The 288358-nt window shown below is 33.9% G+C and overlaps 14 protein-coding genes and 1 long non-coding RNA gene across 55 annotated transcripts; 6 read left to right on the forward strand and 9 right to left on the reverse strand.

The window, feature by feature from the left end:
- Positions 1–21992: 21992 nt before the first annotated feature.
- On the forward strand, positions 21993–66101 carry LOC105339670 (laminin subunit alpha-2). Of its 7 annotated transcripts, none has more exons than XM_066067301.1 (63): positions 21993–22216; positions 26540–26832; positions 34347–34589; positions 34844–34903; positions 36534–36656; positions 36899–36988; positions 37339–37450; positions 37578–37696; positions 40060–40224; positions 40460–40615; positions 40841–40981; positions 42388–42399; positions 42840–43037; positions 43175–43276; positions 43391–43611; positions 43798–43909; positions 44133–44246; positions 44367–44593; positions 44763–44971; positions 45134–45240; positions 45528–45705; positions 45914–46023; positions 46881–47064; positions 47227–47366; positions 47456–47689; positions 47858–47998; positions 48275–48448; positions 48570–48752; positions 48871–48989; positions 49167–49281; positions 49564–49704; positions 50044–50165; positions 50497–50580; positions 52132–52322; positions 52479–52621; positions 52798–52890; positions 53736–53847; positions 54003–54159; positions 54422–54617; positions 55040–55156; positions 55455–55612; positions 55726–55864; positions 56287–56383; positions 56651–56767; positions 56890–57069; positions 57202–57356; positions 57548–57697; positions 57938–58089; positions 58202–58352; positions 58461–58591; positions 58703–58868; positions 59631–59778; positions 60555–60690; positions 60822–60939; positions 61292–61438; positions 61571–61710; positions 61837–62019; positions 62141–62440; positions 62679–63024; positions 63406–63559; positions 63728–63852; positions 64073–64283; positions 65075–66101. In XM_066067301.1, the coding sequence occupies exons 1-63, from the start codon at positions 22150–22152 to the stop codon at positions 65230–65232; spliced, it is 9567 nt and encodes a 3188-aa protein (XP_065923373.1). In that variant the 5' UTR covers positions 21993–22149; the 3' UTR covers positions 65233–66101. The 7 variants fall into 7 exon arrangements, with proteins under 7 accessions (XP_065923373.1, XP_065923372.1, XP_065923375.1 ...); XM_066067300.1 differs by lacking the exon at positions 59631–59778 and adding an exon at positions 59372–59519 and having other exon boundaries at positions 21994–22216; XM_066067303.1 differs by lacking the exons at positions 52798–52890; positions 59631–59778 and adding an exon at positions 59372–59519 and having other exon boundaries at positions 21994–22216.
- A 1827-nt stretch (positions 66102–67928) lies between these two features.
- LOC105339673 (uncharacterized protein C8orf76 homolog) lies at positions 67929–70927 on the forward strand. Its single transcript, XM_066067308.1, has 8 exons — positions 67929–68093; positions 69301–69424; positions 69680–69792; positions 69977–70061; positions 70154–70322; positions 70438–70510; positions 70621–70680; positions 70781–70927. Exons 1-8 carry the CDS (start codon positions 67986–67988, stop codon positions 70892–70894), a joined length of 846 nt encoding a protein of 281 aa, XP_065923380.1. The 5' UTR covers positions 67929–67985; the 3' UTR covers positions 70895–70927.
- Positions 70928–71984: 1057 nt separating this feature from the next.
- LOC105326014 (trafficking protein particle complex subunit 12) lies at positions 71985–78573 on the reverse strand. 2 transcript variants are annotated; one of them, XM_034458780.2, is made up of 13 exons: positions 78523–78573; positions 76352–77342; positions 75920–76191; positions 75678–75794; positions 74724–74837; positions 74317–74455; positions 74117–74229; positions 73731–73803; positions 73381–73454; positions 73058–73156; positions 72757–72854; positions 72491–72578; positions 71985–72408 (listed from the first exon to the last, which is right to left on the reverse strand). In XM_034458780.2, the coding sequence occupies exons 2-13, from the start codon at positions 77340–77342 to the stop codon at positions 72166–72168; spliced, it is 2421 nt and encodes an 806-aa protein (XP_034314671.2). In that variant the 5' UTR covers positions 78523–78573; the 3' UTR covers positions 71985–72165. The 2 variants fall into 2 exon arrangements, with proteins under 2 accessions (XP_034314671.2, XP_011424151.3); XM_011425849.4 differs by lacking the exon at positions 78523–78573 and adding an exon at positions 78254–78373.
- Positions 78574–78734: 161 nt separating this feature from the next.
- Positions 78735–85831, forward strand: LOC105326438 (EARP and GARP complex-interacting protein 1). The gene is made up of 9 exons (XM_034458784.2): positions 78735–78809; positions 79554–79637; positions 80279–80411; positions 81152–81287; positions 82449–82548; positions 82696–82832; positions 83254–83421; positions 83606–83764; positions 85528–85831. The coding sequence occupies exons 1-9, from the start codon at positions 78768–78770 to the stop codon at positions 85700–85702; spliced, it is 1134 nt and encodes a 377-aa protein (XP_034314675.1). The 5' UTR covers positions 78735–78767; the 3' UTR covers positions 85703–85831.
- A 2389-nt stretch (positions 85832–88220) lies between these two features.
- LOC105339677 (myelin transcription factor 1) lies at positions 88221–111105 on the forward strand. 16 transcript variants are annotated; one of them, XM_020071949.3, is made up of 21 exons: positions 88221–88359; positions 91127–91221; positions 95147–95183; positions 95342–95383; positions 96844–96872; positions 96978–96999; positions 97249–97614; positions 97921–97990; positions 98114–98154; positions 98275–98302; positions 98438–98500; positions 98763–98833; positions 99095–99214; positions 100519–100879; positions 101464–101487; positions 101963–102148; positions 102553–102693; positions 102806–102868; positions 105738–105848; positions 109367–109527; positions 109669–111105. In XM_020071949.3, the coding sequence occupies exons 2-21, from the start codon at positions 91129–91131 to the stop codon at positions 110058–110060; spliced, it is 2421 nt and encodes an 806-aa protein (XP_019927508.3). In that variant the 5' UTR covers positions 88221–88359; positions 91127–91128; the 3' UTR covers positions 110061–111105. The 16 variants fall into 16 exon arrangements, with proteins under 16 accessions (XP_019927508.3, XP_019927512.3, XP_065921545.1 ...); XM_020071953.3 differs by having other exon boundaries at positions 97252–97614; XM_066065473.1 differs by having other exon boundaries at positions 95342–95356.
- Positions 111106–112991: 1886 nt separating this feature from the next.
- On the reverse strand, positions 112992–118157 carry LOC105339678 (protein-L-isoaspartate O-methyltransferase domain-containing protein 1). The gene is made up of 5 exons (XM_020071961.3): positions 117999–118157; positions 116882–117198; positions 116230–116504; positions 115607–115724; positions 112992–115239 (listed from the first exon to the last, which is right to left on the reverse strand). The coding sequence occupies exons 2-5, from the start codon at positions 117186–117188 to the stop codon at positions 114053–114055; spliced, it is 1887 nt and encodes a 628-aa protein (XP_019927520.3). The 5' UTR covers positions 117189–117198; positions 117999–118157; the 3' UTR covers positions 112992–114052.
- A 49-nt stretch (positions 118158–118206) lies between these two features.
- Positions 118207–135928, forward strand: LOC105327575 (lethal(3)malignant brain tumor-like protein 3). 4 transcript variants are annotated; one of them, XM_066067560.1, is made up of 23 exons: positions 118207–118342; positions 119279–119500; positions 122730–122828; positions 123035–123129; positions 123468–123632; positions 124453–124759; positions 125043–126187; positions 127565–127739; positions 128027–128165; positions 128417–128541; positions 128634–128716; positions 128869–129103; positions 129226–129320; positions 129850–130078; positions 130420–130502; positions 130719–130941; positions 131313–131409; positions 131497–131664; positions 131802–131966; positions 132223–132296; positions 132391–132635; positions 134206–134856; positions 134999–135928. In XM_066067560.1, the coding sequence occupies exons 2-22, from the start codon at positions 119308–119310 to the stop codon at positions 134332–134334; spliced, it is 4269 nt and encodes a 1422-aa protein (XP_065923632.1). In that variant the 5' UTR covers positions 118207–118342; positions 119279–119307; the 3' UTR covers positions 134335–134856; positions 134999–135928. The 4 variants fall into 4 exon arrangements, with proteins under 4 accessions (XP_065923632.1, XP_065923633.1, XP_065923630.1 ...); XM_066067558.1 differs by having other exon boundaries at positions 118306–118343; positions 119281–119500; positions 130716–130941; XM_066067559.1 differs by having other exon boundaries at positions 118325–118348; positions 119281–119500; positions 130716–130941.
- Positions 135929–139136: 3208 nt separating this feature from the next.
- Positions 139137–141975, reverse strand: LOC105327576 (uncharacterized). The gene is made up of 2 exons (XM_011428141.4): positions 141694–141975; positions 139137–141564 (listed from the first exon to the last, which is right to left on the reverse strand). The coding sequence occupies exon 2, from the start codon at positions 140587–140589 to the stop codon at positions 139687–139689; it is 903 nt and encodes a 300-aa protein (XP_011426443.3). The 5' UTR covers positions 140590–141564; positions 141694–141975; the 3' UTR covers positions 139137–139686.
- Positions 141976–142129: 154 nt separating this feature from the next.
- Positions 142130–173596, reverse strand: LOC105327578 (coiled-coil and C2 domain-containing protein 2A). Of its 2 annotated transcripts, XM_034458790.2 has the most exons (41): positions 173367–173596; positions 170885–170960; positions 170667–170720; positions 170161–170235; positions 167112–167394; positions 166611–166783; positions 165767–165874; positions 161594–161671; positions 160132–160155; positions 159562–159732; positions 159396–159426; positions 159149–159283; positions 157218–157360; positions 156595–156927; positions 156347–156403; positions 156181–156248; positions 155719–155859; positions 154896–155052; positions 154557–154670; positions 154217–154416; positions 154006–154098; positions 153822–153906; positions 152500–152653; positions 151697–151844; positions 151114–151252; positions 149696–149905; positions 149315–149407; positions 149137–149228; positions 148778–148936; positions 147573–147633; positions 147095–147204; positions 146769–146865; positions 146360–146458; positions 145574–145741; positions 145157–145357; positions 144444–144533; positions 144155–144251; positions 143817–143968; positions 143184–143306; positions 142742–142902; positions 142130–142604 (listed from the first exon to the last, which is right to left on the reverse strand). In XM_034458790.2, exons 1-41 carry the CDS (start codon positions 173369–173371, stop codon positions 142340–142342), a joined length of 5223 nt encoding a protein of 1740 aa, XP_034314681.2. In that variant the 5' UTR covers positions 173372–173596; the 3' UTR covers positions 142130–142339. The 2 variants fall into 2 exon arrangements, with proteins under 2 accessions (XP_034314681.2, XP_065921571.1); XM_066065499.1 differs by lacking the exon at positions 160132–160155.
- Positions 173597–198118: 24522 nt separating this feature from the next.
- LOC105327579 (bone morphogenetic protein 7) lies at positions 198119–202819 on the reverse strand. Its single transcript, XM_011428146.4, has 2 exons — positions 202293–202819; positions 198119–199533 (listed from the first exon to the last, which is right to left on the reverse strand). Exons 1-2 carry the CDS (start codon positions 202633–202635, stop codon positions 198713–198715), a joined length of 1164 nt encoding a protein of 387 aa, XP_011426448.3. The 5' UTR covers positions 202636–202819; the 3' UTR covers positions 198119–198712.
- Positions 202820–219611: 16792 nt separating this feature from the next.
- On the reverse strand, positions 219612–237666 carry LOC105327581 (adenosine 5'-monophosphoramidase HINT3). Its single transcript, XM_011428148.4, has 5 exons — positions 237527–237666; positions 235124–235241; positions 234428–234494; positions 220854–220980; positions 219612–220757 (listed from the first exon to the last, which is right to left on the reverse strand). The coding sequence occupies exons 1-5, from the start codon at positions 237614–237616 to the stop codon at positions 220668–220670; spliced, it is 492 nt and encodes a 163-aa protein (XP_011426450.3). The 5' UTR covers positions 237617–237666; the 3' UTR covers positions 219612–220667.
- Positions 237667–237670: 4 nt separating this feature from the next.
- LOC105327580 (putative phosphatidate phosphatase) lies at positions 237671–245420 on the forward strand. Of its 5 annotated transcripts, XM_034458794.2 has the most exons (8): positions 237671–237811; positions 238719–238870; positions 240080–240363; positions 240569–240626; positions 242165–242341; positions 243220–243321; positions 244479–244536; positions 245341–245420. In XM_034458794.2, exons 1-7 carry the CDS (start codon positions 237757–237759, stop codon positions 244503–244505), a joined length of 855 nt encoding a protein of 284 aa, XP_034314685.2. In that variant the 5' UTR covers positions 237671–237756; the 3' UTR covers positions 244506–244536; positions 245341–245420. The 5 variants fall into 5 exon arrangements, 4 of the variants coding, with proteins under 4 accessions (XP_034314685.2, XP_019922526.3, XP_034314683.2 ...); XR_010707473.1 differs by having other exon boundaries at positions 243220–244536; XM_020066967.3 differs by having other exon boundaries at positions 244479–245420.
- A 7493-nt stretch (positions 245421–252913) lies between these two features.
- On the reverse strand, positions 252914–258139 carry LOC105327582 (uncharacterized). The gene is made up of 3 exons (XR_900068.4): positions 257833–258139; positions 255965–256123; positions 252914–254975 (listed from the first exon to the last, which is right to left on the reverse strand). It is a non-coding gene; the product is annotated as an uncharacterized lncRNA (long non-coding RNA).
- Positions 258140–269712: 11573 nt separating this feature from the next.
- On the reverse strand, positions 269713–276869 carry LOC105327583 (uncharacterized). 11 transcript variants are annotated; one of them, XM_066066222.1, is made up of 4 exons: positions 276678–276869; positions 274698–274798; positions 273977–274088; positions 269713–272469 (listed from the first exon to the last, which is right to left on the reverse strand). In XM_066066222.1, exon 4 carries the CDS (start codon positions 272030–272032, stop codon positions 269867–269869), a length of 2166 nt encoding a protein of 721 aa, XP_065922294.1. In that variant the 5' UTR covers positions 272033–272469; positions 273977–274088; positions 274698–274798; positions 276678–276869; the 3' UTR covers positions 269713–269866. The 11 variants fall into 11 exon arrangements, with proteins under 11 accessions (XP_065922294.1, XP_065922295.1, XP_065922292.1 ...); XM_066066223.1 differs by lacking the exon at positions 273977–274088 and adding an exon at positions 274396–274462; XM_066066220.1 differs by lacking the exon at positions 273977–274088 and adding an exon at positions 275861–275972.
- A 4649-nt stretch (positions 276870–281518) lies between these two features.
- Positions 281519–286242, reverse strand: LOC105327585 (nuclear inhibitor of protein phosphatase 1). Its single transcript, XM_011428159.4, has 7 exons — positions 286121–286242; positions 284689–284749; positions 283433–283586; positions 282972–283189; positions 282618–282762; positions 282191–282255; positions 281519–282042 (listed from the first exon to the last, which is right to left on the reverse strand). The coding sequence occupies exons 1-7, from the start codon at positions 286168–286170 to the stop codon at positions 281716–281718; spliced, it is 1020 nt and encodes a 339-aa protein (XP_011426461.1). The 5' UTR covers positions 286171–286242; the 3' UTR covers positions 281519–281715.
- Positions 286243–288358: the final 2116 nt, after the last annotated feature.

Below are 288358 nucleotides of genomic sequence, written 5' to 3' on the forward strand. Positions count from 1 at the left end.
TATTATGTAATATGATATTGTAATATAATACTACATTGTTTTATATATTATGATATTGTATTATGTGATCAAATACAATAACGTATAACACAATACAATGTCATATCATATGTTACAATATCATATCTCATCATTGTTCATTATGGTATTTTATTGTATTATATGATATATGTTGTAAATATGATAGGATGCCATATTTAATTCATATTATTGTATTGATTAACATATGAACATATGATTATCATACAATTTTTTAACAGATGATATACGATATTGTGTCAAAACAGAATCCATGGATATCCAAGATCATAAAGTATGATTTTCATTTAATATGATAAAGGTGGTCTCATAAAGGTGAAGTCTCATAAGGGTGATGTCTCGTCTCGGTGAGCTTTGTAATCTGTGATTACCTATGTTTCTTAATTATAATCACAAGAAGAAATATCACAAAAGTATGGTGGCTGCCATAGGACATGTGCTTGAGATATATTTTTTAAAATTTGTGCTCACGAAATAAAATTCGAGGCCACGAAATAAAAAGTGAAGCATTGAACCCATTTCTACCTTATAAAATCTCTACAATCCAGGATCTTCGGAGGGTTTCTTGTGTCTATTTGGCGAAACTCAACTGAAAGAATAATGACCCACTATATATAAGAAATGTCTTTTAACACATTTGACCGTCTCAAAAAAGGAGGTTTGAACACACGTTGACAAGTATCGTATAGCTAATGATGTATGACCACTGGAGAGCTGTGTTTCCCGCACCCCCATTTTATACGCACGGACACTGCGCTACAACATTCTCATGCTAATAAATAATTGCGATCAAGTTCATACTGATGAACTGACGCACCGTTAGAAGTTTATTTATATTTTATTATATTTACATTTTCCAGTGTCTTTGCCTGTGATAACACTACGTATCGATTTTGTACTATAAAACCATAACTTCAAATGAAGCCAAATTGAGGCGCCAGCGGGGTTTGCTTATTAATATTTAAATATTTAAATGTATGATGGATTCCTTAAATAAGGAATAAGGAACCATTCTTTGAATATTATGAGGTGATAATTTTGGTCGGGGCGTGATCAAATCTATCATAAAGCCCTTCGGGCTTTATTGGATTTGATCACGCCCCGACCGAAATTATCACCTCATAATACTCAAAGAATGATTCCTTATTCCTTATCTAAGGTGGAATATAACATCTTCACAAAATGGCTGACCTCTGATCGAAAAGACATTTTGTTTTTAGAAAAAGATTTTATCGACTAGAACATTGACAAAACATGTAGCCAAGTGGATAAAGTGTCGGGCAGGTGATCCGAACATCACGAGTTCGATTCCGTATGAGCTTTTGTTTTTACATCACTGTACTTACTGAACTGAATTTTTTAGATAATAATTTTTTATCCCCAAACTGCAAATTGGTCGCTTATTTGACATATGCAGTTTTATTTATCATTATATCTAATTGACTGTTAAGGTGGTATGGGACATTTGTCGATATTAATGTGGATTAAAGGGCATTATAATATTGAAATACTTTCGCTGGTTTAGAATTTTCAAATTTTACAACTAGCTTTTAAAAATATCTGGAGAGGTAAAAATTGTTAATCCCTTAGCGGGTTTCGAGCTGATGACTTACAGATTCGTAGTAAACCCTCTAACCCACTTCGCTACGCTGTTATAATGAGAAAGAAATTACTTACATAATTACACTTTTTATTGTTTATTTCGATAAACAATACGTCACAACATGGAAGTGTCCCATACAACCTTAATTAATTTGAGTGACTTTTTCCAGGTGTGTTATTCAACCTTAATTTCACATTTCTCCATAATCAAAAACAAATATACGCTATCTATGTCACGCATATACTTTAACCATTCTATAGAATTTCCGTTATGATACCCTACCGTAAAAACCCTAGACTTGCTTATCATTTATATTTTTGTGCACGTAACTGTAATTAAGAGAAAAGACCGTCAAAGCCGTATGATAGTAAATGTTTCATTTTTATGAAATGTATATACCCGCTTTTCAGAGTGATCTACTAAAAATAAAAGCCAATGTGCACAGATAAGTGAACTAGAATTGTAGGTTTCGCTTCTTCTTCTGGGAAATTATGTAATTTTAAAACTTAGTCATGTGTCTAAAAATAAACACAGTTTTTCCGTATAAAATAGTAACTAAGTTAGGCGAGTACCGCATACGGGTGGAATCCCTGGTCATGCTGGAACTAAGACCAAGTGAGATATTTTTCTCTCAAGCCACTATCAGGGACCACTTCAGTGGAGGCTTGGGCAGTATATATGCAACTCTGGAACAATGTATGAATGATCCGAGAATAATAAATTTCATTCCAAAAATCACGGTGTGTCACAAAGATGGCAAATGGTTTACCCTGGACAACAGGCGCCTGTGGGTGTTTAGACAACTTGAGATGAGGGAGAGACTCTCCAGAATATCCGTCTACGAGACCGACTCCATCCCCGAGTGCAAATACAATACAAAGAATGGTGGAACATCTGTGGTGATTTTGAGATGGGGACAATGACTGTATTTTACATGCGAAATTAGTGAAGTTTAGTACGTGTGCTGTGTTTTTTAACTTATTATAAATTACCGCACCAAACCGCACATGGGTTTCATTCTTCATCGGATTTGATATTTTAATTTATGTTTTTCGTCTTAACAAAAAGTGTCTATTTTTTTTAAGCAATTGGTTATATCTGTGATTTGCAGCAGGCTGTGATAATATTTATAATGAAGGGGTTGAAGATATATACTTTATACTTCTATTAATTAAACAGTGTCAGGCACGTAGCAGCAGGGGGGGGGGGGGCTGCCCCCCCCCCTCACTTTTTCTTGCAGCAACTAATTTTTTAAAATTCACATATAAAAATTTGAATTATCATGGAGTTGCCCCCCCCCCCCCCCCACTTTTTTGGGAGCATGTTAAAAATTAATATGAAAATAAGGAAAGTAGGATTGTAATTGAAGTTATATACTACGGCCTCCCCCTCCCCCCCCCCCCTCCCCCACGGATTAGGATTTTGAAAATTTTTGGAAATTCTTAATTTCCTTTTTTTTTTTTTTTGCTTGTCAAAATTTTTTGGATGAGTCTGGCCCCCCACTTTTAAAAACGATGCTACGTGCCTGAGTGTGACACACTTGATTTGTTGGACACTACTTATTTTATAAAATACGTGTCACACTGTCCTCTGTTAAGTTTATCAGTTTGATAAATACGAATGGAGCAGTTATATCAGGGTATGATTGTACATGTAATATCTTTTATAAAGCGTATTTAATAGAGTATTTCTATGTTAAAAAGTTCAATATTTGTTGTTTTTTATTCTGAGGCTGTTGACGCAAATATACAAAGAGCTGTTTTTTCTCTATCTCTACTGAAAACCTATTAACTCGATGGGGGAAAGATGAAAAACAGAAGTAGATTTGTTCCGACCGAAATCTGTTGTATCAAGCCAAATTGCTATTTTTACATCGACCAAGTATTATTTCCTTAATTTCTTACGGAAATTTATAGTTAATTCATAGCCAGACTGAAATCTACACGTCCCGTTTATCGATTGGTCGAAATCTACAGCGGCTGAAACTGACAAGAAAATGACAGGACTGAAACTGACATGACCTGTTTATCGATTGGTCGAAGCCAACAGCGACCAGACTCAAGTCCCACAGGAGACGATTTGGCTGTTTCTTTTGGTTGACGTACTTATGCACGTTAACATTAATTTAGTGAATTTTACTAACTTTTCATAATCAATTTATTAAATAGTTAAAAGAAAGGTGTTATGCTTTTTTTTTGATGATTCATGCGGGGTATGAAGGCAGCGATCATTGCAGGAAACATAACCCGCTAACGCGGGTAATGTATTTTTGCTGCATTGTCGCTACCTTCATTTCCCGAATGAATCACCAAAGAAAGCATTTTGTTATTTAGATAAATACAATTGCTATGATATGTTATTTACCTTTCGTACCCATTAGGTCGTCCATCTGATTTTTTTCCGACCGTGAACTACAGACCTGCAAGATGGTATACATCCATTTTTTTTTTTTTTTGTTATTTTTTTCTTTGTTTTTTTTTTTGTTTGTTTGTTTTTGTTTTTTTGTAGTTTACTCAAAAGATCTGTAAGAGTTTAAAATATCGTCTAGTGACAAACCATTTAGGGCAATACACCCGCTATTCAGAATGTTGCACCGAATTTAGTTGTGGGTTCCTAAAAATTATATAGAAACTATATATTTTTTTATCATCGGATTTCATTCAATATTTACGAAAGCCCATTGAGCTCATTTTCGTAGGTGAAAAAAATATTATTTTTTTTTGGCGAATAAACGCGAAACTCTCGCGAATAAACGCGAAACTTACGAAGTTTGTTGAAATTATTATCAGATATTATTAAGTTATACTTTGAGCCCCTCATGTAACAGGATAATTTCCTAGTGACATGGCATATTGGGCATTGCAGCTCTCAGATCTTAAACAATTGTTCTTATACATGTAAACCTAAACTTTAAGTATAACTTACTATCTGGAGAAAAATATCAAAAAATCTTTTTATATATGATATTCCACTATTTTGTCCAGATATTTTATATATGACTCCATAATTAAAGCTGATTTTATTATGGCTTGTGATGCTCAGGTGAGCGATGTGGTTTTTTGGGCGTCTTGTTTTTGAGCCGGATTTTTTTTGGGGGGTGGGGGGGGGTTAAGGGGAGGGGTAGTAAATGAGTAAGGACCACCCCCTCCACTCTTACAAATTTCTAGATTTGCTTTACACAAAAGTATCTTTTGGGGGGGGGGGTTCAAGTTATTCTTTTAAAGAGAAAAGACACATAATATGAAATGTGCCTATTTTTTACGACATTACCCGAGAAATCTATTTCCGTTTTTCAAAAAATAAAGCCAGTGCAGAATAGTGAATAGCTTAATGATAGCGAAGTTTCGCTTTTTCTTCTGGGAAAGTATATGTAATTTTAAAACTTAGTCATACGTCTAAAAATAAACACAGTTTTTCCGTATAAAATAGTAACTAAGTTAGGTGAGTACCGCATACGGGTAGACGCAAGTAGTGAAATCCCTGGTCATGCTGGAACTAAGACCAAGTGAGATATTTTTCTCTCAAGCCACTATCAGGGACCACTTCAGTGGAGGCTTGGGCAGTATATATGCAACTCTGGAACAATGTATGAATGATCCGAGAATAATAAATTTAATTCCAAAAATCACGGTGTGTCACAAAGATGGCAAATGGTTTACCCTGGACAACAGGCGCCTGTGGGTGTTTAGACAACTTGAGATGAGGGGGACACTCTCCAGAATATCCGTCTACGAGACCGACTCCATCCCCGAGTGCAAATACAATACAAAGAATGGTGGAACATCTGTGGTGATTTTGAGATGGGGACAATGACTGTATTTTACATGCGAAATTAGTGAAGTTTAGTACGTGTGCTGTGTTTTTTTTTAACTTATTATAAATTACCGCACCAAACCGCACATGGGTTTCATTCTTCATCGGATTTGATATTTTAATTTATGTTTTTCGTCTTAACAAAAAGTGTCTATTTTTTTTTAAGCAACTGGTTATATCTGTGATTTGTAGCAGGCTGTGATAATATTTATAATGAAGGGGTTGAAGATATATACTTTATACTTCTATTAATTAAACAGTGTCAGGCACGTAGCATCAGGGGGGGGGGGGGTACTCACTTTTTCTTGCAGCAACTAATTTTTTAAAATTCACATATAAAAATTTGAATTATCATGGAGTTGCCCCCCCTCCCCCACTTTTTTGGGAGCATGTTAAAAATTAATATGAAAATAAGGAAAGTAGGATTGTAATTGAAGTTATATACTACGGCCTCCCCCCCCCCCCCCCCCCCTCCCCCACGGATTAGGATTTTGAAATTTTTTGGAAATTCTTAATTTCCTTTTTTTTTTTTTTGCTTGTCAAAATTTTTTGGATGAGTCTGGCCCCCCACTTTTAAAAACGATGCTACGTGCCTGAGTGTGACACACTTGATTTGTTGGACACTACTTATTTTATAAAATATGTGTCACACTGTCCTCTGTTAAGTTTATCAGTTTGATAAATACGAATGGAGCAGTTATATCAGGGTATGATTGTACATGTAATATCTTTTATAAAGCGTATTTAATAGAGTATTTTTATGTTAAAAAGTTCAATATTTGTTGTTTTATATAAATCATTTATTTCGAGGCTGTTGACGCAAATATACAAAGAGCTGTTTTCTCTCTATCTCTACTGAAAACCTATTAACTCGATGGGGGAAAGATGAAAAACAGAAGTAGATTTGTTCCGACCGAAATCTGTTGTATCTGTGCAAATTAAGCCAAATTGCTATATTTACATCTACCAAGTATTATTTCCTTAATTTCTTACGGAAATTTATAGTTAATTCATAGCCAGACTGAAATCTACACGTCCCGTTTATCGATTGGTCGAAATCTACAGCGGCTGAAACTGACAAGAAAATGACAGGACTGAAACTGACATGACCTGTTTATCGATTGGTCGAAGCCAACAGCGATCAGACTCAAGTCCCACAGGAGACGATTTGGCTGTTTCTTTTGGCTGACGTACTTATGCACGTTAACATTAATTTAGTGAATTTTACTAACTTTTCATAATCAATTTATTAATAAGTTAAAAGAAAGGTGTTAATATAGATAATAAAATGCTTTTTTTGATGATTCATGCGGGGTATGAAGGCAGCGATCATTGCAGGAAACATAACTCGCTAACGCGGGTTATGTATTTTTGCTGCATTGTCGCTACCTTCATTTCCCGAATGAATCACCGAAGAAAGCATTTTATTATTTAAATAAATACAATTGCTAAGATATGTTATTTACCTTTCGTACCCAGTGGGTCGTCCATCTGATTTTTTTTCGACCGTGAACTACAGACCTGCATACATCCATTTTTTTTTTTTTTTGTTTTTTTCTTTGTTTTTTGTTTTGTTTTTGTTTGTTTGTTGTTGTTTTTTTTTTGTAGTTTACTCAAAAGATCTGTAAGAGTTTAAAATATCGTCTAGTGACAAACCATTTAGGGCAATACACCCGCCATTCAGAATGTTGCACCGAATTTAATTGTGGGTTCCTAGAAATTATATCGAAACTATATATTTTGTTATCATCGGATTTCATTCAATATTTACGAAAGCCCATTGAGCTCATTTTCGTAGGTAAAAAATTTTTTTTTTTTGGCGAATAAACGCGAAACTCTCGCGAATAAACGCGAAACTTACGCGATATAACGCGAAAATTTCGCGATATACCGCGAAACTTTCGCAAATAAGCGCGTTACTTTCGCGAATAAACGCGAAACTTTCACGTATAAACGCGTAACTTACGCGAATAAACGCGAAACTTAAATATGAATATTGTCATTTCATACAAGGGCCCCTATGAAGAACATTGACTAAAAACAAACATATTAATTTTAAATAAAACAAAATTTTAATTTTATTATATAAAGACGTAAATAAATCAGATTAAACCTTATTCAAATTGATATAAATTCAAACGTAGGAAATTTTTAAAATCTTAGGACTGATTTTCAAAGGACATAATGCATCGCGCTTCTCACTTTCTAATGGGCCCTGTTTAATAGAAAATGAGGCATCAACATATCTTGATAATAAAAATTTTAATTCAAATTAGAAGTAATATTAAGTTTCATTTTAGAATTGAAAGGATATCATTGTTCAATACGTTATGATATATGTTATATCGCCGCGACATAAATTAACGTCTAGTTTAATTTCACATGAATAAGTCAAGCTGTGAATTGAAATTTTTTAGCGATTGTTCAAATCTAGTTGACGTCAATTCGTCCTCTAAATTTATCACATATGTCATTCGAAAATTAGTACTAAGATTTTAAAGGTTTCCGACGGTCGAATTTATATCAATTTTGTAAGAAGATAATCAATGAATGCCTGTTCGAACACAGGGTCGGCGAACAAATGAAAAATGATAAAATGATGCTCTAACTTATTATCTACTTGGAAAATATAACATCTAAAAATGTTATGAAGTTTTATCAGATTTATAGATATGTACATGTAAAAAAGATAATTTTGTCTTCATAAATCAACGTAACAAGGATATTATAATAATAATGAATAATACGTTTTTTATGGTTTAAAACTTAAAATGAGTTTGTTTTCAATCGTTTTTCTTCATAAAGGTTCTTGTATGAAATGACAATATTTATATAACGGTTTCGCGTTAATTCGCGAAAGTTACGCGTTATATCGCGAAAGTTTCGCGTTAATTCGCGAAAGTAACGCGTGATATCGCAAAAATTTCGCGTTTATTCGCGAAAATTACGCGTTTATTCGCGAAAGTAACGCGTTTTATCGCGTAAGTTTCGCGTTTTGTCGCGAAAGTTACGCGTTTATTTGCGAAACAATGGCGTTATATCGCGAAACTAACGCGTTATATCGCGAAAGATTAAAAATATTTTTTTAACCTACGAAAATGAGCTCTCGTAAATATTCGTAAATATTAGATACATTTCATCAGTTGACAGGTTGTTTTTATTTTCTTAAAAAACAAAACAAAACAAAAATTTCAATATCACCAAAGTGCATCCAAAGAGTAGAGTAAACGCAATTTTAAGTTATGAATCAAATAGCCTCTAAGTGTAATGGAAACGCGCTCGTTTTCACCTGTAAGTGTAGCATTAGTATTTGTTTGAGGCTTCCTCACAAAAGGATTTTATTACTGTTAAAGTGATTCATTTTTGCTTATAAAATTATTTTTCTGTACTAGAGAATCTTTTATCCCCCCCCTTTTAAACCACAAAACGTCTATGTACGATTATCGATAATAGTTTAAAATAGTAGATATTGGTTGCGACGTCTCTTGGAAGAATGACTGTCATGACCTTATTAAGCTTTTGTAAATTGCAGTAATAGAAAATACGCATTTGGTTCATAAAAAATATAAGATAAATCCTCAATGGGCCAACGCTGATGCTAAATATGACCTTTGGCGCTTTTATAAAATGCATGTTACAGGACATGGAGCCACGTGTAGCTACAGGTTTCGAACAAAAAAGAGGCAATGCGTCATTTTAGAACCATTTTAACAAGGCCTTGGACTTTCAGTAGGACGTAGCTATCTATTTCTTGCGTCAAAACAAGTTAAAAATGACGCTGGTTTTAAGCGAAGTAAACACCGATTGCGTAGTCTTGGCTCAAAAGCCAGACAAATCTTGTTGATTTCAAAGAGCCATAGCTAATTGGCCTTCTGTGATATAGACAGGCCTACGTCACATTGCTGTTTGACACAACTACCCAAAGTCCAAGCTCTTGTTAAAATAGTTCTAAACGAGAGATTATCTAATACAATGTTGCGTCAACGACTTTCCGAGAGAAGCAAAACAGACTTTAAAATCGTCAATTGTCGAGTTTCCACTGTACAGAGATGAGACAGAAGTCTTAATTTTGATGCAATTTAAAATGAAAATCGTCATCGATAAATCAGATGTTGCGTCTGTTTTGTAATTTTTCGGATTTTCGATTATGTATACATGTATTATCATCTTTCAAAAAATTAACTCTGACTCTGGCCAGGTGTCTGTGGGTTTCCAGTGGGTTTAAGCAAGAAATAAAGAACCTTTTTTTATATAGAGATTTATATTTCTACCAATTTTTAATTATGATTACACTTCAAGTTTGAAAAAAAAAAATTCGTTCCTCCTTCCTTAGTCTAGAAACCCTCCGGCGCCAATTCCAAACAAACATTTTTTTAAAGTGGTTTGCAAATCAACCCAGCCTCAAAACACGGAAAAGCGTATCATATAAATTATAGCTTTTGTAGTACAAAAGCCCTTTTGACTCGCATAACTTTGCGATTAACGCATAACTTTCACGATAAAACGCCTTATTTTCGAGAATAAATGCGAAACTCTTGCACAATGAAATATGGCTAGAAATAAACACGTATAACGTCGATGGCTTGTTTTTAGAATACATATACTAACATGTATGTATATTTACATCTACCGAGTATGATTCCCTCTATTTCTTACGGAAACTGTGGTTAATGTTATAACCCGCATGAATCATCAAAGAAAGCAATTTATTGTTTATATTGATATCTTTCTTTTAGCTATTTAATAAAGTGATTCTGAAAGGTAAGTAAAATTCGCTAAAATACTGGTATTGTACATACTTATGTACAATAACAGTAATTTAGTGAATTTTACTTACCTTTAAAGTTATATTGGTGAATAAGATACAGAGCTATACTTACATCTACCGAGCGTTATTCCCTCCATATTTCTTACAGAAACTTATAGTTAATTCATAGCTCTATAGAAACACCCAGATGTTACAACGTTAGAGAAAAGAAACAGCCAAATCGTCTCATGTGAGACTTTGAGGCTGACATCATCATGATTATTGCGTGCAGTCCGTGATTTTTCTTAGGTCGCTGTAGGTTTCCAACAATCGATAAAGAGGGCGTGTAAATTTCAATCCTGTCAGTTTCAGCCGCTGTAGATTTCGACCAGTCGATAAACGGAGCGTGTAGATTTTAGTCTGGGTGTTTCTATAGAGCTATGAATTAACTCTAAGTTTCCGTAAGAAATAGACGGAATAATACTCGGTAGATGTAAATATAGCTCGGTATCTTAATATTCACCAATAAAAAAGTTTTGATTTGATTAATATAAATATTAACAGTGGTCAGTGTAACATTTTCCATATAGTATGCAAGTGGGCTGCTGAATAGGCTGTAAACACATAATGGTCAGTTTACAAGAAGTAACTGTATGTGTAAACTCGCCAAACTTGAGAAATTAAAAGACCAAACAAAACCCTCGATGATTTTAAAGACGACGATTGCCTCACTTCATTATATCGACTTAAAGAAGAAAATATACTCAAAGTATGTGAATTGCCTTATTGGTGAGGTGTAACCATTTAAACAAGAGCTTGGACTTTGGGTAGTTGTGTCAAACAGCAATGGGACGTAGGCCTGTCTATTTCATTGCTGGCCATTCAGCCTTGGCTCTTTTAAATCAACAAGATTTGTCTGGCTTTCGAGCTAAAACTTCGCAATCGGTGCATATTTCGCTTGAAACCGCGTCATTTTTAACTTGTTCTGACGCAAGAAATAAATATCTACGCCCTACTGAAAGTCCAAGATCTTGTTCTAACAGCATCGCTATACTACGCCACAGACAGTCTTCGGGAATGAATAAACTAGTGAATACTCTTCAAAACAAAGAAGTTAGAACAATAGACTGAATATATTGCTTAAGATCCATCACTTTGAGCTTTAAAAAATTCTTTAAAAATAGTTACATATGTATATATACTCATGGCACCTCGATTTTTGTGTCTGTATATTTACATCTACCCCCATCTAATGTCAAAAAATGTCATGCACTTGCATCAATAAAAAAACAAGATATTAAAGGAAGATAATGATTTTATTACCTGTACCAATACATTTCAATTTGACAGCAGAAATGTCAAAATTCGTTTTTAAGTTTTTAACACAAGCATAACTTAGCTAAGACATTGCTAAGTTTGTTTTATGTTACGGTATATTATCAAAACCGATTTGGTTTGACTTTTCCGATCGCGTCGCGTTCAACTTTTTCAGCTACGTCATACATAAACAATACCCGAACCTTAACCACAGTTTTTTTATTGGTGGATTCAGCTTACCGCTGATTGGCTGCTGGATAACTAAGACTAAATTATGCACGGACAGAACAACAACATATCAGAGAATGAAAAATTCACATGGGTACGAAGTGTACACTTGTGATAAAACAATACATACGATACATAACATATAAAGCTGTAGCTCTGTGTATAAATTTTGGGTTAGAAAATATAAAGCTACAGTGCATACAATACTTACATGACGTACAAAAAAACTTTACGGCAATTTGCCGCGTATAAAAATAACACTATTTTTTAAAAATATTTACATCATACCATACCACATTTTGTGCAAATAATCCATTTAAATAATTCTTCATTTATTTACTACTGTTAATAATTGTAGCTTTACCCGCCCCAAACTTTCTCCTATTTTAAAACAACCTTTAACCGTACTCGGAAAGCGGATCAAGAACTGTATTTTTTATGTATGTAAACAAACCAGTGTTCATGTATGGAGCGGGTGATCGGGGGTTCAGAGACAGGTAAAATAAAGAAATCTGCAGTAAATGGTTTGTGGATATTTTAGTATATATGTTACATTAAAGTTTTAAAATTCAGAGAATTTAAAACTATCTATAACAATTTAGTTTTAAATTCTCTGAATTTTAAAACTTTAATGTAACATATATATTTACACCGAAAGTGATAGGGCAACAGAAGAGAAACGAATCGGACACTTGCGTAATGAAGACGCACATGTACAAACCTCCTTGCACTCTCCACTTCCGTCTCGTTCTTTCACACCATCGTTCAATACTTTTATTGACTGTCGATTGCCGATCGAAAGGTGTAGAAATCGAGGAATTCATACCTATCACTTTGACTGGCAAGTTAGTAGGTAATACATGTGCATTATACATTTACGGTATTTACATGAAATGAACGCTTAGCACATGCAACTTTTAAATATTATATTTTTTATAACGCCGTACTCTGGACCGTAGCTTGAGGCTATGGTTTAACGCCCGTTTACACACACACACAGAGAGAGAGAGAGAGAGAGAGAGAGAGAGAGAGAGAGAGAGAGAGAGAGAGAGAGAGAGAGAGAGAGAGTTTAGCACAGAATTTAAACATACGGGATAGTCGATTTTGAATGAATAATATTGGGGGGAAATAAACTGTTCTGAGAAATCCTTCAGCTCTGGTATTGAATAAGCGTATACTGATAACTCGGCCTAAAAATAGGAGTTAACCAATCATATAGTTTTCACACCGGCGGCGTGTATAATTTATGCATGACGTAGCTGACAGAAATGATCGTGACGCTATAGGAAAAGTCAAACCAAATCGGTTTTGATAATAAGACATACTTAAAGGGACTTGGACACGATTTGACTTTAAATTTTCCATTTTCAATATTTATACTGATAAATATAGAAGTATATGAAGTTTACAGAGTTCATAATTCTTTGTTTTGTAAACAAAGCTCGAATATTGTCATTTTACATATGTGTTGTATTGGTGTAAGTTTCAATCAAATGTATCTTTCTTTTGTTGATAAAAGTATTTATGAAGATATTTAATTAGTTTAAATTGTTTTTTACATGTCATTTTGTCTAAAAAATGGTAATTCTCTACATTACAATTTTGTAAACAACTATATAAGACTCGAGCTTTGTTTACATAACAATCAATTCTTACCTCTGTATCTGGCTTGTAACTTGACTTTAACATTCAATATTTTAATCAATCATTTAAAATGCACCAGTAAACCATTTTATACATAAAAAATAAAAATAAAATTTTTGATCTCAAATCGTGTCCAAGTCCCTTCAAGCAGGACTTATTTAGGTCCTAATACTCCGCCAAAGTCATACTAAGGACCATACTTAAGACAAAATCTTGGTATGCTTCATGTTACGAGCCCCAGATATATTAAATTTTCCGTGTTTTTTTTTTCAATGTTTGTCCTCTGAATAATAATGACATATATGAATGTATGTTAAAAGTGCTATGGAGATTATCTATGCGGTATATATATTTATTTATTTAAAGAATAAAAAAGAATTATGTCTGTTCTAACACAAGAATCAGCGCAAATATCTAAAGCGATGCTCTACATATCTTTATTTATAACCATTTTAACAAGGCCTTGGACAGGATGTAACTATCAATTTTTTGCGTCAAAACAAGTTAAAATGACGCTGGTTTCAAGCGAAATATACACCGATTGCGAAGTCTTGGCTCAAAAGCCGGACAAATTTTGTTGATTTCAAAGAGCCATGACTGAGTGGCCAGCAATGAAATAGACATGCCTACGTCAAATTGCTGTTTGACACAACTACCCAAAATCCAAGCTCTTGTTAAAATGGCTCTACTTTTATTGATAGGATAATTAGAACCATTTTAGCAAGACCTTGGACTTTCAGTGGGATGTAACGATCTATTTCTTGCGTCAAAACAAGCGAAATGTACTCAGATTGCGTAGTCTTCGCTCAAAAGCAACACAAATCCTGTTGACTTCAAAGAGCCATGGCTGAGTGGGCTTCAATGAAATAGACAGGCCTACGTCACATTGCCGTAAAATTAACCTATCCATATATAAATTAAAACTAAAACGTACTCGTTTCATTTATTTGTTCCTGACAATTGATTAGAATCAAAGTACTGAGAGTACTGAAATACGGGGGTCTTGAAAGTTTGAATTTGTAATTGTTTGAATTATTTGTTACAATCTATGTTAATTCGGCTTTTTTGCTATTGTCTGATACTTTGTCTAAATACTCTATCCCGGCCTTCATAATTGTAGAAAATTGACACAACGGTATATTATGTAAAATAAGACCCCAAGGAAAATTTTTAAAAATTACTACTAACCGGGAAAATCAAACAACTATATCAAAGTAGATAATTTTAATCATTAGATTTATTTAATTTTGTGATCCAAGGGAAAATCCACAAGTCGGACGGTATCTGTAATAAAAGTTTTATGAAAACCCCGAAAACTGTAAAACTGCTGAATTAACAAACAAAGTTAACATTTGTATACCGGTAACAAACACAGGCACCTGACGTTAGATTTTTTTTTACAATAAGATTCCAAAAACTTTGACAGTAAAAAGATTTGTCACGGTCGCCATTTTGATCTTTAAGACCGACTTATCTGAAACGATTTTCTTCATTTGCGATTCATGCAAAATTAATAGGTAACAATAAATCCGTTCGCCACTTACTACTTTTTTGTGTAAACTCGTGCATCACCTACACGAATTACGATACAACCGTTCCTTTCATTAAAAACCATACTCCTAAAATCAGAGACATAAATAAAAGAGATTGTCAACTCCGCCATTAGCGTGTAAATGTTACGGAACCAACCTTACTTTGAGAACTACAAGTGCAACAGCAATCTTGTATAAGTCATTAAATTTGAACCTGATATTAAACATGAACATGAACCTGTAAATATTTTAAGCATGTTTTATTTATGAAATATTTACAAAAACTCTTTATTTAGTCTTTAAATTACTTTTTTAAATCTTATTGACTTTTCACAAAGTAATGGCAATTCATTACTTTTCTCATGTAATGGTAATGTAATGCATTACTTCAAGAAAATTAAGTAATGGTAATGGTAATTCAATGCCCTTATTCATGAAGTAATGGTAATGTAATGCATTATTTTACAATGTAATTCACCCCAAGCCTGATTCCACCTAAGCCGGAAAACATGAACATTAACATTTAACTTGGTTCTTCAATCGATAAGATTGTATATATATTATATGATGTATAAGTCTTCCAAAATGTATAATCTATTATAGATTTTGCTTACAATGCATTGTTTCAAATTTAAATTCAGTTTAATCAACTAAAGAGCCAACGAACGAGAAGGCAGATTCAGGCTTCAATTGTTTTTATTTTCTTTGTACAAAATTCCTTTAGAGACGAACAGCAGTCATACCGCAAGTAGACTGGAAGCCAATGAAACACCTATTTAATTTGTAAAACATCTGTGTATAACCCGTCCCGATTTTAACTTCGGCTTGCGCATGAAGTTTGGTTGCATTAAGGTGAAGATTGTCAAAATAAAATTCACAACTTTTCAAAAATGGCACATTGCGTTTGGGAACTTTAATTTCGATTCCACCATCAACCTCTTCTATTGATTTATGAGCTCGTACACCAACTGAATCGTCAACGACGCTGTGCATGCAGTTACGTATTGAACCCGAGCAAGAATATTTTGATCAATAAAACTATTTGTTTATTTTCTAAATAGAATTTTCTTGATACACAGAGGACTTCAAAAGATTTAATGCGTGTTTTTATAAAACATATTTACTGAAATGCATGAAAACTTTCTGTACTATTTTTTTACGCGTAGACTCAATTCATGTGTTCTACGCGTGGTTTGAGACTTCGGCTGACAGCACAGGGGCCAAGCCCGTTTTAACATTAATTTCAATGTAACCATAAATAAAGAAAGGGGTCGAACTCTGACCCAGATAAAAAAACTACCAGCTCGCTTCAAAAGCCTAATAAATCAATTAATTTTTACAAAACTTGCAATATGCGTGTATTTTTCAGAAAAATAATGTCTAAGATACACTCATGCCGAATTTCAAGTTGATGGGTCTTAAAATAGCGAAGATATACGTCATTATTCTCTCGAATTCGCCAGTTTATTTTTACTAGGACATTTACCGGTCCAGGGCTCACGATAGGATTTTGCCTCTGACAACAGCAGTATTGCAACAAGTCAAGAAACATTCACACTAATCTTTTAAAATCTCGCATCAAATGCACGCTACTTACATCCTTAAATTCCGATAAAATTCCGTAAATACTCTCCAAACTTAACTTTTATTATGCAGCCACATCAACTTCTGACCAGACCGGCCATATGTGTTAGAAAATGTTAAACTCAATTTCATTGGTTAATATTCCTGATGGTCCAATCAGAATCAGTATTTCTCGAAGACGTCAAAATGGCTGGCCCTGTCAGAAGTCAATGTGGCTGCAGAATAAAAGCTCAGTTTGGAGAGTATTTACGGAATTTTATCGGAATTTAAGGATGTAAGTAGCGTGCACTTGATGTGAGATTTTAAAAGATTAGTGCGGATGTTTCTCGACTTGTTGCAATACTGCTGTTGTCAGAGGCAAAATCCCATCGTGAGCCCTGGACCGGTAAATGTCCTAGTAAAAATAAACTGGCGAATTCGAGAGAATAATGACGTATATCTTCGCTATTTTAAGACCCATCAACTTGAAATTCGGCATGAGTGTATCTTAGACATTATTTTTCTGAAAAATACACGCATATTGCAAGTGTTGTAAAAATTAATTGATTTATTAGGCTTTTGAAGCGAGCTGGTAGTTTTTTATCTGGGTCAGAGTTCGACCCCTTTCTTTATTTATGGTTACATTGAAATTAATGTTAAAACGGGCCTTGTCCCTGTGGCTGACAGTAAACCAATAGACGGGGTCACATGACCCCGTCTAAAAATGAATGATTAACAATTAATTCATATTAAAGTTTCGCTTTATACGCAAGTTTCTCCTCAAAAAACTATCGGCCAGGAAAGCTGTAACTTGTACTGAAGCATCCTCAGGAAGATTAGATTCAAGTTTGTTGAAATTATGATCAGATATTATTAAGTTATACTTTGAGCCCCTCATGTAACAGGATAATTTCCTAGTGACATGGCATATTGAGCATTGCAGCTCTCAGATCTTAAACAATTGTCCTTATGCATGTAAAACTAAACTTTAAGTATAACTTACTATCTGGAGAAAAATATCAAAAAATCTTTTTATATATGATATTCCACTACTTTGTCCAGATATTTTATATATGACTCCATAATTAAAGCTGATTTTATTATGGCTTGTGATGCTCAGGTGAGCGATGTGGTTTTTTGGGCGTCTTGTTTTTGAGCCGGATTTTTTTTGGGGGGGGGGGGGGGTGGGGGGTTAAGGGGAGGGGTAGTTAATGAGTAAGGGCCACCCCCTCCACTCTTACGAATTTCTAGATTTGCTTTACATAAAAGTATCTTTTTTTTTGGTGGGGGGGGGGGGTTCAAGTTATTCTTTTAAAGAGAAAAGACACACGATATGAAATATGCCTATTTTTTACGACATTACCCGAGAAATCTATTTCCGTTTTTCAAAAAATAAAGCCAGTGCAGAATAGTGAACTAGTGTGTATAGCTTAATGATAGCGAAGTTTCGCTTTTTCTTCTGGGAAAGTATATGTAATTTTAAAACTTAGTCATACGTCTAAAAATAAACACAGTTTTTCCGTATAAAATAGTAACTCAGTTAGGTGAGTACCGCATACGGGTGGACGCAAGTAGAGAAATCCCTGGTCATGCTGGAACTAAGACCAAGTGAGATATTTTTCTCTCAAGCCACTATCAAGGATCACTTTAGACGCGGCTTCCGCACTATATATGGAACTCTGGAACAATGTATGAATGATCCGGATGTAATAAATGACATTCCCGAAATCACGGTGTGTCACAAAGATGGCAAATGGTTTACCCTGGACAACAGGCGCCTCTGGGTGTTTAGACAACTCGAGATGAGGGGGAGGCTCTCCAGTATATCCGTCAACGAGTCCGACTCCATCCCCGAGTGCAAATATAACACAAAGAATGGTGGCACATCTGTGGAGATTCTGAAATGGTGAAAACGACTCTATCTGACAGCCATGATTTCTGAATCTACATACCTGTGTTAATTTTAAGAAACTTGTGCATTTTGTGTCGTGATTTGCCGATTTTTATTATTTATTTATGTTATTTTTGCGCAAGGAAGATACTGTTCATTGCATTTTGACTTTACTGACCTTACTAACTACATGTATTTAATAATGATAATTCGACAACGAGAAGTTAATTATTATTAATGTAATCAGTCAAATTAATAAGACTATGATAACATTATGATGGAAGAGAAATATATACTATTTATTGATACATGTATCTACTATGTACAGTGTGCCCACTTTTAGTGCCATATTACTTACCGGGTGTGCCATAATATTTAAATTAACAGCGTACCCTTTTGTTATGTTTATTTTACACCAGGGTATGTGTAATTGAAATGTCTGTAGATAGCATATTCGTGTTTTTTATATGTTGAACAATTTTACATCTGTTATTTTTTTGTTAAATTATTTATTTTGTTTAAAATGAACAATTTTGCTGAATTGCAAATAAACAAATTGTATACGTGAATGTTAACCATGTTGATAGATAAACAATGAAATAAATACTATAGTAGACAAGTCTGGATCGAATTATGTTGCCATTAAGTTTATTGTCAGATGAATAAATCGATCGAAGAATACACAAAATCAACACGGTGCGAACACTATTCAAACGTAACCTCTAAACTCACGCAAATCAAACCAAAATCTCATGCCATGTTATATGCATGTACCAATCCAAGCCACAACATAGCATGGGAGATCATGTGTACAGTTTTTGGTATCTTGTATCACTTACTCAGTGGCCTGTTATATTTTCGTTGTATCGGCATTATGCTGTTTCCATACCTACCCTTTCAATGAAACTAAGCGGACAATGCACCCGCCATTCAGAGTGCAGCGATTCAATATTGCGAGGTCCAAGAAATGAAATCGAAACTATATTTTCAAAAATGTTAATTATGGTTGGACTTTAACCCAATCATATAAACGTTCGTATACATGTATATCTGAATGTGATATGCATTTTTGTTTTGGGTATATTACATCCTTGGACTTTAATAAACATGTCTGCATATCTATGGCACGCCAAATTTACAAAAATGAGCTAATCATAGTTTCACAGTCGATAAACTAGGTTTAACGGTTGTAAACTATAGTTTACGGACAGAAAACTGTAGTTAACGACAATAATCTATATTTTACATCACCGCGATCATCTATGTTTCAGAAGTGTAAAACTATATTAAACACTGAAAACAACCATTTGCGATTGCAAAACATAGTATATCTGATAAATATAGTTTCACGATTGTGAAACTATGATTAACAACTCTTAATCATAGTTAACGAATGCAAATTATAGTTTACAGATGTGAATCTATATTTATCAGCAAAATCAATTGTAAATGTTATTTGCAGATATATAAACTAAGATTATCATTCGTTGACTATAGTTTACAACCGTTAAATATGATTTTGCAGATGAAAACTATAGTTAACGGATCGATAATTATAGTTAACGAATCGTTAACTATAGTTTACGGTTCGTTAACTATAGTTAACAATAAACTATTGTTAACTATAGTTTAGCGTCCGTAAACTATAGTTAACAGTCAATAAACCTGGTCCATCATCTGTGAAACTTTATTAAACGCCGTTAATCTTTATTTCACATCTGTAAACCATAGTTAACTCGATCATCTATGTTTCAGAAATGTAAAACTATAACTAACACTGAAAACAACCATTTGCGATTGCAAAACATAGTATATCTGATAAATATAGTTTCACGATTGTGAAACTATGATTAACAACTCTTAATCATAGTTAACGAATGTAAATTATAGTTTACAGATGTGAATCTATATTTATCAGCAAAATCTATCGTTAACGTTATTTGCAGACAGATAAACTTAGATTCTCATTCGTTAACTATAGTTTACAACCGTTAAATATAGTTTAACAGATTAAAACTATAGTTAACGAATCGTTAACTACAGTTTGAGGTTCGTAAACTATAGTTAACAGTCGATAAACCTAATTTATCAAATGCGAAACTATGTTTAGCTCATTTTTGTGAATTTGGCGTGCCATACATATCTAAATATCGGTATAATGTAAAGAATTTTTGTTATTATTTACTTTGCAGAATTCATAACTATGGCACGCCAAATTCAAAAAATTGAGCTAATCATAGTTTCAAAGTCGATAAACTAGGTTTAACAGTTGTAAACTGTAGTTTACAGACATAAAACTATAGTTTACGCCGTTAATCTATATTTTACATCTGTAAACCATAGTTATCGCTAATATCTATGTTTCAGAAGTGCAAAACTATATTAAACACTGAAAACAACCATTTGCGATTGCAAAACATAGTTTATCTGATTAATCTAGTTTCAAGAGTGTAAAATTATGATTAACAACTCTTAACCATAGTTAATGAATGCAAATTACAGATTACAGATGTTAATCTATATTTATCAGCAAAATCTATCGTTAACGTTATTTGCAGACAGGTAAACTTATATTATCATTCGTAAACTATAGTTTACAACCGTTAAATATGGTTTTACAAATAAAATCAATTCTAAACGGACCGTTAATATAGGTTACGAATCGTTAACTATAGTTTACGAATCATAAACTATAGTTTACGAATCATAAACTGTTGTTAACAATAAACTATAGTTAACTATAGTTTAGTGTCCGTAAACTATAGTTAACACTTGATAAACGTTGTTTATCGTTTTTGAAACTTTATAGTTTACTAACATTTAATATAGTTTCATCTACCGTCACCGAGAGAGGTGAAACATACATTAAAAGAGCTTGGATGAGACATGCGTCATTTGACGCTGATTCTCCAATTAAGAAACGATGCGTCATTTACCATCAGTACCAGTATATTACCTGTTGGACTGTTTGTTAATTTCTCGTTTTTCGAATCTACATAGCTCAATATATACAAATTTTAATACGCAGGCACAGCATTTGAAGACGAACTATATGACAAGAGTACAAGAGGGACAACTCCTTCGGTCTAGATACCTTCGCACAGAGAGAGAGAGAGAGAGAGAGAGAGAGAGAGAGAGAGAGAGAGAGAGAGAGAGAGATGGGGTGGTCTTGGTTGTATGTGAGATAATCATGAATGGTATTATTCATATATTTTCAAGGCATACACATACATTATGCCTATTATCTAACTTTTTCTCCTCTTTAAAAATTATGATATTGAATTGTTACAAAATATACAGTATAAAAATAAACTTTTAGTATTTACATTGTTAACATGTTAATCTGTTTATGTAAAACAAAAAATTGAAATAATTTTTTTATTGTCAATAGAACTTTGTAAGTGAATTTGTAATTGATAATTATTAGACATATTTACATTAATCCAATATATTCTTTTAATCATACTATGATTAATGGCCCACAACTTAATAGGAAAGCAATTGATCTTCATGGACTTTGCGCTTTAATTCGTTAACCATGTAAGTCATCATTCCTTTCTTTTCTGCTTTCTCGGCAAATTCCGTCGGTACAAGACCGGAAACAGACTATAGTGGTATTTTTTACGGTCAGAGTGTGTTCTCCCATGCGTGACGGGCCGGGAAATTCAGAGAGCGTCTGCTTTCTCCGTAAATGCGAGGAAGGAAGCAATGGATAAAATGACTTTTCCTGCAGACGGGTAGATTTTATGTGTCCCAGTCTTGTGGTAAAAACATGGTTTCCAACACCTGGTTTGTCTTTGTTTTTTGGACTCTATTTTTACCTGCAATCGAATGCCAAGGTAAGTTTACCTGTCAAAAAAGTATGTGTGACACAACCTTATCTCAGGTTGCGGTTTGAACTAAATTCGATTTTATTTATACCTTGATTAAACGGGATTTTATGCATTCAAAATTAGATCAGAATACATGAAAGAAATAAAAGATATAAGACCGTACGCGGACCACCTGCAATACAGCGGATAATCCGAGTAACTTTTATAGTAGAAGATAATTTGTATACCTTTTATTAATTCTTATAATCTGTAGTGAATTAGTGGCTTACTATTTTAAGTCTACATCCAAAGAATTGTGACTTTTTAATTCTGTGTGGGTCTTTATTGTAGCGGGGCCTACTGTCCGTTACATTTGTGCCTATAAATTCCTATACTCTTGTGACACTGACAAGCTAAATGAAATATTTCTAAACATTAATATGCTCTGTTTTCTACACTAACGTGCAGGCAAAAAAAAAAACCCTTCTAATCTTTTTGAATATTTTAACAGGATGTTAATCTAATAATCTCTCTCCAAATCTGTTTTTGAGTGCTGTAAGAGGCGGTAAGATTGAGACGAAATGAGTTAATAGTCGCCCAACAGTTGCCCTGTCCATAGAAATTGAAGAAATAACCAGAAATGTTACCAAGGCGTTAAAACTATTAAACACGTTTCTTCAGTCATTGAAAGGGGCGAAGGTCGGACTGCATGAATTTCAATGTAAACTGTGAAGCCCTCTCTCTCTCTCTCTCTCTCTCTCTCTCTCTCTCTCTCTCTCTCTCTCTCTCTCTCTCTCTCTCTCTCTCTCTCTCTCTCTCTTTACGATTGCTAGCAAAAAAGCCATGGCGAAAAGTGTTGAATTGAAGTATGGGCGTTTGTATAGAAATTGATTTTTTTTTTCGTCAAATGCAAAGAAAGTTGGAAAGTGCATGTATAATCTGCACCCCCTCTCTGCATCGCATGCAAAAACAATGCGTCCATCCCTGGAATGCATTGAATCAAAGGCGTGGGCGTTGTAAAGTTTAAAAATGTTTTTTCGTCATTGCACCATCAATTAAAGGTTGTATGGTATTAATGCAGATTCGCTATATACAGTATGTTTTGCACAAACAGAGAAAATTTAATGGTAACACGGAATCCGTACTTTGAACCTTTTATTTGCTGACAAAGTTATTCAGGAAATAAGTTACGATAAGGCCCCGTATTTCACTCATTCAGGTACCCACCCCAGTCAACACTGGGGTATTGGAGCGGTGGCCTTTATTGGAGAAATGAATTGACGTTTTATTGGTTTAGCGCATAAGCACTGTAACGGTAGAAACCACAGATAAAAGAATTTTGTGTGAAGTCCCTCTTATGTGTAAAAATTTGTTATTTGGTTTCTGTAATTAAACCATTTGTTCCCTTTTAATGTGAGGGCATTTGCGAGAGCGCGCAGGTGAGCCCCAAAGAAAGTCGATTAAGGTGAAAGAAAGTATCTTGCTGATGAGGAACACACTATAGTTTGTCCTCGAATTATTAAACTACGAGAGATTTCATAAAATTTCTAAACAGCAACATAGTGGCATATGGTTCCTTTAACTAGTTAATATGGCTCAGTGGCAAAGATTCTCCGATATAACAAATTGTATGATTTACATGGTGAGGCAACGTGGTTATTTATGATAAATGTGTAGTCTAATCAAATTTATAAGTCTGGCTGACTGTATTCTTTCACAAAATTATTTTTTCCATTTTTAAGCATTCTCATACGCATATCAAGGCTAAAAATTAATATCATATCAATATGTCGATGGCGTACATGAATACTAATTAGTAAAATTGCTAAATGTAAAGATTGGTCAAGAGTCCGTGCATTCCAGGCACGTAGCATCGTTTTTGAAAGGTGGGGGCATACTCATCCCAAAAATCTTGACAAGCAAAAAAAAAGAAGGAAATTTTGAATCATAATCCGGGGGGGGGGGGGGGGGCGCTGGCGTAGTATATCTATAACTTCATTATAACTCCAATTTCACTCCTAATTTCCTTAGTTTGATATCAATTTGTTACATACTCCCAAAAAGTATGGGGGGGGGGGGGCAACTCCATGATAATTCAATTTTTTATATGTAAATTAAAAAAAAAATTAGTTGCTGCAAGAAAAAGTGGGGGGGGGGGGGCCTCCCCCCCCCCCCCCCCCGATGCTACGTGCCTGCATTCCCCATTGCCCCATTCAACATTGCGAATTGAAAAAAAAGGTGAATATCTTCTTGAACGTATTCCAGCTGTATATCAGTTTCGAATTCGAAAAGAAGACGTACCATCTAATGAAATTTCAAGTACGGCTTACCTAATGACACGATGGAGGGAAAAATGAAAATTGTTTTCAGTCACTCAATAACTTGAATAAGTCATTTTATTTATGTTGTTATCGATGGGAATTATGAATACGATCATTAAGAGCCGCTATTGATGTAGTGGTATTTTTTTTTATACGAAATGAGACAAAGTGGCGACAGCATTTCTTTTCTCACCAGACTATATATAGGCCTATAGATCTAGATATTCTCGAGATTTTCTAGATTTTCAAGAGATTTTACTGTAATACTTTACAGTGCGACATTTCGGACGACTGCAGCAGGAATTACATACAGCTTTTCGGCTCACCAGCTGTCATTTTAACATCTTACAACTACAATTTTGCTTGTCCTCTCTCAAATTATAACACATTATCTTGTGACGGTCAGACCGGTTCGAATACCGGCGCCAGATAGCTGAGTTGGTAGAGCACCTGACTAGAGATTCAGGGGGCCCGGGTTCGAATCCCAGTCTGGTCCGTCATTATTTCTCCCATCCCGTTACACTTGGTGCCGTGACCAACCCCTGGAACTGACAGGTGAACTCCTGCCAGGGGAAGAGCTTGAGGTGATCTTCGAAGACGAAGATCATTTAAGGGGGGAGGAATGTGACGGTCAGACCGGTTCGAATACCGGCACCAGATAGCTGAGTTGGTAGAGCACCTGACTAGAGGTTCAGGGGGCCCGGGTTCGAATCCTGGTCTGGTCGGTCATTATTTCTCCCATACCGTTACAATCTTATAAAAACATGCCAGATTAGTGTTGATTATAATAGGATACAGTTGAACTTTGATATCTCAAACACTGATATCTCGAATATAATGGATATGTCGAAGTGATTTGTATGTCCCAACCACCTATTTTTGAAGTGTTTTACCATTGATATCACCAGAGACATAAAGAACAGAGATTGGCTACTTCACCATTATACTCTGTCCCGGGTTTTTGCTTCCATCACTTTTCGCTTGATATTTCGATAGTCATAAATACCTTTGTGCTTAAACTACGTTCATCCACTAATATGTAAAATGTCCAGATTATCTGTTATGAAACGCCCCCTCTACCGCTTCAGGTTTCAATACACATCCCAAAATAGAAAGTCTACGGGGATTTTGCATTGCATCAGCCATAATTATGCCCGGATGATAACGTTGAAAATTGTGCAAGGTATTCCGTGTGAATTCGGAATGGAGAAAAGATGTAAACATTTCCCATTATAAATCTCCGTAAGAAATCTATTTTTGTTCCTGTGAACTTTTATGAGTGAAAAATGATAATTTGTCAATGAAGATGTCTTGGATATTTTCCCTTTTATCGATTTCAACAGCATTTCTTTCACAGGTATGTGTATTTTTATTAAAAATAATCAAAAAGTGATGGAAGCAATAACTTGGGACAGACTATAGCGTGTTCTGTTGTTGAAAAATGTTACGGGACCAACCTTACTTTGAGAACTCAATATTAGTAAACTGAGATAATGATCTTGAACCAAAAGGATATTGGTTTTTATGAAAAATGTGCAAAGGTTTTAGGCATTTTTGAAACAAAAAATTGAAAAATCAGATTAATATACTCGGACAATGGGTTGCCAACTGCTGCCTAAAACTCTTTTAATATTGTTTATTAGACATAAACTCATGAAAATATAATGTTTTGGTAATAGGTTTTAGCTGTTTATATTTTGATATAATTGTGTATTTGAAAGACATACTGATTTTAACTGGGAATACTTTACAATAAGAACTGCGAGATTTCGATCAGTTGCCAATCTCTGTTACTTATGTCTCTTATATCAAGAATACTCTGATATCTCAAAGTTTTTAAAGAGTCCCATATCTAGTTTGAGATAATGGGAGTTTGACTGTATTTTCTCTTACAAAAGCACAAAAGTTATTTACATGTATTGTATTTTCTCTTCTTACAAAAAAAAGAGAGAAATTACAACACCAATCCATTATGTGATATTGAATGATATTTTTCAAGGTGTTTACGGGTATGTTTTTGTTTTTTCAGATGATATTGGATTATTCCCAAACATTCTGAATTTGGCAACAAGGTCAACCATAAGTGTTAATGCAACCTGTGGAGAAGAAAAGAGTGAAGTGTTCTGTAAGCTTGTAGACCATGTCAAGATTTTCCCGTACACGAACTCGCATTGTGACATCTGCGACGCTAGAAGCCGAGATGAAAGACAGCGACATCCAATAACTAATGCTATAAATGGGAGGAATTCCTGGTGGCAAAGTCCCACCCTCACCAACGGAGCAAAGTTTAACTATGTCACAATTACCCTTGACCTCAAGCAGGTATAGTTGAGACATTAGACCCAATTTCTTTTTTAGTTTTAGTAAAAGTCATATTATATCCACATCCTGAGTCTATATGAATATAATATCCCATGAGTTGTTGCATTTAGATTGAAAGGTCAGTTTGTGAGCTGCATTAATCATTACTGTAATAAAAACTATGGCAGTGTCATTTGAAGTTCTTTAAATGTCTCATTTAAAAATTAGCAAATTTATGGGGGGAAAAAAACCACAGGAAAATCTCAACTGTGCAAAATTGAATCATATCTGATCTTATCCCGCAATAAGCCAACAGTTACCTATGCTGCATTCTCACACCACATAAATTCTGAATGAAAAAATTTGATAATGGGACAAAATTAAAAAATTTCATCTGAAAATATCTGAGCATATCTGATGTGGTATACCAGTATTGATAAAAATGTATCTCATTTAAATGAGATTCAGATTTAAATCACAAATGACAATGGAGGGAAAAAGGAAATCATATACTCGAGTACAGAAAATGCAATTTAATGCAAGAGTGTGAAAGTTCTTGAATCATTGAAACTAGAAAAGAAAGTAACTGGTGTCTAAAGGTGCCCTTGCTGGATTATTGTAGAACAGACAGCCCTGACATTAAATGTTTGATATGTAAATAGAAGTATGGTTAAAATGATTCTGGTCATATTTGATCAACTTTTGAGTGACCTTTAAACTGCTTTGTCAAAATGCATCATTGAAGTTAAATATTTTAAATGTTATCACACCCTATGTGATTGATTTTGCATTAGTTCAGGTGTCAGACATTAGAAGTTTGATAGAATGGTTTTATTTTAAACGTTTAAACGTTTCACATTGTACAACAAGGTAGGTGCATATCAACCAATACCAGGAGTTTACTTCTGAACAGATATTAAATTTCATTGCTGAAAAGTATCTGTCAAATATGATTTGATGTAAGGTCGCCTTTTGGGCTATTGTTGTGTCTTGTTGTTTTTCGGTTTGTGAGCAACTTGTTTTTGTGCATACCAAATTAACATTACAGATTGGAGATTTAATGTTGTTGATATTTAAAGTTTTTGTACAATTTAGTATTCTTACGACAACTATATTGATAGGATGATTCTGATTGTGTTCTTGAGTGAATCGCTGTTGTCATACTACACTCTGAAATAAAATCATGTGGGTTCCATTGTATATTTTATATTCTCAACATTTTGTAATTTTATTGAAGAAATTCCATCGTGTGTAAAGATTGGCATCTTATCTCCATGTTTCTGTGATGTACCCCAGAAATCTCTTCAAAGGTAGACAATATGGTATAAAAAGGTAGACACCAAGTATAAAGGAACTGGAATAAAAGCAATCTCTTTAACATGAAGTAGACACTTTGTTTGATGCAAGGAAGATCAAAGATGATGTGTGCTTCAGATTTCTTGATTAGCACAAACAGTTTGTTATGTAAATAGTGGTTGTTGTGTGACAAAATTTATGCCATTGAGTTTATCGTTTGGTGTTAAGTAGCCCCAAAGTGTCTGTAATGTTATTTTTCACTTATACAAATGTTAATACTAAGGAACCAGCTGTACCCAGTGAAACATCTTTTTGACATATGATTAGTATGACAGACATTAAACAGCTGTCTTAATTGACCTTGACTCTTGTTACTTATGGAGCAGGAGTCAATGTCATAAAAATCAAAAATTATGAAATTGTTTGAAAAAATAAAATTAATATATATGGTATCTATCAATGACATATATGGAATAGCAAACAGAACTGAGTAAGAAATTCCATAACTTTTTACTTTTACAAAAAAAAGTAAAAAATACACTTGTTTTGCAAATGAAATCATATTCGGTGTTAAAGCTTGAAAAGTTATGATTTTGGCATGGAGATCAAAAAGATCTCATCATTTAATTTCACATAAGAAATAGTTCTAATCTTATCGACCAAAGGAAAGTAATGAAATGTAGTAAAACATGCAGGCTTACAAATCATTATGCAAATATACAACTATACAAGCTTTGTATCTTTACACCTTATGATAAATGATTAACCTATTCAGTAGAAAGAGATATCAATATATTTGTAGATTTTCATTAGAAATAAGAATCCTTAGTTGAACAGAATGTGTTGTTGTTTCACTTATTAAAGCCTTTGAAATGCAATGTTGTTTTGCACAAGAACACTGGTTCATGCCTTTGTGCTGTAAGTTTGATGACTGGTATTTCAAGTTGTGTGCACCTTCCCATTAAACTTACCTGTATGCATGAAGTCATTTAAAGCTTGCAGACATGACAAAGAGGCAGAGCAAGCATTGGAAGAAAGGGATTAAGGAATTCCATCCAGTGTTGAGTCATTCAAACCTGATCTTTTGCAGTGGGGCAGATTAAATTTTGACTATTGATTAGAGAAGCAGACTATGATATCCAGATGCATTAACCTAGATTAATTTTGAAAAATGTCTGTTAATCCTCTTAGTTCATGAAATAATGAGAGAGAGAGAGAGAGATTCGAAATTTCTTTGGTAGGTAAAGGATATCCATGGAGTTTCACCAAAAGGAACAAAAATCATGAAGCTTTGTTTGTTACAGTCGATCATCAACAATTTTAGAATTTATATGCCTTCAGTTTGAAATCCTTAAGCAGTATATAATTTCTCATTAAATACCATGATGCTTGCACTCTTTACAAATCTCATTAAAGAGCCACTGCAAAGCTTAAGTTATCTAATCTGGTGTAGTTCATTATCTTCTTTGAATTCTCACACACTGTAATTAACAGCTTCTCTTTCATGCTGTGTTAGATTTGAATTTTGACTGCACTTAGAAGCCATAAAAAGGCTAAGGGTTAATGACTCTGAATTCCCCTGTCTTCAAATTCTGATCCATTGAATGATTAGTAAAGTAAGCCGTTTCTTTATAATTTTTATGAAATGGACAATAGCATATTAAATCCTTACAAGATTTTGTAGTTGTAATAAAGCATGGGAATATTAAAATTTACAACAGGTTTATTCATCATGCATTATGACACATCTTTCATTTTACATTTTATTGACAATTCATAGTGATGAATAGCCAATTTGAGAGTTGTAAAACAAATATTGTTAAGATTGAACGAATTCAAACGCAAGTTAAATCACTGAAATATTTTCTAAATGAGTAAGATGATTCCAACACTCTCCATTCAGAAAGGGAGTTGTGCCGATGAATTGATTTTTGTAAAATGCACTTCATCCAGCCCATATTATTGAGTGCAAACATGGTTTGCCATTCTCTCTGGTTTAATTGTTTTAAGTAGAAGACTAAGCTTTGAGGTTTTATAGACACCCTTCATTAGTGTCAGGCTATCTGTAGGTTGTACAGGGATGCAGATCAGTAATTAATACAAGAGTCTGAAGCCCCCACCGACTACATCCCTAATTCACCGACAATCACATGACACAGAGAAATTAAGGAAGTCAGAATTGTCTTATCTTCCAAAACTCATCCATTCAACAAGTACAAATGTCAATTCTGCATGATTTGGTCCTAAATGGAGCATAAAACGGTTTAAAGAAGGCCTGTTAAAGTCTCACACATCATCTGATATGTAATTTATGATCTTGTTTGTCATTGTCGTGGGTGCAGTTTTTTGTGTGGAAGAAATCGGAATTGATTAGACCACACCTGGGAAGCCTATGAGAACGGGAATTATAGGGTAACATTAAGAAAGCTCGGGGAGAAATTAAAGTTTCTCAATACAGCTGAATTAAATGAAATGGAAATAGTTTTTATTCCCAGTCACATTTACATTGCCAAGAGTGATTAAAAATGACACATCTTTATGCAAGAATAAATCCAGATGGTCAATACCCGGAATAATGAGTAGGTTTATACCGCTGAATGTCTTATTAAAGCAGTATATAAAGAATTATGATAGTTACCAAGTTTATATTGTCCCTTTAAGGTAGTAAAAAAAATTTCTGTTTGTCTTCACTGCAGGGCTTAGATGTCATATATATCTTCTGTGGTGAAGATTTTGTCAATTATTTGTACAATTATAAAGTAAAGCCTTATATGTGCATTAACCGCAAGTTTGAAAAAAATATTATTCAAGCCTAATACCAAGAAAAAGTCATGGGTGTTGCATGCTTGGGGCTAGATTTGGATACACATAATGCAGTGCTCTGGAACCCATTCATTTTCGGAGTGTTGTGGGTTGAAATGTCACCTACCCTACAATTACCCTATCTCGCACCTCACAAGCTAATTAAAGTGTACTCCATAGTCTCATTTTTTTTCTTCCAAGGTGAACTTGGAGACACCTGAAATGTTCTAAAACAAAATTAGATGTCGCCAAGTTCTTGATTTTTCTTAGCGTGGGGGAAAGCATTGGCAATCTGTAGAAGACCAGAAATGAGGTCTTTTATTAAAAAGTTATAGATTTATTGTGTTGACATATATGTCTCCCTCACCTTTTTCATGAATGTAGCCTACATTGGTATTTGGAACTTGGTACTCCAAGGGAGATAAGAATCGCCTCCATTTATCATAGCATTATCAGAGTCCAATATTTGCAGGGATTTAAGTGTTGAAAGAGACCTTGTAAATATGTGTGTAAAATGTTTGTCTTGGTGTTTAGTATATCATCTGAGCAGTGGTTGGAGGGTTGTCATGTATGAAGCCCCTGAATTCTGGATCCTAATCAGGTCAATTTGTTCGTCATTCTTTGGGCAGGCCACTTTGTAAAGCGTCATAAAGATCTGAACTCTTTGATCGAGTATCACACCTCTCCAGTGCCTTATATTTTGCCCATCAAGTATTTCTTTTGCCAACATGCAATGCCCTTATTCTGTTTCATGTTTAGAATTTAAGTTTTTATTGTAATAGTATGTGACTGACTGTGAATATATAATTACAGAGTTCTGTGTATAATTTAATACACCTTCAAACTGTCATTAAGACGTGATACTGTGACCATGCAAACTCAAGTCTTTCATCCCTACCAAAACAGTTCGTGATACATAAAGAAAAAGGGTTAAAAAGATTATTAGATGTCTTAGAACTGCATTATATGATGTTAATAAGTTTATCTTAAAAACATGGATTGTATACATATCCAAGCTAATTGGTTTCTTTGCAGTCGTCTTGTAGATTTACAAAATCGGGCACCTTGAACTTTGGAAAATTAGATCATTACACATGTGTTTTAAGGTTTTTAATTCAACAAATTTATAAAGGATATGCTCATAGAAAAAAAAATGTATTACAAATTTGTTTAAGCCAATCTGCTCTGAATACTAAGAAGTCTGGTATTGGGTGACCCCATTTCTACATTAGGTGGCAGGTGCAAATTAGATCCACTAATAAAAGCTTTTAGCCATTAACACTTGCCAAATTGAAATTTGGGCTGATATGGTGATGATTTACAGGCATATTTAAGTCCTTGAATCCCGGGAATAGCTTTCAGAATGGGAAATGGACTATAGCTTTGGAGACAGTTATGTTTAACAGCTGATAAGGGTCATAGTTCATCTCCCCTAGAAAGTATATAGATTTACCTGATTATGTCATTGTTACATGTATGTTTATTGTTTGTTTTGGAGTAATCTACTGGACTGATATGACATATCATCACATACAACTCAATGGGATAATACACTGGGGTGTCATTTTTCTATAGATAGAAGTCGACCTGTTGAAATTCGGATTTTTTTTTTATAAACACAGCATTGTAGGGGGTGTCTAAAATCAGAGGGGCATAGGTAACTCAGAATGTTAATCTATCATCATCAGAAGAAATTTGCTTTTTAAAAAATGGAATTGAAATGCACCCTGGTAATAAATTCCTTAGTCAAGTAGCTGGCCACAAGTCTGTCTGGAGAGGCTCTATATAGACAAGAGTTGATATTCCTTTTCTTTCCAGTTATCTTAGCAGGGGTCAGGATTACTCTTTCAGAGTTTTCATCTACACGACAAAGTAAATTTACCACAGCCATAAAATATCATTTAAAGTATGAACAAACACAATCCAGTGAGCCCACTGCTTTACTCCATCTTGTCAGTGTGTGGCAAATAAGCTTACAGTGTAAGTCAGGACTAGACAATCTTAAAGATTTTTTTTTTTACATTTCTCTGTTGGAACCAGTGGACATCACATTATGAGTTAATATTTCTTTTTAATTTGTGACTTATTTTTGTTCTTTTTGATAGCATTCATAGAATACCTCTTACCTCTAGCATACCTGAACAATTTTGGGGGGGGGGGTAATTTGAGGGAATGAGATAAATGTCTGGAAATAAGGGATTTTATTAAATTTTATGAAATTGAATAAAAATGGAAACGAAATGAAGAGATGCACAAGAGTTTTGGACAGAGAGAGAGTATTTATTTACAATGCAAGTCAATGAAGTCATTTATGTGTCAGTGGAACACTAAAGGTGTCACATAAATGTCACCTTTTGACCAGAGCACTTGTCTTTTGAAGACATATGAACAAATGAAGGACTTGATTAATGAAAGCGCTCACAAGATTGAAATCGCTCACAAGATTGAAATCGCTTTTGAAAACTTTTAACTGTTTGACTAGTAGTGGAAGTATATGGATTTTTTTTTTTTACACACTAGGAGAATATGTCTATGAAATTATGATATTATATAATACATTCTTACATTCAGGATATTATGAGTAGAGAGCACTAAACACAATTCTGTTTTAACTCCAGGTCTGCGTTGTGTTTCATATTTAACAAGAGCTTTTATATCAGCTCAGAAAATCAAAGTTAAAAATCGAAACCTAACAAAGCATGCATTGAAAAAATTTAGAGAACTTCAATCAAGTTCAAAATCTTTCACGCTTCATTTGCTTGAATTTTAATAGAACAATGTCCAAGGTTTTTTTTTCTTGTAAAAAGAAAATGAGTGTTTATAGCCTCTTGAGTTGGTTTGGCATTTAAAAAATGGATTTTCATTCACATAATTATTTGTATTGTTGCAAGTATGTTGATCAAAAGAAATAACAAATAAATGACATTTTGGAAAATTTTGGTGATTTGTATTTCCTTGTTGTTCTGTATCATTGCACAGAAAACACAGGTGCATTGGCACAATAAGAGACGGAACTTGAGATACAGAACTATTGAACTGCAGAAATCTTATTAACTCGCTACAAATGTGGAAAATATGGGAATTTTTATTGATAAGTTCTGTGAAAGTAATTTTGATGTGAGGTACATTTGCTTTTACCTGTTTCTCCCATAAACAGGGATTATATTTATTTGATTTTGTTTACTTCAAAGTTATCAATAGCCTTATTGTGTCGGATCACTTACTCAGACTTTTATGATTTATGATTTATGAGAAAAAATCATTTAGTGTGGTCCCTGCACCTTCAGCTTATTTTATGAATTTTAAACAGGATTTTTTAAGTTATCACTTTTATGTAATTTGGTTTTTCATTACAGGTTTAAAAGATTCCACAGCCCCCCCCCCCCCTTCTCTATTTCTCAAGTGTTCTTGTAACTTAAACTTTGTTCTTTTTCTAGGTTTACCAGGTAGCTTACGTCATAGTAAAGGCAGCCAACTCCCCACGGCCGGGGAACTGGATTCTGGAAAGATCCATTGATGGCGTGAATTTTCAGCCCTGGCAGTACTTTGGACTTCGAAATCGAGACTGCAAAAAATTGTACGGCATAAAGGCCAGTCGTAAAATTCCCACCTACCTCAGAGATGACGAGGTTATCTGTACAACAAAATACTCAAAAATCTACCCACTGGAAAATGGAGAAGTACAGTCTTTAAATAGAATTAAATTTATTTGAAATCCACAAAGCAATCCTCATAAATTTTGAGCACACTATACGTTGTCAGAGTCCGACTCCCGTATTATTGATTTCTTTGCAATGAAGAATAGAGTTTGGATACTCTTTTATAATATACATGTAATTTAGTAATAATTTTTTTTGTGAGAAGAATAAAAGATAATAAAGAAAGGTTGTATATTTAGATAACTTAGAGTATTGACTGTTTTCTTTTTGTGCAGATTTTCATATCGCTTGTCAATGGGAGACCGGGAGTAAAGAATCCGAGCCCAACTCTGCTGGTGATTATATATATATAAGATCAGTGCTGATGATATCAAATCACTCATTTGATGCGCTATCTCTCTACTTGTGTGATGAAGGTGTAAGAATTACCGTAAATTAAGCTAATTTTCCTCAGCATATTGTGCATGAACATGAATCATAGTGTGATGATAAAATTTTGAGTGTAAGCTGCTCTGTCTGTTTATTGAGGCCCCTTTGTTTCATGGAGCGTCTTTACTCTGATACAGACATCAAAGTACTCCTCTGATTACCAAGTTAGATGATCCACAGCTGATCGTAAAAAGCCAGAAAGTTTATGTGGTAGAAATTCCTTTCTAATCCCATTCTAATAAACACTGACATACCTGTGTAATTAGGATCCACTAGTGTCCTGCTCCCCCACTCTACGACCAGACCTTTATACTTACTATTCCATTTTATGGGAAACATGTTTCAGAGCAAAAAAAAACCCCTTAAACACAGCATGCAAGTGTTAATAGTTGAAGACTAAGACAAATTAACTTGATTACGCTGACACACTGGCTGTCTTGTGTTTGTTGCATGAAAAGTGAGAAGGCTTAGGTACATGTAAAACATATATTTAAAAAAAATTGGAATTTTCAAGTAGATGTATTCCCAGTGTTATCAGAAGATGAATTAGGTTCCTTACTGTAAATCATTAATTTTCATGTTGGCTCAGTTTTTTTAACATTATGGGTACCCCTCATCCACAAATTTTAAGAATTCAATGAATTATAAAACATTATCTTTATTTACCATTCATGAAATTGAATCCATTTAATTAAGTGCCATTGAATCTGTAAAAAAAATTTGGCAATCAACAATAAGTGGTTCCCACATATTAAAACAATATCACTTGTATCAATGTGACTTTATGTGATCACTAGATTTTCATTTTCATCCATTTCACATTTAAATAATTTTTGGCATCTAAATATAGAAATTACATGACCATGCAATTTTTCAATTACTTACTGTATCAGCGAGCAATAAAGTAGATATCTAAAAGACAGTGTGAATTGTTACAATAATGGATCTTGACCCTAATTTTCAAATTTATAACCTCCAGGGAACAGGTTTGAAACAAATGCATGTACTCCACAGAAGAAGTCATTAAATCTGCTCTTGTCAATCAAAGGCAAACTACAGACATATCCATAAAAATTAGTCTAACTCAATCATTGTATCACATGTTTAGGATTGATAAAAAACGAGGCTGCAGGAAGCATACTGTAAAACTGCTCTTTGGAGACTTTAGTTCATTGATCGATTCAAAACTAAATTTTCTGACAATTCAGAATTCCATAACTTCCATTAAACATATTTGGGGGTCCTCTTCTTTGGGCAGTGGACACCATACATGTTTCATGTGGAAAACTTTAAAGTACAGAAAATTTCTATCCCTTGTTGAACTGATGTTGAGTTCAAAAGCTTTGCATTATGAAGTACATTTCATTTTTTGCTTAGCTCTTTGTAATGATCATAATCCCAGCATTTGTATTTCTTTAAAGTAGATATCATCTGTCATTTTCTTTTATTCCATATTTCGTACCTTAGATTTATGAGGTGTAATTGATATAATTGATATGCAGTAGATCTATTTATGAGTATTTTAAATTGTAACAGGAGTTTACCTCAGCTCGCTATGTCAGACTGAGATTACAGAAGATAAGGACACTCAATGCTGACCTCATGACCTTCAGGTCATCCAGTGACCTCAAGTTCATCGATGCATCTGTTACCAGGAGGGTAAGACTCTGACCTTACTGACTTGAATAAGAATACATGTTGTGTTGCTTATGTTCTTAAAAGTACATGTATTCTTCTGCTCCGTGCTTTATCATTACAATGATATTTGGTTTGGTCACAGTCAAAAAGAGCTTTTTTCCAGTGTTTTTTTAAGTTTGTTTTTCAAATTATTTACACAAAAGATAGTTTATTCCATTATACATTTGATTAGACAACTGAATCAGGATTGTTTTTTGTTTCAGTACTTTTATTCCATCAAAGATATTTCCATTGGAGGGCAGTGTATCTGCTATGGTCATGCTTCCGTTTGTTTACCTCGACCCAACTCAGATGTAAGCATCCAAAGTGTCATACCATACTGACGTGAATTGATACATATGTATAAGTAAAATAAAAGATGAAGAAATCAATGTTACAGATTTCTATAAATCTGTGAGGTAAAATTTTGCAATTTCTGTGTCTCAAAGAATTCACTTTGAAGTCATTTTTTCAGAAGTAAAGAAATCACAAAATATTATTCATTGCAATACCTCGATCCATTCAAAATCTGTTTGAGCAGTAAGCATGTAGAATGCAAAACTTGACTCAAGTACATGTCTTTATCCCTACAATCACAGTACTTAAGTGATGGGAAGAAGATGAAAATGACACTCTTTTGATGTTAACTTTTCTTTTACTACAGAGGCTTTATTGTGAGTGCAAGCACAACACTTGTGGCAATAATTGTGAAAAATGTTGTGAATTCTACTACCAAAAACCATGGCGACCAGGGAACAATGGCCTCAAATGTGAAAGTAAAATTTTAGCTTTAGAATTTGCCTCTAGTTTCCTGTAAGTGTTGCTTGATTAGAAATAATTTTTCAAAAACATCTTATTTTTTGAAAAGAAATGAGTCTGACTAATTTTATTTTTGATTTCCAGAATGCAACTGTCATGGCCATTCCACAGAGTGTGTATATAATGCCACAGTGGATGCAATGAGGCTCAGTCTTAACACAGCGGGGGAGTATGATGGGGGAGGAGTCTGTATAGACTGTAAGGTAAGGGGGAGTTTGTATAGACTGTAAGGTAAGGGACACATAGAACACAGCGGAGGAGTATGATGGGGGAGGAGTCTGTATAGACTGTAAGGTAAGGGACACATAGAACACAGCGGAGGAGTATGATGGGGGAGGAGTCTGTATAGACTGTAAGGTAAGGGGAGTTACAGCGGGGGAGTATGATGGGGGAGGAGTCTGTATAGACTGTAAGGTAAGGGACACATAGAACACAGCGGGGGAGTATGATGGGGGAGGAGTCTGTATAGACTGTAAGGTAAGGGACACACAGAACACAGCGGGGGAGTATGATGGGGGAGGAGTCTGTATAGACTGTAAGGTAAGGGACACACAGAACACAGCAGGGGAGTATGATGGGGGAGGAGTCTGTATAGACTGTAAGGTAAGGGACACATAGAACACAGCGGGGGAGTATGATGGGGGAGGAGTCTGTATAGACTGTAAGGTAAGGGAAACATAGAACACAGCGGAGGAGTATGATGGGGGAGGAGTCTGTATAGACTGTAAGGTAAGGGGGAGTTTGTATAGACTGTAAGGTAAGGGACACATGAACACAGCGGGGGAGTATGATGGGGGAGGAGTCCGTATAGACTGTAAGGTAAGGGACACATAGAACACAGCGAGGGAGTATAATGGGGGAGGAGTCTGTATAGACTGTAAGGTAATGGACACATAAAACAGAGCGGGGGAGTATGATGGGGGAGGAGTCTGTATAGACTGTGAGTCTGTATAGACTGTAAGGTAATGGACACATAGAACACAGCGGGGGAGTATGATGGGGAGGAGTCTGTATAGACTGTAAGGTAATGGACACATAGAACACAGCGGGGGAGTATGATGGGGAGGAGTCTGTATAGACTGTAAGGTAAGGGACACATAGAACACAGCGGGGGAGTATGATGGGGGAGGAGTCTGTATAGACTGTAAGGTAAGGGACACATAGAACACAGCGGGGGAGTATGATGGGGGAGGAGTCTGTATAGACTGTAAGGTAATGGACACATAGAACACAGCGGGGGAGTATGATGGGGGAGGAGTCTGTATAGACTGTAAGGTAAGGGACACATAGAACACAGCGGGGGAGTATGATGGGGGAGGAGTCTGTATAGACTGTAAGGTAAGGGAAACATAGAACACAGCGGAGGAGTATGATGGGGGAGGAGTCTGTATAGACTGTAAGGTATGAGACTTATAGAACACAGTGGGGGAGTATGATGGGGGAGGAGTCTGTATAGACTGTAAGGTAAGGGACACATAGAACACAGCGGGGGAGTATGATGGGGGAGGAGTCTGTATAGACTGTAAGGTAAGGGAGACACACAGAACAAAGCGGGGGAGTATGATGGGGGAGGAGTCTGTATAGACTGTAAGGTAAGGGACACATAGAACCCATTTGGGGGTATGATGGGGGAGGAGTCTGTATAGACTGTAAGGTAAGGGGGAGTTTGTATAGACTGTAAGGTAAGGGACACAGAACACAGCGGGGGAGTATGATGGGGGAGGAGTCTGTATAGACTGTAAGGTAAGGGAAACATAGAACACAGCGGAGGAGTATGATGGGGGAGGAGTCTGTATAGACTGTAAGGTAAGGGGAGTTACAGCGGGGGAGTATGATGGGGGAGGAGTCTGTATAGACTGTAAGGTAAGGGACACATAGAACACAGTGGGGGAGTATGATGGGGGAGGAGTCTGTATAGACTGTAAGGTAAGGGACACATAGAACACAGTGGGGGAGTATGATGGGGGAGGAGTCTATATAGACTGTAAGGTAAGGGGGAGTTTGTATAGACTGTAAGGTAAGGGACACATGAACACAGTGGGGGAGTATGATGGGGGAGGAGTCTGTATAGACTGTAAGGTAAAGAACACATAGAAAACAGCGGGGGAGTATGATGGGGGAGGAGTCTGTATAGACTGTAAGGTAATGGGAGATCGTCTGTGTAATCACTGTCACATGGAATACAGTGAAGCAGTATGGTAGGAAAGGAGTTTATAAAGACTGTGAAGTAAACACTATTGCATAAAATCACTATATTTCAACCCACCAAGAGTTTATTATAAGAGAGGAGGAATCTGTTTAGACTCTAAAGTAAATTAACTGATGTAATAAAAATTTCTAGTTGTGTAGATAAACATAATTTACTTTAAAATTCTTGTTCTGCTAAATTCACCTCAGTCGCAGTTTTGCCTTGGATTCAGCTGCCTGATTTGGAGTCATGTAATCACCATCAGTTTTACCTTTACCTCTTTCTTCTATTATTTACCTTTTACTGACAGATTTGTGATTGTATATAGTATCAGCGTTCAAATTTTACTGGCCGTACATTTTCGATTTAATTTTTCAGGACTATACCACTGGAATAAACTGTGAGAGATGTCTGGATGGATATTACCGCCCACTCGGGGAAACCCCTCACTCTCGGTATCCTTGTAGACCATGTAGATGTGAAGTCACTCTGGGGTCTACAGGAAAATGTGTTCCAGATGACAGCTTGATGAGTGAAGGAAAGGTAATACAATTATAATTTCATGTTGTGTGGCCGAGTAAGGGTTTATACCTGTATAAGGGAATATTTTTTTGTGTTGATTTGTAGCACAAAAGTTCACTCGAAATTTTAAAGATGTGTTTTGATATAACAAAGGGGAAAAATATTCTGTTGGAGTATTCAGCTACATGTAATGAAATTTTTACTAGCCTCAGTTGATAGCTTTACGATATGTACCGTACTTTGCCTTTTTCTGCAGAGACCTGGAGACTGTGAGTGTAAGCAGGGCTATGGGGGACCCACCTGTCAGGAGTGTGCCTTTGGTTACTATGGATACCCGTACTGTAAGCCCTGTCCCTGTAACAGTGCAGGAACATTGAGCTCACAACAATGCAGTGGCAACTGTGTTTGTAAGGTAACGATGTCAGCAGATTCTTCTTTATACACACATACCGTATGTAAGTATGTGGACTTCATCAGCATAGAACTGCCGTTTTCTGAAAGTTTTTAAAATTTCAACATTCGGTTATATATACCGGTAGATAACTGATTTTCACCCATTACACAGATATTTATACAAGATCTACAAATACCAATAATTGAATTACAGTTTTTGAACATCTTATACCTGATTTTTCAGGAGAGTGTTGAGGGCGTCAAATGTGACCGGTGTAAGCGGGGCTTCTTTAACCTTCACAAGGACAATCCTGTGGGCTGCATGCCGTGTTTCTGTTTCGGAGTGTCCTCTGTCTGTCAGTCCTCTAATCTTGGTCTCATCAAGGTTTGTATACATTGAATACTGAAGTCATTGTCCAGTTTGAACACTTACACAGAAGTTCACAGTCAGTGAAATACAGTGCATAAAGTTTTTTGGGGGCATTGATTGTACATGATAAAATTATTCTTCTAAAGAGGTTTGACATATATATATACTTTAAACAGATTTGAATTCACAAGAAAGAACATGTACCAATAATTTGTAATGGTCCCTTTAGCAGTTTTAATTGACTATTTTTTTTTCCTAGACAGAATTGAAAAAACCAAAAAAAGCTTATTTAACAGTAGCTTTCACTTAAAGCTATACACGCTATAATTTGCGTCAATTTTGAATAAAGGGGAAAATGTATGTGTTTGATTACTAATAAAAGTTACCTTTATTCTGTTAATTATAATGCTCAATTCGATCACGTAACAAATATATCAAATATTAAACAATAAAAAATATTTATTTTCCTGCCAGGAAAGTAATGCCTCCTCGTGAATATCAATCTATCACGTGATATCGACAGCTAAATTTAGCCTATCATACCAAAACTGGTGAAGGGTCAACATCTTCATAATTGTGATAGTTTCACAAAGAAAAGGATATTTTCAGTAAAGCATAAATTTGTCCGATATACGAGTACAAACAAACGGAAAAAATACAAGCCTGTGATTAGATATGAATACTTCCTTTAAAAAAATGACGTAGACCTGTGTTTTTCCCCTATGTGCTATTTATAGATCCTATAAGTGTTAATGCATAAGTAAGGGTATCGTCAATGGCAAGCGTATTTTACTCATTATACATGTATGTATTTCAAATTAACAACTGTTAAGCATATTAAAAATCAAGTTGGATATTTAATTAGGCAAACAATAACGACCACCTAGTTCTCCGCGGACATGCGCAATGAGGTCGGTTTGCTCTTCCTTCATCAATATTCATGAAAAGGTATATTTTCCTGGCAGGAAAATAAACAATTAAAAATCTATATCTTTGTAACGAGATGGAATTCACCCTTGTAATTTACAGATTAAGGATAACTTTTATAAGTAGACAAACACATGCGTTTTCACTGTCATTCAAAATTGACGCAAATTATAGCGTGTATAGCTTTAAATTAGGTATAGGTACATATTTTTTAAAAGTCTTTGATATTATTTTAACTATAAATAAGATGCCTGTTTTCAATACCAAAGCATTTTCAGTTTACTATTTAATTGAAATTTGTTTATTTCTCACTTCTGTGTATGATTTTTATGATAAATGACACATTGTTTGTGTTCGAATTTTGCACTTTTCCTGAAAAAGAACAAGAAATGAATAAAATATGTAACTTTGTGATTAAATATTGAAATATACATTAATTTGTATCAAAATCAAAGACTTGATGTAACAGTGAAGTGAAATGATATTTTCATCAGATTCCAGAAGGGGTAAGACCTATATGTGCCTGTAAATCTGTATTCATGGAATAAGCCTTCTCTCTTTTTTTTATCAGCCTGGCTTTATCTATGGCTTATGATTGACTATATATTTTCAGGACTGGAAAAATTTCCAATAACTTATTTCAGATGTTTTCTCACTGTATAATTTGTGACTTTACACTTTCTTCTTACCTTCACTGTGTTGCATGTAGTCACACTATTCTGTTTATGAAATATTTCTGTAAAAAAATAAAATAAATACTTTGTTTTCTAAACTAAATATCTTTCTGGCGTTAATCAAAGGGTTGGCTTTCATTTTCTCAGTTTTACAGTTATAATTACTGCATTTTTCAAAAAACACAGAATTTTGATCAAAAAAAAAAAAATACAAACAAAAATAATAGGGGTGTCATTTTTCAAACATACAATTGTTTCTGGTGCCTCCTCAGGTTGTGGACATGTCGGATGGTATGAGTGGCTGGGCTGTAACCTCGGTCAACATCAATGGCTTCACCTATTTCATACAGAAGAATGAGGAAGGATGGCTTGTGTACAGAGCCTACCCAGCCAATCAGAACTCTCTAAACCCCTCTGAGGATACGGTGGTGTATTACTGGCAGGCACCACTCAAATACCTTGGAAATCGGGTAAGGCACCACCTGTACCTGTAGGTACTAAACACAGTGAAGTCTCTAGATAAATTACTGATTAAATGCAATGTACTAGGATAATTCATTGTTCTTCTCAACTGAAATTTGAACGAGGTTTTATGTATTTTCTGCAGTTGACGTCATACGGAGGAAGTCTGAGATACACAGTGAAGTATGAGACTGATCGTACTGTACCGTACCAGCGACACATGTATGGAGTAGATGTCATCATCCAGGTAAGGCTACTCAAGGACGCTAACACTCACACCTGTAAACCCCCACCTGTAAAATTCACACCTGTAAAACTCATTATGCAGTGCCTTATTTATATCCTTGTTCTTTCTCTATAGAGTGGTAATATGACCATTGTGAATGGGAAGAGCTATCTGAGGGAGAATGTTCAAGAGGAGAGATCAGTGGTGCTGAATGAATCCAGTTGGTTCCAGTTAGTGAAGAGTGACCGCTATGAGACCCTGCAGCCCATCACCAAAAAGGAATTAATGATAATCCTGTTCAACATTGAGAGACTTCTGATACGGGCGACATATCACTCTGCTCAAAACACTGTGTAGTATGTATCAGTACATTTACATGTATACATGAATCTGATATCTTTAATTTAATGTTTTTGGTTCCACAGGTCAAGTAAATGTTCTTTATCTTTAGTGAATATAATGTTTTTTGTCAAAGGATTCATCAGTCAACTTCATAAGGTATTGTGATATATGTACTATGTGGAGATCTTTGTGTGTTGTAGTTTACGTGATGTCACACTGGATGCTGTGAGTGCTCTGTCTAACAGCTCAGTCACACTCAGGGCGGTAGAGAAATGTTCCTGTCCCCGGGGCTACCAGGGTCTCTCCTGTGAAGTAAGGGAACACTTTTGTCAAAAAATCTTATTATTAGTATTCTGAATTTTTTTTAAAGTAATATTTTATATATTTAAACATTTATTAGAGATTTGAATTATATGTTGAGCATGATACCGGCATATTTTAAGTTTGTGTTTAGATGATGGCTCTCAGATAAAGGAATAGGAAAAATTTTGATTAGGTATAGATATATGGATGTTGTTTCATCTTCAACCTACAGATGTGTGAGCCTGGGTTTCGTAGAGTGGGAAACAAGCTGTACGGAGGAATGTGCTTACCTTGTAACTGCAACAACCATGCTGAGCGCTGTGATATCAACACTGGAAGGTGTATTGTGAGTCTTCATTGTGGCTTTACACTTCATAATTTTAATGCATTTGGATGAACCATTTTATGTAATAAATAGCAATGCAATATAAAAGTTGAGCCTGCGAGTTGTATACTTTACCCATAGAATTGTCAGCATTTCACAACGGGAGAAAACTGTGACACATGTCTGCCTGGTTACTATGGTGACCCTCGCCGTGGAGAGGAAGATGACTGCAAACCATGTGCATGTCCTCTGCTGGAACCAACCAATCAGTTCTCTGCTTCATGTCAGCTGATACCGCAAGTTGGAAACTATGACAACTACAAGTGTGATAAGTGTGCTGTTGGCTACATTGGAAACAGATGTGAAAGGTCAGGGTCATGTTACAAGTTCATGTACATTGATAATCTAAAGCTTACTCTACTTAAGGTAAATTCTTGTAAGAAGTTTTAAAAATTGTATGCAATCCACAGTCAAATTTAATACCGTGTGTTTGTTTTGATATGTAAACAAGAATTTTACAATTTCTGTTTGCAATAGATGTGGCCCTGGTTACTACGGGGATCCAACAAAAGTTGGTGGATCCTGTCGGCCATGTTCCTGTGGGGGTAATATTGACGGGGGAGACCCTGGGGGCTGTGACAGGGAGACAGGAGAGTGCCTGAGGTGTCTGAACCACACTGAGGGGCCCAACTGTCAGCGGTGTCAGGATGGGTACTACGGAAGAGCGGTCAATGGCGACTGTACAGGTGGGCAACTCAGAACAATAGGGGTCAAAAACATGTTGTAGAGTATCTTTAGAACAACAGGATCTTGCATCTTATTAACTTAGAATTGTGATTTGAATTAAGTATGAAGATTGACCTGTACAAAGTCTTATTATATCTGTTTTGAATTCATTTTGTTTCCAGCATGTAATTGTGATATGAATGGCTCAGTGAATGGGTCATGTGACCAGTATTCCGGGCGATGTATTTGCAAGGACAGGTTTTATGGAAGACGTTGTGATCAATGCCAGGTACTGTCATATTTATAAGTGTAAAAACTAATAGTGATACACAATCAATGTCAAATTTAAATGAATTGTCAATGAATATTAACTATTCACTAATTGTTTTAAAGGATATTTGTAACAATTCACTAATTCTGCACTTGCATTTGTTGTAGATTTGTTAACAGCGATTATGATGAAATGAACTAATCGATTTAACTAATTTGCACAGTTATATAGATAAAAAATATTTAAGCATGTTGTTCACTGAATGTCCTTATAATGTGGGATAAAGAGGGAGCACTTTGTTGTAGCCTGGGTATGGGAGTGTAGAGGAGGGGTGTACCCCCTGTGACTGTGACCCGGTCGGATCACGGGGGTCGTTGTGTGACAGTTATACCGGCCAGTGCTTCTGTAATATAGGTGTTGTTGGTAGGAAGTGTGACAGTTGTCAGCCGGGATTTTTCGGATTCTCATCTCGTGGTTGCAAGGGTATGTTGGAGGTTGCATACCATTCATTAGGGAAACGAGATTCTTAATTAATTCAAATTATCAAATTTTACACATAGCATAATTAACAAATTTGCTTCCAATTTCTTTATTTGGACTGGTTTTAGAAAACAAGTCTCTTTAAGAAATAAAAACAAATATGAAAATTGAAGGTTGCAGTTGGTTTAAACCTGCTATTGTAATTTCTTAGACTGTGGATGTAACACACAAGGAACCAATCAAACGGAGCCCTGTGATGACATCACAGGGATCTGTAACTGTCTGCCCAATGTCATTGGATCCCGCTGCAATACCTGTCAGGTGGTTTTGCTGTTCTGTTAGGCCCCCTCTGCTCTTCATTATAAATCTTTTCTGATTCTTGCTGCTTTTCTTCAGAATATGGCTAACCATAACCACTGCTATTGCATAGTGAATACTACATCATTTTTAGAAAGAGGAAAGTGAAAATACATGCTGTTCTGTATATCCTCTGTTCTATAATAGCGGGTTTCTCCATCACTAGATACTAGTATCATGCCTATACATTATATACTTTACATGAACGTTATATGTTCATCACCATTTTTGGTGTGATACATGATCTTTACTGTATGTAGCTCTATCATCTAGCTATAGCTCTCTTATACTTATCATTCTACTTAGTATGAAGGAACAGTTTCTGATAATTGTAGAAGGCTAATTTCTAAAGATGGAGCTTCAAATATTCTTTATTTGTCTATATGCAATCTTCATTCTGGTAAAATGAAACTATTTTAACTTCTGAAATGCTGCTTCATAGAATAGTCATTGGTTTAGATAACATTAGACTAAACCGCGTAAATCGGTAGAGTTAACATGTATGCATTAGTTATGGTGCATGTTAGTTTCCTAGAAACTACAGACTTAATATATAGAAAGAACACTCTTCTGGTATATGAGCTATCAAATCCTCAAAATCAATGCCATAGTAAAATAAAATTGATACATAGCACAACCAAGCACATTGGAGATGACTTTTATAAGAATAATAGTGTCATAGTTTAGCAACGGCTTTTACTAATTGAATTTAAATCTGGTTAATAACATACAAATAAACTTTATCCCTTTCATTAGTATTCATTATTTCATTATGCTTTACTGATTCAGGGTTTTGATGTCATTGATTTTCTCCTTTGCAGGAAAATTTCTGGGGTCTGGGTACTGGGAACGGCTGCACCCCCTGTGAGTGTGACAGACTGGGGTCAGTCTATTCCCAGTGTGACCAGAGGACTGGACAGTGTACTTGTAGACCTGGGGTGGAGGGTCAACAGTGTGACCAATGCCGACCGGGCTATTATGGATTCTCCATCAGTGGCTGTAAACGTATGTCATCATGTAGAGTTCATGATTTATCTGTAAAAAACGTATAAAATATTCTCATTATATTGCAGTAATTAAAAGTTTGACGGTTCTTGTCTATTTATGATATGGAAGATCATATATACCAGTACTTGGAAATATTGATAAGATGTAAAATTCCAACAGGATGTCAGCCTTGTGATAAGCTTGGCCATGTGTGTGATCCAGTCACTGGTCGGTGTGTCTGTCCCCCCCTTACCACCGGACCACAGTGTGGTCAGTGCCAGCCCAACACCTGGGGTCATGATAGAGTAACAGGTTGCAAAGTAAGAACACCTGTCACACAATCAGAAAATGAATTTCTAGATAATTTTGATCCAGAACCATAAACAAAAATATTCCTCTACGCTTCCAGCTTTGCAACTGTGATCCACGGACAGCAGAGTCCAGACAGTGTGACCTGATTACTGGACAGTGCACCTGTAAGGCGGACTACACAGGTGATAAGTGTGACCAGTGCTCACCTGGCTTCTACAATCACCCGAACTGTCAGCTCTGTCTGTGTAGTGCTGATGGTACCGACCCTAGCAGCTGCAACAATTCCACGGGGGTCTGTCAGTGTGATAATAGGGGGCAGTGTCAATGCAAGGTACTTGATGGGTGTGTGTGTCTGTCTGTGTAGTTGTATCTTAGTAGATCTGTTTTCTTTGAATAAACGTTGCAACCAAAGACATCTTGATTGGCAAATTTTCTCATTTATATTGTATTCATGGATTAGGAATCTTATTTCTATGTAACTCTTACTTTTTCCTCTCAGAACAATGTTGAGACTCGTACCTGTGCTCGTTGTCGCCCAGGATCCTTCAGTCTGGACCGAACCAACCCCTATGGCTGCACAGAGTGTTTCTGTTTCGAGCGATCCAACAGATGTGACCAGGTTCCATATGTCTGGAGAAAGGTATCTGGATGTATATCCAGACATTGTAATTATATTGCAATAATCCATTAATCATTTACTTAATAAATATTAGCTTACCCAGGTTCCTTGTTACAAACATTTTCACATCTTAGTACTCAACTCATATCTCTTAAAGATTAGAAAACACTGAGAAATAAGATAAGGAAATTGATGACAGTGGGACCAAGTTGTATTACCCAGTATCATAAAGTGTTGAAGAAATGTTGAAACTCCCAGTAGTTTTATATGTTTGTGAACTGTTGTTTTATTTTGCAGGTAGAGATTCCTGGGAGCAGTATTTCCTTTGACCCCCGTGTTACAGACAAGGTGACTCTACAGTATAAATCTTACGCTGTCATTCCTCGCAATTCTACATGGACAGCTGTACCACAGTCCTTAGCATCTAAACCGATCTACTGGAGTCTCCCTGATAGCTATCTTGGAGATTGGGTATACAAATTTATCCAAAATTCCTTTATTACAATGTACAATGAATTTCAAATTAAATGAAAAGTATGAGTAAAAATGAAGGTTTCTAAAGGTAAAGGGCTGAGCTATTTTATTTTGGTAGACCTTATCGTACAATGGAAAGATGAGATTTGAGGTTGAATACAGATCTGATAAAGGACCTCCATCCCGAGCCGATGACAGTCCGGATGTTGTGGTCATCGGGAACAGCTTCCAGATGGTTCACAAAACATCAACACCCTGGTCTCAAAGAGGAGAGAAATCAATTTCTGTCAAGTTTCATCCAGTAAGTGTTGACTCTATGGCCTTCTTATGAGATACATGTATCAGCATAAAGGTTAATTTATTAACTGAAGGGAAAAACTGAAGCCCTGATAGAAATAACTTTTTGATCCGGATTTTAGACAGAGTGGATGATTGTTGGATATGGAAATGCTACCAGGAGTTTGATGATGATTGTTCTACAAAATGTCACAGAGGTTTACATAATAGCCACACCAGATGACCAAGCCAGAGCTGCCACGTGAGATTTCAATACATTTCTCTCTATTTGTTAAAACTTTAATTTATACATGATAAGGTTCCAACTGAACATACCAGTACATATTTTCATGACATTGTAGATGTAATATTAGAAAGATGGAAAAATCATAATGATTTACATCATGCACTCAATGGTTCAGATTTCTTTTTATTGTAGGTTGAGGTTTTTGTCTGTGGACAGTGCCCAGCCAGGAAATGGTAGCACAGATAACCCAGCCCTGGGTGTGGAGATTTGTCAGTGTCCCCAGCAGTACTCCGGTCTCTCTTGTCAGGTAACAACACTGGATGGCAGTAAATATTAGTCAGCACAAACCTAATGTAGTCAATGCTGTTCTGTTTACCAAAGAAAATAAAAATTATTCTTCATAAACTTTATTATTTTATAGTACATGTAATTTAATATAAATATAAAAGTATTTGTAAGTAAATTTTACATTTTTATGAAAAGTTTGCATAAGTATTGTAATCCACTTATTTATATGTAAATTTAAAGCAGTTACTAAAAAGCCTTATGAACATTGATATCATATTCATGAAAAATATTTCTCTTCAAGGACCCAGCAGATGGTTACTACCGACTGAAGCACAATGTAACCACAGATATATCTCATCCAATTGTGGTGATCGGGGAGGTGGTTCGCTGTAACTGTCACCGACACTCGGACACCTGTGATCGGGAGACTGGAGTGTGTCAGGTACAGACTGTTGAATATCAAATATGTTATCCTGGTCCAAGTCGAGCTCATTGAAAATTAAAGGACTATATACTGGAATAAGGGTCTAAAATGGCTCCCTGAAAAATTTAATTACTTAAATATTTTGGTACAAATGTGCTTGTTTGAAGCTCAGTTCTATGTGTGCTGTAGGAAAAACAACATAGCATACCTGAAACTTTTTCAAAAATGTTGATTCCTGGGGGTCAAATTTGGTTCTTAACATATATTATACAGCTGTAGTTCTTTTATTTTCGTTCCTTTCCTAGTTGTCAAACCTGTGTTGATGTACATTTATGTATTTTTTTTTGTCTACTTAAGAACTGTCAGCACAACACTACAGGAGGTCAGTGTCAAAGATGTCTGCCTGGTTTCTATGGAGATGCTACCAGAGGTTCATCGGTGGACTGTCAACCCTGTATCTGCCCTACCATAGAAAATAAGTAATAAACGTTGTTTCTGTCTGACCATTTAGAATAAGTTATAAATTTTAATGGAAATCTATTGAAATCTGAATCATTTTATGGAGCAATCTACTTCTTGTGTAATGTTCCTAACTTTTGATGTTGATAAATTCATTCAAAATGAAGAAAAAATTCAAGCTTAATTGTACTTCACTGCACTTTAGAAAATGTAAATGGCTGTGCAATTTACTGGAACCATTATCGACACAACAATTACTTTTAAACAGATCTTAGAATTCCATGCTAAAAATACACATGAACCTCTGAATTTCCTCTTGCTGAAATGGTTCATAGTGTTGATTCTGTTCAGTTTTAGCAGTACATGTGAAATAAGGCGTGGTCAGCTGATATGCACTAACTGCACAGAGGGTTACACAGGGACAAGATGTGAATCGTAAGTCTTTACATTCATACACAATGCATTCCATACAAACTGGTCAATCATCAACAGAAATAGAGTTGGGTTTTTTTAAAGATAAAAGTTAACAAGAGGGAATATGGTGTGTCAAAGGTGTTTTGCTTCTTTTTGAAAATATACCTGTTAATTCAAAATGAAATGATTAACTGATGTGCACAGATGGCCTGTTAAACAATAAAAATGATAGGATCTGGCTTGATATTTAATGAAACTGGAGCATGTATACTTATACAGAATTCAAAATTATTCAAGTGGGTTGAAATTATTTGAGAAAATCAGAGTGTTGACTATCATGATGGATATTTTATGGAAATATAGTGGCATTGAAAGATGGTAGTATTTTTAATGCATTGTGTTGCAACTTAAAAAAGGTTCATTTAGATGATTTAATATGTTAATGCTATGATGGAAGTTCTGATATAAAATATGTTCCAGCCTGGAAAAGACACATTATAAAAATGAATTGCAATGCATAGCTTTTAGATACTGATCAAATCATGAATCTTCAGCAAAAAGAAAAAAATCCAATTACATGGATGATTTTGAAAATATTTATGTAATATTTTCCATGAATAGTGATTTTGTAGATAAAGAACATTAAATGTACTTTAAAATATTTAACCTACAATATATTCCTTTTGTATATTTTGGATTGAAGTAATATTTGGTTGAAATGTTTTACATATAATCCATATACCTTTCATGCTTATCCTACATGAAAACAATTTTTATTTTTGATATGCTTTTGAATTTAAATGCTCTTTGAAATCCTTTGTTTGTAAATCAAAATCAGGGCAGCGTAAACTTAATGAAGGTTTAAACCAACAAATAATATTTAAGTGAGAATAATCTGCTTACTCAGCTATAATTATCCTTTGCATTGAGTGACAATGCAGGGCTGAGGCAGTGTTGTCATAAGACCTTAATTATCCCAACCCAATTAAAAACCCTCAAACAATGGCATCACTCTCCCACTGAATTTTAATCTGTCGTCTTAGGAAATTCATTCATTCATGTACTTGTCATGGGACACATTCCAGACTCTATAAACTGAAGGAGGCTATTTTTGGTCATTCATTGAGAAATATTAGTGGAAGCATGTATTTATTATATCCATGTCTTTTATTATTGCTAACTGATGCTGCTTTTGCAGGAATTTTAAGGTAATCTTCTTAAATATCACCTTGCCATCACCTGCCTAATTCATAGTTTATTTTTTATTCATTATTGATGTTTAAACTTTGTTGAATTCTTAGCAATATTTTCTAAGAAGAAAATTTAACTAGCAATATTCTCTATGAATGAAATTTGATTGCCAATTTTTTATTTTTGAAATTCTTGATAATGTGTTTGTTATTACTACATGTACTAACAATGAAATGAATTCAGATTTTTCAAACTAGCCTAGGATAACAAGAAATAAAAATGTTATTTCATAAGTTTTTCAGTTTAAAAATGTTAATCTGTATCTTAAAATACATTACTTATTTTTGTGTGGTACATATATTCTCAAATGTTTCATGACAGATGTGCTGATGGTTACTATGGGAACCCAAGACAAGCTGGTGGTCATTGTTTGCCGTGTGATTGTAATCCTGAGGGCTCGGTATCATCTTCCTGTAACCTCCAGGGCCAGTGTCGGTGTCTTCCAGGAATTACTGGAGACAAATGTGATGGATGTCAGCCGCGACATGCCGTGGAGGATGGAAGATGTGTCTGTATGTGTGCAAAAATATTTTTAACGTGATAATTTTGTTTTTTGTATAATTTTTAAAAAAAATTTCTATTAAGAGTTTGCATAGAGAGCTCATATTTTGTGACCCCCTCCTCATCAACAGTAATTTTAGAGCATGCTTTTTTGTTGTTTTTTGCAGCATGTGATGAGGGTTGTACTGCTGACCTAATGAAAGAGCTTGATGACCTGAGTAACATGACTCGTCAGGTCAACCTCACAGGCAAACTTCCTGTTCCTTGGAACCAACTGTGGAGAATTCAAAATGAAACAATTTTACTCAAGGTAGAGATTTCTCTTATCTTTCACTATTGTTTGTCAAATTAAAAGCTTTTCAGAATTTATGTTATTTTATACAATTTTGAATTTAAAATAACGAAAAATCATCTTGTAATTAAAAAAGAGGATTAAGGATTTATAAAGAGTTATGTTGACAGTGTTGTTGTGACAATTTTTCTCAGGAAGAGTTGGAGACTATCAGGACAGCCGAACTGAGTCATTTGAAATCACAGGCAAATGACCTTGAGCGAGAGGCCGACTCTCTTCTCACTGAAGTGAGTGGTATCTTTGTGGTGTCTGTCTAGTATCTGTGTAGTTTATAGCTTGTATACCTGTGTAGTCTGCAGCTTATATATCTGTGTGGTGTTACCTCCATGGGCTTTGATTTGTGTGCTTCTGGTGTTGATCTTTTGTGTAGTGTAGGAAATCCTCTATAGTGTAGTGCACTTGTTATAAAGAAATATGAGCTACAATTTTTATTAATCCAAAAAAAATTGTTATTCATAGTAAGATAACATAAAATTATGGTTTTACATATTTATGTTCTATTATCCATAGTTTTGTGTGAATAGCTATTTAAATGTTATGATTCAAGCAAATTTTCATTATTGTTATCCTGTATAAAAATCAGTCAGTAGTTTCGTAGGTGAGTACTGATAATTTATATCTTTGATTAAATTTCATGATTTCAATTTATTTATTTGTATCATAAAGGTAACTTGCAGAGTTATCATTAAAACACACTTTTATAGCAAGATAAAGATGTGAAAGATACTGCTCATATTTCTTTAAGGATATATATCTCTCATAAAATGTAGCCTTATACCGTCCTTTGTGGTATATCCTTTGGTACCATAGATTTATATAGAGCTCTACCTAATGCCTGTTTTTTTTTCATCAACCATATGTAACTCAGCTTTGTAGATTTCATAATCTTTGTAATCAATTCACAATACAAATTCAAGTACATGTATATACATTTTTTGTTTAAGATTGAAAAATCAGCTTCCCAAAATAAACTTGAAAACTCGTCAAAATAGTGTTTTGTTTTCTTCCCTGGAATAAATCGCTTAATGATTGAAAAGCATTATCTTTAATTGTGAATTGTTTGTTTATTTAGTCTAGGAGAGCCAAACTTCAGGCGACTCCTCTGGAGGAGAAAGCTGTATCTCTGAGGAACAATGCCACAAACCTGGAGGCCGACCTCAATGAAACAATCAGAGACATGAAAGGTGAGTGTAGCATGATAATGATGGTCAATTCTATCAGTATTTAACAGATATTTAGAAATATGCAATTCTTAATTGATTTTCATAAATGGAATATTAACCCATCATCTAAGTCCTGAAATGACCAACGGTCATGTAAATTGTGACATTATTTTCAGACTTTGTGGAGAAGCTGGTGGATACGGTGCAAAGTCTGTTCCACAATAAAAGTGGAATCAATGTGACTGATGCTCTAGAAAAGGTCAAGGTCATCCTGAAGGAGATCAAGGACAGGAATTTCACAACAACATTAGATAGAGCCATCAAGGAGAACAAGTAAGTGGCAAGGCTTCCTTGTGTCATTGTAAAGGATGGGAGGGATTAAAAGCAGGAGTTTTACTAAAAATTACTCATAATATAATGAAATAAAAAATAGTTAATCATATTTGTTGACATTCTCCTTAAAGAAGTGTGCAACAATGTAATGACTTCTTGTCATCCTTCTCCTACTAAAAAAATTTTTAAGTGTACAGTGTATTCATATGAGAATAATATTGAAAAACAAACTTTTAGAGAGATTATTTCCATTATTTTTTAGATTAGCAGAAGAATTGTCAGAGAAATTGTTAAATATGACGAACAAGCTTGTGAATACCTCTGGAATAATGGATGACATTCAGGCTCTATTGGATAAGCTGCTGGACCTCCAGAGGCATTCCAACGAGTCCAAGAAACAGTCTGACGAAGTGTTCACCCTGATTAGTGGCATATCCAGAATGCAGAATTCAACAATGGTGAGACTATAAGCTGTAGCAATGAATTACAGTCTGTGGCAAATGTTTGAATGATTCTACCAGTTGTATGTCAGTTTGATAGTGTTTGAATTGATATACTGTGGAATCATTAGGTTTTGTGGTGGCTCAGTTTTCATGGAATTCATGGGTACCTCTCAACCATGAATTAACATCCTCCACAAATTAATAAAGTCATATTTCTTTTTGTAGGTACATGTATAAGAAAATACACGAAATTACTTCCCAAGCACCTATAAAATTTCATCAATTCACAAAAATTGGCCCCCATGAATTTTAATGATTCCTCAGTACCAGTTGTATGTCACTGATCCAACCCATGAAAGGCTAGTTTTTCTAAGAGTTATTCTCATTTTTGATAAGATATCTAAGATATATCAACAATCAATTATGTTGATTTACAGGACACGGTGCTGGAAATAGACCAGAACTATGATAACTTGATTGACGTTCTAGGGGAGGGACACACACTCAACCTAGAGGCAGCAGATCAACTCAGACAGGTCAAGGAAAACATTGAGGTAAAATAACAGGTGTACTCAAGCAGGTTAAAGAAAACATTGAAATAACAAAATAACAGGTGTACTCAAGCAGGTTAAAGAAAACATTGAAATAACAAAATAACAGGTGTACTCAAGCAGGTTAAAAGAAACGTTGAAATAAACAAATGATAACAGGTATGCTCAATCATTAAGGTACAAATCACAGATGTACTTAAACCTATCAAATAAGTTATACATGAACTGGTGTATAAAATATTTTGATGGCATACACTTTATCAATAATTTTTAAAATGTAATTTATTCTGACAAATTGCAGGATATAGAAAAGAAAGCAAGTATTTTTGACCAGATTTTGCCTGAACTTAGAAAGAAAGTCAATGGCACAAAATCCCAGATACCAGCCGTAGAAAGTAAAGTCAGAGAGGCTGAAAGTCACGCCAGGAATCTGTCAAACTATGCCGAACAGTTAGAGAGGTATAGCCTGCTGATTTGTCTTGTTGGAATTACTTCAGAATTGGTTCGTTTTTCTTCCCTCTGTGAAACAGCCTAAACATAGAATAATTGGAATGATACACGGTTTGTTTCAGGGAATTTGAAAAAACCAAAGCAGATGCGGCTGATCCCCTGAAGGCGGCCCAGGTGTATAGTAATATCGTGAAGGCTGTCAATGAGGCGGAGGAAGCTGCCAAACGAGCAATCCAGGCAGCTGAGGAGTCCATCAAAATTGTAGGTTCCGTCACAGTTATATTTATTGGGACATCAGAATTGTAGGGCACAATATCAAAATTAAAATTGTAGGTCACATAACATTTAATTAGGGTAAATCAAATTAGTAGTTAAATAATGAAATCAATTTATTCCAGTTATAATGGGTCCATTAAAACTATAGGTTACATCACAGTTGAAAAGTGACATCCTAACAACAGTAAATTGGTACATGTACTGATTCTTAGTTTCACACTGCAAGACATATATATCGACTCTACGGTACTTTCATGATATTGACAGTTTACATGAAAATGAACATGCAGTCATAACTTTTGAAATGTTTCTTGTACCAGCATTTGATTTTGGCTGTGCTTAAATGGAATTGTTTCAGACATAGCATGCTATATTGTTTACATGACTCAAATGTTTTGCGTGCCTAGGCTGGAGTGAAAAACATCACTGATGAAGTGTCGCGCTCCCTGAACAAGAGCAGAGAACTCCTGAGACAAGCCAAGCAAACTCTGAGGAAAGTCCCTGGTATGTCAGTAATGCTCGAATAATCACTGTATCCTCTGTCCCACTTTATATCTGTTTTGTTGATTGGATACATGAATCAACAATTTGGAGACAATCCTTCAAATGATAAGTCAAACTTGTCTTCTTCCTCTAGCACTTTCCTTTCTCTACCTTATGTTCTCTGATGTTTATTTACCCGTACTTGTTCATTTGTCATTCCTCTTTTATTAATTTGCCTGATAATTGTTAAGTTTTTGTGATGCATGCTTACTTGCCTCTACATTTCAGAGTTAGATAGGCATCTAGATGTTTTAAACAAAGATTTGCTTCGACTGGAAGAAGAACAGAGCCAGATCAGACAGGGACAGTCAGATATCAGGGACATTCTCAACCTCCTGCCTGATGGTCAGTCTATAAATTCTCATTTGGTTTAAATAGGAAAACTTATTTTTCTTGTGTTTTAAAACACATAATGGAAGTAGAGCAATTTTATGGGTACAATAACTTTTGTTTTCATTGATTGACAGATCTGAGTGACAGAGCTTCAAAGGTTTCCAAGGATACGGACAAGACCTCCAATGATGTAAAAGCATTGGACAGAAAAGTAGATGATATTGAAAACAACATTCAGAACTCTCTCATCCCCAGGTTCAACCAGATCAAGAATGTTAGATTGGATGAGGTCTTTGAAAACATTGAAAATTCAAGTAAGCTTTTAATCTTCAAGAAGATAATTCATTCCCATAATCAACAATAGTAATTGAGTCTAATAAAGATATGTACCTGTCAGACAACACATGTTGAAATAGAACCATAACCTATCCTTTTCGTTTGTAAAGTTGACACGGCTAAGGAGAATGTGAAGCAGATTGGCGCCATTGTGGAGGGAGTGGAAGCTGCCGCTAACAGAACTATAACTGCTGAGTCAAGACTCAACGACAAACTCAAGATGCTCAGGGACAACATCAAACAGGCTCGTGCTCAGGCAGAAAAGGTGAGCTATTTTTGCAGCACAGAGGAGAAACACTCTGACAACTCATTTTCTATAACCCTGACAGTTCCTGGAAAGAATATATCTTTAATGGCTCAAGATAAGCTCTTTGAGTTCAAAGTTTATACTTGTGTAATTCAATGGATCATGAAAGTGTAAAGACTATGCAGTGACTCAGATGAATGTGTTAACAGGTGAAGGTGTCCCTGTCAGCCAGCGGTCAGTGTGTGAGGTCCTACCACTCCAAGTCTGTCCCCGGGGTCACCAACAAAATCAGCTTCTCCTTCAAGACAAACAACACTACCAACAACCAGATCTTCCTGCTGCTGCAGAAATCTCCCACAGTCAGTAGCTTACACTTAGTCTCTATAAACAGTTCATTAATTGTTGGGTTTTTTAAATATTTGCCCATGTAGAGTTTGCTTTAAATTTTATGCATTTATAACAAACGGTAAATATATGTCAAGTTTTCAATAGAATTTTGTTTGATTTTGTGTTTTAGAAAATCTGAAATGTTAGTGCTCTGCTGAATAAAAAGGAACACAAACTTAACAAAATCTCTAAATGTGCTGTATTTCTTTTAGGAATTTCTAGCAGTGGAGATGATAAATGCGAAGATTCAGTTTTCCTGGAATGTTGGTGCTGGCGTGGGGAGCGTTACCAGTGACCTTCCCATTCAGAGTGAGGCTAACTTCATCAATACCATTGACAAATGGTACCATGTCAAAGCCGACAGGTCAGGAGATTATTTATCAGCAAAAAAGCATTTTTCTGTAGACCTTAGTTTAATGGCAAAGCTCATGTCTTCTCAAACAACATGTTGACTAGTAGGTATGTGAAATTTTCAGGCTTGGAAGAATTGGAACATTGGAAGTCAGTAAGCTCTCTAATGTAAATGCTGCTAAGAAAGTGACTGGGGTCTCTCCCGTGGGCCGATCTTTCCTGAGGCTTGATGAGAACTCTGATCTGTATGTGGCCGGTGTGCCTTATGGAATAGAGGTAGGTACATGATGGTCCCCAATTATAGAAACATAATTTTTTTAATGTACAGTCTAAAACTGTTTATGATGAATTCTTCATAAGCTCAATGGGTTTGTTTTTTTCCAGAAATCATCAGAATTGAGAAGCACATCCAATTTCTCTGGATGTATGAATGAAATGTACATTGATGATCAGAAAATTGGACTTCACAACTTTAAGACCACCTCCAAACAAGGCTGTTGGGGGTGCAGAAATGTGTCAGTAATATTCTTTTATTGAGTTTCTAGACACAATCTGTCATTGTCTGAATTAAAAGAGTTTTTAGGTGTTGTTACATGTATGTCACTGTCACTTTTTTTCTTCATCAGGCCTGCAGCCAACGTGGAACAGACTGGCACCTTCCACTTCGATGGGTTGGGGTATTCAGCCAAACCTCAGGTCAGATCTTACAGAAGCACAACATTTTACGTCAAGATGGAGTTCAAGACTTTCTGGAGAGACGCCATCTTGCTGTTCACTGGAAACAATAAAACTGTAGGTGGAGAACTAGTAATAAAAAATGAAATGAGAGAACATTCAGAATCTTCGGCTTTCCATATAACTTTTAAATGAATCAATGTATTAATAGACGTGTAGAATTTATTAAATGCATTTCAACCTCATTTTTCGTTTAAGATTTACATGTAATTTTAATTTGTTATTGTTGAAATATCTGATGTATGATGTTATTAAGGCTGGGTGGTCAATGACTAGTCCATACAATTATCTTCAAACTGACTAAATCTACTCCTCTAACCTAACTGAAAGGGTGACATGGCATAATATTTCATGGATAAAGCAATTAACATTTGCTGTATAATTGATTTTAATTCCACATGTAAATAATTGAAATTCATCTAACTCTTGTGTTTTTTGAGGGAGGAAAAAAACTTTAAAATTATCTTGACCTCCTAGCCTCATTACCTGTAATTTGATATTGCTTGTTTTTTGCTTTCAAATTTCAATGTTCCATGTGTTTGATTTTTCTTGACTTCCAGGGAGATTTTCTATATATCGGTATACAAGATCAGAAACTGGTCCTGCAGATCTATACTGGTGGCGACAGTTATCTTTCAATTTCCAGCGCATTAACGTATAACGATAACAAGTGGCATACCATAGTTACAGAGCGAGCCAATCTGGATGGTACTGAGACAATGGCGGCCTTAAAAACGCTGCTGCTAACCCACTCACCACAAACTAATGCATCATTGTTTCAGTTCACTTAGTAAAACTCTATTAATTTATCTATTACAGGGTGACTTTTTGTCACTTTCGCTTGAAAATAATCGAGTGGTTTTGAAGTTTTACCTTGGCGGTGTTAGTTTTGCACGATTGGAATCCAATAAAAGTTACGCTAACAATACATGGGTTGGAATACGGGCTGAAAGAGAGGGGTCACAGGGTACTAACTCTTGCAGATGTATCTCTGGGCAATCAAACAAAATATTAGTTGGCTTTTATTTATCACTCAAAGATCAAATTCATAAGAACTTTTTTTTGACCATTTAGATACATTAGTAGGAAGTGATAAGAAAACCCACAAAAATTCACATTTAGAAGGAAAACCAGTTTAGTAGAAACCAGGATTTTGCATGCAGAGTGAAATAAATTCCTCCATTTGACCTCAAAATATGATGAAAGACCAACTAATTCACTGTTTGAGCCATTTTAACCCATATCTGGAATGTCAAAATATAGCGAATTGCTTCTTTGCTGTGGACTTCCTAAACAAAACCTTGCTTTCTTGGGCACTATTACTAACACTAACCAGGGCCAGAATAGAACTAATCCTCCCTATATGATTGGGGGTCATTGGTACCCAGCTTTCTAGCAGTGTAACTGAAGTAGATAGGTGTATTTCTATAGCATGTCACCCCGGTGTGTATCAGTATACATGTGATTATTAACAGACCTAATATTTTCATATCCTGTTTTATATAATGTGTAATCTCTACTGATAACAAATTATAACAAACTTTGATTATGAAATTTATGCTAGACTTCACATAAGCATACATTTTGAGAATATTTATTTGAAATTTATTTTGACTTAAAGAAAGATAAAGTTAAAAATTGTTTTAACATAATGCGGATTATGTTGATACATTTATTTATGTTCTGTATTTTTGAAAACTGATATAATTATTTTAGTAATCACTATAATTTTTAATCTCTTAGCATACCTTCAAGTAGACGGCACAGACATGAAATTCCTCACTGCCAATGGCAGTAATACTGGTCTAGAATTGAAAGGGAGACCACTCTATTTTGGAGGAATTCCAGAAAGCTACGATTTGGAACCATTTTTGAAGTGGTAAAGTTTGTACACATGTACATGTAAATGTTTTTAAAAAAATGAAAACATTAATCCATTTTTTACTCAAACATTTATCGAATACATACAGTCAACTATGTCTTCCTATTAAGGTAATTTTTGTTTAACAGGGGAGCTATAAATAGAACTGGATTCTTGGGCTGTCTCCGTCAGGTCCAGATCCAGACCTTCTCCCAGGATCTACTGACCGGTGAGACCGTCGGTGTCACCAATGGTTGTCCAGCAGAGGTACGTGTCTTTCAGTTTATCTGGAATTTTCTGTGGGTTGCTGGTTTTTTTAGTGAAATTTTGGTGTTTTATCTGGTAACTCTACTGCAGAAAAAATTGCTTTATATTGTTTATATTATAATCTTCATTTTAAAACAGCAAAATTTATAAATCATAAATATTAGATTACGTATTGTTGAAGCTAAAAGCTAAAATCATACAGTATTACCCTCAAACAACGCAAAAGCATTTCTTTATGGACTTAATATATGTTCCTGAAATAAAATTATCAAATAAATACATGTAGGATAAAAATATTACTGCAAGTTTAATGTTTTAAATATGTATAAAAAAAACCATATTTCATTTTCAGGGATACAGAACTATAGGTTTCTATGGGAATGGATTTGCAAAATACAAGGCTGCTACCCTTCCTGGGGAGAAAGGTGACATTTCCCTGTCATTTAGAACCACCCAGAGGGATGCACTATTACTGCTTGCCTACGATAATGATCAAAGGGTAAGTGCCCCCCTCTTTTCTATGGCAAAGTCCTCAAATTAATTTGAGTCACCTATATATTGGCTGTAAATACATTTACAAAACAAGGTATGGTGTATTGAAATATTGATGACATTTTATTTTTATTTCCAGAATTTTTACTCCTTTGTTCTTGTTGATGGGAAAGTTGAAGGAAGGTTTAGTACAAACAGTCTTCCACAGAAAATAACCACATCGAAGACTTTTAATGATGGGCATTTGCACAATGTAGCTATTCAAAAAGTCGGAAACAGGTATGTTTTAAAAATTATTATCTCAAGTTAAAGTATTAAAAGAAAAGGACATTGAAAAAAAATGTCTTGTTTGTCTAAAAGTTAGAAATCATTCTCTCAATTATGAATTCTGCATCTGAATTACAGGATTACAGTTTATGTTGATGACGAGGCACAGCTAGAAGAAGTGATTCTTCGTAGAGAGGAGGTCAATGTAGATCACCTATATATTGGAGGTGTCATCGACTACAACTTCCCTCAGGGTCAAGCTATGGCAGCCACAACCCAGGGGCTAGAGGGGTGTATCAGTGACATCATCATCAATCAAAAGTAAATAAGGTTTTCACTACTATCAAATCATTGTAGAATGCTTTGATCTTACAAAGTTGAAAAAGTTTCTATACATGATCATCTGAATGAATCTGTGTAATCAATTAATTTTGCTCAACAGGATTCTCAACCTAAATGCTCCTCTCCAGTTTGAGAGAGCTGACATTGGAAGATGTCGATTGCCGACCAATGGACATTCCCACAACCTTCAGGATGCTCAAACCACAAAACCACCTGCCACCACCCCTAAGGCATCCACCTCAAGACCCAGAGATGTAAACCCAGTAACCACCACTGGTGGTCCTCCAGTTAGCTGTGCACTAACTCCTAATCTACCGCAAAACATTCGATCACTTATATTTGGAAATTCACCTAAGAGCCATGGGAAAATTGTGATTGATCCAGAGGAAGTTCAAGAGTCGTAAGTTTTTATAAAAACTCTCTCATATATAACCTTATGCCACTATTTCATAATATTTGTGCAGTGTAAAAGCTTTTATTTAGTAGCAACATTTTGAACCCTTCTCTGCATTTCAATTCTTAAATGTAACCACATATTGTCAAATTCAAAGTATTGAACCTGGTACTCATATATGTCTCTGTACATGCTCCTGTCAGTATTCAGCTTTTGACATGTTTATTATTTTCTCTGATTCCAGATTCCAGATATCCTTTGACTTCCGTACATTCTATGAGAATGGATCCATCTTTTTACTGAGCAATGCCAACTACTCGGAGTATATAGCTGCTCAGATTTTGAAAGGCTCTGTGGTAGTGTATTGGACAAATAATGGTGGAAAGATAAAGAAATATGTCTCCTCCAAAGTTGTCAATAGTGGTCAATGGCACACTGCTATCGTCTCCAAAGACCGGCGGAGAATCAGCCTGGAGGTGGATGGGAAGACGGAGATGGACAAACAGAGGATTCCCAAGAAGTTGTCTATAACCTCCCCCATGATTGTCGGAAGCCTTGTAGATGATATCAACATTAATAATGATGACTTGGTAAGTTCCCATTGAGGTAGTATAATCTCTTAGCTCAGTTATCCAAGGTAGATTTTCATTATCAAGCGATTCAGCTGGTGTTTTTATTTACACTATTGAAATCTGTGTGTAATTATTGAAACCTCTGTGCTATTACACAGGGCTGTGAGAGCATGTTCTCTGGATTATAATTCAAGTAACAATGTTTTATTATCAATAATTGTTGTGCATAGAAATTTGTTTATCAATTTTGTTTGAAATTGCTTTTATGAAGTTAGGTTTGTTGTACTGTTTCATGTCCTATCTGTTTGATAGTACGGTAATTCTATGATAAGAAGTTCCATAAATTCAAGCTTGTTTCAAGTTAGACTTATTTGAAAATATTTGTTCTCTGTGTTTTAGATTAGGCACAGCTTGCGTGGATGTATGAAGAACTTCATTGTTAACACTAAGAGTATAATGATAGCTGACGCTACACAAGTACAGGGAGTCACCACATGTTATATAAATATGGAGCCTGGGGTTTTCATGAACAAAAACTCCTATGGAGTTATAGGCAAGTTCAATCTTACATGTCAGAAATATATTAATTAGCCAATGAAAAATAAACTTTGAGGAGAATTTACTTTTACACAACATTTAAGAAATATTGTTCTGAACCAAGTTTTTCTAATATTTTCTTTTTTCACATTTCATGTTTTATGAAATTGTTATATTTGAACAGCCAACAGGTATTCAGTTGGTCGAGAAATGAAGATAGCGTTAGAATTCCGCACCCACAAGCCCAACGGTATCCTCCTATCTATTACCGACAACCAGGCTGTCACACTGGAGCTACACCAGGGCAAGGTATCTTTTGCCACAGTATTTACATATCTATAGTTGTTATTAAATAAATGTAATTATCTGTACAACTGTGCATCCATTGAAATATTACATGGCATATTTCTTTGGCTTTTACAATGGTTAACATATGCATGTAGTAGACTTGGAATTTAAATATTACAATAAAAAATCTATTTTTATTTTGCGATGAATTTAGATACACATTTTATGCATTCCTTTGCAGGTGAAGTTCTCGGTGTTCAATGTAGCCCTTTTCACTGCAACGTCTAAGGAGACGAACCTCTGTGACGACCGGTGGCACTCTGTGGAAGCCAAGCTGATCGGGAATGTTGTGGAGCTGGTGGTTGACGGCGGTGATTCCCAGTACGGCAGCAGTCAGAATACCGCCAGGAATGTCACCACCTCCTCCGCCCTCTATGTGGGAGGAGTGCCAGGTACTTTGACATTGATCCTGATTGATATCGATCCTGATTGATATTGATCCTGATTGATATCGATCCTGATTGACATCGATCCTGATTGACATCAGATCCTGATTGACATCAGATCGATCCTGATTGACATCGATCCTGATTGACATCAGATCGATCCTGATTGACATGAGATCGATCCTGATTGACATCGATCCTGATTGATATCGGTTCATATTCAACATATTTTTAAACCCTGTGCATCATCGATTGATGAACAAATGTCATTATTCTTGCATTGGAATAAAAAATATTTGTTTATTTTACCGATACTATTTTTGAAACAGTCTCCTATGCTATGTGATTTATTATGGGTTTTGTTGAAATGAACAAGAGATGAAAATTATTTCTCAAGTCAGAGAGTCATTTTTTCTCAAATGAATTAAGCATACTTTAAAAAAAAGCATTCCAAATATTAAAAAGATTTTTTTATTAAGTAAATCAAAGCCCAAAATCATCATATGAGAAGTCTAAAGTCAAAATTCTAAATGGATTTATACTTTTGAAATAATTTTATAACTTGTATGAGTAAATAAATATCAAACAAATCAGCTCATGTTAGAATTTATTATCTGATCTGTGGAGAACTAATCTCAGAATTGGGTCTCGGGGCCTAGTAAATGAAATTGAAATGTGAGAATTTTTATAATTTTTGTTCATTTGGCATTTTGTTCAATGAAAGGTTACTTCTTGTACAACTTTAAATTCATGAATTTAGTTGAAACACATTCAAATTGTTAATTCTTGTATTACAGACTATGCAGTGAAGCAGATAGCTTCATTTAATCAGATGGAAGGAACAGCAGAGGGATTTGAGGGCTGTCTAAGAAACTTCAAGATAGACTCCACCCCGGTAGACTGGTTCTCTCTATTAGAACAGGAGAACATTCAGCGAACAGGATGTCCTTATTAAGAAGTTTAATTCTTTAATTAAATTTTACACATTCAAGTATTTTAATGGACAATTTTATACCTCAGTATATTTTACAATGTACATCCATTCTATCAAATTTTTAGTGCTGTTTCTGAATTTTCAAAATTTTTACTTGTAATACATATATATACCAGGTATACAACAATTTTTTTTTTAATAGTTATGGGTTTATTATTACATGTATGCATTATACTACAAATATACTCATTGTCTCAACTTGTAGATCAAAAAAAGGTCTACTGGTGCTAGTTCTGTACAATACCTGTGATTTTGTCCATATTAATTGCTTTGATTTTCGTTGTGATCTCTAACCTGTGCAGTATCATGATCATCAGTGTCTGCTTCAAACATTAACATGATCTTGATGAATGTTTCACCTGAACCAGATAACCTGTGAGGAATATGGATCTGTTTTACATTACAGAGTATGATTGTTCCCCGTTGAAAGATCCGATTTTACTCATTTGGGGTATAATAGACAGTTGAAATGTAATTTTATTTGAATGGTTCACTGTACTTGTACAGTATGTTGATAGATCTAGTATTGAGCATTGTGTAATAGGTTTCATCTTCGGAGAATACAAATAGTGCATGGTTGTATCCTTACAGCTTCTTCGCTTGTTACAATACGTACATATTAATTTTGTTAATTTTAAAAAAAAACTGTTGGATTCATATTCTTTGTTGATTTTTTTCTTATTGTGAATAGTCAATTGTAACTGTAATTTATTTTTAATTTATCTGATATAAGTGAAATTCTTTTGTTTGCAAGAGGATTGAATTGTAAATAGATTAAAAAAGCATGAGCATTTCTGTTTCATAGTAAATAAAAATGCTACATACCTATATTCATATTTTCTTTTATTAAGAGTGCGAGAAAGAGAATGGTAGACAGAGAGACATACTTATCTTTGATTATACGTGTATTAAATGGAGTTATTGCTGGTATGTGTGTATCAAGATATGAATTCGAAGATTTGTGCAGTGTGTCCAACTGCCATTTACCAGAAGCAGCTACTATTTTTAGTTACAAATAAAACTATAAATGTCTAAAATGTCAAAAACATATAGGAATAAATTCAATAGCTACCCAATATTACACTGGGCTGATGATTAAGAGTTTAAAGCCATGATTTGGTATACCAATTATAGCAATTGATTATTTTTCCTTATTCAATTATGAAATGTAAAGTGAGGAAAATACATCAATTTGTTGTAAAATATGACAGTAATATGTTGATCATGGAAATACTCGTGAACCCATACACAACCCATTGCATATTATCCCATACACATACTAAACATTAAATGTGTTTTGTACTGTGGGTACTTATATTATCACAGAGAAGATATATATGTCTGAAAATAAGATGAATAAATCCAACGTTATAGAATTCAGAATTTTTTTTTTGCATGCAGCCATATCACTATGGGGCGCCGTTTTAATATATTTGAGGTATTTTTATCAAGAATTCGAATTTCTGATATCAAAAATTCATTTTCTGATATCAGAAATTCGAATTCTTGTTATCAAAAAATACGATCCATTTTTTTTTTTATCAAAAAATCTTTTTCTGATATCAGAAATTCGATTTTTTTATATCAGAAAATGAGTTTTGATATCAGAAATTCAAACAAATTTTTTGATATCAAGAATTGTATTCTATGATATCAGAAATTCAAATAAAATGGCGAATTAATTTCACATATTTAATGAATATTCCCTTGACCCAAAATTGTTGTTTTTTATTTGAATATTTTTTTAATGTAAAAATTAATTAATGTTTTTGATAATTCTGGTCTAATGTATTTAAAGCGCTAACTGTACGCCAGTATGATTCCTTTATATTATGCGACGCCATCATTTTTTAAGGAATACCATTTAAATTTATTTTGTGAAATCAGAAAATCATTTTTTGAGATCAAGAATTCGAATTTGTGATATCAAAAAATTATTATCTAATATCACAAAATATATTTTTTGATATCAAGAATTATTTTCTGATATCAATAATTTGAATTATTGATATCAAATATTTTTTTGGATATCGGAGAATACCTCAAAAATATTAAAACGGCGCCTCATATATCAAAGCCTGATTAAAAATTTTACTTTATGGTTCTTTACTGAGTGGGAAGTTGTTTGACTTCGATTTGTTTGTTTGTTTTTTTAATGGGAAATTACTTCTATATAAGATGAGAGAAGCGCGATGCATTATGTCCTTTGAAAATCAGTACTAAGATTTTAAAGATTTTCTACGTTTGAATTCATATCAATTTCTATAATGTTAATTTTGTTTTATTTTAAATTAATATCTTTGTTTTTAGTAATTGTTCTTCATAGGGGTTGTTGTATGAAATGACAATATTCATATTATTTGCGAAAGTTTCGCGTTTATTCGCGAAAGTAACGCGTTCTATCGCGAAAGTTTCGCGTTTATTCGCGAAAGTAACGCGTTTATTCGCGAAGGTAACGCGTTATATCGCGAAAGTTTTTCGTTTATTCGCAAAAGTTTCGCGTGTATTCGCGAAAAAAATATTTTATTTACCTACGAAAATGAGCTCAATGGGCTTTCGTGATATTTAACTAAAGTCAGTCCACAGCTTTTTAGTATTTTTTAAACAAGACCGAAAAAGTTTACTCCGGAAATAAATAATCTACACAATTGCATTTTAATTTTAATGTCGTCTAGAGACTTCTCGTTTTAAAATTAAAGAAAATTATTTATGAAATGGAATTAGGATTGGATTTTGAAGACACAGACTTAATAGAAGAAAAGAAAACCAGTGATAAAAAGTCTGGATTAAAATCTTATAATGCCAAAGTCTGTGGCCCATTGGTAAGCCGTTTGAAATGTTAAACGGAGGTATTTTAATTTCATAACATGACTGCTTGTTTCCAACCAAACCTTACTTTCTTCTTTATATCTTGCAAATTGACTGTGCTTTCGTACAGCTTAAGAATGAAGACAAATGGACCATCGATATCAACTTGGTCGATTCATAGGTAGGAAGAATACCTGGAGGGGGGGGGGGGGGGGGGGGGTACCGTTCCAACAATATATTTGCTACAGGTCTTTATATATACATGTAGCATTAATATTGTAACACGAAAATTATTACTGAATTTTGGCAGAAACTTCTTACACATTTCATTTAAGAAATAAACAACGTTATTTAGTGAACATGGCGTTATGAATAGCAATTGCTCTGCTGGCATATTCCATGATGCGCACTAGCGCATCATGGAAAATATGCCAGCAGAGCAGTTGCTATTCATAACACCATGTTCACTAAATAATCGTTGTTTATTACTTGTATTTACATTTTACCACTCGCAAATACCCTGTATTAGCCTAGACCTTGACATTTAGCTATTGCATCAAGAATAAACATTCAGACTATAATGAATCTTTTAAATTCACATAGAATTGTAACAGAATCAATGATATGTTATAACAGTAATTCCTTTAAAATGTTATTATAAGACATGTTTTAATTAAATACATAAATTATATGAAGTTGGAGAAAAACACATGATATATCGTATAGTGGTTTAAATCTATAACGTCATGGAAAAGTATATGATGTCACACCTTTATGACGTCGTAGTATACAGACAGAGCAATTGCAATTATAGAAAAATAATTGCAGTTCCTCCATTTGGAATTACAGTGGGAAAGACAATGGATATGCAAATATAAAAATATAATTACAATATGCTTGAAAACTTTTCCTACTAATGCGTAGACACTGTCTTGTACTTTTACACTTTTATGCAAGAAGTTTGAACAGTAGTCGTATGTTTAAAATCAAGGATTTGTAGAATTACATATAACATTTCTGCATGTAGCCTAATTGGTAGAGTCGTATTATTTGGAGAAGTTTCATTTGGAAAAAAAACATTTAAAAAAAAAAAACATCGGATAACTTTTATATCATGAGTTTATACATTTATTATTTTATTTCATGATTTTTAATTTTTTTGTTTTGAAAAACAGTGGATTGCTAACAGTTCACAATCAAGCCATCTTTATTATTTTTCAGTGGTTTGAACATTGTGAAATTCTGGATGCAGAAACAACAGCCAATATATGTAAATTCAGAGGAGACCACAAATACTACAATAAACAGTATGAAGAGGCTCTATTATGCTACAGACAAGCACTGGGTTGGTTTCATCAATTTAATTAAGCAAATCTTTTGTTTATTCATAAAAAAATTGAGATTGATAGCATAAAACAAAGAATAACATTATTTTCATCTGACTAGCTAAAGCCAACAAACAATTAAAAATTTGATTGACACTAACTTTGTACTATTGTACATTCATGAATGGGGAATCTTTCTTTGAACAAGTCCATTTATTCACACTTTTATTCACTAATACATAAATAAAATGTGCTTATATCATGATGTTTCACAGAAAGCCTTCCAATGACCAACAGATGTATGCGTCATGATTTAAATGAATCGATAGCCAGGTGTTATGTGGCCTTAGATAAAACAGCGGAGGCTGTTGATCTTGCTCAAAACTTGGTAATCTCTTGCACAGTTTCTTGTGGATCTTTGATTAACTTTTTGCCTACTATCATGTAAATATTTTTATCGATCAGTAAGACTTCAAATTTTCATGTTTGACAGTTTGTAGCATTTTAAAAAATATCATTATTACTGAAGGTATATACCAGGTATACAAACAAAAAAAATCTTAATCTTGCAGTTAAATACCAGCACAAATGCAGACCAAACAACACAAGCTTGTATTCTTCTACAACAGATACAGCATAAACAGAGTGATGTAGAAGGTAACATACAAAATCTTATGGTCCATCCTTATCCATTGTAGACACGTGCAAAAGATTTCAGATCCATAAAATTGCCTAATGTTTTTATATAGGTGAAGAGACCACACTTAAACAGCTGATTATGTTACATCCATTTAATGCAGAGTTTTGGTTGATGCTGAAGAGGTGTTTCTGTCAAAAATTTTGTCTAAGAGAGTTAACAAAATTAGAACAACAAAGCATAGAATACATAAAACTTCTGACATGCCTTGTTAGGGCCAGGTATGATGCGTTCTTTAATTCAGTGAGAAAGTGGAAAAGATTGAAAATTTAAGGAACAGTAATTTTACACAGTTTTAGTAACCGTATCTAGAAGTAAAGACAATTGTATTTTCAGATTACTTATAAGAAGTGTTAGAACATCTGTGGCTTCATTTGTCAAAGAAAGACACCAAGGACTTATTAAAGAGGTACCGGTATATCAAATATCAAATATTTATGACAATTTCTGAAATACATCATACTACATGTATGTACCTGTATCTGTATATTTTTTTGTGAGCAGATTTCTAATTTACAGATTGAGGCGGACATAGAAAAGCTGAATCCATCAGAATCGTGCTTAGCTTGTGCTAAAAAGGTAAGTTGTATTTCGTATACATACCAGTAAATCTATTACATGTACCATACTTTATAATCAAAGAAGAAATATTTTAAAAACACTTATATCTACTCAACAGCATTTAGGAGAGGACATATTCAAACTTGACAATGCAGATGATGATAAAGAGAGAGAAGATCTAAATATGGAATCTGTCAACTTTGAAGATCGCTGGTTTAAATGGAATCAGTAGCTTTTTACGAAAATAAAAGAATTTACCAGTGAATGCTCATTTCTTTCTTTTTTACACAGGCTTTAAATCATAAGGAATGTGTCAAACATGTAAAATATACATTTAAAATGTGATGGGATTTTTGACAACAGCATTTACAACAGAATATAACACATAAGTTCCTTATTTAGGTGGATTAAATTTAGTTTGTTGTACATGTACTTATCACACATTCAGTCAGATTTATATGTTGTCTCTAGTTGGCAAACATTTTTGCTCATAAGTGACAAAATTATAATTACATCCCCTATAAAAACAACTTGACTCTAAAGGAAAAATTTAATTCATTTTTAAAGTGAAGTGAATAACAGTTCACTTGTGTAATAGGAAAGTAGGAATATTGAAAACATATGGCTGGACCAGGAATCAAACCCAGGACCCCTGTAACTCTAGTAAGGAGCTCTACCGCTGAGCTATCCAGGCCGATATCTACGGTCCATATAGCCCCAACTACTACATTCCTTCCTCCTTAAATGATCGTCACCCTGGAAGATCACCCCAGGCTCTTCCCCTGGCAGGAGTTATATTGTCAGTTCCAGGGGCAGGTCACGGCACCAAATGTAATAGGAAAGGAAGAATATTGAAAACATATGGCTGGACCAGGAATCAAACCAGGGACCCCTGTAACTCTAATCAGGAGCTCTACCACTGAGCTATCCAGGCCGATATCCACGGTCCATATAGCCCCAACTACTACACTTGTTTAGTGTACAGTGAACATGCATGGGTAGTCATGTATTAACACAGAATGACATTTCAGGTGTCTCTTAATGAAAATTCATAAAGAATGGCTGCATAAAATAAAAGATTAAAAACAGTGAATTTTGGGTGTCCATCTGTGTTCCTGATATGGGATAGAAATAAAAGGTACATTTTGCATACCACAAGTACTCATCCCATTTTTAGTATACATGTATAATGGTGTGCTGTCAAAAGTATGTGTGTGAAGAAAACCTGTGCTCTCTTTGCAAGCACTGTGATATGACTTGAAATGAACCATGTACATGTAGTACTGTACAAAGCAATTATAACAAACAAATAAAGACTAGTGTTGAGATAATTATCTTTATTTCACTGGTAAGAGACATATGTTACTCATCTTTCCATGGATGTACACATGTACCTATGAAATAAGACGTCCACTATTACAATACATTAAAACATCAACAATGCAAATTGTATTTAATTAATTAGTTTATATTGCACAAAGCCACTAACATGTGCCCAAATTTTTAGGCCATTTTAAGACAAGCCGCTGGGAAGCCGTCTCCCTTGTGTCTACTGACAAGGTCTAGAAGAGCCTGTTTCTTGTGTAGAGCGCGTGATGATTCAAGTTCGTATAGAGTGCACAGGTTAAACAAAACCCCCTCATGTAGATTCCTCACTGGATCCTCATGAACCAAGACTTCCAGGGTCTTCAAAGCATCCATCAGTTTCCCTAGATACAGGGAACAGGCAGCCATATTGTTGACAGCCTGTAACAGAAGAAACAGAAATCAACTGATTTACATTCCTTTCTGATTCGTAAAATAATTATCATTTTGAAATAGATCTTACTGAGGTGTTGGTTGGATCAGCTTCTACAGCCTTTTTAAAATTCTGGTATGCATCGGAGAAATTGTTCAGACACATGGCTTCTAGTCCCCTGTAATAAGAGTTGAATTTCCTTTGATTCAGCTTTTATGAAAGGAGTATTGTTTCAATGACATGCTCAAATTTACAGAGATTGTATCATGGATTTCACAGTAACTGGATGAATTGCAAACAAACAAAACTGTTTATGTCATTTCTTTGCAGTATAAATCTACATGCACTTTACTTACCTGTTGATAAAATTTCTACATTGTATAAATTTGTCACTACTGTTGGAAATAACTTCAGCCTGTTTAAAGCACTCTTTTGCCTTGTCAACATTCCCCATCTATAAAAACATACGTGTGTGAATGTGTTTATTGTAAAATTATTGACAATTGACAATTAAAAACAAAATTTGTCCACTTTCAATGTTATTTAAATAACAACCATCAGTTTAGTTTTCATAGGCATATGAGAATTGGTAAATGTGAAATGCATGTACATGTAATAATTTAGCCACATTTACCCCGTACTTTAGAATTTATTTACCTGTAAATATATGCGACCCATTCCACTCAGTAACCCTGACTTCCTTGTGGGGTCTTTTTCCAGTAAAGTATTGTATGTTGTCATGGCTGCTTCATAATCCTGAAAAGAGGAAAAAAATACACATGCATTATGTTATACAGAAGTGAATGTACTGGTGTACTGTAAAACTAATACCACTGTTTATCAAGATAAAGCTTCTGTGTTACATCAAAGCTACACATGAGGTACTATAGGTGTATTACACATAAAATTTTACATTTTAGAAGAAAATTACATTCAAATTTAAAATAGGAATATTATCATGAGAATGGAGATAATCTTACTCGTAATGATAAGAAAGTATTTCCAATGACATAGAGCACTTGTCTTTCACGTTCCTGCCAAATTCCCAAAGATCCTGAAAAATAAGTTTACAAATGTACGGTAAAGATTCTTTTTCAACAACATAATAAATTCTATACAAAACCACATTTTAGCTCTGGTAGTTTTAAACAAGAAGTTTGTCAGCAGAAAAGCAGCACAACTATATGTACAACACTTAACTTATAAGGCTCATGTTAAGGGATATGATAAGTAATAAATTTATTTTAATCTTTAAAGAATTAAAGAAATTAGAATGCATAATGATGTAAATTTAAGATTACACATGATTTCCATAGTTTTCGAAGAATACCTTTCCTGCCTTCCTCAGTAAGTTGAACTGCACTTCCATCCTCCGCATACCCATCCTGAAGATTTCTCAGTATCTGAAACATTGTAAATTCTGGTACTTAATTGAATTCAATGGTTTATAAATTTATTGACATCACCATGTTGGCATACAGTCAAAATGAAATCAAATGACAGACAAAAAAATATTATAACATAAAGGCTATAGCATGCAAGACAATTTTATAGATATCTTCATAGTGCCTGGAACTGTTTTCTTTGCATAAAGCATTTACATAAGTAGATAATGCATCCATTTCTGAACTCTTTTCTGAATTAAAACTGATTGTTCATACATGCATGTGCTACGTACTCAAAGTACAGAGAACAAGATGAATGCTAAGATCCCACCTTTTGAGTGACAGCCAGAATGTAGTAGAGCCTATCTAGGGCTTCCTGTGATCTACCCATATAATGTGGAATCTCAGCATGTAAAAGCCTCATACCAAACGGAACCATGGATCCTGTAAAAAGACAAAGTGTTTAGCTGACAGCTGATTATGTGTAATACCATGTATTCATTCAAAGTCTGACATGAGCTCCATTCCTACCTTTGCGACCTGGATAAATGTGAGGGGAGAACTCAAAGTACAAGTCTGGTGTGTCCAACGTCTGGAATGCTTGCATCTCTGTCTCAGCTACACTGTACAGTCTCAGTTTTACCAATAAGGTAAAACGACAAAACCATATCTGTATGTATCAATGAGTATATCCTTTTATAACAATGATTAATACAAAATAAATATATCCTACAATATGTTTAATAGTTCAATGTTATTTAAAGCTAGTACATGTACCAGTACATGCAACTGAATCTACCTTGTAATTAATGTTGATTAGAATTATACAATATATACCGGTATTGACGTTTCAATAGCTATAACACGGGTGCTTTAACACTGCTTTTAAGTTAATTTAATCTCATGTCAATTCTATATTTCCAAAATCTACAAATTACCTGCAATGTGTGCACTGTGTGCTGAGTAACCTCCCCTAATTTCCCTGGACCCTGACCAGCCGAGGTCAACAAACGACGACACATGTCTATTGCCGACCGATAACACCCTCCTTTCTGTTGGAAGTAAACAATATGCACTTGTATTCCAATGTCTACACAGTTATTACAGCGAATTACAGAATACCAGTAGAGTTTTCAATAGCTTGCTAGATTGATCAATAGGGTATTCAATTTGGTCAGCAAGGTATCACATTAGGTTTAAATCTAGGTCATGTGATTACTCAGGTATGACAGCAATAGAGTGAGTTAATCTGGTTAACATTTGCACGTTTTGGGCCTTTTTGTTTCTCTCTGTTATCCTACATAACTGCTATAAAAGTCTGAACTAATTTAGCAGTCAGCACAAAAAAAAATATTAGTGCTGTAAGATACACCACGAATTAGGGAACCGAAATGTTTAATGATTTTTTGCAGTGAAAAATACCTCCTTTTTTAAGTTATGCTTTTCTCTTAAATATTTGTTTGTTTCTTCAGAACTGCCTTTTGAATTACATTTTTTGAAAAACAAAATTCAAATTACTCCAAGCAGAATTGATGCTCTATAGAGTCCAGTGCTGTCCAGGTGAACATTCTTTTTAAACGTCTATGAATAGAATAGCTAACAATAGGAGGGAGTGTTCTAGAGGTTTTCTTTGTGTAAAATGAATTGGTTGAGTGCAAAATAACAATCTACACTTGAGTAACCACAGGACCTAGATTTAAACCTGATGTGATACCTTGCTGACCAAATTGAATACCCTATTGAGCAATCCAACAAGCTATTGAAAACTCTATCGGTATTCTGTAATTCGCTGTAAACCAAGTAAAAAAAATTTCATCATATTCTGGTGCTATCTTATAATATACCTGTAAACAGTGTACCGGTATATGTATTATCACAGTATATATACTCACAATGAGAGCTTTGAGTCCATCTATATCCTGAGTGACACTGTCCACTGACAGAATCTGTCTCTTTATGGCTTCCTGCTCCCCCATGTATCTGAACACTAGATCACGCACAGGGTCACCCTGTCGTATAAAAATTAACTTAATTTTCATAAAATCAGCAATAATCCACTGACAAAAGAATTCATCTTATTTCAAATACTTATATAGGTTCTCTTAGTGTGTGTGGTTTATAGAAGGCAGTGTACCTGTGGTTCATCCACTACAATACCAGGTGTGCTCAGCTCCTCAGGGGTAGGGACGTAAGTACCAGGTACACTAGTAGCTATTGTAAGCAGGGTTTTCCGTGTGGCATCTGAGGGAATCCAAGCATCATGCTGTCTGTCAGACTCACTCATCAGTAAACTGACTGTGAATGGATCTGCAGTGTCTAAACTTTGTGGAGACTGGAATGTGTTTGTGGCACTACTCTCTATGTCCAGAGTCCCTTGTGATGTTCCTTGCATTGCCTCATTTTCATCTGATGAAGAAAAGCTATTCTATGAACACAAGCAATACATTTTGTAGTTAGGTACCAAAAAAGATACACTAATATCTGTTCAAACATTTTTGTATGATAAAAAATCTCTGTTTAATTTATCTCGGCAATAGTTTTTATTTTCTACAGTACATATTTTTACCTGTTAATGCTGAAGGGAGAAGTGGCTTGCTTGGTGTCATTAATGGTGAGACATTGACTGTCGACAAGGGTGGTCCACTGAATGGTTGATTGACAGGTGAGGGAATTATGGGAGGAGATGGTACTGGACCCTGGGAATGTTGACTGGATACTGACAATTGTGAATTGTACTCTGGGTGATTTGTTTCCGAGATGGTTCTTTTCCGTTCGTTATGATGGACATCTGTCATTCCACCAATAGCTAAGTCAATATCTGCTGGACCACTTTCTGCTGTAAAGGATTCAAAATCTTCCTTATCATCTATGAGCTGCATGGAAGCTTCCATGATATTTAAATCATTCTCGGGGACAACTTGGAACTCAACACTCTCAGCCTCCTCCATTGAAAGTCTTGCTTCTAAAGCATCATGGTGGACAATTACTTCATCATTTTGTTTTGTTTCAGGCTTTTTGACGTCACTTTGTTTTGAAATATTTGTTTCAGTTTTGCCTTCAGTCTGCACCTGATGTACCTCTTCTGCTTGTGATGTTCCAAGAGAGCTAAATACATCTTCCTTTTGATCATGCTCAGCACCTAGAATACTAAAAGGGTCATTCTCTTGATCCCCACTACTGAAATAGCTACTGATGTTGACAGTCTCCTTCACAGGACTATGTTGAGGTTTTTCTTGTGTTTCTATGGTGATTTCATCTAGATTTATGGGCACATCTGTATCCTGTTTCTCTGTCTCTGGTCCTTTTTCTACATTTGAGACTGGTATCCTAGAATCCGCATTCTCTTCTGGCTCTGCATTACCCAGAGGGTTTTCATTTGAGTCCTCTAGTAATGACAATTCCTCTATCATTGGTTCAAGAGCTACGGAATCCAGTGTGTCTGATGTTGCAGAGTGAGTAATGCGATTGGTATACTGAGAGGAGACAAGGCTGTCATCAAGCTGACTATCATCAAAGAAGTCATCCTCTAAAACATCACCTATTCTGTCTTCAGCCATCTACAGATTGAGGAAAAATATCTCGATGAAAACATTTAGGCAGTTTATCTAGCTAAATTTTAGATAAGAAAACATGAATGCTTAAGGTACGCAATGGTACTTAACGTTTAATCTTATCTGCACAAATATTTTCTTAACTTCAAAATATTAATTCTGACTCTTAGAAAAACCATGCACTAACCATTTCATTTCATTCTTTCATATTACTGTGATATTATGAATATTCAAGGTAGACTTTATGAGTACCCCTCCTACATAAAATTACATCCTTTATGAATTATAAAATTTGATTTAAGTCAATTCATGAAATTACATCCCCCTGAACCTGTACAAAAGTACCATCCCTTAAAACTTTACCCCCACAAATTCAAATGATTCCATATAATGCCAATAATTATGCAATGAAGACTATAGCCCGGGAGTTTTGAATGTTGGAGAACTCCTACCCTGGAATTCTGTACCTATGGAAAGTAGGATACTATAGTTCTCTATGAGAATGTTATATGTAAAATATAATTGTCGACATGTACGGCATCTAATTGTGCATTAGCTGTAAAAGGTCCAATTCATATAAAATTAGGGGTACAAGTTCTCTAAGGTATAGATTCTTTAAGATAACTTGTAACCAAGTACAAGTCCTCTTATAGAACCCATTACTCTCTACATGGATACTGGCGTGCGACCAGTTCTCCCCGAGAACCATTTCTCGGCAGTACATTGTGACGTCATTTTTCGTATATAATTTTATGTGTTGATAAAATGATGTCACAATGTACTGGCGAGAAATGGTACTCGGCAGGAACTGGTCGCACGCCAGTATAGATTCTCCAGGGTATGATCAAAGTTCTCCCGGTACCCCTTGACTTATTGCTTAAGTAACACTGTCATTTGAAATTGACGCAATACTCAACTGTCATCATGGTAGAGGAAACTAGGTATACTGTAGTTCAAAGTTGCGTCATTCATTACTTTAAGTTCGAATAAAACGTGTTCTGTAGACTTCTCCCATTTTCACAATACTGATACAGATAAAAATCTAGTAACATCCAAAAACAGTTGAAAAACGTAAGCAAACATCGGTTATTTCTAATATCATTGCTTTCATAAAGTAGGTTACCGTATGCATCAGATTAACGCTCAATGAATTTCCCAGACACACTGAAAATGATATAATACCCACCTTGCAGTTTCACTTGACATTTACAGTCTTTACAGTCCAAATGGGCTCTCTAACTTACGGCACATGTCGTAAAATTATTTTCTGGCGAATTCACTTCACTTCGTTGTTATTTCCGGATGACAATGTAAGATGCCTTAATTTTACAGTTATCTTTAATATTTCATCTATTTATTCGATTGATTGGTAGTAAATTGAATCTTACTATTTTTTAGAGATCATTTTGCGACAACTGAAGACGGAACACCATGGAAGATGAGGCACCTGTCATCTATGGATTAGAATTCCAGGTATTTCATAAATATGTTGGATGCTTAAACATATTTAATAACATTTCCTGTTTAAATTTAAACGATTGCTTCATTTTAATTAACGCTTTTAACGGGTTTATTATGCATTATTGATTAGATCCAAATATACTCTACCCTCACAATCGATCAGTATACTGATCAGACCCAACCTAACAGAAAGTTAACCCAAACTAAACCCTGGATTTACTTTCTGCGTTTTCTCTGGGTTTACTCCGGGTTTACAAGAGTGGACACAGAGTAACTGTAAACCCTAAGTAAATCTAGAGTGGACACATAAAGTAAACGCGGCCAGAAGTATATCCCTGAAAGCAGACGCTAACTGTGTATTCGGAATATACAATGGGCAGGAATTACAGGCAGTAGATTGTAAGATGAAATCTGGGTCTACTTCACACTTCAGTGCATACAGTTGGCCTCAGAAGCAATTTCCAAGTAAACCCAACGTAAACCACAAATAAACCCCAAGTGGACCCAAATTTTGAACAAGTAAACCCCAAAAGTAAACCTGGGTTTAGTTGGGGTTTACTCTGGTGTTAGGTTGGGTCTGATCGGTACTGTACCTAATCCGAGATTCCTCTGACTCTAACCCCCGCTTTTATTATTGTGACTTGCGGGGGAATAATAATAAAAGCGGGGGTTACAGTCAGAGGAATCTAGGATTACTCTCTACCCGGCTGTATAAATGACAGGCACATTTACAGTAAATTTGTTATATCTTTTTAGGCAAGGACAATTTCAGCTCAGACAGCAGAAACTGAACAAATCAGATTTCTTGTTGGAACACAGTCTCTCAGGTCTGAGAATCAGGTATTCTGTTTTAAGTATCCCTTGTATATACAGCTACATGCATAGTATATGATAGTCTGGATAGAATGTTTTATCATTTTAAAAAATGACAGATGTCCTACAGACCAAGGTATTTGATAGAATTTGTCCCTTATACTTACTTCGTAGCAAATAAAAAAATGGTTTCAAATACCTACATTGTAAATGCTCATTTCATTACCACATTTATTGTATTAACTAGAAAATCTTTACCTAGAACGTTTAATGTCACCTTTGAAAGTGGAAATAGTGTATTCTCAAAATGCCATGACACATTACAATGGATATTTGGTGGACCTAATGACACAGACATACCGTATTCAAAGAGGTTTATAATGCATACTTATGTGTCTTTCCCCGGCAGATTGTTTTTAATTAACAGACGTAAAATTGACTCAAAGTATATCCACTTTGTGGCTTCTACATTATATATATGGGACAAATTCTTACTATGACCTGAACATATCCTGGTCAGGGTAAGAATATTCTTTCTAAGTGCACATTGTGCATGTACTTCCCTGCTTTGACATCACATTGTAGATTTTTGTTTTAATACATTTTAAAGTATAAAATTAGATTGTTAAATCTGTTTTTTAATAAAAATCTTCTCTTTATTTTAATAGGTTCATCATATTGATTTTGATGATGAAAGCAATGTTCTCAACAAAAATATATTTTTACATCGAGATGGTGAAATATGGAACCTTACAGCATCAACTGTTGACAAAAACTTACTCACAACTTGCTACAACAAAAGTAATTTTGAAACTTTATGATATAAACTTTTTCTCATAGCTTTCATTCAGTTTGTTACGGTATGTGTTTTCTTGGCTTGTAATGTTTTTTTTCTTTCATTTCTGCTTCATGCATTATTTTGATGTCCAGAGATGTAGAGCTACAAATAAATGTCTGTAATTCAATAAAATTTGGTAGAAAACACTGCTGATGTCTACAAACTGTATTCTACTTGTTAATAGAGAGGTTGAGATTTCAAACGTGTACGGGTACGTGTACGTGAACTAGGGGAATCACCTAAATTCTTCGCGTATTACGTCATCAGTTTTTGTGACGACATGGTTTCTACACGTTCTCTAAACTTGTAGAGTGTCGTAAGTACAAACGTGTAGCTTTATACAACAAATAAAATCTTATTGATGAGTAAATGTATTCTTGTGATACATTATATAGATTTTTAAACTTCATTTGCATGAAAATTGATAAGAAATTTACAATTTACTTGGAATTAACTACATTTGTATATAAATTCATGTCACAAAACTGCGTCGATTTACGTACACATTTATATCCTACCAGTTAAGAAATCTCAACTGATAAATTACAAAAATGTGTACATGTAGTTCTAACACACGTACGCGTACCCGTACACGGTTTAAATCTCAACCTCTCTATTGTGTTCATATGTTGTACATGTACCTTGTTATTGCTTAAAATATTGTGCATTCAATTTTTCTTTATATCTCTTCTAATATTTTTAGCATCAGAATCAAAGGCAGAGATGAAAGCTTCCATATGGAGGATACCATGTGATTTTGACAGTTCAGATGATAGTTCCCACAGTTCTCTTGAACTTGTGTGTCATCTTGATAATGCAGATTACGGTGACATGAAAAGGTACCATAATGGAATAAGGTTTTCCTTTAGATAAATGAATTCATAGTTTTTCTGAAACGTTCCATTTATTATGCCCCCCTTCGAAGAAGGGAGGGCATATTGCTTTGCTGCTGTCTGTCGGTCGGTTGGTCGGTCTGTCTGTCGGTCGGTCCACCAACAGTTTATGTTCATTTTCTTCGCAGAGGATGAACATATTGAAATGAATTTTGGTATACAGGTTTATCATGATAATATCTAGGTCAAGTTTGATATTGATTATGATCGAGCAATTTTTGACAAAGTTATGGCCCTTGGGCGTAGAAAAATTCCAGTTATTTACAGTTTCCAGTCATATTGTTCGCAGAGGATGAACTTATTGGAAAGAAATTTGGTAAAAGCCTACAGGTTTATCATGATAATATCTAGGTCAAGTTTGATATTGGGTACGATCGAGCAATTTACGACAGAGTTATGGCCCTTGGACGTAGAAAAATTCCAGTTATTTTCAGTTTCCGCTCATTTTCTTCACAGAGGATGAACATATTGGAATGAAATTTGGTAAACAGGTTTAACATGATAATATTTAGGTCAAGTTCGTTATTGGGTACGATCGAGCAATTTTCGACAGAGTTATGGCCCTTGGACGTAGAAAAATTCCAGTTATTTGCAGTTTCTGCTCATTTTCTTCGCAGAGGATGAACATGTTGGAATGAAATTTGGTATACAGGTTTATCATGATAATATCTAGGTCAAGATTGATATTGGGTATGATCGAGCTATTTTCAACAGAGTTATGGCCCTTGGACGTAGAAAAATTCCAGTTATTTGCAGTTTACGTTCATTTTCTTTGCAGAGGGTGCACATATTGATATAAAATTTGGTAAACAGGTTTATCTAAATAATATTTAGGTCAAGATTGATTTTGAGTATGATAGAGCAATTTTCGACAGAGTCATACCCCTTGGACTTAGAAAAATTGTCAGTTATTTGCAGTTTACATTCATTTGCTTTGTGGATGTTTCCAAGGAAGGGGGCATAAGTGTTTCACAAACATCTCTTGTTTCATCTGTGGAGCAACCATTCTGTACACATGAATACTGGCATAGAAATCATTATTGTTAGAATGCTACATTTTACCATGAAATGAAGTACCAATAGTATGAATTGATTTTTTATATTCAGTGTATTGTGGCATCCAACAGGAGACACCACTACACTAGTAGGACTAACAGACAGTCATATCATCACTTGGGACTTTGATGCCTCATCATCTGTAGCCAAGGTTTGCTTTGTGTGTTAAATGCACCTCAAAATTTAAAAAACTGTTTTCATCAAATGACTTTGCGAAAGAAACTGTCTTTATTTAATGTCTTTGTAAAAGACATGAGAACAGGCAATAGACACACTGATGGATTTTTTTTATTTCAAGGTGAAAGATTCTACAGGACTTGAGAGTAAAGGTCAACCAAAGTTCACATGTGTGAGATGGAATCCCCATCATAACTGCACACAGGTGGCCACTGCCAATGACTCTTGTATCAGAGGATGGGACTTAAGATCAATGCAGTGAGTATTCATGTTTAAAGCCAGAATAACTTTGTTGAGTTTGAATTTTAATACGGGATTTGATACTTATACATGTAATTTTTTGAAACTTATATTGAATTTAATTCATGTGTTTTTACAAAGGAAAGGTATACCTTTTATTTGTTTTTCATAATCATTTCCCCAATTTTGCATTAATAAAATCACATACAAGTTCTAGTTATAGTATTCCTAATTATTTCACATGTCCTTTTAATATAAATGTATAGTCCCTCGTCAGTAACCCCTTAAACAACAAAACCAGACCAAAAAATGAAAGAAATATTAATTCTTTTATACCGGTATATAAAATGCCTAAGTTATAAATGTGTTGTACAATAACCAGTATTTTCTAATCTCAGGAACCTTAAATAATTGGATCTTGCTATCATTTTTTCAACAGACAAATTTATCACATAGAAAATGCTCATGGTCAACTAGTGAGAGATATTGACTTCAATCCTAATAAACAGTATTACTTGGTGAGTTGTGGTGATGACTGTAAAATTAAATTCTGGGACACAAGAAACACATCAGAGCCTCTAAAAGTCCTGTCAGAGCATTCACACTGGTAAGGAAAAGGCATCTCTCTCTCTCTCTCTCTCTCTCTCTCTCTCTCTCTCTCTGACACTCAGACAAGTGTGGTTAAAGCTCAGCCCTTGATATATGAGAGCTCTTTATATATTTGGGTTTCTCTAGTCTCTACCATTCTCTGCACACTCTCCAACAATTAAATATGATTTTAATTTTTGAAGGGTGTGGTCCGTGAAGTACAACCATTTTCATGACCAGCTCCTCCTGAGTTCTAGCAGCGACAGTCGAGTCATCCTACACAGTGTGGTTTCCCTTTCTTCTGAACCTTACGGTCATCTCGCAGAAAATGAGGAGGATAGTGATGAAGACACGGAAGAGAAGTAATCTAACTTTTTTACTCAAACTTCATAATCACTTGGTGAATATCGCATTTCAAAGGCTGTTATGCAATCTACTTCTTACTAAGTTTATTGTCCCCTTTCAAAGGAACAGGAGGGTGTGAGTTAGTGAGAAGTAAAGGTAATGTAAGTTAGTGAGGAGTAAAGGGAATGTAAGTTAGTGAGGAGTAAAGGGAAGAATGTAAGTTAGTAAGGAGTAAAGGGAAGAATGTAAGTTAGTGAGGAGTAAAGGGAATGTAAGTTAGTGAGGAGTAAAGGGAAGAATGTAAGTTATTAAGGAGTAAAGGGAATGTAAGTTAGTAAGGAGTAAAGGGAATGTAAGTTAGTAAGGAGTAAAGGGAATGTAAGTTAGTAAGGAGTAAAGGGAATGTAAGTTAGTAAGGAGTAAAGGGAATGTAAGTTAGTGAGGAGTAAAGGGAATGTAAGTCAGTGAGGAGTAAAGGGAATGTAAGTTAGTGAGGAGTAAAGGGAAGAATGTAAGTTAGTAAGGAGTAAAGGGAAGAATGTAAGTTAGTGAGGAGTAAAGGGAATGTAAGTTAGTGAGGAGTAAAGGGAAGAATGTAAGTTAGTAAGGATTAAAGGGAATGTAAGTTAGTAAGGAGTAAAGGGAATGTAAGTTAGTAAGGAGTAAAGGGAATGTAAGTTAGTAAGGAGTAAAGGGAATGTAAGTTAGTGTAAGTCAGTGAGGAGTAAAGGGAATGTAAGTTAGTGAGGAGTAAAGGGAATGTAAGTTAGTAAGGAGTAAAGGGAATGTAAGTTAATGGAAGTCAGTGAGGAGTAAAGGGAATGTGTTGGTAATGGATGTAATTATTTACATGTGACCAAGGTCACATCCTTGAGTCTGACTATTGAGCTGTCTGCAGTTGGGTTGAATTTTGAATTTCAAACTAATTTGAAGAATCATACCATGACCATGTATTGTACATATTAATACACAATATAATGGTGTTTGAATGATTTCAGGATTCAGGTATATTTTGAAATATGTTGCACTTTTAAAAAATAATAGAAGATTCCACCTTTCACTGAAGTGCAAATATTACTGTATACGAGGAAATATCCATCCCCGTTTTATTTTCATCCCTCTCACCCTTGTTGTTAGCGGGCGAATTTAAGACTTGACGAATTCAAATGTCTTCAATTAATTTTTTTAAAAAACAACTGTGTCTGGGCGAATTCAAGACGGGGCGAAATCATTTGCAAGTGTAGAAGGGCGAAAATTACACGGGGCGAAAATAACCCTGTATAAAGTACTATTGATAGGGAAAAAATTGTCAAAGTTTTTTAATTTGTGCCCAATCCTAGTCATTTATTTGTAAAATGATTATAAATATGTTCATGCAAATAAAAAATTGTGATTAGTATATGTAAATATAGACAATGAATAATTTAATTCCTAATTTCATGAGTATTACCTTTGAAAACTAAAAAATAAACTGCCTGGGTAGAATGCATTGGTCCCATTCTACTGGTATATACTTTGATGTACCAGGTATTATATTGATTTGTTCTTTCCTCCTTTCTTGCTACTCTTACCACTTATCATTAAGATTAGTTTAGAATATCACTGGTTCTGTTGTTTAGTTACATACGTAATTATGATTTATATTTCATCAAACATTCCCAGTACCTCCATTTACAAAAAACAATAATACTAAGTACATATGTATGCCAGTTTTTGCTTTATCCTGTAAATCAAAATAGTTAAATTATCAATAAAAGATGCCATATTTCTTGTTATAAAGGTCATTGGAGCCACTTAAGGATGGAGTGATAGCCACATATGAGGAACACGAGGACAGTGTTTACGCCTCGTGTTGGTCGACTGCTGACCCTTGGGTATTCGCCTCCCTCAGTTATGATGGTCGTCTGGTGATCAACAAAGTTCCGCGAGCAGAAAAATACAAAATTCTACTATGAATGGATCTCCTAATCATCTGATTTGTTAGACATTCCTATATCTTATCAAACATTTTAAAAGAATGTTTGAAATCAAAATATGTGCAATTTATTGTGATATATTATTGAATAAATGTTATTTACAAAGTTTGTCCTTGATTTCTCTTCAATGGGACAGATTACTTATTTCAAATTGCAGTGTACGTCACTCTAAGGAAAATAATTTGTATATCAATGAAAAGTCCTTGTTGCCGTTTTGAATGAAATAAGTCAATCTAAATAAAGTTTGACTTGTAAATCAGTTCCTCTTTAATACACTATACTAGCTATTGTGAAACTCCTTCTTACAGCTTAGATGTTTTCAGTGCCAAATTTTAACTTACAACTCAAAAACGACAAAGAACAACTGGTAAAAGAACAACTGCTAATATTGTGTAAGGAGATGGGAGAAATGATGACGAACCAAACTGGGATTCAATCTGAGCTATCTAGCGATGGTATTTGAACTGATCTGACCTTCACATTCCTTCCTTCTTAAATGATCTTCTCCCTCAAATATCACCCAAGGCTCTTCCCCTGACACCTGTCAGTTCCAGGGATTGGCAGTAGCATAAAATGTAATGGGATGGGAGGAATGATGACGGACCATACCAGGATTTGAACCCAAGCCCACTGTATTTTTAGTCAGTTGCTTTACCAACTGAGCTATCTGGCACTCGTCAGACCAATACATTCCCCCCCCCCCCCCCCCTAAATGATCTTCACCCTTGAAGATCACAACCCCTGATCTTCACCCTGAAAGATCACGACCCCAGGCTCTTCTCTTGGCCAGAGTTAACTTGTCAACTCCAGCGGTTGACATGGCACAAATGTAAAAGAATGGGAGAAATTATGACATTCAGGCTGGTTCAAATACCAGCGCCAGGTAGCTCAGTTGGTAGAGCACCTGACGAGAAATTTAGGGGGCCTGTGTTCAAATTTCAATTTGGTCCGTTATTATTTCTCCCATCCTGCTACAATTCAATTGATTGGTTCACTATAAAGATATCAAGCTCAACTCTAATCTACTTGCAGGCTGATCGAGCTACTTGTACTGTGTATATATTTATTGAGAATTAAAGGAAGTAAATAATAGTAGGCTTAAATTTGCTTGCTGTCTATAAAATCTATATATTAGCATAAAGCATTTTACCCATGTGACATGGTTTGATTAAAGAGTATTATGAGATAGAAATGATCTAAAAAGAAAAGCTAGAGGAAAGAATTAACTGAATTAAGTTTAATATGTAAAATAGAATCAGATCGGCCAGCAACAGTTAGTGATTAAATCTTTCAGCTCAGTTGGTAGAGTGTTGAGCAGTCTTGTGTTTGAGCCTTTTTAGTTTTAGTCATCCCTCCTATATCTGTTACATTAATTTATATTTAAGGAGGCCGACTTTAGTTTGCATTGCGCAGGTTTTCGCGCATTCTAATATAATACAGTTGTTTTATACTTCTTATGATTTTTTTTCGATATCATTTATAAAATTGAACACAATAAATAAAATACAGATAAAAATATTTAGATTTTTCAAGGAAATTTTTATTTTTAACACGATTTTTACATTGTGCGGTAGGGGAGCATTGCCATTGCGCTTTTATGACGTTATAATAAAATGAAGCTTTGTAGGAGTACGTTATAAGAAATAACATAAAAGAAAAAGTAAAAATTGTACGCTGTTGAAATTTTATATACAGAATTAAATGCTATCCTCGAGGATATTTTCCTCATTTTTGGAATGAATCCATTATACCAATCATCATTCGTGATGATCCAAATAAACAGCAAAATTTGGTGCATTTTAATATTTTGAGATGGCCCCCACTAAAAACCAGACGGTAGAATTTTGTGTTTTTTACATATAAGGTAGAAAATGATATTACTTATCATATAGAACAATTTGAGAAAAAAAGCTATTGTAGTATTTTTTAAAACTGCTTTGATGTGCGGAAAATGACAGTTTCCTATATATTCCTATAGTAAATGTACCTCTATTTTGAGATGGTCCCTAAAAAAAACCAGACGGTCGATTTTCATGAACCTTCGCATATACACTAGAGTTGGTTTAAATTACATATGGTTAAACAATAAAGATTTATGCTATTGTAGTTTTTCCGCAAAAAAACCCCTAATCGGCTTCCTTAAAAGAATTAAAAGATATTTTTCCTGAAAAAAATTTTTTGGATCAGTGCCTAGACTCTCTTCAGAATGTATCCAGTTTTCCCATTTGGATTGATATTTGATGGAGATTTTTTTTCAATTTGAATAGGGAACAGTGCTACTTATAAATATAAGACATCTGCCATAATCAGCAGGGAAAAACTATTTGTATTATTATAGTCTCATATCATTTGTATCCAAGATTTTATTGCATTAAATAACTATTTTCAGTACTACACTCTTTAATTGTCACAACCTAAAAATATTTGTACAATTTTAAAGATAATTTATGAATGTTAAGAGTGTTTTCTACGGTCCCGCCTCATTTTAAACTAAGCCGGCCATTAAACTTGACAAAATCGAGCATGCGCACTGTATGGATAGCATTGCAGTATGGGACATCGAAGTTATCAGGGCACAAGAAAACAAGTGATTTGAGTTGGAAAAATAACTTATCGAATTAACTTTCACTTTGGAAGTAAGTAATTTACACACAATTAGATTGTCGATTTCTATTTCATGATTGCACTAAGATTGTGTCGTCATTAACACCGCAAGGAAGCTTGGTATAACGTTGATCAGTGTTGATTATACTGTTAAAAAACATGCATCTATTGTGAGCATTCCGTGCATTGTTTAGGCCGTATTTCATTGTAATTATGCTTATTCTCATATTACTATTACTACGGTTTGGTTACAAAAATGATAACTTGTTTGTCTTACATGTCAACGTAAAGAAATGCTAAAACTCCCGCCATGTTGAACTCTTGTGTTTATCGATATATTTTTAGTACGAAGAGACAATTCTCAATGTACGGCAATTCATGTTCTTAGAACCTTAAACAGTGAAATAGAAATATATCAGCCACAGGGCAATGATTGGGAAGTTTGATTTCTCGCCCTTTTTATGAACTAAGATGAAGGTAAAAGTATAAGCACGTTGTCTTTTCCCGTTGTTTTTAAAGGGAAGTAACTCCTATATTTATCTGCAATGTTTACGTTCTTGACTGATTTTCATTGCATTAATGAAGATTTTTACACACACCATATAGATATATTATTAAAAACATTAAAATAATATTTTTTACTTAACAATTAAGATGCATGTATGTACTTTTATCAGCAACTTGAACTAGCAACTGACACATAAAAAAATATCCACCAGTAATGCAATTTTTTGTAGAGTATAGTGTTTCCAATTTCATTCAGAGTTCATTATACTACTGGTGTGTGACCATTTTCTACCGAGTACCATTTCTCCCCAGTGCATTAATTGTTACGTCATTTTAACAGCACTTATCGATCATATGCAACTTGGGGTTAATCCTAAAATTTCTCCTTCAAAATGTCCCTACAATTGTCTCAATACTTAATTACAGCTATTCTTTTCTTTTCTCACCTTTCATTTTCTTTTCCCTACATTTTTCCTAATCAATGTTTATGTGTAATGTTATTGTACTTGAAAATTTTACCCACCTCTCATTTGTAAAATGACGATAGCGAGACTAACATAAGCCTTTTGGCTTGTTTCTCAATCTTGTATATTGTACTGTTATTATGATATGCATGATGCTGATTAATTACTAAATAAATTTAAAATATTGTTTAAACTAAAATGTCCCTGATCTATCTTGTCAGGTAAAAAAAGAAAACACTACTTAAGATAAAAAGTGTACAGAGATTCTGCAATGCAAATGACATGTAAAAAGTTTGTTCCTTCTGCAAGCCATGAAGGCGCATAATTAAGACGCTTGGTGATTATCCTCAGTTTCTTTAAGGAATGAATTCAATATTTATTTGTTTTATACGATTTAAAATGGTTTGGGGCAGTTTATGCTTTATAAACCGCGAAGCTGTTTATAAAAAAGCGTAAACTGTTTCAAACCATTTTATATCGTATAAAACAAATAAATATTAAATTCATTGCTTATAATTTAATTATTTTACTCTTAATTGTAGATAAAAATGGTCATTCGACCTTTAAAATTACGTTTAATTGTACAAAATTCAAACGTAACGTCAGGCATATTAATACATTTTTGACGTTAGTGTTACTATGACGTAGGCAACATTAATTTTTTATACGATATAAAATAATTTTTTTAGCCAATCAGAAAGCGCGTTACAACCAGAATTAAATTATTTGGTGCTAAGCAGATGAGAATCGGTGACTTAATTCCCCTGGATGAAAAATACCAGATAATAATATTAAAAAATTGTGTGATACAACTTTTGTTTTAATAATGTCATATATTGCCAAGGCATAAAGTGTTTTAAATAGTATTCAGTTTTAAAAAAAAAAAATAGACGAGCTATAAGGCATTCTATAATTATAATATGTATTACAATACAGTCAAACCTCCTTATCCCGAACTAGATGGGACTTTTGAAAAACTTCGAGATATCCCAGTGTTTGAGATATCAAGGGTAAAATACTTATAAAGTTTAAGTGTTTGGGACCTAAAAATCACTTCGACATATCCATTGTATTCGAGATGTCGGTGTTCAAGATACCGAAGTTCAACTGTATTTCAACTTTTATCTGCTACAATCGATGACCAAAGTTAGGACAGAATATTCAAACATGAACTATGAAGGGCTGTCCTGAGAATCAGATTTGATGAATGCATCAGTCCTAATGTCAAGCCAAGCCTGATAAGTTTTTATGGTGCTTAGAAGTGGATAAGAGTTATACTTATTAGCATCCCACAACCACACCAGTCCAGCAGGTTTACATAGCATAAGCTGGTACCCATTGCAGCTGGGTGGACTAAGACAAATCACAATGTACATGATGTAGATAAAGAGCCTTGTCTAAGGACACTAGTGACTACAAAAACATCATTGCGTTACAAAAGAGGGCCTTGTACCAGCAATATTTGGATTAATTTCCTTTAACAGTTATGACCTTTGACCAGTCCACATGCTCCAATTCAAAATTTAAAAAAAAACTTTTCAGTATATATTTTATAAATCAAATTCAAACAAAACTATAGATACAAGCGTTATAAAGTTCAAGTTTCACTTTGACTGATCTTTTTTTACCAAAGATTTTTTTATTTTCTGGATCTGTTTTTCCATGAAGACCTTGCTATGAGTTACTGATGGAATGTAATTGTACAAAACAAATTGATAAGGAGCTCAAATATATTATTTTCATTAGGATATACATGTATATTGTGTAACTTTAGACTTGATATACTGAAACAAGATAATTGTGATCATTCAACAATTCTTATTTTTAGGAATGACTGCTCCATGTGAGATTCTGGAGTATGAACTTCATTTGACATTGGAACAGATAAAGGAAGAACCCGTTGATAATGCTGACTCAACTCAGGTAAGAATTTGTAGAAACAGAAATAAATACTTTTATTTACTGAATGCACATCCTTGAAATAATGTGTGACTATTAGCATGATTACACTACAGATTCTTAGTCAACATGTATGAAAAAAAAATTTTTATTCACAAGGTTCACTGTTCATCCAACTTTTTGCATTTATAGTTGAGGTATTTTTTGGGGTGCATGGGTATAGTTTTTTCATGCTGTTATTAGGCCAAAAAAAGAAATATGTGTGTTTCCGGTTTCCCGACCGACCCTATTTTTTATGCGCCGACCCTAACACTTTTTATTCCAAATCCAGATTACCAACCGTAATTGGTTTAAACAATAGAGTCTTTACAAATCAGAGTTCAAAAAACGCTTGTAACAATTCAATAGAAAACACCACTTATCAAAGCGTTTTAAAGATTTCTAAGTGCAGATTGACAGTATGGATGAAAGTTATCCTTGGTTATTTTAGTTAAATTATCAATGAAATAAATAGTTTCATAGGGCAGTGATGTGTTAAAAATTAATTTAACGATGTACAAGAAAAAAGCAGAGGCAAAGTTTTTTTTTATATTTCTGGGTGTGGAGACTGCAGACATCGTAAGTCTTTGAATAGGACCAACAATCATTCACATTATAAATATGATTTTAAAATGCTGCAGTTCAATTGCAAATGAAGTTTTTAAAATTAGTCTTAAACCATTAATTATGTATTCATTTTTTTTGTTGTTGGAAATATTGAAAAGATTTAATTCTAAGGCTCTCGTCTGATCAACCAGAATTTCCTCTGTTTCTGAATTCAACACTTACAGTTACGATATTAATGTTTACTGTTATGTCAGTTGAACAGGAAAATAGAACTAATAACCAATATATGATATATTTGTGGTAATGTATATTATACTCTGTTAATTTATAGTGGCTGTCATATTTATATTTTCTATTTACATGAAAATAAAATCTTCGTATACATTCCAAATAAACCTTAGATTTAAGAAAGCTTTATTTCTGTAACAGTTGTCACTATCCACTATTGCTCCACCTGTAAAATACATTTTCTTATTGTATAGAAAAATCATATGCAAGGAAAGGGGGAAACTTAAAAGCTCATTAAAAAAAAAAAAAAAAAAAAAAGAAAAAAAAAAAAAAAAAAAAAAGCTGACCTACCTACCCTATTTTAAAACTTGATGAAATAGGAAACACACATATTTTTTTTTTTGGCCTTAGTATTGATATTATTGATGTCCAATAAAAATGAATTAAAACATTTATATTAACCCATTCTTGTTTATTGCCATACATTATTGCATCAAAGGTTATAGGGATTACAGTAAAACACGCTTATAACGAAGTCCCAGGGACGGGCAATTTAACTTTGTTATAAGCGTAATTCATTTTATCTGTCAAGTTTACAACATGAAATAGAGTCTTGGGGAATGAAATTCACTTCGCTGTAAGCGTCAATTCATTATAAACGTGTTCGTTATAACCGTGTTTTACTGTAGTTTTAAGTTTAAGTTTTGAAACTGAGTGATTTTGTTATTTTTATTGCATTAGATATGAAAAACTTTTTTTCAACAATTCAAAAATTAATATTAAACAGATGTTTCATAAAAATACATGAGTTAGGTCCAAGAGGTATTGTGATCAGGTATCAAGTCAATCACCTGAAGATCTCATGCCCTGGTGATTTCTACCTGTCACCTTTCTATTGACAACTATCCAGAACAGTGTAATGTTGTATTTATAAGTAATCAACTAAAGTGATGAAACTGGTGAGCAGTGTATTTTCAAGAGACCAATAAACCTTGGCTTAATAATGACAGATCGTATTTGTAGTACTGTAAATACTATAGAGTGATGACAATTAATTGTTAAGCAGCCTTGTGTTGGCATCAATAGCCTGGAGCTGTCTCCAGCATTACAAATTGTGAGGGGAAGTATCTGGTACGTATGAAAAACTTTGGGAGTTTGCAATCCGTCCTATTGATTTACCATCAACATAATGTATACCAGTGCCTTAGCTCAGGAAAAAATCAATATACAACCTGTTAATGAACTATTGAATTTGTTTGGAAGTCAAGATTACATTTAACTTTAAACATTGAACACATATCTTTCTTTCTCATCACACAGCAACTTCAGAGATGTTGAAAGTATAATTAAAGAGTTACATGTCTCATTAATTGAAGTTGGTAATGGGTGTCTGTTCTTTGATCAGAATAAAATAAATTGTCTCAGCTTTGAAAAGATAGCTGTAATTCTTCATATCTATTGTTACATGGTTTTTTTTATGTTATTTGATTATTACCAATTTTCCCAGTTTCTACCCATCATCCTAAAGCAGTAAAAAAAAATTTCATAATGACAGATAAAGGACTACTTTACATACACTAATAAAAGTACTTGTTTACTTTGTTCAAACTTGTCCGTCATGTGATTCCATGTACATCCTTACAGTTAATTTAACCCGACTACTTTTGATCAGATTTTTTTTCAGTTCAGGCATGTGTTAACTGATATTAATCTGACTGAAAACTTTTTGTTGCCATGGAAATAACAGGTGCATTAGAAACCTGGCTGACACTAGATCTTTACAGAATGTAGACATACCATTTTTAGCTGAATGTTTATACTGCTTTGAAGTCTATCATTGTCTAGAAATGGGTGAAGTTTTTGATTTGTCATTGTGTGGAAAGTATCTCTTTTTGTTTGGTTGACAATACTTGAGCCACAGGAACTTGCAAAAGTTTTCCAGACAAAAATCAATAGATCAGATCTCCATAACTACCCAGGCTTTACAAGCATCCTCGGAAACAGTGGTGTGTCTTCAGAAAAAAAAATCAATATTTTGGTGTACTTTCAAACTTCCATGTTTATCATATATGGCTATATCTTATTATTGTTTTTAGTGAATAACTTATGAGACTTTCCAAGTTGTATAATGCTACCCATGGGTGTGATATAATACAGCAGCTTATGACACACATTTCCTATAATTAATCGCACACATCAACTGTTGTTTGGAAATGGGTTTAACAAGTCTGTACAATTGATGCTTTTTAGGAAGTATGAAAGTTTGTATAAGGTTTACTGGTATTTGTTACTTATATGCTACTGGTTGAATAGCAGTCAGCTGCTAGGGGTGTTCAATAATTCACAGTAGTTGATAATAGGAGCTCATTATAAATCCAAACAAGAACACGGGAGTGGGCCAATCAGATGGCAGCAGAACAAAGGACAAAGGCCAAATAGGGAATTATGCTGTCAGTTGCCTGCATAATGAGACAGATGGCAAGCATTATCATAAAGCAGTTCTCTTTGAAACTCGGGAAGAACTAACTAAGCAAACTTTAACACAACTGCAGTAAAAGTGAAATAGGGAAAATATTTTGGGTATCTCTGCAAGAAATGACAATGTAGGATCATGTTATATGAAGACCTATGATGTTTTGGAGAGTTAACAAAGTTTTTTAGGGTGTGCTTCTAAGAAAATCAACAAGATAAAGTAAGTAATGGGAAGACACTATTGTGCATCTAATTATAGCAAACAAAGTGTTTGCAAAGTTAAATTAAGTTTACTGCATTTGTGCCATATATACTTGTTGTGGTTTTGATGACATATCATTGATTTGTATTTCCAATAATTGACACATCAGATGTTATTTTTCTGACATGTGGAACTGGGAAAGTTTTATGATAATGTGCCCAATGATTCCAAGATGGCTGACTTTACCAAACTTGTTGAGCATTGAGTGCAAAATGTCTGAAAGTGAATTCTTGGTCATATAAGGTTATATAAAGTTAAGAATTATATGTAACTTTATTGTCAACTGCCCCAAAATATGGATTTCACATTTTATTTTCAGTTGAACTTCATATATCATTATTTTTTATTTTATTTTTTATTATTATTTTTTTTTTTGCAAAGGAAAACACAACTGATGAGAAAACTGGCACCAGTTCAAGTAAGTACAAGTGATACCATTTTGGGGGGAGGGGAAGTATTGAATTTTTTTAAAAACACATTGTGACTAAAACAAGTTATAATTTTATTTACCGGTAATTGTGTATAGTTGTAATTTCAACTCATTGCTGCTTAAATTTCTTTTTGTTTATTATAAAGCATTTAATAGGCAAGGTAAAAAATCTGAATGGAACAAGACAGGTGTGTGTAAAAATCTTGCATGGGTAGTTTTAGCCTTGGGGTGACAGGTGTTGGGTGTTAAAACCTATTGAGTATGTTAGACAGTCAATATTGTTACACGCTTGATGAAGTAATAGTTGACTGCTCTTCAATGAGGATCCCCCTTGTTTAACTGTATACTAGAAAGTTAAAAGTGTACAAGTTATTCACAAATGAATTAAAACTATTCCATTAATACCCACAACTGAGCTTCATTATTTTTTTTTAGGGGGGGGGGATGGTTAATTGTATATTATTTTGTATAGTTCATGTCGCCTTCTGAGTAAATTTTTTTTAAGTTAGTCCTATCCTTAACATTTTTTAATAGTCCTAAAGTGAGGAAACAAACTTATCCATTTCTTCTGCATTTTGTATTCTAGCATGCATTTTTTTTCATAAATAAACTTGTATTATTCATCTCTTATGGAAGATGGAATTGGAAAAAGGGTGTGGTCATATTGATTAAGTGAAAGAGTGAGTGAGACAGTAGAGCAATCATTACTGTATATTCCAGTTTTCCCAATATTTTGATAAACAGAATAGTTCTCAGATAAAGTTGTTGGACTTGTTGTTTTGCTGTGCATGTATATTAATTAAAACTTTGAGATTTGCTGCTGAGAGAAGTATGCCTGTAATGAGATTGATTTTATGTTATTATTGAGTATACCAGTTCATTGCCAATCTCAAATTAATAATAAGGTATGAGGATTTGATAGATAAAGGGGTTTTATTATTGATTCATGGAACTGCTGCCATCACCACGTCAGCTCCAATCATATTGTTGGTTTGGCTGATGGTCATTTATTTATGGAGTTACAAAACTCAGCTGCACACAGGAAACCTCAGCTGTGACACAAATTCATGTTCTCTTGTAATTGGAATAGGTCTGTCTTTATCTTATCAGAATTTCAGTACATGTATCAATTCTCATGGTAAAAATATTCATATAATGATTGTTATTTAGGCTGAACTTGGATAAGTCAGAGAAAAGGTATATAATTTGGAAAGTCAAACCTGAATTATTATTCCATCTAAAAAAAAAAAAAGCTCATTGATACATATTTTGGTTTCTTTGTTGTATCGTGTTAAAAAAAAATGGAAAATGCCTTAATGATGATGTATTTTTAAAAAAATGATGGAGACGAGTATGACATTCCTTTTGTAAAAGTCAAAACCCTGCGTAATAAATTTGAAACAAGCAAGTAAAAATCTTCCCCCCCCCCCCAAAAGAAAATTAAGAAAAAATACTCAATTATGAAAAGAAAAACTGAAAACTTTTCAAAAGTTTTAAGACCTTTTTTTACTCCTAATATGGAATAAGATTGGCTTTTTTGCAAATATGTGGTTAAATTATGAAACAGAATAGTATTTAATTATAACCGAGGGAGTGTTGAAATTTACTGAACCAGTAATCTTTATGTTTTCAAACTTTTTTTTTACAGACATCCAAACAGATGTCAACATGACTCAGGTAAAGATTTTTTTTTCAATTGTTTTGTTTAAAATTTACCCGTAAATAAACATAGGATAATATTATTAAATACTAAAGTAATTAAACTTTTTTTCATTATTTCAGATAACTGGAATAGAAGAGCAGGGTCAGTAATGAATAATGCTTTCATTTAACATTTACCTTTCAGTCATTTATCATCATTTTAATTCATTGATTGTCTGTTTGCGCTTTTGATATATGAATTGCTGATAATGTAACTGCAATGTGTTGCAACAATTAGATCTTTAGTCTTTTAAATGCATGGAAATTTGAGCTATGCTTTTCCGAAGCTCAGTACAAGTGTATAGTACAGAATGGTCTTAACTGTATTTATAATTGAGTGAAATTCAATCAGTAGGAGGTCAAAAAAGGAAGATAGAAAATGACACAGTAGATGGCACCCCAGCAAAGATACTAAAAGTAGAAGACAGTGGTTCCCAGAAAAATGAGGAAGTGGACAATAAAGCAGAGATCAAAATAAAAACTGAGGACGATGAAACTTGTGTGTATTCTGTGGTACTGAAGAATGCAGATGCTGAAGGGGCGGGGTCAGACACTGGGGCCAACCAAGACACAGAGGTCAAAGTGGAGGTCAAGGACGAAGAGGAGGAAGATGATGACTTCCAGGTGGTGGCTGAGTGGAAGACATCTGATGGAGGACAGGAGGAGGAGGAGCCGTCCAGTGATTCACAGAAATCGGATGAAAACCTGGCTAATGCAGGTAAACTGATGTTATATTTCACATGTATGGTAGGTTAAATAATTCTTTAACAAATGTAAAAGAAAAGAAAAATTAGAGATGGTCAGAAAGTTTTTTTTTCCAGCAATTAAACAATCATAATTTGTTTTTCACCAGATGCATGATTTCAAAGTGCTAAGTGAAGTGAAATTGCAAATCTCCAAAACTGAACATATTAATAGTCATAAGTTATGATATTAAATATGTCCAGGGAAATAACAATACAAAATATGTCCAGGGAAATAACAATACAAAAATATGTGCAATTTACACATTTGTTTTAAACAGACATGAAATGTCCAACGCCTGGCTGTGATGGATCCGGTCACATAACTGGACTCTATTCCCACCACAGAAGGTGAGTAGAGAGGGGAGATCAATATCCAACATCTCAAGTGCTTGCTTGATCAATACATCCATCCTTTAATCTGTTGCGATATAATCATTATGTGATTGGTTTTTATTTTCTTCAAATTTTAAGTTTGTCGGGGTGTCCAAAGAAAAGCACTGTTCCACCAGAAAGTAAGTTTATGCAGCTCAAGTTTTAATATTGTAAACTACTTAGTGAATTTTTTATATATTTTGACTTTTTCCATCTTTTTAGTTACCAGTGATTTGATTTTTATCCACTTTTTTTTCCAGTATTAGCCATGCATGAAAATTTAGCAAGGTGAGTTTTCATTTCACATTTTATTCCTCAAAATAACATTTTGAAGTTAAAAGTCATGTAAAAGCTAGGATAGACTGCAAAAACAACAACTGAATTATTGAAATCTATTACATGTATTGTCTACAAATTTAACAGGTGCCCTACCCCTGGCTGTACAGGACGGGGTCATGTCAATGCCAACAGAACCACTCATAGAAGGTATGCCTCCATCAGTAACTTCTTTAGGTTTCTTTTATGATTTTGATTGCAGTCAATATTGCTGGAATCAGTTTTGATACTGTGTAAAATGTATGACAATGAAGTCTGACCATTGTTTAGTATTTAGAGATGTTGTAAATTATTTTTGTTAAAGGAGTAGTGAATTTGTTAATGCTGTCAGACATATTGTGGTTGTACATGTACGGTGTATACATATGATCTTTAGATTTAGAGATTTTAAGATTGTACCTATAATTTTTAGTTTATCTGGGTGCCCGATAGCAGCTATGGGAAAATTAGTGCAAACAACACAACAAACTGCAAAAAAATCAGGTTTGTATTTACCCTGTTGTATAATGTAAGATACCGACTAAACAGTACTTGCATTTGTAAATGCTTTGATAACTCTATTGGTAATATATGTGTGGAAACAAGAAATATGATAGATGTCAACCTGAAGTCTATCTAAATGTGTATCCTTGAAACAATAATGTTAACTTTGTGTAGTGCTTTAGCTCATTTTTGGATGTGTTGCATGCACAAAACAGCTTCTTATTTTCATTTTCTATTTGCATTAAATTTTTTTCATGTCAGGTCTCCACCTAGTTTTACTCCCCAAAGATGACGATCCCTCCAAAGCTGTTTTAGCTGCATGCAATGAAAAAGAGCTCATCCGATTGGCTGCCCAGAAGTGCAGCACCTCCACAGGGAATGGTCTGTACTTTTGTTGTGGCCGCGTGCTAGACTTGTCATTATCTGTGTCGTGCTTAATTTGTGCAATTACATCAGTGTAAGAGCTTATGTTGTCATGGATGATTACTTTTGATGGTGTCCTTGTGTATTATAGCAGCCTTTGTGCACAGTAGATACTGTAAAAAAACACAAAAAAAGTTCTTTACACCATGTCTCATTTTTAACCAAGCACTGTCGTAAAAGATTTTGCTCCAATTTTGATTCATCTTGTAGAGTTGTTTGTGAAGAAACAAAAGCACCATTTTAATTTTCCCCATTTGGAATTTCATCTGCACTAATGGGTAGAAAATTTCCTTGTATACAATAAATGTACATGTATTTGTTTTCCCATTACCAATATACCCCCTGTCCAGTAAATAAACTAATTCAGACTGTGTTTTTCTAACGTCAGGTACAGAATTTCGTTATAAAATTAGGAATACTCCATCAGATTTTAATTTTTCAACAAGTAAAGAATTAAAGTTATTAAAGAACAAGTGCTCCAATAATATATTAGATATATTGTAGGCTTAATTTTACTATAACAATATTTTAAATTTTTACAAAAGAAAAGTAATTGGATGACAAATTATTTATATTTATAATTTTCCTGAGAAAACTAAATATTCTTGATCAAAAGAAACTGAAAAAGTTTTACAAACTTAGATATAACATCAGGACTTACCAGTAAGATGAAATGGAGGAGGCTTTTATTATTGTGGCTATTGGTGTATTCACTGTAAGCTATTGTACTTGCACTTGTATGGTTTCTATATCAGCATCAGAACCTTGTACCTTGCACTGTTTTAGTAATATGTTGCATTGTAGGCGTATTAGTGTAAGTAGAGACTTTTACAGTTATTGTTGCTGTTGGTTGCTTTTATTTTGTTTTTGTTCTATTTCAGTAGTAGACCAATTCATGTTTGAATTATGGAATGTATGTTATTTAGATTTCAATCATTTATAAGTTAAGCAATTGCTTTGATTGAAATTTTATTTTCTGTTACAAGAATGTGTTGATTTCAGAAAATATTGAAATTAAAAAGAACAATAGGCTAAAATGTCATTTGACAGTGTAAAAATGAACAAGATGCACTAAAGGATAATTAACTTTTCTGCATTATTTCCATAGAAATGTTTTCAATTAAAAATAAATAATTAATATTTATGAAATATGCCAACGTAAATATTGCATCAGTGATTATGAAAATGCTTGATTATGCATGATAAAAATCTTAAAATAACAGATGCTGAAAAACTAAGGTAGCCTTGGTCTATTTTCACAGATTCTGACCGAGTTTTACGGCCCATGATTCTGACTAAACAGCTGGAGCTGGGCACAGATTTATCCTCTCTGGTGTCTCAACAGACCCCACGAAGTAATCTGGCCAAAGAGTTGGAGAAGTACAACCAGTTGGACACAGCCAGTGTCACTGTACTAAAGAAGGAGGAGCGGGAACCAGCACTGCAGCCCGTAGCAGCAGCTCCTGTCGTCAAGGTGCCCAAGCGAGAACCAGTCAGGCCCAGTATCTTGAGGCGACCAGGTGCAAAGAAAGCTGACTCTAAACCGTCCACCCCAGATGAAGGAAGCTCCTCTGTATCAAACTTACTGAATCGTAAGGGCTCCAAACAGCTGAGTTTTACCAGGTCGGTAACTACTTTGACAATACCCAATCCTTTGATGTCCAAACCGGACTCAAAAACTCGTCACGGTACCATTTTGACTCCTGCCAACAAATCCTCCACACCATCCATCACGGTTTTTGTGAGACCGGATGGAAAACATGTTCAAGTTAAAACTGGATATTCTGAAACTTAATCATTCATTTCAAGAGTCTTTAGATTGATTTATATATAGGTATTAAAGTTGTCATTCAATTTGTTTACTGGAAAGACGGATATAAATTCCAAGAACTGATAATAAGATTTGATGTTGCGGACTTTATTAAATGGTTATGTTGTAGTTGATTTGTAATTAATGTGCAATGTAAATCAAGGTAAATATATTGTGGTTTCGAAAGTAAAATAAAAAGAAAACTTCTCAAAATGGATTTCTAAATGGGGTTTTGGATGGTGCATTTTGATCTAGCATTAATATCAGCTTTTCCTTTCAGCATTTGAGTCCCTGTTTCTTGAAATATTGATTGAAAGGGCATCAGTTACTGTTAAATCATACATAATTTTCTGAATATTAAATATGAGAAGGTTTAATGAGTTATTGTTTATTCCAGATTTGGGGACTTAAGTGCTGAAAGGTAACATTTGTTTTTAGTTTTATTGCTGTCATTTAGTTCAAATGTTTTTATCTTACACCTGTTATGTTCATCAATTTACCAAATTAAGTTGATTTTACGAAATTCTAATTTCTTTTGGAAAAGAAAACAAATTTTAATTTAAAAACACAAAAGATGATAAATTTTTCAGTCAAGAAAGGTAACAATTTTATTTTGAGTTAAGTGAAATCTGCTTTTATTTGGTAAACTTTACATCTGTTATGCAGATTGACACTTCTGCATTGTTGTATATTTTTGTATGTAAAATCTGAGAATAAAAAAAAAAATTTTCTTTCAATTTTATTTATTGGCTTTCCATAGATTAATTTTCCCCCCAAGACATTTTGTGTTTCTGTTGTCTGGTTAGTTCTAATGAAGGTCAAGCTTATGCCCTTCTGTCCTTGAAGTTGATGGATTGCTGAAGTTCATTAAACATAGCAATATTTAACCTACTTAGTTCCAGAGATAGTGAAGATGTTGAATCAGTTAGTTCTGACACAGATGGGAAAAATTCATCTAACTGCCCCTATCCCGGTTGTGATGGATCTGGTCATGTGACTGGTAATTACTCCTCCCACCGCAGTCTCTCTGGTTGCCCAATGGCTGATAGAGCCACTGTGCAAGCCAATCAGGTTGAAATGAAGTAAGTCTTGTGACTCACAGCTATGGTGCCTGTCTTAATAACTAAAGCTTTCCAACTTTCTCCTTATTTGGTTTGCAAGCTTCTCTTCTTTGATGTTGTGAGGTAGTTTCTTTTTATTTTGTATATTTGTTGGTTCCAAGTGACTTTCTTCTTTGTGAAATCTTTCATTTTGTGCATGAAATAGCTTTTATTGTTGTGCTCTTTCACTCCTTAAAGTTTTGTTCTACATATTGTCGATGTTAAACAATGTGGAAATTGTTCTGAAGAGTTGTCTGATGATCTTAAGAATTGAACACTAATAAAGTTTATAAAAAGATGAAAATTAAATGATAAAGTGACTGAATGGTTTGTAAAATAAAACAAAAAAGCCAGAAATAAACTTTTGGATTGATGGAAACAAATAGATGCCCAACACCAGGCTGCGATGGTTCAGGTCATGTGACAGGAAACTATGCATCACACAGAAGCTTGTCGGGATGTCCAAGAGCAGCAAAGCTGAAACGAGTAATCGGGAGGGAAAGCGGGATGGAAGAAGAAACTTTACGGTAAGATATATGTAGACTTTCTGTCTGTGTATCTGAATAAATAAATTTAAATAAGATGAAGCAGGTATCAGCTGTGCACTTGGATTAAAAGATTTGATTGGTTCGTTTGTAGCTGTCCTATACCTGGATGTGATGGGACAGGTCATGTAACGGGGAAATACCTGTCTCATCGCAGGTAAAATCGCTGTCACATGTTGTACTGTGTATTGTGTATTTTTTTTTAACTTTATTCTCTGAATAGAGCATGAAGGTTTTTTTTAATTCAAAGAGATCAGTTAAACCTTTTTTCTTGATTTTTGGACAGTTCTTTGGAAAGCAAAAAACTACGGAATTCAGAAATTGTTTTGGTTTTTAATAATTTTATTAGTAAAGGTTTAATATTCTAATTATCAGTGATTAAATGTACAATTCTTTCAATTTTTCACATTCAGTTTTATTGTTGTCGCTGGTTATCTAGCATGAATAAATGTAATTGTTTTGCAAATGCCTCGGATACCAAAGTTACCCAAATGAGTATTTTTGTACTATGATATGCAAGACTCTATACTGTAGATTCCTTATTTTACGCGAGTACTTAATTCCGCGATTCAACGATTTCATCAAATCGCGAGAACATAAAATCGCGAATGGCGAAATTTCATCATAGTTTCATGTAGTTTACATGTCTCCCAAAATTAAAAGCGAGATTTTAGAATTCGCGAGACGGGCTTCTCGCGATTTTACGCGAATATTAATTCCTCGCGTTTAATTAGGAATTTACAGTATTACAAAATAGGATTTATAGTGTAGAGGATATACCAGCATGCCTGACTGTCAAAAGATTTTTATTTCCTTTAAATACATGTACATGAGGGCTTAACTGTCAAAAGATTTTTATTTCCTTTAAATATATGTACATGAGGAAAAGCAGATGTAAGGGTGTCTTTACCAGTCCAACAACAAATATACCACTTTTAACCAATTTTGACATCCTTTTGTGATGGACTCTCTGTATATTTTAAGTCTTTGCTCCTTTTAAATGGGAGATGATAAATAGTGTAGTGTATTTCAAAACATTTCTTTAAAACCAAATGGTTGAAACTTTGGCATGAGTAAATTCAAGTTTGTTTAAACAATGACCTCGAGAGTCAGGAAGGGGCCATTATTGGGGACATAGTGAAACACAAAATTCATCTGGAAAAAAATCTTTCAGCTAAAGTAGGTGAAATTAAAATGGAATACACTTTGAATTCATAATATTTTTAGATCACCTGAGCCAAAGGCTCAAGTGATCTTTTCCGATCACAATTTGTCCGTTGTCTGTCGTCGTTGGCGTCGTCGTTGTTGTAAACTTTTCACATTTTCATCTTCTTCTCAAGAACCACTGGGCCAATTTCAACCAAACTTGCCATAAAGTATCCTTAGGTGAAGGGGATTCAGGTTTGTTCAAAAGAAGAGCCACGCCCTCTTTCAAGGGGAGATAATTAGGAATTAGTGAAAAAGTAATGGTGTATTTTAAAAATCTTCTCTAGAACCAATTGGCCAGAAAAGCTGTAACTTGCGTGGAAGCATCCTCAGGTGGTGTAGATTCAAGTTTGTTCAAATCATGATCCCCGGGGGCACGGTGGGGCCACAATGGGGGGTCGAATTTTTACATACGAATATATAGAAAAATATCTTTAAAAATCTTCATCTCTAGAACCAAGTGGCCAGAAGAGCTGTAACTTGCATGAAAGAATACTCAGGTAGTGTAGATTCAAGTTTGTTCAAATCATGACCCCTAGGGGTATGATGGGGCCTCAATTGGGGGTTGAATTTTTTGCATAGGAATATATAGAGAAATATCTTTAAAAATGTTCTTCTCAAGAACCTACTGGCCAGAAAAGCTGTAACTTGCATGGAAGCATCCTCAGGTAGTGTAGATTCAAGTTTGTTTAAATCATGACCCCTAGGGGATACGGTGAGGGCCACAATGGGGGTCGAATTTTTACATAGGAATATATAGAAAAATATCTTTAAAAATCTTCTTCTCTAGAACCAATTGGCCAGAAAAGCTGTAACTTGCGTGGTAGAATCCTCAGGAAGTGTAGATTCAAGTTGCTTCAAATCATGATCCCCAGGGGTACGGTGAGGCCACAATTGGGGGTCGAATTTTTACATAGGAATATATAGAAAAATATCTTTAAAAATCTTCTTCTCTAGAACCAATTGGCCAGAAAAGCTGTAACTTGCATGAAAGAATACTCAGGTAGTGTAGATTCAAATTTGTTCAAATCATGACCCCCGGGGGTATGATGGGGCCTCAATTGGGGGTCGAATTTTTTGCATAGGAATATATAGAGAAATATCTTTAAAAATGTTCTTCTCAAGAACCTACTGACCAGAAAAAGCTGTAACTTGCATGGAAGCATCCTCAGGTAGTATAGATTCAAGTTTGTTCAAATCATGACCCCTAGGGGTACGGTGGGGCCACAATTGGGGGGGTCAAGTTTTAACATAGGAATGTAAAGAGAAATATCTTAGTTTTGAAAATCAATTGAGCAGAAAAGCTGTTATTTGAGTGAAAGCATTCTCAGGTAGTGTTGTATATATAGAGAAAAATCTTTTAAAATCAAATAAAAAAGGATGAAACTATAAATGGGGGGGGGGGGGTCAAATTTTTACATTGGAAATAAATTTGATCATTCTCAAAAATATTTAGTACATAGTATTACTAATATGCAATCATATTGACATTTGTTGATTCTCAGTTGTTTAGACTGTGGTCCTGGATAATTGTTGTGCCACATATAAGGTTCAAAGTTTGATGTAGGTTTATATTTAGCTGATTTTATTATGTCTAGTGTTGCTCAGGTGAGCGATGTGGCCCATGGGCCTCTTGTTTTTTACCATTGAACTCTGATACATTTCCAGATGAATAACAAGGCCATAATTTGTTAGGTTTTTGGAACAAGATTGGTACATGTTGTAACCCATTTCAGCTTGATTTCATGAGGTTGATGTTCACCAAAAGAAATGAACCAATGTGTTTCTGGATATATACACGTACATTCTTCATTTTATAGTGCATCAGGATGCCCTCTTGCCAACAAACATAAGATACAACGACAGCTTCTTGCCAGCTTGGATGGACAGGATCCAGACCTCGCAAAGTCGCTCAAACTTGATGGAGTAGTGTAAGCATGACTGTACTGTTGGGCTGTAATCTTGTATCATTTTCCATATACATGTACACTTTTTAGCTCACCTGAACCGAAGGTTCACTCTGATCACCCGTTGTCTGTCGGCCGTCCGGCCGTCCGTCTGTCTGTAAACTTTTCACATTTTCGACTTCTTCTCAAAAACCACTGGGCCAAATTTAACCAAATTTGGTAAAAAGCATCCTTATGGAAAGGGGATTATAAATTGTTAAAATAAAGGGCACAGCCCTATTCAAAAAGGGAGATAATTGCGAAACAGTGAGTATAGGGTGCGTGTCTTTAAAAATCTTCTTCTCAAGAACCACTGCACCAGAAATGCCAATTTTTACACAAAAGCTTGTATATATAGTGAAGATTTTAAATTGTAAAAATCGTGACCCTCGGACCAAAACTAGGGCCCCATGCTGGGTTCAGAGTTTAACATAGAAATACATAGGAAAATGTTTTAAAAATCTTCTCAAGAACCACTGCACCAGAAATGCCAATTTTTACACAAAAGTTTGTATGTATAGTGACCCTCGAACCAAAACTGGGGCCCCAGGTGGGGTTCAAAGTTTAACATAGAAATACATAGGAAAAATGTTTTTAAAATCTTCTACTCAAAACCACTGCACTAGAAATGCCAATTTTTACACAAAAGCTTGTATATATAGTGAAGATTCTAAATTGTAAAAATTGTGACCCCCGGAGCAAAACTGGGGCCCCGGGGGGGGGGGGGGGGGGGGGGGGGGTCAAAGTTTAACATAGAAATACATAGGAAAAATGTTTTCATGACTTTTGTTCAATTTATTCAACTAAATTGTGCACCAAGAAAACCCAACCGTGTCTCCCTGATTATTGACAACTCATTGCATAAGTATATAAGGTTGTTTGATCAAGAAATGACGGATGAATACGATAAGGTGTAAAAATTCACTAAATATTATTTTAGTTTATCGCTCACATTTAATATGGATACCGTGCCCGATAAAAATAAAAATTAATATGTAAATTGATTTGTTATGTGGCACAGTCTCCAAAATAAATGTAAGCGATAAATTTATCTTGTGATTTTGTTGCAATATTGCAGCTAGTTTGGTTGAGCATTATAGATACGGCAGATCAACGCAAGTGGTGTGGATTTATTTATAAACAACCATACCATAGATAATCTTGTTTCACACGGGAATTAAATTTTAAAAAAAGTATGTTTTATTATAATTGGAGAAACACTGTTAATGTGTTTCCCTCTTATACAAATGATGAACCCGTAAAATTTGCATAAAGAGTGTTTAAAGCAGAAAGAAGATAATTTATTTTTGAACTTTGAAATTTCTTCGATTTTTGTAACCATGATGAGTTATGATTCATTGTATTACAAATGCATCACTACGTATTTTATAAGGTAATATACCGAGTATAAAATCACATGGTGATGTTAAAATTGCATATAAAAATATAGTTGCATATTGTGGTATTAATGGACTTATTGTACGTACGACCTAACTCAGACAGCGCGTGCACGGATCTCTATCTCGCGGGATCCTTGGTCGAGGACGGATGTGTCCCGGTGCATGGCGAGGGCTATTGTGAAATGTTGTTGATGAACCCATGTTTTATGTGTATTTGTATGTTGTCTGCTTGGCAATAAATACTATGATATGTACGAATATAGTTACACAAAATATTTTTAGTCTGATATTATTTGATATACGACTATTGGTACAGAAATTTAAATTAATGATACCTATTTTAAAGAAAATGTCAGCTCGAGGCCTTTGTGGGCGTTCCGGCCATTGATAGGTATAATGAAGATTCTAAATTGTAGAAATCGATTCGTGAACCTTGGACCAAAACTGCAGCCCCAGGCGGGGTTCAAAGTTTAACATAGAAATACATAGGAAAATGTTTTAAAAATCTTCTTCTCAAGACCCACTGCACCAGAAATGCCAATATCTCCACAAAAGGTTGTATATATAGTGGAGATTCTAAATTGTAAAAATCGTGACCCCCGAACAAAAAGTGGGGCCCCAGGAGGGGTTTAGATTTTAACATATATAGGAAAATGTTTTTAAAATCTTCTTCTCAAGAACTATAATGCAACTGTTTGGGATATTACTATGCATACATGTACATCCTTAAGTAATGTAGATTCTAATTTGTAAAAATCGTAACTCCCGGACAATTGATTGGGCAACAAGAGGGGTTCAAAATTTAATCATTTTAAAAAACATAAAGGAAACGTTTAAAAGTTTTCTTCTCAAGAACTACAATGTTATAGTTTGTGGAAATTCTATGCATGCATCCTTGGCTTATGTAGATTCCTAATTGGTAAAATCGTGACCCCCGGACTAATACTGGGGCCCCAAGAGGGGGTCAAAGTTTATAATAGAAATATAAAGGTAACATGTTAAAAAATCTTACAATGCTTCAATTTGTGAGATTACTATCATGCATACAACCTTGGATAATGAAGGTTCGACAGTTTTAAAATGGTGACCCCTGGACTAATACTGGGGACCCAAGATGGGTTTAAAGTTAAATGTAGAAGTATATATGGAAAATGTTTAAAAATCTTCTTCTCGAGAACTACAATGCATCAATTTGTCAGATAACTACGTAGGCATCCTCAAATAGTGTAGATTCGAAATTATAAAAGCCGTGACCTCAATCTTATACTGGGGCCCCAAGAGGTGTTCAAAGTTTAGCATAGAAATATAGAGGGAAAATGTTGAAAAATCTTTTTCTAGGGAACTATAATGCTTCAGCTTGTGAGATTACTATGCAAGCATCCTTAAATAATGTAGATTCCAAATAATTAAAGCTTTAGCACTGGACTAATACTATGGCCCCAAGAGGGGTTCAAAGTTTAACATAGAAAGATATATTGAAAATGTTTTTAAAAAGTTTTTCTCGAGAACTATAATGCTACAGTTTGTTAGATTACTATGCAAGGATCCTCAAATTGTGTAAACTCTAATGTAGTGGAACCAAGAGTTATCTTTCTTGATGTTCTGTACAGTCTGAGAGTTATTCCTCTTGAAGTGGAACTCTTCTACGTTCAGTTTTTCAGGCTGTGTACGTGCGGTCCCACCACAGTGCTACACATTTTCATTCCTATGTTACTATAAATGTTGTTCAAGCCAACAATAAACCTCGGACCAATACTGGGCCCCCAGAAAAGGGTTCAATGTTTAAAATAGAAAAAGCATATGCTACGAAATGTAATGTTACAAGGAACTGCTGTTCATGTGAGCGATGTGGCCCATGGGCCTCTTGTTAAGGAAGTAACACCAGTAAATAGTTGGTTTTGTAATGCCCATATTTTACTGCCAGATAACAAGGTAGTTCAATGTGTTAATTGTTTGGTACATGTGTATGAAATTGTATGAACGTATTGAAAATTTGATTGAAGAAAATAAAGATTATGGCATTGGAAATGTAGCCTCATAACACATGTATGTTAAGTTTGGTTATTTTAAAGAGAGTTTTTTATGTATATTCCTATCTTTCAGATGCCCCACCCCTGGTTGTGATGGGTCAGGTCACTCCAATGGAAGCTTCCTGTCCCACAGGAGTCTCTCTGGATGTCCTCGGGCAACATCTGCTATGAAGAAGGCTAAACTCAGCCCAGCAGAACTGACAAATATTCACTATAAACTCCAGAATGGAGAAGGTATTCAATTAATATACATGTTATCTTTAATCTAAATAGTGATAAAAATAGCAACATTGGTTCCTTAACCTTGGGAAAAGTTTATAGCTTTTATTTGTGTTAAATAATGAAAAAATATTGCTGCATCATTTACAATTCCAGATTTAGAGAACGATGAGGAATTGCAACAAATAGATAATGACATCCAGGAACTTAAAACACAAAACACTGACCTGGAGTCGGAGATGATCAAGATGCGCTCAGAAGTGTCCTCCTTGGAAAACCATGTCCTGCAGCAAGAGAAGGAGAACAATGAGACAGAGGAACAGAACAAACGTCTGGAGGACTACCTAAGTGTCCTCAAAAAGGAGTCCATCGCCCTCCTCGGCAAGCTCAACATACCTCACTTCAATCCAGCATTGGTCACCGACGAAAACCTTGAGGCCTGCATAAAGCAGATCCAAAACTTGTGCTCAAGTCCAAGTGACAGTGGGGGAGGGACTAACTACTATAACGCTGTCAGTATAGGCGCCTCGGAAATCCAAGTGGCGTGATCTCATAAGCTTCATGTTACAGGCCTCAAATGTCAAAAAGTGCAATTTTAGTTTGGTATGTGTACTGTTCTTTTACTGTAATTTATGTTTATCCTGTTTGTGTGTAGATGGTACAAATATTTCCAGGTACCAATATATTATTTATTGATGATATATGTTGACTCTTATTTGATATTGGTAAATTATTGATTTTTAAACTTTTTAGCATTATTTATTACATTTTAGAGTGTTGTATTTACAGGTCTTTACATGTATTGTATCTGCTTTAACTCGCCACATTAATCCATGAATTCACATTCCATTTTGTTTTTTATATTTATTTGAGTCAAATATTACAAGGTGCAATACATTGCTTTTGTGTCAGAATAGTAATTCCTAGCATAAACAAAGTTTGCTTTTTGCCATTCATCTTTTTGTTTAAATATTATTCTTATAGGTGCTATTTATACACTTTTTATTTACAATTTATAGAATTATAATCACCATTGTTTTTTAAGTCACTACATTCCGTATCCAGTGTAACTGTATTCCGCCAATGCTATTTTACAACGTATGAGTCATCATTCCACTAGCGGTGCTGTCTCGTCTTTTGTTAACAGATGGAGATGACACAGCTGCTCAAATATTTAATCTAGGTTTTGTCTGATTTTTGAGATCTTAATTTATTGTGATTTTTTTTCTCTCACATATTTTCCTCCATATTTTGCAAGTCTCTCAGGAACAAGAGCTCAGTGAAAGAAGGAAGACAACAGTTACATACAAAAAGTTCAATATGCAGATGAATTTCAGAATTAATGAATGTGGGGTTCAAAGAGTTAATGATGGATGTGTAATGTCAATGTCAATGTTTGAATTTGTTTTCAAACTGGTTTATTACATTGTACCACAGTCATGGAATAAGTTACATTTCTCAAGATCCATAGATACATTTTCAACTGCCAAAAGCTTGATACATGTACTCTTTTGTCTGGCATTCATATTGAATCCCATCCATTTTATATTTTGTGTACCTTGTGCAATATTTTAATAAAATGTATAATATATCTTTGGTCTCTTTTGTTGTGGTTTTACAAATTTTATTTTTTTATAAAGCTCAGCAATCTACCAAACCAAAAGACACATTATTGCAAAATGGCAGGAATTGTCTTGCCTTCCAAGGGGAACAAATTGTTTTCTTGATCTTCTCAAAATGTGCTCTTACCATCATGGTCAAATTAAAAAAAAAATGATCCAAATTATAACTTTTGAATGACTTGAAACTTGGAATGTTGAAAGATTATATCAGAGGGATGTGCACTGCGAATGGTAGCATTGTCTAGCCCCCTAATTAAAAGTCATTTTTTGATGATTGTTTTTTTAAATAATGTAAACATTTATGTATATTTTCATTAAATATAAATGATTTGGTCAAACAAAGAGAGATAACTTTAATTGTATATTTGGATTAAAATAGCTCATTTCATAATAAAAATTATGTAACGTAATTTTCTTTTAAAACATCTTTTCTTTGACTACAATTTTTATTTTAATATAAATCAATTAGGAATTGATTATACTTTTAAGTAGATAAATTGGTATATTAAATATCTGACAGAAATTTTTAAATATTTGGATGTAAAATGTAGGCAGGAAAGGGGCGTTTACGTTCGCAGTTCTTTCATGCAAGTATCGTTTGGGCCATAATTTTAAAACCCTTTAACATCAAGACTTCAAGCTTGGAACCTAGGCAGATAATGTTGAGAAGGAGTGCAAACTATCAAAATCTTTTAACATTGGTCCATTTTTTATCTCAAGGTCAATCATTCTCTTAAAAATATTGTTTAGGTTATTACATAAGAATCCTTCAACATACAGACTTTAAACTTGTAACACAGATAAATGAGAGAAGATGTAGCTGAACCCTGCCAAAATATTTTACCTTTATATTTTTATTTCAAGGTCACATAAAATGACATTGTCAGTCATTTCCTTAATATGCTTTGGCATACTTCAAACTGAGATAAACTATTGTTAAGTTTTTGACCTTGACCTTTTTATCTCAAGGTCAAATTCAGATTAAATCAAATTATAAATATTGTCAACAAATATTGTCCAGATCGTAACTTTGAAAGACTTCAAACTTGGAACATATATACAGGTAGATTATGATGAGAAGAAAGTGAATGATACCCCCAGTTTTACTTTGATCTGTTTTTTATCTCAAGGTCAATCCTCTTCTGAAAAATATTTTTGAAGTCAGAACAGGAATATCTTTCATCATACAGCCTGTACACTTGTACCATATATAGATGATACAAAACATAACTAATTCCTGCCAAAATTGCCGACCTCGAGATCGAAGGAAAAAACATCATTAATGTTTTGGACATCGTGGACAGCAGGTCACCATACTTGAAACAAAGAACAATAAAAATACCTGGGATCTAGTGTTGTTAAATTTTTGATCTTGACCTTTTTTAAGGTCACCTGATCATGGCAACTCAGGTGATCTATTGCGATGTTTTGTCCATCGTCATGGGTTGTGCATTTACATACATTTTAGCTTCTTCTCTGAAACGACCAGGTTTATCTGAACTAAATTTAGTGTCTAGCATTTATAGGGGAAGGGGAAATTAAGTTGTGAAATTCATGGATGTCTACTAAAATTGTGAAATTCAAGGTCCCCGAGTCAGGAGTTCAAGCAAAACCATAAAAATACATTAGTATGATTTGATTTATAGCATCCAGTAAGTTCTGTACCATTTTCTGTTCAAATTTTAATATTTTCAATCTTTTCAACATGCAAATATTTAAAACTTGAACATTTTCAAAGCATGTTGAAGGCATAAGGCACCAAAATCTTTTAATGTTTGTCCATACTTTGCAACAGAGTAAGTCAGTGGTCATTGATAGATGACCATAGTCAATTGGTCATATATGTGAAACTTGAAATGCTGAAAAAATCTTTATTCTCATAATAACTATGAATCTGCCAACTCTAAATCAACAAGTTTGATTTACAAAAATCTAGTGTTCATAAATAGGACAAAAATTAAAGAGGATTCAAAACATACTGTACATGCCACAGAAAACAAAGAAGCACTAAACTCTTTGTGAAATGCAAAGGAATACTGATAATATTATTATTCTGCAAAACAAAAATAATGAACAGGTTAATGTATTTACAAATATTAGGTCGGCGCGAGTACCGGTGCATTCAATTATATATACAACCTGTGCAAGAAATTCTAATACATGTTTTTCAACTTTCCCTTAACTTGGATACATAAATGCATTGTAACCAAAACAAATTTAATGAAGTTTATGAATTGAAGTCAAAATATTCATACACTTGTCATTCATATCCATGAATGATCATCCAGGACTAGAAACCAAACAAACTGTTCATTTCCTTACGTACTTATGTGCTTTCAATAACATCAAGGTGCATCTTTTCTTCCATCACCCAAGCTTCCATAAAGCAATCTTAAGCACGAATGCATACTGTGCATTAAACCTGTGCAAATTCTTGTGTCTGGTTGAACTCTCTCTGCTCTCTCTCTCCTTTATCTGTCTCTCTCAGATCTCTCTCTCTCTCTCTCTCTCAAAATACATACTGCCTTTTTTCACAATGATATAATGTATTAGATTTTTTTCACACAAAAACCTGAGTTGATATGCAAGATTCAGCATCAAATACACAATGTTACCTAGCCACATGAGTATCTATTTGCCCCAAAAGCTAGTTATAAAGATAAAACATAAAGCTTATCAATTATACATATTTAACTACTGCATAATATCTAAAGGTACATTTACATGTTACCTGCTTAAATTACCGGTACATGTACAGTACATGCCGTCAACACAAAGAGATACCGGTAATGACGTTCAAATACAAAGAACCTGAACTAAAACAAGTGAAGTGATCATGCAAATATGATATCCAATTTGTGTCTGTTAACTTTGTGTTATATCTATTTTGTACATAACTTTGTGAAAATAGTACAGCCTCAGTTCCTATAATGCATAAGGTATAGCTTCAACGATTCTGGTAAGGGAAGGGAGTGTATTCTTTCCATCATGTGTTTTTTCAGCAAGTCCTCAAGCTGCGGTGGAATGCAGACCTCAGTCTCGGACTCACTCTCTTCCACTGGCTCTCTTTGGCTGCTTCCTTGACTACTGCTGCTAGGTGACAGCTTATCAATGGGGCTCTCTGTCATCTCGGATTCCATGTTTTCTTCCAAAGCAGAGGCTTCTGACAAGGACCCTATGCCTGAAGTGGTAGAAGTGTCCACACTAGTCAGTGAAATACATCTCTGCTTTCTCTCCCTGGCAGCAAGGTTTGAATTGATGCTTGCCAACATGTCGTCATTTTCCATTTCAGAGTCTGAAGATATCACAGAGTTTTTAAGATATTCGTTCTCATTTGGCAGACAAGAATCTTGCTCTCTGTCATTATCATTTGCTTCCTCAACTTTGCTCTGATTTCCATTTTCTTGTGGAGATTTTGATTTATCATTGTCTTGCATATCACTTTCTAAATCTTGTTCTTGGTCAACACTTCCTTTATTATCTTCATGCTCATCACAGGTTTCGAGTATCTCCTCTGAAGCTAAGGGCTCCTCCTCTCTTAACTCCACCATAGCAGAAGCGGATGATGACCCTTGCTGATTTGATGAAGCAGCCCGTGCTCTGTTCATCACCTCCAGCAGCCTGTTTGCAAGTATCAGGGACCGATCTGAGAATTCTGCTCCAAGCTCCATCCTTCGACGACGAGGCTCTGTGTGTTCTTCATCACTTTCAGTCTTTGCATGTCTGCCATTCTTTTTTCCCTTCGGAAATTTTTCTCTTCCAGAAGCATGAGATTCCAAATCACAGTCCTCATCTGACACTCCATCCACTGCTGAATCTTCCTGTTCATCACTGTTGTCAGACGTCTCCTCAAACTCCTCGTTGTCAATGTCACTTTCATCACTTTCATCAAAACCATTCAGAATCATCATCCCCATACTCAGGGGCAGCCCTTCCACTTTCTTTGGTCTTCGTCTGCAGTGTCTTTTTCTAACGTTTTTGGTTTTCTTTGGTTTTCTCCTTTTGATGGTCTTTAGGTCTGGATGTTCCTGGTAAATGTTTTTCCGTATGAACTGTCGAATGTTTACGCGACACAAGTCCTGAAGTCCTGGTATATGTACCTCAGCTGCTCAAAGTAAATAAATAAAACTACTCTAAGAAAAGAAAATAGAATAATGACAAAACTGGTTATAAATCAGAGTAGGAGAACAAACAAATGTAAATGTACTAGCTGGTATTTGATCAACGCAGGCCTCTCAAAGTACAATTGATTACGGTAAGTTAAGATATTGGCCAAAAATCAGATCAAAACTGATCAATATGAAATTCTCATTATCATGGGTGTAAAATTCTCTTCATTATCATTATTACAGGGACTGGAGAGTAAATAGATAAGTAAAATTGCCTGATGATAGATTTCACCCTATGATACTTTGAATTTTGATAAAACCCATTCACGACTTTATAAATGTTCAATATCAAACTTGACTTACGGAGATCTACAGCACTGACACTCTCCACCTGTGTTGGACTGACCAGAGTGGCAAAGGAGACAGACATCACACTCTTTGAGCTCCACACGGTGTCTGAAGTCCGGCTAATACACACCAGCTTTAATATACAAATAAAACTGCATTGATTACTACAAATATTCACAGCAGGCCTCTAGTAATTAAAAGATGACTAAGCAATTCATTGAGAAAAATTTTTCTCCAACAACATCAAGTTATTCGCTAGTCTCCTTTTATTTTTTTAATATAAGATAAAATGTTTGCAATTCAAGTCAATAATATAAAAGTATGAATTTGAAATTTGGTAAGACATGTCATAGACCAAATGAACAAGATTTGGAAATAGGGCTTTGTGTCAAATGAACAAAATTGTATAGAGAATTATAGTCAGGCATCAAAATGAAAAAAATTTAATATTTAGTTTCAAACTCTCAAAATGCAGTCAGTGGACAGTAAACTACTCAGTTTCTGTATGGTTGGTTTAAACAGATTAAAACCAACAAAGAGCATCCAATTTGTTAATCCGCAAGATATATATACATGTATATACATATATCCCAATTAATCAGTTTCTGTTGCTAAGTGCTTGAATACATTATACTAACCTGATCATTGAGTGGCATAACTAGCACTCCGCCGACTTTGATCAAATTCTTCATATAGTTTTCATGCTCAGGGGGGCATGAGGCTCCACAATACACCCGGTCATACATGTTACTGCTGGAGGGGATTTCCAGACAGTTTCCTACCACAAATGACGGGGGACAGAAGTCAAAGTCATCAAAGTTACTACATTGGTGAACAAATTCTCTCAGCCTCTCTTGTGCGTATTCAACAACATCGTCGTACATCTCAATGCCATGGTTTATTCCATATGGACCTGTAAAAAGATATTTCAGATTTATATTTTCTAAATCATTGTTAATTATTACACTTAACATCAGTATATTTATTTATTTTTTTTTGGGGGGGGGGGGACAAAAACTGATAACATTGTAAACTGATAGTGTTACAGGTATATCATATGGCTTATAATTTATAACCCTTTACTTTCTTTGATGAAAAAAAATCAATAAAATCACAGAAGAATGCAATCAGCAATACAATCAACACTACATTGTGTAATATCGTTACTGTTTATACAGTATCTTAAGATAACAGGTGAGAAAAATTAAAAGGGCACTCTAATTCATGTTTTCCCCTAGTTGACCTGTAAACAAAAATATATAAATAAAAACAAATCAACAATAATATTACCTAATAACAATCCCACCATTGTGCTTAAGTAACCAGTCCCACTTCCAAGGTTCAAGAAGGACAACCCAGGCTTCAGATCAAGGCATTCCATCACCTCGGAGTATATACAAGGTGCAGAGAGATGCAGGTGTCCATGTTTCCAGGCTAGGTCCTTGTAGGCATTGCCCCTGTGCTCTGGCAAGTAATAGTTGGCTCTGTCTACCGCACGGAATGCCCTCTCAACATGCTCTGATTTAATGTAATCTGCTTCTACAAGGTTGTCGACTAACTCGTCATTATCCTCACCTGTGCTTACCGCTCCACCCATTGTGATTTATCTGGATGACAAAATGTTTACATTTTTCAGTGTCTTTGCCTCTGATAACACTACGTATTGATTTTGTATTATACAGTCCAATAACTTCAAATGACATATAATTGGGGCGCCAGCAGAATTTGCTTTTTAAAATTTATTTTTCAACATTTAATCCTACAATGGCTGAAAATTATATAAATATGAGTTATAGGGAATCATTTTTTTTAATATTATGCGGTGATAATTTTAACCAAGGCATGATCAAATCTATCATAAAGCCCCTCAGGCTTTATTGGATTTGAGAACGCCCCAACCGAAATTATCACCTCTTATATTACTCAAAGAATATGACTCCTTAATTATTCCTTAAATAATTGTCAGTGGCTGAAGTATGTAGTGATAAAATTAATTAGATAAAATGATTAAGATGTCTGTGAAGAAATAATCACTGCAAATTTAAAAAATCCAACACAAAAAAAGGTTTGTTAGATTTGGAATTTATGCCCAATAAACGCCACCTTAGATCCGCCAAATGATTGATCGACTGTCCACAACAAAAGACACTGCGCACTTAAACATAAAGCAGCGTTCTTGTAAAAAGAAATGCATTGAAATTTACCTTGTCGCATAAAAATATACCCTTGATGATCCTGTATATTATGTTTACAATCAAATATAGGAACATCTATAGATGATCACTGCATGATCAGCTGTCATACATACGTCAAAACATTCCATAACAAAAATCATGGATTGTCATTATATAAAATGACTGTAGCATCAATAATGATTATATCAAGTACACAATTTCTATAATTTTACCTGAAGAGATCTTTGACAGAACTGCCAAGGTTTCAAAACCGCCTGTAATCTCAAAACTGCAACAAAATGGTCAATGTTTTTCTTCTTCTCAATCACATGTGACGTCACATCCACGGAAGTTAAGAGGTCATATAATTAAATTTAATAATGTTTTATTGTACAAAATAGAAAATTTTGCAACATATTTTTATAAATTTATTCGGTAAATATTTGTTTTCATTAAATCTACTGAACACAAAATTAGCTCGATGATTTAAATGAAAACTCTAGAAAACTTCCGAAAGGATCATCTTGCGATTATATTTTCCTCCCGCCGCAAGGCGCTTGTCGCAATGGCGTTCTAAAGTTAGGTATTTTATACTAACATTTTTATGTTTTACACATTGAAAATGTAATGGAATGCTTGAATTTTTGTGTTATCAGATAAAAAGTTATTTGTTCTCGTTATTAGTATAGTTTTTATGCATGACTATATAGTTTTCTTGTTATTTTTACGCTGTTTTTATAATATGACTATCGCGTTTTCGTTTTGCTGGCTGTTCAAAGTGAAAAGGACTTCGAAATAACATTGTTTCCGAGCTTAAAAATACTATAAGAAGTTTTTAATTAGTTTTAATGAATAAAGTTTGGGCCCTTTTCCTTTTACCCTAAATTACAACGAAAAAATCCATCTAGTTTTTACAATAATTTACTTTGTGTAATTTTGTTGTAGAATATGATCTGTGTCATGCACATAAAATCCGATACGAAAACGAGGCATTTTACGTGAAAATTTGGATCCGCATATAATTTTTTTTTTTAAACAAAACCAATGTAGGATCTTTAAAGATTATATTTTTAAATTAAAGGTTTTTGCATTCAAAGTTTGTTTTTTTTCATATTATTAAAGAGTTCAGCATTTTCAATCTGTAATGTAAAAAAATTCACATCTAGTGCAATTAAAAAAAAACTTTAACTTCCTTCTTCCAGGATTTATATATATGTAAATATTAGTTATATTCTACAAAAGTTTATTGGTTCATGAATGGAAAAAAAATGTAAATATGTAAATTATGAATCAATTTATTTTAAAAACTGTTATACTCTCTATGATAACAAAATTAATAGTAATGAACAAAAGTAATATACCGGTACAGGTTGACAATAAAAGATAGATTATTTCTAAAATTACATTTATCAATTTTGGCTGGTGGACTCATCAGACTTATCATGTTTTAAGAGGTGAAATTAACAACTTATTGTTCTATAAAGTTAATTTGATATCATTTCTTCTTATTTACAGGAATTATTAAAAAAAACAACAATCCAGATGAGTTCTCAACAAAGTGTGGATGGTAACCCACCACCCACTAAAAAACTCAAGCCAGATGCAGGAACAACAGGTGATACCCCTCCCTTTACAACGGTTACCATGGCAACCCCTGCGACCTTGATATCAACAAATGTCACGAGTACCAACAATTTGCAACAGGGCTCAGTGATTAGTGTCACATTTTCTAATGGTGAGTGCTTACCCCATAAATGCCGTAAGCTAATGAGTAAAGAAGTATAAGCTGTAATTTATTTTTTAAAAGTAAGTAAAACTTAAAGTTGGTCATAAAATTGAATGTAAAATTTATTTATTCAGATTTAAAATATTTGTATGAAATTCATTTATTGTACCCTTTATATCGTTCATTCAGTTTTTAATTTCAGTCTGATATAAAAAAAAATGTTATGTTTATTCCTTAGTCATTCAAAAATATTGAAGTATCATCTGGTATTGCTGGAAAAACATTCATGGTTAATTGCTTTATTATTGCTAGATAGTCCAAAATGTTTTACTTCTTTATGAATAAGTCACTATTTTAGGAGAAATGGGGGGGGGGGGGGCAATTGGTGAAGTGGGTTTTTTTTTAACCTATAAATATGTTTTCATTGGACCTAAGTATATTTTATGTTTGAAAGACAAGCAGATCATGAAAAGTACTGTTACAATTCAAATTCATTGACAACATTTACAAACTAGTGTATCCAGTGTATCTAGTGTATTGAATGTATAACAATTCTTTCTTTGGTCATACTTGAGTAATTACCATTATTAAGGCTTTAATGTTAAATATACACTGTATCTTTGAAATAGATGTGAAATGAAATGAATTGAATATATGGTTACATGTTATGGCTGAAAATTCTCAATGTCATACAGATATGTTTACAAATAAACACATAAACAGGCAAGGATCATGATTTACTGCTACATCATGTGAAAGTAAAGGTTGTAAAGGATCATGTGAAAGTAAAGGTTGTAAAGGATCATGTGAAAGTAAAGGTTGTAAAGGATCATGTGAAAGTAAAGGTTGTAAAGGATCATGTGAAAGTAAAGGTTGTAAAGGATCATGTGAAAGTAAAGGTTGTAAAAGGTTTAGGAAAAGCAGACATCTTCTCAATGATATTTGGATTTCATCTTGACAAAAACATTGTCCATGTGTTTATATAAAATATGATAAAATTCATCACCTATGCTGTTATAATACTTTTCTTAATTAAAAATTGTTTTGAAATTTCCAATATTAAATGCATATTTGTGAGTTATCCATTTCTCCATTTTTGTGCAAATATGTTTTTAATTAATGTTTATTTATTAAAGCCGATTATAACTACAGGTACATATTGTTTGATTTTTCCATATATATATATATATTAAGACAATCCATACGAGTTGAATTTTACATGGATCCACTGATGTGTTTAACATCTATATATGTAACATCTGTAAAAAATGACAATAAATTACATTTTTGTGTATAATGGGCTGTCAAAACTATCTCGCATTATCATTTTAACCTGAACAAAAAGTGAAAATTGATATCTTCCTGTTTCTCTTGATATATGAAAGTTAAGAGTATCATAATTTCAAAAATTTTAAACATAGCTTTTCAATAATATCTCAATTTTCATACCCTCACACTTTACACAAATAAAGTTGGGTTGATAACTTTGTCAAACAGGTTTTATTGACAATTAATTGGTAGATTAAAGTACTGAAATTTCTCAAAATGCCATATAGTGCTTTTGGTGCTAGTTCTGCTCAATGCTTTTTAGCATTATTAATTTCTTGATTAGAAAATACCTAAATAACAAAGTGATTTGTTTTTCACTAGTTACTCCATTATACAAAACTTTACACTTGAACATATCTTGCCTTTCTTATAAAAATGAGGACCTTTGTTTTGGCTATATTGACATGTAGTTACCATTATTCACAGTAAAGCAGACTCAGATTCAGAAATCAAGACCTTGTCAGCATAAAAATGTAGACAAAGATTTAACATAACAAAAGGTTATCTTGTATTTGAGGACTAGGACAATTAAAACTCTATTTGATTTCTCCAGATTGTCAGTGAACAGTGAAAATAAAAAAGATGTCAAGTTTTCTCCTTGACTTGCACCAATATTACATGTTTAAAAGTCTGATAAATGTTGACCTATTAGTAACTTATTTAATACCCTTGTACATATTTAATAATTAATCTCAAACATTTTCCATTCATCCCACTTTTCAGAATTTTTCTTGATAGACCATGTGCCCAAACCATATCAAAAGCTTGCTTTAAGTGGTCAGTGAAGGCGCAAACATTTTCTTCAGTGCTTATCTATTAAGAAAATCATAACAAATATATTATCAGCTGTTTAAGTCTGTAATATATACAGCCTACTCCGGATATATTGAAATTCAGGACACCATGCAAATTATTTCAATATATCTGTATTTCAATGTAAGCGAAATTGACTGACATGAAGCTGCCATTTTTGAAAGTTCAATCCCGATGTACGCATAGAAAACCAAACCTGAACAAATTATTTGGTCATCATTTATTTATTACAGTGAACAGATTATATGGAATATAAGTCCTTTAAAGTTTGATTAAAATTATATCCGTAAGAAAAATTACCAGACTCAAATACTGCTGAACGCTGCTTGTATATCATCGTAAGTGTACTCGCGATAATCTCAAAATCCTTAGCTATTTCAAACTTAAGCTTTGTCCTTTTATCAATAGCCATAACTAGTTCATATTTAGTGCCCGAAGATAAGGTTTTTCTTTCCGTGGGGTTTCCATATTACATCTAGCCTCAATACATCTGTATACATAAAAACAAAAGAATCAACAGTGAATAAATTTTACTTTTTAAAAGAAGTATTAAAACACACATGATGAGAACTTATCAATTCACACCTTTGTATATCAACCTCTCAGTCTGGCATGATTACTGTCACCGACCGTGATGACAGCCACCAGGGAGTACTTCAATATAACCGTTATAAAACCAATGGGGACTGAACAGTGGCTTCAATATAAGCGATATTTCAAAATAGCCGATTTCATTATATCTGTTAAATCAATGCAAAGAAAATGAGAGGCAAAAACGGGGGATTTATTTCTATTTCGAAATAAGAGGAATTTCAAAATAAGCTATTTCAATATAAATGGAGTAAGCTGTATGTTGATTCAATTTTTCTGTGTTTTTGTGAACAGGAATCATGTATTTCCTGTTTATGTATTTTTGCATGCTGTTATCATCATTTAACTTTGCATATACTATTGATTATCTGCCTATTACCATCAGCAATATTATACAAACTTTTGGCTGGATTGGCATAAAATTGGTTGGGGAAAAATTTGGACCTATAGTATAGTCAGTCTTCTTTAAAAGCCTATACCTATATGCATGAATTCACTTGCACAGGTGTATTCAATGTGAAACCAGCTGAGTTGGACCAGCCCCAAATTGGCTCTTTGAAGCCAACCCCCGGCCTGCAACCAGGGACTGTATCTGTAGTCAAGGGTAACCATTTTTCTCTTCTCTTTCCCTTACAAGGAATTTGATAGTTGGGTTTTTCTTGCATGCATACTGATTTTACTTCACCCAACCCTTTTGCATTCTAACAACCTTCTCATCATTGATAAAAAAAATCTCCACCATCATTCAGTAGTACAGTTTACAGTGTTGAGTATGATGTGACTTTTATTTAGATATTTTTATTACAATAGGTGTTCCCATGAATCCTGCTGGCGTCAAAATCCAGAGCCCAAATTTGCAACACAGGGGATCTAATCCAGTTGCATTCATCGCTCAAAATATACCTGTAAGTGATCTTGTGTCTAATGCATTATTGAGCATAGAACAGAACCATATTTAATATTATATTATTGATGATTTTAATTGCAAGCTGTAGCCTTAGACTTATTTATTTTTGCATATTTTTTTTTACCAATGCAATTTTTAATCAATTTTTTTCATATTTTAAGGGGGAATCCTATATTTTAAAATTTTATTTAATGAAACATGGTTTCGTTGTTCACAAAAGAATATGTGCATGCCCTTCATTATTTTATAGGAATATTAGCTCCTGATATTGATCCAATAATCTGTGCTATTTTTTTGTGTTGGAGAGGATTTTGTCAGATTTGACCGTACTTACAGGGTACCCAGGCAGGAGGGGCATCAATGACGGTCAAACCTGGGACGATGGCTATTCTACCCCAGCAGAGTGTCCCCCTCCAAACCATTCATGCCCTGCAGTCAAAAGGCGCTGGGCAAACTAACTTGATGACGACCCCGGTGCAGCTCCAACAAAACCTTAAATCTGTAAGATAATTTCCATTTATGATAAACATTTAAATTGTATTCTGTGAGATTTTCTTACAGTAGTTTCAAATTTCTTTTCAGTTCAAAGCCCAGAGAGGTCATGGGGGGGGGGATGTTGTTATTGTAATGAAAATTCCTCAAAAGAATGTTGAGGCTACAATTTTATAATATTATTATGGAAAGATAAAGCTAATATTAAGGATTTTCAATGTAATTTAGTACATAATTTTCATAGGTTATAGAGAGGCCACGATAGGATTTGGGGGGGGGGGGTTCCATTTTTTTTTCAAATAAAAAATAGAGGCTATGATTTGTGGGTTGCTTCATGTACTATCAGATGAATGTTGTTTTAAGGTAAGTGATGTGGCTTATGGGCCTCTGTTATCATGTAGAATTAATTGTGTCTTGATGTTTGTTATCTGAGTTTGTCCATGTTTTCAAATTTATTTTAGCTCACCAGAACAAAAGGTTCAAGTGAGCTTTTGATAAAAAATAGAGTGTAAAAAGAAAATTAACTTCTTAAGAAGAAGACTGGAGGAACCAATTTGTAAAATAAGCATAGAAGCAAATTAAGTTTTGTATTAAAAGTTAGTCCTATATTAATCCCAAAGGGAGATTGGGGGGGGGGGGAGGGGGGGTCAGAGAGGCTATCACTAATATTTGTATATATTCATCACAGACAGAGTTACCTGGGTCTGTGGGGTGATTTGAAAGGGAAAAAAAGGACAAAAACATTAAAACTTAAAAGGAAATTAAAATGGTAAAGAAATAAATATTGGTAGAGATTGACTTTGACCAGTGACGTATTCCATATTTGTAGGGTCAGATAACATTAGGATCAGTGACCCTGGCCCAGTATACACAAGGTTCAGTGACCCAGCCAAGCAATGTCCTTCAGACCGTTCAAGGTCAAGCAAGGCCTCAGATGGTGTCTAAAATACTCCCTCAGCAGAACTTCCAAGTCAAACCTATCAACGTGGCCAAGAGTCTGATTCCTAACCAGCAAATCCACATTTCCCACATTCACAATGTCGCAGGTAAACCTGTTCCCATGGTTGTCCAGTCTGCTAATCTTGCTCAACCACAGACACCTGTGACAACGATGACAGCTTTAAAAAGATTTCCAGGTAAATTAGGTTTAAATTTAAAAAAAACAAAAACACAGGTTTTTGCAAAGGTGATGAGATTGCTGTTTTTCTGTTGATTCAACATGTAGGCATTGACAAATTCTGTGTATGAAATGCGTTTTTTCTGAATATGTGTAATTTCCTTCTGTCAAATTTAAGTACTTTATAATAATCTCATGCAGGATAACATATATTTTAATTTTTGTTATTCATGTTTGTTAATGAACTATATCCTCCTAGAAGTTCAATAGGGTTATACCTTAATATGTGTGTTTTTATCTAGTTCCAGTTTCCTCTATTAATCCAAGCAACAATATTGCTACATCTCTACCCACCAAAATCCGAATTCAAGGGAGTGTTGCCACAGACACCACAAACTTGGCAAAACTGGACAACAAAGATGGAAAATCCACCACAGGGGCCAAACTTTTACCTGCTCAGACCCCGACAACTAATATGGGCACACCACAGCATAATGGCCTACCAGTGAAGCCCGCCGCTGTGATGACCACAGTGTCACCCACGTCTGTGGCGTCAGCTATCCCTGTGGTGCAGAAAGGCAGCCATTTCCATGTACAGCCCGGGGCAGTAGCTCAGGTAGGAGCTCTCCAGGGCACTGCCAGGCTCGCACAGGTGTTTCCCAGTAATGCATTATCAAAGGTGGGTGTTATGACTGTGCCAAATATGGTTCCTGGTTCCTATGCTCGTGTTCCTATTCAAATGAATGCTTCTGCCAGTGCTCCTTTATTGATGCGGGGTCCTGGTCCAAATGTGGGGAAAATGACAGTGTCCTCTCCAAGTGAAACTACCCCAGAGACTGCTACTTCAACTCCAGGGGCAGAGCAGGATGGCCATGGGGTGGAAACAAAGAAAGTGGACAAATTTGAAAGGAGAGATGAAGTGGAGAGTGTTAAAAAAGAGGATGATGAGAAAGTAGCTAAAGATAACAATGGTACAGAGTCAAGTGAAATGAAAAATGTGCCAAATTTCCTAGATGATGTAGATTCTTTGAATGAGAAAAAGTCTTCAAAAAATGAATCTCAGGTGAAGTCAAAGAAAAATTATACTCAGAAGGAAGAGAAGAAAGAAAAACCAATGGAACAAGAAGAAAGCAAGGATTTGCTGCCCCTTACAGTGCATAATCTAGAGGATGATGTGAAGAAGGAATCTGAAAAAAAGAACGAAGTAAAAGCAAGTGAAAAGATTGATTCCCATCCAACAGAAAAAGAAAATTCTTCTCATGAAATTAAAAAGGAATCGAAAAGCAAGGAAAGTGAAAATTCAGTAGACAATGGCTCCTTAGAGGAGAAGAAAAATCCAGAGGGTGAAAGCAAAAAGTCAGATAAAGCAGGGAGAGAAGATTTTGATCCTGTTGGGGCCATGGACTGGAAGGATGGAGTTGGAGAATTGGAAGGCAGCAATCTGAAGGTAAGAGTTTTGTCATCTCTAAAATGGCTGGGGGCATATAGTGTTACTGTTTTGTCTTTGAGTTATTCTGTCATAATTAATTTTTTGATCATTATTTCGACAATAGTTGTACACATTCAACTCTTATTTGATATGTGGATGTGTCATAGGAATATACAAGTCAAGTTCAAATTTGGTCCAGGTCTGATGATTTTTGACAGAGTTGTGCTTCCTGAGCTTAGAAAATAAGAACTTTTCAGTTTCTGCTCTCTAACCTTTGAAGGGATGTATATACAAAGTTGAAGTTGCATACACAAATATTTTACCAGCAAATACAGGTCAAGGTTGGATTTGGTCCAGGTCTGATATTTGACAGAGTTATGCCCCATAGAAACAAATAAATCTTTCATGCTAATAAGTGTTAAACTAAATATGGTATTTGCAAATTTTACTGCCTGGGGCATTTGTAGCATTACGACACATCTAGTATATTAAAGTTTAAAAGCTGGATGAATATAATTATCTAAATTTTAAGACAGAATTATTTTTCATCAATTATGGTAGTTATTAATTAAATATTGGAATGTGGGCAAGGCTTACATGTGAGAATGTCTCCATGGCATGTATTCTACCTTAGGTCAACATATTTTTCACTGTACACTCCTATGCATCTTAAATGTTTACCTCTTAGAGTAAAAAAAACTAAACAGGAAGTTATTTATTACATAGAATTGTTTCCCCATTTTATTAGTAGGGTTATTTTAAAATATCTAGAGTTATTATTTTAATATGAAATACCAGTATCTCTAAATATATATTTTTTCATGTACAAACAAGAAAGGATATTGATTAGTGGACTTATCATTTTTAATAGGGTAACATTGCAAATAATATTTATTGTTGTATTGAACACAATGATCAAAATGAATAGTGAGTTAATACATAGCAGCATGGAGATTCTACTTTAAGTGCTTATGTTTTAGATTTAAATCTTTAATACTGTACACATGGGTATTTAAAGGGGGGAAGGAGTATTTTTCAATTTCCATGTTACAATGCATTTATTTGGACCTATTTTTACAGATGTTGAGAAATCGTGAAATGTTTGCAAATTTTTTTTAAAAATGTTTAAATCATATGGTAAAGTTTGACTACTACTATGTATTTAATTATAAAAAAAATCATGGATTGTAGTTTAAAAGCAAGTTTTATTTTGACTGTGGCATGTATTGTTTATACCAATTAAAACACCTTCCTTGGCCCAAGAAGCAACTACTTGAGCCATCATGTTTATCAAACCTATTGCTGCTGTTCTTAAGTTGGTTGAATTGAGGATGAGTAACATACCCAGTTGCCTGTAAAAGCTTCGCACCAAAATTGCAAAATTTTTGATTTTAGTTCAAAATGAATGAGTTTGGAGCAATAGAGGTTATCACAGATAACTTGGAGTGTAACGAGACACTGGACTCCAGCAGTGAGATGGATGTGTCAGAGACTAATGAGAAAGAATATGAGCCTGCACCCGGGTGTAGCGGGGACACAGAGGCCAAGTCTGGGGGGAGGAAGAAGGAGGGTCAGTACTTTTGAAATATTTATAAACGTCATTCAATAAACAATCAAATACTTTATAGCTTGTTCTATTGGCATACATGTTGCAAAGTTTGCAAAAAAAAGAAAAATCTGTTTGTCTTTTTCTTGTTTATACAATTATTTTGCAATTTTATTATAGTAAAATAGTAAAATAATACTTATTAATTTCTCTCTATTTTTTTACTAAAATATTAAAAATAGATCATTGCAAAGCTCTTCTTGTCCAGATGTACACTATTGTATCATCCTTTTATTTTCCTCTATCTCCAGAAAAGTTGCCAGAAGGTGGAGGAGAGGTGCGAGATGAGGTCTGTCAGTGCATGAACTGTGGAGAGTTTGGGTTCGCCAGCGAGTTCTGTAAGTCTGGCCGATTCTGTAGCCAGGCCTGTGCCACAACATTTACAACCAAGTAAGTATTATTTCTAAAGAAGAAATTCAACTGGGAATAGCATTTCTGATATTTGATGAATCACTTTCTGAAAAACCTGGTGTTTTAATTGAATTGGAGCAATTCATATCTTTAGATGCAACAATTTAGTTGTTTTTTTTCATTCTTTATTTTAATTTTTCTCCATTTTTTTTTTTAAACCTTTAAATGGAATTCTTTTAGGAGAAAAACTGTGCAACTACCTTTTTCATAAATATGTTTTACCTTTGTAGAAAAATGAGAGGGGGAAGAGGGGGTCATAATCATTTTATGTCCAAGATGTGGAAGAAGAAAAAGAAGCTGATGGCAATGAAGGGAGCATTGGACGAGGATGGGGTTCCAATCAAAACAGGACCAGGCAAGAATTTATCAGACATTTAGGGCTGAAGTTCTCTTGATCCATAAATACTTGCTGGGTTTTTTTTATCAATGAATGACTTATGATTTCAGGAAGGAAACCTAAATTGCATAATTGGGCCTCGTACTTAGAGAGAACAAAGTCACAGGGGGCTCCATTGAGGTTATTTAGAGAGGTATGAAACTTGCAATAAATTTTGTTTAAACTAAGTAAAAGAAGTGATTTCTTTTTTATTTCTTCAATTGCCTTTTGAGGAACTGGTTAATTTTCATAATTTAGATTGTAAACAAGGCCTTATTTCTGAACTCTTGTTGTCTCCTTGCCTAGCCATTTCCAGTGCACAAGAATGGATTTAAGCTTGGCATGAAACTAGAAGGAGTAGATCCAAAGCACCAGTCGTTATTTTGCGTGCTGACTGTGGCAGAAATATGTGGTTTCCGGATTCGGCTTCATTTTGATGGATACTCAGAGTGTTATGACTTCTGGTCAAATGCTGACTCCGCTTTCCTGTTCCCTGTAGGCTGGTGTGAAGAAAATAATAGGAACCTTCAACCTCCCAAAGGTATCAACTGCCTGTATTTTTTGTGTTTGCTCATTTACCACTAGATTATTCTAAAATCACTCATTTTTTCTTTTCAATTTTACATCCATATAGTAGAATATTTGTTCTTTTCTTTTTAATAGGATTCACAGCAGAGGGATTTAATTGGCAAAACTATCTGAAACTCTCCAAGGCCATAGCTGCTCCTAGATCATTATTTAACAATTTACCAAAGGAGGTAGGTGAATTATAATCAAGGTCTTACTGTGCGGTTGCCCTGTACTACAGTTCTATACTTTAGTGATCAGTCTTAAGTAAATATGATATCTTTGGTAAGGCCAATATTTTTTCTTCTCTTGACCCAATATGATGCTGTCTTTATCCATAGCGCACCTGCTGAAAAAGGTATAAAAAAAGGTAAAAGATAATCAGTGACCTTCAACCTAGTGTTTAGGTCAGATGTCAAGGCCATTTATTTTGTTGCAATCTGGTTCAAACTTCAGCCACTCAATAAAGAGCTTTTTATAAAATCAATAAGTTTTTCAGGCACCATCACAAATGCTTCTGCATTCAATAATTTTGTAGCTTTTGTTCTTATACCTTTACTGAAAGTGGAGTCCTTTAAATTGGTTACCATTTCATTGATATGTATTTGTGTTTGTTGTTCCTAATATTGAGCAATAAAAAACCCATGTAACCACCACTAATTTCTTGATTTTCCATAAGGTTGAAATGTTTCCTGTACATGAATCACTGTTTTATTACAGCCTGCCACTCCTCACTTGTTTCAACTGGGCATGAAGCTGGAGTCAGTAGATAAGAAGAACAGCAATCTGATCTGTGCCTCCACGGTGAACGACGTCATGTCCAACAAAATCCTGATCCACTTCGATGGCTGGGAGGACACTTACGACTACTGGTGTGACATTACGTCCATGAATATTCACCCTGTTGGTTGGTGCGAGAAAAATGGAAAATCACTCTCTCCTCCAGGAGGTAAGGATGTATAGAACTACTATTTGGATGTGAGAAATTTTTGTGAGGATTGCAAGACCCTTCTTGTCACAAATATTTCTCACCCCAAACCAGTCATAAAACGTCTCTGGTAAATGATTATCTAGATGATCTACATTCTGATCATGAAATTAATTGCTGCGATTGAGATTATTTTTGATACTAGTAAATTTTGTAATAAAGTTGTTGCAAATGAAAGTTGTTTTATACAGTATGTTTCGAACAGGTCGTTTTTGTTTTGTGACAAAATTGAATTATTAACGATATACATTAAGCTTATGTAAGCACCTTTCTTTACTTTGACCTTGATTTTCTTCTTGTAGAGTATGAGAATGTTCACTTTGATTGGAAGGAATACTTAGAAAGGAACAATGCAGAGGCAGTCCCAGAAAAAGCATTCAAACCAGTGAGTGTTTCACAGTTCTGTTAAACTGCAGCTAAAGTGGGATGTTTTAAATATTGTCCTGCATTACAATTCTGAACATCTGACCTTTGACCTGAAACAGAAATCCTTTGTCATGCCCTATAAATTCTGAATGGCTGACCTACCATTTGATCTATAGATAGCAACTCGTCGTTGTGTATTATATATCTGAATGTCTACTGTTTGACTTGACAGCAGTCTCCTGTGGGTTTTGAGCCTGGAATGAAGATTGAAGCAGTGGACAAGAGAAATCCGATTCTGATCCGCGTAGCCACGGTGATGGAGGTGGACGGACACCTACTGAAGCTCCACTTTGATGAGTGGGACGAGTGCTACGACTACTGGGTGGAAGATGATTGTCCGGACATTCATCCACCTGGATGGTGTCATAAGACAGGTCACCCTCTCACTGCTCCTCCAAGTAAGTTGCTGTAAAGGACACCTCTTATTTTGACTTCTTCTAAATAATTGTACACAAGATTTATTTTGAAATCATCCTTTAAACCTACCATGTAAGAATTTATTAAAATACAGCAATGCCCTAATATATATTGGATCAATATAATCTTGTATATTTCCAAAAACATTATCTTTATGGGGTTTTTTTTCTGAGCTTTGTTTCTATATGTTTATTGTTAAGTATGGTGAAAAAATATACAATGTTTGGATTTAAATTTTGGCTTGGATTCCTTATAACCACAGCACCAGTTCAAACGTCATATTAACTTGTTTATATTGACATGTCTCTTTTAATGCTAAGGACGTTGATGTATTCTGTTTTTTTTACCCTAGCTCCGACTGATCTTTTGCGGGGATCCACTGGTTGCCCTATTCCTGGTTGCAAGGGCATAGGTCACATCAAAGGTGCCAAATATACCGGTCATCATAGGTAAAAAACAAAATTATTCACCTGACACCATCAAATTTGTTATATTTTGTACAAGATCTTGATATTCTATTCATGTTCTCTCCTCAGTGCTTTTGGCTGTCCATACTCCCCCCTGAACATGAACAGAGAGTCGACCCTACAGGACCGTCTGGGATCCACCAGGGCCGAAGAAGTGATCCAAACCCCCACCCCATCATCTCCAGTGGACATCAAGATGATCAAGGGGGAACCTCCTGATTCACCAGAGGCTGTCAAGTCAGTAGCCAAATCAAGAAGACTTGATTTAAACAAAATTCTAGCTATTTGTACCATCAGTTGTTTATATTTTTACAATTTCTTGGTGGTTTAAGTCAGAAGACATAATATTTTAACTTTTTATTGTTCTTTTATAGAAAATGTCCAACACCTGGTTGCGATGGACAAGGTCATGTAACCGGGAAGTTTTCGGCCCACCACAAACTGTCTGGATGTCCTAAAGCTCAGAACAACCAGCTGCAACAGTCAGTCGCAGCAGAGAACATAGTCCCAAAGAAATCCACCAGGGGGCGCAAACCTAGGTAAAGTCTCAATTACACTGTAAAAACTATGGATCGTTTAACTTTTTGCCATCATTACATACACAATTAATCTTGATTCTTCCTTTACTTTTGTCATGTCATGCCATGTGTCATTAGAAAAACAAATATAAATAAAATTTGCCTGTTAGTCTTCTGTGTAACAATTGAAAATTTTAGATTATATTTTTTATTTAAACAAGAACATCACACTGAAAATATCTTGATTATGCATTTTGAGGCATCTCTTCTTTTCTAGGAGTTATTACCTAAATATGGGAGACAGAGGTCCTCCTCCCAAGACTCCAAAACTGAAGATTAAACACGAGAGAGGTACAGTACATGTATCTGAATTTTACAGTACAATTGTATTTATTGTTATCCTAATAATTTGTGTGTAATGTTTACTCGTTGCTTTCATTGTTAGAATATGATGTCACAAGTCCCCAAGATAACCTGCAGAATGGCATTCACAACTCTGTGTTTAAATCAGCCATGGCTACCACCCCTAACCCTGAAGTCTCTCTCTGCTGGGAACGGCACGTCAAACTGCTGCCTGGCATTCACAGGTTAAAGGGCTCGGAAGTCGCCAAGTGGAACATCGAACAAGTTGCAGCATTCGTCAAAACCCTTCCTGGCTGTGAAGAACATTACAAGACCTTCAAAGAGGAGGTAATTCTCAAGTTCAATCACAATTGTGTAAGGGTTGTCTCCCACTCCCACTTAGAACTATTTACTTATTACTTACTGTATACAGGGAAATATTCGCCCCTATTTTATTTTCGCTCCTTTCGCCCTAGTTGACAGCAGGCAAAGGACTATATGCGGTATGGTCAAATATCTGCCCCCGATTTCAACCAATTTTTAAATAGTATTGTATAAAAATAAAATCTTCACAAATCATTGTATAAAGGATGCCTATAACATTAATAATGATTTTAGTCATCATTGCTCATTTGTGTGTATCTATGACGTCACTTAAGTGGCCCAATTCCCACAAACTTGCAAACAAATGAAAATATTTTCATTTTTGCTCTATATTTTGCATTCGGAAGTATAGAGCGCAGGTCTGCTCAAGTGCGATTTTAACATATGTTTTTCTTCAGATAGTTATACACATTATACTTAAATATGGTACTTGAGCAAGCCTGCGCTCGATGTTTCCCAGTCGAAAAACCATCGGAAAACACCCATATTTCACTACAAAACATCAATTTATCAAAATAATGCAATCTTCATGACGTCATTTCTACATTATGACGTCACTGTGGTGATAACCTTTAACACCTTTATTTCCAATATGATTTTAACTATCTTTCACCTTTTTTTTGAGGCGCATCACTATCAGTGATGTAGCCTCATTGCTGTTGGCTCACTTCTCTCGGCTTATATACAAGCGGCGTCATAGAACTCGAGTATCAATGCGCCAATAAATATATAGTGCCGTTTTGATTGTTACGTATTTTCAGTCAGGAACATATATTCAGTATTCGTTTTAAAAAATCAACAAATCATTACAACAGATATCTCCTTTACACATTGAAAAAAACACCAACATCAATGACAGAACAAAACAAAGATTAATACGCAGATAAGATAAGACTGGCAATCATGCCGCAATGTACAAACAATAGAGACAGAGGACCAGTCAACCGATGAGATAATTTGCATAACAACAGTTCGTACTTCAGTTTAAAAGCAGTGGCGTTAATTGTTCAATTGGTTGAATATCGGAGGTAAAAAAAATCTAATAATTTCGTATATAAAATATTCATATTAAAATGAGGTAAGTGGCTGTCTTCCTATAGGTAGGAACAGATTTCATATTTTATCACTTGATAAAACGAAAAAGACGATGTCCATCTGAATGAGGAAAAGCGCGCCACCTTCACCTAGTGCACCTTTCCCCATGAAGAATGGCGATATTTAACAACTTGTAGTGATGTTATTACTACTTTCAATGCGATGCGCCTCTCAGGCCTTCAGGCCTTTGATTAAAGCTCTTTCTAAAACTTTGATTTTGGGAGCATAAAATGCATAAAACCGCACATAGTCCTTTGAGACCTGACGAATTACAATGCTCATATAATCTTTTTTTAAACATAACTTTGTCTGGGCGGGGCAAAACGGTATACAAGTGATGAAGGGCGAAAATAACACAGGGCGAAAATAACCCTTTATACAGTAAATCTGCACGTACATATATATTTTGTGAGTATGTAATTTTATTATCTTTTTCCAGCAAATTGATGGGGAAGCTTTTCTTCTGATATCCCAAGCAGACCTTGTGAAGATTCTGAACATAAAACTAGGACCAGCAATCAAGATATACAACAGTCTAGCTGTGTTCAAAAGTTCCCTGGATGTGTGATAATCATATGATTGTGATAAAAGTGATTACAATTCAGTAGAGTGCTCGAATTTCTTGTTGTATCCAACTTGTAGATATATCATCCTTTGTTATCAATCATTGCTACAGCTTTCATAGTGCTATAACTGCTACTTGTATTGTTAATTGTTATTGAATATTATCTATTGAATTCTTTTTAGATAGATTTTACAGTTTTGAATTAATTACAGATGTACAGATAACTTTAATCACATGTAGATACTTCAAGTTTAAAGATATATATGTATATAACAAGATTTTTTTTTTCTTTTTTTACAAGGTAAACGGATCATGCATGTAATGCTTATTTGTTATTTCCGCTCGATGGAATGAAATGATCAGTCGAAATGTTATGTCTCTTTTTAATTATTTTCTGCACATATAAAAAGATCTCTGCATTTAACAGATACAGTATATTCATGTATGTGGCAGTGAGAGTTGTGACGGGTTTCAATTCATTTATTTATACCACATTTTGAGAAATTGTAGTCCAGTGTTCACCAGGCCCCGCCGTCACCAATTTTCCTCAAGTCAATACTCAGCCTCAAATCTGAGGTTTGACCTCAAATTTATGCACGTTCCTTTAAAGGATTTGAGTTGAGGAATGAGTTGAGGGATTTGAAAATTTTGGTGACGGTGGAGCCAGTTCATCAACTATTTATAGAAATCAACCTAGAGATAAAACAGATTTGAATTCACATGCTCTCAGATTGCTTGGATACAGTCATCATTAAAATAGAATTTGAATTCAGTTGATCTGAGAGCCCACTCTAGAAACTGTTTCGGGATATACTTAATGTCTTTATTAATGATAATTATACCATATATATTTTTGATTTTTTTCTTGATGATTATCTTATTAGAATAAATGAGGGTTTGATTTTTTGGTTGTAAAGGTGAGTTTAAGGTGTAGCACTTAATCATTGTTTATATACTTTACATAAAAACATTTTGTGTAATCTGATTAGCTTATGCAGCATGTGCTTAAAACAAGATAACCTTTATTTCTTCATTTGCTTGTTCCAATAGTTTGAGGAATGGGGTATGAAAGTTTAATGTTCTGAACAAAACATGGTTGTGCAATCCTAGCTGTACTGATAATGCAAATTAAACAAGAGGACATTTTTGACTTTATGTACATGTTATTCAAGTGAGATTCTTACAAGGCTGGAATATTCAGGCAAGCCTACCGTTGCAGAAATGAGGCTTTTTAAGATTTTGTTAAATTGCTATGAAGTTTTACAAATGCAGTGATGAGATGGTATCCATCTTGTAATGGGTGACTTAGTATATATATCATGTTTATGAAATAAAGACTGGTTTACTAGTACTGTAATAAAGTAGAAGTTTAAGGAGAAGTGCAGCTAACTCTTTTAATATTGATTTGTATGTAAGAGCCAAAAAACAAACTAGGCCCATTTTTCACCATATATTTGAGGCTGCAACATGTCTGACCAAGTTGTTTTGAGTTGATTACTGTGAATGTGAAGTGTGAAGGTCATGTATAATTGTTTTCCATTCCATGAAGCTGCTCATTAAATGTATCATGCTGTTACAATTAAATTGCTATACAGTGTGCCCATTGTTGTTAATTCTTAATATAGCCCAACAAAAGGAAAATTTCACCGTACAGGAACTTGTTTGAAAGTTTTTGAGCTGTTGAGAAAGAACATTTAAGCTAATCAATTTGTCAACATTCAAAAAAGGTATAGACCGAACACAAATTAAGAACTTTTCTTTTCAATTACCGTACCCTGAACTTGCTCTATTGTCCTTAGGTCAAACCCATGACACATCCTCAGGACACAAACAATATTTGTGTCAAGTAAGAACTTTCAATGATTTTCCATAAGAAAGATTTAATATTCCATGCCCAAATTATGCACTTTTCCTTCCAGTAATCATGAACTTGCCCAAATGACCTTGGGTCAAAATCATGACACACCTTCAGGTTGTAAGCAATCTTTTTGTGAGGTAAGAATTTTCGATGTTTTCCATAAGAAAGATATGGACTGGACATGATTGCACAGACGGACGGACAAGGTAATTCCTACCCCCCCCCCCAAAAAAAAATTAGTATAAAAATGAAAGTGCGTGTTTTTTGCATAACGAAATTTTCTTTTGAAAAAAATGAGCATAAAGTAAAAGTCAAGTAGACGGCGACAGTCTGAAAGATGTATGATCCGGCAAGAAAACCTAAAGAATGTGCATGAAAAGCTCCTCTAAAATTAATTGTAACTGTAAACTCGTTTACATGAGATATTTCATCAAAAAGAAAGTCAACGTATAATAAGCATATTTCATATTCATTGTACTTTTGATTGTTTAAACCTTAGTATAATATGATGAAAAACATGTTTTCCCCACAAATGTCATGTTAGACGAAATTGGAGAATAGTGAATAATAAAAAGTTTTTACCAAGATACATACTTGAAACACATCTGTATTAAACTCTTATAAACAAAGACTTATTGATTATTTGCAACAAGAATGGGATTAGCTTTTTATTTTAACTTCTTGAAACTACAAGAGCAGGAATATAAATTGTGAAAAACATGACCAAACCATCCCCAGGACCTGTGCGTGGCAAATACTAGTATGACCGTATAGTGAACTTGTATTTGTTTTTAAGGTCAGTTGAATCCCTATTACCGTTTGTCGTCCGTCAACAATTTTACATGTTTAAATTCACAAAATAAATTGTCACTTGGCAATGTTACACTAAACATATCTGTTGTAGGAAATCTACTTTTATTTCCTTTGCATGGCGTGCTTGTAGAAATAAACAGTGTGCATGCTGTATGCATTACAAATAAAACTAAATATTATACAAGATTGAAAAATAAAGGCATGCAGGGCGCTTTTAACCAAATGTTCATCACAATGTTTGGCCCCTCGAGCTAGTGTATAGATAATTTGAGATTCCTGCAACTCTAGTCCCCCCCCCCCCCCCCTCCACACACACACACACACACACACACTTTATGAATAGAAGTTTTTCAAACGTCAAATAAGTTTCGGATTCGGGTTTAGACTTCAAACTGAGGCTTAATATGCAAAAGTGAGACCCTGATGACATGTCAATCTATAAGCTATGGTAGTCGGGTGCCGTCATGGCTTGTAGGCCTCTTGTGCTAGCGTATTTGAAGCAAATACGCTATGTTTGCAAATTTCCTTGATTTAACCAATTAACGCCAGCTAATTGTATTTGGTGGTTTATTACAAATACATAGTAACTGTATTTATTAATGATCGAGCACGGACAATACTTCTGGAGAGTATGAGCATAAATTATGTTATTACAAATAAAAAAAAACTATTGGTATGGGAAAAATATTAGTATAAATAATTTTCTTATTTACCGGTATTGTCAACCGAAAATGTTGATGGTTTAAGCAATAAAGGGATATTTCTACAGTAAGATGAAAACGTATTCTTATATTGATGTTTTGCTACAAGTATCGTACGCTTTATCTAATTTTGTTCGCTATCTATGTGTTCATTACTGTTCTGTTCATTCCCAACACTACAGTACAATATACGAATGGTGCCCTATATAAATATTTTTCATCTTATAAAGAGATCTGATCTCCTAATTACTAGAAAAAAATGAAGAACCTATGAGATTTTTACTCATAATAAAGAGGTCTTTAGAAAGTACGAATAAACAATGTCGTAATAACGAGGTCTTTTCTCGTAATTACGACATATTTTCTCGTGATTTCTCTTTACTTATCTCTTTATGCGCACTATTCATCTTTCATAAATTTCCTGTGCCAGCACATCGACTATGTTCAAAATGAAAGAACAAAAGGTCATGAAAAATGGGTTTAAAATAAAACGGGGTTGAAATTCACGTAAAAATCCCATTTTTCATGATCTTTTGTTCTTTCATTTTGAACAAAGTCGATGTGCTAGCACTTCGTTGAAATCCACGTAAAAGTAATGCATAATTTAATCAACTTAGTGCAGTACATTTACAGTGAGGTGTGGGGGATCCTCTTTCGTTTGCATAAACCTATCTATATCGGACAATTGCTGTGAAACTTAAATAGATGTGACTCATAACTCAGCCCCCCCCCCAAAAAAAATATATAAATAATATATATAAATACCCCCCCCCCCTCTCTCGAAAAAAAAAAAGAACAGAAAAAGATCATATAAATGAAAAATAAATAAGCTCGTGCGTGATTTATGAAGAAATTCGTTTAGGTGGAATTGGACATTTAAGATAATGAAAGGACATTGCATTTAAAACATAATCACTGTTTTTTAATTTTCGAATTGTATAATACTAGTATTTGACCATGAAATACATTTTGGGATATCATTTTAAAAAAGTAAACAAAAATCGAACTCATGACTCGTGGATCAGTATTATCCTAACTATATAAGAAAAATTGTAGGGCCAGCAATTCTAATTTTTCATTTCGAAAGAATGCGTCATAGCATAGAGTTTCCCCACGCCTCCTAGAATCAAGGCTTTGTTTAAATATTAATAAAATTTGTACCTTGTTGACTCGGTTCATTTCCACCCCTTTTATAAATATAACGCCAATATACCGGTACAAATTAATTCAATAATTATTCTTGAAACCACCTGTGTTTGTTTTGGTTTTTTCGATTGCACTTTAAGGTAATTTGTAAGTCGTTTTCTAATAAATCTCCATTGTAAAGGGAGATTCGACATTCAATTCCACATCTCGAGCTCTTTAATCTGTCTTTGATCTGTAAATAGTTGTACCACCTCGTTCTGTGCTAACTAGTAATCACCAAAAGGATAGCTAATTAACAGAAATTTTATTAGTTTAACAAAAAAAAACCCAAGTTTTACTAGGTAAATGTTACAAGGCGTCGGAACAAATGATCGCTCCAAACGGCATACCTCATGCAACGGTATTTTTGTGGCTGTTCTTCGTTCGATCGTTGAAGTCTGGAATCGTTTTCACATTAAAAAGATAACACGTTAATTTGTTTGAAGTGTATCTTTTTACCGCTGTGTTCGAACTTTGATACTTCTTAGGAAGTGTACAGGACATCGATTCTCAATCCCTTTTAGATTACACAAAATGGTCCAAGCAAACCTATCGATAATTGATCGAACGATCGCGCGCTGAGAAAACCAACCTTCCTTGTTTATCTTTGTTTGTCACTGTCCCGTGAAAATTTGATAGTTTAAATCTTCATCAAATAATTGAAGGTTTGAATGGTCTTGGACTGTAACAAGATAATCTATAAACTAACAAAGTATTGGAATGGTATTGCAAAGAATTAGCAAGGGTATTCACATTCCTCCTCATAAGTTTGGTGTCACTAAGTATATTTAAAAAACCCTAAGATGGTTCATCGCTTACAATTTTGAAGTTTCTTATTTTTTCCTCAAGACTTTCACTTTTACGCCGCTGTGTACGCAGCCAGTTTTTCTGCGCCTGGCGGTACTGATCGATGAATTCGTCGTAGTCCTCTTTAGACAGTATCAGCCGCCCGTCTGGTGCCGTGACGCCGGATTCAAACATTGACATATTTTTAACAATGGCCAAGTTGGCTGGAGACAAAGTCCTTTTCTTCCTAGTCTCGTCTGGTTTGGAATTTCCCGCATTGATTTCCGGTAAAAGTTGGGAATTATTTTCCTGTTTATCGTTAATTTCTGTTAATTTGTCGGTTCCTTGAACTTCCTCTACTGACTGAAGATGCTGAGGTCGGGAGCGCCGCTTAGCACTCTTTGCCATAGGGAAAGATTTACCGCAGAATGTAACGTTTCGCCTCAAAGTCATCAGTTCTTCGTCTGTAGGTGCGTTTACGTCTTTGTATTTTTCAAAAATACCCATTTCCGGCGCTGTTTGACTTCTGGTCACCTCTTTCTCGCTCGTGTCTGGAGGTTCCTGGCTCGTTTGTCTGATTACCTTAGGAGATCGTTTAAGATGGTTTTTGGGCTGGTTTTCTAATTCCTCCTCGACATCCCCGGTAGAAAAATTACGTTTATATCGTTCCCCAAACCGATTCCTCTTCTTAATGCGCTCTTGAACCGTGTGAAGGAACATGGTTTTCTTACTCTGAGAAGTCGCAACATGCATTTTTTCAGCTAGTTCTATAGAGCGAATGCGTTTCTCCAACCTTTTCTTTAAATCGAATTGCACCTGATATAAATTCCTGGATCGCAGCATCTCGTACAGTTCATGCTGATGGAGATAATCCTCCTCACTAGAAAATCGTATGTGAAACATAAATTTGGACATTTTGAAAAATAAAAATCAGTTTAAATAATAATCCTTTTCTTTTTTCGTTGATTCCACCATAAACTAACACCTTTCCCAATCTTCTACGATCAATCTCGCATTCCCCCGGCGGAGTGTGAAATTATCTCATATAGAATATCACCGCCAGATAAACTGCATTAGATCTTTACTTTCTCCCAATCAACTCGTTAATTGCCCGGCCATATATCGGCACGTAAACAGGAATTTAAAAACCAAGCAACTCATCAAATATGGATGAAACACAGCACAATTGGTCACTAATTGTTGCCTGTGTTCGCCTGGTTGCGAAGGTGCGCTTTCCCGAGCGAAGGCTTTATTACCAAAGTCAATCAATTATCATATGAATGAATATTTTTTTAAGCGACTGTGGCGGAAACTTTATAAATTTGAAAAGAATTCGATCCAATCTGCATTCTTTAAAAAACTCAATATTGAATATTGATTTGAATGTTAAGTACCGGTCTTTCCTGTGTTTAGGTAAAAGTTTAAAATGGCAAACTTGTACAAAGCAACGCTCAATCAACAGATTAAATGAGCGAGCTAATATTGGTGGATTGTTTTAACAACCTTTTCCAAGGCCAGAAATCAATTTTGTAATCCTCCTTATTTGTCACAAAGCAGATTCGAGGACCACGGTATTTATCAAATCACAATTAATCTCACTGAAGCGTCGTGAGGCATGTGCACGGAGAAAAAAAAAGCTATCTCAAGTGGTGTGCAAGCCTTGGTGTATCGGTCAGCCCATAGATAAATTCCACAAAATCCCTAAAACAGCATCAATTTCAATGTCAGCTCGTGAAGTTTGTGACCAAGAAAGACTTTTTCATCCCTCAAAATTTCGGGGGGAAATACCCAGAGACGAGCAAGCGATTATGGTGACTGCATTATCCGCTGACCGCTTCAGTTTTCTTTTCTTTAAGATTTCAAAAGTCCTCCAGAAAATAGGCGCAGTTCCTTAAAAAATCCAGATCTTGAATTTTACCCCGTGTATGCAATACACTTTAATACATATACATACAAATTATCCGCTGCGCAAATATAGATTTTAAAGATTGAAATTGACACAGCAGTTAAAAATCTCACCTGGAAGAGTCTCGCGCTTAATATGTTTGCCGAAATCTTGCTACATGTACTTTTGTCGGAAGGAAAGGCTTAAAAGAATAAACATTTATTCAACAATTTTGCATTTAAAAACAAATCTACCCAGAATAATTGTCAATAATTTTTCCCGACCACACCGTATCACTTCTCTTTCATTGATTGAAAAAAAAGCGGCTGTTTAAAACTGTCAATAAATTACTCGGAAATTGCAAACAGAGATATAAAGGTATTGATCTTGAAGTGATATAGAAAGTTCTTTAATGATGACAATTAGGGAAAATAATGTGGCCCACTTATCTAGGACAGTAAAAGTGTATTGAATTCTTAAATATCACTGCATTCAACAATATATGATTAATCAGGGACTTAGGAGATTGTTTCCTTTTCAGTAGGACAAACACAGGAACAAAGACAGGGCCACGGATCTCTTCTATTTATTCACGAATTTATCACATTTGTTCATGATCTAAAACAAATATCACTGGACGGAAATGAAAGAACCATTAATAAAGTATGCACTAAAATACACATTCTCTCATGATTAAATTAAATAAATAAAAGCGCTAAATCTTTGATATGCATGTATCACAGTTTGATATTTCAAGTTCTTAATGTATTGGGGGGCCACTCATCGACTCCTGATCAGGGAGGCCACATAGACCCACACAGACAGCACATCGTTGGGGTAAGGGTGGATGTAGACAGCCAGAGCAAACTCCACATCACTGGTGTCGTGGGCATGTACTCGTGTGGAGAACACCGCATCCACGATTGGGTTGATCTCATTGTATGGCATGTTGATGGGAAATCCTGAAACTTTGTAAGCGGAAAACGTACTCTCCAACTCTGCCAAGTGCTGCTCCCCAGGGCTATGTCCAAGGTTTTCTTCCAAACTGTTAAGAAATCAAAATGAGATGATTTGATTAAGACAAAAACCACAGAAATACATTTACATGTAGTTCACACTGATTCTACACAAACCTCAGAAATACATGTAGCACAATGAAGAGTTGGGTGACTGGTGACTTACACGGGGAGGAGCTTCCTCATGATCTGCGTACAGTGCCTGTTCCAGCGCGTGATCAGCCGACTCCTCCACTCCATTATCTTGTTCTTCAGCAGTGTCTCTATCTTCTCCTGAAGGTCAAGGACAGCGTTCTTGTTTGTGGGTTTATAGTACAGTCTCTCTGGCTGTTATATATGAAATAAAACCATCGTTTTATCCCATACATTATATAAGGTGCCATTTTAGTATTCATAACCAGAGAACATTCTTATTCAAGGTTTTTGGTAAAGTCTTTCTAGCTGTAGAACACAAATTAAAAAAATTCAGCAGCAGGGATACAAAATCTCCCCCTTTACTTACATATTTTAAAAGCTATGAATATGCCTTCATCCCCTATTTTTTGCCTCCCAGAGTTATTGTTTTTTTATTATAAATACAAATCAAGAAGTGAATTTTAAAAAATCACCTGATAACTAGCGATCCCTGTGTTTGGAAAGCTGCGGGTGAAAAATGACCTCCACGAGGCACCCTGGGAAAGGTCAAAGTTCATTTGTGCTGGTTTCTCATATTGTTGAGTATTGGCCCATATCTAAAACAAACAAGTATAATATTGATGCTGAATTACTCCATATTTAAAACTTGCCTACGAGATGTCTTATAAACGCCATATTAATATTCTTCATTGCATAAAGAAACCCAGGTTTTCTACATTGATATCATAACCTAGGCCTTCTACATTTTATATCATAACCTAGGCCTTCTACATTTTATATCATAACCTAGGCCTTCTACATTTTATATCATAACCTAGGCCTTCTACATTTTATATCATAACCTAGGTTTTTGACAGAGTTAACATAACAAATGTTTCCTGCATTAATAATGAAACCTGAAACAAGTATTTTGTACTGATAATGAAACCTACAAATTTTGCACTGATAATGAAACTCACATATGTTTTGATGATAATGTAACAAAGGTTTCCTGCATTGATAATAAAACCTACCTATTTTGTATTGATTTTGAAACCAATCTATTTTGTATTGATAATGAAACCTGTGAACTGGTACATGTATTTTGCATTGATAATGAGACCTACGTTTTCTGCATTGATCAGACAGCTGATGGACTGTAGGGGGCAGTAGCTGTCCCGGTAACTGAAGTGTTCGCCTGTCCCAGCATTCCAGATCCAATAGTCGTTCTCTTGCTCTGTCATCACATACGCAGTGGGACCCTCTGGGATTCCCTTTCCTGAAGAAAGAAATCATATCATCATTTTATATATATAAATATATATACCGTCATATATATATATATATGTAATCAGAAAAGTTAAAAAAACTTTTGTGACTCTATAATGACTAAATGTATGTTTTAATAGCTTCTTTTTGAAAGTTATTTTTTCCACTACATCTATTGGTCTAATGAATGTTTTACCAATGATGAGCCAAGTAATCTTCTTCATGTAGAGGAAGTAGTTGGCCAACAAGACTGCATGCTCCTCCTCATCCCCGGCCATCATTTGTAGGAATTGCTGTAACACACATGAACCACAGATGTTACAAATCGCCAACAAACAAAGTCAGCTATTTAAAATATGCAAGAACAGGGGAAAAAAATTGAAGCTCAAGGATCTCACATCTGAGTAATTATCTGAGGTTAAAGCTTATTCACCATACAGTTTCTTTCAATAAATGTGATACACATGTTGTTCGAGTGGACTTACATCACAGGTGCTCCAGATGTCACAGAGACCTGGGAACACAACGCTGTCTGACACAGATGGAATCATAGACACATAGCGGGCGACCACCTCCTGCAAAAATAACACCATCAACATGAACACAAAAAACACCAAAATACCATAACTCTGGATATTATTTATTAAGCATCCTGATAAAAATGATTCAGATATTTTCAATACTAATTAGAAATTCGAATTAGATAGATGAAACAATTCTTTTTTCAAACTTGTAATTTTTTTTTCAGAATATGAAAATGAAAACATTATTCTGTGGCTAGGATAGGTGAAATACTATGATAAACGATACTATATAAATAGTGCCTGTTTTGGAGGGTAACAGTTGAAATTGACACCCTGAGGAAACCATTGTCAACTGACACAAAGCGGAGGTTCACAATGGTTTTCAAGGGGTGTCAATTTAAACTGTTATCCTCCCAAACAGGCACTATTCATTTTATTATACTAAATGCCTTAATTTTAGAGAATTTTTTACTGCTTTTATATAGAAATGACGTGAATTCTATGGCGAACCGTACGCGCATAATTTACGTGCATGTAATAATTTGTTGTGTTACCAGTTGCTAAGTGTGTTGCTAATGCTGAGGGTAATAGAACTGATTATCAACTGCCTCTTAACCAATCAGATTTCTGTATTTAACATGAAAGTATAATAAAGAATAATATTTGAATCTTACCATTTTCTTCACTTCTGTATCTGAACTTCCAAATATATCGGGGGGCGGTTCCAGAGCTTTGAAGTACCGTGTGACAAAGACTGTTTTACCATTAACATCAATGACAGTTGTCTTGTACTCCCTGTCACTAAACTTTGCATTCAAAGTCTTCTCCCAGTTATCAGCATATTGAAGAAGTTTCTCATCCTCTGTGGTAGCAAACTGGAACAAAAAATTAGGCTTGTTTGAAGAACCACAACCCTTCATCAAATATAACTACGGTACAATAACACATGTAGGGAAGCTATAAATATTGCTGTAAAAGAACCATAACTCCTGCAATAATGACCGAATATATAGTTTTCCAGGGGAGAGGGGAATAAGAAAAATAACAGAGTACTATCCTTACACCATACACAATTGAAAATAGAAACTCACCCTCTCCCTCATAGGCTCTGGGGGCTGCAGAGGGGGTTCTATGGTCATAAACACACTGAGATAAGTATTTTCTTCATTTGATCTAACAGATGTTCCCTCCTCCTCGTCTGGTCCTTGAGTGTAGCCCAGCAAAACGGGCGGCTTGTTCAGCTTAAACGTGCCATCAATCTACAGGAGAACAATCATGATTGTATGTAAACTAAAGAAAGATAATGTTTTGTTAACAGGCAGTCATTCATTTTCAACAAGTCTTATGGACGCACAAGACAAAGCCAATAATGTACCCAGTGTGTATTATAGAATCATGGGGGCTGTCTGGATTTTATTCACAGATGGATTCAAATTTGCTGGTTTGTGTTGCATTTAAGTGATAGATTATTTTTAGAATTATCTTTCATCATGATATAAACATCTGTAATGCTCAAAATACAATTTGGTGGCATTAACTAAATGACTACTGTAACAAGCATTTGACAGTTCTAATTTTATTTCAGAATCATAGATTTATCACCAGTTTAAAACAAGTCTTCTAATTAGATTGTATTGGTACATATCAGCTTATTCATTGAATTATGTTTCATTGCAGAAAGCGTCATTCAGATATATTCAGTTTGAAGAAAATCTGGGTACCGGTATAATGTCTCAGAAAATATTAAATCCAGATTTTGTTGATACTGAGCCCATCTAAATTTTACTTTCTACAATTCAAAAGAATATATTAGGAGTAAATCTGAGATTCTTAAAGACTGGATTTCAAAAAAGTACGAGTTGCTATTGTAGGTTTACCTTTCCATTGAAGTAGACGGTGGAGAAAGGAATGGTGAGACCTCCCAGCCACTTCTTCTCGATCCTCTGGTGGACCGTAGTCCCTCGCTGTCTATCATCCTACAAACAGGAGAGTACATTGTATACTGTTACTTCTACGGATGTCAGACAGTGTGTAATGTACACATCTATGGTGTGTAATGTACAGTTGTATTCAGTAACTTGTAATGGCATCTTACACTGTGTAATGTACACATGTACATTGAATACTCTTATATGGAACACTATAACCATCATAAAGCATCTAATTTTTACATGTATGTTGTATGTTAAAAATGCTGTCATCAAACTCAAACAATTGTAATGTATATAGGCATGATTCCTGATCCTTTGATTTTAGCTATATCACTTAGTCTGAAGTAGTTCTGACCTCTTGAATGTCAATCAACACTTGATCAAACAGGTTGAGGTAAATGTTGTCGGTCACAGTCTGTAGATTTCCTGGGGTATAGTCTTCATTAGGAGCTCTGCAACACACATTTCATATGTATATATATCAATCTACTCACATGTTTGTTAAACAAGTACACTGTAATAGGCGTTTTTAAAAAATTCATTGTAAATTTGAATATTTATAATCCATAAAACAAGAAGATTTCATGAGCATTAGAAAATTTAAATTCCCATTATTGATAAGTTTGGCAAATGGAAATAAAGAACTGATTCAAAACCTCAAGTTTATTAAATATATCTTACTTGAATGGCATTTCAAGTTCCTCGTTATAGCTGGGGTTTGGACCATCGCCTACCTCAGTGTGGAGGAAGACATCTTGGAACATGACCTCAATGAAGGGTTGCACCTGAGTCTAATGAAAAACAAGTGTCAATGTTAAACAACCTAAAATGAACCAGGTATTATAAGATTACAAGTAACACAGAATCAGGTAAAAAATGGGTAACAGAACCAGTTGAATTATAGGTCACACAGAACCAAGTAAATAACAGGTCACACAAAATCAGGTAAATTACAGGTCACATGGAACCAGGTAAATTACAGGTCACATGGAACCAAGTAAATTACAGGTCACACAAAACCAAGTAAATTACAGGTTACACAGAACCAGGTAATTACAGGTCACATTGAACCAGGTAAATTGCTGGTAACAAAGAACAAAGTAATCAAGAAGTCAAAAGTACACGAGTACCAGGTAAGTTAAAGTCATACAGAACCTACCTCTCCTACGATATTCTTTACTGCCTTGTCTGGTTCCCGGGCTGTCATGGCACCACCTCGACTGAAATAGTGACAGAGAAATATCTTATGAGTTTGTTTAGAAATGAATTCATATCAAACATTATAAAAGGAATCATCATCTGTGCATTGCTCATGTTTGGATTTAAACAGAAATGCAGCTTTTATTTTTTTAAAAATACAATTGATCAATGTTAATCAATTAATAGTAAAAATAAATTTCATTTCTCTATCTTAAATTATGTTGTCTATTTGTGTCTAGCATTTCAAAAAGCTACCTGTAGATTCCCTATTTTATGCGAGTACTTAATCATGTGATTTCACCATTTTGTATCAAATTGCGAGAATATAAAACTGCTGGAACTAAAGTATTGATATTGTTTTAAAACAGTTCATGACTGTCAAAAAAATAATAAGATTTTTAAAATCCCTAAGGATTGTTCTCGCAATTTAACATTTTCCTCATAGTTAATTGGGAATCTACAGTATAAGTAATCTAGCTTCTACATGTTCATGTATTCCTTGTAAATAAAAGTGATCAGAAATGAAAACCAATTTTTTTTAATCCATATATTTTTAAACTTTCAAATTCATTTACATCAAATACCAATAGATTTAAAAACCATTTCCTTTTCTGAATTTTTCTATATGCTTCGAAAGAAAATTCTAACTTTTATGGAAAGTTTAAAACATTTTTGTATGCAGCTTTGGTGATAAAGCTCTTAAGCTTGCCAAAACAAATAACTACCTGTAACTCTGTCATCGCTTCATTTAGAATTGTAGTAAAAGTAAATCTTCACAAATTAGGCTGTGTTTAATGAAAGCTGACTCTCAAAGCATTATATCAATTAATTAATAAATCACTAGCTATTCAAACTATAAGGTAATGATTGATTATTTCAATGCCATTGTTATACCCGTATTGTCTGAAGAAGAAATAAATTGAATATTGTTATTAAAACAAAAATGCTTTGTATACATACATGTTATTTAAAAAAATAAATTCAAAAGTACATGTATAATGTCCCATTCTCAACAATAACATCATCATAAATAGTATATTACAAGTCCTGGGTATTACAGCGCTGTAAACAATATGCAATAGAAAATTTTAAGTGGAAACAAATAAGTAATGTGTAAGGCTTTAACATTACAGCAGTATTGACCTAACCACATTGTCAGCTTACCTGGCTGCCACCCTCCGAGGGACGTACACCGCACGGTTTATGTTGATCAGGATCTTGACATTGTCGATGGTCTGAGGCACCACCTTCTTTCTCTCCTTCCTCTCAACTCGTAGCGGACGCCTTCTCTCCGTCAGTTTCAGTACACTTGTTCCAAGCAGGCTATCAATAAATCAGATATGCGTTAAGTTTGGTCAATTAAATTATTGCAAAGAAAACGTTTATTTACTTTTTTTTTTCAAAGTGATTCAACAAACACCTTTCAAAGATTTACTGTGTTTTGACCTAACACTAACCTATAAAATGCAATAAGAGATATATGGTAGAACTAAAGTCCATGTAAATATAAGAAGGAGACATACGCTATGTTTGGAACAGCTTCCTCGTTGATGACATCTTCAAGTCTTCTCTGATGAGCCAGCAAGCGGAATCTCCTTATCACCTGCTCCCTCACCTACAATAATCAGAGGGCAAGGTCAGTCCACAAACTGCACTGATTTTATTTAATAATAAGATAGGCGGGGTGAATTAGGTAGGTACCCTCTGCATGAACTTTGACACTGCCGCCCGGTGAGATTCAATGTCCTTCTCTTCTTTGTATTTCTCCTCCTCTCTTTTCTTTTTCTCATACTCCTGGAAAAGATTAATTCATTTTCGTGTAATTTTTTTATAGATGATGAGTAAAATTTCAATTTAATTCAATTTATTTAGAGTTCAAAATTTACTTTGACAACAATTTATATGATGCATAATCTATATAGGTGATAATTATTTTAATTTATTTTTCACATCTCGCAGATTGAGATGTACAGTAGCTAGCACTCACCATTATCCAAAAACATGTTAAACCAAATAATGCTAAGCAAATCAAACACGGTTTCATGTACAGTTTCAAGATCTTTAGATAATACAAATAGGTACCGCAAATGTATCCCTGGGAATGTCTCTGTCCAGGAGAGGAATCATTTTATAGTTTTTAAATTCTGTGACTTCACTGTCTCTGAGATATATCAGCCTAAACCGCTTGTTTTCATCAATAGCCTCATCATCACAGAAGTTAAACTCCTCCTGTAGCTGCTCCAGGCGGAAAAATTCTTTTGGTCCAAGTAACGCTGACTCACCTCCCTTTGACTAAAATGAAAAAAGGTTGATATGCTTCTAAATAAAAATGACAATAGTAGTAGCCTTAAGACATTCAAATATATCATATAATTTACTGAAGTCAATAAAACAAAGGATATTCATCTTATATGAGGGACTAGTATGGGTATTAAGACAGACCATGTGCTTGCCAAACTCTAAACAGAATTCATTTAAAAGATAAATATATAGAAAATAAAAATGAAATAAATAGGGATGTCAATTTTACTCGGATAGCCTAGTCGAATTATTGGGGGCCTTAAAGGAGTGAAAGTGAGGACTCATTGATTTAAAACTGCGTGTCCTTTTCAAATGGAATAATGCTACTGTCACCAACAGAGTATCTTTAAATCAAAACATTAATAATTTTTATGTATTTGAGTTAAAAAAAATTTTTTGAGAATTGTTTTATATTAATATCCAATCACAAATGTCCTTGCTTTTCCTTTTTTTCTTGTGACCCTTACACATAATTGAGCTACATACATTGTATCGTCCAAGGCAACAGATGGTTGACAGTTGACACTTTCCATAATATACTCTACTGTCAACCAGGGGACAGGTCAACGGTTGACAGTTGACACTTTCCATAATATACTCTACTGTCAACCAGGGGACAGGTTGACGGTTGACACTTTTGGGGGACAGGTTGACCTTTGACACCTCCATTACACAATCTACTGTCGACCAAGGGACAGGTCGACACTTTCCATAACATTATCTACTGTCGACCAGGGGACAGGTCAACGGTTGACAGTTGACACTTCCAATAATATACTCTACTGTAAACTAGGGGACAGGTCGACGGTTGACACTTTTGGGGGACAGGTTGACCTTTGACACCTCCATTACACAATCTACTGTCGACCAAGGGACAGGTCAACGGTTGACAGTTGACACTTCCCATAATATACTCTACTGTAAACTAGGGGACAGGTCGACGGTTGACACTTTTGGGGGACAGGTTGACCTTTGACACCTCCATTACACAATCTACTGTCGACCAAGGGACAGGTTGACAGTTAACACTTTCAATAACATTCTTTTGTTAATTAAGGGACAGTTTGACGGATGGCAACTTATAATGGAAAGTGTCAACAGTCAACCTGTTTCACAGTCGACAGTAGATGCTTCATGCTACAATTATTTTATGTCAGTATTATTAAACTTGCATAAAAGTAAGTTGTACTGTTCTGTACCTTTAACATGTACACCAGGTCTGCATTGGCTGGATCATTTGGATCCAGTCGCGAGTCCTCAAACCACTTGGCCAGTTTCTGAATATCCACCACCCCTGCAGCTCCAATTGCTGTTACAGGGTCCATCTTTCTCATGGCACTAAAACAGACATAAAATACTATTGCATGCCCTTACATGTAGACTTGACTTGAATGTTCATTTCTCTGTTTTCAGAAAAGAAGTGTTGAAAAAATATGACGGAAATACATTATTTTCTCAAGATCACTTGGCATGATTACTACTGTGGGGTCATTTTTTGCAGGGGCCAATATTTGTGGATTGTGGGTTTTTTGCTTATTCCTGGGGATCTACGGTAATTTCGTGGATTTCGGTTTTCAGTAATATAATTAACCTTTCAAAATTTGTATTCATCAATAATTCAAATTCATGGGGTAGGGCTTCCCACAAATACCACAAAAACTAAGCCACCACTTATTGTACTAATTCCACAGTAAGTCTTGTTTATTTTCTAACTGTTTCTGTTTTATTCTGTGTGATGGGATTCACTGAGGAACTACCCTGTCCCTTCTCTGAGCCACCTACTAGAACATGTTGCCCTGCTCCTGGGTGCTGGGGGGGACCAGGAGCTCTCCCTGATCATTGATCGCCCATGCCACAGAACACCTCAGCTCACCCGTTGTGTACAAAGTCTCTGTTCCTTCATTCTTAGCTCCAAAGGAGAAAGGTACTCCTAGCAATAAATAGGATACATTGTCAACAAATTTCAAAATCTCCACACTTGAATAATTTGGAAAATTCTTTTTAATTGTTTTTATCATAAGATACTGGAATTAATGAGATGAAAATATTTTTTGAAGTGGAATGTCAGTGTCACCTGTAAAACTAGAGGTTCTCTGAAGGAGCTCACAATATGATAGCCACACTGGGAAAATTTATGTTATCAATAACTTTATACTTTTCCAAACAAACTAGTGTCAAGGTCATGACACATAATTAGTTCACAGGCAATCTTTGTGAAAAGAAAGAGCATCCTATTTTTTTCCATTTAAATATATACTGTAAATTCTTTATATTTCGCGAGTACATAATTCCGTGACTTCGCTGTTTTGTATCAAATTGCAAGAGTATAAAATTGGGAACGTGGAACTTTTATCCTTATTTCTTGTAGTTCTCCACTCTAAGAAAAAAAATGGAGAGATTTTTAAATCTGCAAAGGGTGATTCTCCCCATTTTACGCGGATATTTATTCCTCACATTTAATTAAGAATCTACCGGTGGCCAAAAAAGGAATAACATGATTGTCTCGGTGACCTTGATCTTGCCCAAACAAGGTTGGATGGACAAGACAAACACTTCTGAGTTTAAACACTTGAGTACATACGTACCACTACCCACGCCTTCATGTCCATGATTGACTCTGTGGTCGCTACTGAAGTCCAAATTCTCCAGCTGTACACTCTGAGAGGTCACCGAGGAGTCCGGGATGCTGGAGTTGATCTCGCATATCATCTCTCCCCCGAAGCCCGACGTCTCATACACCTGTCATAAAGAGCTATCACATGTAAGTACAGTAAATGAATGGCTCCTTTAAAACTGCATCAAGTACATGATCCTAGTTTATTCACAGTTCTTCCTGATTTCAAACAGAGAATGATTCTGACTTTTTTTTAATTCACTAATTATTTAATATTTGTTAGTTAGATGAGATATCAGCACTTCTGATTGGTTAAAAAAATTCCTGCATCAATCAAATTTTGTGTTTGTTTGGACTCAGCATTCGGAAATACTTTTCTCTGTGCTCTAGTTTTGTGCTATCAATAGCACGGGAATTTTAAAATAAACATTTTCAAAAAAGAGTTAAGCTAGGATCTTTTTATTGTAAGCGAGTCTAATGTAGCTATACAAAATCATAGAGAAAATTAAGAATATAACCTTGAAAAATAAAGAGTACATATCAAATAAAGAGTACACATCAATTAATTCATTATGTGTTTACTCATTATTTCGTCTGCTCATGTGCTTGACTCATCTGTGATCAACATATTTGGCGAGGCTGGCTGTTCAAGGAATCATAAATTAATATACATGCATTGTTATGGTAACACTGCTGTTTAAACTCTTAATGATGAGGAATTTTAGATTAACGCACGTATATTATTATCGGTCATCAGAATTCGGCTTAAATTGTGACCCCTTCTTTAGCATGTTCCAAGGGGCAGAAATACCATTTAAGAACCACACAATCAAATTACCACGAAATTTGCAAAAATTGCACATGCATACTATTCTTTGTCGAAATATTAACTATTTCTGTCCATGATTGCTGTACGATTGCGCTGCACAGTGAAGAATATGACAAGCCATCTCATGTACTTGTATTTTCCCTTTGTTTCCAATTCAGCTGTTATAGGTTACAACTTTCATTTTGTGTTTAATTCATTAAATTCAGCATCAGCAGAAGGTGCATCCACTTTGAATGATGTTGCTGTTATTATTGTGTATTCCTATGCACCACTTCAATTACATTATTTAAACTTTTTGATGACACTTAACATTTTATGATTTGAAATTGTTTTATCAATTGATAAGAAATGAATTTAATAATTTTCTTTTGATTGACGTTACACGCATTAATGAAGTTTTCCAGTCAATTTTTCCTTTAATACTTTGAATAAAAGAAAAATCATTAAATTCATATTTTAATTACCTGATATGTAATACTCTCAGGCCACTGTACAATCTTTAAACTGAATATCTGTCCAAAATTTAACTTGAATTCCTGAGTGAGAGGTCTAAAATGTAAAATGAGGAATTACAAGAATACAATACGTAACTTGATTAAAAAGGAAAGAGAAAGAATATGATATCAGACATATACAAGTAGATCTTACTTGGATGAAGTTCTCGAGACCTCCTTGTTGTTAAATAAAACTTTAAGGAACATTTCACATTTACTGACATCATTTCTCCTCTGCTGTTCTCCTCTGCAAAAACAATTCATTTCCATTAACTTTTCACACATGTTGAATGAAAGATTGTACAACACAAACATGTAACATAAACTGTGTGAAATAGAACAATGTGAGTGACTGTGACCCTGACCTTGGACATTTACTGGCCTCTGTGATTGGCTGAGTACTGGTGACCTCTGGGTACAGCTTGGGTTCACCCGGCCTCCTCCTAATTTCCTTGGCTTTTGCAATGATGTCTTTCCTAGCCTGTTCCTTGTTAAACTCCTCTGGTTTGTCTGGAATTTCGATTTCTGGCTCATTTAAAATCTCTTGATCTTTGGCTTCTTCCTCCTGAAAACAGATGAAGGTAAGATTCATACCTCTTAAGCTTTTAATGGTCAGTAGTATTAAAAAACAATCTGGCACATTCACTTTTAGTTGAAGTCTTTTATTAATTCAAAATGTAATTAAAATAGAGTTCTGTGACATACAGGATTGGGTTCATTTTCAGCGCTATGTTTGGAGGCCTTGGATCCTAACGAGGCCCTGGATCCTTTGGTTGACTGTTTACGGCTTCTTTTATGTATCCGTACACGAGCATCCTCCTATGAAATATAACAATACAGAAAAATTTATGCTTTTCTCAGAGTAAACTTCTTTCAGTGACTAAATATGAAAAGGGATATAAAGATTTATGAATCTTAATTTGCATTGAAATACATCTACTTGAAATTAAACATATTTACATGATACAGTGTCTTACTTATCAGTGGATAAAATGTTCTCTTTTATACACATCCTATAGATAAATGGATAAAGGACAGACTTACCTTTGCCTTGACCTGTTCTGCATGCTTCTTTAAAGCATCCTCATACTCTGCCTTTTTCCTGTTGTAAATCTCTGTGGCTTCCTCTTCCATCTCTTCCAGCTCATCCTCAATCTCCAGCTTCCACTGGGTCAGGTCAAATTCTTTGTTTGTTTCCTCTCTGTAATCAGTACAACAAAGTCACAGCCTTTATATGGCAACCAGCAACTTCTGCACAGTGATGGACATTCATTTGTAAAAATAAACTTCACATACTATAAAAGTGGTTATTTACGTGTGGGGGAAATTTACACTAGTTATGTGGTAAGCCTAAATCCACGTAAAATACCCCCACACAGAAGGTAAAAAGCTCAAAACTTTATTGTGGTAAATCACATATCAGCATATTTAATATCCACGCGTATTGACAATTTGTCTGACCATAGAAAATGTCTGACCATAGAAAATGCGTACTTAACCACCAGCGTAAATAACCACTTTTACAGTAGCTGCCTATAGTTACTCCTTTAGCATGAACCTAGATAGTAATTGTAATTCAACAACATCCTCTCCCATTCTAAAAAACTAGCATAAATGTACTGTATATTCCTTATTTTTGCAAGTACTTAATTCCACAGTTCTGCTGTATTGATCAAATCATTGGAACATAAAATCTCAAGCACCAAACTTTTTAAATAAAATCTTTTAATTTACAATTATCTGAAAAATAACAGTAAGATTTTAAAGTTCCTCGGGTTTAATTAAGAATCTACAGTATACAATCTGTGGCAGTGAGCCATTCAAATACAGTAAAATAAAAATAAAATAAAACCGATCCACTACTCACGTGATGACCTGCAGCTTGAGGGGCGTGTTGATGAACTTTTGTTTCTCCCTCTGCTGTTTGATGTCCTTCCAGGTTTTGATGATGGCCTTCAGTAACAGACGGTCTGTTTTCTCCTCTTTGTCTCTCAGTGCTCTAGCTCTCCTAGAACCAAGAAATAAAACAGTTAATTAATTACTACTAATCAATTCTTATTTTTGTAAGAAAAAGAATTGGTTCATACAATTGTAAGACAAAAAGTGATAAAAACCCTCAATACTTAATATATGAAAAAAAATGTACATGTATACAGGTGACCATATTTTTAGGACCTAGACACTCTCCCTTCATTAATTACGGTATACAATTAACGGTGTAAACCAACCCAAAAATGGGAACTAGTATTTTTTAATATCTTATTTTGAAAACTCTACAAACTTTGAAATTTCTTACTAAAATAAACTCTTATTTTTAATCAAATTTTACCTTATTTCATCCTTGTAGTCTTGAAGCCTCTTTTGAAAATTGGATCGATCTGCGTAGTCATGTTCTGACTGTAGAAAGCAAGAAACAAACAATGAGATTCTGCTTTGTACATGTACATGTACATCAGATCATGATTCAATCTCATAAACCTTTACAGAGTACAAACCTTTTTAGCTGCCATGTGATCTTTCAAATGAACTGCTGACAGTTTCAGAGCTTTAAGCTTCAACAGAAAAGTAGAATTATATATTAACATACTTTGGAATTACTTGTCTGAAAATAAACTTTAAGAAAAACCCATTATAATAACAAAAGCTTCAAGAAAATACTGTATATATATCTTTTTACATAAAACCTGATAATTAAGTTTTGTTGCCTAAATCTGTAACAGGCATTATTGCTGTTTTTACTGACCTTCTCAGAGAGATACTCGGCCATGTTTTTCTTCTGCCTGTCCATGTATTCCTCGTACAGCTGAGACAGCCTGGTCGCCAACACGTGCTCTCTGCTGAAAAGGTGATGGTGGGAGAAGGACAGCGAGTTGATGTCCACGTCCAGCTGGTAGTAGCCTGCATTATCCAGGGAGCCGTCGATGTAGCGGCTGTCAAACTCGTGCATGATGGCCTTCCTGTACTGGACTTCCAGACCCGGTTCCTGTTCCTCCGTAATGGGGGGTCTTGACGGGGTGGGACGAAGGGGGTTAGGCAGGACTATCATCCGCCCATCCTCACCAAACCACTTCTCTCTCTAAAAACATAAAGGGGTGTGATACTTTTCAGTAAAGTCGTGATTGGCTTAAGAAAACCATTTTTGGAGTACATAGATTAGAGAATGTGTTAAATGTTTGCAAGATATCCCTTTAAAGAACTATATGTATAAGTTCCTGGAAATGATTAAAAAAGATCAATTTCTTTGATATTATGAATTTTTGTTGTTACTCTGCTATAACAATAAAACTGTTATCTAGCTAGTACAATCATGATGTACAAACACTGAATACAAATTGTAAACAATGATTGAACTCTAGAGTTAGTTACATGAAGTTCTTTGATCAGCCTGTTTTCCATCTTGTTGACGTTCCAGCCCGATATCTTGGGTCGCGTTCCGACATAGAACCCCTCATCTTCCAGGAAACGGGGCTGCTTGTCGTGGAGTATCTTCGCCTTTTCTTCAGCATTAACTGGAAGTGTACAACAGAGGGGTCGAAACCAATAGACTGGGCTTCAGGTATGACAATCTCATCATGCTAATGAGATCTATCTATATTTACACGCAATAATCTAATTAAGAATAATTATGATTACAGTATAGTCAATGTCTTTTTTTGTCTTGTGTCTATTCTAAATTTTCCAGGTCTTACTGCCACAGGTCTGTGTTGCATGGTTATTACACAATGCATAGTTACCGGTAATACACAGACTTCACCTGTAGGACAAATAGAGAACCATTGTAATTCCATTGTTTGAATACTTGGCTTGACCTCATCAACAGATTCTAAAATTAATTGAACTTTGTACTCTAACGATGAATAAAACATATCTTTGTCTTTCATACAAAAAAGATACAAAGGAAAGAATTTAAATAATCAGCAAAAAACAAAGCAAGCTTTTTGTGCTCAGCAGGACCTCATATAAGATTCTGAGATCCTGTCTTCATGTCACTTTGTATGATCTGAGTGATTGCATAAACTGAGATACATATAAAAACCAACATGACAATTGCACATGCAGACCTTACATATTTGTCACACAAGATATGCCTAATGACCAAATATGACAAAAATTTGATATTTATATACGCAGTGTATATCTTCAGGTTAAAACAAATAGATGTATTTCATAGATCGATAAAGACAAAATTCAACATCGAAAATTGAAGTATATTTTGATAAAGAGAGATTCCATAGAACCCAACCAATATTTAGTGAACTGATATTGATACTTAGGAACATTATAAAAATCTGAACTGTACAGACCTTACATAAGATACAAAACGAGATATGGTGACTTCTAATTTCACTGATGTACCGGTATTTGTTATAAAATATAGAGACTAAATACAGAGATAAATACAGAGACTACAGTACAGAAAAACATAATAAGAAAATCCTATGTAACGTGCTATCTGATTGGCTAAGGTAATTGTTATACACTGAACCTAAGTTGTAAGTGTTCACAGAGTATAATATATTCAATTTGATCATATGAAATAAATGCATTTGTTTGTCTTGCCATTGGCGGATTTCTATTAAACTCTCAAGATATTAAGACCTCTGGTTGCGACCCGAGACCCGAGATATTATAAACACTTAGGTTTGGAGTTTCCTCCAGAACTTTCCAATCTATGGAAATGACAATTCATATACCGCACTAAAAAATTTTGTTTAAATAATTTTTAAAATGGATTGCCAAATATTCAAAACAATATCGAGGACGAAATGAACAGTAGATTTAAAGGAAGTACATCCTGTCTTAAGAACAATTCAGACACCAACATTCCAACGGCTTTGTCTTTTTCCCAAATAATAATTTTGAACATTTTAAGTGTTTTTCGTTTCAGACTATTACTGAAGACTAAAGTCAATTGCAAACAGTTGCCATCAATATGAAGCATATGCTGAAAAATGCCAGTTTCCTGTTTTCATGATTTTCAAATTCTTTTTATTTATCAGGGTAAACACTTAGAAATGTTGTTATGTGTTAACATGAATAAAGATTCATGCCTACATCAAACTACTTACAACTACACTATATAAATGTGTATGGCATTACTTTTCAATTCAGTACAATATCTTGTTACTTAAAAACAGCACAGTTTGTCTTTATTTTTTTTTCTCGCCCATTGATAGGAAATTTAGTATAAGAAATGAATGGTGATCCAATTTGAGGTATATAGCTTTAGTTTGAACTGTTGCAAACTAGTTTATATTCATATAAATTTGGTAGCTATTCCTTGAGACAATACACACCTGATGTGACAGAGGGATAGTACAGTTTCTCGGCCTCCTTTTTGGCAGTCTCGGGTGTATCATCATATTCAGCTTTCCTCACAGCATAAAAACCATAGCCTTCCTCATCAACATCCTCCATTAAAGGTACTTCATCTACAGTTCATTGATAAGTAATCATTGTGAACAACAATTTTCAAACCAATTAACATCTGGCTTGTAACTTTTTTTTTTTATTTCAACTCTGAAACAAATGATTTCTTAATACCTTCCTCTTTTTCCTTTTTTTTCTTCTTATCCTACAAAATTTAAATACATTTGTGAATGAGAAACCATACTAGTAACATATTAAACATGTGTCTATGTAAAAATTAAACACTTTTGTATCCAAAGTTATATACTTGTATTACATATGTATATGTATAAGCACTCACCTCTTCCCCTTCACCTTCCTCTCCCTCCTCCTCCCCTTCCTTCTTCTCCTCTTCCTCTTCCTTCTCCTCTTCCTCCTTCTCCTCAACTTCTGGCTTTGGCTCCTCTGGTTCTGGCTCAAAGTCATGAGTGAAGAAATCAAATGCCTCCTCAGCAGTTGGCATAAAAACTCCCTATTGAATACATAGAATGTGTTATAGTAACACTACAATTGAAGCATTTCTCCATGGTTCTGTGCAATTTTTTTTCAAATATTTCATTTTCATGGTTAATAATATTAAATACTTTTTTAGAATTATAATGTTCACGTTTGAAATCTTACAAAATAGTTTTTATGGGAAAGAAAGAAGATAGTAATTGCAGGACAAACAGAAATGGAGAGAAGTTTCACTTTATGAATAATTAAATGAGAACAAAGGAAGCCATGTTGTTGAAGCTTTAAGTCATGTGTGCTGGGAAGGTGCCAACACCAGATGCTGACATTGTGATTGAGCAGTGAATTCACGTCAATTTTCTCCAAAATAGCAGTGGGATCAAGTCACATGCAGAACAGCACCTCTCTTTTACCATACCTTGCTTTTAAGCTCCATTCGAAACTATCAGGAAATGAAATTAGGAGTCATTGCCAAGTAAAATTGAACATGAATGAATACTTTTCTCTATGTATTAAATGATGGTTTAAAATTTGGTATGACAAGTCAGCTTAAATCGTGATAAATTTGTATAAAAGTGCTTGCTGAGGAGTTGAATTTGTATAATGCAACTTTCTCAAAGTAAATCACTGTCAATGTCATAACAGATTTGTACTTTTGTATCTCCATCTGTGTATAAATATGGAAAGATAATGGCACATGAATACATATTTAGTAAAATAAAGTAAAAATCCTAAAGTAATTATACTTTGCCTCAGAGAGGGATGTGTCACCCATCAAAATCTGGGCCAATGATGAAGATAAATTGGGGCCATTTTTGACACTTTCTTTGCCCAGTGTTTCGGACATTTTTATTCAGGAACAGTACACTAAACGACTTCAATTCAATGCTGTTAATGGGTGAACATCTAAATACTAGCATGCTATCCAAGACCTTGGTTTTGTGAGCCCCTCCCTTCTTCACAGAGATCAAAAAGAAGCAATTAAAAATGTAATTTTTGGATAACTTTTTTGTGTCCTGAATACTCAATCCCAGTTTGAAAATACCCTTCACAGCTTGTTGTCAAAAGGAACCATGCCATTAAAATTATCAAATAAATAATGTATTTTACCCTCCCTTAATCATATTTACAAAATCATTCTAGGAATAATACAATTAAATCAATATTTGGTGAAAAGGTGCCTAAATTTCCCAGGTAGATAATTCATTTTCTCTCAAATTTGTACTAGATTAGTTGGAATTAATCATATAATTTGACACATATATCACATCAAAATGGGATAATTAATGGGCAAAAACATACAATTTCAAGAGAAAATACACTTTTGCACTGAGTTTTTTCCCAAGGCCAAAAAGCTAAGTGCAGTAATTTGAATACATTGTAATATATGATAGATTATCTCAAACAGAAAACTTGATCCAGGGAGTTGGCTCACACCTCTTCATGACTTTTGACATCTCCACCTCTGAGATTATCATTTGTACAACATTTTAGGGATGTGCACGTTATACACTAAAGCAAAACTGAGCAACATAAATTGGGGGGGGGGGGGGGGGGGGATTATCTAGTACATTTCAAATAAAATAAAATAAATATTAATGTATATTCATCAATTCAACATTTATTTAAAATCTGCAGTTCCTGTTGAAAATTTTAATTCAAATTGTGCATGCTATATTTACAGGTTTAATTTAACAATTACAGATAGGGTTTTTATTACACATAATTCATTCATTACGTCATCATATACATGTTGCAGATGGGTTAATATGCGACTCTTTGAATCTTTTTTGTACTTCTTATGAAAACAACACGATTCTAATATTCTGTCTGACCACAAAATCATAAATCTGTCATTCCCTACAGCCAGATGACATTACCTTTTCTTCAAGAGGCTGTTTTTTTTTCAGTCGAGATTTGAAAGCCCTGGTTTTTTCTTCCAGCTCAGCCTCATCAACCTACAAACGTAGAAATATTTGTTTTTAGTATGACTTCTTCCTGTTATTAATAAATTTACTCATAAAAAAAGTCATTTTTGGAAAATTATTGATGACAAGCAACATGAAGCTATATTTGACACAAAGCATGTCTGAATAGTACATGTGAATTTTACTGCATTCAGAATACAAAAAATACAAAACTTAATTGGGCCTTCCTTAAAAAAAAAGTTTGTTTGGAATTGCTGTCTGGAGGTTTCTAGACCAAGGGGGGAGTGAGGGATTGAACTTTAAGTTTAAATAATTAATATTGGTAAAAAATAAAAACTTCCACATAAAAAAAGTTCTTTATTACATGTTTTTGCTAATAAAATATTATCAGCAGTGGTATTTCAATGAGGTGGGAGGCAATTCCAATCAAACAATAATTTTATTTGGGCTTTGATGAAATATTGGTTTCAATGTCAATGACACACATACCTGGTATATATCATGATCTAGCTAGTTTCTATTTTTTAATAAAGAATTAGTTTATCATTTTATTTAATCAACAAAAAATACAAATAAACATATATAGAGACTTCTTTAGAGAAAAATCTTCAAAAACCTTCCCATTCATCATCATCATAAATCATCATAACTGTACTATACTTGTAGGTCTATTTAATGTTGACCATTTTACTGTCAAAAAATCAAAACAATCTCTCTTTTCTAACACAGTTTTCAATTTTGGTTCAGAAGATAAGGATTTAATTTTTTTCTAAGTTTCATGGACAAATACATTTGAAACCATTGTGAATAACTTAAAAAAAAAACACCTGCAAGCAACTTCATCTAAAAAACATTTTAAGATTGCTAATGAAAATAAATTCTGACCAGTACTTTTCCATCAGTCAATCATGAGAGCTATATAGCAAAAGAACAATTTTTTAAAAAATGGCCCAATCCTTTTCCATGTTTTGAATTTTATTAGCAAGCCATAATTGCTGTGACTAGCAAATAATTTCTACTACAAAAGTGCTCAGGGTCTCTGAGCATCTTACTACATTGTGCAGTACACAAAAATATATGTGATTAATTAGATTTTTTTCTTTAAATTCATTTTCCAAAACTCTCCATATCTAAATGTTATTTAAACGGTACCAGCACAAACAGGAAATCACACAATTACGTAACCAGTAAAACAAAGCTAATTACAGATTAAATTCGAGTTTCCTCATCATTTTTGTTCATAATATTTCTTTCTTTTCTGATTGCATTTCTTCCTTGGTTAAGAAGAGTTCATAGTAATAAAGTAACATGAGAAACATTTTGTGGTCGTGTTACGTAAAAAGCTATGGAGATGAGGGATTGTGCCCTTCGTGGCCTTTGACCTTGTTTGTTACTCCATTTAGAGGATACGTATGCTGTAAAGTATGGCAAAAACAATAACAGTTGATGCAGCATAATTAATTAATTAATTCATTAACATATGACAAAATGCCAAATAAAAAATACCTGATGCATTTAAGAATGAGGAATCATAAGTCTAGCAATGGAATTTTGTGAACGACAGTTATCAAAACTTCTCAACTGAGACCTTTAAGGTAACAAGTCAAATTTCAATACCCAGACTTATTATGGATTTATATTTTCACACTTGGGACAATTCTCACATCTCTTTGTAGTTGATAAAGGATTGTAGGTGTAAAAGCATTATTTTACAGTAAATGTGACAAACTTGCCAATTACTTCAGATTATGGCCAGCCCATGGATGTCAAATCTTTATGAGGTTAATTACAATCCCGATTTTAATGTTCAATTCATGACAAATTTCTTTTTTTCCCCATTAAATCATACACATATCTTTGGACTACTGCACTGGGCTTCAACTCTCAACAGTACAACTCTCTGCTTACCTCATTTTAATATCGTCATTAATTGGAAATACCAGGGCAGTTAAAGATGCACAGATCAAAACCGAGGATGCCTCAACTCGAATTTCAATGCATCAGAATATGATTAACCCTCCCTCAAAATAGAGTCAGCATCAGGAAATAGATCTATAGCTGGGCGGGGATATAAAAAAAACCCCTCATATTTCATATAACTGAGAAATCATCTAGCCAAATTCTCCAATAGAATTTGAAAGGTGCTTAAGTGTAGTGGAATAATACTCCAATTTCTCCATTTTATACCTATCTCTGCAAATCTCTGTTCATATTTAAAATTCACTGCTAATACTGTAAAATCAAATTTATATCCATACAATAAGTGTAGCCCTCCGTTTTAAGATATCACATTTCATTTAAAGAGAGGCATTGGGTATGACTTATGATATCTGATACCCAGGAAATTCAATTTCCTAATTCCTGTTTATTTTTGTGCTCAAATATCTGCAAACCTCACACAGTGCATAGTATGAGCTTTCTTTATACCGCGCCTCAGTTGTCTAATTATCATTCATATAATAACCCACTGCTAAGCTGCATCCCAAATGTAACCAGTGCCTATTTTAACAGCACACGCCCCTAGCCAGCCATTTCACCTCCTCAAATTTCAGTATTTGATCACATTTCTACAAAGCACTGATAATTAGTATTTATTTAAATATCAAAATACTCCAAAGTACGAATGACAAATAAAAATAATCTCCCCAAAAGGAAATCCAAAAGTATTTCTCATAAGACTAACAGGGTTTTTCCTTGCAGAGCTTCCATGATCTAACTGATTTTAACCTTTCAAAATAGAATGTCACCATGAAACACAAATACAAAGTTAACAAAGTTATTTAGGGTCACACAACTGGGCTAACAAAAATATCACAAGCTTCATAAATGTCTGATATATGCACATTGATAAGTGGATCAAAGTTGGGTCTAATTGTCAAATGAATATGTAGATGAAAATGATTCAATGTTTGCACTGGCATAAAATTGAACTTGGAGTCCAAAATATGACAGATTCACTTGTGGAAGCATATTATCTTCTATCTATAATAAATTTATTATTGAAATATTCCAAAAATTCATCACCGTGTGGGTTTCTGTCCTTTTATAAACTTCTTGAAAATTCACTTCATCAAAGGGTACATCAAAGGTTTTACATAGCAGATCAAGATCTGAACTTAATTGACATCATTTCAAATGTTGAAACCAACTTAAAAAAGTAATTAGACTTGTAAATATCTAAAACTAATTTAACATATTTTTATCAGAAGATTAAAACAGAGCACAAATAGATAATTACATAATGAAATGGAATTTAAACGAGAGAAAAATGGCAATAATTATGAGGAGGACGGATGTGGATCTACTACATGTAGACTTTGGTAATTAAAAATGAAACGGCACCTTAATCATTATCACTTTTTGCTTTATTATACAGTCAACTTCCCCAATTATTTGATTCTCCTATGAAAGCTAGTCATGCCCAAGTATCATAAAATTATACAAAAGACAAATGTCTTCCAGACATTTACAACAGATGCACCTTAAATTCAAACATCAAATATCTGAATCTGATTTTTTAGAAAAGTCAGTATTACAAATTTGAATAATGATTTATGGTATTGACTAATCGTTTCCTGTATAATACATGCACAATTCAATTTGTACACAAAATTTCAATGAGTTATCTCTACTTTGCAGGGATATATGACATTCATTTGCATTTTTTTCTTTGGAATGGGATCGGCATTCGTGAGAGAAATCAAGAATTATACATAAAGAAAAATGCTGCACCTCCAGGTTATGTTAAAAATATCAAATGTAAATTCATTGCAAAATTTCCATCTAAAATTTGTTCAAATCAATTTAGATGGTAACTAATCGATTGATTTGGTATAGATTTCACGCCCTCAAGACCAATCCTTCAAGGTTACTTTAAAAATATTAAATGTAAATTTATTTTCAAAGTTTGATAAATTTTTCATCATGTTCAAATCAACTTTGATGTAGACTTAAAGACCAAATTTTAGTTCTATCATTCTATTATGTATTTCAAGCACCAAAATTATATTCTTTAAATCTTGCATGCTAAATAATGGAAATGATTCTGAAATACAATAGAAGTAAAGTGAATTCTGTGATAATACATGTAGTTGTGGGATTCCTATAGATTGATGATTAGTCTACCTCAGGCTGATCAAAGCGTGTCTTTTTCTTGTCCTTGTCACGTTTCAGTTGCCGCTCTTTTTTCTCCTCTTCCTTCTGTTCTTGCTCTGCTTCAGCAGCTGCCTCTTCCTACAAATAACACAGGGAATCATTCTATTAATATTGAATGTCTAAATTCAATGTCATTCAAATGTCTGGATTCTACTGATAACACTTTTTAATTTCTTATCTGATAATGTACTGTTACAGGTAATTTTTTTTTATACGTCTTTATTTCTTTCTGATTATTTTTTTTAACATAGCCATAAACTTAAAATCAAAACATTAAAGCTTTCAACCCAAGGATGCAGTGGTTATGGAGAGGATATCCAAACGTGTAAAAAGTCTACTGAGGGACATATACCAGTAGGCATGCAGAAGACCAAAAGGAATCAGAAAATTAAACTGGAACACTTGGTTCACATGAACTAACAATGTATCATTATGCAAAATTTACATATTTGCTTTATTTTTCATTTAATAGTTTCAATGCAGAATTTATTTTCCTTTTTATTTACACATGTGTGTATCGGGTATATAATTAATGATATACACAGATGTTTAAATCATCAGATTGGCTATCTACGGTCTATTTGCAGACATGAAATTTTGCAATAATAATTTTCAGGTTTAATTTTAAAAAATTTATTTCATTCCCCAAATATGTGAATTGCAGTGCAAAACCTTTCAACAGACAGACAATGATATGTTGTAAATAATAAATAATTGATGAGTGACTAAGAGGTTTTATGTCTTACTTGAGATATAAAGCATACAAGACCTAATGATTAATTCATGGACATGTGTAATATTGTTTTCATTTTACCTTGGCTTTTCTGAGTCTAGCTTTCATGCTAGCCTTGAGACCTCTGGGTGTTTTGACATCTTCCTGGGGCGGTGGTTTGGGTGGCTCTTCTTGGGGTGGGGGGACTGTTTCTGGAGGGGGAGGTGCTTCTTCCTTCTTTGTGGTCTCTTCATCTTCATCTTTCAGTGGTAACACTATGAAACAAAGCAGTATTTCATTTTAACCAAAAACCTAAGTAAGCTTCTACCGGTACCTTCTCCCATATGTTTCTGTTCTTGGAAAAAGAATGTGTACTTTAAAATGAGCATGGGAAGCTTGACAGCACTATGTGATGCATGGTCTGGGATCTTCAATGCATGGCTGTACCATTTTGCAAAAACAACCCTGGGAAAACATTGACATGTAATCAGGTTGAAGAATTCACAACACCTTTAATAAGAGAACAAAATTTTTAAAAAATAAGCTACAATAACTGAGGATTGGAAAACCCAGTCTGTTTTTGGTTGCATAAAGGATTCATACCTTCCTCCTCTTCCACTTTTTCTTTTTTTCTCTTCAGTTTCTTCACTACCGCCTCCTCTGTTTCCAGCTCTGTTGTGGTCTCTGCAAAAGTGACGATGGAATCTGTTGGTTGGCTCTCACCCAGTTCTTCTTCTTCAGTTGGCATGGGAACAGTTCCATCTTCAGTGGCAGATAACTCTGCCTCTTCCTGCCTGATAGTTTCATCCACCTTATCTCTGCTCTGCTGCTTGATGGTTCTAAGTTCTTTAGCAAGATCTTCTTTTGGAGACTTGACTTTGGATAGCTAAAAATCATATACATGAGAAGAATATAAACCAATTTTCCACAGAGGAAAAATCTTTAAATAAGCTACACAAAAATCATTATAAAATTCAGCTTGAAAAAGATTCAAATGTACCAGACTCTGTAATGGCAGAAAGATTTGTTTTGGGATTGAACTTTGTATTTCACTTAATACATACATCTGTATTTAAAGAAATAAAATACATGTACCAATGAAATTTTAACACGGTTTGTCAGAAAGTTTATTGTTTAAACAATGAATTAAAACCCCCATTTTAGATCACAAAAATTATTTGCTTGTACAGTTTATGACTGGAAGCCCATGACCAGTCTCCAATACAATTACTCACAATGGAGCAACTCACTTAACTTTTCTTGATTTCATGATTATTCATTTTTGTCAACTAACTAATAAAACTCAACATGTTATAGGTCTGAAAAGGCAATCAAATGATGAAACCATGCTGCTGTCAACTGGTGGCTGGATGGTTAGTTAATTAATATTATGGATATGATATTTTCAGCCATAAACTATTCAATAGTAAAGAAAAAATCCTAATATGTAAGCTTTAAGATATGCATATTTTCCTTAACTTCCTACATAGCTCTCCTTCTGAAGGAGATTTACACAGTATAAAAATGGCCACCACCATCAAGCCTTCTTAATAGACACATACAAAGCATGAACAGGATTGGTGAGATTTCCTTCACAAAAGTGGGATAAAACAAATTAGAATAATAATTATCAGCATGAATTAATCATGAAAACGAGAAAATTTCATTGAGTTGGCCCAAGGTCAGTTAGCAAATGTGAGACTGACCATGGGTTTCTAACCATGAGTTATGAATAACTTCACTTCCATTTTTCTCAGTAAATACCGTATATATGGTAACCGTATATCCAGTCATTTTCACGACCATCTAATTTTCACAATCTTTTTTTTTTTTTATCACAAAATACTGAATACACAGAAATTATATTCTGTATTAATTTTATAAGAAAAATATAAAATTGCAAAAAAATGACTAATGCAAATTAAAAATACTACCAGTACACATTTTCCCCATTTTCACAAATTTTGTGACAAACGAAAAAAAAAAAAGGATATAGGGTTAATGATAAGGAATTCAACCCATCCAACCAGCTTTAAAAGCCTTAAATTTGAATGAAAAGATAAGAAGGATGCAGTCATTCAGTTGTGCATGGATAACTCCTTGCCGTTGAAGTAAACATCTGCACATTTGGTTGACAGGCTGACAGTCTTCATGCATAGTGATCTAAATTCTTGGAGTAAAATTAAATCTAATGCATTTCAGTAGAAAACTAAAATGTCTAAAATTTCTATTATTAAAATCTTCCGTCACCTAAGGGTCAATCATATAAATAAATAATTAATGTTTTTGGCATAGAGATAAAGCAAATTGGATGATTTTTCAACTTTAACATTCTGATAAATATTTCTTTGACCATACAGAAATTACAATCCTTGACCCATCTTACTCCCCTCTCTGTCATTTGTCTTGATTTTCCTTTATATTTTGCTGTTGTTGCACAGAAGATCCAATGAACTGTTCCTAAATATATTCTGAGGCTGACCTTATTTAATACACAAGCCAAAATTAAATACATTGCCAGGAATCCACACAATAGTTACACAAGGATGCCTATCTACAGTACACCAACGCCTCTGAGCCATACATTACTAAGTCATTAAACGTGAATATTATACTAACTATAACTGAACAATAAATAATGTTCTAATAGAAAAGAAATTAAAATTAGAACTAAGATATGCCTGCAAACTAGAAAATGCAGCTTAATCATCTCTAGGAGTGACATCCCAGGGTTAAAGCTTGCACAAGTGTAACGTTATGGCCTAACTATATTAAGTCAATGACATGTCAAATTGTGATTTACTAAGCTGAATTTTAATTGTGCAATGCAGACGATTTATATGAGGGCCTTGAGAACCAAAGGTTACTACCTATAGTGATGATCAAGACACCACCTGGTGAATTTGATCAAAATCCTTCAAAAAATCATTCGATTGTCATAATGAAGCCTCCTTATTTGATTTATGATGGGTGACTTGACAAACTGGTAAAACAAATGGCGTTAACTGTCGCTGATATAACCACCTTCACCTAAAATTGTTTTCCATATGATGCCTTATTTAAAAAGGGGTCCAATAAAAACATAACTAGGTGGGGAAATATAATTTACAAATTTTACCATAAGTAAATCATGATAAGTACGGTCATTATGAGCAGTAAACAAGTCTGTAGCACTAACTACTTATCCCATCACCAGTGCCAAAATTAATGAGAATACAGGACAATAAATTTTCTTTACACCGACCAATGGCTCTCTTTTGTCAGTATTTCAAATGGAATTTAAGGTTGAAAAATATTTTCCCACAAATATGCCTATCTGAGTGACAGAGCCCATTATCATACAAATGTCTTTAGAACAGTCTGACCCAAGACTAATTAGCTAAAGAAGATATCTACAATTAATATTCATTTCAGAGTCACTCACACTGACAAGCCTATCATACAACACTTTATTTCCTATGTTATTATTATCAACATTATATGTTTACTCATATCAAGTGCTGAATTGGAAAGAGACCCCCCCCCTATCTTTTCTCAAGCATTGCTCAAACTGACACCAGGAAAAATTATGTTTACATAGAAGATTTTGTTCTCAATCTGCTAAACTGCACAAAGAAACCTTATAAAGATTTTACACCCACACATAATTTACCTCTTTTTGTTTGCTCAAATGCTTTGTCTTTAAATCTTTGATGAGAGACTCTGCTTCATGGGTTTCATCTACCTGCTACATAAAAGAAGAAAAAAAATACAAAATCATTATCTCATTGAGTTGAATAATTTATTAATATTAAAAGCAAAAAGAAGCCCACATGCCTTAGTGGTCACCTTAGATTGACAAGTCACAGATCGACTCAGGTGATCATAACATCCTATTTGTACGTCACATAATATAAAGCTGTATCACAGAAATATTCTTACAAGCATATATGCAAAAGAAAAACTCATAAATAAGTTTTCCTTTTACAGATCATTTAAAATCATCAAACTCATGCTATTATTATTCATGAACAAGAACTAAATATTTGATGGCACTGCAGCTGCTGCTATATTGTTATATGATTTATTTCTTCCAACAATAATGGTAGCGGCAAGTCGTAGCTGTCAAAGTTACAGTATAACAGTCTGTAAAACAGATTAAAGTGGACAAAACCTTACCTCCACAGACGACTCCCCTCCACTCTGATGCTGTGCTGCCTCTGCTTCTTCATCCTAAATACGTGTAATTCATTAACATTATATGCAATACACAATTATACCCAAAGAATATGTTAGACTTAAGCTTAATTGATGATGACTTCATAATGAAAATGCTGATCATTTGTTATCCCCACCCTAATCCATAGCCCCCCCCCCCCCCCCCCCCTTGAACTCACCATGCTTGGATTAGTGACACCTGCTTCTTCATCCTCCTCATTTTCAATTAAACGCTTCTTTTTCTTCTTTTTGTCACTACAAAAGAAGAATATTGAATCCAAATAAAATGGTGAACTTGCCCCTGCAAATGAAAATTCTTCAATGACATACATGTACAAAAAAAGTTAGCATTTATTCTGACTGTTAGTTTTTAGTATCTCAGTATTAATAATGTAATTATTTCTTTTCTTTTTATTCAAAGAAATACAGTAATTCCAAATGCCATCCCTGGCCCCTTTTTTGATTCAATACAGTAGGATCCTAATGACATTTTCTCAAAACAAATTCAAGAATTATCTTTTAACTGATGATTGCATGGGTTAATGTCTAAGCATTTTCTGTTTAATATTTAATGAAAATAAAAAATTCAGCTTTAAAGATCCAAACAAGAAATGACATACATGTATCTTAATGCATAGATTTCATTATGCAAGTAATAGAGAGGATAGAACTATTTCTATTCTAGAGAGCAAAATTGACTTAAAATCACTGAATTTAGTTACAAAGAAATGAACAGAACTGTATTGAATTCATATGATTTGGATTATGAGATTTGAAATAATAAATCCCTCACAATGTAAACAATGCATCAGGTGTGATCTTGATGGAATAATTCTGGCATAGTGTAGATCATTATGAACATTTATGGATTAATTTCCAGATTTGAATAAATCATGATAAATACAAACTTTTGTGTACCCCAGTATTTTAACTTTTCAAGTACACAACCCCTACATAAAATGTTTATCAGTTCAGAGCTCATACATACTATAAATTGGGACTTACAAGTGTTATACATCCGCAACAGATTGTTGGAACAGAATTTTGGTTTTTATTATTAATCAGTAAATAAATTCAAGTATTTTTTCATCACTCTTTTTCAAACTGTCATTTACCAATTAACACAGAGACACACTGGGTTCAATCTCTTGATTAAGCTTTCTTAGCTAATTTTCAAACAGTTTGATTAATATATTTGGAAAGAAATTCAGATTCAACTTCAATTCCCCATGTGCAAAGATCATATTTCCATCACTTTTTTTCAAGTTTCTAATGAAGTGTATATATCCCTTTATGTGAAGGACAGTTTAAAAGAAATGTCTAACTAAAGGTTTTCCTTTGACATGAAAATGTTTTCAGAAGCTTGACACACCTAACATTCATCATGTTTTAAGGTTGCATTTCTAAGAATTGCATAGCCAGGAAACTATCGGTATGCATAAATAATATATGTTGCATCTGGAAGACAACAGACATTTATTTAGGAAAATCAAGAAAGAGAACACATGCATTTTGAAAGAATTTACTGGAAAGAGGAATCAGAACTATAAATCATGTGGGATGGCCCATGTGTAGAGTAGAAAAGGGTAAGAAGTCATGCATATATTAAAAAAGGTATGCTTTAATTGTAGAAGAGATGATAACACTAAAATCATCATGTTTCACACAAAAAGTGTGTTGAGATTGATTTTACTCAGTCACATGCTAGCTGCAGATCTGTAGCTCCCATTCTGTGCTAGTTTTGGACTAATTAACCTTATTTATATGCAAAAACAATTACTAGTAGTAACTTTAAATTCTTCATGCAATTAACTACTGATATCATTTCTTAACTTGCCTCAGATTATTTTGGAAACACACTACTGACCTCAGAAAATCAAGTATGTTAAATTTATATCGAGATCGAGAGTCGCCAGTTTTAAATGTAAACAAACTGCACCACTTCATTTTATGGGGCTGATGATGGTGAATAAAAGACTACCAGAGGCAAGTAAAGAGACGATATCAGTAATAAATTGCCTGAAGAATTCAATGGTACTAAATGTTTTCACAGAATTTACATATTAATAAGGTTAATCAGTCCAAATAGCGCACATTTTTGTGCGCAATAAATACCGGGTACACATTTTAAATGGGTGGCACTGTAGTTCCCAGGTTGTTCATTCAAATTTTTTCCTACTGGGAGCTATAGACCTGCAGCTATCACATGCATGCAACTTTTATCAAGAATAAATCAAATGCATAGAATGTTTAGAATAGTTAAGGCAAGATATTTTACATAGATTTGTAAACATTTAGATAAATCAAGAAATTGTGCCCAGAATCAAGACAGAGAAAAAAAAATGTACGTAGTTCAATAGTATGAATTTTTGCAACATATTGCATTAGAAACAATTAAAGAAGACTTGAAAATGTTTCTTTTATCGAATTCTGACCAGTGATTATTCTTTGTGTTTTGGAGAAAGCATGGTACATGTATATACCACTGTGCAGGATTTCAATCATGGATGGATAAATATATATACGTATCAATCTGCTTGCACACAAACACTGACATGTTTCAACAGAGTAAATCAGCAAATACTTTAATATACCATAAACCATTTACCATGAACATCAATTATGGAGGAACGTAAATGTTATTTTTAATCAGCTACTTACGCCATTTGGATGCCAGAGATTTAAGACAGCGTTCGTAGCAACTGCAAGGTATCTGTCCACAGTCTCAATTTTCTGTATGCGTAGATATAAAGAAAAAGTGAAGTATATATCAAAGGATTAGATATATACCATTTTAAAAAGTCTTAAAAGATAAGAGATCGTTGGTGTTTATCATTTTAACATTTTTCACAAGACAAAACTTGAAAACAAAATCGGCGGGTCCAAAAGTACCTCCTTTCACAAAAGAGCTCCGCATTTTTGAACAGTTCATACGTAAGTTGTTTCGATTACCTTGAAAATTACGTTTTCTCTCTCTCTCTCTCTCTCTCTCTCTCTCTCTCTCTCTCTCTCTCTCTCTCTCTCTCTCTCTCTCTCTCTCCCTCTCTCTCTCTCTCTCTCTCTCTCTCTCATTATACTAATTAATAGGAATGAAATTTTATTGAAAAAAAGAATACTCAAAACTATCCACACCCTTCTAAATAAAAACCAACCACAAGCGTTTTCTTAAAGTAAAATCACTTTTCAATATCTTTATTAAAACAATTTATTAAAAATATATTAAGATCCACATGTTCCAATCAAGTAAAGCCCAAACATGCCCTTGATGATGCATTGCTCACAGTTGTACGTGCTCTTTCAGTTCATGGCCTTTAATAATCTTTTTTGTGACATGTTTTGATAAAATCAAGGCGTATTCTTCCGTACCTGTTATAAATCAGATCGATGTTCATTATGACACACAGGTAAATGCCATCGATGTTCCACTTTAGAGAAATTTGGTAGAAGTTAGATTATCACCTCCTTGGTTTTTTGTGTGTATGACTTTGTGTTATCACCATAATGCACTTTTGTACTTTAAGAGATAACAGTTAATTGATGCTGCAATTTTTAACAATTATAACGCTATTCAGTTGATTTTGCTGAACAATAAACCGCAAATAAATAGCGAACAATGCGAGATTTAAACTGCAATCCCCCTTGTCTGTCGTCATTGAAAGTACACGTGTTAACGTTTTAATGTTGGGGGTTTTTTTGGGAGGAGTTTTTTTTTTAAATACTTATATATTTAATTTCTTATCCCTTCCGTGCACTAGAATTAAAGGGACATGGTCACAATTTTGGTCAAATTTTATTTTTATGTTTTTATTAGTTGCGATGCTTTAGAAATGCATTTCTAATTATCAAATAAGATTCGTAGAGTTATAAGCAAGATACAGGGCTCAAAATTCTTTAACATGTAAACAAGGCTCGTGCCCTGTTTTTGTTTACATAGGTTCAATATACCAGTAAAAAAAAACAAATTTCAGCTTAATTGTCCATCTTTTTATTTATTTTAAGCTTAGATAAACAGTTCCTAACGTTTAACACATTTGTTTTAGGTTTAAAACTGTAATTTTTACTCCAACGTTCAAAATGTAAACAAACGCTTTGTTTACATAGCGATGAATTTCAAGCTCTGTAACTTGCTTATAACTCAACAAATGACACTCAAATTTCGGTTGCCCATTAAAAATGCCTTTCTGAAGCATTGTAAATATTAAAATCGGAAAAATGATTTTTGACCAAAATCGTGACCATGCCCCTTAAAAAAACCCCAATATTTTGTTTTTTGTGTGTGTGGATAATATTCAATTTCCATTTATCTATTTTTTCTGCGCCCTAGTCTTTCTCTTCTGTTTTTATATCGTGGTTATTTTTTGTTGCTGTTTTTTTTCTTTTCTTTTTTTGGAAGGGGGGGGGGGGGTCCTTCAAAAAGAAATAGTGCATTCATACAATATCGAGGTTAATAACTAGTGTAGATGGCATGGCGGTGATCAATATCAAACAATATCTTATGTTTTCCCTCCGGAGATCTTTTCCCCGCGTCAAATCAATTTAACACTGGTGAGCTTGGTACCACTGTATTCAATGGGAATTCAAACATATTGAATCAGCAGATAGAGTTGTGATATTCTAATATTGTAAACAATTCAAAAACCCATGTTTTATGTCTTAATCCTCCGAAGCCTTCATTGATCGATAGACCTGGGATTTGTGTCTTTACCAAAAATAGATTCCGTTGTTTATTTTCAGCTAACCGATATCTCTTTAAACAAAAGACATAAACTTAATGATTAGGGTCTCCCTGATTAGGATCTTGAAGTCTGGATTTCAGATTAAATCTGCAGGGGAAGAAATTTGTCATTTTTAAATTGCAAGGGCGTATGCCATCAGATAAGTAAATCTAAGAGAATATTTAACCTATCAATAGAATTAGTATTTGAACAGATTAGAACGCCCTGTCATAAATCGGCGACCTTTTCTTTGTCCACCCCAACCAGCTACCAGTCAGCTTACACACACTTTTCGTTTTAAAGAAATTCGAAATTGTAGCTTCCTTTAAATAAAATGCTTTGTATGGTGATTCATGCAGTCATGAAGGCAGCGAACATAAAAAATAAAAATACATGTCGTACATACTTAAAATTAGTAATTTTGTATTCATTTAATCAGCACAGAATTTAATTTTTTTGCCTTATTCAATGATAAAAAAGTATAAAATTTATCAGTTTTATATATTGATTTTTATGCCTAATTGGGGAACTATATATCTGTCCGGATATGTTGATGGGGGAAATGATGAAAATCATGCAATTCTGAAAATTCAATACACCATTTACATTTGATTTGGCTTTTTGATGCAGGTAAACTTTTTGACTTGTGCAATGTTCGATGTAATCTCAGAGAGTTTGATAGACTTTCAATGAAAAGGAGTTGGGCAAATATTTAGAAAATGCGTTGTAAGTGTCCCGGTTTTATTTGTATTTTTAAGACCGTTTAAGAAGTTGAAGAGTGATATTCTTTAAGGGCAACAATAGAAAAAATACTTAATCGATATTAATATCATGTTATATTTATTATCTCAATCAGATTCTTTATCTGGTGTATTCTTGAGTTAGGTCTCCTTTAAAGACTGTTAGGCCTTTCTCGACTTTGCGTTAGGTTGGCAGGGAGGGAGGTCATTATTGTTTTCAGACTTGCGCAAAGATATTTAATTAATGATATGCAGACAAGTAAAGAAAATATGTCCAGATTATTAATAAAACTATCTCAAGTCAGGTTCTTCTTCTTTTTGTCAGTTGTACATGTCAGAGGCAATCTAAAGGTAAAAAAAATATAATACAACTCCATGCATAATGTGCGAGAGATTTTTGCTTGCTTCTAATGATACCATAAAATCAAATGGACGAGGCCGAGTTCTGTAATTATCAATTAACTATTTGATTGGACTTAAAGCAAAGTGGGTTTCAAAGGTTTATAGAGGTATAATGCAAACAAAAAAGAAAAAAAATCATATGCCAATCTACTACAAGTGTATAAACATAAATTATCGCATATTTCCCGTATATGCCTTGACTAATAAGCGTGTCTGCTATTGCCATGCATCGGAGATGTTAATACATGGAAACTGCATGTATACTTTCCTTCAAGATATAAAACGGTACGATATATCTATATACCACATTTAGAACTCTGATAATTTCATTACACTGACAATTCGTAGGTTAAGATTTGAAAAAAAAAGTTAACAGAATTTTGTGTAAGGACAATGCTTGGATCAAATTATAGGCTTCTCAACGTCGTAATGTGAAAATATGAATCATAATGTGTCTTGTCCAATCTCTCTTTAAATACCTTTATTTCTCCTATCTAAAATACCGTGTTTCCGTCAAAGTATATCAGCTAATAATAAACGATGTTCATACCTGTATCAAATAGGTGTATAATATACATTTGACCTGGTTAGCAATTTTTATAGTACATGGGAAATTCGTATATCTAGACTATGTTTTTTGACCCCTTTGATTGGAACTCTAGAAATCGACAAGTGCTTTAACTCCTCTGACAATGGAGGAATTGTGATCTGCTTTATTTAATAAAGTCTAAAACAATTAATCGAACTTCCTTTGACCGCTATTTGATAAATGGAGCAGTGTGATAAGTAAAAGATTTACAGTGTTTCACAATATTCAATTCAAACTTTGGTGTCACATTGAGGCCTTTTATCTGGGCAATTAATCTTCCTCGCCCCTGTCAGTGCATCTGCTGATCTCTGTAATTTGGTCTGGTATGTTTTTTCTCCTTGTATTAATACACTTGAAAATCTGAGAGAATTATGTGTGATATATTTGTAAATATCTGATCGGAGACAAATAGATTATATTTTAATAATTTACGGATTTAGGAATGATCTCCGACTCAAAGTTTCATCAATGGCGACCGTGGTTGGTTCCCGAGGCAAAGGCTGTAACCCCTAATTTATCAACTCTTGGACAGATAACCGTACGATAACCATCTCAGTAGCATGCGTAAGGCCTCACTCCGAATACCGACCGTATGATATGTCATCAACTTGCAAGGCGTGTCCAGTGACCCATGACGTCATGCACGTTTCTGGCACGGGTCTTTTATAGAAGGGTAGAATCATACTTCAACAAGATTGTGCATTAAGAAGCCTGGGAAAATAGTTACCGATCTCTCCCATTCACAATATCGTGTTCCCGACTGATTTATATGTATGTAGAATTATTGGCGTGATTGGCAACCGATGACCCTTGAATAGTTTGATAAGTAATATCTATATTCGGCATCGCAGGATACAATAGCAAAATGGTGACGTTCTGATGAAATGCTTTAACAGGACACCGAATATGTCTTCGTCTCATCGTTAATTTTAGAACATTTTACACTTACTTTAATATATGCTTAAAATGTTATTAAAGGCGGGTTCTTAAATGAAAATAACTTGAGGGCGTCAGGACACCAACATTTTCGCAAACCAAGAGTTAGATTCTTTATACAGTATTAAACCCTAGAAAAATGACCCCAGTTCCGTTTTACCAAGTATGTCATAAAATTTCATTATTTTTTCTTAAAATATTCGCACCACCGTACGCACAATTTCATATAAAAAGAGACAACGAAATGGTGTGTAAACCAGGTCCCAATTTACGGTGACCCAAGTATTCCTTTAATTCGTTGTCAAATGAAGTTCCCGATTCAAACCTGGTTCCGACTGATTACAGAGGTTGTAGGAGTAAATGTCACGCTTTCTAGCCCTTTGATCTGCAGCTGTGTACCGTAGATTATCTGTTTTGTTGTTGTTTTCTTGTTTTGTTTTCATTTTAATGCTTTATAGACTTTCTTTGCTTTGTTATATAGAGCACATTCTTTTTAAAAGAAAATTCCCTGTTTTAAGCATTATAATGCATACATAAAACATCTGACACTGAGTGTGAATTATGGGCACAAAGTTCATTATGAAAGATTAGTATCTATCCTTGAGTTTGTACTTATTTATTAATTAAGTTGACGCAGAAAAACATAGAATAAAACTTGATAGAATTTTATTTGTTTAATATATTTTGTTATAGAAATAACTCAGTCATTTAAAGAAAATTATAATTGTGATTTTTTTCGCTATTTGGTATGCAGTAGATCTTCAACTGGTCACGCCCTCAAGCTTTATAATACATAGACCAATATATGTTTATATATAGTAATCCTTGAATTAAGTTCACTTAGAATATGGAACTTAATTTCCCGTTGATATAATTATGACTTTAGTCAATTTCTCTATGTTGATAGTGGGGTTATATTTATAGATTGCCCACAGTGGTTCGCCATTGAGGGATACAGTATTCTTGTCTTTTCACTGACTACAGGGAACAGAGATAAGTCATTATCATTTCCTGTTTTTATTTGACTGCAAAAAAATATATATACTCATATTTATGAACAGCCACTGACTGAGTAATTCCTCCCCGTTTCTTAGGAAATCCGATTGTGTTCATTTAGCTACTGATAATGTCGAATTACGATCTAAAGTTGTCTGCACATGAATGTACATTATGTATACGTTCCTTGAACTTTTTAAACCTGCCTTCAAACGCTATGTTTGCAGGGTTCGGTTCATTATGTGACAAGAGATTTGGAGAGAGGTGTAAATATAAACAGTAAACTGCTTTCTTTGTTGGATCAGAGGGCTTTGAAGATACCATTGCCAAAAAATGCATTACCCGCTAACGCGAGGCATGTGATGAACTAATGTCATTTGTCACCGTAATGACTGTAATTAACTAGATGACTATAGTCATATATAGCTATACATGACTAGATGACTATAGTCGTACATGTATGTCACTGAACTGACTGAAGAGATTGAATATATTCATTCATGTATTCATAAAGATTGTCAGTCGTGGTGTGAAAGATTCTGACTTAGGTTTTAACGAATGTTAATTAGTCTATTTAGCTTAAAACATTTTTTTTTCGCAAAAAGTGTACTATTTGCGATATAAAGCAAACCTTTGCAAATTAGTGAAAACATATGCGTAATAACGCAAAACTATCGCGAAAAGAATGCCTTATTCTCGGGAAACATTTCTTTCTAGAATACATTCTCCATGATAAATGCTAAGCTCTCGTAAATAAATGCGAGACTTTCATATATATACATGTACTTGTACATGTATCTTTTGCGTTTCTGCCCACTTTTTTTTCTCCGGAAAAAACGCAGCTGCAAAAGTCAGTTAAAATTATTGTTTTTTAATTTATCTGTATAAAATTAATTTGATATGAAATCCTCTAGACATTAATATCTAATTGATTGATATATATAAATTAAAAAAAAAATTAACCAAATACTTTTGTTAAGAGACTACCGAAAAGGAATCAAATATCAACCTTTTTTATTATACATTATTATAAGAATTAAATCTTTACCAACTACGAGGTTCTTTACAAGAGTCTTTTTAGACTACAGCGAAGACCCAAGGTCAGAGCTTAGTCGGACATACGCATAATAAATAAATAGCAACAAGAAGTTACCTATTCTTTTAATTGCGAAAGGTTCAAGTTTCTCGTTGTATCACGGAAAAAAGCACTTCATGCCTACCTTTTTAGCAACGAAAATGAGTTTAATGGATTTTGTAAGGTTTAATTGTTTATTAGAATGTCAATCATTCTTTCTCTAGTCATTTACATGTATATGAACGACTGGCCACTCTTTCATTCACTGAATCATTTCTTGATAATGAGGTCAAATCGTGCAGTTTATATCAGAAAATTAGCCTTTATAGTAATTTATTACGTTGAGGTTAAATATGGTCATCTCTCTGTGATTTCTACTGCCGTAGCAGCAAACACATCAGACGAGACAAAAATATCCGGGAGACAAAAATAACACCAGAGAAACCTTTAAGGGCCCTTAAAATGCGCCTTAATGAAAGGAACACAATCAAGAGAGCCATTGAAGGTCTAGAATAGCAGAAAGAGATACATGACAGTAACCACCGCCGATAATAAAGGATTATCCAAGTGCTGTAAATTCTTTCTGGTGCAGGACGGTTTGGTACAGCCAATCTCAAGGCGTCCGGAATTTATTGGTAATATACTTCTATCTTACTGTTGTCTCAGGAATGCAAAGATGCTCAGCAATTTCAATCTTTCCGACAAGTATTTCAAAACAAATAAACGGAGAGCCAGTGGCTTTAAATGAGTAAACGATCTTCATCCGATGTTTATAATGCATGATGTATTTATTGCTCTCCTATCTTTGTATCAGTTTATCAACAAAACCACCCCAAACGTAAGAGTAACATGTGAGAATTATATATATAGAATAGTGGAAATTCATTGAATTTCTCTCTCTCTCTCTCTTCACACTGATAAATCCCCTTACATTATCCCGGTGCAAAAATATAAGATTAACACAAACCAGCAGTTCATTTAGGAGAATGATATTGGCTGGAAAATAACGACCAAACAATCTGTAAATGTAAATATATTTACGTTGTATTTTCAAAACGATTAAAAATAATGAGAAAATATCAATAAATCAAATATAAAATCAAGATAATCAATAATATGTAAATATTCTTACCAAGAAAAGGCTCTAACCGCAAGTAAGATGTAGCTCGAAAGTTCAACACTGGGGTCCTCGTCCTCCAATCATCGCCGTCAATCGTTCACTACCAGGGCAGCAGGTGCTCGACGACCCACAGGGAAAGGGGATGTACAGGGGACAGGCCTTCAGCCTAAGTTTTGAATTCCCCGTAACAGCACATATATAGCTGATTTTCCGATTAAAGAATGTGCTTATATATGCATATATGTATGTGATACGTCAATTTCGTTTCTTTTCCGGGTTTTCCTCGTATCATACAAGAGTAAAATCAAATCTCTTCCGCAATCTGCCTAGAGACAAGATTCATGGCAACCAAAATCTTTAAAATGTCCATAGGAACGAAACCATTATGTACAATATCCATGGAAACAAACCATAGAACTATACTCACGGTACCAAATTTAAGATGTAAAAAAAGATATCGCGAGCTATAATTTTAGTATGTTAAAATTATCTATTAGCAAATATTTTTATTTTCAATTTTTTTTTAAGTATCTGAATTATTTTTTAAGACAACTTGTTCTTGTGAAGTTATGTTATGTGGCCATTTAGAAAAGAAACGTGACAAAGCATCGAAGAATTCTTGGTCCCGACCAGCGCGTCAGTACTTTTGTGTAAGAGACTGCACAAGGACGAAGCAGGTTACTTAGGCAACAAGTATGAATTTGTCCGCGGAAATAGCATCTGGTTACGTATATAGGTTTCTTTATGTAGTGGACGTTATCACGGTTATGAGTAGGTTGTGTCCCTGATTTAGGCGCCGAGTAGCAGGAAATTGAGACACAACACCTTTCGGTGCGAATACGCATCCAGCTTTTGCTGTACTACAATCATTGTCTTAAAAGAGACTTTTTGTCTGATAATATTTTTTTTTGTAAAAGAGCAGGTGCTAATAAAAAACTTATAACCACAAATCAGTCAGTAGATACTCCCATCACAAATCGATGAATAAATTTTATTTCAATGAAGACATTAATCAGATAACGAAGTCCATTACAGAGAATGATATGCGGTGCTTGTGTTTGCGTGAGCCAAGTCACACCGAACAATACAAATGAACTATTCTTACTTATAGATTATAGGAACCTTCTATTCATGAATTTGGGTTTTTTATTTTCAGTAACAGATCATCTATTATGTATATGTTATTATTAACAAAATATGTACATTTAATGAGTATTTATATCATGTCCACGAAAGTCAATGTAATTAGATACAACACTTCAATAGAAACGCCCACTTCGCATCAAATATTCATGCCTAATTTGAAAAAAAGATGTGATATTGAACTGAAGATATTGCATTCTACAAATATTGTATTATTCACAACATGCAACAAATTACGAAAAAACAGTTCAAGTATTCTTTACAACGGAGTCCGGGAACACAGCAGACCTCAGTGACGTCAGCACATTAAATAATAATACCACATATTGAAATCGCCCGCCGTTTGGCCTCTCCCCCGATTGTCGTAAAACAGAACGTTCCTTATTACATCTGATATCACTTATTACACTGTTATATGATTGGTGTATAATGTAAGTACATGTAACTTTATCAGGAAGTTTCTTTTCTTCTTACTGTGTGTACTAGTGTGTATGACTACTTAGATTTTTCTGGGATTGTATATACTCTGATGGATAGCCATGTACTCTAGAGCAATAAATGTTTGAAGAAAGATGTTTCAATCAAAAGTTGATATATCAAATTTAAATCCCTTGTTATCAGATAATTGTGAAATTGATTCGTAGTTTAATTGATAATGATGAAGATTTGAAAACCTGTCTTCGGGTTGTCCCTGCAATGTATAGGCCACACGACCCGGTTTCTTTTGATGATTGCAAATCGAAGTGAAATGGTACCCAGTGACGAGCGAAAAAAGGATTTGTCAGTTTCTTAACGCTATATCAAATGATAGGTAAACACCCATTACGGGCATAATTTTACAATTCTCCAGCCTAATTTCTCACCGTGTCTTGTTCATTCCTTAATCAGTGCCCCATCACCCCCGCACAGCCATGAATGCTATTGCAAAGGCGTTTCTCGGGTAGCTATGATTACCCGGTTAATAATAGTGGGTGTTATATCAACTCAAACGGCCTTTGCTAACTTGGATCATCCTATCTCCATTATTGACTGTGTATCGTGTCTTTTTACTGGTATACGCAAATATTTTAAGAACATATCAATTTATTACATAAATCAGTAACAAAATACGAAGTGTTCGAAACTTGCAAGAGTCTATAGCATTGGTATGTGGTTTGTATTCGTGCACTTACCTGCCTTACATTGCCTTAGATCACGGGATCTAGGTAATTATAGGCAAACTAACCTAGATTTGCGGACAGGAAAAGATCGACCACAGAAGCAAAGAAAATTACTACTTAGAAATCTAAAGAGAAATTTATGATTAAACTGCATGGATAGAATTTTGTATAATTTGTGATTTGTTCCGCTATATATCTCCTTTGATACGTATTGTTTGCAGTTACTGGTTTGATAACAGAATTATCTATCAGTTATTGAGTTTGTCACAAAATCTTTAAAAATTTGGTTATAGTCAAAATATCTATAAAGTAAACAATAGATTAATCAACAAATTTAAATGCAATTTTTATTTGGAATTTTTCATTCCGATAGTACATTTTTTCGCGATTTTTATTTTTTTACGTGGATTTTAACCTTTTGTTTTTGACATTGAGCTGCACGTCAAGTTCATGATAAACATGTGAATTATGCTTCCATTTTACTCATTTAACCTCATACAATACTAGTATTTGATATCAAAACCTAAAAATTTTAATGCAAATCACTTGAACCCTGTAAGGCACAAGTTTCATCTTTTTTGTATCTTCGACTAACTGAATAACGCAAGTTGTCTACTCTGTTTTGGGACAGTGATTGTAGTACATGTATATAATAAGATATGGTTAACAAGACCCTCCGTATTTAGCACAGAATCTGGGACACTGTACAGTTTAATGTACGTGACAGTTATCATTATAATCATTCTAATAATAAGATTTCATATTGTTAGTAATAATAGTACGTTTTGTGATAAATATAATTCCTTTTTTATAAATGACAGAAAACATAATTACAGAATTTACCTGCAGATTTGCTTTTCGTGGATGAAAGCACGTAACATATCGTAACAATAATCAGTGTTTTAAATAAAGATAGAAGAGCCAACCCAAATTGTAACATTGCTTCATATTTGGTCATGACGTTCAGTTGCATTGGCTATTTGATCTAACCCTTTATATTTACATTTTCCAGTGTCTTTGCTTGTGATAACGCTACGTATCGATTTTGTACTAAATAACCCATAATACAAATGACGCCAAATTGAGGCGCCAGCGGGGTTTGCTTATTTATATTTAAATATTTAATCGTACGATGGCTTAAAATTATATAAATATAAGTAATAAGGAATCATTCCTTGAATATTATGAGGTGATAATTTCGGTCGGGGCGTGATCAAATCTATCATAAAGCCCTTCGGGCTTTATTGGATTTGATCACGCCCCGACCGAAATTATCACATCATAATACTCAAAGAATGATTCCTCATTCCTTATTTAACTCGATCCATCATTAAGCACATGCTTTATTCATTATCATTAAAGTTGTAAATGTTCACTGAAAGTAAATGTAAATATCTTACATTTGCAAGAACAGCTATTGACCATATTAAGAGGATTCAACTGTTCAAGACACCTTAGGCCCACCTCACAGAGATCGGTGTCAAAATGAGCATTGTGAGTTAAGTTTGCGATCTATTGAAATAAGCCAATAAACAAGAAATCGATAATCAGTGATCTGTTTTAATCTTAGGCGGCGTCCTGGTTGTTCAGTAGTTGGTCGATGAACGGCCCCTTCCAGTGCTGCGGGAACGTATATTATGTGCCGGGATTTATCTGGCCACTGCCCAGAGTTCGTCGTTTGTAGTCAGTCCGAGTGGGCCAGGGTGGGTGTTTGATTATTTTGATTTCTCATTATGTCGAAGAATCAGGTATTTAACAACAAAGAGCCAGTGTTATGGACCTACAATAAAGCGAAACCAGCAGCAATTGTCCACGCTCGGCCTTATTTGGTGATCAGTAACGTACCCTGTTTAAATAAGGTTGTGGTCAATTAACTTGGGCATGAATATCATTTGCTTAAACTTGCACTAAAACGCAATATCATGACCGTTTCATTTAAGGGGTGATACTATTTTTTTTCTAGTTTGTACAGTTGCATACATGTATGCTACAAGGACCCATCTCGATCATGTTACGTTATAACAGTAAAATGCTGCCAATCTGTTATAGCAATGAGCTTTGATTTTGTTTCTTTAATACATGTACATTTAAATTAAATTGTAAGACAAAGAAATCATTAGTCATCGATTCATAAATCTGCGATGAGAAATGCACTGATCGATTAATCGTTGTCTAGTAGGCGACTTCCGCTCAAATTGGACAGGGATATTCCGTCATTTGTCATTACTCCCCCGTGCATATAATTTATCATTAGAAACAGACAGGTTCCGTTTTAAGCAGTGAGATGCGAATCGAAAATATAAAAAGATGTCGATCTGTCTTTATGAGTTTCGGGAAGAATGTTACAAGGAAACTTGATCAAATAATCTGCGCATTACTTATTTTAAGAGATCAACACTTTTAACGGTTTATAGAAAAAGACGTCAAACAATTGAGTAATGGGTTTTTTGTGTGAATCGTACTTTAAAATGCTGGTATATAATAACGAAATTATTCTCTTTCTTGTATGAAAGAATAATATGTTTTTGTTTAAATTACCTTTTAACAATGCGCTTGCTGGCAAATTTTATAACTATTTGACGATTTATAGAACTCTTTGTAGAATCATACACTTTACGCCACTATAAGATTTGGTATATTTGCCCTAATTCTAATGTCAAACTTTGTACTTTGCATCCCGTGACCACGCATACAAAATAATTGAACTACAACGTAATGGAGAAATCGTGCGATAAATGTCAGGGAGCACCAAGATGACAAAGCTATTAAGGCTTAAAACTGTTGCTTGTGGTCTAAAAAAGACTGTAATGATCAGTTGACACAGATAGCAAATTATGCTGCAAGATCACTTTTATTATCTGTATTATGAAAAGAAAGAAAACTACTTGATTTTCTTGTTGTAAACACATTATTACACCAAGCAATATTGGTTACAAATTGTTCCCCTTGATATTAAAGGCGATAAAGGTATTAACGATTTTGAAAATTGGTTATTCCAAAGAAGTGACATTATCGTCATTCCCAATATCTTACCAAAAAACTGATTTAAAGATAAATTTTGTTTTTTCCATACACAACATAATATTGCATCAAATGAAAGAGGAGGGCTGCTATTTATAAGTGCAGGTCTCAGTAATATTCTACCTTATTTGTCTCACATTTTACTACAATTAACCTCTATAGTAGGCATGATGTCTATAAACGAAATAAAATTTTTATAACATTTAAGTACATTCGATAAACACACGTCAACAAGCGATACGAGCGCACGCAATTGCTTTACATAAAACTTTACATGATACACGGTACATGCATTTCTTTTATACTCCTATAGTGATAAGTGATATTGGACACGTGATTCTGACATCATGTGCAACGAGACTAGGTTTATATCGAAGACACGTGTATATCACAGTTATGCAGTAACTGACCTATTTTTTTCTGAAATGATTTCATACTTGAATGTCTGCCTCGGTCGTGTGCTACTTGTTGTCAGTCCATTTGAGTTGATGGCGTCATCATTTAGATAACCTTTCAGGTAACTGTTTCCGTGACAGAGTGTAACAGGAAAACTGGGATATAGATGAATGGATGTTTGTGCATGTACTTCATCATCGCATATTTAGGTATTAAAAAACCCCAAAAGTGGAACAATGAGCATTTCTTGCTAGGTCCTAGTCAATTATTAATGCACGAAATGTACTCATCCACACTGTGCAATACGATATCGTTTCCAGTAGCAAATTTAACATATTTGCGATTCATATCCGCGCATCCACTGTTTAAGAATTCGAAACGGATTTTCTTTTAAATTTCTCAAAATGCAGAAAAGGGAAAAGCAGGCATACATACAATCACAAAAATTCAAAGTGTCTTGTCTAAACTCTTATGTACTAGCAAGTTAAGAAAGGCGACATAGGTCTGTAGAATATTGCACAAATACAATGGAACTAGGGTAAGGTGCCAGATGGTCAACATGTCCCGTGGCCGAACATAATGCTTGTCTTTATTTTGAAAATTGAATTAGATCATCAAACTACCGAAATGAGACCAATAAATCTATGTAGAATACAATATGAGGATAAATCACATAATTTAGTAGACTCCATTTGCTGAATTACAAAAGATATACAAATAACTGCAAATTTCACACTCACTTGTTTTCGCACTTTACCACTACTACTTAAAATGATCCTGTAGTTTGTTGCAACTTTGTTCTTTCTTTCTAAATAAATATTAATTCTTTTATCAAAATATACAATACATGAATACTTTTGGATTTAATATTGCCAAAAAATATAATGTGTCTAGAAGGATGCCGTAACGTTACATCATAGTACCTGCATGTATGTACATACAACAAGGTACAGATAAAGATGTGTTTACCGGGGAGGGGGGGGGGGTAGGGTAGGAGAAAGGAATCTTTTATTGTGTTGGAGAAGGGAGGGTACAAGTCTTACTTTCGGTAACTTTACTGTAAATTTCTGTAATAAATCCAAATTCTCCAGTGGACACCTCTTGATCCCAACCATTCCCGTTAGATCAGTGCATGACAGCGGAGTCTTACTCTTATTCTGTGAACTACATGAAAAGTATCATATCAACAATCGGACATCCTCCAGACATGTCCAATACATATTCCTTTTTCAATATTGTCACCATGGCGATGTATACAACATTGATACAATATCAACATAACATCATACGACATCGTCGATATTTCTTTGACGTTAACATCGTCGACTTCGCAACATCGACGGTGTTTAACCGATATCAAGTTTACACCGTCGACTTTGCTGACATTTCTTTGACGTTTACATCGTCCACATGGCAATGTATACGATGTTGAACCGATATTGAATTTACATTGGTTACATCGCAGAAAGGGTACGATGTAGACACGATGTCAAACAACATTGCGATGTTGACGATATAAACATGAAAGAAGATGCACGATATCGATTCGATGTCGGTCAATATTGCTATTTCGACGATGTTGTCTATGAAACAGGATAAAAAAAATACGATGTCGACCCGATGTCGATGAACGTTGCGATGTGGACGATGTAAAAAAGACAGAAGATCCACAATGTAGACAAAATGTCGACTCGATGTTGGTCAACATTGCGATCTCGATAATATTGATAGCACATTGTGTATTGGACATACCTCATAAATTGCACACCTTTGATTGCTGTTACTGTAATTGTTATTTGGGCAAATTGCAGGTAATATGAAACCCTTCCCCATGTTACCACTATGAATGTACATGTAATTTTTGGGATTCTTCCGAGGAATTCCGCGGCAAGACTCAGCGTCATAAATAAACTCTACATGTTAATTAAAAAGCAATGAACTTTTTAACCAGATTTTTTTCTGTTCAGTTATTTCCGGAATAATACACTAACATCATAAATCCAGGTGCGGTTGCATTGCTTTATTGCAGAATACAAGCTCATTTCAATGTTATATTAGTTTTAACAAAATTCAAGCGATATCCTTGCTTTTTATTGGCCTGTTTTCTGACCATACCATGTCCCGTTTGGTTTGAACCTAACCAGGGCCGCTTAAAACCTTGTATTTTATTATTTTATGACCAAGAAAAACCACAAACTGCATAATGAGATGAAACCTTTTACAATAATTTGTATCTCATAATTTTTCTGGTAAAGTATGTTTACTTACGCCTATACACAATCCTTGACTAATTAATCTAAACAATGCTATACAAATTATTAATCTGGGCTACACCTCCCGACCCCACCCCCCACCAAAAAAAAAAAAAATAAAAACCAAAAAAAAAAAATAAATAAATAAAAAATTCATTATTTTTTCCATTTCATTTGACAAAAAAGACAGTTTATTTGAAATTAAACATTAATATGGAAATTAATTTGAATGTCATTGTGTTAGATAAAATTGCGTAAATTTTCAGCGTGAACCTGTCTTTTTACAGGCATTCGCAGAGTCATCAAAATACGCAATCTAAAAGGACTACTTATTGTTCGATCTCAATAAAAATACGAGAAATAACACTTATTCATTTTATATTCGAACACGATTAACACAAAATGCAATAAGGTCTTTAAAGATTGAAATTTAGCTGAAAATAAACATAAATTAAACAATTGATTTTACAAGGAAACCCAGAATGTGGTATTGATTTATGTGCATTCAACCGATACATTGTCTTTTTAATAATTTTATGCATTTTGTATTGCTATCTTTTGCATAATTGCGACAAAAAAGAGCGTATTTTTAGCTTGAAATACATTTGTATACTCTGTAACCGATATTTGTGGAAGAACTTAAAGCATAAAGCTTATTCTTTGTAAACAATTACATATTCAGAGCAAAATTTCTACCTTCTTGATTGCACTTTTGATAATAAAAAGTAAAGGCTATCTGTGAAAAAATTCAAACTAAAATGACCCCATATAGCTAATTTAAAAGCTTAGAAAGCTATTTTGATGATCAACTCTTGAACGAATAATTTTGCATGAAATTTAACTATACCTATCCAAAAAGGAGATAGTTTAAGTTCTCAAAGTTATAGTGTACTTATGAAGTACCTCAATAACGAGCGATATATAATACTAAAACTATCAAAGCGATGACAAAACTGGGGATTCTTGGTGCATGTGCATAACAATGGTCAATTAATCAGTCTATTAATTAATTATGGTATGTGACATCTGTAAAAATCGGAACCAGACTTATCATTTTTAGAAATATATTTTTTTTAAAGTTTTTTTATGCATTGATTTATGGTCAAAATCATGCATTATATGTGATAAAAATAATTCTTCATACGAAATAAAGAACATTAATATTGTAGAATTTTTCGAAATCTAAAATTATATACGTGTACTTTTATCCATAATGTTTTTCCATCTAGACTTGTAAATTAATACAATTGTGTGTTATAGATTACTTCTATGTATTTTTCTGCAAAGTTCAACATCTTAAATGTCTTACTTGAAAAACAAAGGAAAACGTGTAGTTTAATATCGACGATCTGAATGTCACGAAGAGCAAACAAATCGTCCGTCAATCCGTGCTGTCAGTCCTAATGCACCCAAAACAATATGTAGGGCAATATTGGAACGGTTCCTTCTGCTTAAAGAACTATATATGATATTAATCAAATTTGGCCCCCATAATTCGCTATTTTTAAAGTGATTCAGGTACAATAATTTGTTGAGTTATTTTATAAAAGAGTTGACATTGAATATGTTTTTCACCTATTTATTTGATTTATATGCACTCACTGGCAGTATATGACGTCAGAAGTGACGCTATTTTTATAATTCGATCAAAATTATAATAGTCAAAAATTGTCATTTTTCTTATCTTTTTTCGAATGGGAAATATAGAGCGACTCTTTGAACAAGAACGAACTTTTTGTCACTTAAAAGTACTGGAGAGACACATCAAGCAGTCGCACAATGTTTCCTTTAAAAAAAACTGTTTCAAAACAAGCCGTTTTTTGCTAAAAATGCGAGAATGGCGGGAAAAGGTCATTTTTTTAAAATTGTGGGCACAAAATCAAAATGTTATGAAAAAACTTCAAATGTATATTTGTACAAATAAAACAAAGAATTACAGTAAAATGACAATGTTCATTTAAGGGGGCCATTTTAGGCTCAAACCATAAATAGTCCTTTCACTGAAGAATAATTTTTTTTATCAAACACATGTATGCGTCCTCATAAATGAATTTAATGAGTTAAAAAAATGACCAAATGTTTTAAACATCACGGGCCTCTTTTACAGACATATTAATAAGATTATTCAAACTTCATCATTTAATATCCTGAACTCAAAAAGGAGTCACATTCTTTAAACTTAGCCCCAATTTAACTTGCCCTATCTAGCAATATCTCTATTTATTCCCAAGTGATTACTTCCTTTACACGTAATTTATTAACAACTTTGACACCGTTATCGTTAAAGCCTCTTATACTTTCATTTATATATTGCGCGTGTATAAAAGAGGATCGGCACCTTGTATTTTGATCAGAATTGGCAGAACCTTGGAGTATTACCCCCAATAGACATGCACCTTGTTGTCTAAACCCAGATTCCTTTGGTATGATTTTATAAAATTTTATTGAAAATATTGTAGCTGAAGATATATGAGGCAGCATGTTATAGATATTTGTGGAAGTAGGGCAGTCATCCGACAGATGATGAGATTGTTAAATTCTATAGAAAGATTGAAAGATTAAACAGCTAGTACATTGGGTGTTGAACGGATAAAATTTAACCTACTCCTCCAAGAGACTGAAGATTAATGTGAAGTTCGAAGCTCACTTTGAAATGAACTTTGCTTCTGTCTCGCCGTTGTTAAAATCCATCTAAAACCATTATTAAATTTTCATGTAAAAAGGACAAAGAATATATCTCAATATTTTTTTTTACTAATCACCGATAGTTACGCTAGCCCTGCTTGGATTTGGAGTGACACGACGTAATATAATTTTTTACATTGGTTGCATTTACGGTAAAGAGATAAGAAGGAAATCTGCAAAAGCGAAATGTTTTAAACTTTTTACAGCAGTATAATATACATGGTATGAAGCCAAGATTGTTCATGTACCACACAAAAAAATTCATTTGTTTTCACGAAATTAAAATCAGTTGCAAAACAGCTATATAGCTAGTGGGTTCATTTTATTAATCATCCAGAATCTTAATCACTCTCTTTCTCTGTCTGGCTCTGCTATGTCATTTCCTCTCCCCAACGCCGAGTGTTGCGCTGCATGTAGACACGAGACAGACCCAGAGGTGTACGTGATGGTCCCAGCAAACGACGAAAAAAATTTAAATCTTCGCAAGAATATGCACTTTTGAATATGTACATAGTAGTATATAGAAAAAATAATCTTTGTACAAGTATAAAATATACATAAAATCTGTTATAAATTGATGTCAAAGAATTTAACAAGCAAGCAAAATTATCCAGGTTTAATTTGACAATGCTGTAACGCGAAATTATCTCCGATCTAACAAAGGGACATTTGAAACAGTCCCGAGATGGTCATAAAATACTTAGACAAGATAATTGTATGAGATATACTAGCAAAATTACCTTCGTATTAGAATTGTCCGGCAACGCATGCTTATAGAGCAAAGAATGTTTTTTGAAATTGGTCAATTATGCGTCTTTGGAGATGTTTTTTATTCGTGTACTTCAGGGCTTTAGTGTTTTTTTCAAATTTTCTTTATTGCCAAAGTTGTTCAAGTGCAGTTTTAACCCTGCTTGTTTCTGATAAGAAAGTATGTATTTAGTTAAAGTCCCTCATTAGAGGTATTCAGTACCCTTACGTTGGCTAACGTGATGTTAGCAATTTGTTCCCTCCTCCAGTTTGTGAAGGATGCTGTCCTTTAATTTCATTCCACTGTGTTAAAAGACTGCAAACGGACAGAGAGATTGAATCTGACAATTGACTCGTGGCATAGTAACAAAGTCCCTAAAGGAAGAAGACTTTTTGTTGAGAATTTACTTCTCTCCGCTATAACTAATCAAACCAAGCATGTAAAATTAATTTTTTCATATATTATATCTTGCATTAGTCAGATAAAAAAAGATAAACTAGACATTTGTAGATTTTTGTAAAAGAAAAAAATCTTTCAATTTTATCTAGTAATGGCTTTCCATCTTTTTTTTTATGAAAAAGCATATGGTTAGACAAAAAGCACTGAATTTTACTTGAAAGAAAAAGAAACGTTTGTAATACAGTGTCGCTAAACAAGAAATGTGAGAAGTTTTTGACCTATAACCATGACTTATTTTAAACATAACCTTCACTAAACCTTTGGCCCTTACCATTTAGAAGACAAACACTTATCTTTATTCCTCGATGATATCATATCATTGGAGGTATCATCAGCTCAAAGCTAGCAGTGAACCGGTTGGAATTGAAAGATATACGTATCCAGCTTATTTTGACCCGGTCTAGAATTTGTTACTATATGCACAGTTTTCGATATAATTGATGTATTCTAACTCAGTAACTGTGGGAACAAAAAAAAAAAGAGGGGGGGGGGGGGGGGGCTCACAAAAAAGATCAATGTAAGTAAGTGATCTTTATGCTCTGGATGTTCTAGAATATTTATCTTCTTTATAGAATTAGAGAGAAGAGATTAATTTCATAATGAAGAAATCAACCGAAACGAAAATTTTAATAACTTGTGCAGGCATTAAATGATATTCTAAGTCGTAATCTCATTGAAAGTACCATTATAATTAACACGGTGACTTTTAAAATTAAATCCTCTTATAGAACACTAGAGTAACCCCAGCTTAGTAGTCGTGGTGCGAGTTAACCAGGGAATAAAATAAAAAGGCCCCGGCAGCAAGCCTTTGACAGGATCGTATGTAAGTCTTAAAGTACCCAAACCTGATGACGGGATATGATTTATTTTAACATGCAAATGCACAGATTTTCTGCTGATATATTAAACTGTGTATGCGGGGGTTTACAGGTCGATCAGTGGTGCATGTTACATGGAGTGGGTGACACAAATCTAAGGTGAATTGATATTAAATGGTAATTGCAAGATCAAAGAGGTTTCAATAAAAAAGATAATTATCTTACACCTCAACTGCTCCGAGAAGTATTGTGCTGTTTTATCAAATAGCTAGTTACGTTGCAGTGTGGAAAAAAAACCCATTGATATTAAAAAGCGAACGTGTATGATGCCAGGGAAACGTTTTAATACAAGTATGATAGCATACTCTTATTAATGAGAAAAAAGAAGATAAATTGGTATACAAATTCCTTGAGAGTACGCAAAAGTGAAAAGTTTGTGTGTTCGTTTGTACCGAACGACTTGGCTGAATTAAGAAGAATATTTACATAGAGGCAAGTGCCAAAGTAATGGATCGAGTACGGACTCGATTGTTAGTTAACAGACACGGGTCAACTTTTAGAGGTGTGAATCGGATGTCAGATAAGGAGAAACATCCATCAATTTATCACTACAGACACTGTCCCATGTGATACACGTAAATATTGTCACCAGTATTTTACGGAAAATACCACACACGTTTTGTCAACAAAGAAAACACACGGGGATTGACTCTATTTCAGAAAAACCTTTCACGCCTTGAATTATAAAAATACATACTTATTAAGACTTTCACCAAAGGTGCTCGATCCCACACGATGGTGAAATATTAAATTACCTGTGTCAGTCATAGTACCAACACTTGAGTCAGAGCAAAACGGACATCTGTGTAGCTTGGGGTCCGAGCGCTATGGTCAGACCTTTTGTTGTCGGTTAATTACTGAGAATCATCCCTTCTCGAGATACCACCCCGATGAACAGCTAGACCTTATTCCCGTCCCCGTGATATTTAAAGATGGTCTGTCATTGATTCTACAAAAGGCATATAAGATTATTCGTGTTTTCATGAGTCCGGCGATTACAAAGGCTCGTAAAACATTAATGGATATGATGAAGGTTGAATAGGATAATGCAATAAAGCACTGATTTTGGTGATGTGCCGAAATGGCACGCCCACGCAGGGGAAATATACAGAGATAAAACGAGTCTCCAACCATCAACCTAATTGTAGGAGTCTGAGGTAACGACTCCTTCTTTACTTCTAAGTGACGCGAGATAAAGGTCTAATTGCAGCAAAAAATACCCATGAATGACATTTTTCAAAGGCCAGCTTCTTAGGAAACTCAAATTGGTGGAAGAATTACAAAGAAAATTGTAAAATATTTTACACTGTAGGACGGTTGAGACGAATTTGAAGTTGGAATCTATTTGTGGAATTTATGACACGTGCGCGATGCGTTTAGTATAGAGGTCTTGTAATATCTGAAGTAAGATGACGAACCCAAGGAATAAGACACCACCTCCCCCATAATAAAAGTGGTTGAAAGGGGACATAAACATAAAACTGAATTTTGAAAACATCAAAGTACCTTTTTAAAAGAGTTTTGATAAATTTAATCGAGGTGTTGATAATGAATCACGTCTTCTTCGTTGAAGAGAGACAAAATCTTAAAAAGAGGTGGACATTCCACACGTTTGTAAAATACATAAGATTTAAAGGGGCATGGTCAAGATTTTGGTCAAAAATTATATTTCCGATTTTAATGTTTACAATGCTTCAGTGGGGCATTTTTAATAGGCAACCATAATTTTAGTGTCATTTGTTGAGTTACAGGCGAGTTACAAAGCTTACAAATCTTTGCCATGTAAACAAAGCTTTTGTTTATATTTTGAATGTTGAAGTGAAAATTCCAATTCTATACCTAAAAGGAATATGTTAAACGTTAGGAACTGTTTATCTATGCTTAAAATGAATAAGAAGATAGAAAAATCAGCATAAAAAAGATTTTTTATTGGTATATTCAACCTATATAAACAAAAACAGAACACGAGCCTTGTTCACATGACACATATGTTTGAGCTCTGTATCTTGCTTGAAACTTAAAGACTGACTCTCAAATTTAATTTTATCAATAGAAATGCATTCCTAAAGCATCGTAAATAATAAAAAAACAAAAAAATAGAATTTGACAAAAATCGTGACCATGCCCCTTTAAAGCATGTTACTAACATCATAAGAATAAATATTTAATGAGCACGGATTTTTCCTTTAAGACTATTATATCTTCACTTTACATTGATTTTATTATCACTTTGAAATATCGCATAGGTGGCGTTTCTTGAGGTCAACAATCAACAATGTCCAATTGCAAATTATCAGCGTACATATATGGTAATAGATATTGTTTACAAATACAACTTATTGTTTTGAGTGCCCTTTCTGTGGTCTAACAAATACTTCAGCAATCTGTGAGAATGTAGAGCAAAGGTTTGACGTATAACGTGAAAAGGCCCTTCGTAAATTGTCTTATATCATTACTGTAAAAAGTTAATCGAACAATACTTGCATGGGCGTTTTTTCATTAACTGTTCATTTCAACATTTCATAAAAGGCCTTATACCATCTTTTGAATATTTTGATTTAAAGTTGTCGGCTGAGGTGCCAATGGCCGCGATAAGCCTTTGCTGTTTATGGTATACGGTATTGTGAGTTCTCGGTAATTAGTCAATAGTAAGCCAAACTCTATACGTCACGTGTCTGTGAGTTTCAATACCATAAGGCAGCAATTGATTATAGTGATGGTTTATAGAATAGTCTACATGTATATAAAGGTGTACATAATTTCGTCACAGCGCCAATCGGCATTAATGTTCATTCAATTAATAAGCAAAATAAGCAGGGATAAGGTCTTTATATAATACTTGTATAGAGTTTGTTCATCCCAAAGTTCGAACCTACCACTGTCCCGATTTATTTTTACGTTTACCTTTATGACAATTTGAACACTGAACAATTGAGCATCAAACATTTAATAAGATTTGCATAGTTAAAGCTGTGTAGAGTTTTAAAAACTGAGATAATTATGTTGAAAATGAATGATTAGAATTCTACCATGTGCCATGTTCAAACACACTTGCTCCATTTTCTGAACAGAAGGTGACTTGGCAAATTTGTTAGTTCATATAGAAACTGGTAATAAGCATCGGGCCATTCAAACACAAATAATTTATTACTTTGTATCGAACGTTTATCTTTGAATGCTTAATATAATTCCTTTAATTCTTGTCTGAGAATTATACACGTCTTTTTTTCTCTAGTTGAGTTACACTCTTTTGACTTTGTGACCTAAAATTCAGCAATTTGGTCAATAATTATTAATAATTTTAATTTACTTCTTGTCACATCTTCCCGCTTCTGATCTACGAATGTTTCAGTCGTTAGATTTTCCTCGCAAACTGTCTGATGTCCAAAAACGAGAACTCAAATATAGTGCAGTCTACCCAAAATACCGAAGTACTAGAGTCATAAAGATTTTATTTTTTACAAAGAATGATAATATGTTTTTAGAATTATTAAATTTTAAGTTACTTCTGTAGCAATTTGTGCAGATTTTAATTACTGCTAACGACTACAAAATGTAAACCAGTTCCTCCTTTGGTGTACACTCTGTTGATTCCGATTCGTGCTTAGCTCTACTTACAGACTCTAAATCAACACACAGCAGGCCAATTACTACGTGTTATCATGCTGCGCTTAATAAAACCCTAAATCTTCTCGTAAAATAATGTCTTCTATTTTAAATATTACATATGATGACTGGAAAATAATGTCGAAGCCTGAAGACCCCTTCAAGCGGCCGACCTTGTACAGAAATCGATACTTGTACAGAATTTTCTCTTTCTATAAATGCTAATTAGTTTTATATTTAGGATCAGCTCCTTGGGGTATGTCGTTTATTATTTCCATTTAAACGATTCTCTCCCGATTTACCTTCAAATATCAAAAATTGCTGGATAACAGCGGTTTATAAATTCTTTGTATTGATATATAACCTTCGTAAATTGTGTTCTAAGGAGTAGAGGAATTTTTTAGAACGCCTTGAAGACAAAAGCAAAAATTGACATTCGCCTACATCATCAGAAAGTCTAACTGTAAGTACAAAGAGAACGCCAAGACGATGTTTCAAATTTCTGTAACAATAACGAATTTAATAAGTTAACAACTGAACATTTAAAGAACATTCATAAAACATTCACACTGATAAATACAAACATTTTGTGATCACAGTTCATGCTCACTAACATGAGATTCTACCCCGCCTCAAGTCACGTGACCTCAAAGATTCATAGTGGTCATTTTGAACACATCAAAAAATTACATTGCGAAGAACCACGGGTAAGCGGCTTGTTTAAAAATGGAAAAAAAATCCCCCGCTAAAAGGATCGTTGCTTCGATTGCGCTTGCGCTGTCACTCGTTCAAAACTACAAACAATTTACTAACCTTGGAACTCATAAAAACTGAGTAGAAATAATCAAGTAAAAATAAGCGTTGAGTAGATTGTTGTGTTGCGCGATTTTAAGAGGTAAAATATCTCAATTTGATAAATTCAGTACCCTTTGTTCAAGCATATGAATTGCCAACCTTGGACGCCTTTTTATGTTCAACACATCTGTTAAGAAGCAATTTTGATACACAAAAGTGGAAATTGGGAAACGATTTTGGCTTAATTTTTGAACACAAAAGGATAATTCACACCTAAGCGATAAGTTCCTCTCATGCGCACTTGCAGTCCTCTACGATCATATCCGGATAATCCGTGAACTGATATTTGCCACTGCTGTCTTTATGCAGTATAGTGAGTGGACTTAGTTTGGATGGAACGCAACAAGGTTTAGGGAATTTGTTTGGATAAAGAGCGTGGAGTCTAGCCTGAATCCCCGCAAATGTATTGGCCATTTTAAACCGGTCGGGACAACTTCCGTCGCAATAATGCGCCTCGTAATCGGGTGGAGCTAAAATCCAGTCATTCCAGCCCAGATCACTGAATGCAATAGTTGTAGTAAAGCGACAGCACCTACTTTCTCCATCGCCTTTAACACAATCTCTTCTTTCTATATCGTTTTGTCTTTTCACTCGTTTCAAAATCGAACGTTCATGAGTTTTCATTTCTAAAATAGGTAGTATGACATTGGGGATTGTTGTATTAGTAGAAGATTTTGAGCTCATTCGTTCCGTAATGTTAAGTGATGGAAAGACTAATTGACCAGCATCAAGTCCATCAACAAAAATTTCAATTCCATTATTAAGTTCCGGATCTTCGATCCAGTCTTGAACGACTTGGGTAATATCAAATATTTCCCATCCGTCTCTACTTAAATCTATTGTTCTGGATTCGACTAGCGTGTCTATTACTTGGTTATTGTTAAAAAGTTTGATTTCTACTTCAGATGTGCGTGTTGTAGCGAGAGACGTATGCTTGAACAGTTTTAGTCTTGCACTAGATACAGCTCTCTCCCTTGTATGATCCTCTGGGTGTTTCAATTCAGGTACGACAAATAGTTTCAATCTCTTCTCGTTGGACGCCTTTTCATTTCCTGCAAAAATAAAAAAAAACTGATGAACACTAAATGCATATCTATTATGGCTAGTTTCTGAAGTTTATTATAAATAGCGGCTTGAATACAAGATAAAAATACCACCACCTTGAACCCAGCAAAGAATTTTGATAATAGCATGTGCTATAAACTTCGACAAAATTAGTAAAATATTTATTCTTGATTGACGATCTCTGACAAGATTTACGATCAAAATAATGCCGTGCTGTACATGGGTAGATAAGCTATTGTTTCAGAAGATCTCTCAACTTAATCCAAGTATTTAAAGAATTTGGCTGAATTCTTTTGAACGCGCTGAACTAAAACACAATGTGTTTGTAAATAAAGCATCGCTAGGAAATGCCTTCCGTGGAAAATTTGACTTCATAAAATTGACGTTTGGCCATGCTCAAGATATCAACAAAAATTTCAATGAAATTATTAAAAATTACAACTAATCAGCAAGATTCTTTTTTATTTTATATAGCCAAAATATTTGGCTAGGGTTTTTTTTTCTTCAGATGATCTTAGTAACTATTGCTTTTAATTCAAGAGTTGTGAACGTCGTGGATTTGATCACGATTTAGGAATTCCCAGGTACTTTAAATGGTACTACTAATGTGTACTAATGTGTACTAATGCACTGTTAGACTGATAACAACGAGTGAAATGTGGGGCCAGTCACGAACCTTAGCAAGAATGCTCGCTGACTCTGTTTGACTCGGTGGTTCTGCGCAAGTGCTAGAAAGTTTCACACATTCTAGATAGCATCTCATGTAGGGGGTCTTGCGGACACGCCAAGTTTTTTCTGTCCGATACCGTTTTGCGGTTTTCGTAACAAAGTCTTTAGAAATCAGCTGTGGATACCACCAGGATTTTCTGATGTTTTAAATTCATTGAAAAAACGTACAATAGCTTTTGTAGAGGATTTATGCCGATTTCATTGAAAATATACTGAATCTGTTTACTTTTGACGTCTTTTTTCAACATCTGAACAGTTTTCGTACTTGTTTACATATACTACCCGAAAAATATTGAGGGCGGTTTTATTATTTAAGTTTAAAGAAAGTGCCCGCGTGATTCGAACGCGTACAAATAATGTTGATTGATGTATAGAGCGCATACACAAAAAATTCTGAAAGAATATTCCAATGTCGGTCTTTCCATTATTAAATGTCAAACGTATTGTTAATACAATTCAAACATCATTTTCAATCTTCGTTTGCCATTTAGAACAACTATTCAAATAATATTCTATCATTATAGAGTGGATAGATACATTTTGGACTGATTGAATTTCTTAACAAGACATGAATAAATTGGCTATGATTGCGTACCTATGCTCGCGTTTACCAAAGATCCCGAATTGTTATCGACGAATTGTACTTCTTCTGTTAGTTTTATCTGTCACAAAATGGTTAAAAGCTGTGCGGATACTAGAGGGCCAAAGAACAGTCAATAAGACACAATGTATCTGATTGTAATAGCGGTGTCTGGTAAGAGGCCCGACGGTGACGAAACAGAAACGTTCACGGTGAAGGTCTCCCAAATGCTCACCGTTTAGAAAATCTAGAACCATTCCTTGAGATTAATTTTTTGAGTCTAGTGCTTGCATACCAGACATAAAAACCACAAATCTGTTTAACGACTCAATGGCAAGGTTGGATGCCGTTTGAATTGTGTAATCGAAATAATCTTTTTTTTAAAATGTTTCATTAACAGTTTTTAGATTTGGTGCGAATTTGACTGATGGTTGCAAAATGTGCAGACTCATAAGGGAAATTTGTTTTCTTCACTCTGCTTAAAGTTGAACAACATTCATTTTTGTCATTTAATTTACATGATTTACATTTTATTAAATTGAAGATTGCTTTATAAAGTCAAGCTAACGATTTAAGCCATCAACACCCTATCTGTCCTTATTTTCTTTATCTACCGATTCACTGGTCCAGAATACTTTACTTATAGATTCGACGCATTTTTGGATTGTTAAGAGATCTAGGATAAAAATAAATATATGGAGTGTATTTAGACGAAAAAGTGGTGTATCCAGCCTAATTCATCTTATTCGCATTCAATTTTCCCAGGTTACTGTCTAGGTTGAACAGAATTCGAACCTATATATTTCGTACTTTTAAATGCAAAAAAGAAAATAGGCATTTGAATAACAATAGAAAATCTGGCAAAAATCAATTGATAGGAGCTTATATTTTTCGATAAACCTGAACACCGCGTTTGAAAGATCTCGTACTTTATTTAATGCACTTTGTGAACGGGGCAGCGATTAAATTGCATTGGAACAATTCAAGTGAAATGTTAAGTTATGGCCTTGGCTAACGGCACTAGGGCTACAGGTATTTTGATAAACATCCCGACGCATCGATGGCGTCCGTTTGATTTCTATAGCAGCTTTATTCAATATTCATAACACTTAGAGAGATGTCAGGTATTCTTTATTCCACGCGAAATTGGCATCACGACGCGTGGATGTTTTCTGCACGGTTTGTTTTATTGAATAGCCACTAGAGTGAAGATTTTATTACAGTCATTAACAAGATGACACCATGAAGATGCGCCTATTAAAAGTGAAAGTACAAGGTTATAAAACTCGATAGTGAATATTTGACATTGCTATCATTTTTCAAATGCCGGAAACTTTATTAGATAAATAAATGTCGGATACTGTACTTTAGAAGTTATGTAGTGCCCCATTGATATCGGACGACCACCGTCGTAAAGAGTCTATCGGAATGTCTTACCTGGCCTAAGGTTATAGCGATGCATTCTGGCAGTGCCCGTGATCGGTTCCGATTCTTGAGGATAATTCCTATCCCTTTTCCGCATGTAGTTCCTATACATTTGAATTAACTTCCTTTTCTCTGCAATTGTTTCGTTAAATGAAGTCACACGGGGCACATTCTTATATTGCAAACCATCGAGAATTTTTTGCTTGAAGACTTCGATTCTGTGTGAGTCAGTGCGCTCCTGATGGTCAGTCCCAGCAAACGTGGTCACAGAGGCGGGCTTGGCGAAACTTACGATGGTCAACTGCACGACCGTTATTAACACGGTAGGAAAAGTACATTCATAGTATAATTTCATAGCGTGAAGCAGATCAATCCAAGAGGACTTTGTCTGTTTCCACAGCAGCAGTGAAGTTTCTGCGCAAATAACAGACAGTTTGTCATAATAAAATGTTATAATTTCTGAAAGGTATTTTAACAATAGTCAATAGATTGTTGAAACATACAGTATATATACACACACACAGTCCGATTTTAAACTCTGGGTTGTTCTCTTCATTGAATAATATTTTGTAGGTTGGTTTGGCTCCGCCCCCTACCACGTGGAAATGTTTATACTTGTTGCCCAATAAATATTCTAATATGATTGTTACTTTATACTTGAAATGAATAATCATTGGTCGATGCAAAAATTGACGTCACTTCATTCATTTACACCCTTATAGAAACCGCTGATTGATAACTTATTCTTCGGATTCTATCAGGAGTATATGTTCATTTTTTTATATTAAAAAATTCTATGAAGATATAGGTCATGCAGGAGTAATTGATTCTTCTCTAGTATGCTCGACAGAAAATGCGTAATTAGTGTTAATAAAATTGTACGACATTAACATTTCCATGTACTTTAGAAAATTCAAGGTTAAGTGAACGCTTCATTATTCATATTTCAGAATACATTTTTTACTTACATGCATAATATGATTTATGGAAACCGGGATATAAATAGAATGACTTGTTAGTCTTAGCGTATAACGTACTAATTACAACCGGAGGATTAGCGCAGCGATCTGAAGTATTTTAAATCTGAAGAGTGCCAAGGAGCAGTTCCCAGTTCCGCATTTTCTCTCACCGTTAAGCACGTTCACGCCCAGTTCTTGGATGTTAATTGACATAATGGGAATTTATGGCCATATATATTATCTTACAAACAGACGGTCAAATTGCACATTCATTTTATCCCAGCAGGCTGTTTGCAGTGGGATTACTCTGTATAAAACACGAGAACTTGGTATTCCAGAGCCCACTTTGGTGTGTCGCGAAGCTTAATTTTCAACCATTTATCTATTTTATAAGACATAAATTTAAATCAAATATCATACGATAGTTAATAATTGAAATCTATACCCACCGTACTAACCCGTCACTTCAGATAAACATGTAATCTACGTATAGTGTTTGATGGAACATGAATTGGTTTTTAAATATCTTTAGCGGCTTGGATGAGAGGTGAAAAAATCGGCAAATTTTATTTTAGAATCGAGACTGTTATATTTAACACTCGAATCTATTTAAAGTTCGTCGAATAAAGAGAATTCGTGACCCTGCCATATCAGGGACATACACAAGAGGCCCTCGACAGAAACAAGAGTTTTGTGATTTTTGTGTGCACCCTATCAAAGCGACATGTTGACATGAATGGGAAGAAATAGGAAATACAGAAAACAAATAAAGATCGAAGAGACTCAATGAAAAAAACCCCAGTGTACATCTTGTTATGAATGACATTTCAAGTACCCGATATTTTCGAGAAAAAAAAGAGTTCAGTATGATAAAAAATAATTATTTATTAAAAGGAGAAAAATAACGGGTTCAATTTGTCTTGTTTGCTTGTTCTTTGCGAACTTGGAAAGTCTAACCACGTACGACTGAGTGGACAAAGGGACGTTAGCCACACGACTCTCGCATCCCTCTACTGAACGCTCCCAACGAAAAAACGGAAAAGAGATACATTAACATACCGCAACTTAAGGAATTCTATTTAGAGGATCGGACACTTCACAGTTGGAGCTAGCTTTGATAGTAAATGATATTCAATGAAGAACTCAATAACGGTTTGGTGCTGACTGGATCGCAAATCTGTAGATTAACATTTTTTAAAAGCTTGAAACAGTCCCACGAAAACTGATTTAGTAATACAATAAAAAAGGAATCAAAGTGTACCGAGTGACAACCTAGATATTGATAACAAAATAACCGACATCGGTGTCATCTCAAGTGTCGATTAACAGCTTGATATATTTGAAAATGGAACGCTTCTCCCTCCACTTTAGATGTAGAAATTTTAAAGAAATACCCTAAAAAAACACAAAAAAACAAGGAACAAACAAGCAATCAAACAAAATGAACAAAAGAAACCAAGAAATTTTTGACCCCCCCCCCCCCCCCACTCCAAAGATTCGCACCAACGTAGATTACGCATGGCAATTACGCATAACATATTTAATAAAATCAAATGAGTTTTTTTTCTTCATTTCTTTTGATTCTATGCTATGTCATGATGTTATCGTGGTTTTCCAAATAATTTATAAAAAAAAGTGTCCGAATTTGAGAATATGATAATAAAAGTACTAAATGAACTCCTGGCAAATTCAGAGGTGATGTCTATGTGTATGTCATTTTTCATCTCCCTTTCTTGATTTTCATAAAACAAGCTTAACAATTAAATAAATCAAGATTAACGACAATGGGACTGGCATTGTCTCGTAGAAAAAGAACCAATTATTCTAAAAAATAATTTTCATTAGTTGTCCTTGACCGTCAATGCAATGTCGGAACGTCAAGACATTTTGTCCATCTCTGGAAGAGTTCAAAACCTCCCTCACTGCTGCTTCAGAATTCCGGTATGGAGCAATAATTCCCAAGGTAATTTATGAAAAATAAAACGAACCTGATAAACACTTAAAATGACCATGGCCTGTGATGAAAGGACTGCATGATTAGATCATGAAGAAACTCTCCTAAATACCAGAGTGTCTTGAATGAGAGCAATACTGATTTCTTGACCTCGAGGACTACGATATGCCCCTGGAACTGAACAATTATCAACTGTTAATATCTCCTTGTCAAATAAACAAAGCATTAAACTCTCTTCAAATTTATCGAGTGGTCACGGATGATCATATTAAAGAGAAACTGACCTTGGAAGCCAATTTGCATTTCCATGAGTGAAATTTGAGAACTCCTACAGTACCCGAAGGCCAAGCGTGATACGCCAAAAAACCAATTTATTACACCATATGTCCTGTCTTATATTTCTTTCTTTGGGCATTTTGGTAATATTAGATTTTGATATTTAGACCACTTAGCGGTGCTAACTACATGTATGTAGAATTAAAGCAAACTGCCCTCAGCGTGTCACACAAATCTGTCAAGAAGAAACAGTCGTAAAAATGATACCCGTCAATGCACTGCTGTTGCTGTCTGTCTTCTTCCCTCGTATTCTATGTGATCAACTCAAACCTATTAAGAATAAATCAGATTCAAAATTATATTCATTTCAAAAAAGGGAGGTTGGAATATTGGTATTGGGTAGCTTTAATTCAAACAGCTTGTTCAGATTTACATGATAGTTATTAAGTATTTCGGCAACAAATATAAAATTAGCTTGCTTATTCCATAAAATAGGTGACATTCGAAGCCATCTTCTTTGTTCAAACCAGATTTCTCAAACATCATTGAATAATAATGAATAAAAACTCTCCACTATTTTTTGCCGAATCATCGCCTAAGACGTACGCGGTTCATTGAAATTGCCTGTTAGTGTAAATATATTCCTCTTTTTAAACATATAGATGGAAACGGTCGTAACACTCCTTCTATATATTGACTGTTAACAATGAATTAAGGTGGGGGTGACGCCCTCTTTAAGAAGTTTGGGGAGGAGTTCTTTGACAACGTTACAGAACAAAAGCACGTACTCATACACCCAATGCATGTGAATGACTCTGGGCACCTGCTGCAATATGATATTTTAACAAGCCATTCATGATTCCATTTATTAGCACTACAAGCAGTAGAAACACATTGTACACCTAATAATCCAATCAATTCAATAGCTATCTCTTTCAGTTGTTACCACGGTTTTAATGACTTATTCAGTAATAGGTTAAAATCAAACATTAACATATATCAGATTTAAGGTGGCACGTGGTAGTATGTGAAAATTAATTATTCTTATGATGTTATTACTTTCAAAATTTTCAAATTTAAATTAAATTTATACTTTCCATGAAATTGATCTCTTAAGGTAAATTTTTTTGTAAAACACAGCCAGTATAGAACTAATGACATTCAGTTTTATACAATAACCTACGTGTGTATCAATAGCGTTACGGTATTCTAATAAAACAAGATAATCCAAAGAAAAATGTGAACTGACATACAATCGTTGGAGTTTTTTTTCTCGAAAAAAAGGTAATTTAGCAAAATAGGAGATTTCAATTCCTCTTTAAATCAAAATAAAATTTTCATTTATGTACAATACCTTCCTTTTTATAAATCTTTTCTCTACAACGATATAAAAGATATCTAACTTTCACTCTTTTACTTAGACAATTTAGGGCAACCTATGGCATTTTGAGAACTTCTATATTTATCCACATATAGTTATCAGCCAGTTTTGATTTTGTCCTCAAATCAGTTTGTGGCAGTTTTTGGCAATGTATTTTAAAATTATGTAGTGGTGATCAACTGGCATGGACATATAATTCATAGTATAGATTGTGACTGACCCTTTTTGTGGCAAAAATCAGTGTCTTAATATAAAACAAAAAGAGAAAAGACATATTTTCCATTACATTTTCTGAGTAAATCTGAAAACTGATTGTAAAAGTGTACATTTGCATTGAGCAGCTTTTTGAATGTTATATTTTAACCTGTTAATTTTATTTGGGGGTTGATGGGGTGATTGGTAAGTTCTCTCTTCTCCTTCGCACTTTGGAAAACAAAGCGTTATAACGTGTCAGAGCAGAGAAATACAACATGACAGACAACATTCACATCAAAAGTAAAGGAGCGAATAGAACAAGATGGCTGCAGTTGTCCAACTTTTTATCCTATATGTTATATTATACGACGAACAATAATTCCTCCAAATTAATTTTTTTCCAGTAGAGTTTTATGCTCTATGATCCGGTTGCTTTGTATTCGGTACTTTGCATTTATAACCGTGATATCAAATCTGATATTTTGAATACATGTACATGTATATAACAAATCAAGCAAAAACACTAATTAAAAAAATCTGAATTTCCTGTTGATTAATTTAGAGTTCTAAGCCTGGTGTTGATACATTTCCTTTGCAACACCAGCTTGTGGATCAAAGTCCTACTTTTTTCTGTCAGCAAAATATAGAGACTCTAGTATTTTGAGCGAGCGTTTCTTATAGCCAGGCGTGGGACTGTTCTTTTAAATAATGTATAGACCATAGAACTTCTTACAATCCTCTCTGTCAGTTAAACCATGCTTTTGCCTCACAAACTGTTATCATGTCCTCCAAATGATCGTGAATGTCAAAACAAATGATCGAGTTGAAAGTAACCCTAAAGTTGTTTATGTTTACTTTGTTTACTAAGAGATTTGAATTACAATTATTCAAGCTGATGCATGGCGACTAAATCTTTAAGTTAATATCTGTATTATCAGTTGCAGTTCTTTTTAATAAATACATGTAACATTTTCGTTATCTATTAAGGAGTTTAGTTCATCAAAATGGTCTTTGAAAGTAGAATTTTTCTATCAAGTGAAAAAGTCAAATATTCCCAATCTGAACGCAATGCTTCAAACTTGGCAAGGCGCATTAAAATGTCAATTCAAACACGAAAGTATAAAACCATTATTTGGGAATATTTTCTATACAACTATTACTTCCACTTTGTCGAGATGCCAACAGAACTGTCATATACCGATACATTAATCGTTACATGGTCTTTTTTATTCGAAGTCAAGTGTTATCATTCGTATATTGTGTGTTACACCAAACACAAGCTTTCATATGTACTGAAGATCAAAGCCACGTTTCTCCTACACACGTCAGCAGGCGTTCTTTGCTTTAATGGAATTCAAAATGAATTATTAAAACTTAAAGTATGCATTTTTATTCAACAAAAAATCAAAACGAACGCTTTGTAGTACGTATGAAATCCGTGTAGTACATTTTTTCTCTGTACTGATGAATTCCTTACATTTTTAATATATAATATAGTATCTTTTTTCTTTACTAAAACTTTAGGTTACGGATGAATGTTGATGATTTTCCTTGCTTAGCTGTTGTGTACCATCATTACCCAATTCGATTTTCTAAAATTAAAATTGATGGAATTTCATTTGCATTAATAAAATGAATTTGATTATTCTAGAGCCAAAGCTTAAGGGAGTGAAAATTAATGACAAAGATCTTACATCATCGCACAAGTGCCTCAGAAATGGCGGTAGGTTTCTTTTTCTTTTTTTTCAGCAATTAAATAAATGTTTTGTGTGTTAATGGGAAATATTATCACAATTTGAAATGCCATATACCGTGAAATGGGAATTTTAACATGATTTTAAATTTCAAATCACAAGTTTAAGTCATTTTTCCAAACAAAACAACCAATCAACAAACGAACATCTCATAAAAGCAGGAATCTAAGGAAAGGTTAGAATTCTAAATTAATTGTTTGACGCATGATACAAGTTTTGTTACTTTGTTTTCTGCAGCATTAAATTGATCGAAATGCAAAAAAAAAACCCCTATAAAATCGATATCTAAATCAATAAAACAAAAGGAATATTGGAAAATTTTTATCGACGTACATTACGATAATTCTTGCTTGACCTCTTGATTTTCTATGAATCGAAGTTTCTTGAAAAAATTCGAACCTAACGCTAAAGCAATACATAAAAAAATTCTAGCCTTTTTCGCGACTTTTCCGATAAACGCGTACTTGAACTTTGCCCTTCGCTGTGTAAACTTAAAGGTTGAATGTAAATCATACAGAATTGATTTCAAAATGAGTTGTGTCCATTTCCTTGTGAAAAAGAACCCTAATCTTTTCTTGATATGTCACCAAGACCAATATCATAGTTTTCTGAGAAAAAATGTTTTCTGTGAGGAAACAGGTCTCGAACTTTAAATCAAATGTAAAACATTCAATCAATCCATTTTAAAATGCAATATTTGTAGCTTTCATCAAAAGTTGTTGTCATTTTTTTTTGTTTCTTAGACCGTCTGATTGTATTAAATATTTTCACAATGCATTAGCTACAATATAGTTTAAGATTCATACAAATCAAGTACCTTAGTACTTGAGAAACATTATTCCTCCTGTAACCAAAAATGTTTCAAATTATCACACAAGAAATAGTGAAAATTATACTGTTCCAATCAGCAGATTAGAACTTCATAAAAAATCTTTTGTACCCGACACTATTCGGAAATAGAATTCTCTCAATTTAGAAGTTAGGGAGGCAACGTCTCTCAACATATTCAAGAAAAATATTACTGAAAGTATTCTTCAACCTCCGAAATATTTTTCATTCGGTAAACGCACTATCAATATTTTGCATACCAAATTGAGACACAGTTGTATTTTGAATTATGATCTGTACAGAAGAAACATTATTGAATCACCTAATTGTATTTGTGGTCAAAAGGAGGATGTTTATCATTTTTTCTTCGTGTGCAAGAATTATGTAAATGCTAGAAACAATCTACATGTATTTGAACTACTTTTTAATAGACTTGAAGCAACAATCTTAATTAATTCACATTTGCTTCTTTGGGGTAGTGACGATCTGTCTTATAATACAAACTGCTTTATTTTTTCAGCAGTTCAAAACTTTATTAAAGAGTTTGGAAGATTTAATAACTAATTTTTCTTGTTTATACTATTATATACTGTATGTCAACACTATCTATTATATATTTGCAAATACTTTGTAAATGCATATTTATGAATATTACTATGATAAAGTTAATAACTATAAGTAACATGTGACAAAAAATGATATATAATTGTGTATATTGTATGTATTATCATTAGGAGAGGAACACGTAAGTTGTAAGAACTTGTTTCCAATCCTCTTGTGTAATTACACAATAAAATATGTTCAAATCATACAATATAGTTTATAAGCGTATGTAAATTGATGGAGATGATCAAAATTTCAGTGTAGCTGCACATTTACATCGTTAAATGATCATGTTGATCTTTTCAATAAATGAAATACTTATGAATAATTGTTGATTGATTAAATGTTCTTTGATATATTACCTTACACATTTTCCTTAGAGCCTTGGTCTCTGGTGTTTGGGTGCCGAACTGGATTGGGTCTCCTTAGAATATGAAGCTATTGAAAGATCAGAGTTAAAATGATATTAATGCGCCATTTTGTTATTTGTACTAGCACGAGTTTATGTTAGGTAAACTTAGGAAAACATGAAATAGCTGTACCAAAAGTCCGGTGAAGTTAATTTGTTTTAATAAAAATGTACCCACAAACTGAAGACCTAAATGGCCCCTTGGTTCTTAATAAACACAAGAGTTGAACAGTCCCATGAATAAACTTGCAATTTAATAATAAAATGTATTTAGACATCATTCATGCATAAGGTGACCAAACTATAGAAAATTGTAATCGAAATCGATGACGTTACGATCAACGAGACATTGTCAGATATTTTCTCTTATTTGGATGACATATGGATCAAAACATATACAATAAGTATTTTAATGGGTTTTTTTAAACAGTGAAAATGAAAAAAAAACAAAACAATTTTCAGCTGGTCCTAAAAAATGAAATGTAAAGAACGATAAAGCTAATCCTTAGATTTTTCAGGCCCGAACAAACCAGAACACGTTGAAACGTCAAATTAGTCATATTTTCTTTATAATATTTAATGCTACATGAACACATCTCAATTAAAGGATTTCCCATGTAATGCACCAATTAATGCAGGTACATGTACATGATTCACCATTTAATGAGACACAATTGGAAAATTTTGAATAATGTGTTTTCAATTAAATTCGAATGATATTGACTCCCTCCCCTGAAAACTAGACCATTTTTTGTCGTAACTCGACAAATTAGCAGACATTATTAAGTGATATTATTTATTGAGATAGAGAGAGGAGGTATTCATCAATTACTTCTTTTTTAGCATGTTCTACTCCGAAAATTCCGGTGTCTGTTTATTAATTTTTACATTTTCGGAATTTCCTAGAAACTAAAAATCAATTGAATATGTGCAGATGTTTTAATCAATTGTCTGAATTCATCATAAAGATGTACTAACAGATACAACTTTCATATGCTTCAAAACACACGAACTCCCGATCAGCGCCTCTTCACACACCTGGTAATTACTGCAACTAAATATACATTGTTTGTACAAATAATTTGATCTTACTTGTGAACAACACTTCATGCTGATGAGCTCTGCTAAAATTAAAAATGAATCTATTTTCATGGTTTATGGCTTTATCTAAAATACGAATAAATGGAATAAGTAGTCATTCCTCTAGCTATTGTTATCCCATGGAGAACCATATAGAGTTTGGAAAATTAACAACCATCGGAAACGTCATGTAAAACAACAATCAGATTTTTGTAATTAGTCACGGGGATTTGTTGATCATTCTAAGAACACAGACTTGGGAAAATCGGCACACCCACTTTATGAGTGATATACTTTTAATTAAACATTGACAAAATCTTATTTTCAAACCAACGAATGATATTGAAACTCTTGCCAGACCACTCTTTTGCAGCTGGTGTAACACCAACAATAATATGATAAAATAGTATGTTTGAATAGAATCTGATATCACTTAAAAATATCAATTAGCAATACGTACTCTTTGGCAATATATGCATGACAAACTGTAAAAAGGATGAATGAAATTCAAAAAAACACAGACATAGCCATATGATAATCTATCATGTAGCTAACTGAAATCTTAAATACAAAAACCCCAAAACTTGACCAAAAATCGCCAGAAGAAAGTCATAAACGTATTTTTTAGGTGATGACACGAAATTCAGGCATCCACAGTTACCAAGATCGGTTATTTATTTATACATGTATATCAATTACAGACAGGGAAATAAACATAAAGTCGATCTTTACCAGAGTGCATTTGAAAGGGCGATAATAGTTATATAGCTTATAATTATCGCAAATGCATGTATTACTGTTTTTGAAGAACATGAATCCTAACATTAGAGGCATTATGCTTTGTTAAATCTTATGACGCTTTAAAACAACGCTTTACCTATAAAATAAAAGTTTTGTAAATTGACAAAATCAAGTAACAAAACTGATAGTTAACAACATAAAACTGTACTGTAATGCTGCAGCTTTCCACAAAAGTGATTGTGTAAATGCAACTGGCAATTAACACATCTGATTATCCACGTTTTCGAGGATTTTTGGAACATTATCTTGATTATACAACAGCCGTCTTCATAACTTCGAAAGCAGCGGGCATCCAGCTACATATTTTTTTGGCTTGACTACCAATTACTACCATAATAAAAAGATTGTTTTAGTCTAATTAAAGCAAGGCAATTTTCATGATTAAAACACAATTGGTTAAAACTTTGGAGGTGAGATCTAGACATCGTAAATCATCTCCAGGAAGCAAAGCGTATGGAAACAACTGTGGTGTCGTGACAAAGAACCAGACAAGCAAGGTGGTCCTCCATCTAGCCGGGCTAACACGGTTTGTAAATCAGTGCACGTGCGAAACCTTGCTGTTTTTAAGGTTTGTAACAGCAAAAAAAATTCAATAACTTGAGGTTAAGAGCACTCAGCCAAAATACAGCCTCTTCGGTTTGCAGGATGTTTACGATTTTTGTGTTCCGATTTGGTCTTGCTCTAAAGGTACTCATTTTTATTGTATCCATATCAGTAATTTATCGAACAACTTAGAGTATATACGTATACATTGTTGAATGCATCTTTCCAAGCATATATTCTAAATGTAATAAAAATTGTGAGGATCTTTTAAACTGGCTTGCCTTGCCTATTTCGAGAGCGATTTCGTTTCGGGTTCACCAATTCAAGTATTCTGATGTCATTGAAATTATTTATCTTTAAATTCTTTGGTCTATATAAACATCATTAATAAACTTATCAATAGTGTTACAAGTTTTTTGCGTATCCAGTCAACAACAACAACAACAACATTTCAACAACAAAATCAACAACAACAACTAAAGTATTAAAGTTAGAGATAAATAAAAAACGATGAAACCAAATCATTTGTAGTTTTGTGTAGGAGTAAAGTATATTATGACCACTATGATGAGGAACCTTAGCATGTTAGTAAGTTAAGTAGTTCTAGTTTACGATCAGTAACCTGATAACCCACGGCCAGTGACCCACTTCTTAATGTTTTTGATTTTTTTTTACATCAAAAAAATCTTGCACGTAGTCATGAACATTTGATGTGGCGTGGCCTTGCATGGTAGACGTGGATTGATTCCCTCCAGTACTGAATTCTAAAACTTTCATGATCTTTTCCATGTGAAGTACAGTAAAAATACTCGGTGTTTCCACACCAACATTCTCACCTTGACCCGACAACCAAAATAAACCGAGGCCTTCCATTCCAGAAAAATCAAAGATGATATTGATACACAAAAACAACAACATCAGCAAGAACAATAACATTGTTATAAATGTATAAATAATTATTTATTATTTAGACTCAAATAGATTCACACAAATCTTTGATCCTAATGGACTTATAGAATTTAATATTGATTAAAAAAGCCCTATAGTACTTTTGCTCTTTTGTAGTAAGTATTATTGTACTTTTCTTATTATCAATATTAATCGTTTAATATAGACCCAATACTACAGAGCAATCCTTAATGTTTTGACCGGATCACATGTACTCTCATCTCCACAGTCAACTCAACTCGGTAATCGTTGAATACTAGTATCTGTAAGAAAATACGTTTCAAAGTCAGCATGTTTTATATAAAAAACCTAAAGAAAATCGAATCCTACATGATATACATGATGTATATGATTTGTACTTATAAGATACTCTTTAGCTGTGAATTTTTACCATTTGTTCGAGTCAGCCTTTTTAAAGCCTTTCTCAATATTTCAGTGTATTTTTCAAAAAAACAAAAAAAAAAACCAATCACAAATTGACCATGTTTAAACTGATGGTCGTTTTTTCGTTTTCTTTTTTTTTCACCCCCTCCCCCCGAAAAAAATGTAAAATGTTGTTTGTGAAGAACTTTCAAAATCCCCAAAGAAAACTTGCGTAAATAAAACTTTGATTTAAAAAAAGTTGAACACAAAGAAACGGTTCCGATGACTTCATAACTATAAAAATTCAACACAAAAAGTTATGCATACATATTTTGAACCTTAAGACCTTGATCTTTGCAAATCGACTTTTGGAAAAAATCTAATGGCACTTTCTCTGATAATAAAAGTGACCTTTGTGAAAAATGAGGTTATGCGGGCCCTAAACTTTAAAATGGAGGCAAAGAAGGGATTTACCAACTTATCAAAATTAATTCAAATATACAAAAAATAAACTTGATTAATGATATGCAAACTGGAAATTTGATTCGCATAAATTTAGTGTTACATTATAGTTACAATTTAAGAGTAAAAAATCATTCGTTGAGTATTATGAGATGATCAAATACGGTCGGATGTGATCAAATTTAATAAAGCCCGAAGGGCTTAATGATAGATTTGATCACGCCCGACCGTATTTGATCACCTCATAATATTCAAAGAATGATTCTTGATAACATATATTTACATAATTTTCAGCAGAATTGAAATATTTAAAAAAATCATTGATGACATGTATTGCACTTCACCTTACAAAATCGATTCGTGGTTTTATCTCTGACAAAACACCGGAAAATGTAAATATTATAAAATAAATTCAAATATCAAATGGAAAAAAGATGACATCTAAGATTATGTTATAAATTCAGCTCCTGTCGAGGAGGGGGTGGGGTCGAGGGGTGAGGTAGGGGATCCAGAAAGGTGCTTTAGAGTGGTTTGCAAGAGCCATCGGGTTAATACTGATAAGAAACCATGAGCGGCCAAATACCATTTACTTTCGATGACCACAACTTTAAAGGAGTGTAAGCAAGATCCAAACCTGTTCTCTCAGCCTCTATGCCATAACGGAACAGTTATATTCACGCGGTGATAATGTTCTATACAGGTTTAAAAAAAATATTTTTGTTTATATGTGCTTTTACAATTGCTCTAGTTTAATTTAATGCTTTTAAGTGCATAAATGAAACGACGTTTATTGGGGTGTGATGCATTTCGAACATTGTTGATCTTTTTGTACTAGGATGTCCTTTGTGATATAAAGTGCCAGACACATTTTTTAACGTGAACAGCTATTATGATTAAGAAAACGATTTTTGTAACCTTAATTTCTGTTTCGCAGACTATTGGTGTATATTTGCCCTTGAAATGAAAGGCAGTAAAAGGAAAATTAAGCCAACACCTGGTTTTCGTTACAAATAAGATCAAAATTCTTGGCGATATTAGCTAATTCAAATACTAGATGTACATTAAATTTAATTTTCATCCATAATTAGCATGTGCCTTTGTCATAAATTATAGTATTAGCTATTTTGGAAATTTTCCTGACACTTCCTTTAACCCTTGCTTTCCACAAAGGACATCTAACAAAGAACAAAAATCCCCCTAAATTAACTATAGTTGATTAAACATTACTATGAATTTTTCAGTGAATAAATAAAATGTTACCGTTTTGCAAAATGTATATGTCATTTTAAAATTTGTTTTAATGTTTATGGTCATTTTCACTCTATTTTTAAAGTTTTGTCATATTGTAAATTTTGAACTTACCGGGTGGCAGTGAATACAAAATGAACAACATGACAACTAGTTTTATGACAAAACGAGATAATCTTGTTGGAATAAGAATGATTCATTTTTAATAGGATTGGTTTTCGAATATTTCATTAAGGCAAACTTTTTTTAATGTCTTCACTAAAAAATGAAAATAAAAATCACTTATTTGGTAACCATGACCTTTTTTGATTATATATAAGAAAATGGTTCCAACAGATCAAGTGACGTCTGCATTCATTTTGAATAAAAATGTTATACACGAGTAATTCAAAATGAGAAAAAAAGGAAAGAAATTGGTTCAATACATGTCTGTTCTTACGTGTAGTACAATAAACCTTACGTAGTCAGCACAGGTAATGCAGCTGACCTATATTCCAAGTACGCTTACCTACATAAAAAAAATAACCAACACTACTTTGTATACAAGCGCAACTTTGTCTCTGGACCAGGTGTAAAAATTTTATTGGTTAAAGGATCCGTCGTAAGTCTCTCCATAATTAAATCAGCCACTTACAAATTCTTCGCTTGACGAAGTAGCGGTTCCTGTCCTTTTGGCAGATAATATAAATCTCAATATAGTATATACAAAACAAACACCACCGATAGCATCATCTGTATGTAATGTATATGCAGAGTATATAACGGTGTCATCTGGGCAAAGGCAAAGGGAGGAAGATTGTGGTCAACAGTTGAAGCGTGAAAACATTAATCAACGCGTAGGACGCGTTTTGAAAGTATATATATCGCTTCAATCCAAGATACTCATGTATTCCTTATATTTTTTTTAACAGTTTAAAAAAAATCAAATCTCAAGAAAACGTTGGCATTTGAAATAAGAAAAAAAAGGTTCTTCGACGTGCAATTGCGCAAGAAAAAAGAATGTGGTTTTGGGGTGATACTGTTGGGAGGTCTGAGATTTGATTTTACATAGTATACATTAATGATAAATAATTCAATATTAATTATTGTCGTGATTTATAAGAGGAAGGACACTTGGCTTCACACGCAAATATTAACAAATATGATTTCCTTTTTGGAATTTAATCGAAGTAAATAACGTAGGCAGTTTCAGAAAATAACGTTCACAATAAAACATTGAAAATGTCTAGTTTTTTTATGTACCAACATTGCAGTAAAAGCGTTTTACATCGGCAAAGTTCGCCGATAGCAGACTGATCAGTCCCCTGGTAGCGCCAGGCTCAGACGCTGACTGTTCGGGTTGACGTTTTGGCGGAAGTTCCTTTAGTGTAGACTATAACGATGACGATGATGAGAGAAACATCAATCAAACACCCTCGGTTCTCTATATTTACTGGTCTTCATCATGACTGGTGAACGCCCTAGAAATATGACCAGTCAGAACTGACTAACATTCAACACACGGTGTATTTTGGACGCACGTCCCTGCGCCCAAGAATATAGGAAAATTGAGTACGATGATGACATACTAAAAAGGACTAAAATAATTTTTTAAGCTTTAACTTATCGACATTGTGGTTGCGTGCGTTTTACCGTAGGGAATTGATTCGATGATATCACCGTAAATGACGATGTATGCTATAACGTAATCTGATTTTATTGATCACCTTATAAAAATACATTTTTGTACTAAGATAAATATCAAGGTAAACGGCTAAAAAAGCAAAATTACGAAGTCTGACGATTGTATTACAATAAATACAAGCATACAGAGAGTTAACAATCTGTTTTTGTTGTCAGGTGCTGTGTATCTCACCACAAGAAAAAGGTTAATCAGGGATGGGTTCCCTTTGGTGTCCATCTTTTTAGCTATTTATATAAATATATATTTAAAAATCAAGGGAAACAAAGAAAGACTACAATAAAATAACTTTTTATCATAAACTTTTTTTGATTTACAGTTCTAACAATACATATCACAATAACCTCTTTTTGTAGTTTCTTTGTTTTTTACCATTTTGTTGGTTAATTTATTTGGTTTCGCAGACAATCCATTATTACAGCTTAAAGTGATAAAAACTGTTCTGATTCGATGTACGTGCATGTTTTGCATACAAACTTCATTTTAGTTTTTGCGTCTCTCATTGTCTCTCCAGAATCTTTAAAAAATTAATTTCTGTTTTCTTCTGATTAGTTGTTTTTAAAGAATATGGCCAGTTCAATTTGAAATGAATGTAATATTACCGACAAACTTGAATACAACTCTATACTTTATATACTAGCTGCCCAATCCTACAATTTCAGCAAAAAACTTTCACTTCTCGTTGAAAAAAGTATCTCTAAGCAATTGGTTATGCTATTTACTTTTAAATAAAAATAAAAATAAAACACATTAAATTACAAAAGATAAAAACTACACCTATAGTATTTGTTTCCATGGGAATACTTGAAGCACTCGATTAAATCATCTTTTAAATTCATACATATATCTGCAGTTTTAAACTGGTCTGATTTTAATATTCATCGATAAAAGTCCAAAAATTTTTTTTTTTAAATGTGAAAAAGGGATACTTGCATACACCAACTGAAAGGATCGTTCATTTTTTAAAAACACTCCAACTCCCCAAAATTCTAGTAAACATGTCTGGAACATGGGTCTTGTTTTAAGTATCCCAGAGTAGATTACAAATAGACTAAAACTTTCATTTGAATAATTAAAAAGGCTGCATCACTTGATCCCGGAGCCACAGTCACGCGACAGGGTATCTACAACACAAGCACCTCGGCAAGTACCCCCAGAGGTGGGACGGTTTCGTTTGCGGTCATTTTCTAGTAAAACATTTTTCAAATTGAGGAATTAATTACTATGTTATCAGGTAGAGCGTTTAACCTGTGTAATTCCGCTCTCTTTGATGGATTTTTGGTAAATACCCATTGACAGGTACGAACTCTGGTGCTTATTCCAAGGGATTCCAGTATTATTTCATCAAGTTGGTGTCAAAAATTAAAGAAACCTAAATTACCTAACATTTAAAGAAAACGCCTTTGAAACATATAACCAAACACCTGCCTGCAAATCCTTCTAAAATGGTAAACTTATATTTACATCTGCACTTTTGCCTGAATTTTTGGCGGCGTAGTTATTTTGGCGTGACCAGCCTCGGCCGATGCTGACCTGATTCCGAAAGACTAGAGCAATGTCTGCCCACATTAAAGGGCTACTGTGTTTGTAGTGTAATCCTGGAATATTTTCCTGGAATCAAGACTTTATTAAGAAATCGTCCTATTAATCAACTATTCCTAAGATGGAGATAAGCTCACGCAGATATAACCACAGATGTTCCCTGATGAAAAGTACATGCAAAGGTTTCCTCCATAATAAATATGTTGATAGTCTCAGACAAAGATTATTTTCTTAGTCATGTATTATGCATGATAAATGTAGATCGTAAAAAAAAACAAAGAATCACATCTTCAAACCCTGATAACTATTTTGTTTCTCTTTATTTCTGTGACCTTTAAATTTTGTTTTTATTTCGTGCCGTTTAGAAGAGTACGGGATTCGTCGCTTTGTTGATGCGGGTGGCTAGCATGTTGAACTAATTTCCTGTGTCAAAACCTTTCTGTAATCAAAAAATTTATCTGATCGAGTTTCTCTAAAGGTCTCCAAATCTTAAATGTGAACAAACACATGCAATTGCATTCCAGACAAAATTCATATCAATAGCTTACTAAAGGTAACTTGTAAATCTTTGGAATTGTAAAAATTTTATTTTCTTAATATCTAAAATAGAAATTATCAATTTATTAGTTACTATATCTATATCTTTATAATGACAATGTGCACAAAAGGCCGAAATGTAGACCGAGTAATATCGATATCGGGACATGTGAGTAATCTAATCTAGAGTGTTTTAGATGCTCTGTTTTGCAAGCACTAAAATGCTTTGCTTGGCCCACAAACAACGATACAAATATCACTTAAATTAGATAAATACATGTGCAATATGATACAAAGTACTAAAAATACTTTTATTTAAATTGTTACTGTACAACTTCTGAGATGCCAATTTCTCAGATTAAAGACGTGAAGCTTCATTTTAAACAGTCATTTCTTCAAGCTAGTGATAAACAACAGAAAATCAGTGACAATTTTACCAAAGCCCCTTACAGGAAATGATAAACGCTACAAAAATCAGTCAATCCTGATATCACTGAATCATATGACAAATAGAAACAGTTGTGTAAAAATGGGGTTTTGCCATCACGTCTCTAAAATACGGAAGAACTCTTCTAAATCTTCTCACTCATAAACGTTCATAAAAGTTAGAACAGACCTGACATTCAGAGAGTGATAAAAGTGCTCAACGACATCAAATATTTGTTCTGATTGCATTTTTTGTTTAATCACGTAAATCTTAGACAATAACATTGACATTTCACTGGTATTAGAAGCTAATTGAACTTGGTATTAAATGTTGACACATTCTGAAGGTTACACACGATCCATTGAATTGTTCCTGTCTGATTGATGGCTCCCGCACTCACGTATTTTCAAGACTCGATCTGCTATTTGGCGGTATCTCGGTCTTTTCGTTTCTCATGCTTTTCAACCGATTTATCATCCAATTAGCCTGAAAATATCAAAAGATTACAATTTTTTTTGGTGAATATCAATATCAAAAAAATTCAATTTAAATTTCAAATATTAACTTGACGTTGGTACTAACCGTCACAAACCAGTAAGACCCCTCACGAAATATCAATCTGGACATAAAGGTCATTGACGTCACTGGGGCGATGACGTGTAAATGGAGGTGTTTTACGGACGTAAAGGGTGGCCAGTGGAACCCAAATCTACCAGAAAACACAATATCTTATTTCTAATCAATATAAGTAAATCCCGATCGACAATTATCTAGACATATAGAAGGTAATGAATACACAAGGCCATATAATTTGTTAGTGATCTTGTAATTCTGAAACATTGTTTTCCGTAATGAAAAAAAGTTGATAAAAGACACGCCTCGTGATCATAAACTAGATTAGAATTTAAGTAAAATTTCAAATTATTATCACTATGGAAATAACTTTTAAATAATATTTTCATCATAAATATTTCATTATACATTGTAGACTTTTGCAACTCAAGTCTACTCTCTTTTTATAGTGATAATCCAGGCGTGGATACTGTCATGTTGTAAATATTGAAATTTCCGGGTGGAAGTAAATACAAAAGTTAGATATCATGTTGTAAATGTTGTATTTACTGCCACCCGGTAAGTTCAAAATTTACGACATGATTGATCTAATACATATATGTATAGCACAAGGTGTGTAATAAGAACTGAAAAAATACTGTGTATCAATAAATTATTAAAATCATAGGTATACTGAAAATGTTACTTCATTTTTGCCCACACAAGAAATTTGTTTACGTTTGTAACAATTAAGAATAAAACGAGAAAATGTTGGATACCGCTTATCTGCTGAAAAAATGACAGCAATCGCGCTAGATACCATATCAAACTCTACGATACAACCGATGTTTACTTCAACAATGAGAAGGAAATGGGAAGGCGATTACTTTTACTACCGTACAAACCATACAATATATATAGAATATCAACATCACTGTTTGGTGCTATTTGTTGAATTATTTTTTATTTTTCAGCATTAAATAAAAGTATCCCGACGTGCATTGTGATGCTGTTATTTTTTTTTTCTATCGTTGATTGACAAACTTGTCTCAGTAAAAACACAAGTTATGGGGGATTTGCAGTTTTAAATTTAAGGGCAATACATCCCCTTGACGACGGACTGAAGGCGACATAGCTCTACTTCCGGTTGCTGTCTCCCCTAGTACCTGATACACTACTAGGTATATGATATAAAGACCTTGAAATTTCTTGACATAATAAACGCTCATGAACACATTTTTTTTATACATCTTATTGTTTCTCCAAGAAAACCTTGAAGCAATAATTTTCAATAGTAATTACAATCGTCTACCTTACAACTAGACTTCCTTGACTAAAAGGTCAATTTGCAGAATTATTTTTTTTGTTTCGTTAAAGCGTTTCCTTAAAACTCTACGTTCTGGTTATACACTTTTTAAAACAATGAAGACTTCATAGAGTTACACAGAAAATTGATAATAATAACAAAATCGCATTTCACAATAAATATTCCACTGAAACACTTGACGTTGATTTCTTTCAGTTTTATATATTTCACTAAAAACATATTTTTCTGACAGACGAAGTAATTAATGCATTACGTAGCGACTGTTGCATTTTTGCATATTAAAGAACAAAAATATAAAAATAAAAATGAGGTTAACTGACGCTAATCTTGTTTTTGTCCTTCATGCTTTAATCAAAATCGGTGTTATCTACTCTGTACTGGTGTCGACATGTTTTAAGCTTTTTTTTTTAGTTTCCGATTGTCATATTCACGAGATCATAGCGTTCAGAGAGTTAGTTACACTTTCATTATCGCCCTTTAAAAGCCATAGATATTTTCTTTTCCAAACACACAATGGTTTTTCCTTTAAAAAACAAAACATAGAGATTATCATGCTTTGCCAGACATAAAAATAAGGGAGACACTCTGTAGAACAGATATTTGTACTCTTATATCGGCAGCTTTCTGCGCAAAAACCTTGAACTTTTCAAAAATTTATAAAGTGTAACGGATAAAAAAGCTAAGGGAAATGTCAGAGTTTAATAAAACTTGAATACATTACACACTCAAATAAATATTGACATTTTGGAAAGGAAAGTATCAACAAATATATAAAATCATGTAGCTTCTTGATCCTTGCCAATAATTAATAACAAATGTGTTGATGAACAAACGGCATATCATTTAATTCAAGTTCAAAATTACAGGGTGCATTGTGCGGACGGAAAATTCCCGTGCGGAGATGGCCCAACTGTTTTAATTCAAAGATTACATTAGTATACTTTAGTACACGAATTGTACAGAAAAAAACAGCATTAGGTTAAAAGAGAAAGTGTTCAGATTTAATAGAACAGTTTATTGTAAAGATGTTTAGAACTCAGTGTATCAATTGTTTATAGAACAGTTAAGTGTACAATCACTATATTGTACATACAATGTAACAACATAATCAACAGATTGAGTATAGGGTATATAAATTGCACTATAGTCTCGTATTTTGAGAATGAAGACATGTTTCGACACGCACAATCAAATATCAATCTGTTTGGACTCTGCATATCAGTAACAAACGGATCTACATTATTAAAAAAAATATCTTTAGAGTAGATTTATTTTGTTCCGTAAAATCGCAAAAAAGTACACCTTGCGGATTTTAAAATCTCACTTTTATTTTTCGGACACATGTAAACTAAATTGAACTATGATAAAACGTCGGCGTTCGCTATTAATTTTATGTTCTCGCGATTTGATGCAAACCGGTTAAACCGCAGGATTAGGTACTCGCGTAAAATAAGGAATTTTACAGTATAATTTTTTTCAATGACGACGACTTGGTATACGATGTAGACAGTAGTACATAACTGTTGCTGTACATGTAATCAATGATTGTACGGCTGCAAGCTGAAAAAATGGACGATATATTTTTTTTATTCGCTGCCAGAGCAAAAAGCTCTTCTTCTTTGTTCAGCCGAATAATCAATTACCCGATTATACCACTCCATTTTCTTAACAAGATAAAAAGATTTTTTTATGAAGCAAAAGAGTTGTCGAAGGTCCGCATTTTTGTACATGCAAAGAAGACGTGTGTTTAGAAAAAACTTCGCATCGGCATCCTGATATTCATTAAAAATTAAAGCGATAGATGTCTTGAAATGTCTAAAAATGACAGAAATACCCACCTTCAAAGATTGTTAAAGTACTAAATCGTACAGTATATTCGATGGAACATATTGTATTCAACAGGGACACCGGTTTCCATTCCAAACATGTGCAATTTTTAAATTTATGAAATTGCACCTGCAATAAGCACGTATTTTATTTTGCAGTCATAGTCTAATCAAGGTCTAATGAAAAACGACCCAATTACAATGAACAAAAACTTAAAGTTATGATCCACTATATATAAGAAAAAATATCTCTTTTTATCCCAACAATTTAACATTTTAAGAAAGTAAACCCATGGTCAAAGTCTCACATAGAATTAACAAACCACTTTGGGATTGATACCACCAAAACTTGAGAAAATAGTTTTTTTTTTCTTGGTAGCTGTCAATATATTCAAACTGAATGTAGAGATAATTAATGAAAATATAGATTTGATAAAAGACATCAACTTTACGAGTAAACAAATTATCTTATTACTTTAACTTTTTTTTTTTTTTTACAGTATGCAATTTCTCATAATACCATTTTGCAAATTATAATTTGAATCCTTAGAAGTTTAGAACAAAAAGAACATTTTAATTAAACAATTCCTCACTTTTGGGGCGTGTTTTTTGGAAATTTAGCTACTATACAGATGTGTCTCACATATTTGTTTCGGTTAGCAGTTTTGAGAAATTCTAATAGAACAACTGACCGCAGTTTTTACCTGAGAGCAACCTATAAGGTACCAGTACTGCACCGTGTACCTAGTCCACTTCCTTAATAATTACAGAACTAATCATTCCTAATGGATTTAAAACCAGTTGCCAGGTAATCTCGTCGCCATGGTTATGATAATGTCGGCCGCTGTGAGTCGTTGTTCGTGATGACATAAACACTTCCATTGGTTGACCACAGTTAATCGTATTGCACGTCGAAGTACGAAGACGACCGCTTGTGATTTTTTTTCAGAAAGTTTGAACGACCTTACAATGCTTTAGTTGATTTCCTTATTTGGTTTCAAATTGTGCATTCTGTAAGACGAATAGCATGCGATATGCATTTAATTGTGAGTATTAGACTTAATGTCTGCTCATTAAAAATATGATGCAAGTCATATTGTTATTTATCAATTCTAAACAAGGAAAAGATATTGACAATTTTACAAAAAAGTCGCATGAAATGTGACAAACTGAATAAAAGTGATGATTGTTCAACGATGAAATAAGAGAATAATGGTGACATTAAACTGGAGCTATTTGTGATGCACTATTAAAATAAAGCACTGTTTAATTAGTACATGCATTGGAATTGCACTGTTTAACTGTAGTCAAAAATGGTACACCTGTGTTACAATGTTTAGCTTATCTCTGTTCCAATGTTAAATTAAGGTTCAGTCATCTGTATTCAAATGCAGCACACCTCATTCAGTGGTGTTGCAATTTCAAATAAATATTACGCTCATTTTTGTTAGAGTTTCAAACTATTGTTCTTTAATACTATAATAAACTTTAGTTATAATTATGATGCACCGTTTAAAGATGTTTATCAATGTCCATTTTCAGACGCAAGACTTAAGTTACATGTATACGTTACATACAAACAGAGACATTGTTCCGCTGCGTTAAACCTCACCTTTAGATACTTGTTCTTCCGAAGACGATATATAAACAATAACATATATCCATGATAAATGACCAAGACATATCACGGCTTGCATTTACTTAAACGTCTAACTAACTTTTAAGCATATCATTTTACAATTTCTAGGCAAAGCTAATTTCTTCCAATTTTTTTTAGAAATACCCCATAACCACATTTTGACCCCTTTCTGGCTCCAAGAGTTAGGACATTGACAAACTTAAAAAAATTCCGAACGTTGAGATTGCTTCTTTTTTAACTTGAGAAATAACAGTCATTTGTTGTCTGTTTATTTCCATATCAAATTGACCATACCCCATTACAGAACCTCTCTGTCCAAAAAGGGTTTTGGTAAGAATTATCCCTCACTGAAAGGTCTGACCTTTCATTTGATAAAGTTTTGAAGCTTTAACATCATTTTAATTGTGCTGAGACACATTCATCCTTATGTTTTCATAAGCTGTCATTCAACATGAGGATTTGAAATAAAAAATGAAACAAAAAACTTAAATTAAAGCGTACATAACATACACGTATTATTTACTTGTCTAGAATTTATTTCTCTTTTGTCTTCCGCGTGTTCAAACAAGATCAAAACGACAGCGAATTCTAATTAACATTTTAAAAATGGGTGAATGTTTTTTCAATTCATCCTTATAAACTATTCTTAAGCAAACTCACAGTGGTCTTCACTGATCCTTGATGACAGTTAGGAATATCAAATAGTACGAAAATCAACAAATCTAAAGAAATCGTCAACCTTAAACGTGTTGCGTTTTATCCTCAACTATACTTTATAGAATACAGTTTACATTTAGCTTGGCTTTGACGCCCCTTGCCAAAAGTGGGTTTTTAAAAAAGTTTTCTTGATAAGATTTTGTACATTTATAGAATATTCATGTATATCAAGGTAAAGAGCAGTAACTGTTGAGATATACGACTAGCTACAATCTGTTTATACTAGTATCTCCTGTACAAAGGGAAAACGTGATTCTGCAAAAAAGTACGCTAAAAGCAAAATACTTCCTTTGTTAATTCAAAAGTCAATGTCAGATCTCTATAAAATTTCAATTTAAATGACAACTGGTAAATCAAATATATTCATGAGATTACAAATTCTTAATATTTAGTGGGGTTTGTATGCACAAGTACTAGTAAAATACAGTATATTGTAGTAAACTGGAAAAGCCTGTGATGAGTTTTCGTATTATAAAGTAAGTTGTGCATAAACATCAAAATGTCAAAATTCATTGAAGTGACAAAATGAAATAAAAATTCAAATGGGTTTCATGACTAAGCGAAGAAAACGTAAAATATATGATCACTGACCGATAATTTCTTCTAACTTGTCGTTTGATGCATATAACGAACTGTGATTGGCTTCCTTCAAATGGAGGATGATATTTTTGGATTTAAACATAAATCAACACAAATTTACGTATAAACGTCAGTTTCTTCAAAATAACCATAGCTGACAATTTTTATACCTATTTCACTGAGCAAAGCAATGATGTTTGAGAAGATTGTTTGATTTCACCTCCTACTTCCGGCATTCCTGCTTTAGACTTCCGCATTATCATCTATCTTATTGTCACACGCAGTACGTGTTTCACCTTACTGCTATTTTACCATTGCCCTCTCTGTATAGACACAAAGACAAATGACGAGTAGGAAGGAAGCAGATAAAAAGATACATACGAATATTTACATGTACGACCGGCGACCCGTGTACGGATACAGAACTCAATTTACAACCAATCAAAAGTGGCGAAACTATTTAAAATAACAATGAAGCTATACATTCACATTTAAAGATAAATTTTAAAAAAATGCGTAATCAAAATGGAATGAAAAACATGAAAATATAAAAAGTCAGAAGTCGGCAAGGTCCTACCAAGTTTTGGCAATCCTTTTTTACTAGTATTTCTGTTCACAGAAAACACGGGCTTAGAAACGCTATTCTGACATTCTTGTAGAACTTGCAAAAGGCACTCAATAATAACCAAAACATTGTCACCAGTTATGAAGAGCTATTGGAAGTTTTGAAGACCGTGAGAAAGTATTTTTGTTTTGTTCTGTTTGTTTGTTTGATGTTATTGTTGTTGGGTTTTTTGTTTTGTTTTGTTTTGTTTTTGGTTTTATTCTGCAGTAATTCATACTTTAGAAAAGTAAACAAAGAGAAACAAATTAGAGCAATGAGTGCAGTTATGGGGTTATACAATATACATGTAGTTTCGACCTTGTAACAGTCTAGTAAATAAAGTTAGAATAGTTCACCTGAAGACAGATCTGATATTAAGATTAGGAATTGCAGGTCTGTGAGTTATTAGTTGTCTAAATTTCATTTGCCCTCGTATTTAATTTTTGCTATTTTCAATAACAAAAAAAAAAATTAGGGTCGAGCTTTGAATTTTGGAGGAGATTTTTTTTCAAGCTTTTTGCTTAAGTACAAACTTCACAAGAACAATTGCCCTATTTAATAAATTACCAGTATATCAAAATTAATGAATTTTATGTAAATGAAATATAGTTTACGTAATTCAAATTATTAAATATATATGTGTACTTAAATCAAGTGAATTTATAACTTGCATTCTGAACCCTAATAGAAAAAAAATAAATTAACAATTCTACAAATATAAAATTTAATAGTTGTTACTTCGTGTTCATTAAGTACGCAGTTAATATTTAACATATTCTGGGCATTTGTATGGACTAGATATTATTGTATAACATAACTATTATAAATCCGCATTCGGTCGTTTCTTAGTGGAAGTGTTTGCCTGTTACTTTGTCTTTAATAATCTAGGTGTGACATAAAATTCAATTCAATCAATCTGAACTTTAACAATATAATATAACACAATTTGAAAGAAAAGCGTCGGGAAAGAAAAGCGTCGGGTTGTTTACATTGTACATGCTCGTCCGTCTATCCGTCATTATTTTGGTTTGACAAAATACTAGTAACTCAATTACATGTAGTTTTCACATAACACTTTCAAATTTATAGATTTTGAAAAAGTGCAGTAGTTTTTTTTATTATCACTCACCGCAGCTAGGATTTTATGGAGTTACAATTGAATCAACACCCATATAGAGAAAAAAAAAATACCAAAAAAATGACAGTGTATCAGACCAGAAGATATTATCATAATACAAAAGGGACCTCCCCATACATGTAATTTACAGTTAATTTACATTATTTATCTTTTTGTTTACAATTCTACTACATATGTGCTTTGTAAAAAAACAAAATTTATATTAAGTTTATACCAGTTCTAAGAATTTAATTTGGTAAAAGAAATTTAAGTGTTTCAATGTACATGTATATGAAAAAATGTATATAAGATTCTTTAATCAACAAAATACCGCATCAAATAGAATTGACTTCTACACCGGTGTAAGCAGCCAACTTCTCGATTAACAACAACCAGCACCAGTGAACCCTCGAGTTCACGTCACAATCGTATTGTCATTAACGAAGCCCTGTTGTGACTGTTTGGTGCGATTTTTGTCGCTTTGATTGTCGGTTTCGCCACAGACCTACCACAAACGACACCTTTACACAAGCTGCAAGTCTCCTCTCCAGTAATTTATGCCATCTCTTCCGCATATTTCAAATTATTCTTTGATATTTCATTCCTTTTTAAATCTTGAGCTTAGAAACTTAAAGACAACGTACTAGTAATTAATGTAGGAAACACAGTTGGAAGAATCTTGGAATTGAGAATTCCTTCACAGATAAATTTTGCGTTTTGCGAGTGGACACCAAAATAAAACAGAAACATCGTTATTTGAATCATTAATTGATCACAATCTTAGGACAATCATTTCAAGGCTTCAAAACTCGACATCACAACAACCAGTCATTTCATTAGTTATATACTAAGCTCATTTATTGGATATATGATTTTTTTAAATGTTGAAAATACATTTAACTGAATTGTAAAGCGCAGTTAAAGCAGAACGCTACTAAAACAATCATTACACCGATGTTACATTTCCAAATATTTATGGTTACAGTTTAAATTCAGTTTACAATTTATCTCTCTAAAATGAAACGTTTTATTTCATTTCAGTAATTTTATTTCATTATAATAGGTGATATCACTGCGAAACAAACTTTTCGCAATCAAAATTTTCAATACAAGATAACATTTATCTTCCAGTGAAAGCAGTAAACAAGTTCATAATTTACATAGATTTCGGTGGTTCAGTTATATATACTTGGTACAGATAAGAAGAGATCACGAGCAACTGTACTACAATAACGACTTCAAAATTAAAAAGGTCTAGCATCAAAAATACGCTCCAACACATTTCTTGGGTTCTAAAATAAGGGCTTAGCTCGTTTTCTTTTGCTTGGACTTAATAGGAGCTTAACCCCTGCAAGCTCTACGTTGGTTTAAAAGTCGTTATGGTCGTGGATTACGCTAAAGAAAGGCTGTCCTAAGCTAATAGACGTTAGTGGGAAGTGTTATATTTGTTAACTAATACAGCATAGCATAACGCTATCTAACTTTTAGAGTTTTCTTGATCAAACGTCAACGTAAACCAGCAAGTTTCACTTGTCAGTGTCTTCTTCATGTATAGGGAAAGGAGAATCTAACTAGTCCATTGACAAACTATTGTCTTTGCTTTGTTTGATGTTGAAATTACTGGTTATGCTCTCTCTCTCTCTCTCTCTCTCTCTCTCTCTCTCTCTCTCTCTCTCTCTCTCTCTAACGTAAACTTTAATTTCAAATGTACAAAATTTTAATCACAAACAGCAGTAGAGCAAATCAGTGAACCTGCACTAGAGGCTGGTTGGGTGTCACCTTAAAGCATGGTGTGTTCGCCCTCTCTCGCTGTCCCATCGGCGACCGAGGACAAAAAATCGATACAAGTGACAACATTTTAACATAAATTTGTCATATGCCCATCCAATTAAACGATGAGATGAAGTCGCATTTATAGATTAGATTACAAAAAGGTGATTTTCACTTTGGTTTCCTTATCATTTATATTATTAATATCTTCAGGAAGTATCTTGTAGGCTTTGATTTGTTACCTTTGTCTGTAAATGTAGGGTCCTACGTCAAATTTGACTCCTTTTCTGTACTCAACAGAACGTTAGAGAAAACCTGACACACCAATTGATATCAAAGCGTGTGTGTGACTAATTAACTATTAGGCGGCGGTAGCAGATTCCGTAAAATGCTGATGTTATTGCAAAATACTGAGGTCTAAAATGTCAATGACAGAAAATAAAGTATCCTCGAAATTATCACATCTTTGGTTTTTTCTAATACAAAAGACAATAGACAGCCAATAGCAGCATTGCGAAAAGGGAGAACCTGATGTCCAAGGCCTTTCTGACAGAAAGGTGTATTTTTTTTTATAAAAGAGCTTTTGTTGAAAAGCAACTTAAAAGACATTTGTGGAATCAATTCTTTCATTTAATATCAGAATAAAATGTATGTATGTATGAACATTTACAAAAAACTTTTTTTCTGAATGATAAAAGACTTTAAGTTTTTTTGTCAATTCTGCATTTGTATATACATCAAAGATTCATAAAGAGGTCTGGTCTTGCATAGTCACCAATTTTATTTATATTTCATATCACAACATTTCATTTTAAATTTGAAATTAAAATGACAATCATAAAGTTTTTTCACACTATTATAACTGTACATTAAAGAATTTAGGATTGAAAATTGAGAACCGTTGCCATGGTAACGAACTGAAAAATAGTGTTCAAAATCAAAAAGTCCAAAGGAAAAAATACAAAACAGAACCAGAGCAAACACGGACCTCTATAAAATAGGAGGTAGGATCAGGTCATGGGGGTGTGAGCATCTTCTGCTCACCGTCAAATCCACCGTTTGCTCTTGGTCGTTATCGGGAAATTGGAAAAAAAATCGTAGGCAATTCGGTGATTAATAATGGCTGAACAATAACTATGAAAAACGTCAGTCAGCATTTGACCTAGCGGAAGATTGTTTTTGCTGTCTTTGTATCGACCATAGAACTTAAGAAATGGTGACTTCAAATAAAGTATTAGGTACCGTGGAAGCACTTTGAAAATATGCATTTCTTAATAAGTTTTCGTCTTTCGTTTGAAAAATCACATTTTTTTAATCGTAATCTATTCTAACCAGGAAACCCAAAATTTAATGCCATATCACATAAAATATTCTCAAATAAGCTTTAATATGACATTTTTCCATCTTTAACCTCAGATACCATGACGACAGGACCACACAGCAACAAGAAATAGTGTTAGGCTTTTTTTTTTTAAATCATCAACGTCGGACTCTATTTAATTGGAAAGAATGGAAAATTGGTGATCATGCGTGGCCAACGAATTTTGATTCTGACATAGATCTTTTGCTTCATGTGACGACAGGCTAATGGTTTTCTTGCAAAACCCCTCTAAAAATCATGATTATAACAATTTCTTTAACAATTGCAACATATGCACAAAAGTGTTGTGAAATAAAAAAAACCCACATACACAAATAAAAAACCCCCCAAAAAACACGACATAGTCGTAATTTTAAGATAAAAGGCAGAAATTCATGTAAATAGTAGTCGGCATTACGAAATAAAAAAGTCGTTTTTTATGATTTTTGATTAAGATAATTATACGTAACATTAAAAGTATTTAATATTTACAGCCGTTACATTTGCATGTATTATACTATTTACAGTCATTAAATTTACATGGATTATACATCTGTACATGTACTATTTAAAGTCGTGCATTTACATATATAATACTATTTAGAGTCGTTACATTTACACGTATTAAACTAATTACAGTCAATACATTTACATATTTTATACTATTAACAGTCGTAAAATTTATATGTATTATACAATTTGCAGTTGTTACATTAACATATATTATTCTTTTTACAGTCGTTACATTTACATGCATTATACTATTTATAGTCTTTACATTTACATGTTTTATACTATTTAAATTCATTACATTTACATGCAATATACTATTTAAAGTCATTAGATTTACATTTATTATACTATTTACAGTCATTACATTTACATGTTTTATACTTTTTACAGTGGTAACATTTACATATATCATACTATTTACATTCATTACATTTACATTTAAAAAAAAAAATACTTTTTACAGTCGTAACATTTACATACATCATACTATTTACAGTCGTTACATTTACATGCATTATACTATTTACAGCCGTTACATTTACATATATTATTCTTTTTACACTCATAACTTTACATGCATTATACTATTACAGTCTTTACATTTACATATATTATTCTTTTTACAGTCGTTACTTTACATGCATTATACTATTAAAGTCTTTACAAGTTTTATACTACTAGTATCTAAAGTCATTAAATTTACATGCAATATACTATTTAAAATCATTACATTTACTATACTATTTACAGTCATTATATTTACATGAATTATACTGTTTAAAGTCGTTACGGCGGGTAAAAAGTCATTACAAGATAATAATTCATTCGTCACTACGATTTTAGAAAGAAGAATTACGAGATAAAAGTCATGGTTAAAAACAAAGAGTATTTATCCTGTTAATACCACTTATTAAAGTATTAACTACTTTATACGCCATTATAATGGCTTTTTGTGATGTAATTCCGAGTTTTGAAGTTTATTTTTGTTAGTACAACTTCTCAAAATTCTTGTATATATTCATTTCATTTTTCAATGCCTAAGAAGTAATGGGACACCTCCATATTGTATATTATTCTCTTTGAAATAAACAATTAACTTTATGTACTTTTCCTTTTAAAATTTTGATGCCTCATGTCATAGCGCAATAAGTTTACATGCCAACCAGTGATCTGCAAGTCATTAGGTTGGAAACCCGCTAGCAATTTTACAATTTTTAACCTTTAAAAGATATTTTTAAATACATTTATTGTCAAATGGTTTACAATTTGAACAGTTTAAAACAGTAGTTTTATTTTGAATTTAATTTATTTTCATCCATACTAATAGATTAAGGTATTCCATATGTTTCTCCCAACGAGTAAGAAAAGAAAGATAACTCAGAAATCTGAACATACAGAATGAAACAATCCCAGCTCTTGCTGAGATCAAAGTTGGTAGTTTTTAGGAGATAGGTGTGGAAGGTGCCAATGACGACAAAGGCCATACAACCAGATATTTAAACCCTTAAAATTGTCAAGAGAGTTAAATCAGTCAGCCCTGCATCTGCTTATAGTGGTACCTTGGCAATAATGATTGGCATTAGTCAATTTTATTTCAGTTGGTGACTCCCTAAATGTTAGATCTATCCTCTTACATGGAGAATGGAGAAGTTTGCAAATTTTCCTGATTTTTCATGATCTAGTACATCTTTATAATATATCTATCATCAAATAGGCAGGGAAAATGATTTTTGTTTTTCAATCCATATGGTAATACATGTACATGTATTACGAAAAAATAGTCATTCTGATTTTTTTCTAACTTTAGCAGCATATCACTTAATAAAAAGCTGAACCTAACATAAATGAAATTGTACATAAACTATCACAAAATCAAATAAAAATCTATAAACATATAACTAATACTGAATTTATATAACTTTGTTTTATGATTGAAATAAGCACCCTTTTTAACTCCATGATAAAAAGAACGAGACCATTTTTGAAGGAGGCTGTGTGTATAGTTGACCTACATGGACATACCAGTATATTTATAATTACATAACAAGGAGTTATAACTTGCAACTTATGCAGATTACAGTCACCTGTCCTGGTAAAGGATGACCACAGGTAAGATTATTACCTGTCCACATAGGTCAATCAGTAAGCCTACCTTGCTTCTTCACTCTTCCCTCCAGCATTCTTCAATACAGTCTCACCTGTGGCAACAAGTCGCTCCACTGTAAAACAACAAAGTCAAGAGATAAAACAAAGTGGATGGATCTATTCTATTTCTACCACTACAACAAAAGTATGATGAGGCACTATAGCACTATAAATAAACCAAACAAAACACACAAGGTCATATACTTTAATGCAAAACTAAAAATTGAGCTTTGGTAATGCAGATTGACTCCCTCAAAAACCCTTTTTAATTGTATTACTGTCAAACTTTTTCTAATCTGGAACAAGATGAGCACAACAAAAAAAACTTCAATATTTCAAAGGATTCAAGATACTGATGTTGAAGAATAACATTTGAGCCACTGACATTTGAGTCTTTTGAAATGCTATACTTGACCTTTAAATATATCTTAAAATGTTTAATGTCACAAAAGTTTGTATCCAATTTTGTCTGTGAATATAGTTTCAATGACACACATTATTGTGTACCATTTTTATTTGTAAATGGCCATTAGAATCATTCTATTGATTTCATATATTCCATAAACTGTACAGCAGGCTTGTTGCTATCAATATCCACAGAACAAGCTTTATCACCAGTGTAAAATACTTATTTCAAATTCTTTGACAGTATCACTGTATCACACAAAATTTGATGATGGCTGTATATATTGAATAATCTTACAAAGTTCCAAGTCGTCTCCCTTGAGATGTTTGGGGTCTTTGATGTGCTGCTTTGTTACGACCAGATAATGATGATCAGCTGCTGGTCTGATGTCTCGAAACACCACAAACTCCTCATTCTGTAAGGTATCAGATATTGTGTAAACTGGTAAAGTATCACTGTGATTGTTTAAGGTGGCTCTATACACCCACAGTTTATTCCACTTTCCAATAGAAGGCCACAAAACATATACTTATCAAATATTAAAATGATGATAGGGATACTATAGGTATTTTAAAAGAATTTTTTAATGTTTTTTCGTGTTTTTGTAAAATATTTTTTAAAAAGACAGCTAATAACAAACTGAGAGAAATTTGTTTGTCATATGATGGATATTTCCTTCGGACACATAAAAAAAAATATAACACTTCTTAGCATGAAAAAATGTTATTATTGCAATTTTTTTTAGTATTTCTCCAAAACATAATTTTTCATATTTTCGTACTCTGTTGACAAATCATCTGAAAAAGTTGCTTGATGTTATAAGAAAATATATTTTAATAAATGTGACATAAAAAATTGAATGAAAACCATTGCAAATAAACACAAAAAATATTTTAAATTTTATTTGGTATGAAAGTTCCTCAGGTAAGGGTTATCGTTCCTAAGTCCCAAGGCCCAAACGCCTTGGGGACTTTTCATTTCTGAGTTGAAGAAAATTTCCTAAATATAATGTTGGAATGATAAATACATACATATTTCATTATAGATTTTACCCTGTATAAGTAAGTATATTCGATTTAATGCAAAACTAAGTAAAATAAATAAAGGGGAACATTGACTAAGCTAATAGGATTTATGTATCCCAACCTGAGAGAAGTTCAAAGCAACCCTCTCATCCCCGTTAGGTGTCGATATTAATGTGTATTGAAGTAAATTATAATTGAAATATACTATCACCGGTTTAGAATTTTCTTTCACTGTATTCAACCAAAAAATACGTTTTAGAAATTTTTGGAAAGTTAAAAAATTTATTGTTCCCAGCGGGAATCGAACTCAAGACCTACAGTTTTCTAGTGAACCCACTAACCCACTGCGCTACGGTGCAACTTATCGATGGTGGCAAAGAAACTCTTTATAAAATTATACTTGATTTTATTGTTTATTTCGATAAATAATACCACACAACGTGAAGGTGTCATATACCACATTACTTGTAAGTAATGAATTTTCCAATTATCAAATTAAATCTATTCATTTAACTAATTTTTAAAAAGAGCGGTTCCCATACAGTTCGCCACAGTTTAAATCAGCCAGTACCGGAATTGCATGTTTCCAGATTTACTTTTTTGCGTACTGCGTCATCAAAAAGTGGTGTATAGAGCCACTTTAAAGATCTCAACAAACAATGATTCTGCAAAAATGAATTGAGAGAGAGAGAGAGAGAGAGAGAGAGAGAGAGAGAGAGAGAGAGAGAGAGAGAGAGAGAGAGAGAGAGAGAGAATTTGAAATGACAAAAGTTGATTGTATGAAGGAACAAATATAACTACTGTATATCAATATGCATAATCAATGTTTAAAAAAGTGTAGATATGTCTACCTGTCAAGTGCTGACAATTCATGGAGTATTATTTACTGTCTCTCTCCTTTCTTTGATTTTGGTAGTGACTCCCATGAGATCTAATTTACTTATGCCAGCTACTTAAGTTAAGACATTCTCTGCACTGTGCCAATAACACTGTGTCAGTATTGTGCCAATATATTATAATGACCTTGCATCTTCTAAAATACACATTGCCAGTTGTCAAACAAAAATCAGCTATAAGAGTCTTGTTTGTCCAGTTAAAATGCTTACACGTATGGGAATAGCTTCAACAAAACCTACCACACAGCTGTAAAAAGAGTCTAAACAAAGGGTAACTCAGTTTTCATCATAACTATAAACACAGATCACGCGAAAGCAGTGTCCCCTACATTATGGAGCAAATTCTTTTAGCATCTGCAGGGCTCATGTTATCATGATATATTATACATTCCATTCACACCCTTTCAGCCCATTGGGACACCACGATCGCACCTCTACGCCAAAGTGTTATTATTCGCCTTGGAATTCCCTGCTACAGTGCTGATTACAATAATCACTTGCGACTTTCAACAGGACATTGTTTTCATCCAGTTTTTAATCACAATTGCATTTCCCCATGGGAATTTTACCTTTAAGCCAGTGTATGACTATGCTCCGAATGGAAGTTGGTACGTTATAATAAAAAAATATGTGCATTGCGTAAAAAGGGTCACGAGATAACAGAACGTACAATATTTACACCTTTTAAAATAGCTTATACTGCTATCACTACAGGTTCCCGAAGACTGGGTTTTAATTGTGAGGATGTAGTCATGTAATTCAAACTTGTAATTTGTTACCTGATACAATATTCTTGTTTCAGGGTCCTGTAAATTTGCAATCTTACAAAATATACACCTGTCGTGCAATTTGCTGTCGTTTGTTGACATTTCTCAACTTTCACTTTTACCGGAAGTAAGGTCATATGACTGTAACTTGCACTTCTCCGAGATGGTCAAGAGTACGCAAGGTCGATGTTGATGGTGCCCAGTTTGCTTGGAGAGTGGGCTGAATCTCTATAGAGGTTGTCATGGAACGGAAATTAGTGTTCAGGGTTGTCATCGATGCTGTCTGCATTCTAATAGGTTTGTTAAGTTTTTTAAAAGAAATTTCAATCAGTGTATTTTGCAATAAATTTTGACAATTGTGTTTAACAAGTTTAATTAAGATGAACTTTAAAATAGCTAAACAACTGACGTGCTAAAATAAACTCCATATAAACGAATGAGGAAACTGTTTAAAGCTCATTGACTTTGTGTTATGATAAAATTCAAAGCCGTAAATTATGTTTAACTTGTTACAATGAACAAGCTCTTAAAAATTGAAATTAATGTGATTTTTTTTTTTACATTATTTCTGAAACTTAAAAGAAATGTTAAAAATCTATATTTAATAAGAGAAACTGATAAAATAGCAGGATTTGAAACAACACAAGAAACACTTCCCCATTTACAGAACACAGGATAAACTGTTAGTGGGGGTTGGGCTGCATGAGTATTTCCTATTTACGTCTGACCTCGTAACATTTGATTTATTGTCTACCCTTAAGGCAACACACATGATCACTGAACCTTACTTGGGCAGCAGATACACAGCTGTTAATAAATTTTATCTAAATTAGTAAACAGTATAATGATCGTATTTCATACCAAATGCAGCTAAAAATCTCATTATCTTGTAGTCAATGTCATAATTGTGTATATTGCATGGATAAAGTACTAATTACATATAGTGTTTATATATAAGTACTTATTACATATACATGACTACATTTACGTGTACATTGTAACTTCAATGATGTGATATATTTTGTTTATCAATGCCATAAAACAATAGAGTGGTGTATAATGTATATAAGTTTATGACATTTGAATGATTATTAATTTAAAGCTAAATCTCTAATATAATTTATTTATAGCTTTACTAACTTGATTTGGTTTTCATGTATGTTTGTGTGCTTGAACTTTCAGCAGTTCACTGCTTACATTACAGTTGTCCTACCAAGCTTGATTTTGTTTGTTTTGGGGAAATCATTCCAAAGAGGGTTATACTGTGATGACGAGAGCATTAAGCACCCCTACAAGACTAACACAATCCCTACATGGGCAGCCTCATTTGTTGGCTTATCACTCCCTGTTTTGTTTGTAAGTTAATATTTCCTTTAGATAATTTTGGAAAATGTTCTTTTGTTTTTGTTTTTGATTTTCTTCCTCCTTCCCCACATAAGAGGAGAATATCAGTTCGAGTCAATATAGTATTAATGACGCATAAAGGGTTATTTTTGCCCTATGTTTTATTTGCTTTAGTACACAATTGCAGACAGTTTCTCCCTGTCTTGAATTTGCCAAGACACAGTTAGAAATGGATATTCTTTCCAATTAATGGTTATATTTTTAATAAATTTTGCTCACTCTTAAATTCACCCACTTACAAAGCAAAAGGTTTTATGTGAAAATAAAACGGAGGCAAATATGTCCCTGTAATCAGTGATCTCTCTCTCTCTCTCTCTCTCTCTCTCTCTCTCTCTCTCTCTCTCCAAACCATTTGCCTTCCCATGACTCAGAGATTAAACTTTTGGTTGGTAGTATGATGAAAATTAATTTTTTTCCTTATAACTATGAAAAATAATCTTCATTGAAACAATTTCTAATGAAATGAAAAGTGAACTAAAAAAAAGCTATTAACAATGGAATAAAAATGGCATTGCTCAGAATTAAAAAAAGATGCATAAGTCAGATATACTTGTTCATTTGTTAATAAAGAGAAGGAAAGCAAACAATTACTCAAGGTGATGTGACTTAAGTCCCAGGAGGGGTACAAAGCTCTACAATATCATAGAAATATAGGGGGAAATGTTTTAAAAATTTCCTATTAAAAATTACAGTACTACACTATGTTATTATTGGGAAAGCAGCCTGTATTTATACATGTATATTAATGTAGATTTAAAAAATATTTTTAAAAAAGTGTTCTTTTCACTATTGATACAATTGTACAATTTGTAAAATAACAAATTACAATTCATGTATCATGAAGATCGAAGGATATACAAAAATCAACATACCGGGGTACTAAAAACTGAGAAATTGGGGTGAATGTCATAAAAAATCCCCTTCCAATGCTAAAACCATTGCATCAAAAATACCAATATTTATAACAAAGCTTCCAGTATGTATTGATAATGCTAGCAAAGACCAATTGACTAATACTGATACCCAAGAAGGGGTTCAAAGTTGAAGACTGAAAGATATATATAGATTAATGCAAATATTTGTAAAATTATTTTTCTGAATATCTAATATTCTACAATTTGTGATTGTTTATAATATTATTTAAACTCAATTCATTAACAGGTAATTGTCATAGAAGCTTCCAGATTTTCAGTCTCCAAAAGAAATTTCCTCGATGTGACCAAAAGAAAGTTTGTGATCTCGGTGTACAGAACGTTGAGTTCCTATTTTTATGGGGCAGCTATAACCCAACTATTAACTGACATAGCTAAGTACAGTATAGGGCGACTGAGGCCTCATTTCTACACTGTGTGTAAACCTAATATCCAGAACTGTACTTGGAACACTGGCTACATCGAAGACTTTACGTGCACAGGGACAGATTTGGAAGCTATCAAAGAAGCAAGGTAATTGTCTGATAAAATACATGAGTTATTTGTATGTCAATATAATATCAAAATGAAAATTCAATTTCAGTGCATCTTAAGTCTGTTTGTCCGTGTATCAGTAAATGTTAATTTTAATATATATAAATCAAGCTTATAGTGTTGCTTATTTGGTCGTATAACCTACACAACATGTACTACATGTAGCTTACAATTTCTTCTGTAGATTGTCTTTTCCGTCTGGCCACAGTTCCATTACAATGTATTGCATGTTCTTTGTTGTTGTAAGTATACTAAAACCAAACCTGCATGACAACTTAATCATCCATATATTTTAAAAATTATGACATTAGTCTCGTACAATGTACTGGTAATAGCTAGCTTATCATTTAGACCCACTACCATTGTCAAAATTAGTACATGTAATTTGTTTTTACATTATTGTACATGCATATGTATTTATAAAAGATATTGTAATTAATTTGGTATTGAGGTCATCTAATTCATCAGTTGAAAAATTGCTGTCTGTTTTTGCCAGTCGTATGTTGTGCATCATGTTCGTTGTAAACGTATGGACATTTTCAGTTTCTCATATACAACCGCTATCCTGATTATATATACTGTGTAGCATCTCCAGGGAAAGAGGAACATAAATTATTTGAAAACATTCATATTACCATTGGAATTGAAATTATATAATGAACCAGAGTATTACTAGGTTAACACCTCCACAATTTGTTTTCTCATGAATTGCAAATTACAATCAATAATGTATTTTTCAGATTTGCTTTCCTGACTCATCATATTTCTTTACCAGCATGAAAACTGATTAGTCAATGTACTTGACATAACAGTCATATAAGAAATATTTAAAGGGCTGTATCATGCTCAGTATCCTGACAGGGCTGTATTATGCTCAGTATACTGACAGGGCTGTATCATGCTCAGTATCCTGACAGGGCTGTATCATGCTCAGTATCCTGACAGGGCTGTATTATGCTCAGTATCCTGACAGGGCTGTATCATGCTCAGTACCCTGACAGGGCTGTATCATGCTCAGTATCCTGACAGGGCTGTATCATGCTCAGTATCCTGACAGGGCTGTATTATGCTCAGTATACTGACAGGGCTGTATCATGCTCAGTATCCTGACAGGGCTGTATTATGCTCAGTATCCTGACAGGGCTGTATCATGCTCAGTACCCTGACAGGGCTGTATCATGCTCAGTATCCTGACAGGGCTGTATCATGCTCAGTATCCTGACAGGGCTGTATTATGCTAAGTATCCTGAAAGGACTGTAACATGCTTCGTTTCCTGACAGGGCTGTATCATGCTCAGTACCCTGACAGGGCCGTATTTTGCTCAGTATCCTGACATGTCTGTATCATGCTCAGTATCCTGACAGCTCAGTATTCAGATATGACTGTATTATGCTCAGTATCCTGACATGACTGTATTTGCTCAGTATCCTGACAGCGCTGTATCATGCTCAGTGTCCTGACAGCTCAGTATTCAAATATGACTGTATTATGCTTAGTTTCCTGACATGGCTGTATCATGCTCAGTATCCTAACAGCTCAGTATTCAGATATTACTGTATTATGCTCAGTATCCTGACATGACTGTATTTGCTCAGTATCCTGATAGGGTTGTATTTTATTCAAAATCCTTACAGGGCTGTATTATACTTAATATTTTGTCAGGACTGTATACTTAGGTGATTGTTAGGACCCATGGGCCACAAGTCTGATAGTATGATCCCTTTAAAATACCTGGCAATCATAAGAATCATGACTGATTGCTGACTATTTGTTTTGTAGATGTACCTACAGAACAGAATGCGGTGGAGGAAATGCTGGCTGTTGAGGCCAGTGATACAGATCCTTGTGTTTATCATAGCCTACTACACCTCCATCTCCAGGATCTCCGACTACATGCACCACTGGAGCGACGTCCTGGGCGGATCTGTCCTTGGAATCTCTGTAGCCATTCTAGTGGTCAGTTTCAATTCCAATTAAAATTAGAACTTTTATTCGCTCCCCGGTTTTCGATACTTCACATAGAATATCTAACGATAATCCCATGAAGGGTCATGTTAAGGTTCAACCTGAATTCATTATCTTCTTCATGCGTTCACGGTACCAGGTACATGTATATAGAAATCAGAGCGAGTATGACATGTTCTTCAATATATATAGTGTTGTGTACACTGTACTTCCTCTCACTGGTTCTCCAATCTAATTAAAACTAGATTTCTATATGATACACTATCTAACAATCAGAGAGGGTTGAGGGGATAAACAAGTGTAATTTTAATTAGATTGAATAATGTTCTATTCCGTGGGTCATCATTATTGACAGACATGTTATACATACGATGTACATGTACATACATAATCAACCTTTGTGTGAGCCCGAATCTTTTATTCCTTATCTTCAATTCTTCAATAAAAATACATTTGAATTTTGAACTTTATTTCAGTACATGTATATACAGATATATTTTCACTTTAAGTTTCCTGCAAAGTGAATTATGATAAAACATTTTTTTTCTGTGTTGCAAAGCATCAATTAACTTGCATTATTGGTGTAAGATCTGGAAAACATTTTAGAGGTTGTAAATCTATCAGAATGTGACAAAAGGAAAGATTTTGGATTACTTTATATTGCATGAATGTCTGATAACAAATTTAATATAGCGTCCGGTCACACTGTTGACTCTATATAATCATAGAGTTGGAGTTATACGGTTGGTACACCGTACATGTGCTTGGTTATTTGCACCAAGCATTGGGTCTTATCCAAATTCTCAAAATTTTGAAAATGTGGTCATCTTAACCTTGGAGATTAACAAGTTGTTTTAATTTGATTTCAGATTTTCTTTGTGTCCGACGTGATGTCAGATGTTGCCTGCTGTCAGATAAATAATCCCAGCATTCCCCTGTACACAACACACTCTGAAGAGGACCGCATAAGTGTAAAGCATTCAAATGATTCACACTTATCTCCTGGGGGTGCAAGCCATGCTGCTTCCTCCCAACCTTGACCATATTCACCTTTTGGTGTTTGTTGCACATGTGGCTGTTAATTATACAAAGTGCTTTGTTAATTTGCTTTTTATAGCCTTTCTTCTGATTGATATATATGTATTCATGTATTTATTAATTCATCAATATTTTCCTTTGTATACACATTTAATAATTCTGGTTTTTTTTTAAACTTCTTTTATATTTTTCTGTGACATACAGCTAACAATTTGATTCAATATTTCTATATCTTTCAAGTAATGCTTGTTCTTCCAGCACATTTTATTTGTGTGAACTTAGCATGGACCTGTTTTAATTCATGGGTTTCGTAAAATTTCTCACAAGTTGTTGGAGGTTCCTTAGATTTCTTTAAAGTTTATTTAGATAGACTATTTACCTAGGTAGAAGTGACAATAGTGGAAAATGGCAATTTTATTGTGAAAGCCAAGTTCAAATTTTCTGTGTAAATTATTTTAACCAAAATTGATTTTAAAGCACAGATATAAGGCCATCAATCTTATTGAAGTTCACTTGAATGACTTGGTTAAGTATTAAGGTGGAATAACACACCTGGAAAAAGTCACTCAAATTAACAGGAAATGTTTTGATAATGAGAGATAAAATGATAAATAAACTGTACAAATGTCAAATAAGCAAAAAATTTGCATTTTGGGGATAAAAAATGAATATCTAAAATAATTATTCAAGTAAGTAACAACAAAAGCCCCTGCGGGATTCGAACTCGGGATGTACAGATCACAAGTCTGACACTTTATCACTCGGCTATGGAGTAAGTTACAAGTTTCAGTCCATAAAATTCTTTTAATAAAATGAAATGTAGTTTCGATCAGCGGTCAGCCATTTTGTGATGTTGTGTTATTCCACCTTAATAGTAATATTCTACAAAAGAAAGGAGATTTTGCACGATATATATATGTAAAATTAAAGTACAGCTATACCTTACATTTTGAGCTTATAAATCTTTACATGTTATAAGTTAATTATAAATTAATTTAATGTCAATTTTATCTTTATATTTACATTTCTGACATAATTTTGGCTACTAGCTGGTATATTCTGTTTATTTTGATGTATGATCTTCTTTCAGCCTCTTAAAAAAAAAATTTCATCATGAAGAACAGCTCAAATTAAAGCATGCATTCATTGTAAGTTATTAAGATATCATCAAAATTTTGACATACCAGTACCGGATACATATAATTTGTTTGACTCCCCACTATATTATTACTGTGCATACAGGTCCAGGACACCTAATTTGTAACTACTGGTAGCTTTACTGACAATTTCATTTCACTGTAAAATAACATGTACAGTCAAACTTCGTTATCTCGAACCAGATGGGACTGTTTAAAAACTTCGATATATCTGAGTATTCAGGATATCGAGGGAAAAATACTTAAAGAATAAGACGTTGGGACTTGCAAATCACTTCGACGTATTCATTGTATTCGAGATATCGAAGTTCAACTGTACTACATTTGATTTTCAGTACTGGTATATGTAAACAAATGAATTTTTCCCAAATGGTCCAAGAGATTTCTAGATTTTCACACTACTACAGTTTTTAGTGGTCTTGTTTTTTTTTTTTATAGTTGGTGTTTAATATTCATAAAACATTTTCTTTGCTCTATTTAATACAATAACATGTATATAGCCATGTTTAATAATAGGATATCTCTACATATCCATTAGACAGTTTGGGTTTTTATTTATTCTTTCATCTTATATCTTTTTTTGTTTGATATATATGTACATGCCTTTACTCAATATCTGTTTGATCAGCGAATGCATTCCTTAAATTTCTATAATCTGTAATTTTTCACAGAATAATCTTTACTATGTTGGTTTATGTGTGGAATATTTTGTAAACACAATGGTTAGAATTTATATGTGATTGAGGAGGAGGGGGATTGATCAGTAAATAAATAGTGCATGCTTTTCTTTTCTAGCTGCCTGATAACTCTCCAGACTATAGTGGTATTCTACAAGAACATTGACTTTTGTCAATAAAAATTGTTGAAATATTTAACATTTTAGTTTTTTGTTCTTGACTAAGATTAAGTTGTACTAGAAATCATTGATGGTGACCATCTTAAAGGGTCATGCAGCTTTAGTAATGGATGAAAAGAATTAAGAGGTCTTTGATTTTATCCTCTGATACAAAAATTCAGTTCTAGGTTTTGGCACATATTGTAACTATATAACAAGCATTCTGGTTTTTGTAGTATACGAGAGAAAGATAGGGCCAAGAGACCAGAACAAAAACCACGAATTTTACATAAAGGTCTGCTAGGATCCTGATCTTGACAAACATACATGTATGTTCACCCTTTACCTGACAGTTTTGTGGTAATTTTTGGGCAAAATTTTAGGTCAAAGAAATTATGGCTCAAAATTGGATTTCAAAAAAATCAACTATGACCTTCTTCATTGACTTATAAAATAAGTTCAAGGTCTATGCACACCTTTAAAACACAAACACTCTATGTGAAGTATAAACCAGATAAGTCAAAGGTAAAGAATATATGGTCACACAATGATACCTTAGCCTTTCCAAGAAACGTGTTTCAAGGTCACTGCATGCCGATTACCCTATGGCACTCTGCTGGTTAAAGTACAGACCAAATTTGGCCAAGGAGAGAGAAAGCTAGGCAATAACTACAATACATGTGACCTTATAATATAACGTTTATGTAGGATGCCTGGTATTACTTTCAGCCCATTTTTTCCCCTAAAGATCTGCAGCTGTGCAGCTAACCAACATCCTGCTGTAATTCAAGACTACTATTTTCCTGTTACTGCTTTGATTCTGGGGACAACTGTTCTTGACATAAAAAGAACAGTCGCTGAACATTTTGCAAATTATTTAATTCATATTTTTATGGATAGTATTTACATGCATGATTATCACATCACTTGCACAGTCACACAGACACAACTTCACTGACATCATCTGTTCCACACAAGTCTCCACAATTCTTCATGGGATGTTGTCTACTCCTTGGAAAGAGATTCCCAGTATTTCTGATCCCTCAATATAGCTTCTTTCTTTTTCTCCAAAAGGATTCTTTCCTGAAAATAAATATACAGTAAATCTCAGTCAAGTTTACTTTTGTTGGTTTTAACTTCTTGAAAAACTATATAATACATGTATACATATGTTTACTGTCCTTGCACCTGCTTTATTGCAACTCTGGAGGTCACATACCTAGTAATACCTATAGATTGGTCCACTGAGTTACCAGTAGTATGTAATAGAATTTTCGGTGCTTTTAAGGTGGATGGTCAACAAATTACCCATCAGATCTACCTTAAATTTTTATATTGATATTTTTGGCCAAAAACTATGGGGTATTAATAAAAAAAAAATGTGAATATTATACAATTATTGCTGTTTTTGAGGTCAATACAATGATTTAGCTACCCGAGAAGTATAATATTCACCGAGTTGGAGGCGAGGTTAATATTGTACTTCGAGGGTAGCTAAATCATCATGTTGATCGAAAAAACCCCCAGCAATAATTATTTTATTATATGATTCAGCGATGGATTGATACAAAAATATCAAACTGAGTGTTATCAAGTGGAGATTTTAGTTTGAAGCTTTAGCCAAACAAATTGAGAAACGCGATATTTCAATGGACGATCTATTTTTAGTCCAATGTAGAGAAAATCAAATGTTTTATTGACCTCCTAGGTCACGTGCAGGTGAATATAACATTCTGTTTTTTCGAGATGGTTGGATTTGAGCCAATCAGAGAGCTAGGAATTAATCAATCATATAATAACATCTAATATTTTCCTAAATCTTGAATAGAGGTCTTCTTCTCAAGGAGGTTAATAAATTCTATAAAAAAGGCCTAATTATCCACTCCAGCTATCTTAACTGTTCTAATTTCCAATACAAGTAATATGTCGTGTTAGCGTGTCATCTTTTGTTTCTAATTCAATTAACAGTTTACTTCAGTAACTAGATGTTTGATACACATGCAGTCACCACTAACGCATTCTCACTTATTTAGATGGACACAGAATATGATAACTTTGAATTTATTTGCAGAACTTCATAGAAAGCTTACCAGTAGCTGTGATTGAAGCAGTTTAAAAATGTCATTCATAATGATACTTACACCCTTTAAATCTTTTTTCTGAATTTCAGTCTGAAAGAATAAAGAAAAACATATGTATAGTCATTGTATAATTTAATTATAACATATAATGATATTAATCAGTAATTCAACATTCACTCAGACAGGAACATGTAGAAAAATTCCCTTCCCATATGCTTCTAACTTTTACATAGTCTTGCTAGCAGATGAATAAAGATTTCTATGATTGTGTTTACAAAATCATGAGTGTATTACTGTACTATACTTTTCTGAAAAACAAAATAACCCCAAAGGTATCTGAAGGGATGAAAACTTGGAAAAAAAACCCACATAATTTCCAGGAATATAAAAAATTGTAAAAATAAAATTATGTTGAACATTTCTGTGACGTCATCTATTGTTAAACTCAGTCCAGAAAATCTTTCATTGTTTTGCACCCCGTCAAATATCTTATAGCTGTCCAATAATTAAGTTTTTACTTCTTAAGACAACTACATATGAAAAACTGGACAGCTGCAGATACTTGAAGTGACTATAAACTTAAAAGAAACACAATAGAAGGAAAAAACACAAATAAGAAGTTTCTCAAATTTCATTAAAATTTATCTGAAATCTCCACGCAAAATTGTGTAGAAAATTCATGAGAATTGAATATCGCACATACAGAGAGACCTCTTTACATACTGAGGTATTTGTTTACATATAACATTATAAAGTTCATCCATAGGAAGTGTTGTGGACCTCAATAACACCACAAACATGTTATGGACAAATGCGGTGGCACCAAGCACAAGGTGCACATATCAAACAGCCTATCATATATATGTGAAATTCCTTTTGTCAAATGCCATAACATGTATTTCAGAGGATTTTAACTTACAATGAGGTCTTGAATGATGAATTTCTCTGTCAACTGTAAATTCTGCATTACCACAACGAAAATTGGGAACCCAACATAGCAGGCTGTCTATAGAAAAGAAACAATTCATGACAAACTGAATGACAGCTGATGTGATGATTTATATAATAAATACATGTCAGACTCATTAACTTACTGATAATCTTGGTAATAATGATAATACATTTAAAAACCAGTTTATTATCAATCATTCATACAAAAGGTAAAATTTTGTTTACGACAATTCACTTATACAATGCATACATATTTCAGTGCTTGTATTACACTATATACATGATTGATATACATATAACATAAAATAGTATATGAATAGACCGATGATTTGTGTTCATAGATAAAAAAAAATTGACAGACTAGAAGAAAATAATTAAGAACACAAAATAATTTTTCAAAATCAAAGCGGTTTTCCTTAACTGCTTAAGGACATATCATGCATGTTAATTACGCACTGGAATATGTTTACTCGAACCTATGATAAATCTCGTTGGCTGATAAAATTCAATCATATGTAATATCAAACTTACCTTGAAGACCTCAAATCTCCAGCTCCCCATTTCAATTTAGTTAGCAATAAATATGTTCCAATGATGACCTAGAACTACATTTCGTAATGGTGAAGTTACTGTTGAACAAATTCGGGAAAAAATAATATTTGTAGCCGGGTAAGTCGTTCACCGACTATTTCGAGTTAAGTTAAACGTATCACGAGTCGAAATAAAGCATTTACTATTAATCATAAATCATATACATGATATAACCCCTGATCTCGAGATCCGGTTTGGTCAAAGGAAATAAAGTCAGTTGAGAAGTTACTATTTCAGTCGAGAAACGCGATCTGAGAAAAAAAATAATGGAAAAAAAACCTCAGCGGAGTGTTTTCTCAGGATTTGAGATTGAAGTTGAGTAAAAATTTTGTTTTTTATCGTGAAACATAGCCCCGAGCCATGGCCAACAACAATCCTATAGTTGGAACAGAGCTGTAGGCCTACATTTGATTTTCAAATAATTCCACTGACTATAAAAATAATCTGCAAACTAAATGACACAAAATTCAAATATTGAACGTTAATATATTTCTGCTGTAGGAGAAGCATCGCATCCCAAAACGCCCGAGAAAGAGAAACTGTTTGTTATAATTCATTAACAATATTTTATCAAGAGCTAATTTTCAGTAATCATGCACGTAGCATCAGCACCCCCCCCCCTTTCTCGCAGCAGACATTTTTAAAAATTAACATATAAAAAAATTGAAGTATCATAGAGTTGCCCCCCCCCCCCGGTTTTTGTTTTTTTGGGGGGGAAGCATGCAATAAATGAAGTGAATATGAGAAAATAAGGAAATCAACAGTGGAACTGAAGCTAAAGGAATAATACGCGCTACCCCCCTTCCGAATTAGAAAGTTCATAATTTTGAGAAATTCCTTTTCTTTTTTTAAATTCTATTTCATTTTATCTATTTAATTTTTTTGGCTTGTCAAGATGTTTTGGATGAGGCTGACAAATGCAAGTGAAAAGTATTATAAAATGAATATTTGTTTTGTAAAATAATAATTTTTATTCTACTAAGTTGGTAAATAGAAGAGGATAACATCCATATCAATTGACATAATCAAAGTTTATCATTTTTTGGCAATTTATCTCAAAAAGAGAATTTTAGGTGCAATAGTAACACTAATGACAGGCTCATGTAATATCAATGACAGTTTGTCATTGGGATAACTAAATGTTATTAGTGTTACTTTTTCATTTTTCGCTTTTGTATACCATTTAAAGACTTTAACCAGAGACATAAATAACATATTTATGTCTCTGCTTAAACTTAATAAATCTTTTTTTATCTTTGTAATTAAGCAAGGTTAAGGTGGCTCACTACACCTTGAAATATTTTCTCAAATCAGCAGAAAATTACTTGATTATGATAGATATCATAATGGATAAGAAGTATTTAAGTCAAGTAGGCAAAAAATGTGCAATTTTGGACGAAAAATTACATTTTCGAAAATTTGATTAAGTAAACATGGACAAAAGCTCCAGGCGGATTCGAACTCATGATCTGCGGTTCAGATGCCCAATACTTTAACCAATGAACTACGACGATATACAACCCAATCGAACAATATAAACAGTTTAACAAAACATTTAAATCGCCATCTTGTGACGTAGTGTCTTAAAAAGTATAAGTCTAGGTGTTGCGAGGTACCTTAATATATGAAAGATGAAGGTGTTTTTTTTTTTTAATTCTTTGAGATGTTTTAGACTTAAAATTTTAGTAGATAAGCCATTGGCGTTACTGAAACTGTCATTGGTGTTACTATCAAGTCATTGGAGTAACCAGCCGAATAAATGTTCTTTCATCTAAAACTTTATGTATTTAGTGGTTTTTAAATCATAATAATTAATGTATTGAAATTCTGGATGGATTGTATGTTATGAAATTTTGGTTATAATTGCCATTTTTATGTTAAAACATATTGAAACAGGTATGTCTTACAAGATTGTCTCATATTCCTGTCAAAACTGTAAAAGGAAACTTACTTTCAAAACTAAATGCTATTAATCTTTATTCTTTGTTGAGTCACATTAGCAAACATTTATTTGTACCTCAAATTTAATTTAAAAAGTTATTTAAAAAAGCTTATTTTTTATGTACAGTGTATAGTTTACAGGTAACACCAATGACAATAAGACAGCTATTGTTCATTTTCAAAAGAGCATTCTGACCAAATTCCATTAACTACTGTTTGGAAAATGTGTCTTTTGAAAAATATAGTGTTGTATTATTACTGTTAGTTCAAAAAAGTGCAGAAATATCTATTTTTTTTAATCAATTTTACCATAACCATTTAGCTGCCTTTTTTTATATTGACCCAATATGCTGTTTCTACTTAACTTAGCATTTTAACTACTCTTTAGATTTTCATCAGCGTTTATTGATACATTGCGTTTAAATGCAAGTGGTGGATGCGTTTATAGAGAATATACACGTAGAAGAAGAGCACAGAGTGTGAGCAAATATCTACATCTACATAATATCTACATCTACACACGAGTTAGCCGACACGGGGATACCATCACTTTAAGTCGGCGCAACACACCCGTCATTTATTTTCAAAGGAAAGGCCGTTGGTTTGGTTTAAACTTATTTTATTGTAATATAATTACAACGGGATTGGGTGTATGTTCTATAACGTATGTAGCCCTCTCCTTGTTATATCAAAGTTTTGTTTTGTTGTTGTTGTTGTTTTTTTTTTAATTAAAAAAAAATGTTTTAGTTGCAAAGAAGATTTTAGATCTTTGAATTTGCTCTTATGTGTAAATACTAGATAGGTATCATTTCAATTCAAATCAATGATAAAACCGATATTGGGTGATACTGGAAGGATACAAATCATTAATGTTGTCATGTTGTAAATTTTGCGGAATTTACCGAGTAGCAGTAAATTCAAAATTTACAACATAACAATGTACATGTATAACTGTATACAATCTATCCTGGTACCAAATTAAACACTGCCAAGCAGGCAGCAATGCGCCAGACAAATGCTTTCTGTGAAGTAAAAAAAAAAAAATAACCAAACATACCTTTTTGTATCTCTCGGGACCGATATGGACAAGAACAAACATCGACATCATGAAATGCGACAGAGGTGAGTTCACTTATTCTTTGCAAAGCAAAAGGTTTCCAATATTGTTATTTTTTTTTTCAAGTGAATAAAGATTTATTTATGAGCAATTAACAGAAATTTGGTGTTATGACTGGTAAAATAATAATAAAACCAAATTTAAAAAAAAAATAGACAGTTGCGGGAAGACGGTACCACATAATACCAAATACATAAAACTATTTTTAATTTGATATACATTATACAATGTGTGAGTAAAATACAAGCTGCAGATTTGTTGCTCACTGGTCTGAAAGTGTTTTTTTTAGATCAGTGAGCTTGTATTGTACAGTACATGTGCTTTTCATATTTTAAAAATATGACTTTTTTAAAGAAAAAATAGGGGTTAGTTATGATCATTCGTTCTTACATATTAATGTACAAATAATGTAAGATAAATAAGATTCTTTTTCATGATTGATTCTGATGTTAATATATTTAAAATATTTTGTTTTTCTCTATAACCTCTCCCCACAAATTTGACCATCAAACTATGTATATCGAGTGGTTCGTTCACATCCAAGTTGTGATAAAACGCAATAGGACATATCAAAACCTTACAATATTTATCCTGGTGATGAAACCAAATAAAACACTGACAGAAGATCTAGAGTTCTTTATCATTTTTATTTCAAAAATTATATTTATCTCGATTACGTTCAACATCCTCTTAAAAAAAAATGAATAAATTAAACCATCTAATGTTACATGAACTACAATAAATAATTGTGTCAACTAGGATGAGTTAGAATGACACCAAAATAAAATCTAATATTTATGAAAATGAATTAATAATTGGTGAATATAAAATATATACAAAAAAAACCGCTATAATAATAAGGTAAATTTGCTTCATCTGAATATCTATCGTTTATCGTATGTTTTAAATTGCTATTATAATCGTTTTAAATTGGCGCTTTTTGTTTGTTTGCTTGTTTGTTTTTGAAAAGTCCTCCGCCCAAAATGACGAATTGTTAAATACAACAATACCATTAAAAGAGTTCCATATTTCATGAATGTATCATTCTGAGCATTAAATGACATTAATTTTTATTCATACGTTGGAATATTATTAGATTGTTTATCATGGAGTCAGACAGAATAATGCACACATTTCTTCTGATATACAACTTATATATAAAAAATATTCCAGATTTGATGGATTTTGTTGCTGTAGACAACAGTCATTAAAAATAATTTCTGATTATTGAAATGCATACAGAAATATTTCTGTAAAAAATATTATACAATATGTTTTCATCTTCAACACACGGTTATTAGTAAAAGCAAACATTGGTCTTGCACATGTATTAATTGTATTACTTGCTGTAATTGGTGTTTACAGCCCCATGAGTAACCACACATACAGTATATAGTATGGATAAGAGCGACTACTGTACTGCTGTTGATATAAATTAACATACATGTAGGCGACCGATATCTTAATATATCAAAGAAAAAAGAATCCCTCGAGGATTTAAATATTAATTAGCTGCATCTTTTTTTTCTTATTCCTTCCCTTTTCTTTATTAATTGAATAAAAATTAAAAATATATGCAGAAACATGTTTTCTTTCAGACTTTCCATTTTTTGTATGAGCATGTACTCTCTGTTTTAAATGACCGAGTTCTGTGGCAGAGAGTCAATAGATTCACTTAAGCCCGTTATAATCGTTTGGAGACATAAAGCACAAACTGTTTGTACTAGAGAGTAAAGCCCGCTGTTAACTAAGCAGTGTTGACATAGCAGAATGTGAACTTTTCACACAAAAACGCCATAGAGAGGGTTCTGGCAGGGTCTTGTTTGTTCAGAACGAGTAGTTTTACCGGTATAGCTATTTAAAGCGATCGAAATTTTACAGAAAAAGCAAAATCTATGAAGCTTTATATATTTTATTCAAGAAAATGAATTGAAAATCATGTTCTCTTATGACAAAGATTAATGCTGAATAAGAGGTTCTTCGCAGGATCAATGGCCGTAATGATAATGATCTGTCCCGTTCGTAATTGGGACACCGACATAAAGAGTTGTAATCTCCATGAAAAAGATTTTTAAATACAGATTTCGAAAGTTTTCACTCCCCGCCTACAATCAAACAAACATGCAAAGAAAGCGCCAAAAGGCGGCGTGGTGAAATCATATCAACTTCCAGATTCACCTTGACAACTTCCTCACATCTGCAAAACAAATCTCAACCAAGACCAAGAAGGATTGAATTTTAAATAATTCTAAATTTACTAAACAAATATACGGATATACCTGTGTAATCCGTTCAATATTCCAGTTTTTGCCCTCCGTAGCTATAGAGGTTGACAACAGGCACCGGAAGTGAACATTTTGACCACATCGACAAAATCGCTTGTACATACAATTTTCTTATTTTAAAGACTTTGGTTGCATAAAATCAAGATATCAAATGCATATATATAAAAACATAAATCATCAATTTAAACATTCATAGCTGCAAACATGAAAACAATTTAAATAAAATGTCTATTTATTGCATTTTTCTGCGAGAAATAAAAATGCTACCATAAACCTTAATCTTTTGGATTGCTTATAATTAAGTTGCAAGAGGTCTCAAACACAAAATGAAAGCGAAAGCAGACTAAATTTTACATATATTTATAGACAACAATTTAGTTTTAAAATCATTTTCTGTTAATATTTCACGTACACATATCAAGCACTTGAAGAAACGGATTTCTGCAGGAGGTGGTCACTTTGCTGTATCACGGTCACTTACCGTGATTATCCAACTGATTTCTGAGATTCTGGTTGCTAGGGATGACCCAGAAATGGCAGCATGTGACAGAGCTGAGCCTAGTCATCAGCTATGCCAACATCTTGCCTAGTCTGAATCAAAATGCCTTATATCTCACATCCGCCATTACCTGTAAAACAGAGGAAAAGTAGGTAGATTTTGTCAAAATTGATCCACACAACTCAACTCATAATAGCCTGGTATTGAGATTTCCACGGCTCCGGTGCAACGCTGCAAGTTCTAAAGAGCCGCTCAATTGTTAAGGCTTGAATGAATTTTGAAAGTACTCGATTGAAAGACCGTCCCGAAAACCTCAAACATAATTACAACATTTCTAGCTAATTATTCTACATAAAGAAAATTCTTTAAACATCTCTTATTTGCTCGATGTTGTGGCATAATCGATCTTTTACACATGTGTTAAACTCCCCGCTTTATTCAAACTATTGATGGCTTCCCTTTTGAATAGGAAAAATTGGAGATATCGAGTTTCAAAAAATGTCCTTACAACATTTGGTGACGTCACTTGTCATAATTCAATATACATCAATACAAGTATTTAAATGGAACGTATGGAAAGCTCGTTGTCCGACCCTTGATAAACAATCACAATACAAAATGTAAATTATTCAACATCGATTCAAATGCTCGATAAACGATGTTGAGCAATGCCTCTACGGACGACTAGATATAAAGTTTCTTATTAATATATCTGATTCAAATTATCATAATGGTTTTAATTTTAAATATGATGTCATCTGATTCATTAAAAAAAATGGAGTGGGAAACAAAAGGCCTTACATTCATTTTTTGTTGGGATAATTTTTTATAAATATTGAAAAAAAAAGACAAAAAGTAAAGAAAAAAACCAACTGATTTATAAAACAGACTGTTTTGCGATAGATTTTCTATTAAACATAGAATAGCAGGCCATATTAAACAACTCATGAATGCGTGATTTCACCCCAGTTGTAAAAAAAAATCCCGAAATATGATGCCTGAACAATACTGAAAAGAACAGCAGAATAAAAGAGGTGAAATTGATGAGGCGGTTAACGCCACGTGGTAAACGGTGAACGACATCTAAGGTGACATCTGCTGACTGTTATATATACTTACAGTAATGAAGCCGAGCCGCCTTTCTTTCTGGCCATCCCCCGCGTCCGCTATGAGGAATTACCATAACCACTGGACTTACACGGACAAAGAGCCCCAAACTCCAACACAGTGAAGTTTTACTCCATAAATGGCTGCCTCTAACTTGTGTAAATGAATCCCCTGAATAAAAAAAGTCAATATTTGTTAAAGTATGAAATGCTTGTTCTAACATATAACCGGTTTTTATGTAGGGCTCCATTAGTCGTCCAAATATAGCCAATGGATTAACGTGGGACCGCTGTGGAAACCCCTAATGTTGACAGGACTTCTTAAGAGATCTCAGAATCTATGGCAAAAAGGACACAACTTATACATACACGGGGTATTACATTTTGTTAGGTCTAGCACCCCTCCAACCCAATCAAAATACGGTCTCTGTCATTATGAGAGTTGCGCAATTTAGAATCACGTTCTAAGGAAATAAGATCCTATCTAAATTTAGAAAAAAAATTGTGATTGAATAAAACCGATTTGATTTCAATTTATTCAGAGCCTTTCACTCTGTATAATGTTGTTTAAATCTAGAAATCACGTGCGTTCAAAGTTAAATTTACTGTATGGCATTTTATTGTTTATCTCATTGTTAAACATTTTTAAAACAGGAGGTGTTTAAGATTTGTTACACATCTATATAAAATAGGGCATTTGTTGGAAAAAAAAAAGATTTGTAGTCAATAAGTTGTTACAATATGCCTAGAATAAGTCACAGAAGGAATGAAAATATAAGATAAAATAATATCAATTTCGAAATCGGTATGAAAAGTTTAACGCATCAAAGAAAATGAATAAGTCTGAAGGATGACACTGAAGTATTGCACAGTTCCATAAAGGACCGTGTTACTTTTCCTTGGGGTGTGTTCCGATACTCGCCAGATAACATCTCCTAATGATAGAGTAACAAGCTCAAAGATTTCACTTGGTAGAAATTCAAGACCTCTGATTGCAAACAATTTCTAAAATTTCAACTTTTTAAAAATCAATCAGAAACAAGATATCAAAATTGGAATTTTTCAAGGCTATAAAATTTGATCCCACGTTTGGCCGATGAGCAGATTAAAAAAGCGTTTTCCCCTTAAAACTCACATAAATTAGTTCACTAAATATAATTGAAGTATACAACATTTATCTGCAGCTGAAGTTTGCGGTAGACTGAAAAAAATATAGAACAAAAATTTGGATCTTTTTTTGTTCATTTTCTGGAATGATTACATCAAATGTTAAATGAAAGAAATTGTACCCTGAACAACAAAGTCAATTAAATAAATGATGAATGCTGAAGTAAATGGGAATTTTATTTTTGCTTCACTGAACTATGTCAATATTGCTCCGTCGATTTTCTTACCACGTTTAGAAATGATTGCTCGAAAGATTTTTAATACGACACTTCAAATTTAAAGCATTCCACGCTTTTCACTGTACAATGACTGTTTTCATAAAGGATGTTTTCTACTGACTATCGGGTATACAACCTGATTTTCGCGTCAATGCATGTTTTCGATATGTACAGCAAACATAAAGAGTTTTTTTTTTAACTTTTCGATTCATTTTAAGTGATGGAATTCTGTCAAGTTTATGACGCCTCATTACACAAAATGAACATATTTTACATATAATACAAAATGTATATCTTACAGTTTTTGGGCTTAAACTTCGAAAAGGTTGATTCTGTCATAGAATATTAGGATAGAAGGGTTAAATGAAATACATCACATATATTTCCCTTATATTAACACACTTGCAACCGTTTATATACATGATTTAGAGAATGAACTAATAATAATAATATATATATTAATTTAAAATAAGCAGGCTTCTCAGAGAAATCTAACCTTGTGCATTTTTCATCAGCTGTGTTTCGTCGGTGTATATCCACCATTTTGGAGATCGGCATTAAGGATTTCGAACGCATGCAACCTCTGCTGAGCGACCAATATAATTGCGTTTGAATCCCACGCCGCGTGAACTTGTTTCGACAAAGCTAATACTCTGTACAAATATAAGTGGTCAATTCTCAAATGTTTATTCTTCAGCTCTATGAGAGAACTCGCTCTAGGTAACTTTCTGTTAGAAGCAGCCAACGTGTGTACGGTCTTTCAAGCTTCACTTGGTTTGAATAATCGGAGTTAGGTTTACCAATTAAATTCGAGTGCAACACGGGTTTTCATATCTTTCACACATAAGCAATGTCCCCTTTTCTAACGTTTCGAAGTCATTTACAAAATGAATTGATCGTTTAATATGTTGGTATTGCATTTTTTAAAATGGACCGGTTTTCCGCCTGCATTTTGATTTAAATTGTAGGCGTGAAGTTGAATGCTAGATATTTCTTCTGGTCGGTTTCAATGGAAGTTGAATAGTCTGAAATGATATTAAATCTTGGATTCTCATAGCCTTCATTGAAATGTAAGGAGCAAGGCTTATACTCCATAATGAAAAAAGAGGAAAGATTGGATCATTCAGGTGCTATTAAAATTTTATAAAGGCATTCGAAAGATATTGAATGCAGATTTGAACACATGAATCATGAATTGAAACAGCTAGGTAGATTAATCATGAAGTTGTTTGGAAAAAATTATTGTTCATACATGCAATATAATAAAATTTGCATTACCAACAACACAAGTCAGTTATGTAATGCAAGTGTTTTAATTTTACATGGGCAAGACCTTAGTTTTTGCAGTATACATGTATATAACGACATTATAGCGAGCAATGTTTTGTGTAAAATTATATATCTGTCAATCAGTGATGTGTGAATCACTGTATTGAATTATACAAAAATGCATGCACATGCACACTGTTACCTGTTTTTGTAGAATTAGGCGTGTAAATGATAAAATACCGGTTATATACATTTTTTATTTTTAATTAAACTGAATATAAATACCACGCCTTCAAATTCTTTTGCAATTTTTTATTTTATGATTCAATAAAAAAAATCAACATTTTACACAATGAACTTCATAATGTTACATGTATATATCTTGTCAATTACTGGCAGTAAGGTGTAGCTTATCAGAAAATTAAAAAGTTTAATAAACAAGTTTATATCTTCAATAGTGTTTACTCATTTTTACCTATAAATCATGTAATGTATAGATGAGATACGTATAGATGATGATATAAAGACGAAAGATTGCAATGTAGACAAAATATTAAAGCATCACCGAGTTATATAAAGAAAAAAAAGTTAATGCATCACCGAGTTTTATAAAGAAAAAAATCAATGATGTCTATTCTTGCCAAAGCATTTACAACCAATTGTACTTTTTAGATTTATTTGTATATAATTGTAACACGTTCATTATAAACCAGTGTTCTGATTTTTAAAGAATAAAAAATTGTAGAAAGTAAACTGAAACACAAAGCCTTTTTAGAATGTTGCAATTTAAATACAATTTTAGAGGTTCAAAGTATCGATAAAAAAAAAGCAGTTTATGTACTTGTATTAACTTTTTTTTTAACTATTTAGAAATCCTTATACAATGCTACATATGTCTAAATATTGTCAGCCTTTGACCATGGAGAGAGAAAAGCCAATTAGTAAAAATAGATTACTTAAATTGATAAAACATTTCCCTTTATTTTCTAAGTTTTAAAAAAGTTAAGAAAATGCGATAAACACTTTTTACAACATTGCCCTTAAGCTTCATACAACAGTTTGCATGTCCCATATATTTTCTAAACTGAGATATCTTCAGTAGTTTCCAAGGTGGACCATTGATATTTTACCCATAACATAAGAATGGTTTCTATCAGAGATATGGATTTACCAATACAAATATGTATATAAGCATATTCTAGTAATCAATCCTCAAAAAGTAAACATAGCAGGTACATACTTGATAAGTAGGTCATATTTAGTTTTCATGAAAATGGTTCAATAATATTTTGATAGTGTGCGTATGTGAATGATTGCGATGATATTAATTAATATTTTAAGATATATTGTACTGTTAACGTTTTAACAGTGTTGTCGTTTTCCTTTACGTTGTGGTACATTTACCCAGTAAAACAATCACGATTACAATACCTGGTATATCAAAGTAATATGTTTGCATTGTTTGAATAATTTAATTACATGGTTTAAAGAATAGCACATATAATTTTCATAGATTCAATGTTAGTACACAATCTATTATTTAAATCAAGGTCACACCTTTAAGGTTTTATCGGTGAACTTTTACCAATCATTATTGTTACATGAACATGGTAATGATATACATGTTAGGTAATAACTTAATCCTGATTATAATGGACAAGGCATCGTCATTGTTTGAAACAAAGTAAAATGGTTATATTTTACAACACATAATAAGAACATTGTACAACATTTGGTGCGTTACACTTTTAAAGTATCAAAATTTATGCTGTACCCATTATCATGGTAATAATGTACAAAGTATCATACGTTCACTTTTGTGGGGAGATGAATCTCTGAGTGTCAATTTAAACCAACATATTTTTTTTTTAGCTGTTCAAAGATTTATCAGAGATTGTGGCATATTCTCGTAATTTCAATCTTACTGCCTAGACCAAATTCAAACAGAACTGTTTTTTTAATACATGGTCGTTTGTTCAGTAACTTAACTATTTCAGTAATATCCATTTCTATGTACTTTCCATTCTAAACTACTATACTGTTGTAAATTGTTATACTTGGTAAGAACATCATAAGTTGTAAGAACTTGTATTCGAACCATTTGTATTTGTTTATGCAATAAAATATGTTCAAATCAAATCAAATCATACGTTCACTTTACAAAAATATCCTGGTTGCTTTGCCCAAAGTAACATATTTGTACTGTACAAAATACAATGTTTTACTTTATGAAAGTATCATTGTGTAACAATAACAAAGTTACTTGTAATATGTAACTGTTATTCCTCCAAAGTTATAATGTACAAAGTTTCATGCTTACTCTTTACAAAATTATCATGGTTGGCTACACAAAGTAACATGGTTGTACTGTCCAAAATACATTGTTTTACTTTAAAAAATTATCATTGCTACACAATACAAAGTAAAGTGATTATACATGTACTTACAATAATAATGTTACTTCCAAAGTAACAGTGTTGCTCTTTACATACCTTGCATTATAATGATTGCTCTAACAAAGTAATGTGGTTACACGGTCACATTGTTATACATTTCACAAAGTGTATTTTTGTCATTCCATTGTACATTGCATTTAGATTTTAATTTCAAAAACTTTATCATATATCTTCATCTCTCAGGGAAACGTATCTATAATTATGATTTTAATCAGTATAAATTATGATTTAAGTATGAAAATGTCGAAATAATAGTAATTATCGTTAAAATCTTGCTAGCAAAATACTGATCTGAACCAAACAAGCGAACCAGCAAATGCAGTTGCGGATTGCAGGCAAAGTGTTGAAGGTATTGGTCTGTCTTCTAAAATATGTTGACATATAAGACTAGCTACATTTTTGCACCCATCATATTTATTGTATAGCTCAAATTGTTTGAAATGGTGACTATGGAGCTTGATACATCTATTTTATTTTAGAAATCCTTAAAATATTCAATACATTTACGTTCAGATTTTTTTTTATGGATTATATAATTTTGAAAACGACATATTCTACTTTTTGAACATCAAAATCATGTGCAATATTTTAATTGTAAAGATTTTTTTCTATGCCATTTCTATTTAAACCAGTTAAAATATATAATTATTGATCATTTCATTGTTTAAAAATCAAAATTTGAAACATGGGTTATCTCTCTTCTTTTTTGTAAACGACAAACTCTGTGTAATCTTTGAGAAAATAATAATAATAATAATAATAATAATAATAATAAGCCGCACTCATTTCTAACATGCTGGTTACTTACGTTGGTTTGAGATGTGATATTTAGCCGGTTACACAATTACATAATTATGTCACATTCATTTTGTGCAGAATGGAAAATCTTAATTATGTACTAACAGTATCAAATACAGCTGGAATCAATCCGATTTATTATTAATTGTATAATCATTATTGTATTAATTATTTTATTTGGAGTTTATATAATTTAATTCTGGTTGTAAGGCGCTTTCTGATTGGCTAAAAAATTATATTTTATATTGTATAAAGAATGTTGCCTACGTCATAGTAAGACTAACGTCAAATACGTATCAATTCGCCCGACGTTACGTTTGAATTTTGTACAATTGTACGTCATTTTAAAGGTCAAATGACCGTTTTTGTCTACAAGAAAAGTAAAAAAATTAAATTATAAGGAATGAATTCAATATTCATTAGTTTTATACGATATAAAATGGTTTGAAACAGTTCACGCTTTTTTATTAACCGCTTCGCAGTTTATAAAGCGTAAACTACCCCAAACCATTTTATATCGTATAAAACAAATAAATATTGAATTCATTCCTTCAGTATATTGGCACATTTACTAAAGAAAATCTTAAATTTTCCTGTATTTTCTGTAAAGATGAAATGCAAACACTGTAAGGTTTAGCAGCTATCCCCCCAAACAAAAGACAGTTGCTTGTTTTATAATTTCATATTTAAAAAAAAAATATTTATTTAATAAATTAAAACAAAATTGTTACTGACATATACCTTAAACGATTTTTACAGGCCCAACACTCTTTGAAAAGCCAAAAGCTATACATGTAAATGCTTCAAATGTTTACTAATACATGCGCGTATAATGTAAGAAAGAGTAGAAAACTAAAAAAAATGCCATTGGAATAATTGTTGTAAAACATGTTAAACCCATCTACATGCACTGCAATTCGTCGTACCCTCAAAACTGTAAGAGTCTTATTCATTTTCTGGTATGGTAAGTTGCTTCTATTTAAAATTCAGCATTTACACCATTAAATGGTTGGGCAAATCTGCAATCCAGATAAAACGCCTTCAGAATATAATTGACTGCTGTTGAATTTATGTTAAACAAGATATGATCAATGGGCGACTACTATGTAATAAAATGACCACTTTATCTGGTATTGATATATGTAGCCCTCGGACGACGGACGGTGCTCGACGAAGGAGGTACAATAACTGCAATAGGTCTGACGAAAAAGACAGTTGAGAATGATATAAGGAAGAGCAAAATTCTTGATTGTTATTCTAATATTGATAACCCGGTGAAATCGACAGGAATGAGCATTGTACATGTAATTAATACATGAACAAAATCTTTTGTCCATTCGTAATTTTGGAACAACTCTCCGCAATCTTTCACCATAACCATTTGGAAACTTTTATGCCATTTGCAACGTATAATTTCCGAATATTTTTCAAAACATATTAAGGACACATCACTCATTTCAAAATATGTCCCTCAACCTTACAAGACAGAGGTGTTGAGACCAGAAATCCAGTGGTTTATTTTATTCTAGTAAATTATTATACATATTATATTATATGAGCTCATATTTCTAAAGTGCGTTAATTTTGGGACCAAGTCCTCGCACTTTGAAAAAATTCATTCATCTTCGATATTACCATCGTTTTAGAAGGAAAAATGAGGAGTAGGACCTTCTTTCATTAATCAATTAAATGATGTACTGATGCTTGATCTGTATCTTTGGTTAACCCCAAACCCCCGTTCTCAAAAACGGTTAATTAGATTCACTAGTGTTATCAAATCATCAAACTATCAATAAAGATGTACATTCGTAACACACTTTCAAAAAAAAAATTTAAGTCCAAAATGAACGCACTTGCGTTGATTTAGTCCAAATTTAACGCACTTTGGAAACAAATCCAAAGTGCGTATTTTTGTTCAAATTGCGTTGCCAAAAAGCGCAATAGTTTTCCTCTGAAAATTTCTCTCTAAACCTTTTCCAATCGTTGTGGTTTTCTATATAAGTCCGTAATGGTTAAAATTTGCCCCAAATATAGTACATGTAAAATATACAAATACAATTTTGGCTTGATAACACCTAATTGCACTGAATCAGGAGCAGAATATACTAATTCAGTTTCATGTTTGATTTAATTAACAATTTGAAAAAGTTAAGTTAGTTTATTTAGGATATAGTGTGATAAAAAAATGAGAAAATAAAAAGTTGGTGCATAGTTTTATGCGCAAAAAAACCCTCAACAACAATTTATGGACGATGATAAAAATTGGTAATTACTTGGCTACCATGATTGCCAACGCTGACAGAGCACAACAATATCTTAACTGTTTTCTTTTGTGTGTCCATTGTCTATTCTAAATAAATGAAATTTTTTTAATGTTATTTGTGATTTATTTTTGTGGTTTCGAGCCACCGTTCGTTCGATCCTCAAATCTTCTGGTAAATCGATTTACACATGTACAAACCCACGGATGCTGTGCGTAATTTGCATGTATCTACGTTCATCAAAACTTCGTTTTTGGAACTGTGTACAGTATATTTGAAAGAACAACGTTGTATGTGGCTATAAATGTCCTTTATATTCTGTTCAGGGGATTCGGGTTTGGAGTTGGGTTTCAGATCAGTATAATGTACAAAAGAAACACGAAAAGAACCATTTTGTATAAGTGATAAAAGTGTTACTTGCACACGGGACTTGGACACGATTTAAGATCATAAATTTTATTTTTATTTTTTATGTATAAAATGGTTAACTGGTGCATTTTAAATGATTGACCAAAATATTGAATGTTAAAGTCAAGTTACGAGCGAGATACAGAGGTAAGAATTGGTTGTTATGTAAACAAAGCTCGAGTCTTATAGTTGTTTACAAAAAATGTTATGTAGAAAATTACAATTTCTTAGACAAAATGACATGTAAAAAACAATTTTGACTAATTCATTATCTTCATTAATACTATTATCAACAAAAGAAAGATACATTTGATTGAAACTTACACCAATACAACACATATGTAAAAAATGACAATATTGAGCTTTGTTTACAAAACAAAGAATTAAGAACTCTGTATCTTGCTTATAATTTGATATTTGACTTTCAAATTTTGACATAGCACTTTAAACTTCTATATTTATCTGTATAAACATTGAAAATGGAAAAATAAAATTTGAAAATTTTAAGTCAAATCGTGTCCAAGTCCCTTTAACGAGATAATTACCTAAAAACTTTCAGACCACGGTTTTATAAAAAAAGTCGTTATATATTGTACTGATATAGCGATTCCTATCTAAAAACAGGCAATTTTCGGCGCAGCAATGGTTTTTCTAAAATATGAAGAAAAACATGGAATTGCGTTTCCCCCTTCACTTCTTTGGACCATGTTAAAATTAAATTGAAAATAAGGGGGTGGGCAGTGCACTTGAAAATATAGGTATACCCCCCCCCCTTTCAAAAAACGATGCTTCGTGCCTGAAAAAGGTTACGATTTTGTACGGTACGATTCTGAAAATGTTCCTTGATTACAGATACAAATGTATAATATATCAAAGAGGTATAATACTACATGTGTAGTATGTTATAATGAATACTTTTTTCCTCATAGATGAGCCTATATATAGTTTGTTACACATAACAGTATGACCAATGAATGAATTTGACATTTCTTTTAAACATGAATAAAACACATGTATTATCTGTTTAATCTTAACATAGAATGGAATTCAATACATTTCTGTCAAAATTTATTAATCACTTTAGAGTTATTTCGCCTGCCCTTTTCCATCTCTGCTCAGGTGCACGAATCGTACCCGACAAGAAACCTGTGATTAGTCCTTTTTGGATATTCCGTTTTGTGCATCTGATCTTCATTATTTGTTTCAGTGCAAGACGTTGACATTTAAGGTAATGTTCATAAAATCTTATAGAATTTTGATCGCATGATTATGTACACACCAATATTTCTTCTAATTTTAATAGAAATATTTTTAAATTCACCTATCGGTATATTTTTACAGCTATTATACCCAAGTAGATTTCATCACATTTTGTCGCATTTTACAAGGTTCTTTAAGACTATAAAAACTGCATCTAAACTGTCAGTTAGCACCCCCCCCCAAAAAAAAAATAACAAAAAAACCCCACACATCCCCCCCCCCCCCCCAAAAAAAACCCCAACACGCCTTTCTCTTAATAGATTCGACGAGAATAATCTCACTATTATTACTAGAAAGTTAAATCTTTACTCTAAATAAAATCCTATTTCCATCATCTCTTTGACTTGATAGTTTTGAAGCCACGGTCGATTGACGGCAAACATGTAATGGTTGACATTATCAAATCATTCCTCTTTCTTCACTGTCATAAGTCTTTACTACATTCGGCATATTAAATGTGTGTTTCAGATTAGCCCAATCAATTCGCAGATTGTAAGAAACAAAATGTAAAATAAGAGGAATTAGACCTAATAGCACATAATGCATCTTTCAATGATAGAGAGAAAAAATGACTAATGTCATATCTGAACTTCTCGTATTTGTTTCCCACAGAACACAAAATAGTGTTTGAAATAAGCTCGTAACTTTATTTTAGTTTTATAATGTTATTGCTCATCAACAAAAATAGCCGCATAATAATATAAAAACAGAATGTTCATCATTTTATCATGAGGGTCCATATGGTGTTCCGATGGGGCCACTTCGACCTTCGCACTTTCGCCTTTAGGTCGAGGTGCGAGAGTGCGAAGTTGCGACGGCGAAAGTGCGACGGCGAAGGGGCGAAAGTGCGAAGATGCGACGGCGAAGCGCGAAGATGAAAGTGATAAGTTGCGAAGGTGAAGAAGCGATACTACTATCGCTCCTTCGCCTTCGCAACTTCGCACTCTCGCCTTCGCATTTTCGCGCTTTCACCTTCGCCTTTTTATAATTGTGAAGCTCTCTATCGTTTAAAGACAATTTTAGATGTATAAAAGGACATCTGAGGCAGACGATGAACTTTTTAGAATTTATTTTCAACAGCCTGCGCAGATCCATAACTTTTTCGGGGGGGGGGGGGGGGGTGTCGACGGATAATTATATTTGTTGGGGGGGGGGGGTTCGAGACACCTCTCCCCCTCTAGATCCATACATAAGCAAGGTCCGCTTAGATCCATACATTAGAATGTCGCATAATGAAATAAGAATGTTACTGTGTTTGATCCACGGTAAACAGACAGCAGTCTGGAAGTGCATATGTACACATTATGGCGGACATTGCATTTTATGTGGAGTAGGCCTATATAATGATTAGGCATAGCCAGCATTGGTAAACATATATGTCACATATACACATTAAACTATTTATAAACATTCATAGTAAGCACAATAGCCTAGCGCATGCGTACCAATAATATCATGGATCAATCAGAAAACCTTGGCGAGTACGGTGTCTGCATTAAATTCTATGTAATCGACCGAGACTTTCTGAATGCTATAAAAAAGGCGAAGGCGAAAGTGCGAAGTTGCGATGGCGAGAGTGCGAAGTTGCGACGGCGAAGGAGCGATAGTAGTATCGCTCCTTTGCCTTCGCACCTTTGCACTTTCCCCATCGCATCTTCGCATCTTCGCATCTTCGCACTTTCGCTCCTTCGCCGTCGCACTCTCGCACTTTCGCCTTCGCAACTTCGCACTCTCGCATCTTCGACCTAAAGGAGAAAGTGCGAAGGTCGAAGTGGCCCCATCGAAACACCATGAGGGGGCTGAATTTCAGATTATTTCCATCAGAGGAAGAGCAAACTCTTGATTGAACTCAACCTCACATGTAACAAAAACGAACAAAATGTCGATAAGATTTTCTATTTGATTTAATACAGTGCCCACCCATCGTTAGATTATATTGTTCTTTGAATCTTTCTAAATCTGCAATCCAAACGCAAGGAGACCGATTGAGAAAGATTTTACTACATTTAGAACACAATAAAACTCCAACAAAACGGAGATCCGATATCTTTGACAGGGAACACAATTTAAATGTCAAAATTGAGACGACTGTGGATTACAGCACCCAAAACTTGGGTTATAAAACAAGACCCCGGTGATTGTGTATACATGTACTCTTTATCTGTTATATCTTGAAATCTTACAAACCTCCATACACAGTATTGTAAAAACCATCCAAATTTTGTGTAATTTAGTGTGTAATCTGGGCGTGCAAAACATTCTTCAACAAAAGGCTATAACTTGACATTGAAAGAAAATAAAAGTTTTGTTGGATTTATTCAGTGATATGATATCTGTATAATTTATAACATGTCAACCTGCATTATAAAATTGTGAATTGTTTTTTTTACATATAATGGAAATGGAAATGGTCCATGTTTGAGCTCAAACAGCTGATACGAGGGTCAATAAAAAAAATACGAAGACTTTGGTCATAGCTATATTACTTAGCGTCAGATCATTACTAAATTTGGTAGACATAATTTAGCAATAGTTTCAAACAATTTGCAAGAAAAAAAGTTAAATTTTCCCTTATTTCTAAGAGTTATTTAGAATCTAATAATGCAAAAATGAGGCAACGGCGCACGGTCAAAATTTGTGTTATGTCAACAATGAAACAATGTAATGTTGAAAGTAATATCTCTATAAATTGGGCTTAAAACCAAATGATATTGAAACCTCAAATTAAGTAAAGTCATGGTATTCTATGTTGGTGCACATATATATATATCTGTTAGATATGACTTTCATAAAAAATATATGATAGAGAGCCACATTGTCTTTGTATTTTTTGATTGACCCTCGTAGACACGTTATGTTTAGCAGACATGCGTTTTTAGTTGTTTTTAGTGCATATTGGCTGCAACTTTTACTAAACGGTGTCGAATAGTGCTGTACTTTGTTGCAGCCTTTGTTACATAGTGTCAGATATAAGTGTATTTTGTTGCAACCTTTATAACAATGCAGTGTTGGGCTGCCTGTTGTTTCCATTCCAGGACCCGGGTACAGAAGATTTCACTGATGATACTATTGAGGGCAGAACAATGATGCAATATGATCGTTCCCTCTTTCTCTCCTTTGTGTTCCTGCTATCTGTCGCCTTGTAGATATCGTCGCAAAAAAAGATTACAAAGAACGTTCGCATTCCGATACAGCGTTCACTTATCTTGACGTTACGGGTACTTGCCACCTCGGCATACACATTATTTATCAGTCTATTCTCTGTTGTCACTGTATTAGTGTTGAGAAGAGATGCCAATTACCGATTACCTAACGTGTTTTAGACGTGACAATGCAAGCATAATGCGTGTTGACATAGTGTTTGGAAGCCCCATCATACAAAGTGTGATCTCCGGCTCACACTGAATGCTAATATTGACTCCGTCCCCTGCCAACGAGATTATAAACGCGTCAAGTACTGAAGGGACGAAAACTTACCATTGTGTCAACGTTAGGGCATCTCCAAAGTAAAAAGAGCTTGACCATTCACAGAGGTCCACAAGGACCAAAGAAGTACACCGCCTACTTTTGATGATCCATAAGAAATCTACATTGCAAAGACTGTATTTTCATATTAGATTACCAGTATGTATATCTTATGACGTTTCTTATATTTCCCTCAACAATATTTTGTTTCCTTACATTTCCCTTAACAATAGTTTGCTAACACAAACCGACTATATTTATTTACTCAATTTTATTAAACCTATAAACACAACTACATTAACTCTTTAAATATACTAGTTACCCGTATGTCCTTTCTCGTTAATTACTCGTGTTTTCACCTTTACACGGTCTCATTTTATCAAATATTGACGTAACCTTAAAAAAAATTAAAAAGGAATGTTATTAATTAATGATAAATAGATTGATCCACACCAGTACTGATTTTATACATCAGATTTATTCATTTTTCATTTCTTCATTAGATTCATGTTTATTTTTTTTTAAAATCTTCTTTCGTATGTGTGTATATGAAATTTGGCACAATAGGAACACCATTTTAAAGAATAACATGTTCACAAAATCTATCTGACAGTCAAACCACGGATTCCTGGACTACATCCGATGCACCAATGGAATCATCGTGCCAGACCAGAATTGTGTCATTTTTGTCCTCTATGACGTCATTAACGCCAAGAGTTCGAGACAACTGTAAACCATTTAGTTCAGAAGCAACTTCCATTTGGTTAACATATAAAGGATTGCGAGAGAGTGAATGTTCTATATCGAATACATGCGGGTTTCGGCTTTTCTTTTTATGGTTATACTGTCTTCGTTCATGCACAGAACTGCTTCTTCTGAATACTTCAGTTCTATGCTGTCCAGTTTCCATACTGTGAACACTGAACGTAGTATCGGGACTTCCTCCTCCCTCCAAGAAACCAGGAAGTACCGTATCATAACTTGGCTCCCATTCATCTAAGCGACTTAACCACACGCGTACACTGTCAGTAGTCTCCAAACGCTCCTTAGGCAAGCTATGAAGATTCACAAAAGTCATAGGGTTTGATGGTGGCCATGTCATGGCGCCATCAGAGTCACATGACATAGAAGACCAATCGGTTGTATCTACGTAATAACTGCTGTAACTGAGGTATTCCGAGTAAGATGATTCGGTGGAATCGCCTATGGTGTATTCTGCAACAGAGTTGCTCAAAATATGTTTAGGTTTGGGAGAACCAAACCCTTTGCTGCCTATTAAATCGTTGCATTCGTGTGGAAATAAAGGTATATCGAGTTTCTTTCCCATCGAGTATTTCTTCACTTCGGGTGATTTTGAAACAATGTTTGTATTTTTTGTATCACTGGGTTTAAGCGGGGGTTGTTTGTGTTTTGTCTGTGGTGTTTTTACTTCTGCTGGTATAAACGATAATCGGGGGCGTTCGTTGTATTGTTCTAGGGCACTGTCTACACTCCTGATCGGTTTGGTGCTTCGACTACTCACATTGAGGGTGTTCGTGTTTCTGCTGTTGCTTGAGTTCAGATCACCGTTGCTCTCTCCAACTACAAGGCTTCCATTCCCTGAACCCTTACTGGACTGGCTCTTCTTCGATAGTGGTTTCTGCTTTCGCATGGATTCAGAAATCGGTGTGAAAATGGACTCAATCTTAATCTCAGATGCTGTATTACTTGATAGATGGTTTATTTCACCCGGTTTATTTTTCTTCGGCTTTTTCTTTGTGTCACCAATTTTAAGATTTGTTTGATCAAAATCAAAAGCGTCGTCCGTCGAGAAATTGTCATCCTCATTTTCCTCGATATAACCGCAGCTGCACGATTTTAGGATGACTCCGAAAACATAGGTACACAATAAAAACACAATGCCCAATAATTTGAAAACGTAGCTCTGACTGGATAGTAATACCCAAGTCGCAGCCATGACAATATTTTCCACAAGAATCACGCTGTAATACATAACTTCTGTACATCGTATCACTTTGAATTTGTTCACGATTGCATCGAAAATGGACAGGATAGAAAGGCCCAAAATTCTCGTTGTTTCTAATGCTGAGCATTGGTTATTGCACTTTGCTTTGATTGAGAGTATCAGAATGAGTGTAATGAAATGAAGACCTATTGGAATACTGATCCAAAACGTTAAAACAGACGACATTACTATGATAGCACCACAGCGTGAACTTAACATGAGAATTGTTCCCATCACGAGAGAAAAGATCCCACACGGTTTTTTAACACGGCGGTCTCCATCAAGGAACTCGTCAGATTCGAAAAGTAAGTTTCCGAGGTTGAACATAGTGAACACAAAACCGGAAGAGATGACGGAAACACAGATAGTGGCTATTGATATGGCTGAGAAGTCGTTCGTGGTCAGAACAATGAATCCTTTTAACAAAATGTACGGTAACGTCTGAATCAGAACCTGTATGGTTCTCAACAGAACAAATTCTCCCCAATCATGTTCGTCGTACAGCATGAACAGTTTGAGGTACCTCCAAAGAAGTCCTATCTGGCCACAGTGAAGGAGGCCACAGATGAACCTTCCACATGATTTCCCGGAGAAGTCCATGGTTCGAAACACCAACACAGCAGAAATGATATTCGTAACGACGAATCCCAACACAATGAGACTGGTCACGACTGCGGTTCTCCACAGATCTTCGCTCGTCGCAGCATCGTTCATTTGGAGCGATGTTTCCACGATGTATGTCGCCATACTCAGCAGAGAAATTACGATTCCCATTGTTTCTCACTGGAGACAGCATGTTACAGCGCCATGACTGTAACTCGACAATTCTTCAAAAATATTAAAAATTCATTGACTCCCGTAAATCCTCCAGGAGTAGCCTGATACTTCTTCGGGGTGAACAGTATAGTATTTCTCAATTATCTTTTCTTCTATTGTTGTCTTCGACTTTCATTTTAAAACACATATCCAGTAAAATGAAATCAGATAACATCGCCATTATCAATTAGCATTGGAGGTCGGCACTTTCTTTGCAGTCATACATGATAAATACGTAGATTACGACTACAAACAGGTGTAGTGTCTTTAAATCCTTTGTCTACAAAGCGGAGCCATTTAGAACTTTGATCCCGGGGTGCATTGCTGGGTCAGCGGCCAGTTGCTGTAAGAATTAATCATTTCTTCCGTTCCTGTGGGAGACCTACCTCGGTATCCTGTGAATGAAGAGAAGTCATAAAATGTACTCTTAATACCATCTAACGTATCTGAACAATGTAAATTTAAAGTATAACACCATGAAATTTAATGCAAGAGTAAGCCTCCAATTCGTCCATAGTGTGCAGAGGGGTATTGAATCGAATCAGATAAAACATCTTTTCCGTTCTCGTGAAGCGTTAAATCAAAACGAGGACCGAAATTCGGGATCTATTTCCAGCGCTTTAAATACATTTCCGAGATGTCCACACAACGGAGTTCATATTTATGCCGGGGTATTTAGTCCTAAGTATAATTTCTTTTTTGAACACAGAAGTCTCCGCATGCAAGATATCCGTCAACTGAAACATAATCGTACACGTTTTGCCATTTCTTTTTAAACTGAGTGATGTATGGACAAGATATACATATTTAAATTCTTCCATCGGATCCACGAACTCTATAATTACACATGGTAATTCAGGAAAAATCGGATATCTTTTGGCGAGTTTTTGTAAGCCGTAAGCCGAGATTTATGCCTGTGCTGAAAGCCAATTATCGCATAATCACTTGGTACCCGACTAATATATTCCGCACACGTTACATTACAGAGGTTGCCTTTCTCTCTCTCTCAGTGTCGCCTTTGTGAGTCTAAGGAACTGTATGGGTAATTGCAACATTTACATTCAGAATGTGAATGGGATCAGGAGGAGACAGTTAATTATGAAAATATATTCCATTCAAAGATTACCTGATGTGACTTAATCGTGTAAAGTGTGTTTAATGCGACCCTATATGCTTTAAAAAAAAAGATATGGTATTTGGAAGTCGCTATAAAACCTAATTATTATCGTCTTTGACTACAAAAGTAACCGATATCATCTTGTACATTCAGGGGATTACAAATTATTCTGTGGACGAATTAATATGACGATCCCTCAATTAAACTATTTTAATGTGTTTGATCAGTAAGTAAAAAAGCAAGAATCAACATCCTTTGATAATAGGTTTTAAATGTACACAGTGCCAGAGAGTGAGAGGTACATAAAAATAGGTAATAAATAGTTCGAATTAAAACACTGTCACGTGACGTCTTTATGAGCATCAAATTTGAATAACGTATGCAGACAGAGCGATACGATCTTAACACCGAATTTGATAACTGGATGGAATTTGAGTAAGAGGATTCTTGTTGCAGGTCCTCGATATTGAGGTTTTCCTTTCATTTAATAATACAGGGCGTTGGTACAAGGGCCGGGCAGATTGAACCTCTCTCCCACGCCGGAACTCGGAGTACTTTAACACCGTCAATGTGTGGAGTCTCTTTGTTGCATACATTCTTACATCCTTTCATTAACTAATATCTTAAAACCCGTAAATCAAATCAATGGCATAAAACAATGTGTTCCAGTTTGTGGCTGGGTATAATTACCAGGTTTATAACAAATGAGGAAATCTTGACCTTTAAAATTAAAATCACTAGCTTGAAATACGTCATATTTTAAAGAAACAAAAATCATATTTTACCATTATGCAGCAAACATCATCATTAAATTTCCATATCAATCATCTTGTCGGTCGTAAGCGGGTGCAATGAAATGGTTAATGTCTTTGAACCACGAGACCTAAACAACATTACCTATATGAATAAAGATTTATGAACCTCGATATTAATGCCCGTAATTGCTTTCTTACTTCCCCACTTGTTGACCGAGGATTTAGATCTTCACACTGGGTGCTCTTGTAGGGTTTAATAAGTGAAAAAATGTCGACGAGAGCTCGGAATAATAATAATAACCCTGGTCCGATCGTGCTAATCTTTGGACTCTTATAGAGAGAGCGCAGGCGACGGTTTGGTTCGATGAGGTGGGGGTATAAGAAGATTATTTACCAACACAGTTAGTGATTGACTGTCAAAACGTAATCACTCCACACTATGACAATACCTGTCAAATCACTGCTATATCCGGGCTTCTGTCTCCTAATAAGGAGTATTCAGTCTTGTTCTGTCACCTGTGAATGATTCAGTTTCCTAATTCCGGATTAACTGTGTACTCCATTGAAAACATACACAGCTAGAGGATTACAGACTTAATTAATTTGTCGAGCATTCACCGTATAAGGATATGTAGTATTTGATTTTTTATAAATCACATCTTTAATATCTGAATCACGTTGCTTAAAAGGTAATCGATTTAATAAATCCAAATTAAAATCTTTCATTGATTAGAAGTATAAAATAACTTACATGAGCTTGGCGATGTCATTGCTGGACTATTGCCATTCAATCTCGATGAACTACCCATAAACATCAGAGCTCGTGTAGTGTTGCTTCGTTGCGAAAAATACCTGAAAACCATCAAAGAGTTTTTAAGGGATATATTTTTCACACACTTCACAATATTTTGTCCTTTGAATACGGAAGAATCACACATAGGGGTGTTGTTTAAATGTGCTATTCAAACAGTGTTACTTTTTCATCCACAAGAATAAGCTGGTGAAGCAAGCATATCTGTAGCCAAAATCGATGACACTTGAGATTTAAGACTCTTTGTTCGATATTTTTTTTAAATAACATGTTTGAATTAATGGAACAATAGTCAAAATGTGTTTCTTTTTATCTATTTTCCCACATTGCCAATACAGAAAATTCCTTATGTTTCACAGACGCATATGTTGCAATTTTCATTCTGTGACACTTTCAGAATCAGAATCACGTGATCTAACACATAGAGGCCCCGCCAATACGTTCTTTCATCTTTTTTGTAAAAGAAAAGATAACAAACAGCGATAATATTCTGTAATAGATTTTTTAAACCCAAACCTGAGAGGACGCGCTCAACACAGACTAATTTTGAACAAACAAATCGCCATGAGGCGCCATTGGCGGTCATTTACGAACCATTTCATGGAGTCCCCCGATTCCTTGTCACATTAGACTTGTAAAATATAAAACAAATAGCACGCTCGTCTGTCTCATCTGAATTCAGATTTTAATTCCACGTCGTAAGTCAGAGATAGAGTTTAAATTCCACGTTAGATCTAAACAATCAAATCAATAGGTTATCAATCTCCATGTTATATATTTCCACTGTAAAAATAAGATCCTTTAAAAGAGACGGGTGACTGTTTTTTTTTTTGTCGATAATAAAGTGCGATAACGGCGAGACAATGAGGACTTATCTACCCAGCTCTATCTTTCCTCTCTGCGGGCTACAGTCTATAGTGGGCCCCCAAAGACCGATGGAACTACTCGATGACCTCTTGGAATAGTTGGAAGTTTCTTGAGTATTTCAATTATTTTTGTTTATCTGTTTGGACACTCCTGGGCTCTTCATTATCCTCTGGTAACTGGGCATAATCTTATACGTGAATGACAAAACGGGATGAAAAATGAAGACTGAACCTTACTGCTCTATTGGACACGGGGCTGTGAAGGGAAGTTATTGTGTTTCAACCCTTTTGTTGATTCGGTGTAAGTTTTCCTAGTGGCTGTGTTCGGCCAAACAAAGCGATGTCAGACCTATCAAATCAAATACAATTTAGGAGAATAAATAAAAATTCTTGTTAAATTTTGTCCTCTTTGTGTTAAAACTCACGACAATGCCGCGATGTTAATTCATTTAAGACTTTCACTGAGAGCCCCCTCTGACTTTCATTCACAACTTACTAGTGTTACAAAGTCTTATTAGATTTTTTTTTAAAGGCTAAATAAATCTTTGAATACAGTTGACACAGTGTTGTAACCCTACCGAGTGTCTTTTCTTTATTCGGAGTGTTTAAATATTGAATTATTTGGAAGATCACGCCCTATCACAAAGAAGGAATTTGCATAAGACATCAAACTCTGTCGGTTTTTCACCCAACCTCTAAACATTCCGAACCTTTTAGCCGTTCTACCTCTCGATGATTAGAAGGTATAAAAATATAAAAAAGCTATTTTCAATAAACATTTGCCTGAGGGTACCTCATGATGGTTTTGCATCCGCTCCTTTTCACTTTTATATTCTTTTTATGTGTATCCATTTAATTTGATTTTAACTATTAGCAAAAGATGGGAGAATTAAGCTTGAAACTAACTCAAGTCTGTAATAATCTAACATTCCGCCACATTCCACAACTATATGCAATTTCTTAGTTCTTTGAAGCCTTACACAATATGGATTAATTGGGTTTTAGCTAATGCACATCTGTGCTAACACAGGTTTAAACAGAAAGTCGGTCTTACCTTTACATGTTCGCCTGGCTTCACCTCGGGTCGTCTGCCGAAAATGTGACAGAAGAGGAAAGACTTCTGACGTAGCAGAAATCACAGAACTTTGTCGTTTGTATGAAAAGTGACGCTATTAACAATGCATCAAAGATTTGTATGGGTCGTCCATATTGACACGCCGATTACAAATATCAACAAGATGAAACTATTGATTTTAATAATGGGTTCTGTATTACATACATGTATATCGTGTTAAATTTTGCAAACACGAGCTATTGAACGTTAACTTATAGTTTATTTTTGAACAAATCTGACTCATAAAAGAAGTTGCACGGTCTGTATTCTTCGAGAACCCAAAGACCCTGCTTTAAAAGATTAATATTGACCTATAGGATCAAACGAAATCCTTTAAACTACTCGGTCGGGGAACAGCTGAAATAGAATGTAGCTGTTGTAAGGAGAAATCGGTTAGTTTTGTTGTTTTGTCGCATTACTAACGGATAAATCAGAACTGGGGCCCCCAGTCAAAATCTGGGCATTTTCTTGTGTACATTATTTTATGACTGGGATCCGTCAGAAACATTCCGGTATACCCCTAGCCCTGGGAATCAGATTTGATCCCACTGTCTGCCACGGTGGTATTTTGATGTGATAGAATCAATGATTAATTACTGCGATATCTTGACAAACAAATTTCTACAGTACAGCACACAAAGGTCTATTTAATTAGTTAAATCGGTTTGTCATGCAAATGATGTTGCATACATGTAGATGTGGTCTACTTACATGTATATTTAAAGTAAATGAAATCCATAAAACATCTCAATTATTAAACGGAAGATAAACAAAGAATATTAATTACAGAAACAACATATGATAAGGAAGGGACGTGAAACAACTGTCGGTTGTTTGGCGTTTTTTAAATTTCAAGTCTTGTCGCAGCTTATTGAAAATCGAGGTCAGACATGCGACATTTGAATTCCAAATTAAAAGAGAAAAAGAAAGGAGTAATTACATGTAAGCCATGTCTCTGTGTCTGGTTCAGTATAATTAGTTTTGTAGCAAGCCAAAGTTTAACATAGTGGTTTGTATCGCATGTACTTAACAAAATAGGTACACGTTTGGGGGGAGGGACGAGCTTTGGTTCCAACCATGTCTTGGGTACACTCAACAAAGAATCAAAGCACAGAGCACGGCGGGGACAGGCTGAATGAACCTTCTCTAGAGCGCTGAATGGAAGGGTCCTTGAAGGCATTTACTTTCAAACATCGGGTTATTTAGATTGCAACAAACTTAAATCAAATTAATTTCAATCTATAATTGCTCACAAACAAAATTACAAAGTGGATTCAACTCAAATTAATAGAAAATCCAGCCCAAGAACTCTTCATCTTTATTTACCTTGATAATGTGAATGAATGAGAAAAATGTTTTAATTGAATCATCCACACAGTTAACAGGTATAGAAACCACTCGGAGAAAAGTGGGTATCTGGAAACTTAAGTGAAGAAAATTCCCAAAGAAAGAAATTTTAAATATTGACAAACTCTTGCTCTTTAAAGAACGCACGAACAAATCATAACAGAGGAGTCGATTACGATCCAAGATAAATGAGACAGATCTGGAATATTATTCCCATTTATTTCGCAAGATAGAGAAGGTGATTTGAAAATCGATATTAAAAAGTGTGTGAAAGATAACATAAATTCATCTACCCATAACCTACCCGAAGAAATTACAGCTGAGAACTTCATTAATTGGAATTATGTAACAATGAACCGCCGGCCTGAATTCTCTGGTTACATGTATACGTGCATTGATTAATTGATGCACCCTGGCACGTGCTATAGAACCCCGCTGTACATAGATAAATACGGTATATACTCTCCTTCAAGTTAACAGTTCAATTCGGTTTTAGAATAGCTTTACTCCTGATAAATGCCAAAATGTTACGTCGAAGTACAGTATTTACAAACCTATGGAGATGTATTTAATTAGACATAAACATATATGATACTACAGTAAGCTAAATTAGACTTTATTTTAAATTATATCGACAGGTAATATATTCCACATGCTTACGTTCATAAAAGGCAAGCTTAATTGGTATAGATACTTGCTAGCGCTATAGACAATAAAAAGGTTGAATGTTTTGTTGCAAGGAACTTATTTCCAACATTCACTTTGAAAATGCACTTTACATTGTCATCAAATTTGCAATTCCAAAGAGGAGTAACTCTCATTGCCACATGTCATGAATATGTCGTACACGCGTAAGCTATATATATTTCATTGCATGGAATAAAAGGTGAGCCCTCCTTTTCAGCATTGAATTTCCATACAGATGTTTTAATCACCAGATGACGGTAATAAGCATAGGCGTCGGAACTGTAAAGGGGGGGGGGGGTAGTGGTGGCTCACCCCCTTTCCACTTTTTTTGCAAAGTTATACATAACCATCATCAAAGGCCTTTTTTTAATTTTGCTTGTCAAGATATTTGATCCCCCCTTACTTTCCATTTGCTTCTGACGCCACTGATAAGTGAATTAAATTCGGCACATAAAAAGCCCATCTTCGCTAGCCAAGGGTTTTCGGTCCACTTTGCTCCCCATAGGAGCAAAGTGGACCGAAAACCCTTGGCTAGCGAAGATGAAAAAGCCTATTGTACTTGCCAATTCGCAACGAGAGCATTGAGACAAATAAAGATTATAAATGGATATAGCCTTCTTTGCACCAGAAACTTGGGCATTGTTCATCCGTCTGTAATAATATTGTTTATAGCTGTGCCCCAAACCCCACCTTAATCCATAACCCTAAAACGGTTGCACTCTGTTGTTGCTGCAGCTGATGGCACTTGTATGATTGATCTTATATTGTAAAGAACACGACTTATTGTGACAGCACTGCTGCATTTGCCTCTAGAGGGAGCGCACAGGTGGAGGAACTCTGGTGGCAAAAAGTCATCGTCATCATCTACGTACATCATCACTCAAAACGAGGCCCTGCAGCCGCGCCATATGGTGTTGCAAGTGTACAGAAAACAAACTTTATTGTCACGATATTTTTACATCCGTTATTTTAAAACTGATAATTTTGTATTTTACACGATTACTTTCTATGCACCTTTACAAACTGTTTCTTAATAAAATTACATATCGTTTTAATGTACTTAACAGTATCAAATATTGTCCAATAAAACATTTTTTTTTCGTTCGTGCACACTATGAAATACTTGCAACACACTGTATTTAGACCTTTAATCAGTCAGGAAAAGTACATACTAGTAATTAACTTAAAAAGTACAGACTATGTCATGACCTGAAATTCGATTTTTCTCCAGATCGACTATTTGTACTTTGATTCATGTCCGTATGATGATTCACCTGTCCTCAGTTTCTAATAAGGAAACTTATCATCGGGTATTGCTTTATAACGTATATCATCGTTTGATCACCGACTGGAAAAAATACAAGTACTTTTGTACACGATGAAAAATAACATCTCATTTTTGTTATTCCTTGGAATTAAGTATTTCTCCATCCTGAACATCAAACATCCCAAACAATCTAAGAACATATAAGTTAACAGTGTACTGTACAATTTTCTAAAAGAAATAGAATAGTTGAGAAGTAATATACAGACAGTGATCCTGTAATCACTGTCTCACGGTACCGTATAAGCCTAGATTTCCATGGAATGGATATGCTTGTTTACGGAGGTAGTACATTAATAACTATCATCACATGCAATACTGAACACAAAAATTATACTGGTGCAATTCTCTATAAGAACATTACCGTACTTTTATAGATTAGGATGAAAAACCAACAATATCAATTGTACCATTATATAAAATAGAGGTTTAGATATAATAAACAAACTCGGTAGTCCAAATATTTACTTAAAATAGTCACGGAAAGAAGCACAAAGAATAGATAAAAGAATTCAGCTAATAGGCCTCTTTTTTAAAAGCTTTCCTTGTGAACTTTTACAGACGCAAACTTTTCCGTGATACAAATAAACCCTTGTATAAGGCTTTTACATCACTGGGTAATACCGGTACCTTCCTTGGCTGAAATACTCATTAGATGTTTATCATCACACCTAATCTTGTGATAGTAAAAGAAGAACTCTTAAAAAGATATCATTATTTCACTTCCATAACACTGTTCTAATTTTTAAGTCAAAATGATTCAAAAACTATAAACACACTTCATTATAGTAATTCTGCTATTTTATTTTCAATAAGAATAGCTTTTACACATTTACATGATTAAACATGATTGAACTCTTTCTAAATTCAGATAGGCAAAAGTAGCTGCTCTTAGATTCACAAACTCTACCATTTACACAAATTCAAATGACTTCACATGCAGATCTAGAAATGACATACCAACACAAGTGGGATCAAACATATATATGTACAGTACATGTAGTTGTAAATGTTAGGTGTCAGAAAGATTTTATCTATATTGGTATATGATTTATTTTACAAAAACATATTTTACATATAAACTTCATAAAAACCTAACAAATTTTATTTTTTTAAAGCTATATAATTTGTGATATTGATACATGCATTAAAAGTTGTTTAAAAGACCCTTAAACAACACTTTGTTAAGAATTATCATGTAATTGACAAAAATCAAGTATTTATCATCTAATATCGTTTAAAGTTTTAGATTTAATTTTGAAACGTTAACAAGATCAACTTTTAAAACCTGAATAATTCATGATAATCCTACGTTGATAATTGTGTTCTAGGTATAAACCAGACAAAAAGTTGTATTTTCTAAATTTTCCACACAATAGTCTCACTTCCTCATTATGTGATTCAAAACATGTTACTGAAGACGAAAATGTTATTCAATAAAGAAACTTATTTCCATTGCACGCTAACTTATCAATTGAATACCCCCTCCCTCCCAAGAAGGGAGGAGGGTTACAAAAACATGCAATATTTGTCTGCAAATGTTGCAGAAATATTCCTTTTGAAACTCTTACATGTGGATAACATTAAAATGATAATATGCAATCTAAAAGCAGTGTATGGTTAGACAAGGAGAGAATGCACCGGTTTTTTGCCAGGCCACATTTCCTTGGCGTATTTCTTTTTCTTGGGTTCCTTCGAGACGTCTTCCACATTAAACACAACAGGTGGGTGAGCAGTAACAGGGGGCGCCACTGGTTCATCAGGTACAATGTCAGGGGCAAGATTGGGAACGTGAAGTCCCATCTTAGCAGCAATACTATACGTATTTGCAGCAGAGGACAAGTCACCATATAAACTAGGTGTTTGATAGGAGAAACTTTGTAACCGTTTTGTAATGTTGTCAGTCATTGATGTATTCTGCACTAGCCCGGTGTCCAATTTTTGACGCTGCGAAAAAATGGGAGAAAATTAAAAAAAGTACAAGTTATTGAGAATGATTATAGTACCGGTATAATACAGTCAACATTCTTTATCTTATAGGTCTTTGCATTGTATTCCAAGTCACCCAAAGAAAGTGTTGGGGTTTTTTTTTTACCTTATTTGGAATAACAGTAGTTTGAATCATGTTTCTGAATCGTCCGACTGATGGATCAATGTCCTCTGTGAAAATGAAACATAAAATTACAAAAACAGAGTCTAACTAAAGCAAACTGAAGAAAAGTAAACATTCTGACTGCAAAAAACCCAAGGTCCATCAATTATTTTATAGATCCTTTTAAATTCACAAGATCTAATTTTCACTTGAGTATGTTTGTTATCAATCATCAACATAATTTTTGAATCAATGATCTTTTTCTCAATTAAAAACAATTTAATTCTATTATTAATAAGAATATACATGTAAGTCACATCATGTTAAGTGACATTTAGTTATTGTGAATGAATAGTGATTAAACAAGCTTAGTTTAGGATTTTCTTCTACACTGTTGAACTATGAAATATCAACCCCTATGGTCACAAACCTGGGTTGATGACTTCATCCTCCTCCATAAAGTTTACATGGAAACTCTTGTGCTTTCTCTTCAATGGATTTGAACTGGAGTCTTTCCCAATATCAACCATTGAAGAAATTCTTCTATTGTGGGCAGTATTGAATTCAGTCAAGTTCTATATAAAATACAGAAAACAAATCATTAATTTCTTCATACTAATCAATACTCTTCAGCATAATACAGAAAACTGCTTCACTTAAGAATATCCAAGCCTGAAGATTTTGAGGATTATTTTTCTTCAAGAAAAAGGTACTCTCTGTTTTGTATCATAAAGCTTTTTAAAAAAGAAACAAGATTATTATTGTTACTGAATACAATATTTACATCTAGCTCTGTCTCTGTTTCCGGCAATCCCAGGAGGCCTCCCTCTAGGTCCTCTCTTCGTTTCTCGTTGTCATCAGAGATCTGCCCAGTAATGGCTTGAGGTCTTTCTCGTATTATATAAAGTCTGGTAGAAGCTCCAAAATGGATTTCACTATCAATTGGAACTTGCTGTGGTTTTCTGGATTCTAATCGGATGTGTCCAATATGCGTACCATGAGCTTGAATTTCAAAAATGATAATATTATGATATCATTCATGTATATGATAATAAGGGGAAGAAATTGAAATGAAAAATGGAACTTGCCTATGACTTTTGTTAACAGATTTAGGTACACTGTATCTTAAAGGAGATCCTACCATTAATACTTTTTACAGTCAATAATCTTTCTAATACTTTAAAAATTGGGATTTTATGGCCAACAAAATAAGTTGAAAATGAAGCGTTTGTGACTAAAACTTACTGCTGCCAAGATCCACAATAAAAGGCCTTGACAAGTGTTTGTGCCACACCAGGGCTGCATGAACTCGTGAACACGACTGGTGGTCAATGCAAAAATCACACAGCTGCTTGTTCCGTCCAAAGAAGTAACACTTCTTTTCATCTATCATCAGTTTCTAAAAGGATGTTGTAAAAACATGTTATAGTATTATCAATTTCTAAAAGAATGTTATATAAACATGTTGTACATGTAGTATCATCAGTTTCTAATAAAAACATGTTATAGAACATGAAAACATGAAAAAAAACCCATCAGCCTAGCATATGTCTACTGGCTGTGGACTAATGTACTGAACTTTTTTCTTGGTAGCAAATTAATCATAAGAGGTTGAAAAACAATGATCATGTTACGAAAACATGTTACTGATTATGAGCACATTTTCACATTTATATCATTTCCTTTGCAATAGCAAGAAGGAGTCAACTGGAATAAGGCATGCAGTATTCATGAAGGTGGCAGATTGTCAGTTACAATAATGTTAGACTGATCATGAGTTAACAAGAATGGTTAACAGATTACCATTCAAATTTCAGTATCATATTCCTTGAATGTACTTGAAATTATCTTTTTAGATAAAGTAGTCAATCTATATTAGAATTCTTTGTAAGCTAAAGTAAGACCAAACCCTTCAACTTGTTTTTCCAATATGACCAATTTAATTTGATCATGCCAACAAAAAATTCAGTACACTGTATTCCTTTTAATTTTAGCTAAATTTGTCTGAAATCCCATTTTTTAAATATGATTTTTTTCTTTAATGGAATTGTATTAAGTTCTACAATGATTTTCAAAAGATTTGGAGAAATAAATTGGAGAAATAAAATGACAGACTCAAAATGTTAAGTTTTGATATCTTTTTAAATTATTAATATGTATATATGTTTCTACCCGAAAATTCATGGTATAGTTAAAGGGAACATACAGGCATATACATGTACTAGTATCTGTCTCTATGAAACAAAGATGTTATAAATGATGACTAAATTGGAAAACTCTGGGATAATACACATTATGTGTAGATTCCAGGTTTGTGGATATGTAAGATGTTTTAATAGCACACTGAAAGATCTTAAATACAAGTTATGCTGATACTCCATCTTATTAATGTAGCACTCGTGAAAAAGTACTGCATGTGTATGCCACATTGCAACACCACTGTCCAAGTGCATGTTCATTGTACTATCATATGTTTCAAATACCTGCAAATATTTTATTACCTGAATCATTTTGCCATCCTTCGTACAATCCAAATGAAGTCCCGGTGGAGGTTTCCCTGCCCTGTGAAATAATAGGTTAAAACAATAATATACATTTCATGTTATAGAAAACTACCGACATACTGGCCACAATGTCAACTAATGTCAACTAAAATGTGCCCTCAGTTGCATTGATCCTAACAGATGATTGTCCATATCCAAATACAAATTTCCTATTTAGATTGAAATTACCTACAAATTTTGTACAATCTTTGTTTCAGTTTTCAAAATCTTATTCATATATAAATTGAGTTAATTTACAACCTGATCAAAGGAATTACAGTCAACTCGTAACCAAACAGACTCATACCCAAACAGACTTGTAATCAAATAATCTGAGTAAAAAAGACTTGAATTATAATATCATGCATGCCTTCAGAGAGGGAAAAGAATTTATACATTTGTCAATATAATTAAGATTGCATGTACAATGTAAACAGAGATTTTCTATCAAATGTTGATATAAAAACCTCGATATTTGGCAAACTTATAGGAGATGACATTATATTATCAAAAATCTACATTAATTTCACTCATAATTTCTTAATTATTGTAATTATATCAAAACCTAATCTAAACAGCTTATCTTTATATTAACAAACCAAGTATCATTGTTTACTGCCGGACAAATTGATTATGAGTGTGTTTGGGTACGAGTCGGTTTGGGTACGACTTCACTTGATTCCGATCAAAGCATACACTGTTAGTATCCCAATTAACAACATTAAATTGTTTCAATTTCCCCAAAACCTATATTGAGGAACTTTCGGATAATAATAATGATTGCAGATAAAAATAAGAATCAGTATATCCAGAGAAATATAAGTATTAGTATTATAGTATATACGTCCCTGGTATATTACATACCAGAGACATTATGTCTCTGCACATACTAACAAAGGAATTTATTTTACTCTATAAGTATCACAATAAGCAGCATACATTGATTACCTATTGACAGTGTTAGAGATAATCATTAATGTTTTTGCATAACAATTCCAGTGCCAGTTGGTGATTGTGTGGTTTTATGTTGCAGCAAGATGCCTTCAGATAGGGTGTGTTAGCCATGTATTTAAAATATCTCATGTTCAACACAAAATAACCAATAACTCATCAAGTAAATACCATGTAATATAAATCATTATTCCAAAGAGACGCATGTTAAAATAATTTTGTTAAAATTAATGAATTGTTTGCAACATTCGAAGTCTCAAACATATTAGACTGATGAATATAACGACTTTGTCGGGCATGTCAACGCACATGTAAAATAATAATGTTTTTTCAAATATATGCTTTGAACAAGCTTAGACTAATTAGATGCATTATCTACAAAAAAACATAGTGAATTTGAAATATTTGTAAAAATGAGCAGATAAGCAAGGGTATCTACCATGATGGGACTTCAAAATTGTTTACAAGAGGTCCACCTGAGCTGGACATTTTCTCATCACAGCGCCATCTGTAAATAGCAAGGGTTAGCTTTTTTCTGTTTGCCGATCTCGATGCCAGAGAGCCAAGAGAAGGGACGTATATACTAACATACGTCCCTGCCAACAGGCAAGTTAAAAAAAGATTTTGTTTCAATTTTTGAAATTTTATGTATCATATTTGTTTAAAAACACAATGCATTAGGCCTACAATCACTGAGTGAAGTTTGATAACAAAGATGCCGAAGTTTTAAATTTCTGAACTTTGAAATTAATATTTTGAAATGTTTTGTGTTTCTAACTCTCTAGACTGCACATGCCAAATTTTGTTACGTGGTTTAATTATCAAATGTCATTAAGCAAACAAAGCTGTAAAGTTCTATACATGCCAATTTTGTTGAAAAGATCAGTCAGATAAAAAGTTACCCGACCCCACCCCGGAATGTATAATTCCCATAGTTCTGAGCACGGATTTCCAGCACAGAAACTATTGTAGTTTTCAGCTTGGAAACAACATGTTCCCCTCTCGATTTTTTTTGTTAGCCTCAATTAAACGTGAAAAATGATTAGGTCAAAATTAACGATCGAAATTGTGTAATCTCATTATATTTAGTGACAGATGTAACAGCATAGATTTAAACAAAGCGATTTTATATTCACCGGTATAGAAATGCATTGACAGGTTGACAAAGGGAATGGCAGAAGCATCAGGAACATGGTATTCCTGCGTTCTAACGGAGTTCAATCAAGATTCATGTCTAAATAACCACAGATGCGAAATCATGCTGAAGACCTGGAAAACTATATCTCTTTTGGGAGCTTTGTTTAATACCGTTCCATTTCTCATACTTTGCTTTGAGCCTCGGCTTCGGAAATGTCGCTTCTGTGGTTTCTTATTGTTGGCTTTTACGGATTTCCTCTCTCTTTTCTTGAAATATTTGAGCATTCAAATTCGTAGCCGTTTAAAGGAGACTTCTGAAATTACGCAATTTATTTTTAACATTCTACTGATCAGCGCAAACGTTTGCTCATTTCTTCATATTATTTTGTTATCAGTCCAGAAGGTGATAATGACAACGTGTCCGCCAAGATGCCAAAACTGGATAACAAAGAAAACTTGGCTTTTGGCATCTCTTCTTGCATGGATCGTCTCGTTGGGAATGGGAACATTATTTATGTTCAAAATGGGAAAGGGAAATATCGAGGAAAAGAAACTGTTTATAAAAGTTTACAGTGTCACTGTATTTACCTTCCCGACCACAATGCTTGGAATATTGCTAATTCTGACTCCGATTATAAAGAAACTGAAGAGTGGACCTCTCCCGGATAACGGCGACCAAAACAACCATTCAAATGAAACAGCCTCTCGCATTACCTGCATGCTAGTAGTGGCCTATATTATAACAACGACGCCGTTACACGTCAAAGAGATTCTTCAATATTTCATCTGCTTCATCACCGATCCCTGGTTTTTCGTGTTGCATCACGTGGGGACGTCATTGGCTCTTGTCAATCATGCCATCCACCCACTCATTTATATATTGAACGTTATAAGGTTTCGAACAATATACCACGGATGTCTGGCTATGAAACAGAAATGTCTGGGACGCTCATTTGAAACAACAACAATAACAACAGCAACAACAACAGCAGAAGAACAGAAAAATCCTGTTTCTTTGAAAACTTATAGACAGAGTTCATGCTAACATTTCTGTCATTGATTGGGATCGTGTATCTTAATTTCCAAATTATTTAGTATTTAGAGGGCTCATAAAGATGCATGCATATCTCGTACTTACATAAAATATAACGAGGAAATGATTATTTGTGTACTTTAATAGTTCATCTTCATTTGAATGGGTATTAAAATACTACATGTATTTCTCCTATATATGTGATGTAATTATTACACGAGAAGATTTATCATTAATATGATTAAACGTAAATTGCACATGTGCATACAACTGTGAACTAGAAAAGTCACACAAAAATTGATTATGATACATAAAATATTTACTCAATATTTACTGCATAGTAGCGAATCTTGCAATGTCATGAGTTTTTTTCCCGCTAATCGGTTTATGATTTTATTCATTGACTAATTTGGATGTCACACTTCGTGGGATTAGGAGTCTAAGTAGATTATTTACATAAGTTAATGAATCGATGAATCAGAGATTTGTTTAATTTAGCTTAAAAGT

The sequence above is a fragment of the Magallana gigas genome, chromosome 7 (assembly GCF_963853765.1).
Source record: "Magallana gigas chromosome 7, xbMagGiga1.1, whole genome shotgun sequence".
NCBI classification, from domain to species: Eukaryota; Metazoa; Mollusca; class Bivalvia; order Ostreida; family Ostreidae; genus Magallana; species Magallana gigas.

What these genes read in the sequence shown, in the direction of transcription:
- LOC105339670 (XM_066067301.1), top strand. Translation starts at nt 22,150, where the DNA reads ATGGTTTCCAACACCTGGTTTGTCTTTGTTTTTTGGACTCTATTTTTA. An exon ending in TTTCTGTCAAGTTTCATCCA is followed by an intron (nt 48,753 to 48,870) that starts GTAAGTGTTGAC and finishes TCCGGATTTTAG; the next exon opens with ACAGAGTGGATGATTGTTGG. An exon ending in ACTCCGGTCTCTCTTGTCAG is followed by an intron (nt 49,282 to 49,563) that starts GTAACAACACTG and finishes TTTCTCTTCAAG; the next exon opens with GACCCAGCAGATGGTTACTA.
- LOC105339673 (XM_066067308.1), top strand. Translation starts at nt 67,986, where the DNA reads ATGGAATTAGGATTGGATTTTGAAGACACAGACTTAATAGAAGAAAAG. An exon ending in ATGCTACAGACAAGCACTGG is followed by an intron (nt 69,425 to 69,679) that starts GTTGGTTTCATC and finishes GATGTTTCACAG; the next exon opens with AAAGCCTTCCAATGACCAAC. An exon ending in ACCAAGGACTTATTAAAGAG is followed by an intron (nt 70,511 to 70,620) that starts GTACCGGTATAT and finishes TCTAATTTACAG; the next exon opens with ATTGAGGCGGACATAGAAAA.
- LOC105326014 (XM_011425849.4), bottom strand. An exon ending in TCTCCCTTCAGCATTAACAG is followed by an intron (nt 76,192 to 76,351) that starts GTAAAAATATGT and finishes TTTCTTCATCAG; the next exon opens with ATGAAAATGAGGCAATGCAA. An exon ending in ATACTTTCTTATCATTACGA is followed by an intron (nt 73,157 to 73,380) that starts GTAAGATTATCT and finishes TCCTCTTTTCAG; the next exon opens with GATTATGAAGCAGCCATGAC.
- LOC105326438 (XM_034458784.2), top strand. Translation starts at nt 78,768, where the DNA reads ATGGAAGATGAGGCACCTGTCATCTATGGATTAGAATTCCAG. An exon ending in TCTATGGATTAGAATTCCAG is followed by an intron (nt 78,810 to 79,553) that starts GTATTTCATAAA and finishes ATATCTTTTTAG; the next exon opens with GCAAGGACAATTTCAGCTCA. An exon ending in GATTACGGTGACATGAAAAG is followed by an intron (nt 81,288 to 82,448) that starts GTACCATAATGG and finishes TTTTATATTCAG; the next exon opens with TGTATTGTGGCATCCAACAG.
- LOC105339677 (XM_020071949.3), top strand. Translation starts at nt 91,129, where the DNA reads ATGACTGCTCCATGTGAGATTCTGGAGTATGAACTTCATTTGACATTG. An exon ending in TGAAAACCTGGCTAATGCAG is followed by an intron (nt 97,615 to 97,920) that starts GTAAACTGATGT and finishes TGTTTTAAACAG; the next exon opens with ACATGAAATGTCCAACGCCT. An exon ending in GGGGACTTAAGTGCTGAAAG is followed by an intron (nt 101,488 to 101,962) that starts GTAACATTTGTT and finishes TAACCTACTTAG; the next exon opens with TTCCAGAGATAGTGAAGATG.
- LOC105339678 (XM_020071961.3), bottom strand. Translation starts at nt 117,188, where the DNA reads ATGGGTGGAGCGGTAAGCACAGGTGAGGATAATGACGAGTTAGTCGAC. An exon ending in AATGGTGGGATTGTTATTAG is followed by an intron (nt 116,505 to 116,881) that starts GTAATATTATTG and finishes ATCTTTTTACAG; the next exon opens with GTCCATATGGAATAAACCAT. An exon ending in TTATGCCACTCAATGATCAG is followed by an intron (nt 115,725 to 116,229) that starts GTTAGTATAATG and finishes TGTATATTAAAG; the next exon opens with CTGGTGTGTATTAGCCGGAC.
- LOC105327575 (XM_066067558.1), top strand. Translation starts at nt 119,308, where the DNA reads ATGAGTTCTCAACAAAGTGTGGATGGTAACCCACCACCCACTAAAAAA. An exon ending in GAACCTTCAACCTCCCAAAG is followed by an intron (nt 129,104 to 129,225) that starts GTATCAACTGCC and finishes TCTTTTTAATAG; the next exon opens with GATTCACAGCAGAGGGATTT. An exon ending in ACCAGGGGGCGCAAACCTAG is followed by an intron (nt 131,967 to 132,222) that starts GTAAAGTCTCAA and finishes CTTCTTTTCTAG; the next exon opens with GAGTTATTACCTAAATATGG.
- LOC105327576 (XM_011428141.4), bottom strand. Translation starts at nt 140,589, where the DNA reads ATGTCCAAATTTATGTTTCACATACGATTTTCTAGTGAGGAGGATTAT.
- LOC105327578 (XM_034458790.2), bottom strand. An exon ending in ATACAGAAGTGAAGAAAATG is followed by an intron (nt 144,534 to 145,156) that starts GTAAGATTCAAA and finishes TTATTTTTGCAG; the next exon opens with GAGGTGGTCGCCCGCTATGT. An exon ending in ACATCTGGAGCACCTGTGAT is followed by an intron (nt 144,252 to 144,443) that starts GTAAGTCCACTC and finishes TGTGTGTTACAG; the next exon opens with CAATTCCTACAAATGATGGC.
- LOC105327579 (XM_011428146.4), bottom strand. Translation starts at nt 202,635, where the DNA reads ATGAAATTATACTATGAATGTACTTTTCCTACCGTGTTAATAACGGTC. An exon ending in TCGCTATAACCTTAGGCCAG is followed by an intron (nt 199,534 to 202,292) that starts GTAAGACATTCC and finishes TTATTTTTGCAG; the next exon opens with GAAATGAAAAGGCGTCCAAC.
- LOC105327581 (XM_011428148.4), bottom strand. Translation starts at nt 237,616, where the DNA reads ATGTCAACAAACGACAGCAAATTGCACGACAGGTGTATATTTTGTAAG. An exon ending in GGGAAGAGTGAAGAAGCAAG is followed by an intron (nt 220,981 to 234,427) that starts GTAGGCTTACTG and finishes GTTTTCTGGTAG; the next exon opens with ATTTGGGTTCCACTGGCCAC. An exon ending in GGTCTTACTGGTTTGTGACG is followed by an intron (nt 220,758 to 220,853) that starts GTTAGTACCAAC and finishes TGATATTTTCAG; the next exon opens with GCTAATTGGATGATAAATCG.
- LOC105327580 (XM_020066966.3), top strand. Translation starts at nt 237,757, where the DNA reads ATGGAACGGAAATTAGTGTTCAGGGTTGTCATCGATGCTGTCTGCATT. An exon ending in GAAGCTATCAAAGAAGCAAG is followed by an intron (nt 240,364 to 240,568) that starts GTAATTGTCTGA and finishes TTTCTTCTGTAG; the next exon opens with ATTGTCTTTTCCGTCTGGCC. An exon ending in ATTGCATGTTCTTTGTTGTT is followed by an intron (nt 240,627 to 242,164) that starts GTAAGTATACTA and finishes TTTGTTTTGTAG; the next exon opens with ATGTACCTACAGAACAGAAT.
- LOC105327583 (XM_011428151.4), bottom strand. Translation starts at nt 272,032, where the DNA reads ATGGGAATCGTAATTTCTCTGCTGAGTATGGCGACATACATCGTGGAA.
- LOC105327585 (XM_011428159.4), bottom strand. Translation starts at nt 286,170, where the DNA reads ATGTCCAGCTCAGGTGGACCTCTTGTAAACAATTTTGAAGTCCCATCA. An exon ending in AGGATGGCAAAATGATTCAG is followed by an intron (nt 283,587 to 284,688) that starts GTAATAAAATAT and finishes ACATCCTTTTAG; the next exon opens with AAACTGATGATAGATGAAAA. An exon ending in TATTGTGGATCTTGGCAGCA is followed by an intron (nt 283,190 to 283,432) that starts GTAAGTTTTAGT and finishes TTGAAATTCAAG; the next exon opens with CTCATGGTACGCATATTGGA.